We start from the raw sequence: 288,358 nt of genomic DNA on the forward strand, positions 1-288,358 counted from the left end.
GTGCTACAGGACAGTGCTACAGGACAGTGCTACAATCCTCAGCTAGGCCAAACCAGAGAAGGGTGGTCCCACCCTTTGAGAGAGAAGATCCACCAGGAGCAAAGGTCAAGAAAAGGAGTTTCAAAGATCACTCCCAACTCTACAGGTTTAGCAACAACCCTAGCAATGGACTCTAACCTAGATAGAAGCGCCAGGTGGGGGCAACTTTGAAAAAACCTATAAAAACCACCTTGAACAAAGGAAGGGCATGTTTATACTGCCCGGACACATGTGCTACTTGTACCCATGTGGCTGAGCACATGTGATGTCCAAGGATCTGTTACCTGCATCTCCCCTCTTGAGATATGTACTTCCATGCTTCTGTATCTAATGCTGGAGTGTGTGTAGGGGTGCTCTCCACTGTTGAATGAAGACTGCGATTTTCTCTTGAATGCATTGCTCTCCATTTTTCCACTTTCTCCCCCTCCTACCTTTCAAAAGCCTCCAAATAAAATCTGTTTTACTTCATTGCTCATCTACTTCTGAAATTCTTTTCTGTGAGGCAAGATAAGAAGCCTGAAACCCTCACTCCAGGGTAGCAGAGATGAATGAGGAGAAAATGACCATCTTTCTCCTCCACTTTTCACATAAGCCACCCGTGGGGCACACCGACATCACAACAATGGGAGTTAGAACCAGGTTAGGATGACTGGACTAGATATGTAGGCATGCAAAAGTAATATAGAAGTCTAGAGCTGCAGATTGAGATCATAAAGTAAGAGAAAGGATGCTATCAAGAGAAAGCTGGAGAGGGAGGAGTCATGCATTCAAGGCAAGAGGGATTCTTTTAACTGCTACCTTCTTTTTTTTTTTTTTTACTCTTTTTTAAAAAAAAAATTTAAATTTTATTGAATCACCATGAGATAGTTACAAGCTTTCATGTTTGGGTTAAATCTCACAATGATCAAACACCCATCCCTTCATCAGTGCACATTCCTCACCACCAATATCCCGGGTATACCCTGCCTTTCCCACCCTCCCCCTTTTGGGCATTAAAGCTTGAAACACAGACACTGAGAGGTCATTATGTTTGGTCCATTATCTACTTTTGGCATGCATTTCCCGTCCCAACTGGTTCCTCCAGCCATCATTTTCTTAGTGATCCCTTCTCTATTCCATCTGCTTTCTCCCCTCTGCTTATGAAGCAGGCTTCCAGCTATGGGTCAAACCCCTGGCCCTTGTATCTACCATCCTTGGGTGTCAGCCTCATGTGATGCTACCCTACATTCCACAAATGAGTGCTGTCCCTCTATGTCTGTCCCTCTCTTTCTGACTCATTTTACTTAGCATGATACTCTCCATGTTTATCCATTTATAAGCAAATTTCATGACTTCATCTCTCCTAACAGCTGCATAAAATTCCATTGTGTAGATGTACCAAAGTTTCTTTAACCAGTCATCTGTTCTCGGGCACTCAGGTTGCTTCCACATTTTGGCTATTGTGAACAGGCCTGCAATGAAAATATAGGTACAGATGTCATTTCTACTGTGCTCTTTTGCATCCTCGAGATATATTCCCAGAAGTGGTATTGTGGGGTCATATGGAAGCTCAATTTCTAGTTTTTGAAGAACTGTCCATATTGTTTTCCAGAAAGGCTGGACCAGTCGGCATTCCCACCAACAGTGAAGGAGCGTTCCTTTTCCCCCACATCCATGCCAGCACTGGTTGCTTTTGTTCTTTTGAACGTGTGCCAGTCTCTGTGGTGTGAGATGATATCTCATTGTTGTTGTTTTGACTTGCATCTCCCAGATGACTAGCAATGTGGAGCATTTTTTCATGTGCCTTTTGGCTATTTGTATTTATTTGTTGAAGAAACTTCTGATCATTTCTTCTCCCCATTTTTTGATGGGGTTGGAGGTTTTTTCATATACAATTCTACAAGTGTCTTGTATATCCTGGATATTAATCCTTATCAGATCGGTATTGGGTAAATATTCTTTCCCATTCTGTGGGCTCTTTCTGAATTTTGGTCACTGCTTCTTTTGAATTGCAGAAGCTCCTTAGTTTGATGTAGTCCCATTTGTTTATGTTTGCTTCCACTTGCTTAACTGCTACCTTCTTGATGCAGTAGTTGGCTATTCCCTGCTTTCTTCCAAGATTAAATTCAGCAAAGATGTGGTTTTAAAGGCAGAAAATAGTGAAGGTAGTCAATATTTTCATATCACAGAAGAGAGAAATAAACCCAGCACCAGATTTTCTCTAGGTAGCTTAGGTGGCTAGAGAAAAGAGTAAACAAAGGCAGGAAAAGGATGACTTCATGGTACTGGAACAAAGGCAGAGCCTTAGACCAATGGAACAGGGTGGAATATCCCTATACACAACCCCAAATGTATGACCATCTAATCTTCGATAAGGGAGCAAGAGATGTGAAGTGGAGCAAGGAAAGTCTCTTTAACAAGTGGTGCTGGCACAACTGGACAACCTCATGGAAAAAAATGGGCTTAGACCTTGACCTGACACCTTGCACAAAAGTCAGATCAAAATGGATTAAAGACCTCAACATTACACCACAAACCATAGGTACATTGAAGACAAGGTCAGCAAAACCCTCCAGGATATTGAAGATAAAGGTATCTTCAAAGGTGACACAGAACTAAGCAATTTAGTAAAAACAGAGATCAACAAATGGGACTACATTAAACTAAAAAGCTTCTGCACCGCAAAAGATACAGTGACCAGAATCCAAAGATTATCCACAGAATGGGAAAGGATATTTACACAATACCCATCAGATAAGGGGTTGATATCAATGGTATATAAAGCACTGGTTGAACTCTATAAGAAGAAAACATCCAACCCCATCAAAAAATGGGGTGAAGAAATGAACAGACACTTTACCAAGGAAGAAATACGAATGGCCAAAAGGCACATGAAAAAGTGCTCTACATCACTAATCATCAGAGAGATGCAGATCAAAACAACCATGAGATACCACCTCACACCACAGAGACTAGCACACATCCAAAAGTACAAAAGCAACTACTGTTGGAGAGGATGTGGGGAGAAAGGGACCCTTCTACACTGCTGGTGGTAATGCCGACTGGTTCAGCCCTTCTGGAAAACAATATGGACGATTCTCAAAAAATTAGAAATTGAGCTCCCATTTGACCCAGCAATACCACTGCTGGGAATATATCCCAGAGAGGCAAAAAAGTATAATTGAAACAACATCTGCACATATATGTTCATCGCAGCACTGTTTACAATAGCCAGAATCTGGAAAAAACCCGAATGCCCTAGAACGGATGACTGGTTGAGGAAACTTTGGTACATCTATACAATGGAATACTATGCAGCTGTCAGAAAAAAGGAGGTCATGACTTTTGTATTTAAGTGGATCGGCATGAAAAGTTTCATGCTGAGTGAAATGAGTCAGAAAGAGAGAGACAGACATAGAAAGATTGCACTCATCTATGGTATATAGAATAACAGAGTGGGAGACCAACACCCAAGAATTGTAGAAATAAGTACCAGGAGGTTGACTCCATGGCTTGGAGGCTGGCCTCACATTCTGGGGAAAGGGCAACTCAGAGAAGGGATCACCAACTATAATGTAGTTGAAGGCCATGTGGGGGAAGGGAGTTGCTGGCTGAATGAGGGCTAGAGACTGAGCACAGTGGCCACTCAACACCTTTATTGCAAACCACAACAGCTAATTAGAGAGAGAGAACAGAAAGGAATGCCCTGCCACAGTGGCAGGGTGGGGTGAGGGGAGATGGGATTGGGGAGGGTCGGAGGGATGCTGGGTTTACTGGTGGTGGAGAATGGGCACTGGTGAAGGGATGGGTTCCCGAACTTTGTATGAGGGAAGCATAAGCACAAAAGTGTATAAATCTGTAACTGTGCCCTCACGGTGATTCACTAATTAAAAATAAATAAATACTAAAAAAAAAGAAAATGATGGCTGGAGGAATCAGTCGGGATGGGAGATGTGTACAAAAATAGATAATGGACCAAACATGATGACTTCTCAGTGTCTGTGTTGCAAGCCATAATGCCCAAAAGTAGAGAGAGAGAGTATGGGGAATATTGTCTGCCATGGAGGCAGGGAGAGGGTGGGAAAGGGGGAGCATACTGGGAATATTGGTGGTGGAGAATGTGCACTGGTGGAGGGATGGGTGTTTGATCATTGTGTGATTGTAACCCAAGCATGAAAGCTTGTAACATCTCACAGTGATTCAATAAAAATTTTTTAAAAAGTAAAAAAAAAAAAAAAAGGATGACTTCAACCATTCACTCTGCCTTGAAGGAAATTACCCCTGTTTTCTGCCTATAAGAGGCAATAGTCAGAAGACATCAGCACAAAACTTGCCTTAGTTTTCCTTTTCAAAAACAAAGGGAGATTTGGGACATTTTACTCCTGGCTTCAGAGTCTGTTAATTGGCTCCCCAGTAAAATTGCAGGAGCAGCCTGCCTGATGATGATTGTAAATGACAGAGACTCTCAGGTTTACCTTGTGTGTCCCCAAGGGACTTGCAGTCAGTTTAGTGAGGACTTGTTCTTCACAGCAGCAGTGGCTGGACTCTTCCTGGATCCCTTCACGCTTAATTAGCGATAGCGCCTTTGCTCCCTGTGCCTCTCATTCTCATAGCCTGCATTGCTCTCCTTGCTGCTGCTCCCAGTTCTTCCCAGTTTTAGTTAATTATGCAAATCCAAAAAAGAGAAAGGATCTCAAGGGGCAGACTTTTGGTTTCTGAGCTTCATACATGTATGTCTGTATTATGTATGTGTGTATCTATTATTGTTCCTCCAAACATGTATACACCAACTTCAAAAACAACCTCCTTCATGCCTTTACAGCTTGGAGGTGCTCAACTTGATGGTTTCATAGTTAACTATACGCATTTGAACTGTATTTTAGGTCACAAATAAAGGTTCACATCCAGATAGCTAAATGTTAGAGATATTGTTTACAAAAGCCAAACTTCTAGATCTTTTAATTTTTCAGAAATTATTACATACTATATGTTCAGATATGTATGCATACCTATGTATATGTTGAAGTGTTATATTACATACATATAATATTTGCATACATACATATGTTCTTGAAATCCCTATCTCAGGAAACAAGGTGAATTACAAAATATTCTAAAATTTCATCCCTATGTTTATTGCAATATTTACAGCTTCCAAGGGTTAGAAACCACTTAAGTGTGCATTGAAAGGTGACTGAATCAATAAGATGTGTTATATACACACATGATACATGATTCATCTATTTAAAAATATAAAATCTTTACCATTTGCAACAACAGAGATGGGGCTAGAGGGTATTATACTTAGTGAAACAGAGAAAGGCAAATACTATGTGATTTAATTCATGATAATACTTTAGAAACAAAAATGAATAAAACAAAATAAATGAAAATCAACTTTTAGATTCAAAGGCTAAATAAATGATTACCAAGAGGGAAGGAGGAAGGTGGGTGATACAGTAAAGAGCATATAGTTAATATCACTATAGAGTGTACTTTGTAAAGGTTAACATGATAAATTTTATTTATGTCTTTAACCACAACAAAACAGGTGCCATATGCATAAAAATCAGTTCTGAGACATGGATTTGGTTTCTTTTTCTGGGCCACAGCCAGTAGTTGCTCTGTGCTTAATTTTTTTTATAAATATTTGTTACAGAAATAAGACAATTCTCTAATTTGATAAATTAAGGAAATAATAGCGCCCTTTAGCTTATTTTTTGATTTCTCACTAATCTAATGATCAGTTGTATGCTATTTAATATCTAGTAATTACCCTCTCTTTTATTTTGGTTAATTTTTAATTCTGTGACATTGTGCTATTGAAAGGTGCTGTATTATTTTAATCTTCATAATTTATTGATAGTGTATTACAACATATGGTCTATCATTCAGAAAATTCCATGATCACTTGAAAAGAATGTGTGTACATATTTTTTAATTATATAAATATCTTTTAAATCTATCTCATCCATATTGTCATTTAGGTTCCGTTGGATTCCTTGCTGATTTTCCATCTGGGTGCTCTGTCCAGGGATGTACAAAAGGCTGTTAAGCCCTCCCACTATTATTGTGTTGCCATACATGTCTCTTTTTAGCTCTGCTAGTATTTCTTTTTGCATTTTGGTGCTTCTATCATGGATGTATGCATATTAATAAGTTTCATGATGTTGTGTTCATCATATCATTGTGATATCTGTTTGTCTCATTAACTTCTCTGGCTTTAACATCTATCTTCTTGTCATATGCAAACGTAGCAGTTCTCAACTTTAAATCTGTTCTGATGGCTTGTGTAACATTTCTATCCTTCATTCTAAGTGTCTGTTTGTCCTTAGACCTTCAGTGAGGCTCTTCTAGGCATGATTTTGTGTTTTGTTCATTTTAGTCCAGCCAGACATTCTGTGACTCTTAAATGGTGTGTTTCATATATATATTTAGTATCATTACTCATATATAAGAATTGCTGTTGTTATATAATCTTTTGTTTTCTGGTACCAAATATGTTTTTGATCACTTGGGGGTAAATTTTCCTTTTCTATTTAGATAGAGGACCTCCTTTTATTTTTACTGAAGATGCTTCTGTAGTCTTTACTTTTTACTTGTCTGCTAGAATCTTTATGTTTTTTGGTATGTACATATTTTGCTGCATTATTTATCATATATTTTTTATGCAATTGTAAATGGGATTATTTTCTTAATTTTTCTTTTCTGTAATCCACTGTATGTAAATGTAACATTTTAATGCATATTAATAATTTTCATCCTCTCTCTTTGCTTATCATTTCAAGTAAGTTGTTGGTACTATATTTAAGGTTTTCTATGTGTATGATCATGTCATATAAAAATATCAATAGTTCTACTTCTTGTTTTCCAATCTGGCTTCCTCTGATACTGTTTTTGTTGCCCAGTTGTTTGGTTAAGACTTCTAAAACTGTATTGAAAAACAGTAGTGTGATTGAAAATTCTTGTCTTGTTCCTGATCATTGGGGATTTTTTTTCATTATTTTTCTTTTTTGTTGAAGTAACATGATTTACACAGAGTTCGTGATACTTTTATGCATATGTGATTTTTAACGTTACCCCCATAACAAGAGTGCTGGCTTCCATCAACCAATATTCTAAGGATCCCTTCCCCACCTCCCTAGATGAACTCAATTCTGTAAGCAAATTCTCCAGTTCTGTTGCCTTGGGCATCCTACGCATGAGAGAGATCACTGTGTCTGTCTTCTGTGTCTCTCCTGCCTTTACTCCACATGATACCGTCTATTTCTATCCACATAGTAGCAAATCACATGATTTCCTCTTTACTTAAGCAGAATATATATTACTATATAAATCACAGTATCTTTAGTAATTTGTTCCTGTTAACTTGCATTGCTTCTGATCTTGACTATCATGAATAATGCTACAATGAATATAGGATGCAAATGTCTTTGTGAACTAGTGTTTTTGAATACTTGATGTGGATGCTAAGTAATAGTATTTCTGGATCATATGAAAGCTCAATAATTAGCATTTTGTTAAGTGCCCATATTGTTTTCCTAAGAATATGAACAAGTAAACATTTCCATTGACAGTGGGTGAGTGTTCTTTTTTCCTGACAACAATGCCAACAGATTTTTTTTTCTGTTTCATGTGTGTCTATCTCACTAGTGTGAGGCAACGTATCATTATTGTTTAGATTTTCATTTCCCTGGTGCTAAATGGTGCAGAGCATATTTCCATGAACTTCTTGGCCATCTGTGTGTTTTCTTTTTTTTTTTTTATTGAATCACCATGAAAAAAGTTACAAGGCTTTCAGGTTTAAGTCTCAGTCATAAAATGATCAAATCCCCATCCTTTCACCAGTGCACATATTCCACCACCAAGAACCCCAGTAAACCTCCCATCCCACAGCCCCTCCACCTGTGTGGCTAATGATATTCACTTTACTCTCTCTATACTTTGATTACATTCAATATTTCAACAGAAAATTCACTATTATTGTTTGGAATTTCCCCCCAACAATCAGATTTGCTGAAAAGGCATCATTTGATAATTTGTTTTCCATTGCTGAGAATGAAGAGTATATAAGGTTGTGTGGCCACAACAGCGCAACAGTGGCCACACGGTTTTGGATTTCTGATATTTTAGTAATTAAGTCAAGAGAAATTTCTGCCAGAAGTTGCATCACTGCAAGCTCATACCTCTGGTTAGTGGGCTCTATAAGATGGTGGTTGCCACACGGTCACTGCCGCCGCCGCTGCCACCACTGAAAGGAAAGGCCGAGAGAGAAAAATCTTTCCCCTCTCGGGGCGGCATGGGGTTGTAGCTCAGTTCACAGTCTAGAAGCATTTCTGTAAGAAACAACTGGGTGCTGAAAGTAGTTAGTAGGCCTCCGGGATCATGGTCTTTTAGGAGCAGAGGAGCTATTCGTGCGCGGCCACTCCAGGTCTCGTCTGGGCGGAGAGTGCCCCTATCATCTGTGTGTTTTCTTCAAGAAACTATCTATATACCTCTTTTCATTTATTATGTTTTGGGCGGGGGATTGGATAAGCTTTACTGCCACTGTCATTTACTGTCACTGTCATCCCGTTGCTCATTGATTTGTTAGAGCGGGCACCAGTAGCGTCTCCAATGTGAGACTTGCTACTGTTTTTGGCATACTGAATACGCCATGGGTAGCTTGCCAGGCTCTACCGTGTGGGTGAGATATTCTCGGTAGCTTGTCTGGCTCTCCGAGAGGGGCGGAGGAATCGAACCTGGATTGCCTGCATGCAAGGCAAACACCCTACTACTGTGCTATCACTCCAGCCCATAAGCTTTACAAGATTATTATATATCTTGAATATTAACTCCTTGTCAGATGAGTGGTGGAAAAATGTCTCCCAGGTATTTGGTCATAAAATATTCTGCAAAAAGGATCTAGGAATGTGAAGTGGATAAAAGAAAGACTCTTCAACAAGTGATGTTGAGAAAACTATTCAGGTACATGGTTAAATAAATGAATTCTCAAAAGTCAATTCAAAGTGGATTAGCGATCTTGACATCAGACCTCTATCCTTAAAGCATGGAAAATTTAGACATAACCTTCCTTGATATGGAATCTAGTGACATCTTGAATGAGTGATTGCCTTTGGTGAAGCAAATTTATGACAAATAAACAAGTTGAAATATATCAAGTAAAGAAGTGTCCTCAGTGGAAAAAAAAATGACTAGAATTGAAAAGACATCACACATTATGGAAGATTTTTTTTTTAACATTGCAGATTGTGGAGGAAAGTGTGCACAACTTTCAGGCCCACTCAGGGATGCCAGATGTGGGGAAAATGTGTTGGGATCCTTTGGTACAACAGGTTACGTGACTTGGAGCCCCTCCCTGGTGGAGGAAAGAAGAGACTGGGACCAACCAAACTGATGGTCAGTGAAACATTAATTCAGAACTGAAAAGCATATTGTACAAAATCTGAGGGGGTTTAAGGTACAGGATTGTATGTAGGTGTGATTTATCATTAACAGAGATAAAGCTTTTCAATGGAGGCAATACTTTTTTGGGGGAGGTAGGGAGATTTTCTCAGGGAGCTGTTCTGTCTGAGGCTCTACTGAGAAATTAATCTATATTGCTATTTCTTTTCCCTTAATGCTAATACTTATTAAATAATCATATTAATTTTTCTTATTATTTGCATTTATTTGGATAAATACAGTAAGAAGCACAGATTCCAAAACTTAGTTCTCTGGCCTCAGAGGGCTACGTTAAAAGCAGGCTGTGATTTTACTATAAATTCCCAGACTAAGTTCTCAAGCCATTATAGCTTTTATCAACCATGGGGCCCTTTCTTTTAAGGCATTAGAGCTTGTATCAAGACCTTGCTTTATGATTTCTAGACTGTCCCATATTGAAGCTAGTATAGCTTTACTGCTTCCCTGGGACTCATGCAGAGGTCTCTTGTTGGGACCCAAGGTTAGGGGGTGTTAGGAACCATGGTGACTAAAGCCTGAGTCAAGGAATTTTGAAGGACGCGTCTGAGTAGGTATATTTCAGAGTCAACTCCAAAATAATAGGAACCAACTATTAACAGTCTCTCTGTGTTTAAGTAAAGAACATTGTTCTATAGTAAAATAATAAAAGGCTAAAGGGGAAAGACAAAAGCAAATAATTCACTAGAGATACAAATCCGGAGTCACTAGATTTGACTGTATTACTAACCAAGCTGGACCTGGGAAATTTTGTAGCTAAAGAAATGAGAGGTAAAACATAAAGAAAAGGTTAAACATAAACTCTGGGGATTAGGAGTTCTCTTAAGCTTCTCTGGGAACAATTCCTGGATGAAGCCTAAAATACTTGGGGCTAATATCCAACAGAATATGATGTGACCTGTGGGTTTGTCATGTGGACTTTATTATATAGAGCTGTATTTCTTCTATTCCCAATTTATTGTGTTAAGCAGAAATGGACATTGAGTACATCTTGTAAGATGCTATTTGGTGTCTACTAGCACCTGACTTTTTTGTTGTTGTTGATTACAATAATGGACCTATTTTCAAACATCTTTAAATCCCTGGATTAATATATGATTCTTTTGGTGAATTTGCTGAATTATGTTTGTCAAGATTTTATTGAGGTATTTTGAATTTATAATGTTCATTTAAATTTTTGGTTCATAATTTTATATATTGTGTCCTGCTCTTATATGGATTTGGGATCAGAATAATATTAACCACATAAAATATATTAAAACCATTGTCCAAGTCCCAATTTTTAGGAGTGTTTGAGGATAGGTACTATATGTTACTTGAAGATTTGACAGAATTTATTAGTGAAGGCATCTGGTCCTAAACTTGTTTTTAGGATGACTTTTCATTACTGTCTCAATTTCTGTATTTTTTACAGTTCTGTTCAACCTGTTTACTTCATCCTTGTTCAATTTTGAAGAGTATATAAATTTTAAAATAGATTTTCCAGCTTCTTTTATATGTTCATATTAGTTTCTTATAGTTATTCATTTTTCTTTAATGTTTTTCCTTTTATCTCCTAAATATTTTAATTAGGGCTTTCCTTTTATCTTATTCAGTTTAGCTAAAGGTCTATTTTTCTTATCCTTTCAAAGAACCAATTCCTGTTTTATTTCTTTCATCTTTATTTTTAATTTTTAGGCTATTCTTGGCTTTGGTCAAGGGTGACTCTGCTTCTTTGCATGAGGATCACTTCTGTTGGTGCTTGGGGATTGAAACGCAGTGCCACGGATCAAATCCAGGTCGGTCATAGGCAATGCAAGTGTTTTAATTGCTGTGGAATCTCTCGAATCATCACTGATTTTGTTCAATAATTTATTTTTGTTTCTATTTTACTTCTTGCCATTTCATTTTTAATACATCCTTTTCTCTATTGACTTTGGGTTTGCTTGAAACTCCCGTTCTAGTTCTTTTAGATGTTAGACCAGAATTCACAGTAACATATTTCAAGCATTTGAACCCAGGCAGCATACACGTAAGGAATTTGAATTTGAACTTGAATCCCCAAGCACTAGCAGAAGTGATCCCTGAGCACAGTCTGGTATTAACATATTAACTTCATTCAAGACATATTTTAAACATTTTAGAGTAATTCTGGTCAAACATCTGAGAGAATTAGAAAAGGAGTTTCATATAAGCCAAAAATCAATGTCACTGTCATCCTGTTGCTCATCAATTTGCTTAAGCAGGCACCAGTAACGTCTCCATTGTGAGACTTGTTACTGGTTTTGGCATCGAATATGCCATGGGTAGCTTGCCAGGCTCTGCCATGTGGGCTAGGTACTCTCGATAGCTTGCCAGGCTCTCTGAGAAGGGCAGAGGAATCGAACCTGGGCCGGCTGTGTGCAAGGCAAGCGCTCTACCCGCTATGCTATTGGTCCAGCCCCAAAGCCAAAAATATGCATATAAAATGATATGGACTGTCATTTATATTTGGGACATATCTACATATCCACACATATAAGATGATTAAAAAATAGCACATGTTTCTTAATAACAAATAAGAAACATGAAAAACAGCAAAATAATGATAACAGATATTAAGCACTATGGGATGTAACGTTAATGATTTCATGGGAATACATGTGCACATCAATAAAAAAGAAAGTTATCAAACAATCGAACACAGTGGTCTTCCACCATTTGTCCATCAACTGGTGCTGTTTCACAGTGTAGAAAGACTAAAACACTGGTTTACTATCTTGTATTTCTTAATCCAACAGATAGAATTTGTTTATTGCCCTTTACACAACTAGTTCTTACTATTGTGTAAGAACCATTTAACCATCAAACGGGTCCTCCCCATTTGATGGTTAAATTATTAGTTGACATTTGTGTATTTTTTATTCTACATGAATTATAAATCTGACCACTTTTAAATAATTGCATACTTTATGAGTCCTCACAGATTTCCTTTTTAATTTTTTTATTTCATAAGGTAGTTCACAATATTTGGTTATATTTCATTTTCAAACACCAATCCCACAACAATTATACTTTCCCACCACCAAATTTGGGATGTTTCCATCCCAGGCCCCAATCCCTGTTCCAAAGCACAACTGAAATAATGTATTTTGTATTGTCTGTTAGAAAAAACTGCTGAAGATGCTTTTTTTGAAAATACTTTTTGAAAATACCAAAAAGTATCCATAGAGGAAACAGTATGAAGATTGTTCTATTTTGTAATTCTGGTTTAACATCTGAGAGAATTAGAAAAGGAGTTTCATATAAGCCAAAAATCAATGTCACTGTCATCCTGTTGCTCATCGATTTGCTTGAGCAGGCACCAGTAACATCTCCATTGTGAGACTTGCTGTTACTGGTTTTGGCATATCGAAAATGCCATGGGTAGCTTGCCAGGCTCTGCCATGTGGGCTAGATACAGGAACTGTTAAGACATTCTTTAGGATATCACTAACATGTTGATAAAGGTTGACTGATGTGAGCTTTCATATCACTGTCACTGTATCACTGTCATGCCGTTCCTCATCAATTTGCTCGAGTGGGCACCAGTAACATCTCCATCATGAGACTTGTTACTGTTTTTGGCATATGCAGACAGGATACTCTCAGTAGCTTGCCGCGCTCTCTGAGAGTGACAGAGGAATCAAATCTGGGTCGGCAGCATGCAAGACAGACGCCCTACCCAATGTGCTATCGCTCCAGCCCTGAGCTTTCATGTATATCTGAAAATATGTATATATGTAAGTATATATACATATATATGTATTTCCCCCTATGATTTGTTGCCTACTATTTGAACCCTATCAAATGTGGTGTGGTACTTATGGAGAATAGGTAAGGAGTGTCTTATGATTCGCAGCCACTCGGTCCAGAAATATGTTCAGTCATATGTGAGACTGGGCCTGAGTGTGTGGGGTGCAGACTTGAGCATGTTGGCGGTTGGGTTCTGGAGGTTTTCTGCTGCCAGAGCTAGGTCCCTTGGGGCCATGATGCTCTCACCCACCCCTCTCTGGGGGGCCCCATGTGACACAGCCCGGCGCAAAGTCCAGTGGCATGGCTATGGCAGACCAGACCTTCCTCTTAATTCCCATGGGAGTTTTCAAAGTTTTTAAGAGAAATCTCGCATATTTTAATCATTATTTTGGTTACAATTTACCTGACATTTTGGTGTGTTTATGGAAGAAATAAAATCAATTTGAACTCAATTAGTCATACTGCTGAAAACTAACACTCAACCTTTCTTGGTAAATGTAAATGACAAAATAACATTCTCTTATTTGTAATTATTAAGAGGTTTTTATTCCACCTGAAATAAACTATAGTCTGTTTCTCTTGGGTTTTTCTTTCTCCTTATCAGGTACTTTGTTTTTTCATTTTAGCCCATTTATCTCTTCATCTTGCATGTTTGTTGTGCTCTATCCACACTTGCTGTTTTTTATTCTAGAACATGCCACGTTTACTTTCCTAAATTATTTTTCCAATGAATCCTTTAATTGTCCATGATTATCACATTATCTATCACATCCATATATTTATATTCCTCACAGTATCTAATGAAATCTATATCTTTTCTTTAATTGCAACTTTTCTGCCTACTCCAAAAAGAGCTTATGCTCCATGATGAAGCAATTTTTTTTTTTTTTTGCTTTTTGGGTCACACCTGGCGAAGGGGTTACTCCTGGCTCTGCACTCAGGAATAATCCCTGGCCGTGCTCAGGGGACCATATAGGATGCTGGGATTTGAACCTGGGTCGGCCGCGTGCAAGGCAAATGCCCTACCTGCTGTGCTATCTCTCCAGCCCGATGAAGCAATTTTTTTTAGTTTATTTTTTTTATTAGTGAATCACCGTGAGGGTACAGTTACAGATTTACATATTTTCTTACATATTTTCGTGCTTGTGCTTCAGTCATACAATGCTTGAGTACCCATCCCTCCACCAGTGCCCATTCTCCACCACCAATGATCCCAGTTTCCCTCCCACCCCACCCCTCACTCTATCACCACCCACCCCACCCTGCCTCTGTGGCAGGGCATTCCCTTTTGTTCTCTCACTCCTTTTGGGTGTTGTGGTTTGCAATAGAGGTATTGAGTGGCCATCATGTTCAATCTATAGTCTACTTTGAGCACGCATCTCCCATCCCGTGCGGGTCCTCAAACCACACTTTATTGGTGTTCCCTTCCCTATGCTATCTAAGGTGCATTTTCCCCCCAGCATGTGAGGCCGCCTTCAAAGCCGTCGAGCAAAACTCCTGGTACTTATTTCCACTGTTCTTGGGAGTTAGTCTCTCATTCTGTTATCCACAGATAAGTGCAATATTTCTATGTCTTTCTCTTTATGACTCATTTCACTTAGCATGATACTTTTCATGTTGATCCACTTATATACAAAGTTCATGACTTCATCTTTCCTAATAGCTGCATAGTATTCAGTTGTGTAGATGTACCAAAGTTTCTTTAACCAGTCATCTATTCTCAAGCACTCGGAGTTTTTTTCCAGATTCTGGCTATTGTAAACAGTGCTTCGATGAACATAGAAGTGCAAATGTCATTTCTACTATATTTTTTGCCTCTCTGGGATATATTCCCAGAAGTGGAATTGCTGAGTCAAATGGGAGCTCAATTTCTAATTTTTTGAGACATGTCCATATTGTTTTTCAAAAGGGCTGAACCAGTCGGCATTCCCACCAGCAGTGAAGGAGGGTCCCTTTCTCCTCATATCCACGCCAACAGCAGTTGCTTTTGTTCTTTTGGATGCGTGCCAGTCTCTATGGTGTGAGGTGGTATCTCATAGTTGTTTTGATCTACATCTCCCTGATGATTAGTGATGAACAGCATTTTTTCACGTGCCTTTTGGCCATTTGCATTTCTTCCTTGAGAAAGTTTCTGTTCATTTCTTTGCCCCATTTTCTGATGAGTTGTTGGATATTATTTGCTAATATTTTGTTGAGGATCTTTGCATCTGTGTTCATCAGGGATATTGGTCTACAGTTTTCTTTGTTAGTCATGTCATTGTTTGCTTCTGGTATTAAGGAGATATGTGCCTCATAGAAACTGTTTGGTAGAGTTTCTGTTTCTTCAATTTCTTTGAAAAGCTTGAGAAGAACTGACAACATGTCCTCTTTAAATGTTTAGAAGAATTCACAAGTGAATCCATCTGGACCTGGGCTTTTGTTTTTGGGAAGACTTTTGATTAGAGTTTCAATTTCCCTGATATTAATGGGTCTACTCAGGTATTCCGTCTTCTTGGTTCAGTCTTGGGAGACAGTAGGAATCCAAGAATTTATCCAATTTTTTTAGGTTCTCTTGTTTTGTGGCATACAGATTTTCAAAGTAGTCACTGATGATCTTTTGAATTTCATTGATTTCTGTTATGATGTCCCCCTTTTCGTTTTTGGTTGTTTATTAGGGTTCTCTCTCTTTATTTGTGAGTCTTGCTAGTGGTTTAGCAATCTTTTTCATTTTCTCTAAGAACCAGCTCTTGGTTTCATTGACCTTTTGGATTGTTTTTTGGGCTTCCATGTCTTTAACTTCTGCTCTAATTTTTATTATTTCTTTCCTTCGGTCTGATTTGGATTCCTTTTGCTGGTCCATTTCCAAGATCTTGAGCTGTGAAGTCAAACTCTCTATGTAGGCCCTTTCTTTCTTCCTGAGGAGTGCTTGCAGTGCTGTAAATTTCCCCCTTTACATGTCTTCAGCTGCAACCCATAGGTTTTGGTAGCTCCTATCTTCATTCTCATTTGTTTCGAGGTATCTTTTGATTTCTTCCTTGATTTCCTTCCTGACCCACACATTATTCAACACTGAATTGTTTAATTTCTAGGTGTTCAATTTGCTTGTCTGTGTCTGTGTGTGATTAGCTTCTATCTCCAATGTATTGTGGTCTGAAAAGATATTTGATACAATTTCTATCTTCCTGTTTCTATTGAGGTATGTTTTGTGACCCAGCACGTGGTCTATTTTGGAAAAATGTTTTGTGTGCACTGGAAAAGAATGTGTATTCTTACTTTTGGGGGTGTGAAGCCCTGTATAGGCCTATTAGCCTTCTCTCTTCCATTTTTTCCTTCAGAGCCAGTGTTTCCTTGCTGAGTTTTGTTATTATTGATCTATCCAGAGTGATAAGGCAGTGTTGAAGTCTCCAACTACTATTGTGTTCCTAGCGATGTCCCTTAAAGTCTGTTAGCAGCTGTTTTAAGTATTTAGCTGGTTGCTCATTAGGTGCATATACGTTTAAGAGTGTGATTTCTTCCTGTTGTACATATCCCTTGATAAATAGAAGATGACCTTTGCTGTACATTCTAATCTTTTTCAACCTGAAATCTATGTTGTTGGATACTATTATGGCCACCCCAGCTTTTTTGAGGAAGTTGTTTGCTTGCAGGATTGTTTTTCATCCTTTGACTTTTAGTCTGTTTGCTCTGAATGTTCAGGTGTCTTTTGTAGGCAGCAGAATGTTGGGTTTAGTTTCCGAATCCATTTTGCCACTCTGTGTCTCTTGATTGGTCCATTTAGACCATCGACATTGAGAGAGATTATTGTCATGATTTTTTTTTGCCATCTTTTTGTATGGTTTGTTGTTCTTGTAGGTTTTATTTTCTTGTTTTACAGTATCCCCTTTAGTCCTTCTTTTAAGTTTGGTTTTGAATCTATGAAGTTCCTGAGCTGTTGTTTATCCATGAAATAGTGTATGGTCCTTTGAGTTTGAATGAGAGTTTAGCTGTTTAAAGTATTCTTGGTCAGGCATTCATTTCATTGTTGTTTTTTTTTTCACTATATCTCACCATTGTCTTCAGGCTTGGAGGGTTTCCTCTGATAAGTTTGTTCTAAATCAGAGGAGTGCTCCTTTGTATATAATTTCCTTCTTTGACCTTGCTGCTTTCAGTATTGTGTGTCTATCCATGTCATGCATCATTCTGACTATGATATGCCTTGTAGTCTTATTAGTGTCTCTTTTAGCTGGCACCCTTCTGGCTCCTTGGACCATCTGGATGCCTGAATTCTCCAGCTCTGGGAATTTCTTAGCAATATCTTTAACTGTGTTTTTATTTCATTGGGATTACTTCCCTGTGCTTCTGGTACTCCAATGATTCTTATGTTGTTCCTCTTGAGGTCATCCCCTAGCGTTCTGATTCACCCTACAGCTATTTTGAGGTCTTTTGCCATTATTTATTGTTGTCTGTAAGCTTTCTGCAGCTCTTCTTCAAGCTCACTGATTCAGTCTTAGGCTGTAACTATTCTACTATTGAGGGCACCTACTAATTTTTATTTTTTATTTCATCTACCAATTCCTTTATTTGCAGCACTTCTGTTTGTAGCTTTGAAAATTTATGCTCTTATTTCTTCTTGTATTTTCTTTGTGGACCATTCATTTGTTTCTTTCATATCCTCCCTTAATTTATTGGATGTCTGCTCCATGGTTACTTTAAGTTCATTGAACATCTTCAACATTTTCTCTCTGAATTCTTTATCTGAGAGATCGTATTTGTGGGTAACCCCTGTTGGGTCTTCTGGAATCTTTTCTTCATCCTCTCCTCATGGTGGGGATTTTAGCTGTTTCTTCATATTGTCATGGCACTATAGAGGTGGGACCTTCCAGTTCTCTATCCCTAATTCCTTCTTGCTACAAGATGAGCTAAGTCGATGATGGTAGTCTTTTTCCCCTTCTAGAGTACTTCCTTACTCTCAGGTGCTCCTCCTGGTTTATGTGGGGCCTCTCGTGAAGACTTGAGGCTATGCTCTCTTTATAAAGGGCTTGTGCAGCTTCTTGTGTTCACTGATAGTTTTTGTGAAATTAGAATAGGCTAATGGGCTATTGGCATATAGTGATGAAGATGGCCAGGGTGTTCTTCAAAGAAATAGATTATACAGATTGTGACCTAAGTCCGAAGAGCAGGGAAGAGGAGAATGGCCTGATCCCACAGGAGGCCACGCCCCTTTTGTTGAGGCCATGTCCGCCTGATGTAGAGCCAAGCACCCAGCAACCTATTGGGGAAGTGGGGCTTGGGGCCAGAAACCGGGGTCCTGGGGGGCTACAGGGGAGCTGTGCTGAGTGGCGGGACAGCTCTGTCAGCCAGCAAGGCTGATAGCATCCCACACACTTATTTGCTGCAATTTTGTTCTTAGTAATAGTTTTATCATCAGTATATAGTACAGTGTCTGATGCATTGTGAGTGGACATATATTCAATGAACAGAGAATTGATATACAAAATCTTAGAGTTTTATTTTTATAAAAGTAAAATAGGCTAGAGAGTAGATCAAACAAATTTTAGAAGCTATTCAAGATGACAAAATGTTTGAGATCTTTAAAATAATTGTTTTCCTAACCTCTCTGGTCCTATTATCTTACCAGTGATCTCTATAAAAGCTATTTAAGGCCCTGGGACTGGAGCGATAGCAAAGTGGGTAGGACGTTTGCCTTGCATGCAGCGGAGGGTTTGCATCCCATATGGTCCCTTGAGCACCGCCAGGGATAATTCCTGAGTGCAGAGCCAGGAGTAACCTCTATGCATCGCTGGGTGTGACCCAAAAAAAGCAAAAAAAAAATTGCTATTTAAGGCCCATATCAGAGATTGGGGAAGATTGTGGGTAGAGTATAGTATAATACATGACAATCCTCCAATGAATATAATGAATTTCTAAAAATATATGAACATATTTTTTATCTATGGACTAAGGCAATACCTTTTATCCCATTTTTTAAAATGGCAAAAATCTTTAAAGCTATTGGCTCAAATATTTTTATGAACTGCTTTTTAAATCATATCATTCATCTATTATTAAGAATTAAATTATCCATATAAATTGAAATCTGCACTATGTTTGCAAAATGTTTAAACTTGTATTAAAATGCCATCTCTAGGTGAATGGTTCAGTCATGGACTTATGAAATTGTTTGACACATAAGACTAGGATCTATGTTAATTTTATTTATCAACTTTAGATACGAATCATCCTAAGTTGGCTATAATTGAATATCTCTCAATATTTCTTTAGTCTTGTTTCTGGTATCAAGTTCCTTAAAAACTGAAATATAATAGCATTCAAAATCCGTTGCTGTGGTATGAGGTTGATCATATGTGGGATAAGCTTTTACTTGGGAAACTGAATTGTGGATGCTATATAGAAATTGTATCCAGCAGTTGTTTTGTGGATTTCCAATACCATAGGGATAATCTACACTTTCCCAGGAATATTGTTCTAGAACACCTATTGTACGCATGCATTGGTTTTAGGGTTGGAAAGTAGGAATGATATGTGTCTTTTCAATGAACACGTGGTGGTAAATCTTTGAAGGCCATTAACTATTCTTCCTCCCCATTCAGGGAACCTGTCCTTCACCCATAAATTAGCTTTAAAATGGCCAAGACTTGGCATGCTCCAAGCACTTTTTTAGAAATTGGGATTAAAGGGGTTGGAGTGTAGTACACTGGGTAAAGTGCTGTCCTTGCAGGTGGGTTGCCTAGGTACAGTCCCCTAAGTTGTGTGAGGAGTGATCCCTGAGCACAGAGCCAGAAAATCTAAGCATCGCTGGGTGTCCCCCCAAAAAAAAGAACCTGTAATTTAAGATTTAAAAACACACAGTTAAGTCTTAGATATACTACTTATCAATTTATAAGTGTTGGAAAGTATATTTTGTTACGTATCTTGAAAAACAAAGCAAGCGTGCATAAAAAGAGCAGGATGAAGGTGGTTCAGGTGAGCTTTCAACAGAAATGTTTTAGTCTCTCACAATTTTCCTTACAATAATTTTCTTATTTTTTCCTTTGGACCACACCTAATGGTGCTTGGGGGTTATGCATGACAAACTGCAAGGCAGGAGTGGGGCGACTTGTCAGTGATGCTCAACAGACCACATAGCACCAGGGAGTGACCCCAAGGTTCCCATATGCAAAGCATATGCTCCAGCCATTTGATATTTATAAGTGCTACAGTCAAATCAGGTTCAGATGTGAATTTTATCACTGAGCAAAATAATGTAGACACACATGATACAAATATATTCATAGCCTATCTGAAATTTAAATTTACCAGAGTCCTCTCCCCATCCAGTTATTTTTATGCCTGTTAACCCTATTTGTGACACACTATTCTTAGTAAAAGACCAAATCAGACAGATGTTAAAATATTAAGAATATTGTTTGTGCAAAACATAGAACTTTGGCTTACATTCTGTTTTCTTCCTTCCACTATGCTGCTGTCTATAACCAAAAGAGGAATTACTGGGGCTAGGGATATTGTTTAAAGTGTTAGGATGTGTATTCTGCACCTGAGTTCATTACTCAGAAATCATAGCCCAGTGAGTACCAAGTACTGATGGGTGCAACTCTGATGGCTCCTGAGCACTAGTAGAGTGACTGTAGTGATCCCTAAAGCCAAGAACCAAGGAGTACAATAGATAAAAGAAAGGAAGCTTCACTTGCAATGCTCATGATAATAAGACCACCAGTTGTGTAAACTGAACTTTTATTTACTGTTTAGCAAAGTTGACCTAGATAAAATAGGCCTGGAGCAATAGTACAGTGAGTAAGGCATTTACCTTGTACGCGGCTGACCCAGGTTTGATTTATCTATCCTTCTTGGAGAGCCTGGCAAGCTACTAAGAGTATCCCACCCATGTGGCAGAGCCTGACAAGCTCCCCGTGGCATATTCGATATGCCAAAAACAGTAAGAAGTCTCACAATAGAGACATTACAATATCTCACAATGGAGACATTGCTCGAGTGGAGTGTCCTCTCCACTTGAGCAAATCAATAAACAATGGGACTACAGTGCTACAGTGCAGTGCAGGTGAAATGCTTTAATTGAATATAAGGTTCTTGGATCACTGAAAAATATTTCTAATTTTTTTGATATGTTTTCTCTCGAATTAGAGAATTCGGAAAGTTATGCATTTCAGTCTACCAGAGAAAATCAGTTCTTTGTTGCTTCACCAGGGAATTTATCCCTTAACTCTAACATTCATTCTCATGTTAGGGATCTGTCTTGGTTCTTAGCTCTTGGTTATATGTAAATTCTTGGTTATAAATGAAAACCAATATATCGCTAACTGGTCTTTCTCACCTTTTATAAACAGGGACATTGGCAAGACAGCTTGAAAACAAAAGTAGATAAAGTAGATAGTGTAGTAGCTAATTAGTATGGACTAGCTTACCCTTTGCCTATTTGAAGATAAGAAAAGTAAGATTTTAGATTCAAGGAACTTTATTTTGTGTCTTCTGTGACAAAGTCTTTTTCATTTTTATCTTAATAGTCTTATAGTTTATGACTGGAAGAATTCAAAAAAACTGAAGGGCTTCTTTAACACAATTTTATTTTTTCTGTTTTGTGCTCAAGTGACACAGAGAAATTCATTTTCTTCACAGATACATTTTCATGTTTCTTCGTTACACCAGATCCAGTGTGCTAAGATCAGACTTTCACATCTATCCAAAGAGCACAGACTTGCTGGTCAACCACTAAGCACCAGGCACTAAGATGGGCGTGATTTCGTTTCGTTTTTCTGGTTCAAAGTCATTATCTCTGGGGATGACTTTTAAATAAAGAGCTAGGAACTTATGAGTATATCAACAGGTCAAGGTTGACTTCGATACTCAAAGAGAATTATTTCTAGATTTGCTTTTCACTTTCTTCCCCTTGATCACCGGCATGTGTCAGGGATTATAGTTCACCATCCTGAGTTGATATTACTTACTTTTACTTACAGGTAAAGATTTGGGTTTTATATTTATATTCGGCAATGAGTATGTCCTAGTTTCAATGAAACTCATTCTGGAAGGAAATGGATCTATAAATTCTGATTTGTCGATTGAGCTTGGATATTCATATAGACTGACGGACTCGTTTTCCTTCTTTGTGGCAACACTGAAAGGAATGGCACAGAACACGAAGTCTGAGGGCAGCAGAATAAAGTCGTTGGGGGGCCGGGTGATCACAAACCTGCAAGAAAATTCAAAGATTACTTCAGAGCATTTTGGCTGGGACAGCGTGGACAAAGGCAAGAATAAGGAAACCATTGTGTGAGCAGAGGAGGTCAGAGGAGGAGGGTAGGGGTGGAGGGGGGAGTATGAAAATAAACTTTTGTTGTTGTTTCAGTTTGTTAGTTTCTAATCAGTGGTCAGTATGAGAGGCCCCAGACAAGGCATTAGAGACAGGAACTGATCTCTGAATCAAAGACCAACTGTCTCTGGCCTCAGGCACGGCATCTGTCTCTCAGCATTTTGATAGGCTAAGGAAAGAACTGTTTTAGACTTATTTCTAATGGCCGTTTCAACTTTAATAGTCTCTCTACTCTTTAATATCCACAACATCAATAGATACAGTTGTCAGAATGCTGAGCTACAGTTTTCAAAACTCAAAGCTTTCATGCACTCCTGAGGTATTTGTCCTACCTACAATAATGATTATGCCACCAACTTTCACACTGAACATTGTTTAGTTAAGAAAGAAAAGGAATGAAGCTAAACTGAAGTTCTTTTTAGTTAACAAAAAAGAGTGGCAAACAACTAGTGAATGTGCATGAGTCTTACAGACCATTTGGGGCTTGGGCAACCACAAAAGCAGGGTGTGATGTGGTTACCAAGCACAAAGAAAATCCTCAATAAATGTGCATTGTATCAACACAACCATGACCATGTCAAAACATTGAATCAGGATATCCTTACATAATTTTTATCCTGTACTTCTTTATTGTTAATTCAAATAATTATCTTTTTTCCTAAACATATCAATTCACTATCAACCTTTAATGAACAACTTCCTACTTTAATTTTTCTCACTAAGTATCCTGCAACTTCTATCAATTTCAAAAAACAAAGTTTAATGCAATAATATTCTACTGTTCAAAGAGAAATACAATCTCGTTCTCTGATACTCTCAGCTCTGGGCTACACATTCTCCCAATTTCCAAAATTTGTAAGATTTTCAAAGATGTTGATAAATAGAATTAGAGAAGCACATTTCCAAGTGCTGATGCTTCCAAAATATTACTCCAATCACACACTGCCTTAATGTTCTACAGTGACAGCACCCTAACTTTTGACTCATATATGTCATCTACCATATCCCTGTTTATTTAGAACTTGAAACTTGGTCTTGTTTTTGTTTTTGTTTCTTGTGCTTGAGTTTCATTGTCTTAGGTGATTGTGATTCTGTGAAGTTCAGTGTCAACATCCAGACATTTCTTTTCTTTCTACCATCCAGAACTCTCCCTTAGACATATACTTGAAGTTATACTTTCTTAAATGCCCTAAATTATCATTTCTTAAACTTTTTTTCTGTAGAAGTTGGCAGGCCATACTCAGCAGTGCTCGGGGACAACTTGTGGCTCGTGACCAGGTGCTTGGGGGAGCTTGTGCAGTGCAAAGGATCAAAGCAGTGTCAGCTACATGCAAAGCAAGTACCGTAATCCCTAAACTATCTCTATGGCCGCCCAAATATCCTAATTCTTACAAATCAATAAGTACTTCTCTGATCCTGTTTGTCCATGATTTTTCTCTCATTGCCTTACTCTGAGACTATCCTAAGAATATCTTAGCTTCACCAGGACCTTCTGATCCTGTGTCCTTTCATATCACAGTCTTGAACTGCTTTGACAAACCCACATAAACCTCTTTTCAACTCATCTGTTAAATTGAACCCTTCCCTCTTTTTCAACAGACCCTCTATTAATATTTCCTCTCTCTCTTCTCTTATATGGAAATGCCTGTACTTTACTGAGACATCCCAGTGTGAGATGAAAATTCCCTTAAGCGTGCCTCTCACGTGGGGCTATATTTTCTTGGCATGCATTCATTTTCTTCCTTCTCTCACAAGCAAAGAAATGTATTTCTCTTCACACTTCTTTTGAATTATTATTTGTCTTCCTTTTATATTTTTTCTGGAACAGATTTTGTGAAACTATTACTACTTCATATAATTTTTCAGTTACTCCCTTTCACTTGAAAGAGAGTCCATTCCCATGTGACAATCTTAGTTTAAACCTGCATTACTATGCTTTCTCTTGACCCTTGACTTCCCCTCCTATTATTTATATACACTTCCTCTATTTTAACTGCTGTTATCATATTGAACATTTTTAAGAAGAAATATAGACAAAAAGTCCCATAATTTATATTGATAAGGTATAGTGACTAAAGAAATACTAAATATTTACTCACTGAGCTTACCAATAAACAAGAAAATTATTCTAGAATGGATAATGACTTTTAGCTTTTTAAATTTGCATAGCCATGAATGAGGAAAGTTACAAAAGAACCTCATTTTATTTGAGGGTCTACTTTCTAATTTTCATTGATAAAGATATCACTCCTCTACTATTTGAATTTTAACCATACGATTGCCTGTTTTGACATTGTTATTTATGTTCCTTATATTATTCTTGCAACTGTGAACCCTATATTCTGGGTTTTTCTTCCATGTTGTTCAAAGTATATTTAATACTTGGATGCAGGTATAGAATATTACAAATTAGCATACTCCCCTTTTTTGATCATCTTTTTGATCTTCTTCTTCATCCATAAGGCGATATAGGCCAATGCACATAATTCCAAATGCATCTAATGAGCCACAGAATAATTGTCCAAACATTTCTCTTGGCTGGGGAGAGAAGATAAGTAATGTCATAGTAATCATGCAATAATAAAAAATTATTGGAGTGTTACTTGTCTTTCTTTATAGTAGAACTGTGGAACATGTACATATCTTTTCAAAATATTTTTATGGCAGCAGTGTCAAGTGACTTGGGGGCTATGTTTGAAACTGGTCTTTGGCCAAATAGTCACAATGAATTTTTAAAATTAGAAGATAGTGCATTTTTAAATAAATGATTGTTTATGTCACTCTGACTTTCAAGAATCTCTGTATTATGTGGCTTATGGTCATGATTGTTTTATTATGACTGTTTTCTTTTTGTAATAATTAAGAGTTAAGAATGAGCAACATGTCTGCAAAACTAGTTGAGTTAGGATATGAAGTCCTCTCCAAAAAGTCATTTTTTAAAAATTTTTTAATAAATTTTATTGAATCACTGTGAGATAGTTACAAGCTTTCATGTTTGGGTTATAATCACACAATAATCAAACACCCATCCCTTCACCAGTGCACATTCCCCACCACCGATATCCCTGGTACATCCCCCCTTTCCTACCCTCCCCCTGCCTCCATGGCAAACAATATTCCCCATACTCTCTCTCTACTTTTGGCCATTATGGCTTTCAACACAGACTCTGAGAGGCCATCATGTTTGGTCCAATTCTGTGATAGATTGCTGTCCCAAGCATTTATCTTGATCTGGCTATTGAGCTTGAGATAACCAGAACACTATAAGCAGGGAACAGATTCAAACATATGAGTTTGATAAGAACCACAGAGTACAGTCTTTTCAATTCTGTGACTCCTGTGGATAAAGAACAAAGGAAAGATGAGACTAAGAAGTATCAAACTAAGTAATTCTTTGACAAAACAGAGACATCAAGAGAATTGTTTTCTTTAAAAATCTGGTGACAATGAAGAATAGAAGACCAGATTTTATGGTATGCAGTAAAATACCACTTTTACTAGGCTGTTGGATATGATATTTGGTTGTTTACTCTAACAAAAAAGAAAAGTTTCAAGTAAACAACCAAATATCATATCCAACAGCCTAGTGATAGAAGAACAAACAAAATTAATAGCCAGTAGAAAGAGTGAAAGAATATTTCTAAGAAATAGAATGGAAATAAAATAAAAGCACAAATAAAGGATAAAAAATGGATTAAAGCAAGAGATGGTTCTTTAAAAAGATAAAAAATAAAAATAAGTAGATCTTTGCTAGACTAAGTAAGACTAAAAAAAATTCTCATTGAAAGAATTTGGAATTAAGGAGGAAAAGTCATAACACATTGTTTAGATCATGAGATCATGAGACTACTATTGACATTAGTATGTAAATACATTGGCCCACCTAAAAGATACACATGAATCATTGTAATTTAAGGAAAATTCTAGCATGTAACTGGGAATAAAGTGTATAGTAGTTCATATAAAAATCATAAAATTATATGATAATATTAACAGACACTGACAATTATTTTAAAATATTCAATACTATTTATAATTAAAGCACACAATGAATTGGGAGCATAAAAATATCTCAACATAATAAAATCAATATATGGCTAACCCACAGGTGACATTATATTCAATGGTGAAAATTGAAAACTTCTCCCCTACGGTCAGAAAACAATGATGTTCCCTCTCACTGCAATTTTCAACATAAAGTCCTAGCTAGAGTAATCAAGGAAGAAACAGATATAATAATAATCCAAACCAGAAAAAAAGAAGGCTTTATATGCAGACAATAAATTAGAAGAAAGGGGATTTTACAAAGCAATTCAATTTATAAAAAGCTAAATGCATAAAAAAGGCTAAAATAAATAAATTAGCATTTTTAATAAAGTCTAAACACACTGTGGGGAAATTATAAAACATTATAGCACAGCAGATAAGGCATTTGCCCTGCACGCGGCCAACCTGGGTTCGATTCCTCCGTCCTTCTTGGAGAGCCGGCAAGCTACTGAGAGTATCCCACCCATACGGCAGAGCCTGGCAAGCTACCCATGGCGTATTCGATATACCAAAAACAGTAGCAATAACTCTCACAATGAAGACGTTGTTGGTGCCCACTCAAGCAATTCGATGAACAATGGGATAACAGTGCTACAGTGCAATTTTAATAAAACACGCTATGAAATACAAAGATATCTACATTCATTCACATGGAAGAATTAATATTGATAACATGCCTATATTAACCGAGGATTTTTAGAGTAAATATAATTTTTATAAAAATCCTAGTGGTATTTTAAGAATAAACAAAACAAGCAATTTTAAAATTTATATAGCCAAAACAATTCTGAGAGAAAAAAAAACAATGGAAATATTTTGTTCTCTAATTTTAAACTATACCGCAAAGCAATAGTCATTAATATAACTATTTTTTAGTTATTTTGGTGCTGACACAAAGGAACTTATGCATCTAGTTCACTAGAATGAAGAGAATAGAAATAGCATAAATATGCATATATGTATACACACATTTAATTTTTACAAAGGAGCCAAGTAAGTAGAGAGAGAAAAAATTTTTTCAACAAATGGCATTGGAGATACTCTATGACCCTCATGCAAAACGAGGATCACCATTTAACACTATACACAAAAGAATTTGGGTATAAGATATAAAGCCTTACCACCAGTAGAAGAAAGCACAAGAGATTCACATTTGGATTTAGACCTGAGGGATGTATAGGAAAGCTCAATTCCAAAGTCAAAAGTTACAAAAGCAAGAATAACTAGATGGGACTATATCAAATTAAAAGCTTTCTCCACATAGTTAAGAAAACTAGAAAAAAAAACTATGAAGTACATTGAGGGAAATATAGGCATATCATTTCAAGATTTGTATACTTCAAAGGGGTCTTCAACGATCTGATACTTCTGGCAAAAGCAACACAACAACAATAAAAAGAAATGGAACTACATAAAATTAAAGAGCTTCTGCATGGACTAAAACCAAGATACCTAATTGAACTGGAATGTAATATTTATATTCAACACATCAAATAAAGGTTTTTATATTCAGAATATATAAATTACTCACAAAGATCAGCAACAAACAAAACATTCAAAAACTTATCAAAAGATAGGACAAGGAAATGAATAGACACTTCTCAGAGGAAGACAGCTATATGGCCAGTAAACACATGAAAATAATGCATCACTTAACATAAAAAAATCCAAATCAAGATGACAATAAGATATCATCTCAGACAAGTGAGAATGACACATATCAAAAAATAACAATCAGTGTTGGTGGGGATGTGGTGCAAAAAGTACTCTCTTCCACTGCTGATAGGAGTGTTGTTTGGTACGATACTAAGGAAAACAGTCTGAAGAGTTCTCAGTAAATTAGAATTGAACTGCCATACAACTCAGCAATTCCTCTTTTGAGCATCTACTCCCAAGATATAAAAGCATTCTCCAGAAAGAACATATTCACACCATTACTCATTGCTGCACTCTTACAATAGCAAAGGTTTGGAATCAACATAGGTGTCCAACAACAGATGAGTAGATTGTGATGATATGGAGTAGACACACAATGGAATACTACGCAGCTGCAAGGAACAATAAAATTATGCCCACTAGCTGCAATGTGATGGAACTGGAAGACGTGTTGATTGAAGAAATCCAGAAAAAAGACAAACACAGGATTATTTCTTTATCCATGGTATATAAAATACTGGATGAGGAAATGTATGTGTCATATAAAGAAACAAAGCAAGGGAATAGACAATGTCCAGTGAAAACAAACTCTGACTGCAGATCAGTTCAAAAAGAAGTGAAATAAGTTGAAAGAGTCTAGTCAACCTGTTGGGCACAGTGTGGTAACATTGTACTCCTTATACATTTAGACTGTTCTAAACGTCAATTTCAAAACAATTAGAGTGTTTAGTTTTAAATTAAGCTTATACAGACTTAAAAACATTTGTACTGGGACCAGAGAGTACAGTGGTATAGTGGATCTTGCATTGCATGTGGCTTCTCTGGGTGAGATTGGTTAGATTTAATTGGGTTAGATTCCTAGCATCCCATATGGTCCTCAGTGCATTGCCAGGAGTGATTCCTGAGTGTAGAGACAGGAATAAGCCCTGAGTATTGAGAGGTGTGCCTCCCCTTTCCCCACCTCCAGCTCCCTCCCCCCATACATGCAAAAATTTTTGCATTTCTATCTTTATAGCAGCATTATTCACAGTTGCTAAGACATGTACTCAACCTAAATGCCTAGTAATGAAAGAGGAGATAAAGAAGTTGTAATATAAACCCAATGGACTCAGGTATTTTAGTGGATGAATCTGTGTCATTCTCAATAATTTGAATACAATGTGGGATGATTATCTTAAGCAAAATATGTCATTTAATATATGGAATATAAATAATTATAGGCATCAAGTTGCCAAAAGACAATAAAAATAACTGTGAAAACAACATACTGGTTACCAGAGAGGAAGAAGACGGGGTGATTAGGGCTGGGAAGTAGGGGTCCTATTACCAGTATGAGGACATTAGAACTTTGTTAGTGGATAATTTAACTGTTCTGCACAGATAGATGTGTGAAGCTGTACTCCAGGAACTTTTTGTTCTATAAACCAATGATACATCAAAAAGGAAGGAGTGTTAATCTTTTAACACCTCTGGTATAAGAGCAAGTTTACAATGGTATATGTGTGTCAATAGAATTAGCTATAAGTCAACTTTAGTTGAGGGATCTAGGGACACAGGTGGGGGAAAAGGACCAAAAGATCTTGAGAGATGTTTGGCAAGTTGTTTGCATTTAGAATTTAGAAGCACAAAACATAGGGTTTACTCTTCCGGCAGTATCTCTCAGACTAAGTCCTCAGGACAGTTCAGCTTGTCCTTCCCATAGGGGTCCTGTCTCCTAAGTTATAACAGCTTACATCAAGATCATGCATTTATGCTTTCTAGAGAATATCCCATTTCAATGCCGGGGTAGCTTTGCCACTTGCCCTGGGTTCATCCCAGTCTCATGGTGAGACCTTCCTTTTGGGGTGTTAGAAACTATAGCAACTGAAGACTGAGTCAAATAATTATGACAAAGTAATTATGACCAGGAGTAGATATATTTCAGAGTCAATCAACTACCAAATATAAGGAGCATAGCATGAATGGTCTTTCTATGTTTAACCAAAGAACATTGCTCTGTAGTAAAATATAAAAAGGCTGTAGGGAAAATAGAAAAGCAGGTACAAATACACAGCACTTCAAGTACAAAGCACTACAAAATTCAGAATTACCAGAAAGTTTTGGCTTATAAAGTAATCAAGACTGACTTGGAGAACTGAGACAATGTGAGGTAAAATACAAGAGAAAGGTTAAAGATAAACTTTAACTAAATTAGAGATGCGAGCAAGGGCATGACAAGCTTCTTTGGGAGGAGGAAAAGGGGCAATTCCCTGATGAAGCTTAAAAAACTTTGGGTTACTATCTAACAGAGGGTACATCAGCAGAGTTTACCTTAGAAATATTCCTGCTTTTCCATTGGTAAACAATGTGTCTGAGCCAAGTACTCAGCTTGTAAGTACTTTTGGCCTCAACTTCTTTATATGATCAACAGGATTCATAATGATGTCTACCATATATATTACTGACATACAAGTTGTGGTGGGAAGCAGACAGGCTCAATATTTACTGAGATAAAATAAATTCTCAGGAAATTTTAGCTATTACAATTATTGATAACCATCTAGGAGCCTCTGCTGATTTTAAATTTCTTCTGTTCTTCTTGAGGGAAATCATGACCAGCAGTGCTTAGGGATGACTTCTGGTGAGCTCAGTACCATAAGGGATGCCAGAAATTGAACCTGGGTTGGTTGCATGCAAGGTCAGTGCCCTACATGCTGCACTATCGCTTTGGCCGTGACCTGGATATTTTTGCATTTTATTTTTTTCCTTTTTGGGTCTCACGCAGCGATGCTCAGGGGTTAGTTCTGGCTCGCACTCAGAGTTACTCTTGGCAGTGCTTGGGGGACCATATGAAATGCTGGGAACTGAACCCTGGTCAGACCGTGTACAAGGCAAATGCCCTACCCGCTGTGCTATTGCTCCAGCCCCATGACGTGGATATTTTTAAGTTAAGAATATAGGGATGATAATAACACCTTTTGTCTGCCTTCCAGAAGTTATAAGAATAAATATAGCGGGAATATTGGTCTATAATTTTCTTTCTTAGTGGTGTCTTTGTTAGCTTTTGGTATTAGAGAAATGTATGCTTCAACACTGATCCGAAGATCCTCAACAAAATATTAGCAAATAGGATCCAACAACTCATCAAAAAGATCATACATCATGACCAAGTGGGATTCATCCCGGGGATGCAAGGATGGTTTAACATTAGAAAATCAATCAACATAATCCACCATATCAACAAAAGCAAAGATAAAATCCACATGATCATATCAATAGATGCAGAGAAAGCATTTGACAAGATCCAACATCCTTTCATGATAAAAACCCTCACCAAAATGGGGTTTGGAGGAACTTTCCTCAATATAGTCAAAGCCAACTACCACAAGCCTATGGCAAACATCATCCTCAACAGGGAAAAACTAAGGGCCTTTTCTCTAAGATCAGACACAAGACAAGTATGCCCACTCTCACCACTTCTCTTCAATATAGTACTGGAAGTGCTTGCAATAGCTATTAGACAAGAAAAAGAGATCAAGGGCATCCAGATAGGAAAGGAAGAAATCAAACTCTCACTATTTGCAGACGATATGATACTATATCTAGAGAAGCCTAAAGCCTCTACTAAGAAACTCTTAGAAACAATAGACTTATACAGTAAAGTTGCAGTCTACAAAATCAATACCCCAAAATCCATGGCCTTCCTATACACAAACAATGAGGCAGAGGAAAGGGACATGAAAAAAACAATCGCATTCACAATCGTGCCCCAGAAAATCAAGTACCTCGAAATCAGCTTAACCAAGGAAGTAAAAGACCTCTACAAAGAAAACTATAAAACGCTACTCCATGAAATAAAAGAGGACAAGAGGAAATGGAAACATATACCCTGCTCGTGGATAGGGAGAATCAATATTGTCAAAATGGCAATACTCCCCAAAGCATTATACAGATTCAACGCAATCCCTACAAGAATACCCATGACATTTTCAAAGAAACAGATCAAGCAATCCTAAAATTCATATGGAACAACAAATGCCCACGGATAGCTAAAACAATTCTTGGGAAAAAGATGATGGGAGGCATCACCATCCCCAACCTCAAACTTTATTACAAAGCAGTAACAATTAAAACAGCATGGTACTGGAACAAAGGCAGAGCCTCAGACCAATGGAACAGGGTGGAATATCCCTACACACATCCCCAAATGTATGATCATCTAATCTTTGATAAGGGAGCAAGAGATGTGAAGTAGAGCAAGGAAAGCCTCTTTAACAAATGGTGCTGGCACAATTGGACAACCACATGCAAAAGAATGGGCTTAGACCTTGACCTGACACCATGCACAAAAGTCAGATCAAAATGGATTAAAGACCTCAACATCAGACCACAAACCATAAGGTACATTGAAGACAAGGTCGGCAAAACTCTCGACGATATTGAAGATAAAGGTATCTTCAAAGATGACATGCAACTGGCCAACCAAGTGGAAACAGAGATCAACAAATGGGACTACATTAAACTAAAAAGCTTCTGCACTGCAAAAGATACAGTGACCAGAATACAAAGACTATCTACAGAATGAGAAAGGATATTTACACTATACCCATCAAATAAGGGGTTGATATCAATGGTATATAAGGCACTAGTTGAACTCTAAGAAGAAAACATCCAACCCCATCAGAAATGGGGTGAAGAAATGAACAGAAACTTTCCCAAGGAAGAGTTACGAATGGCCAAAAGGCACATGAAAAAGTGCTCTACATCACTAATCATCAGAGATATGCAGATCAAAACAACCATGAGATATCATCTCGCACCACAGAGACTAGCACACATCCAAAAGAACAAAAGCAACCACTGTTAGAGAGGATGTGGGGAGAAAGGGACCCTTCTACACTGCTGGTGGGAATGCTGACTAGTTCAGCCCTTTTGGAAAACAATATGGACCATTCTCAAAAAATTAGAAATTGAGCTCCCATGTGACCCAGCAATACCACTGCTGGCAATATATCACAGAGAAGCAAAAAAGTATAGTCGAAATGACATCTGCACTTATACGTTCATTGCAGCACTGTTTACAATAGCCAGAATCTGGAAAAAACCCAAATGCCCTAGAACAGATGACTGGTTGAAGAAACTTTGGTACATCTATACAATGGAATATGATGCAGCTGTTAGAAAAAAGGAGGTCATGAATTTTGCATTAAGTGGATTGGAATGGAGAGTATCATGCTAAGTGAAATGAGTCAGAAAGAGAGAGACAGACATAGAAAGATTGCACTCATCTGTGGAATAGAGCATAACAGCGTAGGAGACTAACACCCAAGAATAGTAGAAATAAGTACCAGGAGGTTGACTCCATGGCTTGGAGGCTGGCTTTCCATTCTGGGGAGAGGGCAACTCAGAGAAGGGATCACCAAGTATAATGTGGTCGGAAGCCATGCAGGGGAAGGGTGATGTGTGCCGAATGTATACTAGAGACTGAATACAGTGGCCTCTCAACATCTTTATTGCAAACCACAACACCTAATTAGAGAGAGAGAACAAAAGGGAATACCCTGCCACAGTGGCGGGGTGGGGTGGGGGGAGATGGGATTGGGGAGGGTGGGAATGATGCTGGGTTTACTGGTGGTGGAGAATGGGCACTGGTGAAGGGATGGGTTCTCGAACTTTGTATGAGGGAAACATGAGCACAAAAGTGTATAAATCTGCAACTGTACCCTCATGGTGATTCACTAATTAAAAATAAATAAATTTTTTAAAAAAAGAATAAATATAGCAAGTGAAATGCACTGGAAAATACACAATGCCATCTGTGTATAAGATTGTACTTATTTTTTGTTATTGTAATCACTTGTTAATGTGCTCTAGTCTTGCTAGAAATTTAAACTGTCTGTATCATCTTCAAACACTCAGATTGATGAAGGTGTTGACACTGCAATGGTAAAAGAAGGCTTACCTGAATATCTGCTAGAATGGTTTCTTCCAAGGGCAGGAGCCCCAGCTTACACCTCATTCTTCCAGTCAGAATTGTACTGCTTTGGATTGGCTCCTGGAACTTATCCTTATCCTTATCAAAATGTGATTGCATCTGAGAACTGATTCCTCCTGTCACCAGCATTTCAAGTAATTCTAGGACGTGATAGTTGTAGAAGGCCTAAAAAGCAATGATATGTCATGTGCAAAGTCAGAAGAGCAAAATCATATGTTGAAGAGGAGCCTAAATGAGGATGCTAAGAGGATATCACTGTTTGAAATGCATCTGATGGTATTAAGCAGTTTATCTCATAATTAAAATCAAATGCTGTTTTAGTAGGGCTAGGAAAAGGGCAGAAAAAAATAACACTAACCTCTTTCTGTTCCTTCAGAGCTTACATCACAGACAAGGAAAAGGATAACGAAATGATATAGAAGAAAAAATGTAATCTTACCTCTTACCAAATTGAATAGTCTCTCAAGTCACAAATAGGCTGATATTTGTGATAATCATCAGTTTGTATTTAAACCTATATATATATATTTAAACCTATGTGTATATTAAGCTTAATATATATTAAGTTATTCAGATTGTGATTGTCCTATAGACTTTCATCTTCTGTAAAACTACACATATTTATTTTGATTGTGATCTTTTTGAGAAAAGTAATTCACTTAGATATTATTACTACTCATTTCACATTACATTTACCTTCTGCTTCACAAATTATAGGTATTAAATAAATGAATAGAATTTTAGAATCTTTGACAAAATGAATCGAGAGGAGGAAGGAATGTCAGTCTATTTCTGACACTGAAACTAACTTGAATCCGAATAAAATTCTTCATTTATTTTCTCTAATTTTTTCCCATCACAGCAGATCTTGAATTGTGGAACTATCAAATGTGTCTTGAACACATGTGGCAGCCAAGGATTTGAACTTGAAACCGTATAGCACATTTAGCCACCAAGCCAATCCCATAGACATTTTCTTAAAATCCTTTTTTTTAAAAAAAATTTTATTGAATCACTGTGAAATAGTTACACACTTTTATGTTTGGGTTACAATCACACAATGATCAAACACTCATCCCTCCACCAGTGCACATTCCCCACCACCAATATCCCCGGCATACCACCCCTTTTCCCACTCTCCCTCTGCCTCCATGGCAGACAATATTCCCCATACTCTCTCTCTCTACTTTTGGGCACTAGGGCTTACAAATCCTTTAACCAAGTATTCCTACCACATTCAGTGCAGACTAAACATTGTGAGACATTTAATTAGCATTAGTATGTATTACCCATTGGATATTCTCCAGTTATTGAATATAAACTGTTTCAAAATTTCTACCTTCTCTTATCTGATTTGGAATTTTACTTGAATGTAAGTGAAATATTGCATGTTTATTACCTGTATAAAGTAGAAATTTTATTATTACAAATAATAGGAGTGCCTTTTCCCTTTATTTTAGAAATTTTGCTTCAAAATTTTGCTCATTCACTCTTTCCCTCCTCCCAAATCTTCTCAGATGGACTAATGATAGAGACATTCAATACAATCTTTCTCTCTGTTATTTATTCTAATTTGTGGCACATTGTCTCACAAACTCTAGAAACACAAATCAGCTCATGTCATTTACCTCCTGTAACCCTCAATATCACATTTCTCCTGTCCTGCTGTGAAGCCAGCTTGTACAGTGCAGCAAGAAAAAGCTTCAAGATTTGAACAAGATCCCCTATCTCAGCTCCTTCACTTCATGAGCATCTATCTGTAGTTATTCAAGGGTTCCTTGGACTCCCTCAGGCCTTTGTCTTGCACATCTTCAACTTGGAGAATTTGATGTTGGTATTGTCAGAGCAATTTTCTTTTCCTGGGATTCCTGACCACTGGTTTTCACTACTTTATTTTTCAGAATTCTGCAATTAATGTCTGGAACACACCAGTATTTGAATCTGAAACTACCTTTCAACCCCTCATTGTGTTTTCTGTCACAAGAGTGGTGACATTTTAATTTTTTATTTAAAAATTTAAAATAAACTTAGTCACTGTGAAATTGCAAAGTTATTTATGAATGGGTAATGTTTCTACACCAATCCTTTTTCCAGTGTCCACTTTCCTCCAACAGTGCCCCTCCCCCAATCCCATTTGCTTCCCAACCAACAATTTGCTTTTACAAGAAGTACTTCTTTTATTATAAGTTTTTGCATTGTGGTTTACAGTACTGTTGCTGGTAGAGTTTCGTACATAACATTTTATCACCTTTCAGCATCACCTTCCCCAAAGATGTTGCCCCCTCCCTGTCTTATCCCCCAACCCCTTCAAGTGGCATGGTTCTTATTGCATACCAGTTCTCATTTTCTTAGTTTACATCGTCTTTAGGTATTTGTTATTCTGTCATTATGCTCGGCTGTGACATCTTTAAAGTTTATATACCATTAATGCATTTGAACTCTGAATATAAGATTGAATTAGAAACTTATGACTAATTACTAAAATATGATTTCCTCAACAGTAAGTCTGTTTGGATTGTGACATGATATTCAGGGGTGAGTTTTTCTGGGTTATCTGATCTAGCGCATCAAGTTATGAATCAGAGTGGGACTCAGAAGCTAAAGAGCAGCTTTCCTAATTTCTAGCATGTTGTTCTCAAATTATATTCTGAGAACCATTCCCTTAATTTATGAGCTTGGTCAACATGTGTATATGGTTGTTGGTGCTGAAACCTTTTGGGAACCCGTCTTGTGCACACTTGTGGCAGAACACTTGTGTAGTGTTCTGCCAATCTATTCAGGATGACTTGAGTGAACAACTTGTAGACGATGGACAACAGGCAAATCAGGCGATAGTTGCCAACGTCTTAGATGTCTCACTTCTTGTACAACAGGACGGCCCTGCTGGTTTTCCATTGGGATGAAATCTTGCATTCAGACAGGTAACATGTGAAGAGCTGAGCCAGTGTATTGATGAGTACTGGCGGCAGATTCTTCAGTTGTTTGGGTCTGACCTTGTCTGGATTGGGTGCTGTATGCTTCTTTACCGACAAAATGGCGTGTCGAATTTCGGAAGGGAGAACACTGGGAATGACATATCCATCCTGTGGAATTTGGTATGTGGGCAGGTGGACATGGCTATCAAATAGATCTGAGTAGAAGTAATGGATAATCTTCTCCATTACCCTTCTGGAGGATGTAATAGATCCATCAGGATGTCAGAGGGCAGTCATCTTGGTCTTATATTTGGCGAAGGACAGGCAGGCATTATGAATACTTTTCCTAGCTTCTGCTGCATTAACCAACACTTCTACTCTTCTTTCTTTGGGTCAGGTCTTCCTTTATTGCTTCTCTGCAGAGCTTTGCGAGCTCGGCTTTAGCCTGTGATTGCCTGAGGTTTGCGCCAAACCACTTTCGTGAGTGAGCTTGAGAGTTTCCCAAGACAGGTGTCTTTTTGTGGCTTTCTCACTCACGGCATTCCTCGCACAGTCTTGGAGGTGCTGAACCAGTGGATGTTGTCAATGACGGCATCTTCCCATATTGCCGTAATAGTGCAAAAGAGATCCCAGATGGTGGTCATTCTGGGAGTTATCTTCTTAATCTTTGCAGCCCTTTCTCCCTGCTCCCCACTCCATTCATCATGTTGACCAAGTCCATCCATGGTCACTCACAGTTCCAGAAGGCCGAATCTAAACATTGAACATGGGATCTCCGGGTGGACAGTTCCACAACAAAGTTGACCACATCATATTTCAAGCGATGGTTTTGCCTGACCTATGTTGCTATTGTCCCACAATTTCAAATGGAATCAGACCACCATCTTTTTCATGGGATAGCTATCAAATGAAACTCTATAGGCCAGAAGACAATGGTGGGATGTAGTAAAACTATCAATGAACATAAGACCTCATCAAGAATACTCTGTTTAGCTAGATTATCATTCATATTATAGAAATAAAATTAAGCTTATTGAACTTGAAACCAGTTTTGCTACAGTTTTGCCGGTAGCGTTAAAGGAGATTCTTTTAAAAAGTAAGACAGACTTCACGGGCCTCCACTTCAAGCCCATATCTCTCACTTGTTTGTCTCTGTTTTCTGTTGCTTGCTTATTTTTCACTCTGAAGAATCTTGTGTCCTCTCTCAAACACATACATCTCTTTCTCCCCTCACATCTTTCTAAGTAAATTTCAATAAAAAATGTCTTACCAAAGGTAAGAAAAGACAAAATTCACACAAATGAATAATTTCTACAAAAGGAAGACTGTAACTACTTCATCTTAACAAATTTCACCCCATTTAAATGGCCTCAGCTCCCCAGTCAGGTGACAGAGAGTAGCAGGATGGATCAGGAAACTGAACCCAACTTTCTGCTGCCTACAAGAATCATACCTCAAAAGTCAGGGTACACACACACTCAAAGTCAAAGGCTGGAAAGAAATCTTTATGGGCAAACTATTTACTTGAAACATCTAGGGGTAGCCTTTATATCAGACAACATAACTTCAAAATAAAAAAGACAAATAAGAGACAGGATCGGTCATTTCTTAATCATACTTCTAGACATATAGGCGCCTAATAATGCATCATAAAATATGTAAAACAATTGGTAATAGATATGAAGGAATATTTTGACAGCAGCATAGTAGTAGAGGAAACTTTAACTCCCCTCTATCACTACTGCATAGATCAACTAGGCTAAAATTCAACAGGGAAACACTAGCCTTGGAGGGAGAAAAGGGATAGAAAGGTCTAGCTGTTCAATAAATTCTCTACTGATTAATGAAAAAGTGGAAATCCTAGGGTTATTCTGGCATTGATGACTCTATTGTAACTTGTAATGTCCATATTTAACTGAGAGCGTCCGCTTTTGAATGCATCATTTCTTCAACTTTTACATTAAAATTATTTTATTTCAACATGACAGGAAATAATGAGATTTGCATGTTACAGATTTCTTTTTTCCATGATTTTTAAAAAATTTATCATTCAAGTTCCTGTGATTTGGACCTGTTGATTACTTTTATTAATCCACCTTTTCTTCTCTTATTTATTTACTTTTTAATTAAGAATAAAATGGGTACATTTTAATATGCATGATATTTTAGGTGTGTGAAACCTGGACCTAGTGTTTCTAAAATAATCATGCACTGTAGCACTGCACTGTCATCTCGTTCATCGATTTGCTTGAGTGAGGACCAGTAAAGTCTCCATCATGAGACTTGTTACTGTTTTTGGCATATCAAATATACCACAGGTAGCTTGCCAGGCTCTGCCATGCAGACAGGATACTCTCAGTAGCTTGCTGGGCTCTCCGAGAGGGAGGGAGGAATTGTACCCAGGTCGGCCGCGTGCAAGGCAAACGCCTTATCTACTGTGCTATATCATATGGTCCAGAATTTGGACTACTAAAGTGAAAAAATATTTCAGCCAAAAGCATTTAAATTGCTTGCTATAATGATGCTTGAAGGGGTCGCCCTATAGCCTAGACTACCACAAAATAATTTACATACTAACATATTTGTCTATTTTGTATTTAGAGAATATGTATAGGTCTTCAGACCAAACACCCTTTGAGAAATACTTCTAGATGAGAATGAAGACACACGAAAGGGTAACTACAGCTGGCTGGCTATGTTCTTCTGAGACGGCCCACTACGGCAGTCCTCACTTTCGAAGAAACATGTTTCTTAAGTTCCTGTTGAGTTCTGAAGTTCTATTGCTGCAAAGCCATGGGGGAGTCCGGCCTGAGTGCCTCTCCACCTTGCTGTTTCTATCCTGCTGAACTGATGAAAAGATTAAAAGCCAATCGGAATTAGACCCTGTTAGTCTGTTCTTTCACCTGGGGCAGCAGTTTACCATTGTCTACTAGAAAATTCTTGAATTCAAGGCATCAGTGGTGTCAGATGTGGAAGGATGTCATAGTTCTATCAGGGGAAATCACAAACACCTAAGCTGTTTCCAACTTGAGTGTTTGGAACAAGACAAGTTCACAGGCTTTAGTCAGGCTTTGCTGTTTTCACTGACAGGGTGCTCCTTTCTCTGTGTGTGAAGTGCGCATGAGAAAGAGGACCAGTAAGCCTTAGGTGCCCACGATGAAGCCAGAGCTGGTGAATTCATCTCATCTTGAAAGTGCTGAGGTGTTTGGTCCCTAATCTCCCCAGTGAAACTGTTCTGAATGTGTCTGTTTTTAGCCATGCATTGGCTGGGTAGGGCGGGCCCTGGGATAGAAGCACTTTGATTCTAATTATAACCTCTGGCTGTGTGTCCAGGGGAAACAGCTCTCGGTGCATTAAGCTGGGCAGCAGGTTGGAAGAGCCAAACCTAGAAAATAGTCTTGGGGAAAGAAGTAATTAGAGACATGGGTCTTGGAAAATGGGCAGAAGGGTTGACTTCTGTCTCCCTGGCAAGACTACTGAGTGGAAATTGGAACATTGACTTACAACAGAGAACAGGAATCGGAATCTTTCATCTTATACCTCTATGTTAGTCAGATATTTTCAATTTTAGAGTTATTTTTTAAAAAATTCCTTTTCTTTTTTTTAAAAAAAAAGGTGTTTTTTTTTTTCTTTCTTAATGACTACACCCTGTGATGCTCAGGGCTTCCTCCTGCCTCTGCACGCAGGGATCACTCTTGGCAGACTCTGATGACCATATGAGGTCTGTCGTATACAAGGCAAGCACCCTACCCACTTTACTATTATTCTGGGCCCAACAGTAATTCACTACTATCCAAGAACCCCACAGATGACAGATGAAAATGGAATCGTTTTCTTTGGGAGGGGGGCTGTATACTTTAGGTATGCAGAGAGACGGCGGCCTTTCTTAGTCTTCTCTTTTTGCCAATTGTTTCAGCAACTTATTAGGACTCAGGGAGCCTGAGTATTCAAATAAAACTCTAAAAATATATGAATTGAACAAAATTTCTGAAAGTGCGTTGGGTAGTAGTAACATGATCTGATACTGGGCTCAAAAACCCAGCTAATCATCTGTAATATGTCTGGTCAATGGCACATGTTTTATCTTATTCCTCTCAAGCTTGGATTCTAACTTTGTAAATGAGACTAATAATTGTTTTTGTTAATTTGTTTGCTTGTTTGGGGGCAACATCCAGTGGAACTCAGGGCTTATTGCTCTGCTCGGGGATCATTCCTGGCAATGCTCAGGGGATTGTAGGTGGTGTTAGGTCTACTTGGAATCAGTTGTGTTCAAGGCAAGTGACTTAACCCCTGTACTATCTCTCCAAGCCTGAAAATAGAAATTGCATTCATATATTCTACCAGGTGACTTAGCCAATGAACTCAACAAAGAGGCTTGTCATTGCTGTCCATACCACAGAAATTGTTTTAATGGATATTTTTTTGCAGTAAGATGTATGAAAGGACTTGCCTTTAGATATTTGCTGGTACTATGTATTGAAAGGACTGTGATTGTCGGTGGTGACCTTCATGGGACTATGATAGAGGGATGTTGCCCTGGAAACCAGGACAGCCATCCTAACCTTGAGAAGAGATAGGGATAACCGCCGTCTTCCCACACTTCTCAGCAAGAAGACGCTCCAGTTTGTAGAAAGAATAGGATACAACATTGATGAACATATTTTGAAGCCATCATACAGTGACCTTAAGTGTTTTTAGTGCAAGGAGATAAATATTATCTTTCTATCAGGAGCTACTGTGCTCATTTACAGATGATGAGGAACCCAGTAACCCAGTGATCAGAACTGCAAGATCAAATGATACTCAAGAGGAACAGAATAGTAGCAATGAAGTTGGAAACTCAGACCTCATTCTTGGGTCAGATTTTCTTGCTTGTGGAATTATAGGGATTATCTTTATGCTTAAATAGCCAAGTGGGGCCAGTTGTGCAAGGCAAAGAAAATTAGAGTGTAAAATTAGCAACAACCAATTATATTCAAAATCTATTTCAAAATCTATTTCTATTGAGAGTGTTTTAGGGCTGAAGCTTTAAATAGTATTGAAGTGTTTATATTTTACATGTAAAACATTGTTAAATTCAATATGCAATTATAAATAATTTCTTAAAGTTAAAGGAAAAAGTATAAGTGATAAATTCAAAGAAGACTTAAACTTCATGCCTTTAAACTTTTGAACTACACATAGCAGAAGAAATATACAAACAAATTCAACAATAGTTTTATGATAAGGAAAGTTACACTCTTCTCCTTTTGACCTATAGATATTTCTATGGAGAAATCTGCCAAGTTTTACAGGAACTCACTTTTATGTGACTTTTTGCTTTACACTTATGAATCTTAGAATTCTTTATTGTTTTTTTACTACTTAAATTACAGTGTATTTTCTGTGAAAATGATCCAAATGTTTGGATCTCATTGAACTTCCTGCATCTCAGTATCTCATGTCTCTCAGTGAGGCATCTTGGCTATTATTTCTTCAAAGAAGATTTCTGTCCTGCTTTAATTCTCTTCTTTTTCTGGAATCCCTGTGATGAGAATTTGTTCCTCTTGATGATGTCTCATAGAGTTTTTGTGCTCTTATTCTTGTATTTACTTTTCTTCTTTTTGTTTGTATATTTATATTGTTTCTGCTACATTACCTCTGTGTTCCTAGATTGTTGAGCATCTGAGTTGTAATTTTTAATTTATTTCTAGAATTTGTTTGGACTTTTCTAAACTTTTGCCCATACTTTGTCATTAGAGTTGTCTTCATCGCTTCACTTCATGAGAATCAATGGTACTGTGGCTTTGAAGTTATCTTCAGATTGCTTGCAGAACTTCATAGTGCAGGTAATTCTTTGCAAGCTTGTTGCCTTTAACGATGACTTCCATTTCCTATTTGGTTTGGTGTTCCTTACAGACATAGGCAGAGGCAAAGTGTTTGTGTTTAAGTAGGCCTAAGTTGTGACCCATGGCTTGATACAGTGAGTATGTGGGGGAACCATGTGCCAATTTTAAGTTGATCTGGTCAGTGACAAGGTTTTCGGAATCGCCAGTGCTTAGAAACTACTAGACTTTTGAGGTCACCCAGATCAGGCTGTTGATTGGAGAATGTTTGCGGGTTTTTTAAAGGACCTTGATACCTCAGTCCTGATTGATATTTGTACTCTGGGACTTTTAGGATAAAGTTGGTTTGTGGGCTGTCAAGGAAACAGAACAGGTAGGGGAAAGTCTGAAAATGCTTTTGGTGTTGATGTCAAGTTTGCTTGACATACATGAGCTGTAAAATGACAGGGGATAGGACTGTTTGTCTTCCAGGAGAAAGTACTCTTTATGCCATCTCTTTGTACCAGGTAGCACAGCTTTTTAGTAGGAATGGATAACTTTCTTTTGAAGAAGTTTTCCTTGGTCTGTTACTATACACAATAGACCAATATGACACCTATCAGCATTGTTATAACAAGGCTGGGAGTAACTGACAAGATGGTATCTGCTGGCAACTCTGGCCCCTATCTATACTCTACAGTTCATTTTCCTATCCCAAAGTTTTAAGTAGAGAACCTTAGAAGTGGGGTTCCAGATATTTTGGTGCACTTTCCCTTCTCCACAGAGTACAATTCTGCACTTTAGAAATATAGTTTAAGTTTTAGTTTGTTGTCCTGTGATGGAGTTTCTCTCATGGTAAGGACTTATCTCTGTTCCCTATCTGTCCCTCCCTTTTGTCCTTGTTCCTCAGAATTTCAATAAGTTATGGTGTAGATTTTTCCAAGTTCTGGTTAGGTTTTCTGTGACAGCAGGAGAAAGTTAGCACATATCCTCCATATTGGACCATGTGACTTCATCTCAATCTACAGTGAGCTTCTATTGTCATGACATTCATCACTTAGTATTCGAGAACTGAGCAGAGAGTCACTAGGTAGACATTTAAATGTTCAGGGACAAATAGTACAGGAGGCAAGTCACTTGTGAGGAGACACAGAACTCAGGGCAGCCCTAGGTCCTCAGTAACAAATGGCTTTAAGGATATCATGTACCCCAATCTGGTTCACTTAATGGTGAAACATTTCCCAGTCCCCCCATGAAAAGACATATATGTGGTCTTTTATACATGAAATTCCAGAAAGAGCTGTAGGATTACATAGCCTCAGGTAGTTTAGGTTTATTGGGTTACTCCCATCACAGTGCTCCCATTCCTCTGTGTTTATTTATAACTTCTTTCTTAGTGTTCTGTTGACTTGTAAATATTGTTTTGCTCTTCTCCTTGAGTCCTTTGCATAGTTTATTCAGAGCAATGTCCTTTTTGTATGGACACAGGAAGACTTAGTAAATGCTATGCTTTTGTAACCTGGGAGTCATTTGACTCTACATGATATTTTCCTCCTGGGCATCTGTTCTCTGTCCTAAGCCTCAGCTGCCCTTACTTCCTAGCACCCCCAAAATCAGGGTCCCAACGAGGGACAAGATGGACCAGGGCAAGCGGTGAGTTGTGTGCTACCCTGGCATCGAGATGGGCCTGGCAAAGTGCCTAATGCTTAACTATAAGTTAAGAGCTTGATCATGGACAAATGTTGTCATGATCCAAACAGTGCTAACTAGATTTGGACCCTGCTAGGGTGAGGAGTGATTAATCTGGCCTGAGTGCTGTAGTCTGAGCCTGTGGCAAGATGTTGCCAGGAGAGCTGCCTTGCAAACCTCAATGTATCTCTTGCTATGTCCATACAAAAATAACTAGTATTAAGATGTTAATAAGTGTTTGGAATGAAGAAAGGAGAAAAAACCCTTAAGAGGTATTTTGCCTACTGGGAGTCAGGAAGGACTTTGGAATGCCCAGCCCTCAGGAAGGGCTTTCTTATGATGATTTTGCTACCTGGAAGTGTGCAGCCTGGGGGCAAGGGCAAGAGAGGAAGGAGAGAGACAAGAGAGGCGAGAGAGGTGGCAGGAGATCCAGAGAGAGGAGGGGGCTGGGAGTGCGGCAGATGGGAAAGATGGAAGATTGAATAAACAGTAACTAATCAGCAACCAGCTTGGTCCTCTTCCTTCTGTCGCCTGCCCTTGACCAACAGCCATACACAGTGGTTCCAGAGCACTGAACGTGGGCAGTGAGACTGAGCCGCCTGGAGAGCCTGCAAGTGCGCACGCACATTGGCGTGCTTTAGTTTTTTACAAGGAGCAAGTTTATCAAAGTGTTAAGAGGCTGTGTAACCATCTGTACATCGACATTCCGCTGTTTTTTTCTCTTTTTTTTGGGGGGGGGATCATACCTGGTGATGCTCAGGTGTTACTCTTGGCTCTGCACTCAGGAATTACTCCTGGCGGTGCCCAGGGAACCATATGGGATGCTGGGAATCGAACCTGGGTTGGCTGCGTGCAAAGCAAATGCCCTTCCCACTGTACTATCACTCCAGCTCCCAACATTCAGCTGTTTTGCAGCCCTTCACTTGGGGAATGCGGGTGCGACTTTACCAGGGTGTTCTTGGTTGGAGTTTTTGTAGCAATTCACAAGCAGCTACTTCATTTTTTGAGTTTTAGTCAAGTTCAGATTTCTTAAACACAAGCACATAATGGCTCCACCTCACTGTCTCCACCTTTCTGACTTTTGCTGGTGGTGTTTGTAAGTGACTGCCCTGGTGTACACTCCTCTCTGAAACAAGACCACCTTCTCCTTCTTCGACAGAAAGAGGTTGCTATTCCTTCAACCCCCCTAGATATCCCACCTTTCATTGCCCAACCTTATATCAATTTGACCTCCATATGTGTGTCTTATTTGAATGTCACATTTTGCTTATTTTGTCACTGATATTTCCTCAGCTCCAACACTACGCCCCCAACCCCTGTAAAGAGGGGATGTTTAATGAATATTCCTACAATGAATCGATTCTACTTCTGGAAATCCTTTAAAAGAGGCAGAAGACATCCTTAGGAGCTAAAAAAAAAGTGGCTGACAGTTATAAAGCAAAAGATACAGGCTCATCCCATCCTGGTACCCTGCTTGTATCAAGGCTCCTTTTCAGAGTCACACGTCTAGCTAGATCCCAGGGCAGCCAGGTTTTATCCTTGATCTGTGGGGGGCTGAAACATTCCGCGTGCCCTCTGCTCATCCCATCCAGGTACCCTGCTGGTGTCAGGGTTCCTTCCCAGAGCTGTGGCTGCTAACACGGTCATGAGTTATTCTCCCCCTTCATATCCTATAAGAACCATAAGTTACTCTCTTAGTTGGATCTTTCACTGGGTTAGCTTAACCACCAGAAACACATAGCCAATAACTCATTAAGCCCACCTCAATTAATACTGCATCATAAGCAGAATAGTAACAGTGAGCATGAAGTGTTAAACCACACAGGTCACAATGGTAAAGAAACACAGAAGCCCACCAAGCTTACTTATTGAAGAGGCTAGCCCAGAAGACCCCAACAGTAATAAAGTGCTAGACAACCTCTCTGACAAGGAATTTAGAAGGGAGCTACTGAGGATGCTTATGGAGCTAAAAGAAACAATGGAAAGCAATGCCAATAAAATACAAGAGGATTTAAAAGTAGAAACGTGGAGGATGCAAACAAAATTACAAACGAAAATATCAGACCTAAAAAACTTGGTAGGCGAATTGAAAAACTCAGTGGAAGTTCACAGCAGCAGAGTAACACCTGCTGAGGACAAAATTAGTGAGCTCGCAGATGAAGTCCAGAGACTCTCCAGAAAAGAGCAAAATATGTAAAAGAGACTCATAATCCGGGAATAGAAGGCAAGAGAAGATCGTGATGAAGCCAAGAGGAGTAATATAAGAATTATTGGAGTCCCAGAGGTGTTGGAATATTTCCCCTTTTCCAGCTGCCTTCTGGAGTTTTGTCACAGAAACCTTTTGTCACAGAAACCTAGCTGATCTTTGACCCCGGATCTAAGGTGCTAGCCAGAATTGATTTGACATTGTAGATTCCAGGCTGCAGCCCAGCCTGGTCTTTGGGATGTAAATCCGAGTGCTTTCAGCCCAAAGAAGGCTTCCGTTTTGGTTTTGTATCTTCTTTCCGGGGGGCCTAGATTAAGGGCCTGCAGATACAAGAGAATTATGTTGCCTCAATGTTCTTCCTGTAAGATCTTTTGGTGCTTTTGGTGACGTCAATGTATTGCGCCCTTTAGAAGGGCCATGATCAATAAAAGGGGTTGGGAGAGAAGGTGAGGGGGCGGAAAGTGTATAGAAGCGGAAAGTGTATAGAGGGCGGACAGGTGTAGAGAGGACGGAGAGTGTATAGAGGGAAGACTGGAATAAACTGCAAGTGAGACCAACCATCATGGCTCCGTTCCTTCCTTCGCCTGCCACATCTTCGCCATCAACCTCCCCGGGGTGGGGGAAGCGGCCGGAGGCTACCGAGCTCGGGTGGCGGGAGAGACAGCTGCTGCCCTAGGCCCTGGGCCTGGCTCGGTGCGGTGAGGCGTCCCTTCCCTCGCCCGCGCCTTTTCTTTTTATTTTTATACAACTGGCGTCCCTGGGTGGGCGCGAACCTCCAACCGGTGTGCAACTCTTTAAGGTAAGAATAGCGTTTCGGTAGAACTCCACTCTAGAAAAGTTTGGTGGGAGTACAGAATTTTGTGGTGCAGTGAATTAAAATACTAGACTTACTGCCCCAGTAAGATGGGACAAAAACAGTGCCGCGAGAAGTCCGCTCAAAATTTTTCACGCCAAACTGAACGTGGCAAGTTTTTTATTGAATTAATTAAGCATTTTGCAAAGAGAACTGGGCATCGTGTTTCTCGGGACCAACTCCGGTCCTGCCTAAAAATTGTCTATAAGTTTCATCCCTGGTTTTCAGATAAGGGTACTTTAAAGCCTAAGGTTTGGGAAAAAATTAAGGATAATGTCTTTAAGGAATTTAAAGGAGGGGCTAAAATCCCCAAACAATTCTGGGTAACTTGGGAAATCATTAATTCCATTCTCAAAGCTTTGGAAGATACCTCCGAGGAGGAGGAAGTTAGATATGCTATGGGAGGCTTTCCTCAGGAGTTAAACAGAGAGGATTTTAAATTTGAGGATGAAGTAAAGAAAGTTTCTACTACGGAGAGAGCCTTACCCTCAGCTCCTCCCATACCCAAGCCTAGAAAGAAGCCTGTAGCTCAATTCATGGCTTCGTTCCTTCCTTCGCCTGCCACATCTTCGCCATCAACCTCCCCGGGGTGGGGGAAGCGGCCGGAGGCTACCGAACTCGGGTGGCGGGAGAGACGGCTGCTGCCCTAGGCCCTGTGCCTGGCTCGGTGCGGTGAGGCGTCCCTTCCCTCGCCCGCGCCTTTTCTTTTTATTTTTATACACAGAGGGACAGGAAGAAAACCCTGATGAAGAAGAAACCGTCAAAGACATCATTGCTATGACATTCCCAGAGCTGAGGAAAACATGCGACCACATTCAGGGGACCCAAAGGGTACCAGCTAGAAGAAATCCAAATAAAAATACCCCAAGACACATCCTGATAAAAATGATGAAAACTTAGAGACAACATTCTGAAAGCAGCAAGATCAAAGAAAGTATTTTGATACTTTCTTTGCAGCAAGCAGCAAGATCAAAGAAAGTATTTTGAATCTTAAGGATGCGCCTTTATAATTAAGATTCACAACCGACCTATCTGATGAAACCCAAAAACAGTGGTGGGATGTAGTGGAAAAAACTCAATGAAATAAATGGCTCACCAAAAATACTTTACCCAGCTAGACTCTCATTCATAACAGAATGAATAACACACAGTTTCACAGATATACAACAACACCTAATATCCTGTCACAAACCCCTAGATATATGACCACTTAATCTTTGACAAATGAGCAAAAAATGTGAAATGGAACAAGGAAAGCCTCTTCAACAAGTGGTGCTGGGAAAACTGGATAGCTACCTGCAAAAATATGAACTCTGACCTCCTGTCTAATGCCAGGCACAAAAATCAAATCCAAGTGGATTAAAGACCTCAATATCAGACATGAATCTATAAGGTAAATAGAAGAAAATGTAGGCAGAACTCTCCATGACATTGAAGCTAAAAGCATCCGTAAGGATGAAACAGCACTGACCGTGCAAGAGGAAATAAACATAAACAAATGGGACTACATCAAACCAAGAAACTTCTGCACTTCAAAACAAACAGTGACCAAAATACAGAAAGAGCCCACAGAATGGGAAAGAATATTTACCCAATACCCATCTGATAAGGGATAAATATCCAGGAAATACAAGACACTAGTAGAATTGTACAAGAAGAAAACCTACAACCCCATCAAAAAATGGAGGGAAGAAATGAACAGAAGTTTCCTCAAAAAAAGGAATGCAAATGGCCAAAAGGCGCATGAAAAATTCTCCACATTGCTAGTCATCAGAGAGATGCAAATCAAAACAACAGTGAGATATCAACTCACACCACAGAGACTGGCACATATTCAAAAGAACAAAAGCAACCAGTGCTGGTGTGGATGTGGGAAAAAAGGGACGCTCTTTCACTGTTGGTGGGAATGTCGACTGGTCCTGCCTTTATGGAAAATAATATGGACAATTATTCAAAAACTAGAAATTGAGCTTCCATATGACCCTGCAACACCACTTCTGGGAATATATCCTGAGGATGCAAAAAAGCACAGTCGAAATGACATCTGTACCTATATGTTTATTGCAGCACTGTTCAGAATAGCCAAAATCTGGAAACAACCCAAGTGCCCTAGAACATATGACTGGTTAAAGAAACTTTGGTACATCTATACAATGGAATACTATGCAGCTGTTAGGAGAGATGAAGTCATGAACTTTGTTTATAAATGGATAAACATGGAGAGTTTCATACTAAGTGAAATGAGTCAGAAAGAGAGGGACATACATAGAATGATTGCACTGATTTGTGGAGTATAGAATAACATCACATGAGGCTGACAACCAAGGACAGCAGATAAAAGAATGAGGATTGTCCCCTAGCTGGAAGACTGCTTCATGAGCTGAGGGGAAAACACAGGTGGAATAGAGAAGAGATTACTAACAAAATGATGACTGGAGGAATCAGTTGGGATGGGAGATATGCGCCAAAAGTAGATAATGCACCAAACATGATGACCTCTCAGTGTCTGTCTTGCAAGCCATAATGCTCCAGAGTAAAGAGAGAGTATGGGGAATATTGTCTGCCATGGAGGCAGGGGGAGGGTGGGAAAAGGGGGGTGTGCCAGGGATATTGGTGGTGGGCAATGTGCACTGGTGGAAGATGGGTGTTTGATCATTGTGTGACTGTAACCCAAACATGAAAGCTTGTAACTATCTCACAGTGATTCGATAAAATAAAAAAAATAAGATATCATAAAATATACCCCAAGGAGCCAGGGGTATACAGAGATTTTCGTGTGCATGCATTGCATGGATGACACTCTTGGCTGATTCCAGTACTGTGTAGCTTCTCTTCCTTTCATGCCCCCGCTCATCACTGCCAGTGTGGTTCTGGAAGTCCCTAGTGTCAGAGGTCTCAAATATCTCTGATACCATAGGCATTGCACTTAGCTATTTATTCCACTTGCAGTACTGCTTTTGGTGGTACTTGAGCCCCATCCTGAAAGTATATCCTATGAGAAAGGCAATGGAAAGGAAAATTTTTCTCAATTCTGAAAAAAATCTTATACCATTAAAGGCCAAAACTTTGTTCTTGAATCTCTTGTGTTTCTTAGTGGCTGTGTAAACTCTGTGTGTGGTGGGGGGCAGGAAGGTCTATTTTTCTTTTGCAAGTGTTGAGGGGGATAATGGGTCATACCCAGGGTATTCAAGGCTTATTCCTGACTTTGTTTTCAGGGATCAATCCTGGCATTGCCAGGAGGACTATATGAGGAGTCTGAGATGGAAGAGGAGGTCCACTGCATGCAGGGATATTGTCTTAATTTGGGGGGATGCTTTTTTTTTCTACAGAATCTCAATTTTATTCTTAGATCCAGTCAAAGCATTGTTTAGAGGGATTCCAAATCTTTGGAACTATAAAGGATCTTTGGTCACCAAATAGCACTTCAACATACTATAAATCCCAAGGAAGAAATGTCTCACCATGTCGCTTCATCTCACTATCATAATAAAGGTCAATTATGGATACAGAGACTTATTCATGTAGGTACAATAAGTGGGTGTGGCCAAAAAAACCACTAGGAAAACACTCAATTCTTTCAATGAATTTTAAGTTGCTTAATTTTTCTGTTGTGTAAATTTTGTGTACTTATAGCCTTATACAGTAGTAGACATTAATCCATTGAGGTTTACATGAGCAAACATTTCCATTGATTCAGAACTCCCTAAATCATCCAGACACAACTTAGTATTTTAAGCTATATTGATGATATTAAAACAAGCACAAATAAAAACAAAAAGTCTTCTCTCCTTTCCATGAACTTAGATCCATAAGGCATCTTTATTATCAATTCTGAGTGAACCAGGATGGTCTCTTCTGATCTCGATCGATGATCCTCTTGCCTTGATCTTGTGCAGTTGGTGTCTCTCCCGCGTACAGCACCACAGTCTCTGAGGTGGGCACCTTGAAAGGACCCCCCTCTTGCTTTCCGATCTGTTTCCTGATTTCTGCAGTCTCCTTGCGCACCTTTTCATAGCAATAGCCGCAGAGGACGTGTTTCTGTTTCAGGTGACCACATTCCGGACAAATGTCTATATTGTTCTTAATCTTAATAAGCTTCTGAGGGTTTCTTCTACACCGGTTCACTTCAATACTGTGCCTGATTTTGGGAGCTGCCATCCAAAAGATACTATCCAAAAGGCTGGAAATCTCATTTCCATTGGTATCATTTGCTGGTTCTGTGAATATAGCTGGAGTTTGGACTGCTAATACTGGTTCGCATGGCGGGCTGGCCGGGCCACGCTGAAGTGCGGGCACAGGCGCTGCCAACAGCTCCGCAGCCCAGGCGGCCGGCCACGTCGGGGCCCGCAGCACCAGCAGGGCCGCAGCACCATCTAGTGCGCCCGCGGCCAGCCCCTTGGGGGAATGTTTTGAAGAGAAGAGAAAGCAGAATATCATAATCGTTGGCATTAGAGAGCCTCATTTTTTCTAGATATATTTGAAGTTGAAAGGTAGGCACTTTGTTGCTTATATTCTCATTCCTAAATTATCAGTAGTTTCTGCTCTGAGGGATGCATAGTTTTCATTTGAAACTAAAAATTTTGTTTCCTTTGACAGTGAGTTGTTATAGAAGATAAAATCGTGTATGTGAGAAAGGTTTTGTTTTTTTGAGTCAAAATCCATTTAGAACTATGGGGAAATATCATCCTCTACTCAAGTGCTAAAACTTGCCCCTTTGCAAGGGACCTAGTCTTTGAGGGTTCCTGTGTTCAACTGTACTTACTGTGGCCAGGAGAGAATCCAAGAAGTTGCCAGAGAAGACAGTGCCGGAGGCAAAGGCGGTGCTGAGATGCAGGTTTGTCCCTGGAATGGGTCCTTCCATCCCACTCAGCTGTTCAATAAAGTGAATATTGGCAGGATTTTCTGAAAGGCAAAGGAGCAATAAAAAAAAATAAAGGTAAGCAGATAACATAAGAGTATGAAGCATCAGTACCAAAGCAATCAAGGATTGACCACTTGATTGAAGGATTGAAGCCTTGTTTGGTATGATTGTGGGATCTGCTCCTACTCTGCACATTTTTCTTTCAAATTATGTTCACCCCCCACCCACCATATATACCTGTGCCCACACATATAAGACACATATCCATTTTGGAGAACCTTAATCTCTAAGGGGATATTTTTGGACTTCAGGTTCCTTTTCTACAGAAAATGTTCTGGTTTTCACCCTAATAAAATCCATCATTCAAACCAAGGTATTTTGGTAAATGAAATGAGGTAGAGAGGGGGAAGTCTCAATAATTGAACTATAAGATAAATAGGAACATATGATAGCAACAGATATTCCTTTTCTTTATTTCTTTTTATTTTCTTCATAATTAGTATTGATGAACTTGATTGAACTCGTCCCTGACATTCCATTTGCTCTCAACAAACGTCGAATGCAGCAGCAATGTGTACCTTGGTTGAGAACTGAACATGAGGAACAACTTGGTTCCAGAACTGTGCAGGAGAAAGAGAGCAGCGTGGAATGCCTTCAAGAGCATCGAAGAAGTGGTTAAGAGGACAAAGAACCTCTGGCGCTGGAGTCTTTTTGACTCCACCGTTCTTCCTGCACTAATATGTGCCTCAAAGACCTGGGCCTTAGGCAAAGAGAATGACAACGCTATTCGGGTATCCCAAAGAGGAATGGAAAGAGCCATGGTAGGAGTATCACATTTCACTCAAGTGAGAGAAGGAATCCAGAGTTCCAACCTCCTTTGACAATCAAGAATCTGGGACGCTGTCTCGTTTGCCAAGGCATCAAAAGTCAGATGGGCCAGACACATAATGTGATTCAGAGAAAACTGCTGGACTAGAGCTGTTACCAACTGGATTCCATAGGATGTCAAAAGACTGCGTGGACTTCCACCAATGAGATGGTCAGACTTCTTTGTCAAAACCCTGAATGAATGATTTGAGGCTCTTCCTGTACCTGGAGTAAGCAGATATCATTGGGCTACACTCGCACATGACAGGGACAAACGGAGACATTACTGACTCGAGCAAAATTGAAGATCAATGGGATGACAAGTGATACAAGTGATACAAGTGAACTTTATTTAGCTTGTCCCAGAAAGGGCTAAAGTAGTATCTCTCAAAACATAATCACTGTCACTGTCACTGTCATCCTGTTGCTCATCGATTTGTTTGAGTGGACACCAGTAATGTCTCTCATTGAGAGACTTGTTACTGTTTTTGGCATATCCAATACGCACGGGTAGCTTGCCAGGCTCTGCCGCCTGGGCTCAATACTCTTGGTAGCTTGCTGGGCTCTTTGAGAGGTGCGGAGGAATAGAACTCAGGTCAGCCACGTGAAAGGCGAACGCCCAACAGCTGTGCTATCACTCACCTAGGAACCTTGTTACATGGAATATTCTGATACCTTACTGTAGGATTGGGGGCCAGGGCCTGAAATGTTCAGAAATCTTCCAGCTGTTGTTGATGGTGATGATTTAAGGCCTACCGAGAGCTAAGGGAATCATTCTAATTGATACCAGTGTAATGGAGAGTGATTGAATTATCCATCACTTTATCTTGTCCCAGGATCACAACTAGTCCCATAGACCACTATAAATGATTTTGCACAAAAGTGTTATAGGCAGCCTCTGATATAATGCAACTGCTTGAAGTTGGGGATAGAGTAAGGTATCAACATTATTTGTTTCAGACTAATGCTTCAAAAATGTTTATAAGGAAAATTTAAAATTTTTCTTCAATGGAGACAAATGACAGAGATAATGTCTCTCGCTGGAGAACAGAGTATTATTACTGTCCACTATAAAATCTCTGGCTCTCTAAGCTCAATTTTCCACTCCCATGATGTAAAAAACTAAAGCACGCCGAGGGGCGCGTGCACTCGCGGGCTCTCCAGGTGGCTCTGTCTCACCACCCGCGTTCGGTGCTCTGGAACCGCAGTGTGTGGACTGGATCGGGACGGCCGGTGGTCAAGGACAGGCGAAGGAAGAACGAGGACCAAGCTGGTTGCTGATTAGTTACCGTTTATTCAATCTTCAAGCTTTCTCATCTCCCGCACTCCCAGCTCCGGCCTCTCTCTGGATCTAATGCTCAACTCCTGCCTTTTTCTGGCTTCTCTCTCTCCTCCTCCTACTTCTCTCCCGATCTCTCTCTCAGTGGGTCTGCCCTCGGAAATAAGATACAAAACCAAAACAGAAGCCTTCTTTGGGCTCTAAGCACTCGGATTTACATCCCAAAGACCAGGCTGGGCTGCAGCAAGAAATCTACATGTCAATTACAAACTAGACAGCACCTGAAATTTACATCCCAAAGACTAGGCTAGCACCTTAGATCTGCAGGTCAAAGATCAGCTAGGTTTCTGTGACAAAACTTCAGAAGGCAGCTGGAAAAGGGGAAATATTCCAACATCTCCCCCCTTTTTGTTTAGAATAGATTTTAACCATAAAATAAAATGCTAGGCACAAAAAGTTCAATAACACTAGCAGAACACCTATTCTCTAGGACAGATACGCTTTCAGCAGGGCCCATCCAAGGATGAAATCCCAAGGTTGTGTTTCTCCTCTCCGTCCAACAAACATATAAGCATTCATAATATTAATCATTTTGTATGGGCATAGCAAGAGATGCATAAAACTTTTAGAATTGCTCTCCGGGGGTCACCTCATCTCAGACTACAGCGCTCAGGCCAGATTTAGTCTTTCCTAGCCCTAGCAGGGCCCTGTCTCGTCGTTGCTTTTGGATCATGGCATGACACCCCATGACCAAGCTCTTAACATATAGTTAAGCATTAGGCGCTTTGGCCAGGCCCATCTCGATGCCAGGGTAGCACACAACTTACCGCTTGCCCTGGGTCCTTCTTCGTCCCACGTTGGGACCCTGCCTTTTAAGAGGGCTAGGAACTGAGGGCAACCAAGGCTACAGTCAAGAAAGCAGATGCCCGGGAATTAATAATATTCAAAGCCAATTAAATCTCAATTGCAAAGGCATAATATTAAATGTCTTCCTCTGTCCATACAAAAAGACATGCTCTGAATAAACTATGCAAAGGACTCAAGGAGAAGAGAAAAACATTATTTACAAGTCAACAGAACACTAAGAAAGAAGCTACAAATAAACAAAGGAATAGGAGCACTGTAACGGGAGTAACCCAATAAACCTAAACTACTGAGGCTATGTTATCCTACACCATGAGGCAATCCAGTGCATGTATCCACTGATGATTCTTCATATCACCTCTGGCAATGAAAACTCAAGCAACCATCACATAAAGCTAATGACACTCTTGTTACAGCTATGTGGTATTGGTGTTAAGTTTTACGTTGCTATCCCTAATGTAATGGTCTTGTGCCTTCTTCCAGCATCCAAGAAACTGGAAGTTTACCTTGTTAGTTTGCAAGCTGCATACTGTTTTATACTCTTTGCAATTCTTGACAGTCATATTGCAATCTAAACAAATCTATGGACAGGTGACAGAATATATTCCCAAGACTCTGGCTTAGTCTCTAATTCTTTTTGTTTTCTCTAGTAGAGTTAGGGGAAATAGCATTAGTGAATCATTTTCTTCTGGTTACTACATGATTTTATAAGGCTGATCAAGGTGTGAATAATATCAACTCTCATTTCTTATTTGTACATACTTTCTTCTTCTTGTATAACCAGGTCTCAATATTCATATATCCCAGGAGAACTTCTTTAATTTTACCAGATTATTTACAAGCAATGGATTTAGCAGTCCTAGTCACTTCCTCCCACAGACCGCTGTATATTCTGTTCCAATCTGTAGGATCAGTGTCAGTGTGACCTATATCTCTATACCAGCCTGTCAAGGAACTCTGGGGCTGAGAGAGCATCCTTGTGACTTATTTTGCTAGTAAAAGACTACCTGGTGCTAGGAAGCCTTGTATTGAGCAAATATGAATGTCCCTGGAGAATGACACGGTACTCTTCTGGTCAGTGAGAAGCCTAGTCATTCTGGTTTGCAGAATGATCTTCTGCTAAATGCACTTAATATTTATGTGCCTCAGAGTTAGACATTAATCAAAGGGGTAGCACTGTTGTCCCATTGTTCATTGATTTGCTCGAGCGGGCACCAGTTATGTCTCCATTGTGAGACTTGTTGTTACTGTTTTTGGCATATCGAATATGCCACGGGCAGCTTGCCAGACTCTGCCGTGTGGGCAAGATACTCTTGGTAGCTTGTCAGGCTCTCCAAGAGGGATGAAGGAATCAAACCAGGGTCAGCCGCATTCAAGGCAAACACCCTACTCACTGTGCTATCACTCCAATCAAAGGGGTAGAAATATAAAAATGGATAGTTTAAATGTGACTACAAAGAGACTGGCAGGAACCAATCTGGGCAAGGGCTTTGGGATCTTCAGAGCTTGAATTTGAAGGATGATCTGGTTCTAAAATCCACGGTCACTGTTTTCTGATTGTTTTGCTATAATTCCAAAGGCAAGAAGTGTTTGTCTCTGCTGATTTCTCTTTGTTTCCTTTATGCTTCCCCCCCTAGGAATATGGAGTCTCTTCACCTTGTTTAGAATAACTCATTCAGCTTTGATGTTCTAAGTTATAAAATTCATTTAGAATTTCAGACATATGATGAGGACGAATCTCAGAGGATCATCTTTGAGTGGATTCAATCTTTGTTAAAAGTCCCCTCTTGAGTGTTTTTTCCATTTTCCACACAGATTCAGATCTCTGTTTCCTCAGTGCCTGTCAAGTATACCCCCAAATGCAATGGATTAGATCCCTGACCTTGTTTCCGCCCCAAGATTCCAAATGCTAGCATTCTTTAAGATTTTCATTTTCACAAGGTGCTGGTAAAAGAGAAGAGCTCTTTGCACTTCCTGAGTGGAGAATTTCTGTTTTAGTCGAGTAGCACTCTACTGAAGGATTAGGAGAGAAACCAGGGATAAAGGACTTGAGGACTCCAAGAGTGTGTCTCCATAAAACCAGCCCCCTAATTCCCTTGCTTTATCACTCCAGGAGAGGAGCATACTTGATGTGAAGCACCATGATCTGGAAGACAGTAGGAACAGGGTAGTTGGAAGAGTGAAGATAGTATCCCACATCCATGACTCCTTTTACAGAAGATTGTCTCTAAAAAAGACTAGACTTTCTTCTGTTAACTAGGAGAGTGGAGAAGGCGAGCTTTGTTCCTGTAACCGAACAGCAGCCATTCAGTATCTGCTGGATGATGTCACTAGTCAGGGAAAGGCCCAGTGCAATGCTCTGTGAAGCAATTAATGCTCTCTTATAGCCATTCAATGTCTCAGTCCTTCGACTCAAAAGAACATTGGCACAGCAGCACAACAGCACAACAGTTTTGGACCCCCCCAAAATTATCCCTACTTACTCAGTTCAGTGAGGGTGGGAACTCTTCGGAATTTTAACTTCTTTGTCAACCGTGGTGACACTTTCAGCACATAAAATAATAAAGAAGAAGAGATTAGTAAATGCAAACTAAGTGACTTGTGAAACTTGACAAGGATGTAAAGGCACGCTATATTACTTGGCGTTTTCTCTTAGCAGAGTCTTATAACAGAATCTCAAATCCTTCTCTATATTTAGGGAAAAAAAATTATGCTTGGACCTTTTCAGCATCTCCTTTTGAGACATGTGGTGTGTCTATGTGTTTTCTAAATGGCTCTTATATGAATTACTAAAAAGGAAAAGCTCTCCCAATAGTTTCTTATCAACGTTATAAGTAAAATATGGTTATTCTTGATAACGTGGCGGTGTTGGATAGTGGCTCAGACAGACAGTGCTTAGAACTACCTCCATATGCCAGTGCAGGAAACTGTAAATAAATACAGTTGCTGCCTCCAAATTTTTGGAGATGTTGCAGCTGGGTTTTGGCTCCCAGAGCTGTTTGCCTCCTTGAAATTCTCTCCCAAGCTTCTACTTATGTCTTCCTTTCCTTCCTCTAGTAGAACTCACAACCTATGGTCTCCTGTTGGCCTGCTCAACACAGATTGCTTTGTGAATTTCTTCCAGACTTAGATGGAAGGTCACATGAAGGTCTTTGGTTTTCATTTTCATTTTACAGAGTTGTCTCCTGAATTAGGAGAGAAATTTACCTCTGTGACCTTTAGCTGCAAAGAGAGTTGACACACAGCACTTGCCTGAAATAGTTTTACCATGTGGGAAACTTATGAAGAGTCTCCAAACCCATCATGACACTAGAGTTTCTGTCTCAAGGTAAAGTAAAAGATGTAAAGAAAGAAAAAGGTAAAGGGAAATGGGAAGCTAGGCTTCAGTTAAAACATGAACTTGCACACAAATACACACACAGATACACAATCATTTTTTTGTCTTTGGTTTTTGGTCACACCTGTGGGTGCTCATAGCTCACTCCTGACAATGCACTCAGCAATCACTCCTGGTGGGACTAAATGTAGTGCGTGGGACTGAACCAAGGTCAGCTGCACATAAGGCAAGCACACACAGTGAGGTTCTCATCAGAAACTATGTATTCAAACTGTTGGTTTTCTTTCTGAAACTTTCCTGATAATGCTCCAGGATGGGGAAAATTCTTGGAAGTTAAAATTCTACTAGTAACTTCTACTAGTAGAGTAAAATGCCCTAAAATACCCCCAAATAACCTTCTACTTTGGAAGAGGGTAAAATATTTAGAATGTCTATGGTTTACTGAGTCAGATATGTTGGGGAGGGAAGGATGCTGTGAAGCATGAACAAAGCGTGCATTTAAGAAATGCTGAGAAAAAGACAAAAGGAAAGACACTGGGGAACCAGAAACAGGGATCTAAAAGGGGGCAAGTTGAAAATCCAAATTAGAGGGAATTCTATGTGCTATATTTAGTACCACCTCCACGGCTTCAAGAAATATTTATAAGAGTACTTTGTGTTCATAAAGAGTGGAGTTGGATGTATTTTCTGATGGCCACTGTATCCTGAGTCACACTTTAAGGTAAAAATTCAAACTCTGAAGAGCACAAGATATTTGTAGAACATATTTGCCATAGTTAAAACTGGCAATAAACTTAAATATACCTTTCACTTCAGGTGAGGAAACAGAAGTCTGGAATGTGAAACTTGCTCAAAGAACTAAGAGGAAAATTTACATGTGTGTCTACAGATATGATTATTCCTGACTCATTATTAAATCTTACATGAGATGACATCTGAATATATTAAACCAAAAATTTCTTGGACTGGAGCGATAGCACAGTAGGTAGGGCATTTGCCCTGCACACGGCGGACCTGGGTTTGATTCCTCCATCCCTCTCGGAGAGCCTGGAAAGCTACTGAGAGTATCCTGGCCGAACGGCAGAGCCTGGCAAGCTACCCATGGTGTATTCTATATGCCAAAAACAGTAACAAATCTCACAATAGAGATGTTACTGGTGCCTGCTCGAGCAAATTGATGAACAAGACAACAGTGCTACAGTGCTACAGTGCAATGATATGTGAGGGTAAGGAGAATTTTAATTGAGGTTGCAAAGTGATTTTCGTTAGAACAAAGGAGATATCTCTTTAACATTGGAATGGGGTGAAAACGCTGTTCAAATAGATTGAACTAAACAATAAATCTAAGGTACCAAAGAACCAGTATAAATAGGATGAACTATGACAAATTTCAAATTTCCTATAAAGCTTGGAGAGTCACTGTCACTGTCATCCCATTGCTCATTGATTTGTTCAAGTGGGCACCAGTAATGTCTCTCATTGAGAGACTTATTGTTACTGTTTTTGACATATCCAATACGCATGGGTAGCTTGCCAGGCTCTGCCTCCTGGGCTCGATACTCTCGGTAGCTTGCCAGGCTCTCCGAGAGGGGTGGAGGAATTGCACTCGGGTCGGCCACGTGAAAGGCGAATGCCCAACCACTGTGCTATCTATCGCTTGAGCCCATAAAGCTTGGAAGACATCTGATTTCCTAGAATTGTCATGGTTTTAAAGTAGGGAACTTACATATCTGATAAATATTTGTAAAAAGTCCTTCTGCCTACTTTGAATTGTAGAAACTGTAGGAGATTAGACAAAGGTCATGTGAATTTTGTTAATTAAATATAGTTACATTTGAAGGAAAAACTGATAGTGTTGAGTTGATATATCTTGATCCAATTTACATCACTTGAAAATTATGGGTGAATTTTGATAGTTCAGTGAGCACCAAGTTAAAGAAAAATGCACTCTTTTCTGGTGAATTGATTTTGTATTTATATAGACACAAAGTTTGTTCTGGCATTTTCAGAAAAATATTGTTAGATTTTTAAAGAAAATCAGACTCTGCTGATTGCAGACTCTATTACAGGATTGCAATAGCTTGAACTTAAATATTGTTATTGAAGATAGACACATACAGACTGGCTGAAGTGATTATTTAAATAACTGCTTCTGATGAATTTCTGCCTTCTCTCTGTCTTTTCATGTGGGGCAATGGCTAATTTGAATATGTCAGATCATAGACTGAGTACATTTTACTAATGTCAATATTTTTGCTACCTAATAGTGCACAGTATTATACCTGAAATTTTCCAGGCTGGCAGGGTGCCATTACAAAAGATTGCTTAATTGTAGATTACTACTGTACATTTAAATTTCAGTAGCATATTAAGTTGTCAGACATAATTACCATTATATGTTTAGATTATGCCACAAATTATTTAGTTCAGTACCTAGGTTTGCCAACCTGTTCTCCCTGTGATGTGACAGGGCAGTAATTAGAGCATCATTGACAAGCCTAAGCTTTGCCATGGAGAGTTCCAGGGACCCGGTGATCTTTAAGACAGTCCACACACTGCTACCATCTACACCCAACATCTCCTGGTGACTCAGTATGTGAAATAGGTTTGGGAATCCCAGGTGATTTTCTGAAGTACTGTTATGACTCTAAATGTGTGGAAAAGGCCACTGATCCCACAAAACTTTTACCACATGTTCCAGGGCAACTTCTTCAATGTTACTGAGGTCAATTTACTTTTCTTTTAAGTTATGTGAATGTGTAGAATACATATCATATGCATTGTAGGATATATGGAAGCATGTCTAATCTCTCTACACTATATTCAATGTAATTCTCTACCCAAAGTTTTGACAACTGAAACCATTTTCAGACTTTGGTAGATAAACTCGGGGGTGGCAGGGGACAACAATGGCTCTGATTGAGAGCCACAGCCTTAGAATAAGAAAAAAAACATGAGTTACTCTTAATTTGGTGCCCAGCATTGAAGATGTTTTCATGATTTTGTACTGTCACTTCCTGGAGTTAAGCACTCCTATATCTACCTCTCATTGTCTAGTTCTCCCTCTCGAAGAACCTGACAAGCTACTGAGGGTATCCTGTCCACATGGCAGAGCCTGTCAAGCTCCCCATGGTGTATTCGATATGTCAAAAACAGTAACAATGATGGTCTAATTCCCCTGACCCTGAAAGAGCCTCCAATGCGGTACCATTGGGAAGGACAAGTAAAGAGATGCTGCTAAAATCTCAGGGCTAGGATGAATGGAGACATTACTGGTGCCTGCTCAAGCAAATTGGTGAACACGGGATGGCAGTGATATAGTGATATCCACATCTCAAAAGGAGCATTGGTATGAAATGGGAAGGGTGATTACAAGAACAAGTGATGGAACAAGTGTCTTTGATGAAAGTACATTTTAACCTAGAGACTCCAGGTGGAGCCTTATTTATTGATGAAATTTCTGAATGGCCTCTTGCTAGCCATGTGTTTCCTGAGCATAAGCTTAGAATGGAGTTTTACATATGCCTAAGCACTATCTAAACAGCTTTGATGACCTTCATTCATTAGGTAGGTCAATATAGCTCATATCAGTGTTGCTTTCCCAGTCACACAAATGGTATTGTCATACATGAAAGGAATGGTGCAAGATATAGATAAAGATAATGGTGCAAGAAATTTCCTCTAAACTTCCTTTTAATTTTGGAAAGAGTTTCTCCTTATAAGCTTTATAATAATTTAAGTACTTTGGCATTCCTCCATTTTCTCTTCCTCCTTTCCCTCTGCGCTCTATCTCTAAATACTAATCCTATTAGTTGCTCCTTTAAGTGCAACTTTCTAACCTATAATCTGTTATAGACTGTGAAATATCTTAAGATTAATGTATTTTGTCAAATGAATGAAAAGTGTAGATAAAATAATAAGAGGAATGAAGGATATCTTTAGACATGAAGGATACCAAATTAAAACCAAAGATTAATATATATTAATATATTTTAAATTTATATAAATACATGAGATAAAAAAATTCAGTGGTGTGATGATGTGGCTCAAGTGGTAGAACACAGACTTTGCACAAGCATGGTGCTTCTGAGTTGGATTGCCAACACACCACTAGGTATGATCCTAATAGAAACTTAAAGATTAAATGAACACTACTTTCTCCTCTCTTACCTCTCCCCCAGCTCCTGGTAACTAAACCATTCATTTATTGTTGAACAACTATGTTCATCCCAAATTTCAGCTATTATAGTAAGTTCTGCAATGAATAATGGTGTACATATGCCCTTTGAATGAAAGTTTTTCTGCCCTGGGGGTAGCTACTCAAAAGTGAAATTATTGGGTCATATATAAACTCGATTCTTAGTCAACTGAGAACTAGCCATACTGTTTTCCACAGCGGTTCAACATGGAATATTATGTAGCTGCAAAATGATGAAATTATGCAGTTTGCTGCAACCTGAAAGGAACTGAAAGATAACAATTTAGGTGAAATAAGACAAAAGAAGGGCAGGCTCAAAACGATCTCCCTGATCTGTGGCATAGAATAACCATATACAGGGGAATTCAGTATAATAAAGAAGGTGCCTAAATCATACTTAACTCCAGAGTATAGAGAGAAGAACAACAGAGAAGGAAAGGAATCAAGGGGGCATTAAGAAAACAAAGAAAGGAAGTATGGGAGGGGCAGTGGTCAAGGACCTCAGGCACATTAGCAATGGGGGGAGTGGTACAGCTATCCATCCAAACCACACTGTCAACAGCACTGGAAACATGTGATCCAAACCCTAACACCAGGTTTTAAAATGTTCCTGTTGAGGTAGCAGGTTGAGGGGGCTGGAGGGGGATTGGGAACAGTGGTGGAAAGATGTAAAAGTAAATTTTCTATTCCTCTTCCATTAATTTAGTTCATAGGAAGGGAAAACATAAAATGTTAAGTCTCCAGGATTGATGTGCAAAACACAACAGCCTTTTATTGGTTACTGATTAAGTATGGATGTCTCTTTAGTTTGAATTTTTGTGAGGTTTGATCATTTAGTAAGAGTATGCCAAGTATTTGGCTGGCCCATTTTACCTAAGAAAAATTAGACTGTATTAGTCATTCATGAATTTGTCCCAAGAATCTTATATTTTCCCACCTAAGAACAGTCATCAGGAATTCACAGAAAGTTCTTTTGGTTTCCCTCTTTAACTCATGAGTATTTTTATCTGTAGCTATAATTATTAAAACTTTATTCTGTCTTTTGTGTCTAGCCTTCCAACCTCCATGCAAAGTGGAATTGCTATAGTCAGCAGCTTTCTGGCTAGAAGCATTAAGTAACTGATATTGAAATAGAAGATGAACTGACCCAGAGGTCATGGTTGGATCTAAGGATTCCAATCATTTATCTTTCTTCATGAGAATGTTTTATATACAAGAAATTATTCAATTATTCTTCATTATTTCCGCATTAGTTTGAGTGGTTTACCGTTAATTTTTCGAAAGAGTCTAATAGATCAACAGTTTTCCTTGTCAATGGAGGATGGAAATCATAGCTGTGTGGTTCCCACCACTTTACTGAAAGAATACTTAGGAGAAGTATGTAAACTCCTGGCAATGCAGCTCACTTTAATGAGTACTAAACAATTTAAGAAGTATTAAGTTACCCTGATTGTTATAGACACAGGATACAATGAAAAAGTTAGTATAGCTGTCCTAAAGAGATCCAGACTTTTCATCATCTCTATCTGAGGTTAAAATATGATCTTAGTCTACAGAAATTAAAGGGACATTAGAGAGTTATCTATAGTATACTTCATTTTGTCAGCCATGAGACTAAGAGTAACTACTTGGACACCTAAAAGATGCAATGAGAATAGAATAATAATATATGTTATTAATTGTAACAAAGTTCTGATAGCTATATTTACTGATATGTGTAACATCAACAATAATGGTTTTTAAAATTCCATGATTGCCCTTAACATAGTAAAACAGTGTTAGGTGCATTCTGTCCAGAACATATTGTTTTTCAGTGGATTTAGAATCCCAATGACTAAATTGCGCATTACTTCTATTATGAAACTCTTAGAATTTAAAGAGGTCTTAGAGGACATTTATATGAGCTTTTCCTCTCTATCAAAGAGAGAAGCTTTCTGTTGAATGTTGTCCTTACATCGATCAATGGTTTTCGGGAAAGAATAAAAAATCTTCAGTGATCTGATATTGAGGGTAGCCATGATGTTCTCTGTGTCCATCAGAGTCGAGCTGTGTGAGGACTTGGATGGGGAGGATAAGACAACACACATGGAACATTCCTCTATGTTTACTGCATGGAGGTCCCCAGTATAGAGTGCAGATCCCTAAGGAAAGAAAATCAGGTTTAGGAGAAAATTCTCAAATTGAAGGACTTTATGTCATGGTTTATGGTGATGACTTTTTATAGAAAGTCCATCCTCTGCTGACTTAGTTTTAAAACATCATTACCTGAAATTTGGCACATAAAGCATCACTTGCCAATATCTTAGTGTTGCTGCTATGAGGCCTTTAAAGGGATCAAGTCTGGATAACACTAAAGAGGGTGGGTGTGGATAAGATCATTTATGTCTCATATTTTAAAAAGAACAGTAAGAGGTAAGTTTTGAGGAAAATTTCAGAGCAAAAATTTGTGGCTTTACAATTTTGTTTCTCGTTAATACTCCTCCTTAGACAAACTGACAAAGCAAAGGGGTATATCTTCTTTTCTTTGGTGAAACAGTAATTTCTTTGGTCCTCCTAAATTTAGAATTAGTCTAAATTAATTAATTCTGGTAGATTAGATTCTAATACTGGTAATCTTTAATGCTGGAGACTTAGCATTTTATGTTTTCCCTTTCTATGAACTAAATTAATGGAGGAGGAATAGAAACTTTATGAGCTTTATGGTGACATTTTTAAGAAATAAGTGAAATGAGAAGCATTGTTGACATTTGAAAAGTATACTTTCCATATTTACAGAATTATTTTATGAGAAATAAAATGCCTTGGTATATTTCATACTGTACACAGCGCTTTTTTTTCTGCCCAGGGAAATTATGGTATATAATGTGATGTAGAGCTTTGAGGGTTCAGAACAAATTTAGTGACAATCATAAAGCCACAGGTGAATAATTGATTTATTTCTCAGACTGGTAAGCCTGATTCCTTCTTTTTATATGTATATTAAGGAACATAATTAACTTAATTAACTATGTTTTACTTAAGACATGTCTCAGAAAATGTGGGGAAGTTAGAGCATAGAGATTTGCCAGTATTAGCTTAGATTTGGCCACTAAATAAGAATCAGAAACAGAAATGCAGAGAAACTCTTACTTCTGTCGAGATCATAAAGCATAGTCATAAATATAAATCATAAACATTATGTCATACTGTTTGGATTTAATTCCAAATTCTACTGCATTCTGCTATGTAGTCTTGGGTAGGCTGCTTTCTTTCCTGGCCTAAAGTTCAACATATAAAAATCTACCCCTATAAAGTAATTTTGACAGTTAAATAAATTAACTTATATAGAAAATGTTAATAGTGGTTTCTAGTACCCAATAACCATGCTATGACTACAAACTTAATTGTAGGTGGTTATTATTATTCATAATGACTAAATTAATTCATTGATTATTTATTGTTATCAAACAATTTCTAATTTAGCTCCACAGTGTCATTATCACTATAAGTCTTCATTATTACTTATGTGATACTTACAGGCATAATGAATAATTTGGGAAAATTTCGAAGAAATCGCCATTCTCTCTGCAGATAATCCAGTGAACCAATGAACACTATGTCCTTTAATTCTTGCCGGGTATAGTTGCTAGCTCTCAAGGGTATTACAAAATTCTGCAGCCCGATCAGTGTCGACTGTGCATCTCCAAAGACACACACTACAATATGGTTCTGAAAATCACGTTTGGACTTCTCAGTTCGTTTCTAAGCACAAACATGCCAGAGATTAGTCATTTTTAGAATCAAGATAAGAATTCTACAGATAGGGATTTTTCCTCCTACCTCATTGTTCCCAACAAACCCACAATAATACTGTCACACAAATTTAAGAGAATTTTTTAAATTTCTCATAAAAAATGAAAATGAGGCACAACGGCCTGATTGTGTTTTGTCTTGTTTTGGGGCCACTTTCAGTCCTTCTCAATACTTACTCCTGGTTCTTCTCAGGGATCATTCCTGGAAGAGCACGGAATCAAATGTAGTGAAGGATGTAAAACCCCACTCGATCCTGTGCTAGCCAAGTGCCTTACCCACTGAGATATTTCTCTGGCCTTCAAGTATACATAAAATATTGTGTGTGTGTGTGTGTGTGTGTGTGTGTATTTGTTTCCTGGACTGGAGTGATAGCACAGCGGGTAGGGCATTTGCCTCACTCTCGGTCAACCCGGGTTGTATTCCTCCCTCCCTCTCGAGCCCGGCAAGCTACCGAGAGTATCCCTGCCACACAGGAGAGCCTGGCAAGCTACTCATGGCATATTCAATTCGCCAAAAACAATAACAAATCTCATAATGGAGAGGTTACTGGTGCCCGCTGGAGCAAATCTATGAACAATGGGATGACAGTGCTACAGTTTTTTTTTATTTTATTAATTTTGAAGTTTCCTATTGACCTGGAGTTCACCAATAAAACTTATATCACCCATCATTTGTTTAGAAATCATGAAACCAAATGGGAAAAAATATCTCTGAATTTCATTGCATTATTTTACACTGTATATGGAGTATAGACTGTTTGCTGTATACAGTCTAAAACCATTGTAAGCTTTTAGACTGAATATGCTTAAACATTCAGTGAGAAACTAAGACATTCCAAATTCTATTGGTGATTCTATGTCTTCTATATATTAGTTGGACTGCACAGTGTGTAACAATTTTCAGTAGATTTCATACATATAAAAATACATTTTAGTTTGAACCATATGAAATTGTCTTTTTCTGGGTCAAAAGTGGTTACAAAAAGGCGATTTCCATGGGCTCAATGTAATGTACAGAATGGATTTAATAGATTATTCTCAGAGTCAAGGAAAATCACCTTGAAAGTGAATCAAATAATTGGAAGGTGATAAAAGTTTTATTTTCTCCCCAATATTGAAAAGTACTCCAGAGTATTGTCATATTTGCTAATTGTTAGCATCTCCCCAATAGTTCTAAATTGAATGCCACTTAATATAAAACAAAAATATTTGAATTGTGCTTCCCCCACCCCCTTACATACATAGGGACTAATAAGGCCAATAACTTAAAGTTAAGAAAACAATTCCCATAGGCAACTTATTTTAAGCTGATATTTGCTTCTTTCAAGAAATGAGCCAGTGTCATCTCTCATTAAATTGGGAAGAAACCTGTCCTTGATTAGTATTTTTATTTTAGTTTTGTCATTAGTTACATTACTATGAAAAGTTTAACCTCTTTGAATTTCAATACTTCTATTAAAAATAATAACTGTGCTGTGGAAATAAATAATTGACTAAAAGTATAGTGTTTAACTCATTGATTGTTGAGTAACGTTGGTGTTTTGGGTTTTGGTTTTGGAGGGCAGGGGTCACCTGACAATGCCCATGACTTACTCTGGTTCTGTGTGTTGGTTACTCCTGGTGGTGTTCAGGAGATCACGTGGGACCAAGAGCTAAATCAATCCAGTACTCTAACGCAAAGCATGTTCTCAGCTCATTGAGCTATCTCTCTGGTCCTGTTCAGTAGCTTACCACATTTGAATCTTACTGCATTCCTAGAGGAGGGCACTTGGAAAGTGCTATCATAGTGGTGATATGTGTTTAAAGTCACTCCATGCCTGAGACTGTTTATATTCCCGAGCATATGCAGAGTCAGAATGTTTCAAATGGGTATACCATTCTCCCTTAGGCCTGTGCTTAGCCAGCTTAAATGACAAGCTTCTGTGAAACTGCAGTGGATGACATCTAACAGAATAAATAGGGAACATTTGATATCTCAACAATTGGAGTTTTTCAAATTAGCATACACTGGGAAATACTTGCATGTCAACTATTTCCCAGGGAGACCCTGGGAGCAGAAGAAAATAAAGCTACTTGTCTAGAGAGCTTTCCTGGAGAGCGGTATTAATCTTAACCAAATCTATTAAATAATTGTCTCTAGCTAATCCGATTAGTTTTAACTTGAATAATGAATCCTCTAACGGTATTTAATGTAACATGCCTGAAGTCCAACAATTGCTCTTCTGAGTAGGACTAAACAATTAGAAACAAGATACATGGCAGAATGTGCTAATGGGCACAGCTAGAGAGGCAATTTCTCCAAGAAATGGTGACACAAAACTATCTCCCGATTGAGAAAGATGGTGGCTTTAGAGTCGAGGAGGGGGCGGGTGCCGGGGCAAAGAAAGGGTGCTCTAATTGTAACTTGACCTGAGCACTTCCAGTTGAGCCTTTTGCACACTCAACCAAACTTAAAGTCTTGTTGTGATCTTTATTTTGGACATTTCTTCACTTTAGTCACAGTTTCAAAATCCTAAAAACTTACAAACTAGAAGTTCTTTTAAATGTGCCAACAGATTCAGTTGTTATTCCAAACTATATTCCAAGTTGATATTAAAGCATTGTAAGGGAGATAACATAGCAAACCGTCTTCATGCTTAATAGACTTGGTATAATAATTTTTTAAAAACCTTGTTTAACTTCATGCCTTGGTCTTTTACACGCCTCCATGTGCAACCAACTCCCAATCCTTTCTGAAGATTTTCCTCCCACTGAAAACATGTTTGACTTCCTGCTCAACGGATGTTTATTTTGCTCAATTCAAAATGACATGACTGCCAAACTGTTAAGTTTTAGCAGACCTAATAATCTTCCATTTGATATGACAGATATGACAATTTTGTGTTTCTGATCAATTGATTGATCATTCTTTTACAAAAGTTGGAGTGTATTTTGTCAGGACCCTGACACTGAGCCACAAAAAAGTGTGTATGTTTGTGTGTGTGTTTGTGTGGTTTTGCATGTATGCAATGAATGTGTGTGTGCATGTATGTGTGTGTGCATATGTGTACAGAAAACTATGAACTAGAGTATATTTGGAAAGCAAGAAAATAGTATCATTGTCAACTTGTCACCGTTAAAAATTATTCATGTAACACACAGCACACAGTTGCTTTTATTAGTTAAGTTTACTAAGGGCTGCTTACAGGTAAGCCACTGAGATTCTAATAGCATTTGCACAACTCTGGAAAATGAAAATATATGGGAATCTTAAAATCAACTGTCAGAGCTTAGATTAGGGACAAGAATTTTATATTTTAGCTTATGGTATTTCATTTAGCTGAGTTAGTTTCCTTAAGAAAATTGACAGCAATAGGATCCTAATATATACAATATTCACCATGTTGCATGGGAGAGATGAGTAATCTAGGAGAGACATTCCTGAATAATGTGTTAAATAAAAGTATTTTCAGCTTTAAGAAAAAATACAGAAAATCCAGACATAGAAACCAGTAAATTAGGGAAAAAAGTTTGGTCTTAAAAAGGAAAAATTGCATAGTCCTTGTAAATAGTAATTCCCCTAGTGTATTTAAATTAATTAGATTAGCAAAACAACATTTCAAAGAAAATAATTCTGAATTAGTCAGCTAAATGAACAAATGGTTGTCAAAGGAGGGGGAAAAAAAGTAGTTGAAGAACCTGATCTAATTGGTTTATTACTTACATAGGTTTTGTGAAATGCCATATCTGAATGTGACCCTTCCCACATTCATGTGGCTGGTTAGGTGTATGTTTTATTTCAGAATTTATACTTTAAGAAGAAAACTGGAAGGTGCCTAGGGGAAAGGAGTCATTTACACTAATGGAAGCCTGTTTTAGTTACAGTTTGGTCTAAGGTCACCTACCAGAATCACATTTTCCACAGGGACCGGTTTGCACCAGTGAAACATGCCACTGCCATCGAGCATGCTGTTCCCTTCACTTCGAAAATGCCTAAATAGGAAGAATAAAAACTTATTCAGAGAGCACTTGGGGCTATGAGGAATCGAAGTCAATATGTCAAGTTTTGTCTTAAGCACCCTAAGAAATGCCCTACAGAACTGAGCTTGCCATCTGAAGGAAGGAGGGGAGTGAGACGGGGACTGAACGTGGGCGGCACCAGTGGGCAATGGAGTGTTAGACAGTTGTGTGCATGAAACCGTATTTTTTACAGTATCCTAACCACAGTGTAAGAGTATAAGAGTTCAGGCAATGACCTCAATGCATTCTCAAACTGATCTTACCTCTCTTGCAAATGTCTCTGCAGCATGCCTTTTTGCTCCGGCATCACAGGCCCTAGGCTATGTTCCCCAGCATGCCGAATACCCCTTGCCTCTGACTTCCAACAGGCTGTCTTTCCTGCTCAATTTTTCTCCATCAATTAATCATAAAGATGCTCAATCAAGTCATAGTACCAAAAATTGACTCAAAGAGTCTGATCTGACCACTCCACTTAAAACTGTAAAACCTTTTACTTACCAACATGCACAAAGGTGCTCTGTGACATAGAAACATATAAAGAACTGCGGGACACTCTCTAGCACATACCATATTTTAATGCTCTGTATAATCAATTTGGTTTATTTTATTGTAGATTATATTCATGTGTTGGGGCTGGACTGAGCTCTCAGGGCGAGCCCATGTATACTGTACTGTACTACGGACAGGAACATAGGGACCCATGAAAATGGGCGAGATTTCTCGTGTGTCCTGACTGGTTTGGATGAAGCTGAACATTTTCCCCCTTCAAGCTGCCTTCAGAAAAATAATTTCAGTCTACTGAAAAGAGCAGTTTTCCTTCTCCCACAGAAGCCTGGCTGGTCTTTGACATGCAGATGGTGTTAGCCAGGCCTGACCTTTGATATTGTAAATTGTAGGCTCTGGCCCAGCCTAGTCTTTGGGATGTAGATTTCAGGTGCAGGACCCAGTTTTGTCTTTGGGATGTAAATCCAAGTGCTTTTAGCCCAAGGAAGGTTTCAGTTTTGGTTTTGCATCTTCTTTCCAGAGGCCTAGATTACTGGCCTGTAGATACAAGGAAATAATGTTGCCTCAATGTTCTTCCTGTAATATCTTTTGATGCCTTTGGTGATGTCACTATATTGCACCTTGTAGAGGTACCATGATCAATAAAAGGAGGTCCACGAGGCCCTCTGCCTTTGCTAAGAGCCAGAGAGAGCCTTAGTCCTCCAATCAAGACATTTCTTCCACGTTCCTTATCTCAGCACCTCCAACCACATGAAGTTCACACAACATTCATGATCCCTATCATCCCTGTATTACCACGTGAAATCCATAGGAGAAGCATATTTTTTCAAGCTAATATATTGCTATACATAGGTGCCTACAAGGATGTAGACAGAGAAAATTGTGGAGCTGATATTTGAGTACAATGCTGAGGTTGAGATAACTACAGTTTATATTAATTCTTCTTTCCTTCCTTAGAAAACTCACAATGAGATAGGTCCACATGACTCACTCTTGATAATGAAATATGAAAGATGATGGCTGACAAAGTGAAAATCTGATTTTTCTGACCCCTCCTAGCCTACAGTAGGTAGCTGTGAGCAGCCTGAATACATAAATGTGCATTTCCTGTGAAGCAGAGTGTCTTTGTCCTCTACCTTTGTTAGACATGTACCATGAACAAAAAAAATGCGCCTTTGTTATACAAAGTCATTAGTCACAAGATATCAGAGCTGTTACTACAGCATCAGCACACCCTGCAAAAACTCAAATATAAATGTTTCCAAAACTTGTAAAGTTCTAAGGAAATAATTTGTGCAGTCACATAAAGTTTGAGAAAAAGTTCCAGTGCTTAAGATTCTTCACACTAAAATTCACAGTGCACTTTGGAAGATTAAAGGTTCTGAAATGTCTCACACAAATATATATCCTTTAGACTATATAATGCAGTGCACTTCATACAATAATCTATCCAGAAAAAATTATTTACTTATGTACTTACTTATTTTATTTAAAATACCTGATATTATCTCTTGAAAGATTTTTTGAGATACACTGTATTAAATCACACTATAGATTCAAACTCAGTAGTTTATGACAGACTCTGTGTTTGGATTGCACTCTACATCCTAGGGGAAATCCAATCTATTCTGCTTCTCATGCTGAAGGGCTAAGAGACTTCCCTGTGAAAGTATATAGCTTATTATTCAACATCTCCAACATAATGACAAGCAATTCTGCTATCTTTAACCAGGTTAGTTTCTAAATTGCAAACACAGGCATAATATTTCAAAGAACTTACTTAAGCTTAGACTGTAGTGTCAGAACTAAAATAATGGGAGGAAAGTATCCAGACGTAGAGGATTGGGTGGGAGGGTTTGGAAAATAATACAAAAGCTAATTTCTAATGAGAATGGCCAATGTTTAGATGCAACCTGTATTTTCCTCTCCATTTAATATTTATCTATAAAGTGAATGGATTCTAGTCTCTTACCTAAGCAGAGGATATTGTAAGGTCAGTTTCAAGGTCAGTCTGACCAAAATGAGCTACCTTGAACACTGAAAGTAACATGACTTTTGTAGTCTAACTATAAATTACATGTTCTATCCCAGAATTCTAAGATCTACACAGGATCTATTGAAGGTTACAAGACTGGACAATAGAATTGGCTTTATGTCAAACTTGGTAAGGACACCCCAGAGGAAAAAACCTAAGACTTAAGACTATTTTTGATCTATAATAGGATTTGGAGGCTTGGATCTATTACTCATCTGTAGAAACTACTTTTCTTTCCACACACTGTTTCCTAGATACCTTCCCACAGCTCTTGATACATTGCCCCTAAATTACCTTCACAGAGGTGGTTTCCTGTTCTCTGCCCTTGGCACTCAAACCTGTAACTATTACCATGGCTTTTCTTCTATTCACTTTGGCTTTTACCACTTCCTTTGCTTCTCCTCCCTTTACATCTTTCAAAAACAAATGAATGAAAAGTTCTTGGTCTGGTAATTAAATCACTTTCACAAACGGAAGATGATCTTTTCCAAGTACATTTTAACTGCCCTCAGAATAGCAAATCAATCACTATACACTGTTCTATCATAATAAAAGTATGATCTATGTACACAAGCTGTCACAGACAACATCTTTCTTCATTCTTATGTTATGGAAAACAGATACACCTTGGAGGAAACACCTGTTGGAGACACATGTAAGAGCAAAAGCTGGGGTGGGCCCACTCCATCATAAAGACATCCATCTGGTGTCCTTGCCAAAGTAAAACCTGATGCAGTTTAGCTCACCATCTTTTTAACGAAAGCTCCCTTCTGCCATATGACTTGCAAATGACATGATCCTTGTAGAAATATACTTTCCTAAAGAGATTAATAAATCATCTACGAAAAATGTGCAGCAGTAGCAGTCTTAGAACATGGAAACAAGGATTTGAACTTAACACTTGACGCTGTTGAAGGAAATGACAGTCACAGGGCACTATCCAGGTCTTTGGGAAAAAAATAATCTACATCCTGACCACAAGTAGAAGCTATGTTGGTGAGAATGTTTTCTGTTAGGAGAGGCTGGCAGAAGAGTAAGATGCTCTAGGGCCCTTCAATAGGACAAGTTTGAGATGAGTGTGGATTTGGTTTACTGGTTATAAGACAGGTTTCTCATTGTCCAAGCAAAGTATCATACTTCTGCGTTGGAGAAAAGTAAAGTCTCTGAGTCTGGCCTCTTTCCTCCACCTTTTGAAAATGATGCATTGTATAAGTGGGGTTTGAAGGGCTCTTGCACCCTGTCCACTACAGCATGTTGAGGCAATAAAATGGACCCCTAGCATTCTTGATGATAACTCTCTTTCCTAGGGCTGGTTTTCTGTTTACAGGAAGTCAAAATCTTGTGAAAAAATGCTTTAATATGTCTCAGCAACAAAGATGGGTTCTCTTTCCTGCATTCTGGGAGTCAGTCTGAAGAAAACTCCTCCTTCCCCATGGTTGTCAAAATTTACTGAGTGAATCTTCTGTTTACAATAAAATGATAAGGTGCCTTTGATTTCCAAGGTTAGCAACTAACAAGATGAAGATGAAAAGATAAGAAAAACTATTAAGAAGTGCTAGATCAGGTAACATCATTTCTGGGATGATTGTGACTCTCTTTTTGGTTTTGTGTTTTTGGCTTTTTAGGGTTCACACCCAGCGATACTCAGGGGTTACTCCTGGCACTGCACTTAGGAATTATTCCTGGTGGTGCCCGGGGGACCATATGGGATGCTGGGAATCGAACCCGGATCCGCTGTGTGCACGGTAGATGTCCTACCCGCTGTGCTATCACTCCAGCCGTGATTGTATCTGTTGTTATTTTCTCCAATATACAGACTTGATTCAGATTCTCTTGAAGATAATCTGTTAGGGGATGAGATACTTCCATTGATTACAATAGCTAGTACCAACCATTCTTTTCTTATGTATTTGGAAATTTGGCTGGTAACCATCCCTAAAACTCCATAGATAGCTTGTAAATTCTTTTTCTTTTTTTAAAACGTGGATGCACACTTTAAAATTTTTTATGCACTTTAAAATTTTTTTGAAATTTATATTAATGTAGACAAAAGCCATACAATTCCAGATTTGAAATAGATTGAAAGCAGAGCTCCAAGATTAAAATAATTAAGTATAAAATATCATTTTTTGGTGAAAAATGTTATATCTGATCACAGAGTTGTTGTCATCTTTTATTAGGTGGTTTGTTGCTAGCTGAGCCTTCTGTGTTACTGTTTTTTGTGTTATTGTGTTTGGTTGGTTTCTGTTACTCTCCCATGTAGTCTGGTGAAATTTCAGTACTGGCATTTCAATATTGAGGAATTAGGTGTCCAGAGACTTTCGGATCTGTGGTCTGGGCCAATGAGTTACACAGAGCAGCTGTGGGAGGTGAACTTGGCTTCCTGGGTTTTCAGAGGAGCAGAGGGGCTGCCTACCTAGACTCCTAGAAGACCTCAGAGTTCTAAAGAAAATTTCTCTTTTACATGCAGCACACAAAATAGCTATTCTTATAAGGAATTACAATTTTCTGCCATTATATAAAGCTTAGGGTCAACTAGATTTGTATGTTAATTTATTTTTTGATTTAAAAAAATTTGTTCATATCTTGGCACTCAGGGATGAGTCTTTCCAGGACTCTGGTGACCGTATATAATGCCAGGAATATAACTCAGTTGGTCACATGCATGGCAAGTGCTCTACATGCTCTACTGTCACTAATTAAAAATATATATATTGTAGGCACTGTAGTTTACAATAGTATTAATGACAGGATTTCATGCATAACACATCCAGAGTGCCCACTTCGCTCAAACTTTGACCTAGTGTCATCCCCCATCCATCCTTTGTGTGTATGATATGCTTTCTATAGACCAGTTGTTAGTTTCTGTTCCCTGTAGTCATGTTATACCCCCATGTTTCTTTATATCCCACATATTAGAGATGTTTCTGTGCCTGTCTCTCTACTTTTAATTTCAACAGTCTTTCTACTCTCCAAATCCACGCACATAGCAACAAATTGTATGGTTTCATCTTCTCTTATATCACAGTAGTATGGCAGGGTATATAGGTATCACAGTTTCTTTATTCAGTCATCTGTTCTTGGACACTGGCTGTTCCAAGATTTTGGCTATTATGAACAGGGCTACAATGAACATATGAACAGGGCTGCAATGAACAGAAATGTGCAGATGGATTTTCTGAATTTGGTATTTGGGTCTTGGAGTATCAAATACTTTGGAGTATCAAATGCCAAAGAAATGGAATGTCTGAGTTATATGGAAGACCAAATCCTTGTTTCTTGAGAAGTGCTCATACTGTTTTCCAAAAGACTGTTCAGTCAACATTCCCACGGGCCTTGAATGAAGGTCCCTTTACCTGCACATCCACACCAACAGTGGTTGCTTTTGTTCCTTGAGATGTGTGGCAGCCTTACTGGTGTGAGATGATATCTCATTGTTCTTTTGTTTCGCTTTTCACCGATAAGTGATGCAGGACATTTTGTTTTGTTCTGTAAATACACATGGCAGTGCTCAGAGCTTACTCCAGGCTCTGCACTCAGGGATCTACAGTGATCTACATCAGGGATAACTGTTGGCACAGCACAGGGGGAAAACATGGGATGCCAGGGATTAAACTATGGTCTGCCACACACCAGGCAAACATCCTGCCCACTGTAGGACTCTGGTTCCATGCAGAGCATTACACACACACACACACACACACACACACACACACACACACACACACACACACATTTTTGCCAACTGTGTATCTTCTCAGGAAATTTCTTCTTGTCTCTCCCCATCATTGTTTTATAGATTTTTTTGGGGGGGTTTTCCTTCTGAAATTCTAACTTTGCATTATATATCTTGGATATTAGCCTTTTATCAGTTGAGTGATGGAAAAATATTTTCTCCTAGTCTAAGGAGTGTCTTTTTGTTCTGCTCATTATTTCTTTAGTGGTACAGAAGTTTCTTAATTTTATTTAGTACCATTTGTTTCTTTAGGATTACATTTGCTTGGCATTGAATCATTAAAAATGCCTCTAGCTTCAATGTCATGAAGTATTCTATTTAAGTTTTCCTCAATATAATTGCTTAATTCAGGTTTGATATTGAGGTCTAAATGATTTATTTAAATTTGACTGTTTGGATAATGTTAGTAATATTTATTAATATATAAAATATATAATATACAATAAATTATATACATATAATCTGACTGAGCAGTTTTCCCAATTATTGAAGATGTTTTCCTTCTCCACTTCATATTTTTTGCCCCTATATCAAAGATCAATTGTCCATATACATTAGATCATCTCTGGACTCTCAGTTCTACTCAGTTAGCTGAGAATCTGTCCTTACTCCAGTACCACACTGATTTGATTACTAAGCCTTTGATAATATAGTTTGAAGTTGGGAAAAGAGAAACTTCCCATCTCATTTTTACCTATGACTGCTTTGGTTATTTGGGTATTTTATTATTCCATATAAATTTTAATAGCATTTAGTCTTTTTTTACAGAGTGTCATGGAGGGAAAGAGGTCTTCCACGAACTATACTTCCCATTTCAATTCCCATTTCAGATAATGTTCTTTCCTGACTCAGGGTGGGTCAGAAAAGCAGAACACTCTTGTCCATGTTGTTTGGTAAAGTGGGAGGAATGTCCTGGAAATTCAGGCCTGGATTGAAGCCTCAATGAACCTCTTTTATCCCCCCTCCATCAATATCACTGTCATCACTGTCATCCCATTGCTTATTGATATGCTCGAGCTGGCAGCAGTAATGTCTCCATTGTAATACTTGTTACTGTTTTTGGCATATTGAATACGCCACGGGTAGCTTGCCAGGCTCTGCCGTGCAGGCAAGATACTCTCGGTAGCTTGTTGGGCTCTCCAAGAGGGACAGAGGAATCAAACCTGGGTCAGCCACGTGCAAAGCAAATACCCTACCAGATGTGCTATTTCTCCATCCCTTTCCTTCAATATACAAATGTATATTGAACCATAAAAGTGGTTTTCTCATGCTCAGATTTTGACACCAGAGCTATTGATTAAAGAAAAAAGAGTACAAACAAAAGTAACTTGAATATGAAAAGGAGAAAAAAAAAGAAATTAGAAAAGAAAAAAATCAAAAGACAAAACACCAAAATTAAAGTGAAAAAAACAAATTAAAAAACAAAAAGCAACCAAAAACAGAAATAAGCAATGTGCAAAAAGTGATTTGCACAAAAACCGTTTCCCACTTTTAACTCTGACATCCTGGAAGTCTAGGTGATCCTTAGGAGTGAAACAAACAAGAAAAGAAAATTTGGAGAAAACAAATAAAATGAACAATATAAATAATTATATAAAATTAAAATTATCATGGGTGTTTTTTAATAGGGACTAAATTAAATGTGTATAATTCTTTGTACAAGATGGTCATTTTGGCAAGTCTTCCAATTGAGGAACGGGAGATGTGTTTTCGTTTCCTCATGATCCTTTAAAATTTTTTAGCAGTGATTTAAAGTTTTCATTGTATCAGTTTCTCGTCTCTTTAATTAAACTGATTCCCAAGCACTTGCTTTTATAATTAAGCAATTATAAATGGGATTTTTTTTAACTTCCTTTTTCTTCTATTGCATTATTTGCATGTAAAAAAGCCATGTTGATTTTTGTAGAGGGCCACTTTACTGTATAAATGCATTGCTTCTAGGAGCTTTCTCAGGTAATCTTTCTAAGTAGAGTATCATGTGTTCTGAAACTAGAGTTTGACTTCTCTTCAATGTGTTGCCTTTAATCTCTTTCTTGCCTAGTGGCTATAGCCAGGACTTCCAATAATAAATTGAATTTAAGTGGTGAGAACAGACATAACTGTCTTGTACCTGAACTTGGAGGAAAGTTTTCAGTTGAATAAATTTTTCTGTTTATTGATATGATAATGGGATTTTTTTTGCAGAGAAATTTTGCAAATCTTTTAAAAATTTCCATGATTTTTTAAAAAAAATAAATGAATCATTGTGAGGTACAGTTACAGACTTACATATTTTTGTGTTTACGTTTCAGTCATATGATGGTCGAGTACCCATCCCTCCACCACTGCTCATTCTCCATTACCAATGATCCCAGTATCCCTCCTCCCACCCCTGCCCCATCCCCCCACCCAAACTTGCCTCTGTGGCAGGGCATTCCCTTTTGCTCTCTCTTTTTCCTTTTGGGTGGGCTGGAGCGATAGCACAGTGGTAGGGCATTTGCCTTCTACGTGGCTGATCCGGGTTCAATTCCTCCGCCCCTCTCAGAGAGCCCAGCAAGCTACCAAGAGTATTTCACCTGCATGGCAGAGCCTGGCAAGATACCCATGTTATCTTCAACATGCCAAAAACAGTAACAAACAAGTCTCACAATGGATACTTTATTGGTGCCCACTGGAGCAAATTGATGAGCAATGGGATGACAGTGACAGTGACTCCTTTTGGCTGTTGTGGTTTGTATCATAGGCATTGAGTGGCTATCATGTTGGGTCTATAGTTTACTTTCAGCTCTCATCTCCCATCCCTAGTGGGCCCTCCAAGCACCCTTTACTTGGTGGTTCCTTCTCTATCTAGGCTGCCTTTTCCCCAGAGTGTGAGGCTGGCTTTCAAGCCATGGAGCAATTCTCCTGGTACATATCTGTACTATTCTTCGGTTTAAGCCTCGCATTCTGTTACTTTATATTCCAGAAATGAGTGCAATCTTTCTATGTATGTCCCTCTCTTTGTTACTCATTTCACTTAGCGTGATACTTTTCATGTTGATCCACTTATATGCAAATTTCATGATTTTATTTTTTCTAACAGCTGCATAGTATTCCATTGTGTAGACGTGCCAAAGTTTTTTTAACCAGTCATCTGTTCTTTTGGGTGCACTCGGTTCTTTTCCAAATTCTGGCTATTGTAAACAGTGCTAGAAATCTTGCAAATTCTTAGGAAAATTTTATGCCCTGGGTCGAGAATAATGTGATTAAGTAAAAATATGTTTTACAAATTCTTAACTAACAGTAAGAGTATAAGTCCTGTGAAGATTATTGTGGAGGAGACAAGGAACATCTCCGTGTCTTAAGGAGTTCTGATGTTTTTTTTTTAATTTTATTTATTTTTTATTGAACCACCATGTGGAAAGTTACAAAGTTCTCAGGTTTATGTCTCAGTTATACAATGCTCAAACACCCATCCCTTCACCTGTGCCCATATTCCACCACCTAAGACCCCAGTATAGCTCCCACCCCCCGCCCTTCACCCCCCATCCCTGCCTGCTTAGTTGATAAATTTCACTTCATTTTCACTTTACCTTGATTACATTCCATATTTCAACACAACATTCACTATTGTTGGAGTTTTCCCCCAAGAAAGACAGCCCTACTGCCAATGCAGCATTTGATAATTAGTTTTCCATTGCTGAAACTGGAGAGATATGAAGTCCCGTTGTTTCAAGTACATAGAGTTTTTCCACCCTCCTTTCCGCGCCACCAAGTTCGTGCCTGGTTAATGAATAGTCCTCATATTATGGCTGACACCACGCTGCCCTACGAGAAAAAAGGATATTTCCAGTCCTCGGCTGGTGTGGGGCTATGGCTTAGTTCAGTCTAGAGACATGGTTGCAAGTAGTTTCCGGAACCGGAAGTAGTCTAGTTAGGCTCCGGATTCTGGTTGATCAGCAACATCACGGCCACTCAAAAGTGTGGCCACCAGGGTCGAGTCTCCGCGGAGCATGAGCTGGTATCGGCCCAAGACTTCCCAAGCGTCCCGCTGTTCCAAGTATATAGTTGTTTTTTTTTCCCCTCCCATTCCCGCGCCTCTAAGTTTGTGCCTGCTTAATAGACTTCATAATATGGTGGACACCACACCGAGTTTCTCCCAGAAAAGGGAAAAGAACCGAGAAAGAAGGATATTTCCTCACCTCGGCCAGTGTGGGGCTTTGGCTTAGTTCACAGTCTAAAGAAATAGCTGCTACTTTGATTACCTTCAATATTTCAACAAAAAACTCGGTACTATTATTTGGAGTTTCCCCCCACAGTAAGACCTGCTAAAAAGGAACCTTTTCACACTGCTGACAATCAGGAGATGTTAGGTCTCAGCCGCGCGGTTTGGGATTTCTATATGAAGTCCAGGGAAAATTCTTTTGGTAATTGCATCACTGCAATCTTTTACTTCCCTTTTGTGGTGCTCATATGATGGAGAAGCCTGGAGAGAAGAACCGTGCCCCGCTGGAGGCGCATGGGCCAGTAGCTCCGATCACACAGTTCGGAGGCATTTTTGGGGCGCTGCTCGTGTCCAGAGGAGTTCAGTTGCCTCCTCCAGGGTCGAGCTATCGAGGCAGCAGAAAAAAAAAAAGCAGTTCTGATGTTTTTGGATCACTGTTTAGAAAATCCTGTTGCAACTACCTCTTGAAGGTAGGGATCAAATTCCCTGCAAAACTAGAGTGAACATCCTTTGCCCCAAGATGTATTTTGGTGTGATAAGAGTTTTGTATCCTGAGGAGTATAACTGCCTTCTCTGGAAGATCTTTGTATATATTAACATGGTTACTCATCTCAGACTTCGTTTATGGCCAATTCTCACTATGAACTTTTGTGTTCTGGGAAAGATAAAAATCACCTAAATTATGGAAGATCGGTGCAAGTTGTAGATTCAGGATTTCACTTCCATTCTGCAGTAATGTATAACCTGCCTATCTCCCACATCACCCACACATATACACTACACACATATACATACCACTACACACTTATACACATGCACGAATCAAACTTCAGAATAGAAACCTTCACAGTCACACTGCAATTTCATTATTTAAAAATTTAACCTGGTCATCTTTTATTCATTACAATGCAGTATGTTTACCTTGGGAGCAAGCAAAGCTTTAAAAATACAAATATGTAAATATGTTTGTTTTTTGACAGTTAATTCTCCTAAGATCCTATGTATGAGCAAATAGAAAAGGTTCCTGTGGTCACTTCCTTTTCCTGGAGATGGGGACAGCCCCAGATTCTATCTGACTTAATATCCTTGCTAAGATGCCTTTACTTTACAAAGCAAGGGTGAAAAATTGCCCTGAAATCTGAATGGATGTGATGGAAGTTGACAGTCCACTGATTTTCTCAAAAAGCATGCTCTCTTGGTTGCCAGTGAATAAAACTCAGGGAGGAAGAGAACTGCCACTGTGAAAAAGGACAATCCTGGAATCCTTCAGATTGGAATTTATTAGGACTGAACACTGGTTGTTTTATTGCCAGAATGGAGAAACTTTTTAGGGAGGGAGAAATAGGAGACAGTAAGTATAAAACTGTGGTTTTAGGTCTAAGAAAACCTTCCATCATATGCCCAGCAAACTTCCAGTATCTCTGCGTCTATGGTGGTTCAAGTTTGATGAAATTCCACTTGAATGTTAGATCCCTGCATGCTTTAAGTTTTGTGTGTTCAATAAAATCCATCTTCTTTCTGGCTCCTCTCTCTAAAACCATTTGCATATACAAAGTCTTTACAAAGTCATTGAGGTATTACAAACTTTGCTAGAAAGATTGTAGGCTTGATTTTTAAAATCTGTACATGGTATTTTGAAAGGGAGATACAGATTAAAATTCAGCATATCTTTGTATTCAGTGTAATCTTATTTCATTCTACATAGGAGAAGGTAAACTGTGTTTTAAAGTAGACCAAATCAGCTATGATTAGAATTTTCTGTTTGCCTTTAGATGTTACTTTACAGATGGATTCCATCAAATCCATGTGCTCTGTTTTCAATGCTTACAATTTAAAATCTTCACAGACTTTTCTTTTTTAACCTCTTTGCTTAGAAGTTAGAGCTGAGGTCAGAATGACCCCAGCCAAGGTGAAGGAAAGAACATGCATGTGTTTCTATTAGATCAACTCACAACTGACCTCACAGTAGAGAACATCTATGCTAATTTGGCTTTTTTTTTCTGATGAGTATAAACTCAGATTTTCTGCAAATTATTTTTTTGTAAAGACATACACATAGGCATCTCAGTACTAAAATTGTTACCAGACAGTAGATCAAGGAAAAAGATAGGAAGACAATTTCCTTCTTCCTTACTTTCCCCCAGACAGTCCATTATTTAAGATCCTTCATATTCTATGAGCATTGCTCTTGGGATTTCCTACAACGTGAAGACAAATGAGGCCTGATCCAGAGTAGCAGCTACTTTAGATAAAGGTTAGAGTGTGTGCCCCTGGCAGAAGAACCTGGGCTGTAGGGCAAACCCCACAACTAAGGAAAGTTATTTCCTTAGATAATTCTTTCAGCATGAGGTCGTAATTTTAGGTGCTGTTTCCCACACTATGCACCATATTTAACATAACAAGTGATCTAGAAAATAGACAGACCAACCTAAATAAAAAATATTTCCTTTTTATAGCAGTCTAAGGCAATGTCTTTGTTCAATAAACTGAGAACTGAACAATTAATTTGGTTACTTAATATTTTATTTAATATTTATTGCTTAGTATTATTTAATATTATTGAATTTTACTTACTATCATTTATTAAGCAAATTAATATTTTCTCAATATTTGATTATTTAGTAATTAATATTTAATGTTTGTTATTAATTTATCATTGATACTTAATAATATTATTTGTACTTAATTTTTATTTAAGTTACTTAATGTTTTAATTAACTTAATATTTTAAGTAACTGGATATTTTTGATCATAAAACACATTACTAAAGCAAATGCAAAATTCAGATAAAAAAATCAATCTTTCACATTCTTGGTGGACTCTGCAGGTGAGTAATAGCTGTTCATTAGCCCTTTTTATTGTATTTATATGCTGTCCATGGTTTCCTGGGACAGAATCTAAGTGTGACAAAAACACTTTCCTTATGCACTGGGATGAAAGGATTGCCTCTCACCCCAGTGCCTAAGAAAGTAAGGGAATTGTTTTTGTATTGCTAATTGCTAATAATATCATCACTTCCTCCCCTCTCACTACACACACCAAGAATTGGATTGAAAAAATCAGCATCTATCACAGTGTTCCTGGTGTGAAAGTGCACATATGCTTCATGCGTATGTATGTATGTATATGTGTGAGAGGAGATGACAAATTGAAAGGTACAAATTGTGTAGAGGTAACAAAAACATTCCAGAGTACATGAATACCATTTTATTTTCTGTACGTAGGGAATCATTTGTGAAGCCTCCTGACTCACATTCCTTAGTTTCTCTAAAATCCCTGTTGCTCCATGTTGAAACAGAGACAGATTATTAGTACACTGGTGATTACAGAATTTTGGAAGCACTGGAAGGACTTAATGAGGTGTTGAGGGCCATAGACTTTGAAATTTTTCTTACATCTGGAAGCTATCACTGAAGGGAAGCCTGTTGAATAAAGGCATCCTGAGTGTTACAACATTTTACTTAGCACCAGTGACCTGTCAAGAAGCAATGGGGAGAAAGGAACTGGGGACCACTTGGGATCCCTCACTCAGGACAGGAGCCCTCTGTCTGCCCCCAGGTTCATGATGGCTATTTTTCAGAAGTGCAGTTTCTTGATTAAAGGTAAAGTTAAGATTAGAGGTCTCAGATGGGAGGAAACCTGTTTGGGTTAGATTTTTTTTTTAAATAAGAAGTGGTGATTAAAGTAAGGCTGCTGTTGGGGTTGAAAAGCGAGGACCTGGGTTTTGAAGTCAGACATAGCAGTGGAGTCGCAGGGTGAGAGGGCCTTCATAAGGCAAGGTCATGGGCATTCTTACTTATATCTTTAAAGAACAAGGGAGATAAAAGGGCAAAGAAGTGCATCCGGTTCTGTTCATCTCTAATTTGAAATTATGTGCAGCAATCAAATTCTTGCTTTTTCTTGTGTGTGACTACATAGGTGCTATTCATATCTGACTTCCTTAAAGCTAAGGCCTGTTGCATCAAGACTCTGCATGGATGTGTCACCTTCTTACGTTTCTTCCTGAATAACAGGGAAAAAAATATATGCAAGTAACTTAATGTTTTTCCAGTATTGTATCCTTATCTGTAGTTTTTCAAAGGTGAGAGAAGTCAGTGGGGTGTAGTGCAGTGAGTGTTCAACTGAAATCAATAGATAGTTTGACATTAAAATCTTTGTGGGAATTTTCATATAATTTAAAAATCACCATAAAGGGCTAAAGTTATAATGCAAGAAATAAGGCTCTTTCCTTGCATGCATGCAATCTCTGATCTCATTCATCACATATGGTCCTCAAGCACCATCAAGAGTGCCCCCTGAGCACAGAGCTAGGAGTAAGCATTGATATCTTGCAGGTGTTGCCCAGCCAAATCCCACCCTCTATTCACCATCAAACACACACATACACAGTTGCACACTTACATCTTTGAGAAATAAAATCTCTTATCTTACTTTAAATGTATTGCACTGCACTGTGGCAGCCCTGTCGTCCATTGCTCATCGATTTGCTCAAACGGGCACCAGTAACATTTGCATTGTGAGATTGTTACTGTTTCTGGCATATTGAATAAGCCACAGGTAGTTTGTCAGGCTCTGCCATGTGGGCGGGATACTCTCGATAGCTTGCCGGGCTCTCCAAGAGGGGTGGAGGAATCCAACCTGGGTTGGCTGCATGCAAAGCAAACACCTCACCCACCGTGCTATAGCTCCAGTCCTTCAAATGTATTATATTTTATAAAACTATTGTGCATGACAATAAATATCTCGCTTAGATCTTTATTCCTATGAATGATAACAGTAATGTGGCCACTCCATGGTCCACCTCCAGCCATCAATAGACAGAAATGTTTACGTTATCCTCTTTACTGTTATTGTAGACCAAATGGAAGATACCCAAATTGTTGAAGGTTTTCCACTAAGAACCTCTGACTTTTATAGGTCAGAATAAATTGGCATTTGTATGCAGACAAATATAATAATCTTTGCCTTCCTGGTGAGCAGTTTCTTGACTATTTTGCAAATAAAATTACTTCCTATCATTTTATTCATGTAAAATCTCCATGGAAATAGATTTCGATGCCTGTGTTCTCTGTGAGATCACACAACCTCTGGTAACTAAGACAAACCAAATTTTTTCAAACAGGATTCTACAGTAATAGTCTAAGAGAAGTCAGAGTAAGATTAGATGCCTTGATTACAGTTTTATTCTATTTGCCAATTTTTTTAATTTTTGCTTTTTGGGTCACACCCAGCGATGCTCAGGGGTTACTCCTGGATTTGCACTCAGGAATTACTCCTGGCAGTGCTTTGGGGACCATATGGGATGCCGGGGATCGAATCCAGGTCGGCCGCATGCAAGGCAAACGCCCTACCCGCTGTGCTATCGCTCCGGCCCTTGTTTTCCTTTTTAACTGCATCCAGCCAGCAATACTCAGGGCATACTTCTGAGCATAGATACTAGAATGAGCATAGATCTATTCTCAGAGATAACACTTAACTGTGCTCAGGAGAATATACGTGATGCCAGGCACTGAACCAAGATTGAAAAATGCGAGGACAGTACAGAACCTACTGTACTATTTCCCCTGTCCCTCTTTTCCAAGTCTTTCAGCATCTTATTCTAACCTAAAACATTTTAGCTATAACGTGGAATGACAAAGGCTTTTCCATATGATCCTAAAATTAATCTTTACTTCTTATTCACAGACTGCTAATGTGAGACCATTCAGCATAACTATCTAGAAATTTGACAGCGAGAGCGAGAGAGAGAGAGAGAGAGAGAGCGAGAGAGAGAGAGAGAGAGAGAGAGAGAGAGAGAGAGAGAGAGAGAATGTGTGTGTACAGACTGTAAATATGGAAACTTAGGCAGATCATATACTATATCTGATAAGTGAGAATAAATTCACAATTTTTATTGATAACATTTAAAATATAATAAGCAGGGGCTGGAGTGATAGCACAGCAGGTAGGGCGTTTACCTTGCACGCGGCCGACCCAGGTTCAAATCCCAGCATCCCATATGGTCCCCTGAGCACCGCCATGGGTGATTCCTGAGTGCATGAGCCAGGAGTGACCCCTGTGCATTGCTAGGTGTGACCCAGAAAGCAATATATATATATATATATATATATATATATATATATTAATCAACATTTTATTTCTTTTTTGTTTCACAGATATCATAAAGATAAGGTTTTAAAGGGAATTTTCTTAATTGGCATTCAAAATTAGTGTTCTCTATTACAAAATCAATTGCAAATGTTCATATGTTAATGCTGACCCTAATGAGATTTAACATACATCATCTTTGAAAACATCTTTTCACACAGATAGGTACTGCCAAGTGCTCGTATGCTCTCTGAGCACCAGATTCTAATTGAGCATATTAATCATTCAGAAGGCATTTACAGATTCTATTAGACTCTTTTTTCAATATTTGCCTTTTAGCATGTCATTATGTAACAGATTAATCACTTGCACTGGGAGGTTAGGTAGAAAATCCTGAATTGCACAGTTAAATTAACTTTGAAATATAAGAAATTTCCTTTATACTTGTGTCAAGGTCTTAAAAAGGAAGAGGAAAAAAAGAAAAAGAAAAGAAAAATCGCTGTTATAATTGGGCAGAAAAAAGTTTTCTGTCATTTTTTCAGTAATTTTTTCCAAATTACTTTGTCATAGATTAAGTTTCCCAGGGCCAGAGACATCATCTGAGGGTTACGATGCTTTCCTTGCATGAGCTGACCCAGTTCAATCTGCAGCACTGCCAATTTCCTCTGAGCAAGGCTGGGAGTGATTTCAGAGCACAGCGGTAGGAGCAAGCCCTAGGAATTACTGGGTGTGGTTCTGAACAAGCTTCCCATAGGAGCTCTGCTTTCAAGAAAATAATTATACTGGTTTCATAAAAAAAAATATCAAACCTGTGGTGAATCCTAAATTATGAGACAATTTAGTGTTCAGTAATTGTGACTGAGAGCCATTTTAATAGAAGTAATTCCTGTCTTGATTGAAAGCTAAAAGATTAAAATCACAATAAATCTTTACCACTGCTGCACTCCTAAACCACTGTGAAGGAGCAAAATTTAGGATACTCAGCTTTTAGTTCTGACAAAAAATCCACATAACTAGCTATAAAATCCATAAGAGAAATGAAATTCACTGCTGGCGCTACTACTTGAATAAGTTATGGTAGATTCAAATGTATTTTCTTCATAAAAGATGATGAATATAATGAATAAATCTGGTGTCTACATAACATCGAACAAGTTTAGAAAATTTGTCTATTTAGAGATGTTTTATGCTTTACTTATATTTTAATCACTATCTGTCGTAATATATCTTAGGAGATTTCACTCCAGATTGTACTGAATTTATGTCTTCAATATTTTTAATATAGTTTCACAGATTGTTGCATCTGATAAGCTATTTATAGAAGTTAATATTTCAAGTGTCTTCAGCCTCAGAATTGATTTCTTTAAAAAAAAAATGGATAGAAGGCCAGAGAAAAAGGTAGGTAAGTTTCTTGCCTTGCATGCAGCTGACCCAATTCCATCCCCCGGACTGAGCAAGATCCCTAAGCACAATCCCTAAGCTTAGGTTTTCCCCAGAGGAAAACAAAGATAAACAGAGTAGTACCGCTAATTTCCAGTTAGCATTTGTCAATCGATTAAGAGTCAAGAAAATCACTCAATACATGTGTTTATGTATTTATTTGGGCTGGAGCGATAGCACAGCGGGTAGGGCATTTGCCTTGCATGCAGCCGACCCGGGTTTGATTCCTCCGCCCCTCTCAGAGAGTCCAGCAAGCAACCGAGAGTATCCTGCCCACACGGCAGAGCCTGGCAAGCTACTCATGGAGTATTCGATATGCCATAAACAGTCACAAGTCTCAATGGAGGCGTTACTGGTGCCCGCTCAAGCAAATCGATGAGCAATGGCATGACAGTGATACAGCAATTTATTTGCTTGCTTGAGGAGGTGAGGATTACTCCTGGGGTTACTCCTGGCTCTGTGTTCAGAGATCACTACTAGTGGTTCTCAGAGAACCATTTGTGGTGCTGGGGATTTAGCTGGAATTAACCGAGTGCTGGGAAGACACTAAGCACCTTAACCCCAGTGATATCTCTCCAGCTCCATTTCCTTTATTTTTAAACTGACTATTGACATTTTTCCCCAATATCAAACAACTTTTCTTTTCTGAAAATAGTATTAATCAATTGTACGGTCTCTGAAGACAATCATTTGCTGTTGTAATCAAGCACAGTTTTATGATTTATCATCAGTAAATAACTTCCCTCACCTAGTCATTTATACACAAAGTTTGCTTGCAAATTCTGATTTGATGAGATTATCCTCTTAATGACTTTTTCTAATTTTCTTTACCATCATTTTACTGTGGATTAGGACTATGCAATAAATTCTTCATTTGCTCATGTATATTGCATTACTTTAGTACAACTATGGTGTCATTGCAAATTAAACATGCTGTTTTTCCAATGTATATCATACAAAAACGGGTGATAGATTGTATTTGAACTTCAGATCACAGTTATATGAGTCCTGATATTTAATTTCATTAATTATTCAACAAAGGGAGAGGTTCCACTCAATTTCTTTTCAATAATTTTAAGTATTTATTAATTTTTAATAATACCAATAATATAAAATTATAAAAATAGTATAAAATAGTATAAAAATAGTACCAATATTGTAAAATTATATGGACAGGAGTGATAGCACAGCGGGTAGGACATTTGCCTTGCACATGGCTGGCCCATGTTTGATTCCTCTGTCCCTATCAGAGAGCCCAGCAAGCTACCGAGAGTATCTCGCCTGCATGGCAGAGCCTGGCAAGCTTCCCATGGCGTATTCAATATGCCAAAAACAGTAACAAGTCTCAAAATGGAGATGTTACTGGTGCCCGCTCGAGCAAATCAATGAGCAACGGGATGACAGTGACAGTGACAGGTTATATAATTAAAAAAATAGTATAAAATAATATAAAAACAGTACCAATATTATAAAATTATATGGGATGGAGCTATAGCACAGCAGGTAGGACATTTGCCTTGCACGCTGCCGGCCCAGGTTTGATTCTTCTGTCCCTCTAGGAGAACCCAGCAAGCTACCAAGAGTATCTGCCTGCACAGCAGAGCCTGGCAAGTTACCCGTGGCATATTTGATATGCCAAAAAAAAGTAACAAGTCTCACAATGGAGATATTACTGATGCCTGCTTGAGCAAATTGATGAACAACAGGACAACAGTAATACAGTGCTACCAATATTACTATTTCATACACCAAGCCAACTACTGAAGTGGCAAGATCTTTCCACTATTGTCTCAAAACCCCTTTGCTTATAGACCCCAATACCTGTGGCATCATTGGATGGGAATTATATTAGCCATTATCTCAGGGTTTGTATCCATCGGGATTGTCTAATCCAGTGCTTTTTCTTTATACTTAGCATATGAGTGAGATCATCTAATATTTGTCTCTTTTGTTTCTAACTAACTTCACTTATCATGGTTTCTTCCTCATTTCCACCTCGGCTGCAATTAACTACAAGATTTCATCATTTCTTATAGCTGAGCAGAATTCATTGCATTTGTATACCACAATTTCTTTATACACTCATTCGGTCATTTGTCATTACACATTTGAATTGTTTACAGTTTCCTGGCTATTAAGAGTAATATTGTAATAAACACATCTGCAGATATATTCTTTTCTATGTGTCTGTGTCTTGGAGTAGATGCCCCAGTAGAGCTATAGGGTCACATAAAACCTATATTCCTAAATTTTGGACAAGTCCCCAAATCATTTTTCAGAGGATCTGAATCAAGCAACACTTCTACCAAAAATGAACGTGAGTCCTTTTTTTTCTCCTCATCTAACCGCATTTACTGTTTATTGACTTTCTTTAGATTTTGAGAGGGTGGGCGTGGGAGTAGGGGTGGAGAGAGTCATGTGCCATACCCAATAGTGCTCAGAATCACACTTGACTCTGTGCTCAACGATAACGATAACTTCCGGCACTGCTCAGTGAACTATTTAAAGTGCCAGGAATTGAATCTTAGTCAGTCATATGCAAAAAAAAAAAAAAAAAAACTTAAAACCTGTACAATACATCTGGTCCCATTTCTACTTTCCTTGATATAGACCATCCTAACTGGCATGAGGTGATGTCTTGTTTCCATACATGCTTTGCTGATAATTAGTGATAATGTAACTTTTCCTACATATCTGTTAGCTATGTTATCTTTGAAGAAGTTTCATTTGTATCTTCTCCCCATTTTTTGAGGTTAAGTTTTTGTTGTTGTTGGCAGTGGGAAACCTTGACAGTACTTTATATACCTTGAATATTAGTCTAGGTCTGATATATGATGTGGAAATCTTTTCTCCCAATAAGTGGTATTTATTTTCATTGTAGGGTTCACTTCTTCTGCAGTAAAGAAGATTTTTAGCTTGATTGTGCTAGCATTTACTTCTACTTTTGTTTTCTTTGCCAATAAAGTTGAATAATTAAAAATTCCTCTGACTTCAAGATCTAAAAGAATTCCTGACTCTGTTTTCCTTGGTGTAGTTTTATAGGAACAGGTTTGATATCAAGGTTTTTAATCAAGTTTGAATTAACCTTTGTATACAGGGCAAGACATCAGGTTTCTGGTTAATTTTTCACGTAGTTACCCAGTTTTTTCAGCACTATTTCTTGAAAATTCTCTCCTGGCTGCCATTTCATGTAACTAGTCCCTTTTTCATAAGTTAGGTGTCCATATATATGAGGGTTTATCTCTGTGCTTTAAGTTCTCTTCCATTTATATGAAAAAAATTGTTTTTATAAACAAACTAGCATGTACCAAGAAGATCTTATTACTATGACTTTGCTATAGAGTTTAAAGCTTAGAAATATGATGCTTCCCATCTTTTTTTTCTTAGCATAGGTAAGGCTATTCTTCAAGTTTTGTGTCTTTATACAAGTTTTTAAAGTAGTTTTTTTCTATGTTCTTGGAAAAGTCCCTAGGGATTTTGATGGGGATGGTTTTGTATCCATAGATTATTTCAGATAAAATGATCATTTTTATAATATCAAATCTTCCAATTTATGAATAAGGGATGCCATTTCATTTCATTTTGGTTTTTCACTTCCAGAAGTAATTTATAATTTTCATTTATAAAAATAAAATTTCACCTCCTTTGTCAAATCAATTACTAGATATTCAAGCTTTTTGACATGATCTTAACTTTAAAATAATGTTTGCAAGACGGATAATGATAAAATGCTCTGCATTACTATACTTTAAAGAGATTAATTCAAAATAATGAGATGTTATCTCACACCATAGAGATTGGCACCCATCAAAATGAATAAGAACAACCAGTGCTGGCATACATGCAGAGAGAAAGGGACTCTCATTTACTGTTGGTGAGAATGTATACTGTTCCAACCTTTCTGGAAAACAATGTGGACATTCATAAAAAATCTAGTAATAGAAACTCTATTTGACCCAAGGACACCAGGTCTTAGAATATACCCAAAGGACCCAAAATCAAAATGGAGAAAAGACATTTGAACCCTTATTTCCTTGCAGCACTAGCCACAGTTGTAGGGAGCCATTTTACAAGCCCGGCTCTTATCCTCTAGTCAAGTGGAGGCTTACTTGGGATTCCTGTAACAAGGTCACCACTGCTGACCTTACTGATCTTATCAGTTCGCCATTCCTCTCTCACTAGCCAACGCCCATGACTGATCTGCATTTTACTATTGTTCCTATGGGTGTCCAAGCATGCATACCAGCCCCTCCCACCAAGAGGTATAAGTATTGTAACTGCTGTGAATAAACTCTCTCTTTCTCTCCTCCTCCTTCTGGCTCTGCATCTGTTCATTCGGTTGCGTCCCCTCCTTAGCCCCTCGAAGGGTCCTCCCTGCAGGACAGGGATGATGCCCGCAGGGAGGACCCCACACACAGTAGCCAAAATCTGGAAACAATCCAAGTGTCCTAGAATAGATGACTAGATAAAAAAACTGTGATGCATATACATGTAATACTACTCAGCCATAAGTAAAGATAATCACTGTCATCCTCCTGATCATTGATTTGCTCAAGCGGGCTCCAGTAACGTCTCCATTCATCCTAGCTTTGAGACTTTAGCAGCCTCTCTTTACTCGTTCTTCCCAGTGGTGGTGCATTGGAGGCTCTTTCAGGGTAAGGGGAATGAGACCCATCATGTCACTGTATTTGGCATATCGAAAACACCACGGAGAGCTTGCCAGACTCTGCCATGTGGGCAGGATGCTCTCGGTACCTTGCCAGGTTCTCCAAGAGGGAGAACTAGGCTATAAGTAGAGATAAAGTTCAAAAATTTGCTGCTACATGGAAGGAACTGAAGGGTATCATGCTAAGTGAAGTTAGTCAGAAGGAGAGAGACCAACACAGAATGATCATATGGTAGGTATAAAGAAACATAATCATGGAATAACAAATACTCAAAGGCAATGGAAATGGAGAACAGAAGAACTAGTATTCAGTAGGAAGCATGTCTCTTCAGGGGGCTGAGGAACGGGACAGAGAGAGGATGTCTACGGTGGAGGACAGTGCTCAGCTGGAAGGAGTGAGTGGTGCTGAAGCATGATAAAGTGTTAGCTATGAAATCCTATCAACAACAGTACTATAAGTCACAGGCAAATGGAGGTGAGAGGCATTAGTAGAGTGTAGTGGACATGAAGGGTCAGGATTGAAGTATTGTATTCCTGAGAACTAATCATGAATAACTTTATAATTTTATTTTCACAAAATTAAAAACTAATGTATAAAATTAAAAAACTAAAGACCAGCAATATAACAACATTATGTGGTATTTTCTAACTGAAATTTTACAAACACTATCTATAATGCTACCATGTTTGGTTATTCTGTTATAGATGAACAGTGGGAAATTATAGTAGAGTAGAGGAATTGAAACATGGAGTTTTAATTCAGTCTAAGAAATTAATAGAATTAATAGGAAGAAGAAAAACAAATCATGAAAATTAACCATAAAGAAAAAGACCTCCAGAATGGGGTTAGGCACCTTCAAAACCCCCTCTCCTTCATAAAAGTAATTAAAATACTAAAGGAAATTACCTAAAGCTTTTCAGAACCCTGAAAATTTGCCAGAAAATTGAAGCTATCTGAGAGCTATTTAGTTAAGAACAATGGCAGATTTTGAAAATGTCCAAGTTTGCTGTATTTTAACTTCTTTTATTTCTATCTTCCTCTCCTTGACTGCACAATAATCTTTTGTTTTGTTTTGTTTTCTGATATATTGTTCAGGGATCATTTCTGTCAGTGTTCATGAGGCCATACATGAGGCTGAAACTCAACTCAATCAGTGGCTTGCAAAGCAAGTGACTGATCTTTTGTAATGTCTCTTAGGCCCTTCTAGAGTAATTGTAAAATCAAACAACCTCTCAATCTCTAAATCACAGCAGGCATGAAAACTAGACCTCAGGGGGCTACTGTCTGGGGAGAAAGGTATTTTAAAATTCAAAAGCCACTATTCACCATCCCCACTCCCCCCAAGTTACTCTTTTGGTTTTGTTTGTGCACTACATCCAGAGGTATTCAGGGGTTACACATAAGTACTCATGTAAGCTGTATGAAATTGGGGTCAAATCTGGCCCTCCTGCATGCAAAGCATATGCTCTAGCATACTGGGCATCATTTTTATTTGGAGGATGGGGCTTATGGAAGGCCCAACATATCACAAGACTTCTTTAGCCTGACTCAGTCAGAGATTTCTCATGTAAAGATATTTTTTGCAAGGGAAATTTCTATAGATGATGAGAAGTAATTATTTAACATTGCATATACTTGAGGAAGAATGAAAAATAGCACAAACAAGAGATGAACCAACATTCTTAATGCAAAATCTGGAGAACAAAACGCTCATAGGAAACTTAAAAAAAATTCAATTTATGCATTCTAGTCATCTAAACAAAAATGGCATTCACATTAAGGGTTGTGTACATGTTACCCAAGGAAGATTTTATATGATCTTATATTTCATTTATCATGAGACTTCACAAACAGTAAGGTTAGAACAGAGATGTACATGCTTTGATGACATTCTCCTACATCCACGCAAGAGTCCTTGGCAAACGCAGAGAGATATATATTGGTTCAAGGTATTTAAATAAATCTGAGTGGAATTATTAGCTAGCTAGCTACCAAACAGTGTATGCAGAGATTTCACTATCAAGCATAGCACTAAAAATACTAACTTTATAGAATGACTTTGAAACAATTATTAAAGTAGGAACAACATTAAAATCTAGGTCAAGTGGAGAAAAAATTCAGAGTAGCCACCTTATGAAAAATATGTGCATCAAAATAAATAATGAATCATAAATGACAAAAATAAACAACAGAAGAAGACTTTGTTGTAGGAAAAACAAATGCAATAGAAACGGTTCCCGAGTAAGCCCATAACTTGAACTTTATAGTCAACTTTTTAAAAATAGTTCTTAAAAGTATAGTCAAAGAATATAAGAAAACTTGATGTAAAATATAAACAAATTATGAACAGAATGTTGGAAATTATCACATCATCAAAAGTACATGTACACATAATGACAGTTCCAGAAAGAGAAGAGAGAAATGAACACAAAGAACACTTTTAAATGAAATAACCAAACTCTTCTAAACTTGATAAAAAAGCTGAATTGATATGTTAAAAAACTTTACTATGTATGCTCCAAGTAGGATAATATTAAATGAGATTACACCTGTCTACGTTATTATCAAATTGTGGAGATCAAACATAGAAGGAAGAGCTTGAATGCAGCAACAGAAAAACAACTCAACAACTCTAAGGTAACAGCAGCTCATTTTTCACTAGAAATTCTAAAGGCTAGAAGCAGTGGGAAGACATTTACAAAAATATGAAAAGAAAAGACTGTCAGTCTATATTCAGCAAAATATTCTCCAAGACTTAAAGGAGAATGAAAACATCTCCAAGTGTGTTTTGTCAAATTGTTGCTAAAGGTTTGCACTCCAAAATTATAAAAATGAGGTCTTCAGATTAAAGTGATAGAACAAATGAAAATAATACTTAAAATCCAGATCACTGTATCACTGTATCACTGTCATCCCATTGTTCATCAATTTGCCCAAGCTGGCGCCAGTAACGTCTCCATTTGTCCCTGCTGTGTGCTAGTGTAGCCTGATGGCATATTGGGGGCTCTTTCAGGACCAGGGGAATAAGGACCATCATTGTTACTGTTTTTGGCATATTGAGTACACCATCAGTAGCTTGCTATGCTCTGCCAGTGTGTATGTGGGGGGGGGATGGGGGGCGGATGATACTCTCCGTAGCTTGCTGGGTTCTCCAAGAGAGAGCTAGGATCTTGAGGTTTATTTCCGAGTAAGGAAAAATGCTTCTTCAAAACCATAAAGGCTGAGAAAGTCGTGAGTGGGGGCCAGACGCCCATGTAGGCCCAGTTGGATCAGGCAAAGGGCCACTTGCTGGGGTCATCTGGCTGGAACTCGGACAAACTTTAGTTTATCTCCATTCCAGGGATCCATAAGAACCTCAATATTTTCTTTATGTCCTCGCAGTGTTTAGGGACTACAGAGTACAGAGGGCTGAACCTGTAGCTCCAGTCCTCTGAAACACCTCCCAAGCCAAAGACCTCAATTCTGTCACCACGATTCAATCCAAAAGCCCCCTCACACACACACACACACACACACACACACACACACACACACACACACACACACACACATCCACACACACATCTCCTCAAAGTTCCTGGGTTGTCAATCTGCATTTTCTAGGGGGTTTTCATCACCCCACATCTTATTTTAGCCACCTAATGCCAGTTTCGCCGAGGCCCGCCTGCACAGGGCACTGAGGCTGCCCCTGGCTTCCTGTCCATCCTGTACTGTCATCAGCATGCCGTGAGTCTGGGGGACTCCTCTCTCCACTGATGGCCGTGGAGTGACAGGAGACTAGAAAGTGGACCCTCCCCAACGGCACTCCTAGCCACACCCATCTTAGGACCCTCGTCCCCCCATAAGAGAACAAAGAGGCGGGCAAGGCGGACTGTCAACTGCCCAGTAAGGCACCGGAGGCGGCCCTGGCAATGTGGCCACACATGTCAGTTTCGACCCTTTCCCCGGACTGTCCTCAATGACCACTAGGTACCTCCTGGGGATCCCTCGACTCCACACCACCCTAACCCGGGAACGCCGGGTGTGATCAAGAGGGACTGCAGTTCACGCCAGTCTACAGCCGTCCGTGTCCCCTGGACCTTCAGGGCTTTGGCGGCACCAGCTATGGCCGGGGTGAGCGCAGAAGCAACTACATAAAGTAATAAAAGTTACTAATAGAAAACAGGTAGCCAAATACATTCATAGACAGATCCAGAACACACATTATACACAGCATATATTCAGCAAAACTGGATCAATAATAAGAAAATTGCATTTTCATATACAATCATTCAACAACCTGAAAACTAATTATAAGAACAACTCTAGTTACAACAGCATCAAGAGAATTAAAACACGTGAGCTTAACAAGATTTATACTTAAAAAAATAATTACACTGTAAAAAAATTAGTGAAAAAGTGAAAGACTATCTAAATAAAGATATTCATTCTTTGCTCATAAATCAGAATAGAAAGTATTATAAGTCTTTTAGTCTAAGACTAAGTGTCAATACCCTCCAAATTAAAAAGACGTTAAACTTAATCTCAAAGTCAAAATGTAATTATCTGGACACAGAACCTGAAAACTACTTCTAAAGCTTATGTTGAGGTTGAAGGAACATTAAAAAATCAAAAATAATCTTAAACTGAGAAGAACAAAGTTTCAGAATCACACTTTCTGATGTCACAATTTACTTCTAATTAATTAAGACAGTATTACTGACATAAGCATGAACATAGTATATCAATGGAATAAAACTTAAGAGTCTAGCCATAAACTTTTATATTAATTAATTTTCAATAGGGGACTTATGCACTACAAAAAGAATAGTGTTTTTAGTAAACATTTGTGGTAAATTGGATAATCACAGAGGGGTAAAAACCCAAATGGGTAAAACTCTTAAGAGAAATAGTTAAAAACAGAAAACTATGAAAAGAAAATGTGTGTAAACCTTAGCCGTCTTGAACTAGACCATTGTGTAACAGAAAGAATAGCAGAGGCCTGAGAGCTAGTGCAAGGTTTAAGGCTTTTATTTGCCTTGCACATGGCTGACTCTGGTTTCATCACAGCACCGCAAATGGTCCGCCTCAGCTCTGTGGAGTGAGCACCAAACACAGAACGAGGATACTCCCTGGTCACTGGATGTGACCTCTACTCCCACCCCTCCCCACCACGAAAAGCCCTCAAAATCCCAAATACATAACTAAAATGAAATGAGAGTAGAGAGTACAGAAAATGCAACATAGAGGCCTGATGTGTGCCTCAAGTTGACTGGGACTTTGCACGCCATCTCAGCGTGTGATTTGTGGCTCTGCCAGTGTGATCCTCTTTAAAATGACCAAGTGTCTGACCCTCAGCACAACTCTGCGACTGTGTGAACCCCAAGCACACAAGCATAGCCTGAACAGAAATAAAGCAGTGGAAAATAAAAAGCAGAAGAAAAAGGTGGCTGCTGTAAGAAGTTTGTGTCAACAAAACATTTATGGTTGAAAGTGAAGGTAAGTAAAAAAAGGTAAACACTTCTTAATCCTTACAATTCATGAAATATGACAAGTTATTTCCAAATAATGTACCTGATAAAAAGCCAACCTGATTAGGAATATAAACAACCTTTTGGATTCAATAACACCTTTATTTTTATTAATGTTTCAGTTTTTAAAATTCATTTTTGATATAAATTTTTATTGAGGTAGAGCATTTTCTTCCCTTCTCTTTTGCTTTCAGCTCATTTCTAGCTATGCTCAGGGTTCACTCCTGACAGTGCTCCTGGAACCATGTGAAGTGCTGGGATTGTACCAGGGTCAACCATGTGCAAGACAAGTGCCTTAACTCTAGAACTGAAATTATTATCTTATACTAACATTGCTGCTGTACCATTCCATCTGTCAGACAATCAAATTGTTTGAAAGAGGTAAATACCTGATAAACATTTCTAAGAAGAAAATAGAAATTACCAATGTATAGCCACAATATAATACCACACCACTTCCAATATAGTAAGTATGAGTATAACTAAAAAGACAGAAAATATCAAGTATCAGACAGGGCATAGTTTAATTTTTATAAAATACCTAGAGTAGGAAAATCCAGAAATTCAGGTATTACTTTAGTGGTTGTCAGGGGGGAGGTTATCGGGAGTGCTAATGATCAAGTAACTTCTAATGATTTAGAAATATTCTCTGAGAGTGATGAGCCTGTTCTGAGTTTAGTCATGAAAGTTGCAGTTTTGTAGTCATACTAAAAAGCATTGCATTACATACTTTAAAAAAAAGAAATTATAGGACCAGTGCGATAGTACTGTGGCTAGGGCATTTGCCTTGCACATAGCCAAACCCAGTTGGATCTCCAGTTGGATCTATAGGGTCCTTGGAGCACCACCAGGAGTAATTCCTGAGTGAGGATTGCTGGTGTGACGCCCCCCAAAAAAAGCCAAAAAAAGGGAAATTATATAGGAAGTTAATTATATCTTAATACATTATTCATTGAATAAAAATAAAAATAACTGTAAAAAGAGACAAAACACAATATTCCATTATTTATTTTCTTTAGGGTATAACTCTCCTCCAATCTGCATAACAATGTAGAATACTGTGCATTACTGAAACCCTTGTCCTAAAGTGAGAAGGATGTTTGACATAGCCATGAAGGGACAAGGCTATGGACTAAATTTAAATCACAAAGGACAAAAATAATAGCTCTTTCATGCATCTGGTTTAGTAACCAGATTTGTACAAGCAATAAATAAGAGTTTCTGGAAGGGAAAAAAAAGGCAGAAACACATGCGAACTAGCTTCTCTTGTGTGTTTGTGTCTTCTTTCAGGAGCCACAGTCTTAAACCTGCTCCTAGTTGTACCTTAGGATAAAAGGCACAGAAAATGCACCACCATTTGGAAGTCAGAAGAACTCATGACTTCTAGATGACCTTTCGATTTGCCCGGAAACACTTCCTGATTTTCTAGAAATTGTGAAAACGCAAAGCTCAAGCCTCTCCTTCTGTCTCTTTATTAGTAAATTCCCTGAAATAAGAAAATAGGGTGAGGGGTATGTTTGGCTGTTGCTTTTGCCTTTATTATAGCCTAGGCAATAAAATAGTCTATCTTATTGCAAAACCTGGTGTTTCTTTTTCTGCTGCATAGGGAAGGAGATTCTATTTGAATTTATTTATAGCACATATAATTACTGATACACTGTAGCACTGTAGCACTGTCCTCCTGTTCTTCATAGATTTGCTCTAGGGGGCACCAGTAACATCTCCATTGTGAGACTTGGTGTTACTGTTTTTGGCACATCGAATACACCACGGAGAGCTTGCCAGGCTCTGCCATGTGGGCGGGATACTCTTGGTGGCTTGCCGGGCTCTCCAAGAGGGGCTGAGGAATAGAACCCGGGTCGATCATGTGAAAGGCAAATGCCCTACCTGTTGTGCTATCACTCAGTAAATAAGCTAAAAAAAATAATTAAATAAACAATTAAAAATATGAAATTGCAGATAAATATACTTTCTTAAGAATTTGAAAAGTGCCTACTATATTTCTCAAATTGTTGTTTAATTACACAATGGTATGTAGATAAGTAATTTGTAGGCAAAGCTATCTCAAATAATTCACTGTAAGTGATTTATTGCTGAATTTGAAAAGATGTTACAATTATTAGATCTCATATAATTTAGGTTAACATGTGACAAAGCTTTCAAATAACATGCATATACTCAATGGAATTTCATGAGAATAGGTTTTAACACATTCAAATTACTGGCGAAATCCACTGAATTCCTTGTAAGTATTTGGTGATTTGAAATTAAATAACCAGCTTGCTCTTCAAACCCTTGTTCTTTCATGAACACGTTTTGTTCTTCTCCCCTTAACGTTTCTAAGTCGCATTCCTTTAAAACTATCTTATTTTACAGATAGAAAGAAAGAATGAAAGAAAGGAAGAAAGGAGGAGGAAAGAAGAAAAGGAAAGGAAAGAAAGAAAGAAAGGAAGAAAGAAAGAAAGAAAGAAAGAAAAGGAAAGAAAGAAAGAAGAAAGGAAAGAAAGAAAGAAAGAAAGGGAAAAGAAAAGGAAAGAAATGAAAGGAAGAAAGGAAGGAAAGGAAGGGAAGGAAGGAAGGAAGAGGAAGGAAGGAAGAAAGAAAGAAAGAAAGAAAGAAAGAAAGAAAGAAAAGAAAGAAAGAAAGAAGAAAGAAAGAAAGAAAGAAAGAAAGAAAGGAAGGAAGGAAGAAAGGAAGAAGAAGGAAGGAAGGAAGGAAGGAAGGAAGAAGAAAGAAAGAAAGAAAGAAAGAAAGAAAGAAAGAAAGAAAGAAAGAAAGAAAGAAAGAAAGAAAGAAAGAAAGAAAGAAAGAAAGGAAGGAAGGAAGGAAGGAAGAAGGAAGAAAGGAAGAAAGGAAGAAAGAAAGGAAGAAAGAAAGAGGAAGGAAGGAAGGAAGGAAGAAAGAAAGGAAGAAAGAAAGAGGAAGGAAGGAAGGAAGGAAGGAAGGAAGGAAGGAAGGAAGGAAGGAAGGAAGGAAGGAAGGAAGGAAGGAAGGAAGGAAGGAAGGAAGGAAGGAAGGAAGAGAAAAGAAAGAAAATAATTGAAGTCACTGACTGGATCACTAACCTTGCCCATTGTGTTGTCACATAATACTGAATTATTTGTTCCTATTGTTATTTTGTTTATTTTTATTTTTGTAAAGAAAAAAATACCACTCTAGGGTGCTCAGGGCTTGCTCCTAGCTCTGTGATAAGGAATCACTGCCGGGTGGTTTAGAAGACAGGAGAAGCCAGGCCAGTGTGCTGCCTACTCTACTATTTCTCTGGCCCCACTTAGCAGTTTTAAGTGAGATAATATGTCAAAACTCTCTCTCCAACAGTCTTGAACTAAAGCAGAGTTTCAAAAAATTCAAACAATTAAAATTCAAAATCTCATAACTTTCACTAGCTAGGTTTTAGGCCAATTAATTTCTCTTGGTAGGTACATGTTAATTAGAACAAGACATGCCCTATTTCTGTTCCCCACTGCCCTCCCAGTACAGGAAAACCTGAATGTAACTTATAATACTTTAAAATAACAAAATTTATGTAATGAGTACCAGCAGCTATATATTGATGTAAACATAGATTTATCTAAAGTCCCAGAATCCAGGAGAACACATTCTAGATAGCAGATTGAACATGATTGTAAATTAGTAAATGAATAATTTTTTTAAATTAAGAAATATCCTCTAAATAAATTCCTTTGAGTCTGAGAAATTGTACCTAGAGTTACTCATTTGTCTCATGCATCCTTATAGAAACTCTTTTCCTTGCTCTTGTAATCAACGTCACATGATAACATGTTCGAAATGTGACTCTGGACTTGAGATATAGTGCCGATACATTGATTGGACTGCAATTTTTCAGCAAAAGTTGCTCTAATATCATGTTCTTGGGGCAAATTTAGATAATAATACCTGTTTGTTAATACTGGAGTTATAGCACAGCGGGTAGGGTTTGCCTTGCATGCGGCTAACCCAGGCTCAGTTCCTCCCTCCCTCTTGGAGAGAGCCCTGCAAGCTACTGAGAGTATCCCGTCAGCACAGCAGAGACCCGTGACGTATTCGATATGTTGAAAACAGTAACAACACAATGGAGATGTTACTGGTGCCCGCTCGAGCAAATTGATGAACAACTGGACAACAGTACTACAGTGCAGTGCAGTTAATAATAGGTTAATTACGTCAAAGGCTTTATATTTTTATATCATTGTAGCCAAACAATTACTTCTTTTCAGATGAAGATAGGAAGCTAATTACTTGACTGCTGTATGAGTAAGGAAGTAGTAGCAATAATTTTGCTACTATTGCTTTGTGAGTAAGGAAAAACAAATTGGACATGTTGATATAAAAATTTAATTTTTTGTTTAATGCACAGTAATATATTATTGCTTGTTAGTCATACACCTTTTTTTTAAAAAATCCAAAGTCTAATATAATTAAGCTGAAACTCAGATTCCAGTGTGTGGCAAATAATCAACAGATATAGAATTCTATGAAAATAATTGAAAGCAAGAAAACATTGCTCACCTTTACATTGAACTATTAATATCAACATTTGCCAATACAAAATATCAGAAATTATTTTAAAAATTCATTTCTGCAATAATATTAATTAGTTGAATAACCAATGAGATCATACTATCTTTCTAAATAAATACATTTTATGATGTTTATTGGCAGCCATTTTGCTAGAGTTTAGATTTGAGGAAAAAATTGGTTTTGTTGGACTACACAGGTGGTTATCAGGGCCTACTATTAGCTCTGTGCTCAGGGCTCATTCCTGGTGGTTCTTGGGGTACCACATTTGTTCCAGTAATAGAACTAGGTTTAGTTGTACCCCAAGCACTTTAACTTTTAGACAATCCCTGTGTCTCTTGAGTTCTCAGTGGATAAATATGACTGTTATTTTTATTTTCTATAGTTTTGCCTTCCAGAAAGTTATATTATTTCAGTCATGAGATCTATAGCCTTTTCAGGGTGACTTTATTTTTTGCAAAAAGCATAGTTTGTTAGCTCTTTAAAAAACGCTGAATAAGGTTCCATTCTGTGACTGTAGCACACTTTGTCATCTATTCATCTATTAAAGGAAATATTTGTTGTTTGCAGGTTTTGGTTATTACTAATAACACTCACATAGTGTTTTTGTTAGATATTTCAAAGGGTAAATACCTAAGATTATGGTTGGTGAACTGTACAATAAAACTCTGTTTAGTTTGTAAGGAATGACTAAACTGTCTTCACGTGTGAAAGCTTTATTGTATCCCACCATGCAGGAGCTAGAATCCCTGTTGATACAGGCGATTTCCAGCAACTAATACTGACAGGTTATTGAATTTTAGTCAAATAAACTGGTAGGCTGTGGTTGCTCCTTATTATGCTGATTTTATAATACTGTAATGACAAGTGAATTGATCTTTTTTTTAGCCACACTCAACAGTGTCCAGGTATTTCTCCTGGCTTTGTGCTCAGGGATCACTTCTGGCAAAGTTTGGAGGAGCATATAGGGTGCCAAGGGTCAAACACAGGTCAACCGCATGGAAGCAACTGTCCTTCCTGCTGTACTCTTGCCCTCAGCTTTATGTTTACTCTCCATCTTTGTAATTTCTTTCTTATTTTGACCATTTAAATATTATATTGTTTTGTTGTTTTTTGAATTTGAAATTGATTTTATTTTAATTTATTAAAAATTTTTTTTTTAATTAATCACTGTGAGGTACAGTTACAGATTTACAAACTTTCGTGCTTATGTTTCAGTCATATAATGATCAAGTACCCATCCCTCCACCAGTGTCCATTGTCCACCACCAATGATACCAGTACTTCACACTTACATTTTTTTAACTAAAGTCCTTTATCAAACATTGGTTTTGCAAATTGCTTTCAAGCCTTCAACTTATAGCTTTTCTTTTCAATTTTATGTATTCTAAAATAACATCAGCATTAAGATTTTAGTCAATTTCAATTCATTGATCTCACAATATTTTATTTTTTCAATTGTACCTTTGGTGTTTCATGTAACAATTCTCTCAATTCAAGTTCACTTATTATTTCTCTCATTTTTTAGAAGTTCTATTATTTAACATCCTACATTTAGATATATAATCCATTTGAATAAATTTTTATTAAAGGTTTAATTTCTATATATACTTTTTGTTCTAGTTTTATACATGACATGCAATGACTTCATTACAATTTGTTGAAAGATGCTTCATGGAATTGCCTTTGCTTCTTGGTCAAATATGTTTTGACTCTGTGTGTCTCTGTTTCTTATAATTTTTATTTTGGGGTTACAGCCGGCATTGCACAGGGGTTACTCCTGGCTCATGAATTACTTTTGGGGGTGCTCGGGGGACCATATAAGATGCTTGGACTCAAACCCGGGTCAGCCACATGCAAGGCAAATGCCCTACCCTCTGTGCTATCGTTCCAGCCCCACCTCTGTTTCTTATCTTAAATCAATTTGTTCTATTGATTGATCTGTCTTTTTCATTACCAATACCATAGCCCCCCCCCCACACACACACTGTCATCTCATTGCTCATCGATTTGTTCGAGTGGGCACAAGTAACATCTCTTATTGAGAGATTTATTGTTACTATTTTTGGCATATCCAATAAGCACGGGTAGCTTGCCAGGCTCTGCGTGTGGGCTCCATACTCTCAGTAGCTTGCCGGGCTCTCCGAGAGGGGTGGACGAATCAAACTCGGGTTGGCCACTTGAAAGGCAACCACTGTGCTATCGCTCCAGCCCCAATACCATAATGTTTTTAATAATATAGCTTTATACTCAGACTTGTAGTTAGAAGGCATGAGTTCAACTTTCTTTATATTTAGTGTTGTGTTGGCTAGTCTTGATCTTTCACTTTTTCAATTAAAACTTAGAGTCAGTTTGTCAGTATCAAAGAATACCTTTATAGTTCTATTAAGATAGTATAACATCTACAGTCAAGTTAGGAAGAAATAGCAACTTATTTCTAGGAAAACACTATTTTCTAGACTGAAAATATAGAATTTACATGTTTATTACATATTCTTTATTGTATCTTTGGTACAGAGATCCTTATACATACTTTGTGGGACGTATGTGTAAAATGGTTTTGGGTGTTATCATAAATTGGTTTTTCAAATTTCAGATTGTTCAGAAATGTATATAAGAAAACAACTGATTTTTGTAATACTACCCTATATGTTGTGATTTTGCTATAATAATTTAATGGTTGTAGGTATGCTTTACTGACTCAGATTTTTATAAATACAATCATGTACAAAGTAAAAAAAGGAACATTTTATTTTTCTTTCTGTTCTTACTTTTCTTCCCTTTGAATTATTGCCTTTTTCATGGATATTCAGTTTGATTTTAACAGGATCAATGAGATGGTTTATTTTTGTATCTTTGTCTTCTTTTAAATCTTTAATTGTAAACACTTTTGTTCTTGTTGACATTCTTTATTAAGTTGGTTAGTTCCTCTTTTGTCCTGCTTTACTGAGATTTTTTTTCTTTTTTAAAACCACCATCAATACTAAAATTCTTCAATTTAGAAAAAATATAGTTCCTTATAATGTGCTGACTTTCTGAATACACTTAAAAGGATAGTCCTGTCAATACGGAGGTAAAGAACAGATATTGCTCTAGCACAGAGTTAAAACCAAGGGAACTATAAAGAACACTTGGGTGTTCACTGTGCAGCTGCTTTACTGAGATTTTGTTTTCATTTAAATCAAGAGTGAAAAGTGAATAAGATTTTTTTTTATTGTTATGGTGTGACACACTCAACAGTGCTTGGGGCTTTACTCCTAGCTCTGCATTCAAGGAAAACTCCTCCAAGGCGCTGGGGACCCTATGGGGTACTGGGTATCAAATCTTTGTTAGCTGCATGCAAGACAAACCCCTGCATATGTATTATCTCACCATCCCCAATACTGTGTTTTTCAAATGCCTTATTTGCTTTAGTTAGATTGACTTGATAACATCAATCCTGCCAATCCCAGCCTCTACATAATGAAAGTATATATACCAGCCCCTTTCACCTACTTAATTAACAAACTGTTCGATGAGTTTTGCAAATCTGGGATAAATTCTTCTTAGTCCTGGTGTATAATGTTTTAAATATAGTTTCCTTTAAATTGCCTGTATTTTATTTAAGATTCTACATTATATTTCTATAAGACGTTGGCCTATAGTTTTCCTTTCTCATTATATTTATATCTGGTTTTGGTATTACGGTAATGCTGACCTTCAATTAGGATATATATTCTTTGTTTTTATTTTGGAAAATTATGAACTTCTATTATTGCTTTAAATCTTTTTAATGGGGTTACTAGTGAGTCCTACCAAATCTTCAAAAATGTGCCCATAGATCTCATTTTTATTAATAAAAATATTGAAGATCTAGGAATTCTTATTAACAGCTTCTATGATGCCAGCATTCAGCTAATCACAAAAGCAGACAATATCATCACTAAAAAAAGAAAATTGCAGATTGATATCCTTAATAAACAGGATGCAAAGATCTTCAACAGGATCTCAATGAACTAAATTTAAAAACATGTCAAAATACTCATATACCATAATCAAATAGAATTCATTCCAGGAATGCAAGGTTGATTCAATATATACAATAATATTCATGTAACAGACATCAATTGAAAGAATGATAAAAACCATATGATCACACCAATAGTCAGAGAAAGATTTTAAACATCCATTCATGGTTAAAAGCCCTCCGCAAACTAGGGAGAGGAAGAGTATGCCTAGAGGTAGCAATTGCCATCTACTACACACACAAAAAGCCAGCATCATACTCAATGGTGAAAATTTGAAAGCCTTCCATATGAGCCATATGAGAACATATTAAAGGTAAGGATGTTCACTTTCTTTACTATTTTGGAAGTCTTTGAAATAAGAATCAGGCAAGATAAATAAATCAAAGTAATAAATTGTTATATTATATATTATTATATTTTTATATGTACATATTATCACTGTATCACTGTCATCCTGATTTGCTCGAGAGGGCACCAGTAATGTCTCCATTCGTCCTTGTCATGTACTAATGTAGCCCGATGGTGTATCGGGGGCTCTTTCGGGATCAAGGGAATGAGGACCATTGTTGTTACTGTTTTTGCCATATGAAGTAGGCCACAGGTAGCTTGCTAGGCTCTGCCACACGAGCAGGATACTCTCAGTAGCTTGCCAGGCTCTCCGAGAGGGATGGAGGAATCGAACCCTGGTCAGCCATGTGCAAGGCAAATGCCCTACCTGCTGTGCTAATGCTCCAACTCAATAAATATCATAGTATATAATAATATAATATATTTTAATATAAATATAATATAATATTAAATGTAACAATATAATTGTAAAAGAAAAATTATAACTGTAACTCTTTGTAGATGATATATACAGAAAAATCTAAAGGTTTTACTATAAAAAAGGTTATACAAACAATAAATGAAATTCTGCAATATAGCAGGCAACAAAATTCTGTTGTATTTCAATGCGCAAGTAATGACTTGGAAGAGAAAGAAATAATAAAGGACAACTCCATTTAAAATATCCCCAGATGTCAAACATCTAGGAATCAACTTCTCAAAGGAGATGAAAGACTTAAACATTGAGAACTATACGTCACTAAATGGAAAGGAATAGAAGAAAGTGGGACAGGGAAAACTGCTCTGAGTTCCTGAATGAACGAGTTGACAGTATCAAAACGAACATCCTATCTAGACAACTGCTGTTTCTAGAGTGTTTTGTCAAATTCACCAATAATTAAATATTTAATGAGATAGGCACATTTTCAGGTTTTTCCATTGTTTGTTAATTACTGGACCACATTAAGAATTTTTTAAAAATATGTTTATTTTTAACTAAATTACAATTTAGTTAAAACAATGAAACGCAGTTACAAGATTATTCACGATTGATTTCAGTTATACAATGTTTCAACACCTTCCCTTCACCTGTGTACTTTTCCCACCACCAAAGTCCCCAGTTTCTCTCCTGCCACTCCCAACCTGGCCTCTATTATCAGTTTTTTTAATTGTTTATTGATTATTGGATCACTTTAACAAATATTAAATCTATTTTTCTGTGTATGTTCTGTTTATGTATTTCAATAAGTAGATTAATTTAACATAAATTATAAAATTATTTCCATCAAATCCATGTAATTTCTAGGTCATAGTTAATAGTCAATTGGATCTGTATACCATCCTTTTTCACTTAGTTTATAATGAAAGTTTATATATTATATTATTTTCAAAGATCTGCCTTTGAGTTTTGATTTTCTTCTGTTTTCCTGATTTTATTTAAATTGAGTCATCTTCTGATACTTAAGTTATTTTTCTACTGATTGTTTTAGGTTATTTTTTTCTTTATCTTATCAAAGTAGAAAGATTATTTTAGTGATTTTTCTCTATATAAACTTAATGCATATTTTCCTTTATCTCCTGATTTTATATCTTACTAGTCTTGATAATTGATATTTTCATTTTTCTTTACTTCAAAGTGTGTTAAAACTTCTCTGACCTATATGTTATTTGGAAGTTATTTCCACATATCAGGGGGAGTTGCTTTCCAGGTTTTTTCTTTTATTGACTAGGAGTTTAATACTATTGTGTTCTGATAATATACTTGTCTAATTTAATTTCTCCCAACTTTATTGTGCACTTGTTGCTGTGGGAATATTATTTTAAAAATAAGCTTTATTGTGTAGTTAGATTATTCTGTTTAGATCAATATTATGAACAATTTTCCTAAGTCGATAAATTTAGAGTCAAGAGAACTTCAATTTTAACAATGAACTTGTCTTTTTCTTCTTTCAATTCTATACATTTTTACTCTTTTTATATTTTGGTACTCTGTGCTGTGATTCATAAATGTGCAGAATTTCTTATCCTATTGAAGGATTGATGTCTTTATTATTAGGTCACATCCCTTTTTATTGTGAAAACTTTTCTTGCTCCAAGTCTTCCTTGTTTTAAAGTAATATAATTTCTCAAATTGTTTTGGAGGGTGGAAGAGACACCAAAAGAGCACTCAGGGGTTCTGGGGTCACACCTGGGGACACTGTCCCACCAGGACATGTGGTTAAATAAAGAAAGTGGTGCTAGGGACTGGAAGAACCACTCTGGTATTACCCGGAACAGGCAAACTCACACATATTGGAACTGGGACCTTCAGACTAAAGTCAGTGATGCCCAGAGGTTTGTAGTTTTGGTCGTCCTGTCTTTCTTTTCTATTTTCTTCCTGATTTGTATAAGCATAACTTATTTGTCTCCATATTTTCATTGTGAATACACCAGATGCTTATATTTAAAATAAATTTCTTATGAATAGAAAATATTTGGGACCTATTTACTTATCTACTGTGGTAAAACTGTCTTTAAGTTGCTTTATTAATGTTATACTTATTAAGAGTGATTACTGATAAAATTGAAATCATGCACTACATATATAACTTATTATTTGTTGCATTTGTTCTTCCCTCACCCCCTTTCTATTATTCTCTCTGTCTTTAGTTGGGCAATTTATATTATTCAAATTCTATTATCTTAGTTTATTACGTGTATTTAATTTTTTAAATTAAGAATTGACTTCAAATCTGCAATATACATCTTTAAGTGACAGAAAGCCATCATAAATAATACAGTGTGACTTCTTGATAGTGCTGATAACTTTATTGAAAAAAAACCCCTCTGTTCTTTTCTCCTATGTCTCCGACTTTTACATTATTAATTTATTGATCATACAATTTTATTACTATTTTAAGCACTTATATTTAAAATAAAATAAAACCAAACATAAAATAGCTATTTGATATTTTTCCTTCTTAGATGCTATTTTATGTATATATTGGTTTCTGACTACATTGCTTTTTGTTTTTCTGAACATTTTACCTGGTTTTGACATTTGCTTATTAAACTTAATTTTATTTGAGGCACTATGGCTTAAAAAAACTGTTATTATTAGGCTTTTATATATGAAACACTGCATCACCATCACCTCCACCAGAGAGTTTTGACATTACAGGAAAAATCTGCTGGTGAGAGCCTTTTTATGGTTTTGTCTGATAAAGTCCTTTCCATACACTTGTGTTTTGTTTTTGCTTTATTTATTTAATTATTGGTCACACCACACTGTGCTTGGACCAGAGGGATAGCAAGTGGGTTGGGCGTTTACCTTGCATGCAGCTGACCGGGGTTTGATTCCTCCATCCCTCTTGGAGAGCCCAGCAAGCTACTGAGAGTATCTCACCCAGATGGCAGAGCCTGGCAAGCTCCCCGTGACCTATTCGATATGCCAAAAACAGTAACAACAAGTCTCACAATGGAGATGTTACTGATGCCCGTTTGAGCAAATTGATGACGAACAGGAAAACAGTACTACAGTGCAGTACTACCACACTGTCCTCAGGATTTACTTCTGGTTCTGCACAGGCTAGCGATCACTCCTAGAGGGAATTTAGGAACCATATAGGGTCTGAGGGATTGAATTCGGGTCAGGAGCATGCAGGGCAAGCACCCTACCTGCTATACTACCTCTCTGACCATTTCTTCACATTTGAAGGAAAAAATAGTCATTGGATGTTAAAACTTATATTAGTTAATGTTAGAGGATTAAAGGGTTTTCTTTCAATCTTATAAAAATTTCACTCCATTCTCTTCTTCATTATAATTTCTGGCAACTGTAATTCTGATATTTGTTTCTCAGAAGGTAGGGTCCAGCCTTTCGCCTCCTTTCTCCCAACACACACTCCAGCTTCTTTCACTATTTTCTCATCTCTTTCATTGTTGCTGTTGTTTGCTTTTCAATTTGAATTAATTACATAATTTTTCATATTCCTCAGACTTGCATTCATTGAGCTTTATGGACCAGTGATTTGGTGTCATTCATTTTGGAAAGTTTCAAATAGGATTACTTCAAATATTTCTTCTGTTCTATCTCTTCCTGTTCTTCATATACCAGTCATGCATATGTAATACATCTTTTGAAATTGTTGCATATTTATTCAGTACTCTTTTCATTTTTATCGTTTAGTAAGATTTGAATAACATCTGCAAGTTCACTTATTCTCTCTTCTGTTCTCTGCAGACTACTGGTGAGTCTATGAACGTATTTTAAATTTGCAGTATTTTTTTCATTTTTAATATTTTTTATTAATTTCCATTTCTTCTCTTAAATTACCTATTGTTCTTCCATGTTGTCTACACCTTTTGTTAGGAATAGCATAATTGTTTTACATTCTGTAGGATAATTGCAAATTAAAATCATCACTGTATCACTGTGTCATTGTCATGCCATTGCTCATCGATTTGCTTGAGCAGGCACCAGTAATGTCTCCATTGTGAGACTTGTTAGTTTTTGGCATATGGAATACATCACGGGTAGCTTGTCAGGCTCTGTGGTGCAGGCGGGATACTCTCAGTAGCTTGCTGGGCTCTCCGAAAAGGGCTGAGGAATCGAACTCAGGTCGGCTGCGTGCAAGTCAAACACCCTTAATTCAGTGTTTTTCTCTTCAAATAGAGCCTGATTTTTAGCATGGTGCACATTTTCCCCAACAGCGTGTGATGTATTGGATATTGAAAGCTAAGGTAAATAGATCTGTAGGGAGCTTCAACACTTGTCTGATTAGCATTTGCACTGCTTCATGTCTACTGTGGACATAGCTCTAGAGGATTAAAATTCTTTTGATGCCCTTGCTTTCACTGCCTTCAAATATCATTGGATTCTCTAAGAACTCTTTCTTCAGTAGTCTACACCTTGAGACTATCTCAACTATCATTCATTGCTATTATACTAGGACTCCCTTATATATGTTGACAACATAAAGAAAAGGAGAAAATTGTATAAATATTTCATTATCAAGCTTACAGTTTGCTAATTTCGTGGGTCTGTGAATTTTACAAGCTTATCTTAGCTTCATCCAGCCCCACTTCAGGTAAACCAGAAAGGTTAGTACAGCACAGTGGAAGAAATGTCATCCTTCATCTGATAACAGGTAAAGTATTTCCCCCTGAAGACTAGTCTTGTTGTGAAGAAATCTCTAGAAACAGTTTACTGTATGCTTTTGTTCTGTCTGCCAGTTACTGAGGGATTTTTACTTGACTTGATTTTTACTTGATTTTTACTGTGGATCTTTGATAGAGTTTTGGGACTTTGAGTGCCACAAAGGGTGTGGAGATCCCACTAAGTCTGTAATCTCCAGAAGTTTCTCACTCCTTATGTAGTCCACTCTCAGTTTCTAATAAGCCATCACAAGGGCCATGTTAATTGTTTCCAAAACGTTATGACTGCAGAAACTGTTACCTCCTGTGAGCAGGTCTGAACCAATACTCCCCGCTCTTCAAGGGGATGATTTGCCCTGCAATCTCAGTTACCAAAATGGATGAAGAAAAGTACTTGATTTTCAGTGTGTTCATTTTTTTCCCTGTAAAGACAGGAGGAAAGTCTTTAAAGCTTGACTTGTTTGCAATGAAATTGGAAATTGGGTGGGAATTTTCCTGACTCTCTCCGAGGCTGTTACTACTGTGCACTGAACCCCCAGCTCAGCTTTCTAATCATCACATCTCAGCACATCCCGTATACCTGCTAAATCTGAGAACTCCCCTTCCGGTAATTAAATATACTTTCTTTATGGGTCATTATGATATGATTTATGACATGTGTGTAATTGTCAGAATTACTGTGGGTAATTAAAATATGAACTGAATGCTGCCAGAGGCTTCAGTCACTCTCAGTGCCCTCATTAAAAACCAGGAGCTGACCAAATTATAAATAGACTGGTTTGCACAAGTTCCCAGCAAAACCTAATTATGAAACTTATCCTTATTCTATCAGAACTCACTCCATTAGTCATGCTAATTCCAAAAATGATTAAGTTATTTTATGTGCTGGAATTGAAGAATTAATAATAAAGAGGTGGGTAGTAGTAATTAGACAATACTATGAAACTGTAATATGTCAGGTTGCTCCGGGTCATATTGACTCTCCTCCTGACCCACAAGCCATACCAGATCCTCACACACTGGCACACACCTCTAGAGAGTTCCGTGCATAACTTGGTGATTTTAACAGACTTGAAACAACTTAAATGAGAGCTCAAACCACTATTTGTAAACTCTGAACAAAGTAGTAACTTGAAATGGGTCAGATAGACAGATTTGGTCATTATCATCAGGACACTCACTACTTTCTATTTAGAAGAGGCAAAGAGCCACAGAAGAAGTCATTCACAATGAGGCTATTTCTAGGTATGGCTGCAGAAGCAAACAGCAAGTGGCAATTTAAAGCTTGAAGGAACGAAAGACAATTATGTCTTCTCTACTTTTCATTTTTACAGATAGGGAACTTAGTATAGAGAAATTATGTGGCTGCCAGTGAATAAGAAAGTCAGGTTCCAAACTTACTGCCAGCCCTCTGGTCTTTAATATTGAAAGCTGAAAACTTATAGATTTTCAAAAATCAAAAAAATATTTCTGAGCGTAAGACATTTCTCAGCAGAACGCTGAGCGAAAGACCACTGAATACATATCTACATGAAGTTTCCTGAATACAGAAAAGATCATGTACTTTAGCTTGATGAATCAGTCTCATCTTGGACAACAGAGCTACGCTATCAGAATCAGACACCATTCTGCAGTTCAAAAGAGGCTAAATGCTTTGATGACTGTCAGTTAAATCGAGGATGCAAAAATAAATGAACATAAAAGGAAGAAACCAGGGAAAGAATTGGAAAAGGGAGTAAGTGGAGGCGGGAGGAAAAATATATATGTATATACATATACACACATATATATGTATAATTTATTTGTAGAAGATAGATCTAAGATTTATATGTTTTACATTTACATTAGACTAGGGGGGCTCAGTGTCTCCAGTTTGATTTGGTTGTGATAGGAACTGTGCAATTGTTCCTTTGTGAAGGGGAATGGGGAAAATAGAGGAGGGGGGAATGTTGAAATGTAGAAATTGAGAGTGTGGGGGTAGAGTGAAGTACAAAGGGGCATAGAAATTTGTTTCTGTGTAACTGACTGACTGGCTTTACTGAAACTATTGGAAAATTTCCCTTTTCTATACTACTATTTGGTTAAGGGCAGAAAACTCTCTGTGCTGCTGGAGAATGCTATCTGAAATGAGGAGAACAATGCAAAGGCCTCTGCCTGGAGTGAAGTAGCTCGGCCCAACCCTGCTCACATTGCTGAGAGCGGTCACACTCTACAAGGGCATAACCAGCTGGCATCCTTCTGTAAATGTGGCAAACAAACAAAAAGGGTCTCAGTTTATATGGAAGGCTTTTAGAAAGATGACAGAGAGGAAGACAAAATAGGCATTTGAGGTCCAACGGGAGTGAATAGGTCTGGTCCTAGAAGAAAGCTGCTGAATCTCAGGTTGTCTGCAAACTACTTTTAGAACAGTACCAATTTTTTTTTAAATTTATTTATTTTTAATTAGAGAATCACCGTGAGGGTACAGTTACAGATTTATACACTTTTGTGCTTATACTTCCCTCATACAAAGTTTGGGAACCCATCCCTTCACCAGTGCCCATTCTCCACCACCCGTAAACCCAGTGTCCCTCCCACCCTCCCCAATCCCATCTCCCCCCCACCCCACCCTGCCACTGTGGCAAGGCATTCCCTTCTGTTTTCTCTCTCTAATTAGCTGTTGTGGTTTGCAATAAAGGTATTGAGTGGCCGCTGTGCTCAGTCTCTAGCCCTCATTCAGCCCACAACTCCCTTCTCCCACATGGCCTTCGACTACAATGTAGTTGGTGATCGCTTCTCTGAGTTGCCCTTTCCCCGGAACGTGAGGCCAGCCTCGAAGCCATGGAGTCAACCTCCTGGTACTTATTTCTACAGTTCTTGGGTGTTAGTCTCCCACTCAGAACAGTACCAATTTTTAGATATAGTGGAGGACTTGACAGTGAGGGTTCTGGAGTGACAAGACAAGGAAGAGTGATGAATTCAAAAAGACACAGAGCTTAGATAGAAGACAAGAGCCTGACCAAAATACCGTGAGTAAAACACTGACCCTTTGATAGATGTCAGAACCAGTGAACTTTCAGCATTTGTTATGGGGGAAGTGGCATGTTAAGGAGTGCATTGTACACAGCCGCACCATGAGGCAACGTGAAAGTATTATCAATGTTTTTTGATGAAATGTAATTAAGCAGACACACATGATTCCTAGGTGGTAAGCAATGATTTCATATTTCAGCCACCAAGATTCTGTGTCTATTACGTCTTCCCCTGCTCTGTATTGTTGAAAACTGCTCAAAATGGATATATTGATGGGTAGACAAGTGTAAAGGAAAAAATTTCCTTCTCTGTTTAAAACTAGTTGGCTTCTTAGTGGTTGCCTTTTTGCCTCCAATGTCACCAAGGGACTAGTGAGACTGAGGGAGATGTCTGGCCCCATCAGATGGGGTCTCTGAAGATTTCCAGGGTCACGCTACACTTTTATGTGTACAAGGCCTTCGAGACCTGAGTTCCTGACTCAGTACCTCATGGGGCTCACTTTTTCCCTTTTGTATTGATCCCCAAGATTCTGCTGAGTAATTGGAACACGCAGAATCCTTCGTGCTTCTCCACAGGAGCATCGTATACCAGTCACTTAGTGTTAAATCATTTTATGATGTGTTTGTCTTCCATCATGGGGTTTCCCTACATGTTTTAGCTTTTTGGGATGAATAGGACACATTCACCTCTCAATGTAGATGTGTCTCAGTAAGAGGCACTCTGAGGAAATGCCTTTGAAAATCGCATTTGTTGGCTCACCGGAGTCAAATATAGCCACTTCTCTTGCCTGAAATCCGAACAGGGTGATTGCCAGTCAGGGATTCCAACCAGCTGGCAGAATTGGCCTAAACAAGCTGACAAAGGGGATCCCGTTCCTCAACAGCAGCTTCCCCGCCTCTTTCTCTTTCCCTTCTTTGCTTGAGAACATAGTTTTGCACTTGTCCTTCAAACAAATAACTAGAGGGTGAGAATTATTCAGAAAGCTCATGTTCGACACCCCATCTGTTCATTTCTGACAGCAATCTATAATGTAAGGCTATAAAAACTTGAAAAATAATGTAACATAAAAAGGGATTGACTCAGCTCCAAGAGGCCATAAATGGTAACAAATACCACTGGATGATTTATTTCATGCTGTAATCTTTACAGTAAGTCATCTTTCAGACATTTCCTTGTGACAGGTTTTAATAATATTAATGCCCAGAGCAATCCAAATCATCGGCAATAGACGTATTTATCAAGCTGCCAATCCGAGTAAATGAAATTCTATAAGCAATAATGTAACGTGTTTAAAGGAAGCTAATAAAACAAGTCAGCAGAGAAATATTGCTTCAAAGTATTCTCTCCCTCTAATTCAGTCCTGTATGTTATACAGCCAAAATGCAAATCTTTCCATACTTGATTTATTGCTCCAAAAATACCAATGACCTTTTCCCAAGCTTCTGTATATTCACTCTCACACATTTATAAAGTCTATAGTGCATCCTGCCAGAATCCTTGAATACTGAAGTGCTTAGCATTTATTGTTGTGTTTGCCTTGCTTTTTGTACAGGTACTTGATTGGCAGCTGCTGTAAGTAACATCTAAGTTTCCAAATTTTATTAAAATGTAACAAATATCACATACTACCAGGGAGAATTTCTGAGTGCAGAGGCAGAAGTAACTCCTGCTAGCCTGGTGTGGCCACAAAAACAAAACAAACAAAAAATATTACAAATATCTGGGTCACAAACCAATCTTTACAAGTTCCACTATTGGTAAGCCTTGGAGAACAAACTCCCGTAAGGAAAGTCCTATAAATCAGAAGGTGAATTTAACCCCAAGAAAGCCCAACTGCATTTTGCTTCATTTGGGTTTGGTTTTAAGTCTTTATTTGTCATTAGTGCAGAACACAGTATTCTATTTAAGCATTTGGCATTTCAAATATAGTTCAAGATGTGTCTCATACAGGAAGCCCTCCCTAGTCATTTTATAAATTCTCTAATCTCTTGCACAATACCTCACATATCACATATTCCGCCTTCTAATTAATGAATCCATGAAGCGTTATGCATATCAAAGCACTCACCAAATATTACATAAAATATGCAGTGAGCAGATTTATTTGATTCAACCTGAAATTGATCAATACCTCATTTTCCCCCTCATATTACCAAACATAGTTGAGAATTATAATAGGCACATATGTTTACTGCTTCTCTATGCTCATAGGGACACAAAATATGCATTTTATATCATAATGTTTACACTGACTTGCTATTGCTAAATATATTTGATTATCACCATGGTGATTGGCATTTATTTGGAATATAAACACACCTACTATTGGTGTGTTTGTAACATCATTGTCATCTGCACTTTTTCAGCTGCACACAACCTTCCTACCCAATGGCAAATTTGTTCATGAGAACTACACTTTCTGGATATACTGAATAAGGTGGGAAACCTGAATTGCATTGAATCAGTCAAGCACTTTTTTTCTGGAATGAGACGCAAGAATTCTTATGATTTAGTCACTACGTTTGTACATTCCAGAGCTGGGATAAGATTTTGGGTGGGAATAGGAATGAGTTTTATAGGGCCTTTGTGAAAAGTGTGAAACTTATTCAGCATCTACAATGATGTGGGGACACTGTACTATGATTCAGGGCACACATACCCTGTCCCTAGCTTCAGGATCACTAGTAGAACGTGTCTCTCTCCTTGAGAGTCTCTCGGGAGTGCGTTTCCTTATTGGAAATTTTCTTGTCTTCCTTTCCTTTAAAAGGAGTTTTGTTGTTTGCAGTTAATTGGACAATAATTTAAATATTTCTTTTTTATTGATAAATCAGTTATATAAAAGACCTCACCCAAGGTATATTTTTTGTTTGAAAGGAGTTTACTCATATGAGAAGCTGGGATAATTTGAGGGGGGAGGTTGGAGATGTTATCAAATACAACATACTTTGCATATTGGTCATTTAGGTTTTTTTTGAAAAATACACACTGGAAAACTGGATAATAAACACTGTACACTGGAAACAATAAAAATTTACTAGACCCACATAAGAAGAAAAACTCATTTTAGTATTTACACAGGCCGAGGAAAATACGGTCTGAGTTACAAGGATCTTGTGGGAAGCAGAGTTTACATGATGAAGAAGAGTGTTACTAACATTTTTTTCTCATTTCAAAAGCATTGAAGGAGAACAATATTGACAAAATTTCCTTCCTGGTAAACCATTTTAGTGTCATATAGGAATAAGATAGGAAGGAATAAAAGATGTGTGGAGTATAGGTCAGAGGCCATTTTCCATGATGGTTTAGAAAGAAAAGTGTTGGCTTGGAATAAGAATAGAAAAAGAGATGGGAAAAGATTCAATACACAAATACAAGGAGAGAGCCAGTCATTCAGCTTTGTCATTAGATTCTTTTAACCTTTACCCAGACTGCAGCCCAAGTGTTCCTGTTGACAGACCCAGCCATGTCCACTGTTTGCTTTATTGTTTGCTTGCTTTGTTTTTGCTTTTTTGTTTAACCTGCCTTGAAGTGTGCTCTGAGTCTAGTTAAAAAGGAAGCAAGTTTGAAAGATGATACCTGGGAAAAGTTTTAATTTTGCAATTTTATTCCACAATTTGACATAAAAAGTTATCCTTAAGTACGGTTACTTTTCTGATTTCTTCATTTCTTCTTACACCCTTCAGGTCTAGTGTGCCCACCTGTAAGAGCTAGAGCATACACTGTGCTTCTCAGTGTGAAAACACAGCAGACAGGGTTAGGTCATGGGTTGGTATACAGCTCAAAGTAGGCGCTGCACACAGAGCATTTCCCATCAACGTTTACCTATTCATACTTCTACCTCTTGGTAATTCATCGCGCTTTTTCTACTGTATTTCCTGATTTGGGGGCGGGGGAAGTACCAAAAAAACTCATAACAAGAATAAGGGATTGAAATAACAAAATATAGGAGACAAAGTAGGATGGCCCGAGAGAGGATAGCCTAAGAGCACTCCACTGATGTGGAGGTAGAGATGAGGATATCTGGTGAGAGATTAAAGAGTGCTAACTTAAGAGCAATTTTCCTTTACTCTTCAACCTGCCAAAAAGAAAAAAATGTTTCCAGGTTATATAAACTCTGGTTAGAAAGACGATATTGAGCATTCATAAGTCACTATCTTATGCAGTTTGAACAAAGATGCCGCTTCTGTGTCCTTCCTGGTCCCAAGCAAGCCTTATGACTTAAAGTTCGGTAAAAAAAAACTTTGACTTCAGAAAACAGTTTATTATAAACTCACTCAGGATGCTTTCTGACGGTTGTAGTCTTTAATACATTTGCCCTTTCCTCCTACAAATTAGCTGCCCAACAAAAGCAATAATGCCAATCAAGAGTCCAGACGGAAAGGACAGAGCCTTATGCCAATGAATTCATTGATGTATTTTCCCCTACATTTTTCCTAGGTTGGATTGAGGGGAGCAATAGCACAGCGGGTAGGGCATTTGCCTTGCACACGGCCGACCCAGGTTCGATTGCTCTGATCCCCCTCAGAGAGCCCTGCAAGCTACTGAGAGTATCCCGCCCATAGGGCAGAGCCTGGCAAGCTACCCATGGCGTATTTGATATGCCAAAAACAGTAACAACAAGTCTCACAATGGAGACGTTACTGGTGCCCAATGGTGAAAATTGATGGACAATGGGATGACAGTGCTTCTCCAGTACTCAGATTAAGGGGTGTTGATAGAAAATAATTTGGGTCAGATTGAGATGCTGAGAGCTATGTCTGGAAGGTTGAAGTTGTGTAAGCACAGAGATACCTGACTAACTTGAACCTGCAAGTCCTCTTCATTAGTCCTTCAAATTGTCTTTAAAATGGAGTTCCAATGGTGATTTAAATATTATATGTGCATATTTCTGCATATGTTTTTCTCAAAAGACTTAAGAGAAGTCTAGAGAGTCAAAAAATAAACCCAAGGGTCCTGACAGCTGAATATCTATGCTTTTGGCAAAAACTGAGATCAGGAATATTTAAAAAGGGCTAAGTATATTTAGATTTATCTCCAAACAGTGTAAATATCAGTAACCAGTCTGTAAAATCAAAGAAAATATTTTAGCTTAAGCAAATACGAATTATTGGTATGAATATGTTATGTTTTTCACATAGTATTAAGAACTAGAAATACAAATATGCTCTTTACTTGTAATAAAATGCAAATGTAAATGTATTGATCATAATAATTATGTAGCTGTGAACATTTTTATGTTGGAGACCAATTGCTTTCTTTTCAATTACCAAGCCATAACAATGGATTAAGATGCTATTTAGAATCCATGTCTGTAAATTTTGCCTTTCCCTATTTCAGTCTCTTCTAAATTTTCCTATATTTCTATCTTCCCTTCCATATTTCTATGTACACAAATATGCAGATTTTGATTTGCTTTATTAATTCTTATATAGTACCACCAAAATGTTCCTCTCCAAGGTAATATATAAATAAAAACATAAGTATTATTTATTTTACATATATATTTGTGTGTGTATATATATATATATATATATATATGTAAAAAGCAAGTTCCCAGAAAGAGCGATGGAGAGAGTCTCTTGCCCGCATGCCTGGCTGTCTTCCCTGGGGCCCCTCAGAGGGGATGAGCTCCAGCTTTTCTCCCCGCCCCGAGCAGAGCTCCCGGCGGCCAAAGACCACCAGAACCTAGCCACAGCCATGCTTGAGGCCCTCTCCACATGTTCGGACGGGTCGGCCTCATGCATGAAGTTACCCAGCAGAGGAACCCAGGTGTGTGTAATCCCATCAACGGCCAACATCCAGAGACTTAAAAGAGAGCGCCCAGAAGCACTCGGCCAGCCGAAAGCCACAGGATATCTAGTAGCCTACTTCTCCCTCTGGGAGAAACTGGCAAGCTTCTGAGAGTTTCCTGCCCACATGGGACAGCCTTGCAAGCTTCCTATGGTGTATTCATATGCTAAATCCAGTAACAAGCTGGATCTCATTCCCCTGACCCTGAAAGAGCCTTCAGTGGACATCATTGGGAGGGCCTAGTCGAGAGACACTTCTAAGATCTCAGGGAAAGGACAAATGAGAGGTTACTGAGCCCGCTCAAGAAATTAACGATTAATAGGATTTCATGATTGATTTGTGATATATATTTGTATATAATATCTTCTCTAAAATTTAAACTGAACATTTTAGGGAAAGTTTTAAAAAAGAGCTGCTCATGTCACATTTTTTAATTGGTCTGTTTTTGTATTTTTTAAACCTGCTTTTCTATATTTAAAAAAAATTTTTTTACTGGTACCATAAATGAAAATGAGATATAATAATACTTTGACTTTATTGGATGAGTCAGAAAGCAAAGAGTCATACTTTATCAGGATTAAAATTGGAACTAGAAATGGAAGCCTCCAGAAGAAGGGTGAAGCCTTGATTTAAAAGCAAAGGCTCAGCCCCTAAGCACATTCTTGCAGATGTGACAGCATTTCCTGGTCAACAAAGGTACCTATGCTGCCCTGTCTGATCATGTAACTGGGCTTCCAGAAGCCTTGAGAAGAAACTTCAATGTTGAAAACAAAGTAAAGGATTACTTCTAGCCTCCATAGAACTACACATCATAATCTACTCATTTAACAGAATAATATCACATGAGGCTGACACCCAAGGACAGTAGATACAAGGGCCAGGAGGATTGCCCCACAGCTGGAAGCCTGCTTCATGAGCAGAGGGGAGAAGGCAGATGGAATAGAGAAGGGATCATTAAGAAAATGATGGCTGAGGAACCAGTCAGGATGGGAGATGTGTGCCGAAAGTAGATAATGGACCAAACATGATGACCTCTCAGTGTCTGTCTTGCAAGCCATAATGCCCAAAAATAGAGAGTATGGGGAATATTGTCTGCCATGGAGGCAGGGGGAGGGTGGGGAAGGGGGGGTATACCGGGGATATTGGTGGTGGGGAATGTGCACTGGTGGAGGGATGAGTGTTTGATCATTGTGTGATTTTAATCAAAACATGAAAGCTTGTAACTGTTTCATGGTGATTCAATAGAATTTAAAAAAATAATCTACTCATTTAGAGCACACAACTATAATGCATAGAAAAATAATTTCTACATGTTTTTAGAAACAAGGTGACTTCTTAGAAAGAATTGGATTTGTAAACACAAAAGAGGGCAATGCTTTGGCTTTTCCCTGGGTTTTGAAAGGAGCAGGGTAGGTTTTGTGGGACTCAGGTTATTTAGTTTACTTTTTAGCACTATCTAAAACAATATTTTATAGTGAATTAAGTAAAATATCTGTCCCTTTTAATTTAGCAGCAGGAAAGATCTCAGGGAATATAAATAAATAAGAAATACTTAATCCTCATCGTGTAATCCCAGGATATGGAAACTCACTTCTCTTAAATACCTCCCTCTGGCATAATTGACTTTTCATGTGCATTTTAATAATGATATTTCAGCAGTTGCATGAAATTTTTTTCTTCTGTTGTTGTTGTTGTAAATTATGGTTTGCAAAAAGAAGTGTTATAAATCTAATTACATTTTCACGTATATTAACAAGTCAGCACAATCTTCCAGCATGTTTACCAAGCAATTCCAATATTTACAGCTGACCTAATTGGTTGTGGGGTAGAAGCAGTGAGCAGTATTTTATTGTCCTGGTAGCTGTGCATGTGCTGAAGACAGCTGCTGAGGTGTAAGGCTCCCCAGTCGCCCTGAAGCATTCCTTGCCTTGTGTTTGCCTTTATCAGCTATAGAGCAAGACAGAAAGTAGGCAGGGAAAACATAGTGGGTGCTGGTGCGGGTGATGAGAATGGGAGCAAAGAACCAGATTCTACTGAGAGAATCTTCTTTAACCATTTGGGGGGACAAGAAAGATTTTCCCATTTATTTTCCCAATTCTGGGACTTTCAAAAATGCAAAACCAAGCGTGATCTTGCCAAGGCTAGATGAAAAGGAATGACTGTATCAAAAATAATGAGATATTGGGTAAAACTCCTCATATTTGGCAAAGAATTGAAGATAGTGTCTTCAACTTTTACTCCATTGCCATGATGGTCTTTTGGAGGCAAACCTGGGTCTTATATAGTTTGGACTCATTATATTCTTGTGAACTTAAGTAAAAAAAACTAGATAACAAAATTGTTCCTACAGGGAAAAGTCCATTTATTTCACAGGGAGACAGGAATTGCTGAGTTTCTTTCTAAAAAAGAATTCTGCTGAAGTTTTACCACCCCATAGAATCAATTTAAATGACATTATCTCTCATCTCTCGCTTTTCTACTAGTGTAGAACGCTATTAGAATTTTAGTGGAAAGCTTCTTTCAGGTGACCCCCCAGAACTAGGGAGTTTAGTTATTTTGTGGGGCAGTCTTATTTTCTATGTGATGATAATTGTCAACGTTTGTATAGTGCTTATTCTTGCCTAAGCACTTTGTCAAGAGCCCACACTTAGTTCCGTCATCAGCCTTCTAAGGGTGATATCACACATTTTATAAGGTGGGATCTGACTCACTCACAATTGCTCAGTGAGGCAGTCACCAGATGAGATCTTATTCCTGGCAGTTCACTTTTAGAGTTTCTGCTGAAATGATAGATCAGGTGGGTTCCCCCTTTATGGCTCTTTTCTGTCATGACCTAATCTAGCATACAAGAGGCTTTGAGGTATAATTTTAGCTATACCTATTGGTGTTTTTTAGTGGTTATTGAAAGGCACATCGTGCTTTTGGTTGATGCCAGAAATCCCCAGTTAGGGTTCCTCCATAGCTGAACTCATTTTTGAGACGAGAAAAACTGCTCTGGAAAATGTTATTATTGAAAATTTGTGTGAGTTTATTTTTGTCTGTTTGTTTGTTTTTTCGAACTGTGGTTCAAATAGATGATGGATATAGAAAGTATCTGAGTGATTGAATCCCTGAAAGTTGATCATCTAGGATAAAACATGGGGCAGATAATTCAGAAAAAAAAATTCATTGCACTTGCCTATATCACATTTTATTTCCTGGGAACAAAATATGTCACGTTCTTAGTCTTGGATTAGAATTTATCTTAGATATAGTGACTAAGTTTACTGTAATCTTAACTTTGTCTTTTCTAGTTGGTCTTTTATTTCTAGTTCCAAATAAACAAGTTCTTATTCCTGCCTCTGAGGGGGCTTTAAATGATAAAAATAAATCACTGTATCACTGTCACTGTCATTCCGTTGCTCATTGATTTGTTCAAGCCGGCACCAGTAATGTCTCCATTGTGAGATTTGCCGTTACTGTTTTTGGCATATCGAATATGCCACCGGTAGCTTGCCAGGTTCTGCCATGCAGGCGAGATACTCTCGGTAGCTTGCCTGGCTGTCCAAGAGGGGCGGAGGAATTGAACCCGGGTCAGCCACATGCAAGGCAAACACCTTACCCGTGTCTATTGCTCCAGTATTTATAAAAATAAAAATATATAAACACTAACTCCTACAGTTTTTATTCCCATGTTTCATTTAGTTTTGAGGCCATATCCGGCTCAGCTTAGGTATTACTCCTGACTCTGAACTCAGGGATCACTCCTATAGGGCTCAGCTCGCTGTATGGGGTCCTAGGAATTAAACTCAGGTCAGCATCATGCAAGGCAAATGCCTTAGCCCCTGTACTAGTTCTCTGATTGCTTAGTTCTGTATTTTAAGGGCTGCCACTTTGACTCACCACTCAGTGAAATATATGGAAATTTCTATACTTTCTTTGTTTTTTTTAGTGTATCTATTCAGGTTTTTCCATTTTTTAATTTTTTATTAGAGAATCACTGTGATGTACAGTTACAAACTTAGGAACTTTTGTGTTTGCATTTCCCTCATACAGTGATTATCTACCCATCTCTCCACCAGTGCCCATTCTCCTCCACAAATGATCCCAGTATCCCTCTCACCACCCCTACTCCATCCCCCACACCCCACCATGCCTCTGGGGCAGGGCATTCCCTTTTGTTCTCTCTCCTTTTGCGTGTTGTAGTTTGCAATAGAGGTATTGAGTGGCCTTCACGGTTCAGTCTATAGTCTACTTTAAGCTCGCATCTTCCAACCTGAATGGGTCCTCCCAATACCCTCTACTTGGTGTTCCCTTCTCTATCTGAGCTGTCTTTTCCCCCAGCATGTGAGGCCAGTTTCCAAGCTGTGGGGTAGACCTCCTGGTCCTTATATCTACTACTTTTTGTTGTTAGTCTCCCACTCTGTTATTTTATATTCCACAGATAAGTGCGATCTTTCTATGTCTGTCTCTCTCTTTCTGAGTCATTTCACTTAACATGATTCTTTCTATACTTTCAAGTTCTAAATTCATTTTTTTCTTAACACATTCCCCCACTGATTCACAAACAGGTTAAAAAGTCCTCTGTCTCTCCTTAATTATGGTCCAAGTGAGCAACGCTTCAGGCTATAGGGGGTAGGCAAGGAGAGACAGACAAGAGTAATGGAACAGACATGTTGACTTTTCTACGGTATTACTTAGTTGATTTTATGAAGCCAGGAACCATTTTGTACTTAATTTTTAAGTAGTAATTATTTGTTCATTGAAAAATTGACTTATTCAATACAAACTGAATAAAACATTTCTTTTTAGAAACATGACTATTTACTCTAAGACAAGAACTAGAAAGTAGTGTTGGATTCACGAAGATAGCAATGATAATGACAATGACATAGAAAATGAAAACTGTATGCACACTAACTAACGAGAGTCCCAGAAGCCATAAAGGAGAGACTTTCCTGCTGGTGGTGTCTATGGAGATGATGGAGTCACCCACCACATTAAACACGAGTCTGAGATGGGAAGTTTCAGAAAACCGAATGTAAATCCTTTATCAGATTTTAACTTGTGCAGTACTTGAAGTGAAACACAATGAAAACTTTAACAGAAATTGTCTCTTAATACATTTACAGTCTTGTATTTACAAGCTAAATATATATAAGAAATCACAAATAAATCCCTTTTAAGTTTGAAAAAAAAAAAAGAAAGTAATGTTGGATTCAAAGAAAATTATCTGATCACTCTTTCCAGATGCTTGATCTTCTATTTTCCAGCTACACTCTTTCAACTGCTATTGTTCATTGTACTTAAAATATTTTTTTCTGAATATAAATATATCCATTTCTGCCTTAGCCCTTTTTATTATTTATATTTTTGTTAATTTTTAGCAATCATTAACAATTGAACAATATATTGGGGAGAGGAAACACATGGGATACCCATATGTTCCTAAGTATAGATAAATTCTTAATTATATTTTTAACATTTGCATTGAAACTTGATGGATGTATTTATAAACTATGGCCAACATATTCCCATTCAGTGACTCCTATGCATCCAAATAATATCGATTGAAATAAAGAATGAATTTTTATTAGTCACAGATCTCAAGGAGTGAAACAACTGTGGGACATAAGTCCAACTTGGACTCTTAGCAATAACTCTGGAAAATGAATACTGGTTATGGAATATATAAGTTATTTAAATGTGGGTTAATAAAATCACTTGTATGACTTGTTATCCTGTTGATATTTGATTTCTCGAGCAGGCACCAGTAACGTCTCCATTTGTCCCTGTTGCATGCTAGTGTAACTCGATGGTATTTGCTCGCTCCAGGAACAAGAAGAGCCTGAAACTGTTCATTCAGAGTCAAAGAAATCTGACCATCTCGTAGGTAGGCGGCCACACGGTCCTTTGACATCCCGTGGAATCCAGTCCGTAACAGCTCTACTCCAGCGGTCATCTCTGAATCACATTACGTGTCTGGCCCATCTAATTTTTGAGGCTTTGGCAAACGAGACAGCGTCCCTGATTCTTGATTGTCAACAGAGGTTGGAACTCCGAATTCCTTGTCTCATTCGAATGAAACATGATACTCCAAGCACAGATGTTTCAGTTTGTCTTTGGGATCCCTGAATAGCATTCTCATCCTGTTTTCGTAGGGCCCAGGTCTCTGAGGCATATGTTAGTTCGAGAAGAACCATGGAGTCGAAAAGATGTGCCCGGAACCAGAGGTTCTTTGTCCTCTTAACCACTTCTTCGACGCTCTTGAAGGAACTGCATGCTGCTCTCTCCCTCCTGCACAGTTCCGGTGCCAAGTCGTTCCTCATGTTGAGTTCTCAATCAAGGTACACATAGCTGCTGCATTCAGAGATGTTCGTTCCATTGAGAGCAAATGAAACCTCTTGGACTAGTTCATTTTTCATGAACATTGTTTTGGTGAGATTCAGCTGCAGTCCAACCTTTCCACATTCTCTGTCAAAGACAGCCAGCATTTGTTCCGCTTGGCTAATGTTTGGCATTATTAGAATGATGTCATCAGTGAAGTAGAGGTGGTGTAGTTGCCAACCGTCTATCTTCACTCCCATTCCTTCCCATTCCAGTCGTCGCATGATGTTCTAGAGGGTGGCACTGAAGAGTTCTACTTGAGTTCTACAGAACTTCTACTCGGATCTCTTTGATAGCCATGTCTACCTGCCCACATACCAAATTCACCAGGCTGGATATGTCGTTCCCAATGTCCTCCCTTCTGAAATTTGACACACCATTTCATTGGTAAAGACATGTACAGCACCCAGTCAAGACAAGGTCAGACTGGAACACCTGAAGAATCTGCTGCCAGTACTCGTCAATAAACTAGCTCAACTCTTCACACGCTACCTGTCTGAATGCAAGGTTTCATCCCAATGGAAAACCAGCAGGACCATTCTGTTGTACAAGAAGGGAGGCATCCACAACTATTGCCCAATCTGCCTGTTGTTCATCATCTACAAGTTGTTCACTGGAGTCATCCTGAATAGAATAGGCAGAACACTAGACAAAGGACAACCATGCAAGCAAGCTGGGTTCCCAAAAGGATTCAGCACAATTGACCATATCCACACAGTGACTAAGCTCATTGAATTTTTGCAAGAGTTCAAGATGCCTCTATGTCTAATGTTCATTGATTTAAAGAAGGCCTTTGAGTCTGTTGAGACTGAAGTGGTCATCAAAGCCCTAGCCAAACAGGGTGTTCAAACTCAGTACATCAAGATCCTCCGTGAGCTATATTATAGATTCACCACCACCTTCTCACCATTCTACAAGGAAATGGTCATTGATGTAAAGAGAGGGTTCAGCAGGGTGATACCATTTCACAGAAACTCTTCAGTGCCACCCTCGGGTTAGTAAAATAAGATTGAAAATAACTACAGTAGGTGCAGCATACTCAGTAAGCATGTACAACTTAAACAAGAAAACACTTTTTCAATTCACTACTAATGACCTCTTTTTAAAAATGTCTATGCTTCCTAGAGACACTATCATTTTAAACCTTTCTAAGAAAGAAACAAGATACCTGCTCAGATAACCTTGATTATCAGCTTCTATGAAAGCTTACATAAAATGTCAAGAAAGATAAAATATGTATGGTGTTTTTTATCCACTATTATTTCCCTATAAAGAATCTGAAAATTGTTTCCAGTAGTTCTGATTTTGCACAAGTTAAAAGATGATGTTACTCAATGACTGGTTAAAGAAACTTTGGTACATCTACACAATGGAATACTCTGCAGCTATTAGGAAGGATGAAGTCATGAAATTTGCTTCTAAGTGGATGGTAATGGAGAATATCATGCTGAGTGAAATGACTCAGAAAGAGAGAGAGAGATACATAAAATGACTGCACTAATTTGTGGAATATAAAATATCATAATATGAGACTGACACCCAAGGACAGTAGACACAAGGGCCAGGAAGATAACTCCATAATTGGAAGCCTGCCTCATGTGCTGGGGGAGAAGGCTGCTGGAATACAGAAGTGATCACTAAGTCAATGTTGGTTGAAAGAATAGCTTGGGATGGGAGATGTGTGCTGAAAGTAGATAAAGGACCAAATGTTATAGATTCTCAGTATCTATATTGCAAACCATAATGCCTCAAAGTAGAGAGAGAATATGGGGGAAACTGTCTGCCATAGAGGCAGGTGGAGGTTGGGAAGAAGGGGGGATAGTGGGCACACTGGTATGGAAAATGTACCCTGTTGGATGGATGGGTGTTCAATCATTGTATGACTGAAACTCAATTGAAAAGAAAAAGATGATGTTTCTCTTAATGAGATCTTTGAAGCGCATGAATCAATGTGATGTGCAAGGCTGAGAGTAGACGTAAAGGGAGGGTCTAGTTAATACTCATAAGATTGAGTGAGTACATATGGTGGAGAAAGTATAGAGACCTGAAGGTAAGAGATCATAGAGTCTATTTCTCAGAAGCTGTACTTGACACAAATAATATAGAATTGGGTGATGTACTACCAAAATGTATACAATTTCTCCCAATTGGATGAATTTCCTTATGTTTTTTTATCGCGCGTGTGTGTGTGTGTGTGTGTGTGTGTGTGTGTGTGTGTGCGTGCGCGTGCATGTGCATGCCTTTCATAATAAAAAGACCTGTCCTAGTAGAGGACTCAGTTTGGAATAGACTGTTAACTGACATGGCTTCTGTTGTGCCAGAAGACACTGGGGAATCGCCAAGGAAGAAGCTGGAATTGCTGTGGAAAAGAATGTTGGGGAGAACTGTTTTTTATCCATCCATCTGTGAACTGGGTTGGAGCGATAGCACAGTGGGTGGGACATTTGTCTTGCACTTGGTGGACACAGGTTCGAGTCCTCCATCCCTCTTGGAGAGCCCGGCAAGCTACCAAGAATATCTCACCCGCAGGGCAGAGCCTGACAAGCTACCCGCTACCCATGGCATATTCGGTATGCCAAAAACATTAACAAGTCTCACAATGGAGATGATACTGGCGCCCGCTTGAGCAAATTGATGAGCAATGGGATGACAGTGATACAGTAATCTGTGAACTGGAGGTGGTTTATAGAAATTACCTGCCAGTCTTTAAAATGTCACTACTGCTTAACATACGGTGATGTTGGATCATGTAGCAACACTCTTATAAAAGTTGATATGTAAATATTGGTATAAAAATATTATACTTTAGTCTGAACAATGCTTCTCCTATTTTCACCACTTTACACATGTAAAAATGTTAAAATAACAATTCTAGAGGCACAACTCCAAGCTTTTATATGCAAAGTAACATCAATAGGGATATTACTAATCCTAGTGGATCTTTATACAAAACCTTACTGTCTACTCCATAGAGCTGATGATCTATGAATGGATTGGTAGTGGACTGGAAATGAGAATTGAGAAGGTTCTGATGCTAGAATTCCCCTTAAGGGTTACAAATAATGGCAGCAAAACATGGGAAATCTATGAGTTAAGGAAATGATAGTGGAGGGAGATGGAGGAGCAGAACATGATGAATATTTTTCGCTTGTTCATTTTCCCCTTGCTCCACTTTTATTCCATGTTAGGCACTGCACAAGAACTTCATCTTCATAATCTCACTCAGTTTGAAATTGGGTAGTTATTTTAGTTCTAATGCTATACCAACATTAAAGATAAAGAAACAAGCTTACAGGCTAATTTGGCTGTTGATCTGGATCTCTCTGCCTGTAAGAGTCACAATGCTCACTGTTGATATGTATAGGGTTTTAGAAAGCTAAGGCTAAGACTGAACCTAGGAAAGAGAAAATAAAATGCATTCATGTCTCTGGCATCATTAAATGAACAGGGAGGTCTGGGAAATCTTGCAAGGGCTAGAGTATATGCCTAGCATGAACAAGGCCCTGGGCTTGGTCTGCAACATGGAGTATTACCATATATTATTCTGGTGGCTCTGTCACGTCTATGGAAGCCCAAAGACCAAAATAAACAAACAAATAAATAAGAGAACAGGGAGTGCTGATAACAACTTTCTTATTCATAAATTTTATTAAAAAACACTGCAAGGAGAATTTATGTGAGCCAGTATTTATATTTCTATATAGAATGTAAGAGTGAAATTAAGCACACCTAAAAGGAGGGTTTTTTTTTTTAAGTGCTGAAAATCTCAGGAAGAGAAACCTTTCTATCAACAATGGTTTCCACTTCTAACTTTGGTAGGTTATACATGGTTTGGACATGTTTCACTCATTCAGTATGTCCTATCAATAATTTTATAACATCTGAGGTTATAAACATCTATTTTTTATAACACTGAATTAGGCAGTCTTATTATTTTATTATTAGTAAATAACATAATATTAATTATATGTCTAAATCTAAAATAAGTTCTATTGAAGAACTGAATCATTACAAAGAAGACTCAAAGGAAGTAATTATAGAGTGAATTAAGTAAGTAGACCTCTCCTTAGTTCTCCCAAAGAGAGCTCTAAGTTTCTTAATAAAGAAATTGAGGAAGGCTGGAGAGAGTACAGCAGGTAGGGCATTTGCCCTACACACAGCTGATCTGGGTTCAATTTCTGGCACCCCATTTTATTTCATGAACCCCACCAGAAGTGACCCGAGTTCGGAGCCAAAAGTAATCCCTGAGCACTGAGCACTGACAGGTTGACCCCAAACAGAAACAAAACAAAAACAGAGATATTGAGGAACTGGAGACATAGTACATTGCTTGTGCTCAACCTCTGGCATCACATATGGTCCCTGAGTACCACTAGAAATAATTTCTGAACATAGACACAGTAATAAGCTCTGAACACTTCTAGGTGTGACTAAAAATAAACAACAACAAAAAAATGTAGATAAAAGAGCCTGAAACTATGGCAGAGGCAGCACCATGAGTATCAGAAATGCATTTCTATTTACTGTAGGATAACATAGCCTTGGGTAGTTTAGGTTTATTGGGTTACTTCCATCACAGTGCTCCCATTCCTCTGTGTTTATTTGTAGCTTCTTTCTTAGTGTTCTGTTGACTTGTAAATAATGTTTTTCTCTTCTCCTTGAGTCCTTTGCATAATTTATTCAGAGCAAGTCCTTTTTGTATGGACACAGAAAGACTTAACAAATGTTATGCTTTTGTAACCTGGGAGTCATTTGACTCTACATGATATTGTCCTCCTGGGCATCTGTTCTCTGGCCTAAGCCTCTGCTGCCCTTACTTCCTAGCACCCCCAAAAGCACGGTCCCAACGAGGGACAAGACGGACCCAGGGCAAGCGGTGAGTTGTGTGCTACCCTGGCATCGAGATGGGCCTGGCCAAAGTGCCTAATACTTAACTATAAGTTAAGAGCTTGATCATGGACAAATGTTGTCATGATCCAAACAGTGATAACTAGATTTGGACCCTGCTAGGGTGAGGAATGATTAATCTGGCCTGAGTGCTGTGGTCTGAGCTTGTGGCAAGATGTTGCCAGGAGAGCTGCCTTGCAAACCTCAATGTATCTCTTGCTATGTCCATGCAAAAATAACTAGTATTAAGATGTTAATGAGTGTTTGGAATGGGGAGAGGAGAAAAAACCCTTAAGAGGTATTTTGCCTACTGGCAGTCAGGAAGGGCTTTGTAATGCCCCTAGGTTGTGTTCCCTTTAAACCTGACAGCCCTCAGGAAGGGCTTTATTATGTTGATTTTGCTACCTGGCTGGGTGTAACCTAGGGGCAAGGGTGAGAGAGGAAAAAGGGAGGAGAGAGATGGAGAAGTGGCAGTTGATTCAGAGAGAGGATGGAGCTGGGAGTGTGGGAGATGAGAAAGATGAAGATTGAATAAACGATAACTAATCAGCAACCAGCTTGGTCCTGGTTCTTCCCTCGCCGGTCCTTGGCCAACGGCCATTCCGATCCAGTCCACACACTGCGGTTCCAGAGCACCGAACGTGGGTGGTGAGACAGAGCCTCCCCGAGAGCCCTTGAGTGCACTCGCCCCTCGGAGAGCTTTAGTTTTTTATAATTTATTAAGCTTTTTTTTTTTTATAGATTCACTTCATCATCCTGAAAAGGATGAGGAAATATTCATATATCTTTGTTATATGAACCTTTGTTTAAGGACACTGAACTCAAATGATTAGGACTAGTATTCATTCATTTCACAAACACATGTTTAACTAGTCTTTATTAAATACTCTTTTGTGGTAGTCTGAAGTCCCAGCTTATATTTATAACATTGCTTTTTCCATGGGAAAATATAGACAGCAGGAATAAAATGAAATATTGGATTGTAATTATTATAAGATATTGCTCTGTGTGTTGCTTTAATTAATAACATTAGGAAATAGTGCTTCTGAAACTACCAGAAAACCTGCTGGTGACCTGGATATTATATATTTACAAACATCAAGCTCGGGGGCAGAGAGATGTACATCAGGTAAGGCACTTGCCGTGCACGTGTCCCTCTCGGGTTTGATTCCCTTTCACCAAATAGAGTATCCTCCAAATGATCCCTGAGTATAGGCCATGAATAAGGGCTGAGCACTGCTAGGTGTAATTTGAAAAAATTCAAGCTCATTCTTAGGTAAGCTGCACATAAATTTTGCTGGTTTGGACATGTTAATATAATATTATAAACACACCAACAATAAATCACAAATCATCACCATCATCGTCATCATCCAGTTGATCATCGAATATCTCTAGCCGTCTCAGTAACGTCTCCATTCATCCTAGCCCTAAGATTTTAGAAGCCTCTCTTTACTCGTCCTTCCCAATGGTGCCACATTGGAGGCTCTTTCAGGGTCAGGGGAATGAGACCCATCATTGTTACTGTATTTGGCATATGAATACTACACTGGGAGTTTGAGAGGCTCTCCCATGCGGGCAAGAAACTCTTGGTAGCTTGCCAAGTTCTCCCAGAGGGAGAACTAGGCTGTAAGATGCCACTTCCGGGAGCTTGGTTTTATAGTCTCTGGATGTTGGCCATTGGTGGGATTTCACAGTACTGGGGGCAGTCCCTGGGTGTGACCACCTAGCTACTGGAAAATGGGGGATCTGGGTGTAGCAGGCCCAGTCCTGATCTGAGCAGGCTTGGAGATCTTAGCCCCGGGTCCCACACACCTTGGTTCCTCTGCCAGTTCCTTCATGCTTGAGACTCATCCAAACATGTGAGAGGGGCCTTGAGCATGGCTGTGGCTGGGCTCCAGAGGTCTTCAGCTGCGGGGGCTCTACTCAGGGTGGGGAAGGAAATTGAAGCCCACCCCCTCTGAGGGGCCCCAGTGAAGACAGCCAAGTGCAGGGGCAAGAAACTCTCTGCGTTGCTCTCTTCGAGTAGCTTGGTTTTATAGTCTCTGGATCACAAATATCACATACTAAACACCCCACATTCTGTATTATTTATCCAAATAATTTCTACTTATTTCTATCAACCTATCTGATTTATTTTGCCACTTTCATTTATATAAAAAAATGACTTGCTACTTTTATAGCTGCAGTTATCTTTTCCCTCAACACACATAGAAAACTCCCAAAGAGTTAGACAAAAGCACCCTATTTTTTAGTGGTATATGGGAACAATATCACTCAGTGATCCTATTAATTCTGTAATTAAATAAATTATGCTAACTAATTCAATTGATGAAATATCACAGAAATTTACCCACTCATGAAACATATATAAAAGTGCATATCACTGTCTAGGCAGTAATGTGACTCTGATTAGATTTTTTAGCACTTGTAATTCTAACAAACATTTCTTGCTTCTAAATAATGAGGTAAAGATGAATGAAATACCATCTGTAGAGATGAGTAACAATCACAATTCCCACCCACCCACCCATTTTGCCAGCTTTTAAAGTATATGAATAGATCTCTTGGTGAGATCTAGGGATAATGGGCCCGGTTTGGAATAGCCTAGGCCACCTTGACTAATTTTTCTTTTAACTACCTGCTTTAGACCATTTCATGTAGACCATAGACAATGGGGAATCAAAAACACAGAAAATCAGACTTCCCCTGAACCAAGAAGCCATTCCCAAACCCCTCTAGAACCCCAAACTGTATGGGTGCTAAGGTATCCTTGCTAAAAGACCATTCCTTACCCCACCAATTTCAAGGGTTCTTGGGTCATATATTTACTCAAATGTGTCTATTTTAACCCGTAAATGCAAAACATATATTAGACGCTGAACTGCTTGCCCAGTGAAGTGACATCATAAGGGTACAGGCATCATTAGACTAATAGATTATAAAGAGTACTGCTTGCTAAAAATAATAAATTAAATCAGATATCTGGTATCTGAAAATCAACTCACAGTACCCACAGATCTTTAGTAATAATGGTAAAACAAAAAATTTCACCCTTTTTTTGGCAGACAGGGATAAAGTAATGGAAAACAAACCCTTACACCTAAGTAATGAAAAACTCAAAACATTACAATAGCCATGGAACTAAAGCAATTAATTACTGGAAGAATAATTCAACCAACTTAAAGAGGAACTAAACCGAATCCATAAAAAAGGAATTGTAGGAGATAACAATACAATAACAAGTCATAGCAACAGAATTCAACATTCAGAGGATAGTATCAGTGATATTGAAGACCAAATACTAGCCATCAACAACAAAGAAGTGAAGAAAGAAAAGTAAATGAATAAAAGAGAACATAAGATTCTTGATATATAATAACAAGATAAATAGTCTTCAAGTTATAGAAATAACAGAAGGAGAGGACAAAGGTAAAGCGAACTAACAGCTGGCCAAAGAAAAAAGAACTAAGGAATATTTCTGATATCTTGATAGAGATTCCTTCCTAGATCCAAGAGACCCAAAGAATACCAAACAAAAGAGACTGTTAACATAGTCACTGTCACTGTCATCCTGTTGCTCATCAATTTGCTCAAGCAGGCACCAGTAGCATCTCCATCATGAGATTGTTGTTACTGTTTCTGGCATATTGAATATGCCACAGGTAGCTTTCCAGGCTCTGCTGTGTGGGTGGGATACTCTCAGTAGCTTGCCAGGTTCTCTGAGAGGTGGGGAAAAATTGAACCAGGGTCGACCGCATGCAAGACAAACACCCTACCCGCTGTGCTATCGCTCCAGCCTGTTAAAATAGTAAAAAATGTAAAATCAAAAGACACAGCAGCAACAGAGAAGAAAATACTCAAATTATAAGGGAAACAACATAATAATCACAACAGACATTCTACATAACTTCTTAGAAGCCAGGAAAGAGTGGAATGACATATTCAAAGTATTGACAAAAAAACTTCCAGCCTAGAGTCCACTACCCTCCAAAATGATCATTTAGACTTGACGAAAAGAGAAGAGCCTTTTCAAACAAACAAGAACTGGCAGGATTTGCAACAAATAAACTGATTCTGAAAGAATTACTGAATGGCTTCTTATAAAACAAAAATAACTCCTTGCATGTTGTTTAACTGAGACTCAAACCTGAAAGCTTTGTAACTTTCCACATGGTGATTCAATAAAAGAATAAATTAAAAAAAAAACAAGGAAAAGTATGAACTTAAAAAAAATAACCCCTTGCAAAAACTGGACCGTATACACACATTCATGCACATACATACACATGACACAACACAACCCTTTATGTCAATAATCTCGCTAACTGGCAATGAACTAAACTCCCCTATAAACAGGCATAGAGTGTCTGGATGGATCAGGAAAGAAAATCCATCATTTCACTACCTACAGCAAACACATCTATACTCTCAGGATAAACACAGACAGAGTGAAAGGATGGAAAACAATCATACAAGACAATGGAAGACAAAAACAAATTCTGGGACAGCCACACTTATATCAGACCTAATTCCATTTAATAAAGAGTAAATAGAGATAATGATGGGCACAGCAAAGTTCATAAAGCTTCTGCTCACAAACCTAAAAAAACATGTTTCACACAATATTAGTGGAACACACCACTTTCCCCACTAGACAGATCAAATAAGCAGAACATCAGGAAATAGATAAGACCCCTAACAAGGAGACGGAAAAACGGATTGTTGGACATACACAGGACTCTACACCTCCCCTCAAAAACCACCAAGAATATATATTATTCTCTATTGCACGTGGGGCCTTCTCCAGCATATTAAGGCATATTAAGGAACAACTCAAATATTCATAAATTTACAAATACAGAAATTGTACAAACTAATTTTTCAGACCAGAACTCCAACTTCATGAAAGTAGAAATTAATCACAGAAAGAAGATGGAAAAATCTTCTAAAATTTGGAAGCTACCAGGATCTAAGGGATACAGCAAAAATTGGACTAAAGAGGACATTGTAAAAACAATGCAGGTATGTATTAAGGAGGAGAAAAATCCTAAAGCAAAAATCTAAATACACATCTCAAAAATCTGGAAAAGAAACAATAAACAATTCCAAAGAGAAGCAGAAGGAAGGGAATAAAAACTATAGCAGAAATAAAAAAAAATAGAAAACAAACAAACAATTAAAAGCATCAATGAAACCAAGATCTGGTTCTTTAAAAAAAAAAAAAAAAGATAATTAAACCTTTAGCTAAACTCAAGAGGGAAAAAAAAGAAAGAAATTGGATTAGAGATGAAAGGGGAGGGAATGGCATGAACAAGGTTATACCCTTAAGCTGAAGGCCCTAGAAGAAATGGATAGATTCTTAGAGTCATGTAATTTCCCAAAGCTGAATGAAGATGAAGTAGAGAGCCTAAACAGGCCAATCACAAGTAAGGACATTTAAACAGTAATTAAGAATCTCCCCAAGAACAGAAGTCTTTGTCCAGAAGAGTTCACTATTGAATTCAATCAAAGCGTCAAACCTTCCTTAAGCTCTTCAAAAATATTGAAGACACACAGGAAACCTTCTTAATACCTTCTGCAAAGCTAACATTACACTAATACCCAAAGTTAACCAGGGTATTTACAGAAAAGAATATTTGAAACCAATCTTCCTGATGAATACCGATGCAAAGATGCAAAAATCCTTAAAACCTTAGCCAATTAAATTCAACATCATATCAAAAAATCATATAATCCAATCAAGTAGGATTCATCCCAGGGTTTTAAGGATGGTTCAGCATATGCAAATAAATTGATGTCATATATGACATCAATAAAATGAAAGATAGAAACTATATGATCTATATACCAATTGATGCAGAGAAAGCCTTGGACAAGATCTAACATACATTCATGATAGAAACCCTTAACGAAATGGGGTGGAAGGAACCTGCATCGAGATAATAATGACCATCCACAAGCCCACAGCAAGTATCATTCTTAATAGTGAAAAAAATAGAAATAATTGTCTCTGAGATTAGGCAAAAGACTAGAATATCAACTCTAAACTTCTTTTCAACTTAATATTAGAAGTCCTGGTTAAAGCAATTAGGCAATAAAAACAAATAATAAAGATACAAATTGGAAAGGAATTCAAATTATCACTATTTGCATTTTACAAGATGATATACATAGAAGACCCTAAAGAGTTTACACAAAAAAAGCTCCTAGAAACAGCAAACAAATATAACAGTGTAGCATGATATAAAGTTAAGATGCAAAACTCAGTTGCATTTTTATATACATAGAAAATCAGAGGATTCTATCCTATTTAAAATAGTATCCCAAAACATCAAGTATCTGGGACTCAGCTTAAAAAAAACATGAAGGAGATCTATATCATATAACTTTAAATCACTGAGATAAAAAAATAACAGGAAATAGAGAAATATTCCTTGCTCATAGATTGGGAAAATCAATATTATTAAAGTGACTATCCTATCTAAGCTATTATGTAGATTCAAAGCAATACCAATCCGAATTCATATTTCATTCTTCCAGTATCTAGAAAAATCAATAATGAAGTTTGTAGGGAGTCAGATAATACCATGACCAGTCCACATTTTCACCAACAGTGAATGAGAGTCCCTTTTCCCCCTACATCCACACCAACACCAGTTGCTTTTGTTCTTTTGGATGTCTGCCAATTTCTGTGGTGTGAGATGATATCTCATTGTTTTGATCTGCATCTACTTGATGATTAGTTATGAAGAGCATTTTTTCATGTGCCCTTTTGCCATTGAATTTCTTCTTTAAGAAGGTTTCTGTTCATTTCATTGCCTCATTTTTTGATGGCACTGGATGTTTTCTTCTTGTAGAGTTCAACCAATACCTTGTATATACTTGATATTAACCCCTCATCAGAAGAGTATTGGGTGAATATAGTTTCCCGTTCCTTGGACTGTCTTTGTATCCTGGTTGCTGTTTCTTTTGATGTGCATAAGCTTTTTAGTTTAAAATGGTCCCATTTGTTTATCTCTGCTTCCAATTTCATGGTCAGTGGTGTTTCATCTTTGAAGATATCTTAAGCTTTAATGTTGTAGAGTGTTTTGCTGACCTTTTTTTCAGTATGCTTTATAGATTCTGTTCTGATATTGAGATCTTCAATCCATTTTCATCTGACTTTTGTGCATAGTGTTAGGTAGAGGTCTGAGCCCCTTTTTCTGGAAGTAGCTGTTCAGTTTTGCCAGCACCATTTGTTAAAGAGACTTTCCTTGCTCCACTTTATATTTCTTGATCCCTTATCAAATATTAGATGATCATATATTTACAGGTGTGTGTAAGTATATAACACTCTATTTCATTGGTCTGAAGACCTCTCTTTGTTCTAATACCATGCTGTTTTAATTTTAACTGCCTTGTAGTAGTTTGAGGCTAGGCAGGTGATGCCTTCCATCTTTATCCCCCAAGAATAGCTTTAGCTGTTTGTGGGGCCTTGTTGTTCCATATGAATTTCAGTAATGTTTGATCTATTTCTTTGAAGAATGGCATGAATATCCTTATAGCAACTGCACTGAATCTGTATAATGCTTTTGGATCATTGCCGACTGGTCCAGCCTTTTTGGAAAACAGTATGGGTGTTTCTCAAAAAACTAGAAATGGAGCTCCCATTTGGCCAGCAACACCACTTCTGGGAATAAATTCTAGGAAAAGCACAATAAAAATGACATCTTCACCTGTATATCCATTGCAGCACTGTTCACAATAGCCAGTAACTGAAAACAACCCGAGTGCCCGAGAACAGATGACTGGTTAAAGAAACTTTGGTATATCTACACAATGGAATACTATGCAGCTATTAGGAAAGATGAAGTCATAAAATATTCATATAAGTGGATGGACATGGAGAGTATCATGCTAAGTGAAATGAGCCAGAAAGAGGGGCACAGATATAGAATGACTGTATTCATTTGTGGAATATGAGACTGACACTCAAGGACAGTAGACAAAAGGTCTAGCAAGATTGCTTTATGGTTGAAAGCCTGCCTTATGAGCTGGGGAAGAAGGCAGCTGGGGTAGAGAAGTAAATGATGGTTGGAGGGATCACTCGGGATGGCAGATGTGTGCTAAAAGTAGATAAAGAACCAAACACGATGGCTTCTCCTTATCTGTATTGCAAACCATAATACTCATAAGTAGAAAGAGAGAGAGAGTAAGTGGCAATTGTCTGCCATAGAGGCAGGGGGAGGAGGTGATGAGAGGGGTACTGGAGATATTCTCGAGCGGTCTCGTTGATCGTAGAATTTCTTGAGTGTTCTCGGAAATGTCTCCATTCGTCCAGCCCTGAGATTTTAGAAGCCTCTCTTTACTCGTCCTTCCCAACTATGCTGTGGCTTTCTGGAGGTCTTAGGCTGTGGGGGATCTGCTCGGGGTGGGGAGGGAAGCTGGAGCCCATCCCCTCTGAGGGGTCCTGGGGAAGACAGCCAGGCACACAGGCAAGAGATTGGGGATACTGATGGTGGAAAATGTACATTGCTGAAGGGATGGGTGTTTGATCATGGTATGACTGCAACTCAAACATGAAAGTTTTGTAGATGTAGCTCACAGTGACTCAATTAAATAAATAAATAAATAAATAAATGTAGCTAATTTATAAAAAAAAGAAAGAAAAGACCTTGAATAGCCAAAATCCTGCAGAAAAATATATTGGGAGGTATGTTATTACCTTATTTAGAACTGTATTATAAAGCTATGGAGATCAAAACAGTACAGGCTGTTCCATTCAAGAAAACCCAAAGGGGGGCTGTTTTTTGCTCCCAACAGAGCCAGCCCAGGCAGCCAAAAACCTCCAGAACTCAATGATCACCATGCTTATGGCTACTCTCCACATACTCGGTTGAGCCTCACCCAAGAGTGAATCTATTCCTGGACTGCACATCTCATACCATACACCAGCAACAAACCAAGAATAGCACACCACTATATTTAGTTTTGAAGGCAACCAATCTTAGGGGATAATATATGTATACTGTATACATATATATGTGTGTATATATATATACACACAAATATGTGTGTATATATACATACACAAGGCTCAACGTTTAGCAACATGCTACTAATTATAGAAGGGCTAAATGACTCCTGGGTGAAATACAAAAATCTTCACACAGGTACTTCTAAGAAACCTCTTCTGTCTCATTTTTAGCGGATTATTCATAATAAGTAATACAAAATAATTTCTGTTCTGATTGGAGGGCAGAGTTTGGGGTTTGGGATGGAAATCTGGTGGTGGGAAGGTGTAGTGGTGATAAGATTGATGTTAAGATATTAAAATTAATCAAATATTGTAAACAATAATTTTTTTTTAAATACCTGCATGGTCCTGGAATAAAGATAGGACCTCTGATCAACGGGTCAGAATCAAATGCCTGATGACAAAATCAATATATATATATATATATATATAGGCAGTTAATTTTTGATAAGGGAGCTGAGAATGTGAAATGGAGTAAAGGTAGCCTCTTCAACACATGCTTCAGGGAAAACTCTATAACTAAATGTAACAAATTAAAACTGGTTTCATGTCTTACCTCACACAAAAGTCAAAGTCAATTTAAAGTGGATCAAAGACCTTGAGATCCTATCAGAAACCATAAAGTACATTGAGAAAACTATGAGCAGAACACTTCAAAATTGTGGAACTCATAGATGTCATAGGTGTCTTCAATGATATGATACCACAGGAAAAGTCAACACAATTAAAAACAAACAAATAAGACTCCTAAAATTGAAGAGCCTCATCATGACTAAAGAAACACAGATTACAACTAAAAAAGAAAAATTAACTGAAAAAAGAAAAATTAAATAAATATTAGCATTCAATTCTACAGATAAAGTTCTGCTATCCAGGATATATTAAGTACTCACAAAAATTAGCAAAAAAGAAATTTTAAAATCCTATCAAAAAATGAAACGAATAAATGAATAGACACTTCTCAGAGGAAGACAGGCAGATGGTCAGTAGGGACATGAAAAAAACTGCTCAGCATTAGAGAGATCCAAATCAAGACAATGAGAACCCATCTTACACTAGTGAGAATGGCACATATCAAAAACAGTAGGAACAATCTGTGTTGGAGGGGATGTGGTGAAAAAGGAACTTTATCCATTGCTGGTGGGAATGTTGCCTGGAACAACCCCTGTGAAAGACAGTATGGAGAGTTCTCAGGAAACGGGGTTTTGAACTGCCATATGACTCAGCAACTCCACTTCTGGGTATCAGCTCCCATGGCATAAAAACACAACTCAGAAAAGTACACATGCATACCATTATGCATTGCTTCATTCAGTGCCATAGTTAAGGAATAAAATCAACCTAGGTGTCCAGTGACAGATGAGTAGATTATAAAGATGTGGTATATATACACAATGGGATTCTATGCAACTGCGAGGAATGATGAAATCATGCAATTTGCTGGTCAACATGGTTGGAACTGCAAGATATCATGTTGAGTGAAGTAAGCCAGGAGAAACACGGATACAAGATGATGTCACTTAGCTGAGCTATAAGTAATACTGGATCAGTAAATGTACTGTAGAAAAAGGGGGGTGCTTAGAATCACCCTTGACCCCAGTGTTTAGAGAGGAGAAAGAGAATGAAAGAAATCTAAGGGGAAAACAGAAAATGGGAAGTAATGGGTAAAAGGCATCAGGGAGTAAAGAAATACTGGTGATATGGGAGAGTGGTCCAGCCATATGTACAAAACATAATACTCAAAAAAACTGAAAGCATGAGATCTAATCTGAAACCACTAAAACTCATGTCAGGCTGACAGGCGGGAGTGTCATAGAGTTGGGAGGGGGACAGAATACAGGAACACTGGTGAAGGGAAGTTGACACTGATGGTGGGATTGTGTTGAAATAATATATTGTTAACTCAACTATCAATAATTCTGTAAATCAAAGTTCTATAAATTAAAAAATGAAAAAAACAGAAAAATACCTAAGCATTTAATCATTTTTCTTTTATAGTTGTGCCAACAAAGAGTATAAAAAGTCTGTAAAACTAATAGCCAAAATCATATCAATTTTGCATGGATTTTGATGATCCCTGGCTTTCAATCCTTTATTATCACAGATGAGACAAGGGGAAGATTAAATGATAACATTAATATGGCTGGAGCATTATATATAATACTGCATAATATTTCTTTTAATCTGAAAAGTTTTCAAATTTTAATCATGTTTTTGAATAACATTGCACTAACATTGATACAATATATACACACGTGTAGACAAACGGTGCATTACTGATAGACAAGGTACATTTGTTTTATTTTATTTCATGTATTCGCCATGATTTACAAAGCTGTTTGTAAAAGTTTCAGACATTCAATATTCCAACTCCAAATCTGCTACCATTGTCAGTCTTTCTCCACCAGTGACCCAATGTTCTCTGCCATGCCTCACCCTGCCTCCTTAGGAAACTCATATTTTGGTTGAGTTTGCTTTTTATAGTTTGAATCGCTTCTTACACTAGAATTGAGCCTTCCATGAGAGCCTTAGTTACCTCACCTCTACAGCACTGAAATGATCAAGATCCTTGGCGAATGCATATTCTTGAGATGTTAGAGATGCTTTTTGTCACTCCAGTTCACCAGACATGCTCACCTCTAGTTATACCAGTTGGTACTTGGAGGACTCCAGGTTCTCCTGGCCTCCTTCATGTTGCATTCTTTATATGAGCCAAGAGTCCTACACTATTAATTCATTTTACTTTTGAACTCCTGCAAGAATAAAGGTAGCTCCTGAGAGAATATTGCCTCATTTGCTCAACTTATTTTAGGAAGTAGAAGCACAATTTCTGTATCTAAACTTGCATCAAGCACAGCATCCACTGAGCACATTCAGGTACTCCATAAATACCTACCTACCAAATATGATAAAGGGAACAATGCTAGAAATCTTAATGCAACTCTGTAATGGGTTATTATAATTAAAAGTGAAAAAAATGAATTCCTGAAATCCATGCATCTTTCTACTAAGCAGTTCTTAAATATTTCCATAGGTTATCTTATGTTATTTAACAAAATTTCAATGAAACATATGGGATGTAAGAAACAATAATTCCTAAGGATGTTATGTTTCAGTGCCCTTGGTGGCTCAGACTTTTGCCTGACTTCTGGCAGAGGTACAATAAAAACCCCCATAACCAGACCTCATCTATCCAGAATCCCCAACTGTATTTTAGCAAGAGTTTTTTATGTGGATCTGAGAGAGTATAAACATGTGGATCTGAGAGAGTATACATTAAGTAAGACACGAGTTGCAGGCAGCTGACCTGAGTTTACTCTGTGGCCTTTCATATGATTACCAGAGCATGTCCAACGGTCAGTTCTGAGCAGAGCCAGAAGTAGCCTCTGTGCACCACTGAGTGAGACCCAATTTCCCTCTCCCCACAAAAAGAAAGAGAAGATTTATAGCAAAAGCAAGAGGAAGGTTTTCTTCACAAAATCTATATTTTCAGAATCCTTTTTACTCATTTCTATTTTCTCATTCAGAAAATTCTGTATGAATTTATAGTTTTAATTGATAACTATAATAATAAGGAACATTTAATAAACACTTGCTCTCCAAATCAAGCTACTTTACATATTCCCAGTGGATCATTACAACCCCCCAAAGTATTCACTTCTATCATATTTATTTAAGATATTATAACTGAGTCACCTAGAGGTAAAATAACTTGTCTAAAAGGACTTAGTGCCAGAATTTGAGGTTAAATTAATCAATACCTGAACATAATGACAGTTCTGATATTGATAGTGTATTTACCTATAGACATTTATGATTATTAATTGTTAAATATCTTCCTGGTAAAGTATAGCTACTAAACTACTAAACTAGAATCCAAACTAAACTAGAAACTAAACCACTAAACTAGAATCCAAACATAGATTCATTCACAATGCACTTTGGATAGAAGTTTTAGATCAACTATCTATTTAAAATCAACTAAATAAGAAATAGATAAATAAAAAAATAAATAAGTGTCAGAAAGACAGTACAGTGGGCAAGGTGCTTGCTCTAAATATGCCTAATTTGGCTCAATCCCCATTACTCCATACAGTCCCTCAGGCCTGCAAGGAGTAAAACCAGAGCAGAGAGCCAGAGGTAAGCCCTGAGAAAAACTAGTCTCTGAATCAAAAAACAAACAAATAAAATTAACTAAACCCACTGCCCTCTTTTCATGTCAGCATTCTTGTTAATCAAGGCATTTAGGTACTAAAGAGATAGATGTGGAAAAGGACTGGAAGCAGGGAGAACTCCTTGAGTATATTTTGTAGATTAAAACAGAAGCAATATTGTCTTTTCAACAATATTTTGGTAACGAGGAATGGATTAATTTTTAAAAAGTCAGAGGGCTCCAAATGTGACCTGGAAAGTAGCAAAGTATGTAACATTCACTTATCATAGGTATATTTAAATTATTTGACATAACCCTATATTTGATGTTGTGGATGGGAGGAATAATTACTGGGCGAAATATGAATTGATTTATATTGGTGAGGAAGAATGCTCTTCTTGGTCAGGATATTAGCTGATAAGCAAATACACCGGTTTAAGTAAAAATTTTTCTTTCCAGTGACTTTCCAAAACAGTGGGGATCCAGGATTCTCTGAGGCTCTTACCTGAGACCTGAGCTCATGTCTTTACTCTTACTTGACACTATCACTTGGAAAGACTCCTGTGTGGAAGCAGAGGAGGCGTTTATCCTGGGTCTCGGCACTGCTAGTGTTGAGCCTGGAAGAGCAAAGCAGGCTTAATGAGGTGGGCACGTGAACCCTTCCCAAGAGATCTTTAAACCATTCTTTTTGCCCAGGGCATTGTCTGGAGAGTGGTTTACCTCATCTTAGTTCTAAGAGACTCAATTGTAGAAAACAATTTTCTTGCCTTTTACAGAATTATTGTGGGTGAAAATGATGGTGAGGTTTGCAATACCATGTGGCATGCTTAAAATAAGTACCCATTGAGTTTCTTTTGCACCTTTCCAGTCCATCACTCTTCTAGCATGGGCAAGAGGCTCCTACATCTGGAAGGGTCTAGGTCCACTGAAAGATTTTACGAAAGGATCACTATACAAATCCCCTGCCACTCTCTGTTCCTGAATGAATGTACTCCGTCTGTTCATTCTACTTGGACATTGCTTCCTCTCTACTTTATTTCTCCTTCGAGGCTTCCTTCATTCTTAATTTCAATTTCCAGAAATCTTGATCTAGATAGGTTAAGACTCAAAAACACGTGTGTATTGCCTAATTTGGAAATAATATAAAAGCATGTTTTTTCTCATATAAAAAATAGCTAATATCAGAGCATCAATGAGTGATTGAGAGAATTTATTCAGAAATATGTAAGATGTCATAGTCTAGGACTGAAGCGATAGCACAGTGGGTAGGGCATTTGCCTTGCATGCAGCCAACCTGGGTTTGATTCCTCTGTTCCTTAGAGAGCAAAGCAAGCTACTGAGAGTATCCTGCCTGCACTGCAGAGCTGGCAATCTACCCGTGGCGTATTCGATATGCCGAAAACAGTAACAAGTCTCACAACACAGACGTTACTGGTGCCTGCTCAAACAAATTGCTGAACAATGGGAGGACAGTGCTATAGTGCTATAGTCATAACCTAATTGACCAACATGAAGCCACTTTGAGATAGGGAACACTGACACATGAGTTATTACTTTTTGTATTTGTGCATTGGATCCATCATGCCATTCTACTCTAGAACCCAGATTCAACTTAGGCATCCATTGAACTATTGAACTGGGAAACTATGGTTGGAAGGATTGGCAGAATTGCTGCTATGATAGAGGCAGAACGGGATGGGAAGGGCACCAGTTAGTCTGTTTATAACTGGTCATTTTTTTAACGGAATATTTTAAATATCTCCAACAAGTTAGCTGGTAAGATAGAAATGGGGGTAAGATAAAAATGGGTGTGGTTGAGGGGAGGAGGTTAGAAAACATAAAAGAGGATGAGAGAGAGAGAGAGAGAGAGAGAGAGAGAGAGAGAGAGAGAGAGAGAGAGAGAGAGAGAGAGAGAACTTATTCTAGATCTCTCACCTGGGTCAGGGAAGACTGCAGGAAAAAGTGCAGTTCTCGCCCATCTGGCCTGAGAACAGAGGAAGCAAAGGGACAAAGAGTAGCAAGGAGAAGGGCTTTGAGGAGCAGGTAGAGGAGTCCCGGGTCCAGACCTCAGACCAGGTCACAGAAGGATGCAGGGCTTCTCAGGGCCACGTGAATCACACACTGAAAAGTTCAGCTTGGGGAACGAAAGAGTGATGTCACCCACTGCAGAGGACTGGACAGTGAAAGTCAGGATAGATGACATCATTCACTGGGAAGGTCATCAGGAGAACATGATATGCGACAATATACATGGAAAGTACATGGAAACAGAGACCTAAATATCAGGGAAGGTCCTAGAACTACCTAAACTATAAAATAAAGAAACTTTAATGTCATAAACTTCAGTGGTGGTTTGAGGGGTGATGGTTTATTTTTGTGTGTGTGTCTTTTTGGGTCTTATACAGCAATACTGAGGAGATACTCCTGGTTTTGCACTCAGGAATTACTCCTGAAGGTGCTCGGAGGAACATATGGGTTGCTGGGAATGAATCTGGATTGGCTGCATGCAAGGAAAGTGCCTTACCCTTTGTACTATCACTCTGGCCCCACATCAGAAGTTTTTATATGTAAGTTTTACATATAGAACTCAATGGCCTACCTCAGAAGAAGGCAGTTTTGTGATAATATTGAAGCAAAAGTAAAATTCCAAAGTTTTACTTTTACTTCAATATTATTAAAATTCCAATCTTTTCTTCCTGTGTCCATTTAAAAATCACTTCTGTACTATACTACCCCAAGAGTGAATCCCCATGCAACAAGCCTTTAAACCCTCATATCACAAAGCTTTGAACAATGGCAGAGTCACAAAACATCTTGGTATCCCAGCATGAAATTCTTTCTGAACATTATTATTGCTTTTTGGTATATTTCAATGTACAGAAAATAGTGGATGGGTGAGAGAATACACTTTATAAGAGAAATAGCCATTTCATATGCTATTAGTGATATGCTCCTAGGAAGTGACTACCCCACCCAGTTCCCAAGAGCTAGATTTGGAATGAGATGGCTCCTCACCTCCACTCCCAAGCCTCAGCTTACAAATGCCTTGATGGGGGTTTTCAGGTTGACTGATATTTTCTTAGTTTTCATTACCTTTTGGCCTTGGGGGAATGTCTTAGACAGAAACATCTGATGACAAATCTGAATGAGAACTAGAGGACTAAAATTCTCCCAATTTTTAAGGTGTAGCCAGTTCAGTACATGTGATACAGCTGAGTTATGAAATGTAAAAGGCAACAAGCCCCAACCAGCTTAGAAACAATGGAAATTTCAGGAAGTCTCTGATTTCTCCATGCCTAATTTTCCAGTCAACATCTATCAGGTATTAAAAAGAAGTGGGGAAGGTTGGAGAGAGGTAGAAAGCAACGGTAAGAGATATGTAAGAACTTCTGGACATTTTGGCCACAACCTTGAATTGTCTGCTATGTTTTTCTTAATAGAACTTCTTCTGAAGACTAGTTATATCATTTTAGGAATTTTCATAATTGTGGAAGTATGTACATTGTAGGTGGGGTTGGGCAGGGTGGAAACTGAAGTCCATGAGAATCAGGAAGAATGTTGAGTGCCAGGCCCAGGAATTCCTCTTACTTTCTTCTAGCTTTAAATTCTGTCTAACCTTGCTGACCTTCTGTCTACCCCTGAAACCCACCAGATCATGGATTGGTAAATTTAGATTATTATTTGTTTTTTCTTATCCCTAACTCCTTTCTTAACATTTCTTTTACAGAATTTGCCTACTCTATGGGTGTGCATTCAGTGGAAATAACATTTTAATGAGGACTCAAACAATTCTTCGGTGTTCAGAGCACGAAGGGATTTTGTACACAACTATTTCAACAGGGGTTGCTTACTGTATTTCCAGCCCATCAGAGTCAGAGATTTCTATGACTCTCTCGCTGTCTTGATAAGGACCACTATTTGAAAACACCAGGGTACTGAAGATTTCAGTGATGATAATTATATATCCAGACCTTCCAAACTCCTCACTACCTCAGTAGGAAGAAATTGGTGGAAACAAGTAACTTACTTAACTAAAGAATTGAAATAATGGATTAAGTTAATGAGTAAGCATACCCTTTATCTGTCTGAACCTGAAAGTTTAAACTATTGAACTTCATGTCCATACTACTTAGAAGTCCGTAACTTGTCAATTTTGTCATGTACTTGATAACGTTCCAAGTGTTTTACTTATTTAAATTACTTGTGTATGTTAGTGAGGAGGAAGGTCACACCAGTGGCACTCAGGCTTATTTCTGGCTCTCGCTCGGGGGCAAACTCACAGGCTGTCCATGAGAAGGGCAAGTGCCTTACCCACAGGATTATCACTCTGATCCCAAGTTATTTTTTGGAATATAATTCTCTGGAAGGAATCCCAGACTTTAAAATGACTGTAAAACTTTAAGCCCAAGAAACAGTCTTCTACAGAGATGTCTTGGTCACCCATTGGCAAATTCAGGATAAAGTTCATTCCCTGTAATCAGACTCATGAGTATTTCATGGTACTCTGCTCCCACCTTCTGGCCAATTGAAGTCAAGTCTAGCTGACATCTATTTGGTGACAGATTAATGGGGTCATGACTGAGATCAAGTTGACAGAAGGAATGTCTCTGAGGGTAACAAAATACTATAAAATACTATAAAGAATATGAGAACTATAGTGAAGTTAAAACGTTAGATTGTAAAAACAAAATTCTTACTTTATTTCCTAGGAATTATGAAATGCATGTCACAGAATCATATTTGACATTTAGACAGATATGAAAGCAAACATAAAATACAAAATATTTTATATAGAGAAAATCCTTATTTAGAACATTTCTAGCAATCATTTTATGGAACACTTTTGTTTTATACAATGGGTCTAAACTCTGCCTACATTTAAGTGCATATAATTTATTTGAAATTTTTTTTATTTGTTCACTGTGTTTACAAGTATCTATTGCATGAAATCATGGTAAATCTTCATACATTGCAGCTTGTATGTGTAAAGTAAAGAAATTTTATTTCAAAATATACTATATTCCCAATACTTTTAAAGTCTTATTTAACAGGATGTTTTCCATATTTAGTAAACATCATACATTGCCAATGATTCAGAGATATAGGATACAAAGAAATAGTGTGTGTTAATGTTAAACTTTGAATCCAGAAAGAGGTCTTGAGGTATATTTAATTTATAATGTCTTTCAGATTCAAGAATTTAACTGCAAAGCCTAGACACCATAGTATTTCAGGAAATTTTATAGGAATAGTTCTTCCCTCTGCCCCAAATTGTCTTTGACTTTCAAGGGGGTAATTGATTCATAGAAATAAATAGAAGGTGAAGACAATCTTTAGTTCAGTGGAAGGCATCTGTTTTGGTGAAACTGCTAGTAAAAAAATTTAAAACATACACACATTTTGAGGTTCTAGATTATTGTCATGGACATACAGCAAACAGAGTGTACATTCAAAATTATATATACTCTTAGTAAGAACTGCTGTCCATGACACTTGAGTCATAAATAAATTTGCCTGTCCAATCCCAAGCAAGCCTGATAGGAGATTCCATTCAGGGTAGGTGTGATTGGCAATGTAAAATTTCCAGTCCCTCCATTCCCAGTTCCCAGTCAGGTGTCTCTGGAGACACAGGTAACCAACCAAAATTTCTGATTCTCTAGCAGCATGCTATATAATCTAAGACCTGGGTTCATATAGCTGAGAGGGCGGCAGGGGTCAGGGGCTCAGGGGTAATGGGCTGTGGGTGGGAGATTGCTCAATGAGATGATGAGGTACATACGTTGTATGCCAGAGGCCTGGGAAGCCAGTGATGTGCGTTGGCCAAAAACTGAAAAGACAAAAGAGAAATTAAAACCCACAAATTAGTCTCATTCAAGTTTTCACTGAGGCAGATATTCTACAGCACTATAGGCAACACTGCTGCCACTACTCTGTTATAAGGTATTCTCTACTTCATATTTTTTATTCCTTTATCAAAAATTAACTATGGGTCTGTCATTTTTTAATTCTATTTTATTGATTGGATGGTCTGTCCTTCTTCCAGTGCCATGCTGTTTTAATTACTACTGCTTTGCAGTTGAGGAATGTGATGCCTCCAATATTCTTTTTCCAAGGGTTGCTTTGGCTATTGGGGATGGTTTGGTATTGCTATTGGGATATTGGGATTGCTTTGGCTATTGTGGGATTACTGTTCCAAACAAATTCATGAGTGTTATATCTATTTCTTTGAAAGTCTCATGAGGCTCATGCACTGCCAGTGCACTGCTGATGTAATCTACAAGGCTGTGACTTTCAGACTTCCCAGGAACTTAGAATGGAATTGTTAAGGATACAAAGGAACTTAAAGAAACAGTGTAGGGGCTGGAACAATAGCACAGCAGGTAGGGTGTTTGCCTTGCATGCGGTGGACCTGGGTTCAATTCCCAGCATCCCATATGATCCCCTGAGCACCGCCAGGAGTAATTCCTGAGTGCAGAGCCAGGAGTAACCAACCCCTGTGCATCACCAGGTGTGACCCAAAAAGGAAAAATAAATAAACAATATAATACATCCCCCTAAAAATAAAGGGGTATATGAGAGCAGAAATGAGGAAGATGCAAACAAAAGAAACAAGCTTTGAAAACTCAAGTAGGTGAAAAGAAAAATTAACTGGAAAACCTCAGCAGCAGAGTAACAGCTGCTGAGAACAGAATAGTGAACTCCAAGGTGAGGTGCAGAGAATCTCCAGACTACAACAGAAGATGGAAAAGAGCCTCAAAATAAACCAAAAGAACAAGAGAAAATCGGGATGAAGCCAAAGAAACAACATGAGAATCACTGAAGAGCCAGAGGGACAGTAAGAAAACCCTGATGTAGAGACAACCATCAATCAAAGCTAGCATTGCTGAGAAGTTCCAGGAACTGAAGCATGTATGGACCCGAAGCCAGGAGCCTCGAAGGTAACAGCTAAAAGAAATGCAAATAAAAAATACCCCAAGACACATCCTAATCAGAATGATGAAAACCATAGATAGAGATAAAATAATGAAAGCAGATCAAAGAAGAAAATTTTGTATAGGAAGCATCCCTAAGTTTCACAGCAGACTTACCAGATGAAATCCTCTGGGCCAATAGACAGTGGTGGGGAATAGTGAACAAACTCACTGAAATGAATGACTCACCAAGAATATGTGACATAGCCAGATTCTCATTCATATCTGAAGAAACAATACACAACTTCACCAATAAAGAACAACTCAGCAACTTCATAGAATAAAAACTATTGTTACAAAACTAGGTGGGCTAACTTTAAGACATGACCACTCCCACAAGTATACCAAACTTCTAAATAAAGATGGCACAAATCCCATCACAATAATCTCTTTCAATGTCAATGAACTAAATGCACAAATCCAGAGGCACAGAGTGGCAAGATGGACTAGAAAATTGAACCCAACATTCTGCTGACTGCATGAAATACATCTGAACAATCAAAGAAAACACAGGCTCAAAGTCAAAGGCTGTAAAACAATTCTCCAAGTAAATAACCCCCTTCAAAAATCTGGAGTGGCCATACTAGTATTAGACCCATAGTATTCAGGCTGAACGTTTTAAGAGACAGTAAAAGGTCATTTCTTAATGATGAAGGGAGTGGTACATTAGGTAGATCTCACACTCCTAAAGTATATGAAAAACCAGCAAAATACGTAAAATAACTGCTAACAGACTTGAAGAAAGACATTGATAGCAACACAATAATAGTTGGAGATTTCAACATCACTTTGTCACTTCTCAGTAGACCGACTAGACTAAAGCTCAGCAAGGAAATACTTTGAGGGAAGAAATGGAAGAGCGGTGTTAGTGTATATGTATATTATATATTAGTGTATATATATAAAATTTTTATTTTCCAAAAACTGAGTACATATGGGACATTCTCCAAGAAGGACCACATGCTGGGGTCACAAAACATACCTCAATAAAATCAAGAAGATAGAAATGGTATCAACTAGCATTTTGGACCATGATGCACTAAAATAGAAATTAATCACACATGAAAACGGAGAATCAAATTGAATACCTGGAAGTTAAACAGCTCACTACTGAACAGCCAGTAGGTTAGATGGGACATCTAAGAGGAAACCAGGAAAGATTCCTGGAAACAAGCGATAATGAGGCTACAAGCTACCAGACCTGTTGCACACAGCAAAATCTGTGTTAAGAGGAAAGTTTATAGCTCTATAATCATTCATCAGGAAGGAAGAAAGGGTCCACATCAAGAACTTAACCTCATATATCATCATCATCATCATCATCATCATCATCATCATCATCATCCGTTGATCGTCGAATTTCTCAAGCAGTCTAAGTAATGTCTTCATTCGTCCTAGCCCTGAGATTTTAGAAGCCTCTCTTTACTCCCCTATCCTCTCTATCCTCCCCAACGATGCTGCGTTGGAGGCTCTTTCAGAGTCAGGAGAATGAGGCCCAGCTTATAACCTCATAGCTTAAGACCTTGGAAAATGAACAAGAATAACAAGCAGGAGGAAGAAAATAACAAAACAGAGTACAAATCAATGGACTGGAATCCAAAAAAAATGTCCAAAATACCAATGAAACCAAAAGGTGGTTCTTTGAGAAAATAAACAAGATCAATACACCACCAATGAGACTCAAACTGAAACAGAGGAAGAGAAGCCTAATAAACCGAATCAAAAGTATGAAGGAGGGTATCACAACAGAAACTATAGAAATCCTTAGAATCATCAGAGACTACTTTGTAAATCCTTACAGCACAAAACAAGAGAACCTCGAAGAAATGGATAAATTCCTGGATTCCAATAACTACACAAGGCTAAACCAAGAAGATTTTGAAAACCAGAACAGACATATCACTATCAAGGAAATTGAAATGGTAATCAATTTCAGGGTAAAAGTCTCCCCCAAATCAAAATCCCTGGCCCAAATGGATTCACTAATGAATAGGACCTATTGCCAATCATCTTCAAGCTTTCCAGGAAACTGAAGAAAAAAAAACCCTGAACAGTTTCTGTGATGCAGATATCACCCTGATACCCAGAGCAGAGACACCACACACAAACAAACACACACACACACAATTATAGACTGATATCACTAATGAAAACAGGTGCAATTATCCTCAACAAAATGCTAGTAAATAGAATCCAACAACTCATCAAAAAGATCATTCACCACGGTCAAGTAGGATTCATCCCGGGGATGCAAGGATGCTTTAACATTTGAAAGTTAATCAGCATAATACACTATGTCAATAAAAGAATAAAAACCATATGATCATATCTATTGTGAAGAAAAAGTGTTTGACAAGGTCCAGCACCTGTTCATGGTAAAAACTCTCAACAAAAGGGGAGTTGTAGGGACAGTTTTTACATAGTCAAAGCCATCTACCACAAGCCGACAGCAAGCATTATCCTCAATGGGGAAAAACTAAAGGCCTTTCCTCTAAGATCAGGGACAAGACATAGTAACCCATTCTCATCACATAATATTTGCCATACATTAGGGAATAAAAATGACATCAAAGGCTTCCAGATAGGGAAGGAAGAAATAAAGCTCTCATTATTTGTAGATAACATGATATTATACTTAGAAAATCCTAAAGACTCCACGACAAAGTTCTTAGACACAATAGATTTGTATAGTATAGTGGCAGGTTAAAAAATCAATCCCTAGAAGCCCATGGCTTTCTATGTGCAAATAATGAGTAAAACAATGCCATTCACAATCATGCCTCAGAAAATCAAGTACCTCAGAATCAGTTTAACTACACAGGTGAATAACCTATAAAAAGAAAGCTACAAAATAGTACTTCAAGAAATAAAAGAAGACAGGAGAAAATAAAAACACACCCCATGCTCAAGGATTGAAAGGATTAACGTCGTAAAAATGGTAATACTCCCCAAAACATTATACAGATTCAATGCAGTCCCTACAAGGGACTGTATTTTCATTCAAAGAAATAGATCAAACACTCCTGAAATTCACATGAAACAACAAACCCCCAGGAATAGCTAAAACAATCCTTGGGAAAAAGAAGATGGGAGGCATCAACTTCACCAACCTCAAACTGTACTAAAAAGAGGCAGCAATGAAAGTATCCTGGCATTGGAATAAAGACATATCTGTAGATCAGTGGAAGAGAATTGAATATTCTGAAAATGGCCCTCAAATACATGGTCACCTAATCTTTGATAAAGAGCAAGAATTATGAAGTGGAACAAGGAAAGCCTCTTTATAAGTGGTGCTGGAAAAACTGCGTAGATACATGTGAAAAAATGAACTCAGACCTCTTTCTAATGCCAGGCACAAAATTAAGATCAAAATGAATTAAGGACCTCAAAATCAGACCTGAATTCATAAGGTTTATGGAGGAAAACATGGGCAGAACCCTTCATGACATTGAAGCAGAATGAATGTTCAAAGATGAAACACTACTGAACAAGCAAGTGGAAACAAAGATAAGAGAGACTACATTAAACCCAGAAGCTTCTGCACCTCAAAGGAATCAATGGCCAAGATATAAAGACAGAACACAGAATAGGAAAAATATTTACCTAATTCCCATCTGATAAGGGGTAATATCCAAGATACATAAGGCACTCGTAGAACTTTACAAGAAAAAAATGTCCTAACCCATCAAAAAATGGGGATAAGAAATGAACAGAAACTTCCTCAAAGAAGAAATACAAATGCCCAAAAGATACACGAGAAAATGCTCTATAATTGCTAATTATCAGGAAAATGAAAATCAAAATGAGATATTTTATACCTCAGACTGGCACATGAAAAAGAACAGAAGCATCCAGTGCTGGTGTGAATGTGAGGAGAAAGGGACTCTCCTTTATTGTTGATGGGAATGCTGATTGATTCAACCTTTCTGAAAAACAATTTGGGCATTCCTCAAAAAGCTATAAATTGAGCTTTCATACAACTCTTCAATACCATTTCTGGGAATGTACCCCAGGGACCCCAAAACACACTACAGAAATGCCATCTGCAAGTCTATGTTTATCACAGCACCATTCACAAAAGCCAGAATCTGGGAATAACCTTTGTGCCCAAGAACAGATGACTGGTGGGGGCTGGAGTGATAGCACAGTGGGTATGCCTTGCAATTGGCTGGCCTGGGTTTGATTCCCGGTATTCCATATGCCCTCCTCCCCCCGCACCACCAGAGGTAATTCCTGAGTGCATGAGCCAGGAGTAACCCCTGTGCAATTCGGGGGTGACCCTACAAAAAAATTTTTTTAAATGGGACTCATTAAATTATGAAGCTTTTGCACCTCAAAGCAAATGATGACCAGAATATAAAGACAGCCCAGAGACTGAGAAAAACTTCTGGCCCATCACTCATTTGATAAATGGCTACTACCCAAATATATATAAAGAACTGTTAGAATTCTATCAGAAAAAAAATATCTAACCCCATCAAAAATGGGGAGAAGAAATGAACAGAAATTCCATCATAGAGGAAATACAAATAGCCAAAAAGCATATGGGAAAATGCTGTATCACTAATCATCAGGGAAATGCAAATCAAAACAAGATACTACCTTACACAGAGAGACTGGGCTCACCCAAAATAACAACAGCTGGTCTTGACATGACGGACATGAACCCTCACCCCAGTGTTGGTGGGAATGTCCAGCTAGTTCAGTACTTTTCGAAGTCAATATGGCCATATCTCCAAAACCCAGCAATTGAACTTACAAACCAGCAATCCCACTGTTCAGAATATACCTGAAGGGCCCAAAATAACAATTCAGAAAAGACATCTGCATTGCAGCTCTAGTCACAGTATCCAAAATCTGGAAACAACCCAAGTTCTCAAGAACAGATGTCTGGATAAAGAAATCAGGTACATTAGTGAAGATGTTGGAACATTGTGTGCCTGAAACTTAGTAATGAATAACTTTGTAATTCTGTGATTCTGGGTGATTTTTTAAAAAATCATAATGGTAAACAAATGAAAAAAAGCAGGTATGTTGCTTTAAGTAGACTACAGTCCTCAACTCTGATGCTATGACTCAGATTTATCCCTAAGCAGACTGGATAACCTATTGCCCTAAAACTCTTTCCAAAGGAATTGGCTTTGACCTGGAGCAGTGTGTTGGGAAAGTCAAAATCCAACTTTCAAGTAGTGTTTGCAAAATAGTGGTGGTTTCAGTGGTAAACAATTACATGAAAGTGTAAGAGAAGCAAAGTAGTCATAGGCAGGAAATGAGACAGCTAATTTGAGGGTCATGTCAAACCTCAAAGACTGGTCTCAAAAACCTTTCCTTCAAATGGGGCCCCAGATTTAATTGGATAGTGCTGTGAGACTTTGTATTGTGTTGGAGTAGTGTCCAACATAAAAGCCAGTTGGAGTGGCTTATAAATCGGTCTTGATGCCAACAGAGAGAGGGTTTACAGAAAAGTCATGGAAAGGACACAAAGCTCTTTAGGAGTAGGTTTATCCTCAAACTGCATCTTCTGAAGAAAAACATGAAAAATGACATATTGCAAGAGAATTAGATTTAAATACATTAGCCCCACCAAGGCACTAATAAATGTCAAACAACTGATTACAACAAGGTTTGGTGTCCAGAATTGGCATGTTATCTACAAATATAGTTTCCAATCCCAGCAACGATTGTCCTTGTTTCCACTGCAAGACTTGCAGTGAAACATCAAAATGTAAACCGTGTTTAGTGATCAGCAAATGAAAATAAAACATAACAATTAGGAGGATTGCTGAATAGAGTTAAAAGTAAGTTCTGACCTCACTGATCAGAGCCCCCCAAACAAACAAGACGACAATGAGAAACTGCAAAAATCTGCCAGGTGGTGCCCAGAGGCTACCAGGGTTCACGGGGGCAATATTGGGTAGGAGGTGTCTTGTATGTGGTACCAGGGATCCTCTTAGGGTCTCACACATGCTAGTCATGTGCTCTACCACTTGAGCTATTTTCCTGGCCCCAAATCTCTTTGGAACTCATTTTCATGACTTGTAAGAAGTTGATGTAGGTGATTGGTAAGGTTTCTTTGAGGTTAAATATACTGATTCTCATGTCTTCTATTCCCAGAGGGGAAATAACTGTGTACTCTACCAACTTATTGGTAAAGTTAAAATATCATTGATTTTTAAAAGATGAAAGCTCTCCTCTTGCTTTTGCCAAACTCTAGAAGGTAAGCTAAGGACAGTTATAAAGTGCAGTTACCTGAGAAAACTAGTCTTTGGCTTCTGCCTTTGCAGTTACATTTATCAATCATATCTGGAGTAAACGCATCTCTGTGACAGTTGATACAATACAGATAGGCTCTAGACAATGAAAACAGATCAAGAATAATTTCACAATAGGGTAGAATGGTGCAGCTACAGTTTACCTGCCATTACATGGTACCTGCACTAGGGTATTTAATCCCACCCACTGCCTAACCAATAAATAGAAAATATTACCTTCTCACTTCCTTTGGAGATTCAGCAATAAAGAATCCTAATGTGTTCTTACGCAGCTTAACTTGTGCAGGTGGATTTAACATCAGGCGACTAGAAACAAAAAAGTACAGTAATTTTCCCTCTGATTTCTTTGATTTTTGGAAAAAAGGCAATATTTGGTATTTCATTCCATCATTCCATATGAGTATAAATTGAAGATTCATAGGATTCAATTTCCTTTCTTTCCAAACACAGTAAAAAGTGTAAAGTGTATGTACTTAATTGTTTGATAGATGTTACTGAGTGTTGCCAAATGACAGCATGACTGCTGGGCTGTATTCATAGCTGTGTTACGGGGGAGATTTTAAATTATGTCCTGAATCTCAGGTGGTCAAACAATCTCAGGTGCTGGAAAATTTGTTAATTGCAGCTATCAATGCCAGGGAAGTCAAGGTCATATAAGTTGTTCATTTGTAGTCATACAGGTGGTTATCCTTAGATATCCTTAGACCATTTTCTCTTAACATTCAGTCAAAAAATTCAGTTAACAGTAGTTAACAAGTTTCTTTTATTCTCCAAGCAAATTTTGAACTTCATTTTCTTTTCAATGAAAAAAAGAAAGATATTTTTGAAAGCAAGAATTCCTACCTCTATATTATGTGTACTTTTTGATTTTCTATTTTATCACGATTGCTTTAAAAATATAATTTGGATGATATCATGTTGAGTGAAATACGCCAGAAGAAGGACAAACACAGAATGATATCACTTATCTGTGGTATATAAAATAACTGGATGAGGAAATGCAATGAAATGAAGGGAGCTGGTAGTTGCCTAACTTAGCCACTAGCCTAGAGTAGAGGGAGGGAGACACCGAAGAAAATAAATCAAGGGGAGAAGGGAGCAGATAAGAAAGAGAAGTAATGTGGGAATAAGCTTCAGTTACATAGGTGATGTGGAAAGCGATATAGCTATAGATCCAAACACAGACTCAATAATAATTAAAATATGAGACCTGGATTATAACTGCAAACTTTCAAATGTGTCAAGGGAGCAGGTGTGGAGGGGACATGGGAACGCTGGTGAAGAGAGGGCACTGATGCTTAGATTGCTGTCAAAATACTGGATGCCTGAAACCCAACTGTCAGCATCTTTGTAAATCATGGTTATTTAATTAAATAAAAAGCAAAAATATCACCTGAGATATCTCAATCATGCTCTTCCTTGCTATAAAGCTCCAGTCCAATTATTTGAGATTCTATGTCAATTCTCAGAATCTTACAGTTTTATTTCCTTTAATGAAAACCTACCATACAGTGAGGCCTTATAATCCTGAAACTTTCACTTTGTGCATGGTGCCAGGACTCCTTTTTTTATTTGTTCATTTTTGTCTTTTGGAGCCACTCCCAGTGGTGCTCAGGAGTCACTCTTGGCTGTGTGCTCACAGATCACTTCTGGTGATGCTCAAGGGACAATATGCAGTTTTGGAGAATAGACTCACATCAGCCTCATACATAAGTGCCTTAATCACAGTACTATTTCTCTGGTCTATCTTTACTTTTTTGAAACGTATCTAATATGTTCATTGAAAAAAGGTCGTTTGTACTTTGGTGAAGGATACCAAACTAACTTGCAAGTGTTAAATCTTACAAAAATAAAAGGGCATGCACAACAAAAACTCTGATCATATGCACAGCAGAAAGATTCCATGTAATCAGAAAGATTTTCATGTATTATATTTTTCTTGGTTTAATTTGGGGGGGCGGCTGTTGGAGAGGGTAAGTGTCTCCCAGTTGGAGCTCAGAAGGTCCTTAATGGAAGCTCCAAGCCAACCAGTCCAGAAGCTCAATGCAAGGGCCCAAAGATGCAATGCTGTTTGGATCCTGTGGTGCCAGAGTCACCCTGGACAACCTAGTGGCCTGGGGGCTTTTAAGTCTGCCCCTGGCATTGCTCAGGCCACCATGTGGTGCTGGGACTCAAACTAGAGTTAGGTGAATGCTAAGCATGTGTCCTAACCATGCTGTACTAGCTCTCTTCCCAGGGGCTGGGAAGAGAGCTAAACATAAAACATATTCTATGTTTTAAGGGATGGTACTCATTAATTTAATTCTACATATATCACAATGATAATATTGGTGGTTCCATGAAACAAGAGGTGAACTTCCTGTGAAGATGTATTCCAAGATGTCATTATTACATGGCCTCTCCCTCATAAATTAGGGCTAGTTGCTTTGTTAGGGAATGCTTATCAAATCAGTAAGCTCAACATTATCTGACTGGGGTCAAATTCAGCTTTACCTCTTAGCATACCACAAGTTATTACCTAAGATAAATTCTCATTTTTTCTAGGTGTTTTGCAGTTTTATAGTTTATTCAAGTGTAGCCATCAAAAGGTGAGTAAAGGTAGATATTCACTCAAATTTTCAATATACTTATGTTAAGTTCATCCCTTGTGTTTCTCAATTTTTCTTCTACCAATAGTGTTTGTGATGGATTCAACACAATCTCATAATCAAAAGAACAGCCTTCAGACACTGGTTCTGCCACTCAAGAGTGGTATAAAAACTGGGGACAATTGCTTAAGTTTTCAGAGGCTCAAATTTCTTCCTTTGTGAAATAGGACTACCAATGAGATTCAGATGAAAGCATAGTTGTAAGTATTTAAGAGTTAGTGTAACTTACAGCAATGTTGCTCGTAAGTTATCATGTAAGTAATTACTAACATCAGTGTCTTTGCAAAACTGGATAACTGTTTTAATATACCTGACTTTTGGTGAAGAAACAAGATCCTCTCACAATAGGTGTGTGTGTGCATGCTCGTGTGTGAGCACACTGGCATGCACTTTCATGTGTATTCATGTGCTAGGTAATAAGCAACACCTTATCAACCACGTGTTAAAATTGGCTGTTTTAGCAAAAAAAATATTAACATTTCCAGTCTATAATACCTCAATAATTCTCCTATTAGAATTTACAAGACTCTAAGATGTTCAACTTATAGTGGATCTTGAGAGCATTAGATCCAGTGATTTCCGAATGCTGAGTTAACTGGCTATATCAATATGCCTTAGAAACATTTCTCAAGACTCACTTGAAGATTTTGATTTTAGAAAGCCAAATGTGGGACTTTTGAATCCATATGCCCTTAAAAGTTTGAAAAATAATTCTGAGGTATAGACTAGGTTGTTGAAGGCCAAAGATATTAAACCTTGATGATGTTTTGAGCCAGTATGAATTGCAACTTGCCCTAGACACCCCCTTATTGATTGTCATGAGCCATTTCTAACAGAATATAAATTTGTGTAGTGATTTAGATTCTGAGATTTTTCAGGGTTGATAAATAAAATGCCACAAGTTGGATGATAATATTCATTATGTTTTCATAGTGACTTGCTTTATAAAAGACTCCACCGATTTTTCTTTTGCTTTGACATCTTCCATATTCTACTTACTTTCCTTTGTTCCACAAAAATGCATTATTCATAGTATATATGATACAATTATTATTAAAATTGAATCTTTATACTTATATTATTCCTTGAAATTTCAACTTTAGGATTGGAAGTGGCGGGTCTTAGGATTTAGTTAAATTTACCCTCATTTTATTTTTATTTATTTATTTTTAATTTTTTTTTAATGAATCACCAAGGGGGTACAGATACAGGTTTTTTTTATTAATAGTTTATTTTTAATTAGTGAGTCAATGTGAGGATACAGTTACAGATTTATACATTTTTGTGCTCATGTTTCCCCCATACAAAGTTCGATAACCCATCCCTTCACCAATGCCCATTCTCCACCACCCGTAAACCCAACATCCCTGCCCCCCTCCCCAGTCCCGTCTCCCCCCACCCCACACTGCCACTATGGCAGGGTATTCCCTTTTGTTCTCTCTCTCTGATTAGGTGTTGTGGTTTGCAATAAAGGTGTTGAGTGGCCATTGTGTTCAGTCTCTAGTCTATATTCGGCCCGCATCATCCTTCCCCCACATGACCTCCAACCACATTTTACTTGGTGTTCCCTTCTCTGAGTTGCCCAGAATGAGAGATCAGCCTCCAAGCCATGGAGACAACCTCCTGGTACTTATTTCTACTATTCTTGGGTGTTAGTCTTATAGTCTATTATTCTATATTCCACAGATGAGTGCAATCTTTCTATGTCGGGTACAGATACAGGTTTACATATTCTCGTGCTTGTGTTTCAGTCATATACAGCTTGAGTATCTATCCCTCAGCCAGTACCCGTTCTCCACTGTTAACCCCATCATCCCTCCCATCCCCTCGCACCCCCTCCCACCCCATTCCCCTCCCCACTCCCCCTTATTGGCAGAGCATTCCCCTTGGTTCCCTCTCTCCCTTTGAGCATTGTGGTTAGTAATGGAGGTCTTGGGTGGCCAATGTGTTTGGTCTATAGTCTGCTTCGTGCACGCCTCTCCCATCCCAAACGGGTCCTCCCACCACATTTTTGCTTGGCATTCCCTTCTCTATCTGAGCTTACTTTCCCCCAGCATGTGAGGCTGGTCTCCAAGCCATGGAGCAAATCTGGTATTTATTTCTGTTAGTCTTGGGTGTTAGGCCTCCATTCTGTTGTTTTATATTCCGCAGATGAGTGCAATTCTTCTATGTCTGTCCCTCTCTTTCTGACTCATTTCACTTAGCATGATACTTTCCATGTTGATCCACTTGTATGCAAAGTTCATGACTTCATCTTTTCTGACAGCTGCATAGTATTCCATTGTGTAGATGTACCAAAGTTTCTTTAGCCAGTCATCTGTTCTTGGGCATTCGGGTTTTTTCCAGATTTTGGCTATCATAAATAGTGCTGTGATGAACATACATGTGCAGATGTCATTTTGGCTATATCTTTTTGCCTCTCCAGAGTATATTCCCAGAAGTGGTATTGCTGGGTCAAATGGGAGCTCGATTTCTAATTTTTTGAGGAGCGACCATATTGTTTTCCAGAAGGGTTGAACCAGTCAGCATTCCCACCAGCAGTGTAGGAGGGTCCCTTTCTCCCCACATCCTCTCCAACAGCGGTTGCTTTTGTTCTTTCGGATGTGTGCCAGTCTCTGTGGTGTTAGGTGGTATCTCATAGTTGTTTTGATCTGCATCTCCCTGATGATTAGTGATGATGAGAATTTTTTCATATGCCTTTTGGACATTCGTATTTCTTCCTTGAGAAAGTTTCTGTTCATTTCTTCACCCCATTTTCTGATGGGGCTGGATGTTTTCTTCTTGTAGAGTTCAACCAGTGCCTTATATACCCTTGATATCAACCCCTTATCAGATAAAATTTACCCTCATTTTATAATGAATACTTCTTCACAGAAAATCATGATGAGAATTAGAATCTAGTCTGTTGATTTAAATTTAATTAATTAGATTGTAACTAAAATAATACATCTGTCAACATAGTTGAACAAATATTTTTACTTGCTTTCTATCTTATTTAAGATGATCTTTAATGTTATCCTTGTTTGTTCACTTTTTGGTTTGGAGGGCACTCCCAGCTATGTTCAAGTATTTTTATTGGCTCTGCACTCAGAAATCACTCCTGGAATGTTCAGAAAACCATATAGGATGTTGGGGACTGAACCCATGTTAGCCAGGTACAAGGCAAATGTCTGATTCACTGTACTATCACTCCAGTCCCTCTTTTGTATTATCCTTAAGACATTTTCCATAAAGTTCAGTTCTTATTCTCTGTCTTGGATTTTAAAAAGTTTATCAATAGCTTTATCATTCTTTTCAATTTATCCAATATGAGCTCACACACACACACACACACACACACACACACACACACACACACACACACACACACACCCTACCAGTAGATGTTCTTGCCAAGAATTTGGTCAAATTTCCATTTGACAGATTTGCTTTTAAAACTAATTTTCGTGAAAAATTTTACCACAAATATTCATGATCAAAACTTGACAGGTAAAATAACATATTTTAAGGAGAAAAAAGCTGAGAATATGATTGTTTCTTTTCTCTAATGTTCCTGAGAGAAAATTAGAACAGAGCCATAGACACAAAGGCATAATACCTGCTCACCAACTAGGGTAACCAGGCTGACCTTACCATGGAGAGTCTGACCTAAGTAATTAGAGACAGGGGAGGACTAAATGCAGACTCCCGGCAAATAGCAAAGTGCTTGTATCCGACTATACTTTTGAAATATCTTTATTATAAAACTTTTCTCCTCCCCCTCACTTTTAAAAAGTCTGCATTATAAAGATGTTCTCCCTGACTCCTCTAAAACAAAAAAGCCTTATTGATACCTGGGTCCATAAAACAGGGATTTGTGTTCGATGGCTATCAGAATTATGTGCATCTTTACAAAGCAGATCCTGAAAGGAAAGCGAGTCATTGTGAGATTAGAGAGCAGATGAGGGCGTGAGATCAGTTACCTGTCTAATGTTCTAGTTGGAAACCACCAGCACCTCAGCAGAGGGAGAGTCCACCAATGGGGTGGACATTTCACCAACCAGTGAATCAATCCATCCTGATGTGACTCATATTGTGTGAACTAAAGAGAGAAGGAATTGTCCCACATAGACATCAAACTCCTACATGGCAGAAAAAATCACAGTCTCTTATATCTTTAGAGTTTATCATGAGTTGATAAACCTAAAGGGAGCCCTGAATGAACATTAGAACATCATGGCATTAGGTATTTGGAAAATATTTCTCTTCACTTACCGGCAAACTTCAGGAAAACTCATTCCGGCAAAATCATCAGATAGACGCTGCGTCAAGATCGTGTTATGCAGGCCATTAAAGAAGTAATGTTGCCAGGGATGTTTAAGAATCACCTGGAAGGCACAACATGCCACATGAAGCATATTGGCATTAAAAATAGGATGCTATCATTCAAATAGTCTATTCTGCTAATCTGTAAACCTGGATACATTGCGTTTAGGTTATAGAAAGGAGACTTATCCTGGATTTTGGCTAGAGAAATGTCAAAGGAAGAATTGACCTTCAGGGATATACCTCAGCTATTGTTACCAAGTTTTTTGAAATAAAGTGGCATTTAATTTCTTTCCACATGACACTCAGACACCTCACAGGAAATTATATTTTTAATGTCAAAAAAGTACACTGATTTTTGAATTAGTAACATAGGAAGTGTTATATGAAATATAAATTGTTCCTCTCTACATATAGCTGTCTAATATTGGTCTGATAAATGTAGAAACTTTCTACTAACAAGAAATATGCCACAAAAAAAGTACTGGTGCTTCAGTCCTGATCTTAGCAGTGTGCTAAGAGAGTCATTGTAACCAATGGAATGAGTGTAAAATTCAAGGATGACAGTAAGTACTAGAGAAATGAGAGAGATGAATGGAGAAACTTATCTCTCAAAGAGGCTTTATAGAGCAGTAGAGGACAAGGTCTTTGGGTAACTATCTCTGATAGTACGATATCTCTTTTAGGATTTGTGTTGTATAGTATTTGCAACCTCCTCCCTCCACCATGGTGCTCAGGCACAGGTCCCTTAAAGGTAATAGTCTCAGATGAAATTCTAGAATTTCTATATACCATGAAACATGTCTGTGGAGTTTAAGGTCAGTTAAAAAATACTCTTCCTCTTATACTTTCATAAAGACAAAATAAAAACAAGAATACAAACCCTCCTCCCCGCCCCAAGCAGAACCCCGGCAGCTGAAAACCTTTAGAATCCAACCACAGTCATACTCAAGGCCACTCTCCACAGGTTAGTACGAACCTCACCCATGAGGAACCAACAGAGGAACCCAGGTATGCAGGACCTGGGGCTGAGATCTCCAAGCCTGCTTGGATCGGGACTGGGCCTCCTCCACCCAGATCCCCAGTTTTCCAGTAGTTTGGCAGTCACACCCACAAACTGCCCCTGGCGCCATGTAATCTCATTAATGGCCAAAGACCAGAAACTATAAAACAAAACTCCTGGAAAAGAATGATGCAGTTTTTCTTCTCAGAAGGCCCAGCAAGCTACTGGGAGTATCCCGCCCACACGACAGAGCCTGGCAAGCTACCCGGGATGTATTCGATATGCCAAAAACAGTGACAAAAATGGGTCTCATTCCCCTGACCCTGAAGAGTCCCCCCCTCCCCCACAATGTGGCAGCATTGGGAAGGACGAGTAGGGACAGAATGCTAAAATCTCAGACTCTTCATGTTCCTGGAGCGAGCAAACACCATTGGGCTATACTAGCATGCAACAGGAATGAATGGAGACGTTACTGGTGCCTGCTTGAGCAAATTGATGAACAACAGAATGATAATGACAGTGACAGTGACACAAACACAAATTCCTGCCCTGTCTAAAGGAGCAGCCAGAAAGGTTTTTAATAGCACAGTGGTTGGGCGTTTGCCTTTCACGCAGCCGACCGGAGTTCGATTCCTCTGCCCCTCTCAGAGAGCCCTGCAAGCTACCAAGAGTATCAAGCCCGCGCGACAGAGTCTGGCAAGCTACCTGTGCGTATTGGATATGCCAAAAACAGTAACAATAAGTCTCTCAATGAGAGATGTTACTGGTTCTCGGTCAAACTAATTGATGAGCAATGAGATGGCATTGACAAAACAGTGACTCAGAAAACATAAAAAACATCAATTCAACTCTTAGAAAAATCAGGTTAGAAAATAAACTCTAATTGTATAGATGAGGAAATAGACAAAAGTATATGCCTAATCAGAGACAAAAGAGATGCAAAACAATGGAGCCTGAGCCAGCAAAACTAAGTCAGTAGTTAATTGCAGGGTCTAAAACTCTAGAGCAGAGCACAGAATTAAAAAATCATAACATGAATATCTAGTTTAGAATTTGAAAGTGAATTTCAGACTTTACTCTCCCACCCCTGCCTCTTTTATGTTCTAGCCACAAATCAGTTTTCTGCGTTCCAAAAGTCATTTGTAATGAATATAGACCAATAAGTATCTTCAGTGAGATACTATCTTTGGATTTAAAAAATAAAAGAGAAAAATATTATAATGAGCCGGTTTTACATCTCTCCTTTCCTAATTCATGAAATAAAGTCTTTGTGTAAAATTCTGGTTCTACTTATTTTCTCTAGCCATGAAGATGAAAATCACAATTATTGCAGCAAATAATACAGTGGTTTTCCATTATGCAGCACAAAGAATTTCCTAGTCATTTTCCTGGGTACTAAAGAGGGACCATAAGTGACCACAAGGGTAAACTATTTACACTATAATAGCAACTAAATGCATTCACTACTGCCTGATGGCAATTTCATTTTTTCTTTTTTAGTTTTGGGCAAAAGCACACTCAGAAGTACTAGGGCTTTACTCCTGGCTATGCACTCAGCTATCACTTCTGGAGGGGTACAGGGGAACTAGATGGTTCCAGGAAGCAAATCCAGGTTAGCTGTGTGCAAGGCAAGTTCACTTACTCAACTACTATCCCCCCAGCCCCTGATGGTTTTATGTTATGATCTGTGCATTGCTTTCCTCACATTCACAGAAGTAATTTGGAAAGAATACTGTGTACTTCAGTCAGCATTATGCTTGCCAGAGATATTTTTGGGGGGTTGGGGGGAGACTTCTGTCACTTTTCTTTTAAAAGACCAGGGTGTGGAACTGGGAGATATAATAGCGGCGCTGACTTTGTACCAGGCTGATGTGGGTTTGATCCCCAATATCACATATGGCCCCCGAGACCCACCAAGTGGGACCAATCAGAATAGAGCCAAGAGTAAGCCCTGACCACAGTCATGTATGGCCCCCAAAATGAAACAGATAAATCCAGGGTGTTCTTGTGTTACAAATGTTAGATTACTAAGCTGTGGGGCTCTGGGAGCAGGATAAAGGGAATGAAGAGGTGAGCTAGAGGCAACACAAAGGCAGTGAAGAGGGTCTTGGGCACTTCAGTGGTCCTGAGGTCTATAACTTTGTACTTCAATACCATAAACATTCACTATTGTGATCATGCTATATTAACCATGCATTTAAAAGAAAACTATTAAAGGTAATACCAGATAAATAGGAAAATATATTAAAAAGTTGAATTTATTGAACAAAACTAAAGTATAAGAAAAGGTCAGTGGAGGCAAATTAAATTGAGAGAAAGGAAAGTTTCAGTTTCTCTGAGGGAAACTTTGGACAATGATATATAACTTGAGCCCTACTGAGGGTTAAAACATATTTCTCAAGCTTTTGATGGGGATGGCATTTGGAAAGTCATACTTTCCAAAGACATAGTAGTTCTTCACAAAAGTCCCTTTTAGTCACTTATTTTTGATTAAGGTTAAGTTACCAAAGAACCTAACGCAGGAGATTATGAATGGATTTTCAACTTCCAGAGCCACCAAGCACAGTAATAAGACTGTAGGACAGATGATTCTAGCTACTTCTATTAATTCTACTGTTAACTTCTATTAACCCTACTTCTATTAATTCTAGAGCTAAATCAACTTTACTGATATATTACTTGGGATATATTCTGATTTACTGAGTAGAAATTCACACATTTGAAATACGTGAATTTGGGGCTGGAGTGATAGCACAGCAGGTAGGGTGTTTGCCTTGCACGCGGCTGACCTGGGTTCGATTCCCAGCATCCCATATGGTCTCCTGAGCACCGCCAGGAGTAATTCCTGAGTGCAGAGCCATGAGTAACCCCTGTGCATTGCCAGGTGTGACCCAAAAAGCAAAAAAAAAAAAAAAGAAATACGTAATTCACACATTGAAATAGTATGTATTCAATATAGGGGTCATCAATGTGTGCATCAATATTATTGCACACATATTCCCCAAAGTAACTTAGGAAATTAGGTTTTACTCATAATAGGATGGCAGTATTTTAGCTTGATAACCATAATAATTTAATGTTTGTAAATTATTTTTTGTTTTATTATCTACATTTATATGAATTTTTCACTAATAATATAAACTTTACTTATATTTCTACTTTCAAAACATGAAGGTGCTTCCATAGTTATTAATATATATATGCATTCATAATATTATGAAAGCAGGTGAAAGCAGAATTACAATCTCCATTTTCCAGATAAATACTTTTAAGCGGGAATGAGTTCACTAACTTTTTGAAGGTAAGTAGAATACTTGGTACCTCATTCTAGACTTCTCAAATCTACCATCAAGACCTTAAAGGTCACTTCTTGGGGCTTTTCTTACTTTTCCTACTCTTTTTTTCTCCTTCTGAGCATGACATGTGAAGACATAAGGATAGAACCAAGGTTCAACATCAGTTTACATTACCTTTGTACTTTGCTTAATAAACAGGGATGTCAGAAGGGTGCACAATCCTGGCACCAAACAACCTTGAGCGATAAATCCAAGCTTTAGTTCAGCAAAGCAGATGATATTATCACCATTGTTCCAGTTCCAGCTGGGAATCTTTGACAGAAAACTCTGTTTCATGGGTTGCATGGTAGAAAGTAGACCAAATATTAAGAATAAATATACCTCAATAAATGTTTCTGGATAAATGTATTTAATTTTTTTACTGTATAAGGAACAACAGATGTTATCAATTGAATCCAGCACTTAAAAGTGAAGAGTAGTAAACTGACCCCATTTAAAAAAATATTAAATATTTGGAAATACAAATTTTGATTGTTTTATATCTCTAATTTCATGCCAAATCTACTAGTTTTTTGTTGTTTTGTTCTTGAATTTTGCTTTTACTAAAATATAACTAGCAAAGCACTACATTAAGTTCAGATGCACATACTTACCCAATAATTGTATAAAGTGTGATACACCACAGTAAGCCTAGTTAGCATCCATTACCACAATCATAGCAATTTTTCTCTTATGATAAGCATTTTTAACATATAACCACCTAGCAATTTATGGATATATGACAGAGTATTAGCTGTAGTCACTTGCTGTACAATGTGCCCTAGTTAATTTAATTTTTATTAATACTTATAAAATTTAAATTTAAATTTAAAGTTTATTTAAATTTAAATTTAATTTAAATAAAAATAAATTAAAAGTTTAAATTAAAATAAATTTAAATTTTATAATTTTAATAAATTTCCAGCTAATTAATTTTTTTTAACTGGGAATTTATACATCTTGACCACCTTTGCCCATGTACCCATAATCTGAATGCCTCAGATCACCATCAATATTTTCTCCATGAATTCCATTTGTGTTTTGATTTTGGTTTGATTCCATATAAGTAAATTTATATGACATTTTCCTTTCTCTGATTTACCACATTTACATAATGCCCTCAGATTGACCAATGTTGTCATAAATAACAAATTTTAATTATTTTTCATGGCTGACAAGTATGTTTGTAAATATTTTATATGCATGTGTATATACAGGTACATTTATATCTGCATCTCTTCTTTCTCTTTACATACCTGCACCCCACTTATCCTATTTACTGGTGCTCATGTCTTACACAGTGGTTATGTTCTAGCTATCATAAGAAATGTTGCAATGAATATAAAGGCACAGATAAGTTTTAACGTTTTTTATTTTCTTCAAATAAAAACCCAGAAGTGAAATTCTTGCATTATATGGTAATTATTTATTTTTAATTTCAAAGTAACTTCATGCATTTTCCCATAGTGTCTGCACTAATTTACATTCCACTAACAATGCCTAAAAGATTACCTTTTCTCCACATCCTTACTAACAAACGTTTCTTGCCTTTTTTTGCTGAGTTCAGAGTCCTGTGACTGCAGAGAAGTATAAGCTAGTATCTCATTGTGGTTTTGATTTGCATTTCCTCTATATATAGAGATGCAACTTTTAGTTTACCTTTTCATTGGCCACTTGTATGTCTTCTTTGAAAAAATGTTTCTGCGGGACATCTTCTCATTTTTTAAATCACATATAAACTATTGAGTTATAAAATCTCTTTATATAGTTTGATTTTAATTCTTACCAGGTATTTTATTTCCAAATATTTTTCTCATTCAGTTGGGTACATTTTCATTTTGTGAAAGTTTACACTTTTGAATGTGCTGTTCACAGTGTAGAAACCTACAGATTGGTGTAGTAAATCTTTTAAATTTTCCTTTCTTTGTCACTGATTTTGAGGGTTATGGATTTGGTTTTGTTCTGACGGCCACCCACAACTGTGCTCGGGGCTTACTCCTACTCCTGATTCTACTCAGGGATCGCTCCTGGTAGGGCTCAGAATACCATAGAAGGTGCCGGGGATCAAACCTGGGTTGGTGCATTGCAAAGCAAACACCTTACACACCACTATTTCTCTAGTTTCTGTTGTCATTGATTTTGATGAAAAGTTTAAAATATCTATTACACAGATATTTTATGTAATATCTTGCACGCACGCCTGGCTGTCTTCCCCGGACGCCCTCGTAGGGCATGGACTCCAGCTTCCCTCCCCGCCCCGAGCAGAGCTCCCGGTGGCCAAAGACCACCAGAACCTAGCCACAGCCTTGCTAGAGGCCCCTCTCCACACGTTCGAACAGGCCTCATGCATGAAGGTACCCGGCAGAGGAACCTAGGTGTGTGTAATCCATCAACAGCCAACATCCAGAGACTTACAAGCAAGCTCCCAGAAGCACATGGCCGCAAGGCTGTGCAGTATCTTGTAGCCTACTTCTCCCTCTAGGAGAAACTGGCAAACTTCTAAGAGTTTCCTGCCCACATGGGACAGCCTTGCAAGCTTCCCATGGTGTATTCATATGCTAAATCTAGTAACTATCTGGATCTCATTCCCCTGACCCTGAAAGAGCCTCCAGTGTGACATCATTGGGAGGGCCAAGTCAAGAGAGCCTTTTAGATCCTAGGGAAAGAACGAATGAAGAGGTTATTGAGCCCTTTCGAGCAATCGATGATTAACGGGATTTCGTGATCGTGATTGTGATTACATAGATAGATCTATGCCAAAATGCTTATTATCTTTGTTTTCTGCTAATGGTTTTGTGATGTCAGGTGTTCAAGATTTTAATCCATTTTAAGTTACATTTTGTGTATGGTACAAGAGAATACTCCAGTTTCATTCTTTTACTTGTGACTAGTTTTCCCAAAACAATTTATTAACGCAGTCATTTTGCCACTATATTCCTGGTTTACTATCACAAATTAAGTGGACTATAAATATGTGGATTTGTTTCAGTAATCTTTATTTGGTTTCATAGATTTATGAATCTTTTTATGCCAAAACCGTTGTTTTAATTGCTATAATTTTATAATAGAAATCAAGAGAAGAGTGCTACATTTAGCTTTTTTTTCCTTAAGATTGCTTTGGGCATTTTGGATCTTTTAGATCTATGAAAATGTTTGGATTATTTGCTATATTTATGTGAAAATGCCATTGGAATTTTGATAGGGATCACACTGAGTTTGCAGATTGCTTTTGATAATATGGACAATATCAATATAAACTCTGTATCACTGTATCACTGTCATCCCGTTGTTCATTGATTTACTCGAGCAGGCACCAGTAGCATCTTTATTATGCTTAGCCCTGAGATTCTAGCAGTCTCTCCTTACTCGTCTTTCCCAATGATTGGAGGCTCTTTTAGGGTCAAGGGAATGAGACCTATCATTACTGTTTTTGGCATATCAAATACTCACGGGTAGCTTGCCAGGCTTTGGCATGCAGGCAGGATACTCTCAGTAGCTTGCAGGGCTCTCCAAGAGGTATTGTATATATCTTTTACTGTGTTTGGGATATAAATACGATGTGGGGAGCTTGCAAGGCTCTCCCGTGGGGGGCGATAGACACTTGGTAGCTTGTAGGGTTCTCCAAGAAGGAGAACAAGGCTATTAGTTGTATTAGTTGTTGAGCTTCTGGGAGCTTGGTCTATAGTCTCTGGATGGTGGTCATTGGTGGGATTACACAGCGCCAGGGGCAGTTTGTGAGTGTTGCTGTCAAGCTCCTTGAAAATGGGGAGTCTGGATGGAGAAGGCCCAGTGCCAATCCGAGCAGGCTTGGAGATCTCAGCCCCATCCCGCATACCTGGGTTCCTCTGCCAGTCCCTTCATGAGTGAGGCTTGTCCGAACTTGTGGAGAGTATATAAACTTTTGCAATCCAAACACACAGATTATCTTTTCCTCTATGTGTTCTCCAGTTTCTAGTATGTGTTTATAGTTTTGAACATGTCTTTCACCTCTTTGATTAAATTTATCCATAGGTATTTAATCTAGCTTCATGCAAGTAAAGTTGTTTACTTATGTTCTCTTTCTGTTATTTTCATATTAATGTATTAAAATACATTATGCTTTTATGTATTGATCTTGTATCATGCAATTTAAGTGAAATTGCTAATGACCCCTTGTAGTTTATTTAGCAAGGGAGGTTGAGTCAGCCTGGGCTGACTGCATGCAAGGCAAAAGCCTAACCTGCCGGAGGACATTCTTTCCATTCTTGAACTTACCTCTAATAACTTCCTTCATGCATATCAAAAGTTTTCGTATTCTGTATTTCCATTTTCCCTTGCCTCATGGTGTTTTCACTTTGCACAAGAATTCCAAAGCATAATACAGGAGGCCTAGCCACAACAAGTGGTGATGTTTAGCCCTCCTGTGTGATGCAGTGTAGGTACTGTGGTACAACCTAGATGTAGTGATGCTGAGACAACACCAGGGTTACCTACTGTTGCCTGGAATCAGCTGAGTTATACCCCCAGTGCTTAGGGAGCCAGATAGTGGCATGGTTTAAAGTTGTACCTACTATTTGCTCCATACATTTTAGTCATATTTCAAAGCACAGTATACTAAATTTTTTCCTATGATGCATTCTTTGATACATTGGATGTTTCAGATCTTTCACACTATTTAATATTCACTTACTTTTAAATATTCCAATTTTCTTCTTGCAATGTTTAATTTCATGTCATTATTGATGCAAAAGCTGTGTGATATGATCTCAGTATTATTGCATTTATTATGACTCACTTTATGGCCTAACATAAATTTTCCTGGAAAAATTCCATTTGCACTTGACAAGTTTGTCCTTTTGATTAAATCATCTATACATGTTCATTTAGCACATCTGGTCTAATGTGTTATTTAATTTTATTGTATCCTGTTAAACTTTCTCTTTGAATGACCTACATATTAATATGAGTTATTAAAGTCAACTATAATTATTATAGCATTCTCTTTGTCCTGTCTATTAATTTTTACTTAATAAATTTAGATATTAATTTTTGATTACATAAATATTTGCAACTGTTATGTTTATATTTATGTTCTATTGTCCCTTTTATTATTACAGAATAGTCTTCTTTGCCTGTAATGCAATACTTCTCTTAAGCCTATACTGTCTAATATTAGTCTAATTATCCCAAGGATTTTGGTTTCCAGTTTCCTAGTTTATTTTTATTTTATTATTTATTTATTTTTTGTTTTTTGGGTCACACCCGGCGATGCTCAGGGGTTCCTCCTGGCTCTGCACTCAGGAATTAACCCTGGCGGTGCTCAGGAGATCATATGGGATGCTGGGAATCGAACCTGGGTCGGCCGCGTGCAAGGCAAAGGCTGTCCCCGCTGGACTATTGCTCCAGCCCTCCTAGTTTATCTTTTACTATCCCTTCACTTTTAGTCATTGAGTATTCTTACAATTAAAGTTCATCTCTCAAAGTCAGAATACAGGTAGGACTCTATTATTTTCAAATCACTTCAGATACTATATCTTGTTATTGAATAATTTATATTGGTTTTTAGATTTTAAGATAATTATTCATGAGTATGTACTTGTAAGTAAATTTTCACCCGGCTATTTTCTACGTTCTCTGTCCCTTTTTTTTTTTCTTTCCTCTTTTATGATTTTAAGATTTCTTGACGTGTTACTCTTAGTTTAATATTTTTTGCCTATTTTCTAGAAGCTTTTGCTTTATGATTATCATTTGGCTTATCTAAAACTATACTTACTGCAATTTGTTTTAAGTTTTTAATAATTTATTTTTTATTGTTTTGGAGTGTTTTATTAATAGTTTCAAGCATTATGACTATATTTATGGTACATTTTAAAAACAACATTGAATCACTGTGAGATATACTTTACAGAGTTGTTCATAATTGGGTGTTTGAGTCTTAGTCATTTAATAATTCCACATCCGTCCGTTCATTGGTGTACATTTCCCACCATCAATGTCCAAAGTTCCCCTCCTACCAAACCCCAACCAGCCTTTCTCCATGCCTCCACTCACTTCTTCATCCCTCCCTCCCTTTCTCCCTCCCTCTCTCCCTCCCTCCCTCCCATCCTTCATTCCTCTCTTTCTCTCCTTCCTTCCTTCCTTCCTTCCTTCCTTCCTTCCTTCCTTCCTTCCTTCCTTCCTTCCTTCCTTCCTTCCTTCCTCCCTCCCTCCCTCCCTCCCTCCCTCCCTCCCTCCCTCCCTCCCTTTCTTCCTTCCTTCCTTCCTTCCTTTCCTTCCTTCCTTCCTTCCTTCCTTCCTTCCTTCCTTCCTTCCTTCCTTCCTTCCTTCCTTCCTTCCTTCCTTCCTTCCTTCCATCTTTTTTTCTTTCTTTCTTCCCCCTTCCCTCCCTCCCTCGATCTTTCCCTCTCTTCCTTCCTCCCTACCTCTGTGTCTCTGTCTCTCTCTCTCTCCCCTTCACTCCCCCTCCTTCCTTCTGGACATTATGATTTGCAATACAGGCACTAAAAGATTATCAGGTATTTAACCCTTTTCCTACTTTCAGCACTCAGTTCTTGTTCAGAGTTATCATTTCCAACCTATCATTGTCATAATGACTCTTTCTCTGTCTTAACTGCATCCCCTAAGTCTCACTCGTGGCAAGCTTCCAACTATGGATTAATCCCTCAGGCCCATGGGTGTTAGTCTCATTCCATGTTTTTTCTATGTAACAACTTATGTTCAATAACATTCCAAAGTTGTAAATTAGACTCTGCCTGTACCTCCAACCATTACTGATTTTTGAAATTGCAATTCATATTTACATATATTATTATTTAAAAATATTTGGGCTTACAGTACTACTCATATTGTTTTATTCATGAACATAATTCTAATGCCACACACATCTCCAATGTACCCTTCTCCCTCTCTCTTTATTCTCATTTTTAACCTTGTTTATCCCTTAATAAATCACTACAGTTACAATTATTTTACATTATATTTAAAACTTTATACAAACTTTATGAGTGCCCAAACATCTATATTAATTATTCTCAATTTTATTATATATGTATCTCTATCAGTATGATTTATATTTTCTTGTGTTTTTTATTTGTTTCTAATTCATATCCTTCCTTCAATTCTTGAAAATTCCTTTTACTAGTTCTTATAATTGTGTTCTAGTAATAAAACCCTTTTGATTTTAAAGCCATGAAAAATTGTTTTTCAATATCATGAATAAAAATATTTCAAGATATAGTTACCAAAGCTGTCTAGCGGATCCATTAAAATTTTAAAATAAATTTATCTACCTCCAGGATTTTTAAAAAAGGACGAGAATAGAAAGGAAGCAATATTACAATACCTTGTTATGGGAATGAAGTATCTGTATGATGATTCTGGTTTTAGGGTAATAGTTCTTGATAGAGAGCACCCTATATAAAAGGCAAGTATGTCCATCAGTAATGTGCCAAATAGGACAGCTTTATATATAATTCTATTCATTGAAGTTGTTGTGTGGGCAACCATATTAAAAGGGGAAAAAAAGCATAGTGAAGCCAGAGAGATATATCACATTAGATAATTGCTTGAATTGCACACATGGCCCATATTTGATTCCAGGTGCCACATAAGGTCTCCCAAGCACTTCCAGGAGTGACCCCCAAGTGAAAGGTAAACCACAGGCATAGCCATGTGTGATCCAAAATCAAACAAAACTCCCAAAAACATAAAATTAATTTTCTTTGCTAAAAATCTTCTGTTAATGAAACCTAATGAGTTCTCTTACTTTAGTGACTTAATTAAATATATGAAAAAATATATTTATTTTTAAGATATGTCTAATTCTTTGGCCTGAATCTATAGTTCAGTGGGTTGGATGCTAGTCTTACTTGCTGCTCACCCAGAAACAATCTCAAGGCATTCCACATGGTCCCCCGAGAATCACCAGGGATGAATTCTGAGTGCACAGCCAGAAGTAACCCCTGGGCATTGCTGGGTGTAGGCCCCAAACAAAACAAGCAAAAAAAAAGCAGTAAAGAATACTTTTTTATAGATATGTCTAATTATTTTACAGATACATCGAATTAGGTATCTTGTTCATAATGGCTCTATATAAAGTTGCTAGACACTTTACATAGAGCCATTATGTGGATATACACATACACTTTGTATGTGTAATTTTTAAAATTTAATTTATTTATCCATATGAAACTGCAGAAAAATATATGAAGAAGCACATAGGTCCTTAGGACCCTCTATTTTCATTATTTTAATTTACTTTTTACTTCAGTTTTAATTATGAAAATCTTTGGAGCAAAGTGATCATCAGAAATCTAGAACATAATGAATCTAATATTCTGATATGTGACATCATCTGTTTAGTCCTATACAGTAAAAGAGAAAAAAAAGCAATAAAACACATAAAATACAATGCCGGCTTATTTTTTCCTTCCTTTTTGTTTTTGGTTTCAGGGCTTTCTCCTGGCTCTGTGCTCAGCGAGCACTCCTGACTGCACTCAGAACACCTCAAGTGGCGCGAGAGATTGACCTAAGCAAAAGCCCTGGCTATTGTACATCTCTCTAACCCACACAGTGTAAATTTCTTACCTCATAATATTTGAATTGTCTTCTTCATGTGTGTCCCTGCACAAAGGATTGGCGATGATCAAGCATGCTTCTGCGGCTTCCACCTGTTCTTCAACAATAACAGTAACCATCTTGTTAAATACATCAGAAATGTTCTAGTTTTCCATTTTTGGTTTTGTTTATTGCTTTTGTCATAAAATTTGTCATAATACAAGAAAGATAAGACATTTGGGTTTTGATAGGGAAGTCTTTCCATGAAATATAGTGCTGAAAGTGATGCATGTGCAGAGTGTTGTAGCGATAGCCCTGGGCATAATGTCATAATAAAAGGAAGATTTCTTAAAATATAGGAAATAGTTATTTTATATAAATTTATGAAGTGCAAATTTATATCTAGTGCTACTTTATAGGCTCTTCCAAAGAATCCACCTGCAGATATATTTCAGGACACAAGAGAATAGTCATAATGGGAGTCGGTTTAGTTCAAAGCGAACAAACACTAATGTGTGTGGATTCTAAATCATAAGGTCTGGGAAAATTACAGAGGTGACCTTATTATCATTCCAGGCTGCTATTTCTGTGTTTTGTTTGTTTGCTTCAGAGCCATGCCCAGCAGTGCTCTCTCTGGCTCTGAGCTTAGGAGTCACTCCTGGAGAGACTTGGGGGAATATGTGGTATGAATGAGTCCTACTCACTGGACTCTCACTCAGCATGTTGTTGTTGTTTTTTCATTTTTACAGACATTATTCCCACTAGTCCTTGACAGTCTTCTCCTGGCAGAGCTCAGTTCCCTGGCCAGCCATTCTGAGATTGGTGGTGCTCAGGGACTGCCGGACCAGGACTTTACCTGATGGTGATAATACACCACTGGGAACACAGTCACAGTTCTCAAAGGCCAATAGGACCAAATCTGTGATGCTGGAAGATGCCAAGGGTTTAATAGGAGATTATGAAGAACTAGGAGTTTAACCAGGGCCTCCCAAATGCTAGTCATGCTCTACCACTTGAACTATCTTTCTTGGCTTATTCAATTATTTTTTATCTTTATAGATTTCTGCTTTGGGGGAAAATGGAATATTTTGATTCGCATGTTGTGAAACCTAGAATGTGAGCAGAAGCAGGCTTTGATCAGACATGGAAACTGCCTAGAGTGTTGAATGTTACTCATTTGATTTAGCCACAATTTTAAGGAGTTTTACCATATTTTATGCCTGTTTTTTCAAAAAAATAGGCAAATCAGTATATTTAGAAGAAATTCGTAAAAGCTGATTGACTAAGAAATCCATCTTCTGGTAAGAATTCTGGATGGCAAGACCAACATATTTGTGCCATTCATAAATTTTCCAGATCTTTTAGACTGAAAGAAATATGACCACTCTAGAGAGAAACTTTGGTAAAATAAACAATTAAAATATAAGTGCAAATAAATAAGGAGTTCTGCTTGAACTATTTTTAAATATTTCTAAAGGGTTTTAGATATCAAATACAATTTTTCTAAACTTTAGGCAGTCATGATTTCCTTATTTTAAGTGTCATGAGTAAGAAACTTTTAAGAGAGAAAATATTTTAACATTTTAATCATTTAGGCAAACTACAAGAACTAAATCTTACTGAAACTCTCTTTAGATCCTCCCTTTTTAATGCAGATCCAGAAACAAAAGTTGTATAAGCCAAGTAGCATTTAAATATAGCTTCCAATTCCAAGGAAGGAGCAGTTCTAGACAAAGAATGAAATTAAAAAGTGAAAAATTTAAAAAGTATAACTGACTTTGGCTTAGAGATTGTTATATTTAACTCTAATCTCTATTTGTCCATAATTCATCTCTAATTTTCTATTTGGGATGCTGACATGACTAAGCCTAATTTTCAGAATGGATCTAAATCTGATTTCTAATTCATTTTAGTGATATGATAATATATACCATGCGAATGTATAAAACAGGAAATTTCTAAAAATCAAATATTTTGATATAAAATAAAATCTTTTTTTTTTGCTTTTTGGGTCACACCTGGCAATTCTCAGGGGTTACTCCTGGTTCTGCACTCAGGAGTTACTCTTGGCAGTGCTCAGGGGACCATATGGGATGCTGGGAATCGAACCCGAGTCGGCGGCATGCAAAGCAAATGCCCTACCGGCTGTGCTATTACTCCAGCTCCTTAAATAAAATAATTTGTGATCTACTTTATAAGGCAATTTAATAACATAGCATCTAAAATGCAAATTAAAATATTTACAATGGAGGTAAATATTTTTAGGGTGAATCTTCTACCCTAATAGATTCAAACACATCTTAATTATAGGTAGAAATTAACAGAAACAATCTATTTTGATATTTATGAAATTGACAAATAACATATTGCATTAATTTTATTATTTGCATTTATAATTATAAAGCAAAGTTATAAGATATTTATAGTGTAAAACATGGTAATTACATATATACTATGAAAATATCTTGTCATTAATTAATATTTCATTGCCAATGTTGGACACATATTTTCATAACTTGTCTAGTTTGGCTAGTCTAATTTTTAAAGGCAAACAAATATCAAGCTGATAATTCAATTGAACAATAAGTTTCAACATATTACAAAAACAGTTGTGTATATTACATAATAAAATTATCTCTAGTTAGTATTAGTTCTACTTTAAAATTATTTTTAAAAATCTAAGAATTTTAGAAATACAAATATTACTAACAGAATGGGTATGAAAATAAAATAAAATTGTTAGCTATAAACCAGCTATAGAGTGTTCAAAATTTTTACCATTACTTTCACATGAGATCCCAAAGTGATGGTTGGCTGAATATATGTCTTTAAAAGTATTCAGTATAAATAAATAAAAATTGAGGTGATCTTTATACAGGAATACTTTTCTATAAAATCAAAGTGATACATCAGGTTGACTTAAAAACTACAATATGGGGGCAGAAGAGGTAATCTAGCAGGTGAGTCTGTCATATTTATTGCCAACCCATGTTCCATTTCTGACACTGCATAGAGCCAAAAGTAATCCCTGAGCATAGAAGGGTGTTACCACTAAACAGCATCTATGAACTGCAATATGGAAGCTAGAGAAAACATAGATGTTAAGGCACTTGCCTTTCACCATAGAATAGCACAGACCCTATTTAGATTCCCCAGCTCTGCATAAGATTGCCCAAGCACTGCCAGGAATGACCCCTGAAAAGAGAGCTGGGAATAAGCCCTGAGTAGACTGGATATACTCCACACTGTCCACCCCCCAACTATAATAAAAGATTATAAGACATATGAAGATAACACCAAAATTCTTTAAAAATTTTTTTCAGTGAATTCTAGAGCAGAAAGGCCAACGTCTATTTAAAAATGTTGAAATGAAGAATCAGTGGAATGGTATACATGAGAACCAAATGTTTTTGCTTTAAACTAAAAACACACTGGTCAGAGAGAATGCTTAAAGGGGGCAGAGCACGTGCTTTGCATGCAAAAGGCTAGGGTCCAATCCCCAGGAATCACATATGGTCCCTGACAGCACTGCAGCAACAACTTCAGAGCACAGAAGCAGGAGTAGTCCCTAAGCATTACTGGATGTGGCCCCTAAACAAAATAAATCAATAAAAACATACCAAAAATATTTACCATAAAATATTAAATATTTATTCATTTTTGTGCCATACACAGCAGTTGGCCATGTGCAAGGCAGGGGCCCTATCTACTGTACTATCACTCTGTCCAAGGAGACAAAATATTAATAATATCACATAAAATGGTTAATGATATAATAGATAATTATATCTATAGATAATAGATATAATGATATAAGAGAGTCTCTTGCTCCTGTGCCTAGATGTCTTCCCCGGAGCCCCTCGGGGGGGTGGGTTTCAGTTTCCCTCCCAGCCCCGAGCTGAGCTTCCGCATCCCAAGACCCCCGCAGCCTAGCCACAGCCATGCTCAAGGCCCCTCTCCACACATTCGGATGAGCCTCATGCATGAAGGAACCACAGAGGAGCCCAGGTGTGTGGGACCCGGGGCTCGACCTCCAAGCCTGCTCAGATCGTGATTGGGCCTCTTCCGCCCAGATTCCCCATCTTCCAGTAGCTAGGCAGTCACACCCAGGAACTGCCCCCAGTGCCGTGTAAGCCCACCAACGGCCAACATCCAGAGACTTTAAAACCAAGCTCCTGAAAGCATGAGGTCACAAAATGGCTGCGCTACATCTTATGGCCTAGTTCTCCCTCTGGGGGAGCCTGGCAAGCTACCAAGAGTTTACTGCCCATATGCCAAAACCAGTAACAATGCTGGGTCTCATTCCCCTGACCCTGAAAGAGCCTCCAGTGTGGCGCCATTGGAAAGGACGAGTAGAAAGAGGCTTCTAAAATCTTAGGGCTAGGACAAATGGAGATGTTACTGAGACCGCTAGAGAAATTTGATTATCAACGGGATGATGATGAATGATATGTTAAGAGTGGTTTAAAATTAGTAGTCCAAAGTTGTATCTGATCCACATATGATCCCTGGTATGCATGGCCTCCTGGCATCACTGCCTATGCATACCTACTTCTAGAAGATGATTCCATGCATCACTGGGGCAGCGCTGGTGGTCCCTGGCACAACAGGACACAATCATCAGTGTATCTTCAAGCCCTGGCATTGAATTGCTGGCCTGGTTGAGCATCAGGATAATTGGCCCTGGGTTTCCCCCAAGCTTGAAAGATTTTGACCACCTCCAAAAAAACCCCATGAAACAAGGACAAACAAAAATGTCAGTGGAAAACAGACAACTGTACTAATAAAAATAAGGCATTAAAGGCACAAGGAATATTTTTTGGCAGGCAACACACCTATATGTGACCAGAACTTACTTTTGGCTCTCCTCTCAGGGATCACTCTTAGTGGTCCCGGGGGACATCATTTGAGGTGTCAGGGATCAAATCCAGGTTGGCTGTGTGCAAGGCAAATGCCTTACCCACTGCACTATCACTAAGGCCCCGAGAAATGAGGAATTTTTAAAAGAAGAATGACATTTTCAACACATGCAGAAATTATTCTATCTCATTGGAAATCAAAATGAAAAAAGAATAGTAAAGCATTTTTCCACTTAAAATATATTTGTCCTAGACATGTATTTTTTCTCTCTCGCAAAACATTTGATTTAAGCTCTGCTAAAAGAAATTGAACAACATAAGATAAAAGCAAAAGTCACCAAAATTCCTTTCCTTGATTTGGTAGGGAGCATGGCCTAGGCATAAGCAATATACGCTTTGCAGGTGAGGGATCTAGGTTTGATTTCGGCAACTAGAAGGGTCCTGTGAGCACCATGCGCATAGACCAGCATCCCCCTGAGTGGAAGTTCTTCATTGTGATCCTGACTCTCACCAGCACTGCACTGAGCTGTCAGGCACGGTGGGCCATTCCTAGAATGCTAGAAGTGGTGCCCCAGAGGCCCTGGGTACCAAGTAGGAAATACCTTTTTTCGTGATTCTCCCCCAATGTAAGACAAATTGTTTCTGTTTAATTTTGGAAAATTAGCACATTTTCAATCTTGAAACTCAACAACTAGAATTATAATTATAAAGCAAACAATATTTACTTAAAGAATGATGATCATAATAATGAGTTTTTGTATTTTTTGTGACCTCTCCCTCTCTTTATCTTAAATGAAAATATTTTCTCAATTTTTACCTTTTATTCCCCTTATTATGAAAACTTGTAACTAGTTCTTCTATTTATTTTGGTACATATAACATATTGGACTGGAGTGATAGTGCAGCAAGTAGGGCGTTTGCCTTGCGTGCAACCAACCCGGGTTCAATTCCTCTGTCCCTCTTGGAGAGTCTGGCGGGCTACCGAAAGTATCCTGCCCGCACGGCAGAGCTTGGCAAGCTACTCATGGCATGTTCGATATGCCAAAAACAGTAACAATAAATCTCAATGGAGACATTACTGGTGCCCACTTGAGCAAATCGATGAACAATGGGAAAACAGTGCTACAACAGTGCTACAGACATATATAATGATTAAATAATGATTACAATAAAAAATTATAAAATAAAAATCTTCACCTTTCTGATTTTGAGAATTTGAGACTAGAATGACTATAAAGTAAGCAAGAGGTGGGTACACATAATTTCATCACAGATATAAATGTAACCTAAATACTACAAAATCATTTAAATGACATTAGTCCATGTATAGAAAAACATAGGGGAAGAAATATTCAACAATATTTCAGAGCTTAACTTTGATTCTAAGGTTAGTTTTTCTATTTCATTATTTCTCAATATTCTGAGGACAATGTTTTTTGTTTTTAAAAAAACATACACACATATTTTAAGCATTAAATTAAGAACCCATGGGTCAACAGATGAGATACACTTACTCTCCCAGAAACACAATTTCAGTGCTGATTTGCCCAGACTTTAGACGGAGAAAATTCCCTAGGAAGGCAGCCACACTCTCCACAGTGATGTTCCCACAGACCACAATGAACCTGGGTGACAAGAACATGGAAGGTGGTTTAACTGAGGGAGAGGACCATCTTCTTATCTTGATTTAAAGATGAACGAGTCACTTACTTTAGTTTTAAGTACATTTGACTTTTAAACCAAAGATTTTAAAAATAGTAATATCAATGACTACATTTCCAATATAGTTTGATATAGCCTCTCTAGTTTGATTCCAATGCTGAGCTTTTCTAGAATACAACTAAAAACTATGGGGATCACTTGTTCTTAAATAGCTTCTAATAGTATAAATTACATTGTTATAAAGTGATTATCTGTAACTATAATGTTATTTGCATGTATTATTTTATTTGGGAGGCACAATTTTTTAAAAAATATTAATTTATCTCTTACAACACTATTAATTAGAGTTTCTCATTGACATAACTCAAATCTCATCACCCATCACCAGTCTACCCATTTCTCTCTCCCAAGGAATTCACACCCCTCCTCCTTCTCACCCATCCTTCAACTCCATTGTACAGGTCATTTTGGCACAATTTTTTTAAGCTGAGGAATAACTAATTTAATTAGTTGTTAGTTATTAAGTATTAGTTAATTAGTTATTAACTATTAGCTAATTAGTTACTCTTCTAAAGGATCAAATATTTATTTGATTTTTACCACTGTCAAACACTGTGATTGAAGTAATACTGGATTTTTAAGACAACAGTTGTAGATATGGTTTTATCTTCTGTTGGAATATTTCCCCTTTTCCAGCTGCCTTCTGGAGTTTTGTCACAGAAACCTAGCTGATCTTTGACCCGCAGATCTAAGGTGCTAGCCTAGTCTTTGGGATGTAAATTTCAGGTGCTGTCTAGTTTGTAGTTGACATGTAGATTTCTTGCTGCAGCCCAGCCTGGTCTTTGGGATGTAAATCCGAGTGCTTTCAGCCCAAAGAAGGCTTTGGTTTTGGTTTTGTATCTTGTTTCCCGGGGCAGATCCACAGGGCCAGATCCACCGAGAGAGATCGGGGAGAGACAGGTAGGAGGAGGGAGAGAAGCCAGAGAGAAGCAGCAGTTGAGCAGTAGATCCAGAGAGAGGCCGGAGCTGGGAGTGCGGGAGATGAGAAAGCTTGAAGATTGAATAAACGGTAACTAATCAGCAACCACCTTGGTCCTCGTTCTTCCTTCGCCTGTCCTTGACCACCGGCCGTCCCGATCCAGTCCACACACTGTGGTTCCAGAGCACCGAACGCGGGTGGTGAGACAGAGCCGCCCGGAGAGCCCGCGAGTGCACTCGCCCCCCCTCGGCGTTCTTTAGTTTTTTACAGCTGGCGTCCCTGGAGCGGGCACGAACTACCAACTAAAGGTAAGAATAGCGTTCGGTGCACCCTCACTCTAGAAAGTGAGTGGGAGAACAGGATTTTTTAGTGTGCTGTGGATTAAAATCCGAACAGCAATCCTCCACTAAGATGGGACAGATTCTAGGCCTTCCCAAGATCTTTCATATTTTCTCAAACCAGACTGAACATGGCAAGCCATTTATGGATTTGATTCAGTGTCTCTCCCGCAGAACAGGAGACCCGGAACTCTGCATTTCCAGAGACCAACTCCGGTCCTGCTTTAAGGTAGTTTATGCAGTTAACCCATGGTTCCCAGACGAAGGAACTCTAGAAAGTAAGATTTGGAAACAAGTTAGGAAAAATGTCTATAAGGCATCTAAGAAAGGGACTAAGATCCCCGTGGAATTCTGGACTACCTGGGAGATTGTTAATTCTATTCTCCTGTTTTTGAAAAGTGCTGTTGATGTGGAGGAGAATATATGGAATAATACGGCCTCAGCTCCTCCCGCACCTAAGTCTCGAAAGGGTTTTTATAGCAAAAATATTTCTGAGGCTGGTGAATATAGCTCTACCTCCAGTGCATTAGATGGAAGTGATGCAGGTTATGAGTCTGCTGCCACTTACTCAGATTCTGAGTCCGAGAGTGACTCAGCCAAGCGGCCTCCAGACCGCTCGGGACATGCTCCCAATCGCCCAGTCCAGGCAGAGAAGAAGCAGCATCCATCTTGTCGCAGGTTAAGGATGGATTCTCTCAGTCGTTTCAAACAGGCCTGTGTCTCGTATGGGCCTACATCTCCGTACTGTAGGGAGTATCTTGCAGACTGGAGTAAAAAGGCCTACTGGGCACCTCAAGATTTTCACAGGGTTGCTAAGACGTGCTTAAGCCGTTCTCAGTACTTGGAATGGAGAATGTGGTTCAGCAAGGAGGCCAAGGCAAAGCTTCAAGGCCTACGCCATGCTGGACAAAACTTTTCAGGGATTGAGTTGACTTGTGAGATGTTAACTGGTGAAGGGAAATGGCGCGACCCAGAAAGGCAAGTCACCTTGCCTCGTGCTGTTCTTGCTTATGTCCGTGACGGAGCCCTGCGTGCATGGGAGAAGGTTTATGCAGAAGCAGAATTTAAGGGAAGCTTTACAAAGATTGTCCAGAGAGCCTCAGAACCTTATGCAGACTTTGTAGGAAGATTGATGGAAGCCATAGAAATGCAGGTTGAGGGTAAGGAGACTCATGAGCTGTTGACTAAACAATTGGCCTTTGAAAATGCTAATGAGGATTGCCAAGCCATTCTGCGCCCTATTAAGGAGAAGGAAGACATATTCGGGTACTTGGAAGCATGCTGGAATGTTGTCTCTGTTAAACATAAGGTGCAGGTCTATGCCTTACAGAGACAAGCTCAGAAAAGATGTTTTAATTGTGGAAAACCAGGCCACTTTCGTAGAGATTGCAATGTGCCCCCAAGCCGTGCTACGAGAGCACGTCCTGGGCCCTGTCCCAGGTGTAAGGAGGGAAACCACTGGGCCAGAGACTGCAGAGCCAGACTTGCACCTCCCGGGCCCTGTCCCCGGTGTAAGAGGGGAAATCATTGGGCCAGAGATTGTCGCTTTAATTTTGATGCAGTGGGTGACCCCAACTCGGGACACCTGCAAGGGGGCCAGCCCCAGGCCCCGCAAGATCAGAGGATGTTCTCAGTTGCAGCCCCTTTCCCCAGTGTGGAGTCTCAAAGCTCCAATCAGTATAATCGCTGCAGCCAGGGACGGCAGGAAGCGCAGCCTATTTCCTGCCCTGATACAATTACTACAACCCCTTTTCAGTATAGAACACTGCGGCCTTAAGCCCACCACCTCTGCATTTTCAGTGGACATATGGAATGTTAAATCAAATACAAAAAGGAGGTATTTTCTCAATTGAATGTAGCAGGAAAACTCCTTATTCGAGGAAAAGGCTATGCTTTTGTTTCAACAGATGATAACCCCACTAAGAAACTTTGGATCCCTTTACTTCTTATCAGAAGCAGAATTCAACCACCTGATTTGGATCTCAGACCTCCAGAGTCTCACAACCCTTCAAATTCCAGCTCTGATTCATCGCCAAACTGACTTCAGCTGGAAGTCACAAGGAAAGAAGAGGAGCCAGCGTTAGAGGACCTGCAGCAAAGGCCTCTAGCTCCTTACACATCTAATGAGGTCACATTAAGACCTTTCCTTCTACCCCTCTTTTACAGGTTGTGGATTGGACAACCACCAGGCCTCCATATTTGAATTAACAATACTTTATTTTCACCCTTTCCTTGGAATTCACAGGTTCCTGAACGAGAAAGGAATGATTTAACAGGAACACCTTTTCATTTATCTCTAGGATATCCATTTGTATTGGAGCTTTCCTCTGTCTCTTTATCCACAGGCATGGAGACCAAACCCCAACTGTCAAAGCCTCTAATAACTTTAAAGTGTTTTTTCCAAACATAAGCTAGGTTGCACCTATGACTGCCGAGGAACCAGACCAGAGAATGGCTGCATTCCTCTGCTGAAGTTCTCCTGCCAGAAGTTGCGATGCTCCTGTTCCAGTGCTCCCTGACTGATCCAGTGCTTCCTGAAATTTGTTGGACTCCTAATAGCTGCTTTCCAGAGACTCATTGCTGCTACCACTACTGCTGCTGTTACAAGGACAACTCTTCAGTTTTGATCCAGAAACTTCATTTCTTCAAACTGTGACTAAATGACTCTTATCATTGGTGACTCTTACCACCCCTGGACAGTGCAGGACAATTGGACTCTTTACTACAAGCACTGCTCTGGCCCCAGGGTCGGACTGAAATCTTAGCAAAACTAATGAGACTGTATTGTTATTTGAAATTGTGTTGTAATTTGGAGTTGTTCCTCATTTTCAAATTTTGGTGTTTTTGTAAAAAGAAAAAGGGGGATATGTAGGATAACATAGCCTCAGTAGTTTAGGTTTATTGGGTTACTCCCGTTACAGTGCTCCTATTCCTCTTTGTTTATTTGTAGCTTCTTTCTTGGTGTTCTGTTGACTTGTAAATAATGTTTTTCTCTTCTCCTTGAGTCCTTTGCATAGTTTATTCAGAGCAAGTCCTTTTTGTATGGACACAGGAAGACTTAACAAATGTTATGCTTTTGTAACCTGGGAGTCATTTGACTCTACATGATATTTTCCTCCAGGGCATCTGTTCTCTTGACCTAAGCCTCAGCTGCCCTTACTTCCTAGCACCCCCAAAGCACGGTCCCGACGTGGGACAAGAAGGACCCAGGGCAAGCGGTGAGTTGTGTGCTACCCTGGCATCGAGATGGGCCTGGCCAAAGTGCCTAATGCTTAACTATAAGTTAAGAGCTTGATCATGGACAAATGCTGTCATGATCCAAACAGTGATAACTAGATTTGGACCCTGCTAGGGTGAGGAATGACTAATCTGGCCTGAGCGCTGTAGTCTGAGATGAGGTGACCCCCGGAGAGCAATTCTAAAAGTTTTATGCATCTCTTGCTATGCCCATACAAAATGATTAATATTGTGAATGCTTATATGTTTACTGGACAAGGAGAAGAGAAACACAACCATGGGATTTCATCCTTGGATGGGTCCTGCTGAAAGCGTATCTGTGCTAGAGAATAGGTGTTCTGCTAGTGTTATTGAACTTTTTGTGCCTAGCATTTTATTTTATGGTTAAAATCTGTTCTAAACAAAAAGGGGGGAGATGTTGGAATATTTCCCCTTTTCCAGCTGCCTTCTGGAGTTTTGTCACAGAAACCTAGCTGATCTTTGACCCGCAGATCTAAGGTGCTAGCCTAGTCTTTGGGATGTAAATTTCAGGTGCTGTCTAGTTTGTAGTTGACATGTAGATTTCTTGCTGCAGCCCAGCCTGGTCTTTGGGATGTAAATCCGAGTGCTTTCAGCCCAAAGAAGGCTTTGGTTTTGGTTTTGTATCTTGTTTCCCGGGGCAGATCCACAGGGCCAGATCCACCGAGAGAGATCGGGGAGAGACAGGTAGGAGGAGGGAGAGAAGCCAGAGAGAAGCAGCAGTTGAGCAGTAGATCCAGAGAGAGGCCGGAGCTGGGAGTGCGGGAGATGAGAAAGCTTGAAGATTGAATAAACGGTAACTAATCAGCAACCACCTTGGTCCTCGTTCTTCCTTCGCCTGTCCTTGACCACCGGCCGTCCCGATCCAGTCCACACACTGTGGTTCCAGAGCACCGAACGCGGGTGGTGAGACAGAGCCGCCCGGAGAGCCCGCGAGTGCACTCGCCCCCCCTCGGCGTTCTTTAGTTTTTTACAATCTTCCATTTCTAAAATGATCTAATAGTGCATTTTTAGGAGGAGTCTGAAAGAGAAGTCATACAAGACAGGAGCAAAAATGTACTTTGACAGTGAAAAAAAGCTGGTGCTATGGGACGGAGGATATAGTAGAGCAAGTCTGGCACTTGTCTGACTTTTGGCAACCCATATCATCAGTCCCCTGGAGCTTTGCCTAAAGTCATCCCTGAATGCAGAGTCAGGAGTAAGTCAAGGAAGAAGGAAAGAGAGAAGGAAAGAGAGGAAGAAAGAGAGAAAGAAAGCAAGAAAGAAAGAGAGAGAGAAAGAAAGAAGGAAAGAAAGAAGGAAAGAAAGAAAGAAAGAAAGAAAGAAAGAAAGAAAGAAAGAAAGAAAGAAAGAAAGAAAGAAAGAAAGAAAGAAAGAAAGAAAGAAAGAAAAGGGGAGGAAGGAAGGAAGGAAGGAAGGAAGGAAGGAAGGAAGGAAGGAAGGAAGGAAGGAAGGAAGGAAGGAAGGAAGGAAGGAAGGAAGGAAGGAAGACTGGGTATTTTCTTGTATATAATTTATTTTAATTAAGTATTAAGAGATTATATTTTCCTTAGACTCCAATTAAAATATTTTATTTTAGGCAACGTGTAGTACGGTTTTATGCATAAAACATGCCAGCATCATGCCCTCTCTGAGAGTGTTTTCTTCCCTCTACCCTTGTCTCAGTGTCCTCCCACCTCAGACCCTCCCCACTATTCCTAAGATTCCCACTGCAAATCAGCTCTCAGTGCCCGTTGTGGTTGGGTGTTGGGTGTTGGATTGTGACACATCCAGAATTGCAGGGAGCCATGGGCCTTAGAAACCAGGGCTCCCACATCAGAACAAGTGTGTAACCCATTTGGTCGAGCAAGCTCTCTGGCATTTCTTAGATTACGTAGTGATTTTTATTTTAGGGGGTTCTCCCAAGCAGAGTTCCACAGACCCATGGTCCCCCCTAGTAATCCTAAGTCCACTGGATAAGGTTCAAGACAAGGGCCCAATGACAAGGAGCTGCAGGGCCCTGTAGTCCAAAGATTACCCTGGCCACACAGGTGGTGTTTGGGGACTCCCAGACCTGGACCTGGACCTGGTAATGTTAAATCTTGTGATGCTGAGGATCTACTTTGGTGTGGCAATAAATTAGGCATGAAAACTCTTTCTATATCTGTGTATAATACATATTACACACACACACACACACACACACACACACACACACACACACACACATTGGTTGGATGCCATACCTGGTGGGTCTCAGGGTTTCCCTCTGGCTCTCAATTCAGAAATTACTCCTGATGAAGCTTAGTGGACCATATGGGGGACAGGGGATCCAACCCATGTTCACGGTGTGCAAGGCATGTTTTAGCCCCCTGACTCTATGTGTTTAAAGCAGCAATTGTCCCTTCAATATTTATTTTTACATAATATCTCTAATTTATTATAGAAAATCATCTCCTCTAGATGTGAAAAGCATAACAGAAACTGAGGAAAAGTGTAGCCACAGAAATTGGGTTAAAACAATTCCAACTCTCTTCCTCAAGATAAAACTGAAGAACCAACAGAACAGGTAATCCATAAAGTACTGTAGAAAGGCTAAAATTTCTTCTCATCCTAACACAAGTCTGATGGTGATAAAATTCCTATAGTTTAAAAAAGTTTGGGCAGAGACAGCTGAATTTAACTATTTTACATTTAAGGCATGGCTTTAATTTGATTTATTATGTAAAGTTCTTGTGGAAGATTAACCCAAAGAATAAATGAATTAGATGATATAAGTATTGTGATACAGAAAGTGAATCAATTGTCCGAATCTATAATATTTGACATTACCTGTAATTTCAGTTGAATTACTATTTTTAATAAAGTATATAGTAGTTTGTGTCAAGAAATATTATCTTCGCAGTATCATAGCATAAAACAATTGAATAAAAACTTTGAACATATAGTCACCTAGATCTGACAGTAGGTATTTAGAAAAAATGATACATGACTATTTCAAACTATAGACCCCAAATAGTAGCCCAAACAGTAGAAATTATAATTGCAATGCTACTTACTTTTTCCCTTTAAGAACTTCATAGGACTTGGTATATTTCCTCTTGTTGGCTAAAATTTCTACCATTTCCGGAACATAATTAGCAAATAGGACCTAAACAATCAGCACATAAAACCTAAGATTTGTTTTCAAATACATTCTTTAAGTTCTGAAATTACAGATTTCTGAAATTACAAATTCTGAGAGAGAATACATAAAAGGCTTTCCCTTATTGGGGAAGGGTATGACTAAGAATTGTGTTTCCAAAGTGAGACCATTACCATTTTTCTTCTTACATGGCGTCTGGCCATTTGGGTGAAGATTTCATTGCTTTACACCATTCAAGTGAATTAAAGTGAAGATAGCCAGGAAGACATTGTGCCGGCTCATTATTTTCATCTCTTATACCTATCCATATGACTATATGGCACAGAATAAGGTTAGAGAAAAACAGCTGGCATGAAACAACGTGGAAGGGATTATCAGAAAGGCAAAGTAGAGAACTCTATTAGGATTTTTACATCACTAAAACTAAAGATACTCTGTGGAAAGGAGGGGTCCATTTGTCCCTTCAGATTCATGACCCTCGCGCTTACTTGAAATAAAATGCTATTTTGGAGAGAGCCTACCTAATATTTAGACTGGAAAGAATAAAACAAATTTTAGTGCCTCCTTCTCTTTGACATAAAGACTATAGCCAATGGGCAAAAAAATGGAGGAAGAAAGGTTTCTTAAATCAATGTAAAAGTTAATAACACATGTTTGATCTCCTTTGTCTACTACCACTAATCCCTGGCAATATAGATTAGAAAATATGGGCTCAGTATGTCTTTGAATTTTCATCATACTTGCACTGAATAATGCAATATTAATTTTCAAGTTAATATTGTTTTATTTACCATCAGTAAGTATATGTATTCAACAGATATTAAAAATGTTATTTACCAAGCTCCCCAGAGTGAAGAATATAATGAAGGTGCGTCCTAGGGATGTTTTGGCTGCTACATCTCCATAGCCAACTGTTGTGGTTGTTGCAACGATCAGGTAAACACATTCAAAATATGATAGCGTCTGTGAATTTCTACCTTTGAGCCAGGGGTCACCAAAGTTTTCTACCTGTTCAAAGAGAATATGCAGAAACATTTATGAATGGAGTGAAAATTTTACAAACTATATGCATAACATGGGAATAGTTTAATTCAATCCAAATAACTTGAATGATTTGAAAGCTGCAATGTATGGTTTGCATTGGGCTGGTGATTTTGAAGACTTGTTTTCTATCATTCTGATTATTGCTGAAGTCTGTGGCATGAGACTTGTACCCAGAATCTGTAATGCTTTTTTAAGGACACATTATTCCATCCTGGAGTAACGGACCTCTGAAGCTGCTCATACTCAGTAATTATGTTCATTTTTATTTGTATCTAATTATAATTATCATAAAGAAAATAAATATTTTAATAAATACTTAATTTCTGTGAATTTAGTCTCAGGAATATTAGTGTGAAAAATGGTGAAAAGACAAAAGCTTTCAAAGTTCTTGTCTCACTTCCACAAAATACTTTTTGAATACAGAAGGTAAAATGCTTTTGTTCACCATGGTCCCCTGACCAGTGCTAGGTGTGACCCCTGAGCATAGAGGCAGGAGTAAGCCCTGAGCACCATTAAGTATGGCCCCCCAAATAAATAACATGAAAATATCCCCTTGTGATAATATTTTAAGGATACTCAATTTATTAAATGATGTTATATTACATATTTTGGGCAATAAAATTATAGTTTATAATTATAATATATAGAAGGAATCATAAATAAATCACAATATCCCAATATAGTTCTTTTTAGAGGCTTATTTTTCATTTTTCCTACTGCTGTTTTCAGTCCTGTGATAATTTTTCTCTTATCTATTTCTGAAATTTGTCAATTCATTCTACTGTTTAAGGGTATCTTAAACATTACAGAGTTTTAAATTAACATTTTAAACATTTAAAGTATGTCATAATTTAAATTAATTTAAAGTAATTTTGTATTTTTTAAACTATGGTAGGCTTTCCTTAATTTTAGTTTGTTTCCTTGACAAAATGTTTTGTAACTGTTGTTCCAACAACTAATTATATTTGCGGGTAGGGTAGACATAGACCCCATGAAAGTCATTAAAACCTCTTGATCTGTCTCCCTAAGCATGTGGACATATGTCCTGACTGGATCTGTTGCTTAATGGAATTTAATGGGAGTCTCCCCAACATTGGAGTGCTCCAAATTTGGATCAGCATCATTAGGTACATGATGTTCAGGCACCTGAATGCTGCTACCCTTGCTGGGTTTAGACTTTTTTTTTGAGGTTTCTCTGGCAATATGTATTTGACTTTTTTTTCCTGGAAAAATTGAAAATAGAAAAGTTTTGTTTTTGTTTGTTAAAGAAAGTTTTGTTTTCTTTGCTATTGTTTCAACCAATTTTGACTGATAAAAACAACTTGTTTATTTGCTGTTTGTTTTTCTCAAAGGCACTTGAAGACATTTAACATCACACTTCAATTTCTGCATTTTCTAATGGATGATTCTTTGACACTGAAGTCTAGGAATTATTGTTAAAATCCATTTACCAAATTACTTATTAAGTAGGATAAGACTAGTTTTTTATACAGGCAAAGCCAGCGACTACATGTACAAATTAATTATAGAGTGATAAGGAAAGTCCCCAAACTCCTCTCAGAACTCAGCAATTTCTCCCCAGTGACTCTACAGCTTTTCTCAGTGTAAAATTACCTCATTGGCTTTATTTATTTTCACCTTTTTATTCACAATTCTAGGATTTTGGTAAAAATATAAAGATAAATTTTTCTAGTGCTTAGGCTTTTAATGAATATGTGCATTATTTCCTTGCCTAAGAGTGGGTTTTGAAAATTGGAAAAAGGGACATTAAAATTTGAGTATAGAAGAAACATGTTTGTGAGAAATATGAGGACGGTGGGCTGGAGCAATAGCACAGCAGGTAGGGCATTTGCCTTGCACGAGGCTGACCTGGTTCGATTCCTGCACCCCTCTTGGAGAGCCCAACAAGCTATCGAGAGTACCTCATCCGCATGGCAGAGTCTGGCAAGCTCCCAGTGGCATATTCAATATGCCAAAAACAGTAACAACAAGTCTCACAATGGAGATGGTACTGGTGCCCACTCAAGCAAATTGATGAGCAAGGGATGACAGTGATACAGTGATACAGTGATAAGGAGGATGAGAACCCAGAAAGGCACATTGAAAAGATAAACTGCACAAAGTTTATAGCGATTGACATAGGAGTTCAGAAGATCTACCTCCATTTTTCAAAGAATAGACATTCATGCTGACAGGCAGCATTATAGAGTTTGATGCGATGCTTACCAGGTGTATGAATCCTGCGGCGGTGAAGCAGGTACTGAGAATTATAGCTAGCAGCTTAGAAAACTTCACTGAGTTGCTAGGAAAGAAAGATAAAAAACACTTGAGTTCTGATAGGTTCCAGAGCATTACAGATACCTCAGTTTTTTTAGAATCTCGACCATTACAGTGTGATTTCTGGACAAGAAGTAACATTATCACCACCACTTGGAGTCTATTGGAAGTGCCCTGCACCCAATAGGGTGAACTGTATTGCCACCAGTGTTCTGTTTGATCCATATGAAAAGTGAGGCCTAGTTGAACATCATAGCACTAAAACACAGATAATTACAAATACTTGTATAAAAAGGCAAAGGTTTGCTGTGGATCCTTATAAAATACATGCAATAGTTGTTGCTTTATCTTTGAATAGAACAAACTGCAGTGAGAGAGAAATACAGAGAGGAGTCTTTCAAAATTAAATTTCTAGACAGTCTCACAAATGGAGCCTTATATTGCTAAATTCATGCTGAGATCTTAGAGTGAAGAGAATTAAGAGGGTCCCCATACTCTCCTAAGCCCTAGAGTTGAGTAGAAAGAGTAGAAATCTCTGTGATTTCTAAGGCAGGACTATTTGTGACATAAAAAAAAGCCCTTTTTCTTCTTAATTTCTTCATAAGACATGAACACTTAGCAGTGAAATCCACCAGACTTGTAATATGTGATAGCCTTAGTGAGATAAGATTTATGGAAATTTCAAGTGAGATACATTAGAACGAAGTGCTTAAAGCTTTAAAAGCATTGTTTCTCAAGGTATCTAGGGATATTACTGCTTGTTTTATTTTTTTTTTAAATACTTATGTGGCTCTAACTCTGATAAATGTTCATTTCTTTTTCTTTTTCTTTTTTTTTTTGCTTTTTGGATCACACCAGGCAATACCCAGGGGTTACTCCTGACTCTGTACTCAGGAAATGCCCCTAGCAGTGCTCAGGGAACCATATGGGATGCTGGGAATCGAACCCAGGTCAGCCTCGTGCAAGGTAAACGCCCTACCCGCTGTGCTATCACTCCAGCCCTCGTAAATGTTAATTTCTAATACTGGACAAATCTCAATACTCAGAGGACTTGTTTTTGTATGACAATTAAGAGAAAAAATTTGAGTTAAAACAAAAAAAAATCGCAAAACTCAAAGCCTTTAAATTTCTTTGACTTTGTAAGTGGGGTTGGGGGTTAAAAAGCTAGGGGGAAAGTGGGTGAAAGGGTCCAGAATTAAAATATAATAAAACTTACATCTTATATACTTTTACATTAGGAAGGAACAAAGTCTTTAAAATACTTGTAAAGTTCTAACCAGTATGTGATGCTACTATCATAGGAGAAAGTGACTGAGTGTAATGTTGGAGGTTACAAGATTTCACAATATTTGCACTAAAATTCTAGACATTTAGTGATTAGTTAATATTTCAAATTCCTCATCTGAACCTATAAGGAAATAGCACTTCTAGAAGAGCTGATATCAAGACTTACCTGGTCTTTATAGCCCCCAGGATTTGCAGAATTTGAGGGAGTTCTAGCAGTCGCAGTGCTCTTAAGAATCTTAAACCTACAGAGCAATTGAAAGGACAAAACTACTGAAAAGAGGAGCAAAGAGTTGACTGAACTACAACACAATTGGGATTGTTCATTTTCTGACCCTCCTGTCATACTCAAATATAAAGTCATAGGTTTAAGCTCATGAACTGTAGCTTAAGTCTGGATCCCACACTTAATAATTGTAACCTACACTTTCCCGTTTTTACAACCTATAAAATGGGGATAATAAGAGTACCTACAGTATAGGACTGTTGAGCAGAGACATAGCAGCTAGGTTGTCTTCAAATAGTAAGCACTACTCATATTTTACTTTGTATATTCTTTAGAATGGAGAGCACATCACTTGAAAACTCCTAACTTCACCTGAACCCCTAACTTTAGTCTATATTTCATACTTGTCGTCAGTGTTATGTAATGCTCTACTTTATATGGTGTCACAATAGCGAGGATATACTTTCAGGTAATAATCATATAAAATCACATAAACATGAGTGAAAGTCACACCAAGCCCATGTACTGTCAGTACACTGCATTCCCATGAAGTATAGGCTTTCTCTGTCTAGATATAATTATTTGTAGCTTATGAAGATCAAGGGATACAGATCAGGTGGGTTCCCAGAACAAAGTTGCTCCAGTTACTGTGTGTAGGGGTCTTTACTCTCAGGCTGTGAATGAACTAGTCCATAAAGAGTACATATCTACCGTGTACAATGCACATTGATATACATCGAGGTTACAGAAAAATGGCATGAAGGTATATTACAGAAACATACAAGTACTTCAAGGAATTTCTTAAAATGCCATTTAGACACTAAAGGGAAATGAAAGTTATTTATGAATGAATTCTGGGGATTTTTAAAGAGATTTAGAAATTTCTACTGTTTTATACAAGACACTCACCTAGCCAATTACTCTTTAAATAATAGGAAATAAAGGTTGGTGGAATGGTAAAGATGTCTACAAGTGAATTCATTTCTGACCAAAACTTGACCTTGTCATCAGCTGCCACAAACTATGAAACAGAAACAAAGCACCACAAATTCTGTTACCCTCAAAAGTTACAAAATGAACAAAAGTGGCTTTATATAGCTGCATATCATTCAACTGAAACTCATTCAATTATATCTCTCAAACATCTCACTCTCTTATATCCATAGACACAAGAATTTCTAAAACTATATAGAAGAGCATACATTAATATAGTTATAGAGGTTTAATCTTTAATTTAGTGTTCAGTAAATGAATATGAGGCCATCTTCTGAAATAATTCACAATTCTAAATACAAATTTTGATTGTTTATTTGTTTAGGGATCACGTCTAGTAGTACTCTTCAGGCCATAAAGAACCTGAGACTTTGACATGGAAAATATGCATCACAGATTTTTAAGCCACTTTTCTGGCCCTTTGAATTAGTACTTTAAACTTCCAAGCATATCTTAGAACTTATATAATTATAGAAATAAACACTTTATTTTTTAACAATAGAGATACATGATTTAGATAACTTTCAATGGAAAAAGCACTGAAGCTATCCAAGATACATATTTGTGGCTGCTAAGACAGGTGTGTTTATAGATGGCTAAGACATGTACTTTTTACTTATGAACTTCCCTACTTAGATTAAGATAGCAGGAGTTTGAAGGATTAGCAGATCACTGGGAAGTGGAAAATGGCCATTGTGATTAGAGAAAGCTTTGAAGGAGAATCACAAAAACATATATGCATATATTGATGCATATGTATATAGTCATACATGTACATATACATGTATATGTGTGTATATACATGTACATATGCATGCATATCTGTATAAAACACATATATATGACTACATATATACATACACATGTATATATTTACACAGTTTACCCTTGATCCCCAAATTTGTGGAAAAACCACTGATAATTCATAGACTGTGGTTCAGCAGACTATGATTCAGCTTCTGAAACTTGGAAAATATTACAAAAACTTTATTTTCAGCTTTTTAGGTCACACTCAGCAATGTTCAGGAGTTACTCCTGACTCTGCACTCAGGAATTACTCCTGATGGTGCTCCGGGGACCATATGAGAGACTGGTGATCACACCTAGTTTGACTATGTGCAAGACGAAGGCAAAACCCACTGTGCTATGACCCCGGCCCATAAAAACTTTCTAAGTAGAGGTGGGAAGACAGTAAGGAAGACAGTGGCATATCCATGGAATTAAGAAGGGGACTATTGTTATTGACATTGAAATTTTTGTCTTACTTAAAGTTTCAAGTACATAGGAGAGTTTCCTCTTTCACTATACAGTAAAAGTTTTAAAGCTCTTATCCTTTACATTATAGCCTTAAACTGTACCACTGTATAACTGTCATCTTGTTGTTTGTCGCTTTATCAAGTGGGCACCAGTAACATCTCTATTACACTCAGTCATGAGATTTTAGCAGCCTCTCTTTACTTGTCTTTCTAAAGCCTTAAACTAAAATACACATTTTATATTGTGCCTGTTGTATTTATTTGTCTACTCATTTAAATTTTTTTACTTACTCTCAATCCAAAATAGAAACTAAAGAAACCATTGAATATCAAATCAATAGGAATAGTGTCATCATCATATGTAGAACAGCTTGCAACAGGACTGGAAGAGAAACAAGATCAGTTTATAAAGAGGAGCATTTAAGAAAACTACCTCTATGTAAGACCAAGTAAGAAGCAAAGTAAATAATTTTCTCTTTATTCAGCATGAGTAATTATATCTCAAGGAGATTATATATCTTATGGAAGTATAAGTATATATGAACAAAACCAGTGGATTGTATATGGAACTGAAATTAACAGGGAAATCATCAGTTTTTCCCAGTACTCAGAGATACCAAGATTGTGGAGATGCTCTTGGTTCAGAATACCGTCTAGCTACTCTCCTGTAGCTTTCTGATATAGATCTAATCTAGGCAAAAATTGACTGCTCTGAACAAACTTTAGAGGAAATTTAGTTAAATATCTGAAAGACAGGCACAGACACAGACACAGACACACACACACACACATACACACAAACACATGTTTCCCTATGATCTTTAAAGTTGCAAGTTCCTTTGTGTCTCTGCAATTCCAATTTCACTTCAGCAGGAAACCCAATGTAATTATAATTTCAAGTGGATCAGCATGGCACCTAATCAAATCATCTGGATTAGATTGCTTGAGTCTATTGAATAGTATAATATTAGAACAAAAGAAGGGAATGTCCTCAAAGTATAGCAAATGATATCTTGCTTCCTTTTTATTTTATTATTTTTTTAATTCTTTTATTGATTCACCATGTGGAAAGTTACAAAGCTTTCAGGTTTAAGTCTCAGTTATACAATGCTCAAACACCCATTCCTTCACCAGGATATCTTGCTTCCTTATCCCAGGAAAATGGGTTCTAGAACCTCCCTTTTATAAGATCATACAAAGTGAGAACCCCATGAGAAGATATAAGATTATTTCAGATTTATTTAAGATTATTTCAATTTATGCTTTAACATCAAAGAATCAAAATACATAAAAACAGTCTTCTAAGTGCCTCAAAGGAGGAGATGACAACTGGAAGTATACAGCCTCTTAGACTCTAAAGAATAAGATTCTACCACTTGCAACACTAGCAATGGGGTATAACAGGGTACAGAAAACTCGACTTTTCCATAGAGCTGTATTTGGTGCTCCTGAAGAGAAATTAAATTTTCATTTCATTTTTAATGAGTTTGTGTGTATACACATAAACACATGTGCATCTTTGTGTGCGTGCACTCATCCTTTTGTACATTAAGCATTATTCATGAGGGAATATTCCAAGTAACTTGTCTATGTGCTGATATAGCAGATGAAGGTAATAGAATTTTACTCACTCTGAAGAGTTGATGAAATAGATTATGAGAGATCCAATGCTTAGTAAAAAGACAAGGATCATCTGCAAAAGCAACAAACAGTGTAAATGTACTATTTCATTCTTCTGACATATAATATGGACAAACCAATAAAATCATCTGTTTTAATAATGTTCATACATGTGCATCCATTTTTTACACATTCTTCTATGTTGACATTTTTCATTCAAGAAAAATTAAATAAACATTTACTATCTTCAGTAAATGAGCATGACCCATTTCACTTAGTAATTTTAATACACTTCAAAATAGTTTGTCTTTCCTGTTCTTTCTAAAGTTTTCTTACCGTAAGTCCTGTAATTATTCATTCACCCACCACATTCATTAGTTAAGCTCTTAATGTTATGTACTTCATTACATATCAGAAAATCAATGAGGACTACCAGAGCAGTTTATGACTATTTTAGTTTCACTCTGAACTGAAAGTTGTTTTGTAGAAGCAGCCATCTTGGACATGTTACTGGACACAAGGTTCTGCTTTCTGTGCCACTTGTGGAACTCTTGACATCCAGGGAGTCTGGATCAGGGATATCTCTGAATCAATGAAAGACTAGAAAAGGAATTTCTATTATGCCTTATTGGAGCTGCTCTCACCATTGCACCTATTTTCATTAGAGCACTGCTCTGGGAGGGATGACTTTGTGCTACTTCAAGTTGCTCTCTCTATCTCTTTCTCTCTCTCTCTTTCTCTCTCTAGTTCCTGTTTATGAACTTGGGTTGGTAGCACAGGCATTTCTTTTATGGAAAGAAAGCAAAGCTAGCAACATGCCCACGGATCTTTTCAATGCCTGAACCATTGCATATGTGGAAGATTCCTTTCTTCCTTGAATCCTGGGACCAAGTATGTTGCTTATTCAAGTTCAGGGCCAACTTGCTAACTCGGGGAGAATTCTAAAATATTTCCATTTTCTCTATAAATGTTCTTAAATAGGTTAAAATGCTGACAAGAGGTAAAAGGCTACAAGTGTACAAGTGAGGAAAAAAGAAAATAAGTGTGATTTTAATACATCAATGTATTTGGTCTGCAAAATAAGCAGAAATAGGAAATATGAATTTTAAAAAGTTTAGTTCAAAAACTCTAGATCCATTTGGATGAAATATTTTTTTAGGTCAAGATTAGGTGACTTGATTCTTTGTTGAAATATTGAATGTAATCAAAGTAAAGAGAAAGTAAAGTGAAATTTATCAGCTACACTGGGGGGTGAGGGGGTGGGGGGAGGTTTACTGTGGTTCTTGGTGGTGGAATATGTGCACTGGTGAAGGGATGGGTGTTCGAGCATTGTGTAACTGAGACTTAAGCCTGAAAGCTTTGTAACTTTCCACATGATGATTCAATAAAAATAAATAAATAAATAAATAAAATATTAGGTGACTTAATTTTATTTTATTTGTAAAGCTTCATTCTCATTCTGCTCAGATGAATGACCTTGCTAGGGCAAGGGTACAGATTTCTCTTTTTTTTTTTGCTTTTTGGGTCACACCCGGCGATGCACAGGGGTTACTTCTGGTTCTACACTCAGGAATTATTCATGGCAGTGCTCAGGGGACCATATGGGATGCTGGGATTTGAACCCAGGTCGGCCATGTGCAAGGCAAATGCCCTACCCGCTGTGCTATCACTCCAGCCCCAGATTTCTCTTTATTAATCCTTTTGGGGATTTTATTTATAGTTATACATATATTAGGTTATCTTTGGCCACTTTAAAGTTATATATAAGTTGGAAAATAACAGAAAAAGGAAGTCCGGACAGAGACTGTTGGCCTTAACTAACACCAGTTGCTAGGCAAGCACAATAATTGCTCTCGTCTTGGGGCTCTCTGCACATGGAAAGCATTTAATACTTTATCTCATGATAATGTTTTCTGAGATGCAAATTCACTTCCAATTTAAATCTTATTATTTCTCTAGGAAATATTGTGACCAAAGTTTTATTGTGATTTTAGAATACATTACAAGCAACATGTACAAAGATGCCTGCCTTTTGAACCTTATGGTATAGACAGCAAATAGGACCTAGATTTAGTGATATTATTAAAAACAGGAACTGTTCTTTAATACATTCATACCTTGAGGTTCAAGTGGACCAAAAAAAAAAGTACTGCTAGTAGGGTGAAAAAGCATGGACTGGGTGAGAAAATAATAATATATGTGAAGCACAAAGGTTCATAAGGTGCTTGTTGATTCCAGTTTAATCCACACATCATAATACTGGGGCCAGCTGCTGGCTCTTTGCTCAGGGGTCACTCCCAACAGTACTCTGATGACTGGATCACTGTATCACTGTCATCCCATTGCTCATTGGTTTGCTCGAGCAGGCACCAGTAACATCTCCATTGTGAGACTTGTTGTTACTGTTTTTGGCATATCAAACACACCACAGGTAGCTTGCGAGGCTCTGTTCATGACTTGCTATCTCCCTGACTACCATGTTCCCTGGCTTCCATTTCTCTTAGCAAAATTGCCATTTGTTTGCTGAAGCCACTGATATCTATTGTGCGATATCTATTGCCACTGATATCTATTATGCAACAAAATCAATCTCCAAATAGCATAAAAAGCCCAAACAGATCACCATGGAAAATAATAATTAAATTTACTTGATAAATTAACAATAATGGATTTTTATAGTTATAAAAAACCCAAAACCCAGTGACATGTTATTTGCAAGAGACACAACTGAGAGAAAATAAGCATGAAATATTATAAGGGAACTAACAAAGATTTCAATAAAGTATGAATGAAATGAGAGCAGTTTTACACACTAATATCATATTCTGAAATATTACAGTGGGGGAAAATGCTACAAAAATGCCACTAAATGTGACAAAATATATATTTCATATTGGTGAAATACATTATTCACTAAGATGATATAATAGGTAATCTTACGCACTAAGTGATGACAGATAAAATACATAATTCAAAACCCATTTGGAGTACTAGATAATTCGATAAAGCTATAAAACCAGAGCTAAATTTTCTTGAAATGTTCCTTTCAATCAGTCAGCAAATAATTAAAGATGTGGAAACTACATTTAACATAATCACTAGCACTTATATATCAAATAGACAATATACATTCTTACAAAAGTCCATTAAATAGTAATAAAAATTGATCATGTACTCGGCAACAAAGAATTTCCCCATAAATTCCATAAACTAGAAATTATAAAGGCAGTAATATTTGGGGGTCATAAATTTTACCAAATACCAGAGTAGAAGAGATAGCCACTAAATGCCCGAGAAAATAAAAAGTATTCAGCATTCTTCTAAATATATGAATCAAGTAAGAATTCAAATTAAAATTTAAAACAACTAAAGATGAATTTGATTTTAATAAAAATGAGATCTTTGCCAAAGCCATATGAGATGTAGCCAAAATAATGCTCTGAAAGGAAAGTTGTAGTACATATTTCTGCTCTAGAATGTAGAAATTAAGGTCAGCACAGATGGTTGACTGGTGGTGAGGACACAAGAGCATAAGGGGAACAGTGTAGATTTGGACGGTGCTGCTGTATACTATAACTATAGCCTGATAGAGTAATGTTGGCTCTGAGAGTCCTGAATATACGAAGCTTTAGATTGACAAGGGATGTTACTGAAGGCCTTGGGTAGAGCTAAGAGGGAAGAGTGAGCATTTGCTCAAACATATTTAGCTCATCAAAGCTGTTTAAGCAATAAAAATAAATTTTGAGACTAACCAGTGATAAGTGATTTAACTAAGATGATACATTGTAAGGAAGAAATGCAGTATTGGTGCAGAAACCTTAATAGAATATACTTTTAGCTAACAAAATGAGCATTGGGGAAAACTTTTTGCTTTTTTTTTTGGCGGGGGGGCAGATTTGAATGTAACTCCTACACTGACTACTTCTATCAACCCCTTAAAACCAGCCCTTAAATCTGAAGAGTTGATATTCATCAACCATGGCCATTTCTACCAGGCCACCATGTGCCCAGAGCATCTTTTGGGCCTTGAGGTGAATTATTTCTGAGTGCCAGAAGAAGCAGTACCTGTGGAGAACACTGATGGGGAAGCTGGTCCACGAACTGCTCGAGGCGCTGGGGAAGCAGAGCAAGCTATCCAGAGGCAGCAGGCTTGGGGATTGATGCCCAATAGCTACGCCATCCTCGCTAGCTACTAGTTGTGGCAGAGGTTACATAGAGGCTCCAGGAATTATAAGAAGCAATGTGAAACCCATAAATGTTAGAATAATAGCCTATAGGTTAGGGACTTTTTCCCCTAAGGATAAGCTTTATTAGACTGAGAAGTATGCTTGTTACTCTTTAATTCCTCTCTCCACTTTATCTACTTGAAAAGGGAAACAGTGAATTTGGATATTTCTTTAGGAATCCATCCTGCTTCCTCTTGTCAAGTTAGGAGTGGGCCTACCAATATTTATGTTTGGAATGCTAGAAGAATTAATAGTTTTATGTACATATATGCATACTAACACACTAGTTGAATATAAAAGTTCCAAAGCTAAATGAAACAAAGACAAAGGAGTGAACCCATAAGGCCTGTCAGAAGGCTCAAGAAATATATAATTCATAAAATGCAAAAAATAACATGTTCTAAAATCAAATGTATTTTTAATATCACTCTTTTGTCTTTCATTATTTGTATATAGGAAATACATGGACTTTTGAGTATTGATTTTGTAATCTGCTACTCTACAAAGCTATTGTTTCTAGGTGCTTTCTGACACTAGCATTTTTTAAATATAGTTTCACATCATCTGCAAATAATTAAAGTTTGATTTCTTCCTTTCCTATCTGGCTGCCCTTGATATATTTTTCTTTCCTAAACTAAATGGCAAGTACTGTACTTTCAGTATAATAAATAGAAGCAGCAAGAGTGGGCCACCTTGTTTTGTGACTGATCTTAGAGGGAATGATTTTAGCAAAGATAAACAAATAGGACTACATTAAACTAAGAAGCTTCTGCACCTCAAAAGAAACAGTAACTAAGATACAAAGACAGTGCATTGTATGGGAAAAATTACTTACCAAATGTCAACCTGAAAAGGAGTTAATATACAAGATATATAACAAGACATTGGTAGAACTTTATATGTAAAAACATCAAAAAAGGGTAGAATGAGTGAACAGAAACTCCTCAAAGAATAAATTCAAAAGGGCAAAATGCATATGAAAAATTTACTTCATCATTAATCATTAAGGAAATACAAATTAAAACAATACTGAGATCACTTCTCAAACCACAGAGACTGGCATACATCCAAATGGACAAGAAGAGCCAGTGTTGGCATAGATGCGGGAGAACGAGACTCTCATTCATTGGTGGGATGCTGACTGGTCCAGCCTTTTTGGAAAATAATATGGGAATTCCTCAAAAAAAATAGAAATTGAGCTTCCATATGACCCAATAATACCACATAGCAATACCACTTCTAGGAATACCAATCTGGGTGCCCAAAAACACATAACAGAAATGTCATCTGCACTTCTATATTCATTGCAGCACTATTCACAATAGTCAAAATCTAGAAACAACCCCAGTGCCTGGGAACAGAGTACTGGATAAAGAAAGCATGGTACATAAGGTACATTGAAGACAAGGTCAGCAAAACCCTCCACCATATTGAAGCTAAAGTTATCTTTAAAGATGACACTCCACTGACCAACAAAGAGGAAACAGAGATAAACAAATTAGATTATACTAAACTAAGAAGCTTCTGCACCTCAAAAGTTATAGTGACCAAAATACAAAGACAATCTACAGACTGGGAAAGGATATTCGCCCAATATCCATCTGATAAGGGGTTGATATCAAGAATGTATAAGGCACTGGTTGAACTCCACAAGAAGAAAACAGCCAACCCCATCAGAAAATGGAGTAAAGAAATGAACAGAAACTTTCTCAAGGAAAAAATACAAATTTCCAAAAGGCATATGAAAAAATGCTCATCATCACTAAACATCAGGGAGATGCAGATCAAAACAACTATGAGATATCACCTTACACCACAGAGACTGGCACATATCAAAAAAACCCAAAGCAACTGCTGTTGGTGTGGATGTGAGGACAAAGGGACCTTCCTACACTTCTGGTAGGAATGCTGACAGGTGCAGCCCTTTTGGAGAAGAGAATGGACGATTCTCAAAAAATTAGAAATTGAGCTCCCATTTGACCCAGCAATACCACTTCTGGGAATATATCCCGGAGAGGCAAAAAAGTATAGTTGAAATGACATCTGCACTTGTATGTTCATCACAGCACTGTTTACAATAGCCATAATCTGGAAAATACCCGAGTGCCTAAAAACAGATGACTGGTTAAAGAAACTTTTGTACATCTACATAATGGAATACTATGCAGCTATTAGAAAAGATAAAGTCATGAAATTTGCATATAAGTGGATCAACATGGAAAGTATCATGCTGAGTGAAATGAGACAGAAAGAGGGGGACAGACATAGAAAGATTGCAGTCATCTGTGGTATATAAAGTAACATAATGGGAGACTAATACCCAAGAATAGTAGAGATAAGTACCAGGAGGTTTGCTCCACGGCTTGGAAGCTGGCCTCACATGCTGGGGGAAAAGGCAACTCATACAGAAGGGAGCACCAAATAAAGGGTATTTGGAGGACCCTCTCAGGATGGGAGATGCATGCTGGAAATGGACTATAGACTGAACACGATGGCCACTCAATGCCTCTATTGCAAACCACAACATCCAAAAGGAGGTAGAGAACAAAAGGGAATGCCCTGCCACAGAAGTGGGTGGAGTGAGCGGGGATGAGATGGGGGTAGTAGGAGGAATACTGGGATCATTGTTGGTGGAGAATGGGCACTGCTGGAGGGATGGGTACTCGAGCATTGTATGACTGAAATTCAAGCATGAAATTTTGTAAGTCTGTAACTGTACCTCACGGTGATTCACTAATAAAAATTATATATATATATAATCATATATATATAATCAGGTCAAAAAAGAAAGAATGTTACATCTGCACAATGGAATACTACACAGCCATTAGGAAAATGATATAATGAAATTTGCTTATAAATGGATGGACACGGAGAATATCCTGCTGAATGAAAAGAGTCAGAAGAAGAGGGGCAGGTGCAGAATAAGTGGGATGGAAAAAAGTATGAGATTAATATCCAAGACCAGGGATATCTGGGGTTTGGAGGACTGGTCAGCTGTTGAGAACTTGCCACAAGAGTGGCAGTTAGAATATAGAAGGGATCAGTATGTCAATGATAGTTGCAAATTATCATTTTGAACAGAAACTGAGTGTTGATAGTAGGTAAAGTGATATACCCGGTAACATTTCAGTATCAGTATTGCAAATTATGAGGCTCAAAAGGAAATAAGAAGTGAGAGATAGAGGAGAAGAAAATAATTACGAGGAAGAAGAAGAAGAAGAGGAAGAAGAAGAAGAAGAAGAAGAAGAAGAAGAAGAAGAAGAAGAAGAAGAAGAAGAAGAAGAAGAAGAAGAAGAAGAAGAAGAAGAAGAAGAAGAAGAAGAAGAAGAAGAAGAAGAAGAAGAAGAAGAAGAAGAAGAAGAAGAGGAGGAGGAGGAGGAGGAGGAGGAGGAGGAGGAGAAGGAGGAGGAGGAACAATAAGAGAAAGGAACAGGAAGAAGAGGAAGTGGAAGAGGAGGAAGAGGAGGAAGAAGAAGAAGAGGAGAGAAAGAGGAAGTACTTTGTAGAAATTTTCTAATCTTAATTTCTGTTTACAGAATATGCAGTTTAGTCACTTTAATCAGGTATCACATTAATTAAGATACTTTGTCTTTATTATCTTTATTTTTTTTATTTATTTTTTTTAAATTTATTTATTTTTAATTAGAGAATCACCGTGAGGGTACAGTTACAGATTTATACACTTTTGTGCTTATACTTCCCTCATACAAAGTTTGGGAACCCATCCCTTCACCAGTGCCCATTCTCCACCACCCGTAAACCCAGTGTCCCTCCCACCCTCCCCAATCCCATCTCCCCCCCACCCCACCCTGCCACTGTGGCAAGGCATTCCCTTCTGTTTTCTCTCTCTAATTAGCTGTTGTGGTTTGCAATAAAGGTGTTGAGTGGCCGCTGTGCTCAGTCTCTAGCCCTCATTCAGCCCGCAACTCCCTTCCCCCACATGGCCTTCGACTACAATGTAGTTGGTGATCGCTTCTCTGAGTTGACCTTTCCCCGGAACGTGAGGCCAGCCTCGAAGCCATGGAGTCAACCTCCTGGTACTTATTTCTACAGTTCTTGGGTGTTAGTCTCCCACTCTGTTATTCTATATACCATAGATGAGTGCAATCTTTCTATGTCTGTCTCTCTCTTTCTGACTCATTTCACTCAGCATGAAACTTTTCATGCCCATCCACTTGACTACAAAATTCTTGACCTCCTTTTTTCTAACAGCTGCATAGTATTCCATTGTATAGATGTACCAAAGTTTCCTCAACCAGTCATCCGTTCTGGGGCATTCGGGTTTTTTCCAGATTCTGGCTATTGTAAACAGTGCTGCGATGAACATACATGTGCAGATGTTGTTTCGATTGTACTTTTTTGCCTCTCTGGGATATATTCCCAGCAGTGGTATTGCTGGGTCAAATGGGAATTCAATATCTAATTTTTTGAGAGTCGTCCAAATTGTTTTCCAGAAGGGCTGAACCAGTCGGCATTCCCACCAGCAGTGAAGAAGGGTCCCTTTCTCCCCACATCCTCTCCAACAGCGGTTGCTTTTGTTCTTTTGGATGTGTGCTAGTCTCTGTGGTGTGAGGTGGTATCTCAAAGTTGTTTTGATCTGCATCTCTCTGATGATTAGTGATGCAGAGCACTTTTTCATGTGCCTTTTGGCCATTCGTATTTCTTCCTTGGTATAGTTTCTGTTCATTTCTTCGCCCCATTTTTTGATGGGGTTGGATGTTTTCTTCTTGTAGAGTTCAACCAGTGCTTTATATACCATTGATATCAACCCCTTATCTGATGGGTATTGTGTAAATATCCTTTCCCATTCTGTGGATAGCCTTTGTATTCTGGTCACTGTATCTCTTGCGGTGCAGAAGCTTTTTAGTTTAATGTAGTCCCATTTGTTGATCTCTGTTTTTACTAGATTGCTTAGTTCCGTGTCACCTTTGAAGATACCTTTATCTTCAATATCGTGGAGGGTTTCGCCGACCTTGTCTTCAATGTACCTTATGGTTTGTGGTCTAATGTTGAGGTCTTTAATCCATTTTGATCTGACTTTTGTGCATGGTGTCAGGTCAAGGTCTAAACCCATGTTTTTGCATGTGGTTGTCCAGTTGTGCCAGCACCATTTGTTAAAGAGGCTTTCCTTGCTCCACTTCACATCTCTTGCTCCCTTATCAAAGATTAGATGGTCATACATTTGGGGTTGTGTGTAGGGATATTCCACCCTGTTCCATTGGTCTACGGCTCTGCCTTTGTTCCAGTACCATGCTGTTTTAATTGTTACTGCTTTGTAGTAAAGTTTGAGGTTGGGGATGGTGATGCCTCCCATCATCTTTTTCCCAAGAATTGTTTTAGCTATCCTTGGACGTTTGTTATTCCATATGAATTTTAGGATTGCTGATCCATTTCTTTGAAGAATGTCATGGGTATACTTAAAGGGATCGCATTGAATCTGTATAATGCTTTAGGGAGTATTGCCATTTTGACAACATTGATTCTCCCTATCCACGAGCAGGGTATATGTTTCCATTTCCTCATGTCCTCTTTGATTTCATGGAGTAGCGTTATGTAGTTTTCTTTGTAAAGGTCTTTTACTTCCTTGGTTAAGCTAATTCCGAGGTACCTGATTTTCTGGGGCACGATTGTGAATGGGATTGCTTTTTTCATGTCCCTTTCCTCTGCCTCATTGTTTGCATATATGAAGGCCATGGATTTTTGGGTATTGATTTTGTAGCCTGCAGCTTTACTGTATAAGTCTATTGTTTCTAAGAGTTTCTTAGTAGAGGTTTTAGGCTTCTCTAGATATAGTATCATGTCGTCTGCAAATAGTGAGAGTTTGATTTCTTCCCTTCCTATCTGGATGCCCTTGATCTCTTTTTCTTGTCTAATAGCTATCGCAAGTACTTCCAGTACTATATTGAAGAGGAGTGGTGAGAGTGGGCATCCTTGTCTTGTGCCTGATCTCAGAGGAAAGGCCCTTAGTTTTTCCCCGTTGAGGATAATGCTTGCCGTAGGCTTGTGATAGATGGCTTCGACTATCTTGAGGAAAGTTCCTCCAAACCCCATTTTGGCGAGGGTTTTCATCATGAAAGGATGTTGGATCTTGTCAAATGCTTTCTCTGCATCTATTGATATGATCATATGGTTTTTATCTTTACTTTTGTTGATATGCTGGATTATGTTGATTGATTTCCGAATGTTAAACCATCCTTGCATCCCTGGGATGAATCCCACTTGGTCGTGATGTATGATCTTTTTGATGAGTTGTTGGATCCTATTTGCTAGTATTTTGTTGAGGATCTTCGCATCGGTGTTCATCAGGGAGATTGGTCTGTAATTTTCTTTCTTAGTGGTGTCTTTGTTTGCTTTTGGTATTAGGGAGATATGTGCTTCATAGAAACTGTTTGGGAGAGTTCCTGTTTTTTCAATTTCCTGGAAAAGTTTGAGGAAAACAGGCAATAGGTCTTCTTTAAATGTTTGGAAGAATTCGCCAGTGAAACCATCTGGGCCTGGGCTTTTGTTTTTGGGGAGGTTTTTGATTACCGTTTCAATTTCCTTAACATTGATGGGTCTATTCAGGTATTCCAGGTCTTCTTTCTTCAGTGTTGGGAGATTATAGGAATCAAGGAATCCATCCATTTCTTTTAGGTTCTCCTTTTTTGTGGCGTAAAGACTTTCAAAGTAGTCTCTAATGATCTTTTGAATCTCACTGGTTTCTGTTATGATGTCCCCCTTTTCATTTCTGATTCGATTTATTAGAGTTTTCTCTCTTTCTTTCTTTGTGAGACTTGCTAGCGGTTTATCAATCTTATTTATTTTCTCAAAGAACCAACTCTTTGTTTCATTGATCTTTCGGATTGTTTTTTTGGTTTCGATGTCATTAATTTCTGCTCTAATTTTTATTATTTCTTTCCTTCGGTCTGGTTTGGGGTCCTTTCTCTGGTCCTTTTCTAGGGTCTTGAGTCGTGAAGTCAAGCTATCTATGTGGGTCCTTTCTTCCTTCCTGAGGAATGCTTGGAGAGCTATAAATTTTCCCCTTAACACGGCTTTAGCTGCGTCCCATAGGTTTTGGTAGCTCGTGTCTTCATTCTCATTTGTTTCTAAGTATCTTTTGAGTTCTTCCTTGATTTCCTTCTTGACCCACTCATTGTTCAACATGGAATTGTTTAATTTCCAGGTGTTTGATTTGATTTTCCGTATTTGTGGGTGGTTAGCTTCTATCTTCAGCGCATCGTGGTCTGAAAAGATGGTTGATACAATTTCTATTTTTCCGATTCTATTGAGGTATGTTCTGGGGCCCAGTACATGGTCTATTTTTGAAAATGTTCCATGTGCACTGGAAAAGAATGTGTATTCTTTCTTTTTGGGGTGTAAGGCCCTGTATAGGTCTATTAGGCCTCTCTCTTCAATTTCTTCATTCAGAGTCAGTGTTTCCTTGTTGAGTTTTGTTCTTGTGGATCTATCTAGAGGTGATAAGGCCATATTGAAGTCTCCGACTACAATTGTGCTGTTAGTGATGTCCTCTTTGAAGTCTGTTAGGAGTCGTTTTAAATATTTAGCCGGTCGTTTGTTAGGAGCATATACGTTTAAGAGTGTGATTTCTTCCTGTTGTACATATCCCTTGATAAACAGAAAATGACCTTCGCTGTCCCTTTTGATCTTTTTCATCCTGAAATCTATGTTGTCGGATACCAGGATGGCCACTCCAGCTTTTTTAAGGGGGTTGTTTGCTTGGAGGATTGTTTTCCATCCTTTGACTTTGAGTCTATGTTTACTCTGTTTGTTCAGGTGTGTTTCTTGCAGGCAACAGAATGTTGGGTTTAATTTCCGGATCCATTTAGCCACTCTGTGTCTTTTGATAGGTGCATTTAGGCCATTGACATTGAGAGAGATTATTGTGATGTGGTTTTGTGTCATCTTTCTGTGGGATTTGTTGTTCTTATGGGGCTCCTCCTTGTCTTACAGTAGCCCCTTTAGACCTTCTTTCAAGATTGGTTTTGAGTCTATGAAGTTCCTGAGCTGTTGTTTATCCGAGAAATAGTGTATGGTTCCTTCGAGTTTGAGTGAGAGTTTAGCTGGATAAAGTATTCTTGGTGAGGCATTCATTTCGTTGAGTTTTTTCACTATGTCCCACCATTGTCTTCGGGCTCGGAGGGTTTCTTCTGACAGATCGGCCGTAAATCTGAGGGGTGCTCCTTTGTATGTGATTTCCCTCTTTGACCTTGCTACTTGTAGAATTGTGTCTCTATCTACAGCATCCGCCATTCTGACTATGATATGCCTTGGAGTCTTTTTATTTGGGTCTCTTTTTGCTGGCACTCTTCGGACTTCTTGTATCTGGACGCCTGCCTTCTCCAGCTCTGGGAATTTCTTAGTGATGATGTCTTTGACTATGTTTTTTTCATTGGGGTTACTTCCCTGTGGTTCTGGTACTCCAATGATTCTTATGTTGTTCCTCTTGAAGTCATCCCCCAGGGCTCTGATTCGCTCTATAGCCATTTTGAGGTCTTTGGCCATGATTTGTTGCTGTCTGTAAGCTTTCTGCAGCTCATCCTCAAGCTCGCTGATTCTGTCTTCGGCTGTAGTCATTCTGCTGTTGAGGGCATCTAGTGAGATTTTTATTTCATCTACCGATTGCTTTATTTGTGAGACTTCGGTTCGAAGGTTTGAAATTTCTGCTCTCATTTCTGCTCTCATTTCTTCCTGTATTTTCTTGGTAGACCGTTCCAGCGCTTGATTCATCTCCTCCCTTAATTTATTGGATGTCTGTTCCATAGTTGCTTGGAGTAGGTCGACTCTCCTCCATATTTCCTCTCTGAATTGTTTATCTGAGAGGTCGTAGATGTAGGGAGACTCTTTTGAGGTTTCTAGTATCTTTTCTTCTCCCTCTCTTGGTGGAGGGGATTTTCGCTGTTTCTTCATATTGTCACGGAAGTGCAGAGTTGGAACCTTGTAGTTATTTATTCCTCTTCCTTTTTGTGGGAAGAAGGGGCTCCGATTGTGCTAAACTTCCCTTATTCACTGATAGCTTTATACTGTCAGCCTAAGCTAATGGCTATTTTGCGTAAATGTTTGAGCTCGCAAAAGTGAGTTTTCAAAGGAATACACAGTACGGATTGAGCTGAGGTAGCAAAGAATAACTGCGGCCACGTTAGCGTTGGCTGCTCTGAGAGGAGGCCACGCCCACTTTAGACCACGCCCACTAAGACACAGATAGAATGAATTCTATCAATTGTGGCCAAAGGAGAAGGCATGGAATGGAAAAAAAAAAAAATAACTGCGGCCGCATTAGCGGCCGCTGCTCCGGAAAGAGGCCACGCTCACTTTTTAGGCCACGCCCCCTGAGCTGAGGACACGCCCCTAAGCAGCAGAGTGGGGATTGTCAGGATCGGACGGCAGCGGCGGAAAGGTGCCAGGCAGGGGCTTCAGGAGAAGCCCCGAGCCGCGGCGGGCAGGGGGCGGGGAGGGGGGCTTCTCCGCGCTGAGGCAGGCTCTCCAAGGGATTGCCTGTTTACCTGCAGGATGGAGATTGGTCAGGATCCGACGGCGGCGGCGGAAAGGTGCCAGGCAGGGGCTTCAGGAGAAGCCCCAAGCCGCGGCGGGTAGGGGGCGGGGAGGGGGGCTTCTGTCTTTATTATCTTTATTATAACCTTTTAATTTTTTACAAAATAGCTTTAAAATTTTCTACACTTGACCTTCCATACTAGATATGGTGAATGGAACTTTTATATTTGAAAAAGATAAAATTACACAAAAATATGAGCAAGTTAGTGGAATCAGAAAATTTATGAATCTATTTTAGAGCAGAAATTAAACAATCACAGCATAAGGTATAAAGAGAAAATTATTTAAAATAACTACATTTTACTTTGGAAAAATTTTGGAAAAAGTCATTTGATAATTTATGGCAACAAAAACATTAAAGTATAAGATAAAAATGTAAAACTTATACTAGAAAACCAAGATAATATGATATCAGCTTATGACATAACTAGTGAAATATAAGTCATTCTACACAAACTCTGGTACCCAAGGAGCAAAGTTTTGAAACAGAAACAAAACACCCAAAGAGATAAAACTTATAAAAATATTCAGGAAATTTACTTAAATACTATCTCTCATATAAACAGGGAAAAAAAGTTATATATGAATATATGTCTTGTTGAGATTCAGCTGCAATCCGACCTTTCCACACTTGAGGTAGAAGTCGGTCAGCATTTGTGCCGCTTGGCTAATGTTTGGTGTTATGAGAATGATGTCATCAGCGAAGTGGAGGTGGTGTAATTGCCAACCATCTATCTTCACTCCCATTCCTTCCCATTCCAGTCATTGCATGATGTTCTCAAGTGTGGCATTGAAGAGTTTCGGTGAAATGGTATCACCCTGCTGCACCCCTCTCTTTACATCAATGATCACTTCCTTGTAGAATGGTGAGATCCTGGTGGTGAATCCACAATACAGCTCGAGGAGGATTTTGATATACTGAGTTTGAACACCCTGTTTGGCCAGGGCTTCGATGACCGCCTCAGTCTCAGCAGAATTGAAGGCCTTCTTTAAGTCAATGAACGTTAGACAGAGCAGCATCTTGAACTCTCGAAACTTCAATGAGTTTCGTCACTGTGTGGATATGGTCGATCGTGCTGAATCCCCTTCGGAACCTGGCTTGCTCGCATGGTTCTCCTTCCTCTAATGTTCTCCCTATTCTATTCAGGATGACACGAGTGAACAACTTGTAGACGATGTTCATGAAAAACGAACTGGTCCCTGAAGCTCCATTTGCTCTCAATGGAACGAACATCTCCGAATGCAGCAGCTATGTGTACCTGGGTCGAGAAATCAACATGAAGAATGACTTGGTGCCAGAACTGCGCAGGAGGAAGAGAGCAGTGTGGAATGCATTCAAGAGCGTCGAAGAGGTGGTTAAGAGAACGAAGAACCTCCGACTCCAGGCACATCTTTTCGATTCCACCATTCTTCCTGCACTAACATATGCCTCAGAGACCTGGGCCCTACGCAAACAGGATGAGAATGCTATTAGGGTATCCCAAAGAGGAATCGAAAGAGCTATGCTAGGAATATCATGTCTCACTCAAGTGAGAGAAGGAATACAGAGTTCTGACCTCCATCGACGGTCAAAAATCAGGGATGCTGTCTGTTTGCCAAAGCATCAAAAATCAGATGGGCCAGTCATGTAATGCAATTCAGAGACGACCGTTGGACTAGAGCTGTTACCGACTGGATTCCACGGGATATCAGAAGACCTCATGGCCGCCGACCAACTAGATGGTCAGATTTCTTCGTCAAATCTCTGAATGAACGATTTGAGGCTCTTCCTGTTCCTGGAGCGAGCAGTTATCATTGGGCTACACTATCTCGAGACAGGGACAAATGGAGACGTTACTGACGCCCACTCGAGCAAATCAAAGATCAACGGGACTACAAGTGATACAAGTGATGAATATATGTAATAATCAGAAAACAAGAGATAAAATGATAGTAGTAAGAAATGGAAAAATATTTCATGCACAAGAACTAACATTGTTAAAAGGACCCCTATAACTATAGCAACATACGTGAAAGCTTGTAACTATCTCATGGTGATTCCATAAAAATTTTTTAAAAAACTATAGCAACATAAAGATAATACACTCTAATTTTCCAATAATATAACTTATGCAAGCCGAAACAAAAATCTTAAAATTTGTCTGAAACCAGAAAAGACCTTGGAAAACCAAAATAGTCTTAAGGGGAAAAAATTTAATATTCCTTTGCTTCCAGCTATACAAAGCTATTGTGATTAAAATAGCATGGTATTAACATTGGAAGAAGAAAGAATAAAATAGTGTGAGTGAGAAACTCTCCAATAAATGATGTTGAGAAACCACGATAACCAGATGCAAAAGATGAAAAGTGTGACTTTGTTACAACATACTCAAAATTAATTTAAAGTGAATTAAAATCTTTAAAGACCTGAAATTGTGCAATACATAAAAGAAAATAGAAGCGCTAAGGCCTTTATTATGTCTTTGAGAATTTGTCTTCAGAGGAAAGAGGGCTAAAACAACAAAAAAATGGCTCACCATGCTAAAAAGTTCCTTAGAGTTAAAAACATAATCAAAGAAAAAATTTCTCATCAAAATTAAAAGAAAATGAACCAAATAGAAGATATGGTCACAAAACATGCATTGCTTGGGATATAATATAGATATATTATAGCTTGTTGTAAACAGTAACAACAAGTCTCACAGTGGAGATGTTACTGGTGTTACTACAGTAAAATTGATAAACAATGTGACCACAGTGCATATATATATAGTATGTAATATATAGCTATATCTACTCATATAACAAAACTGCAAAATTAAAACCATGCAAAGGACTGGATAGAAATGTTTCTATTCACAAAGTAGATATACAACAAAGAGAAGACTTACAAGATCTAACACATGAAAAGATATTCATTACTACTTCTATTATGGAAGTATGAATAAAAACTATAACACAATATCACCATGAACCTGATGAAATGGTTATTATCAAAGACAGGAATAAATCTTTGCAGTGCTATGTAGAAACGAGCACCCTATACAGTACAGTGAGAATATGCACTAGGAGAATATACCAAATTTGTGGAGATTACAAAAAAGATATATAGATGATGTGGCTACTAAATTTCTGGCTATCAATCTAAAATATATAATACTAATTTGAATATATGTACATCCCTTTGCTGATATATTTACACACAATGTCGTCATCATCATCATCATCATCATCATCCCGTTGATAGTGGAATTTCTTGAGCAATCTCAGTAATGTCTCCATTCATCCTAGCCATGAGATTTTAGAATACTTTCTTTATTCATCCTTCTCAGCAATGCCGCATTGGTGGCTCTTTCAGGGTCAGGGGAATGGGACCCAGCATTGTTACTGGTTACGCCACGGAGAGTTTTCGAGGCTCTCCCATGTGGGCAGGACACAATGTACATATGCAAATTCAAGGAATTTGTAAAAAATATGTACATTATTTGTAAAAAGACTCAATTTGTGGACAATGTACAGGTACTTCAATGAATGAGTGGAAAAAGCAGCAGGGTATTTTTACATAATGGAATACTACTTAGCTGCATAAACATAAAATTTTGCCACTTGTGATAATATGGGTGGACCTAAAGAATATCTTGACAATTGAAATAAGTCCGATGAAGAAACCAAGTAATATGATATAACGTTCTTATTGTTCTTTTCTTCTTTTTGGAGAAGGTTCATGTCTGGTATTGCTCAGGTTTTACTCTGGCTCTGTGCTCAGGAATCATTTCTGGTAGAGGTCAGAGATTATATAAACTGCTGGGGATTAAAATATTTTTTGCATAATAAAAATGAGCATCTTATGCTTCTTTAGAGAAATTCGTATGTAGGTCTTTTGCCCAATTTAAAAAGTTTGTTTTGCTATTGTCATTGCTCAGTTTTATGAGTTCTTAATATATTTTGGGTATTAGCCTCTTATCAGATGTATTATGTGCATTGATCTTCATCCATTCAGTAGGAACTCTTTTAATTTGAATAGTTTGTTTTCCTTTCTTCTCCTGTTCCTCCTCTTTCTCCTCCTCCCCCTTCTTTCTTTCCTCTTCTTCTTCTTCTTCTTCTTCTTCTTCTTCTTCTTCTTCTTCTTCTTCTTCTTCTTCTTCTTCTTCTTCTTCTTCTTCTTCTTCTTCTTCTTCCTTTTTCCTTCTTTTTTCTTCTTTCTTCTTCTTCTTTCTTCTTTTTTGTCCTCCTCTTCCTCCTCCTCCTCTTCCCTTTTCTGTCTAGAAGTTTATTAGTGTGAAGTAGTAACTCCAATGTGTTTTCTTTTTCTTTTGTCCCCTTGATGTAGAGATTCTGTTTCAAAATACATCTCTAAGGCAGTTCTAAAGAAGGGGCACTTTTTTCCTAAGATTTGGTAGTTTTAGGTATCTATGTCTATGTCCAAATCTATGTCTAAATCCAGTTTGACTTATTTTTTTGTGCATGATGTTAAATAATGTTTTACCTTAATTTTGTGCTTTTACTTTTCCTATTTACATTTGTGAAGGCACTTTTTTCCCTCCCTATTAAACTCGTTGCTGGTCATAAGTTAGTGGATTTATTTCTGGGCCTTAAATTTCATTCTTTGGGATTAATATTGAGTCAAAAATTCCACTATACATTAGGCCTGGTTTCTGCAGGTCTCTGAGATCACTTTTCTGTAGAGCTTCCTCTAGAAAGCATCCACCAAGAGTCCACAATCCTAGAATGAAGTTTCTAGTTATAATTATAAAAATCAGTGTTCTGCCACCAGGTTCCCTGATAAGTGTTCCCTGAGAAATCAACAGAGAAACAGGATGTTAAAGAATTGACTGCATGATGTGGGACAAGTACATCAGGATAACTTACTGCTGAGATTGGTGTCCACACACATTTTTAACTTAGTCCCCAAATTTGTAATTTAAGCCACATAGTTTAGATAACTCATTACAGAAATTCTATGAGCTAATACAGGCTTGGCTTGAAGGCTTATTTCTTATCCTGACACACACTATCTTGTATGAAGAGTGTGCTCTCATATTGTTAGAATGTGGAGATGTTGTAATTGATGTTGCGTTCTTCAGAAAACAGAGAATATTTAATGCAAAGAATTTAACCATTTGTGGCTGCGGGGACACCTCAAAGTACAGGGATGCTGTACTGGATGTACTGGATGCTGCCCATTCCAGCTCTGAGAAGGCCTGGGGTTTTCAGCTCCCAAATCCCTTGCACCTGAGATTTTAGGCGGGGTAGGTTCTCTCTTGAGCTCAGTCCAGCCAGAGAGAGCTGAAGTCCAGCCAGAGACACAGCAGTGGCTCTGGTGTGTGGGTGTGGCTTCCTAGGGGCAAAATGAGAACTGGCTCATCCCCTCTTGAGATCACCTTGAATGTCTCAGCCGGGAATGGGTGTCCGAAAAAGTTTTGCGGCTAATCGATCTCCTTCAGAAAGCATTTATTAGTCTCTGGAACAGGGTCCGTAGATGAATTTATGTAGCAGCAGCAATGGGATGTCTTTTCAAAATTTTAAGCATAATTATATCATATAAATCCCAGGCTTCAAAAGCGCAGAGTGACTTGTTTTTTCAACAGGTTAATTTCATTACATTTGAGTAGCCAAGCTCTTCAGTGTGAATTTCACAGCACCTACTGCTTTCGGCACTCCTTAGACACTTTCCACTCGCTGCTCCTATAGATTCTCCATGTCATAGATAGCTCCCACCTTTCCTTCCTGGTTATTTTGCTCGAATTGCTATATCTTGCTATATCTTATATTGGTCTAAGCACTAAAATACTCAAATACATCACCCACAAATTTCCTCATACTGTTAACCACCATATAAATTTTTCTCATTTTGGTGTAGTTATGATATATACCCATAGAATTTAAGGCCCACAAGTGTAAAACTCTGAACTGAATTTTTTAAACCACATCTAGAGGGTCTACCTTGAATACAGTTGGCACACAACTAATACATTAAAAAGGGAATGAGGGAATTACAGGGGGAAAAAAGACATATGGAAGAAGGAAAATTTCGCAGACATTTGGTTTTTCTCACATCCTTTCATGAAGCACTTGCTTAGGACTATACTAAGATATTGATAATGTTTCAATTTGAGAGCATTTATTCTGATTTGATGTTTGCTCTATGTCTTCTATTTATCCTCTACTGTATAATAATTTATAATAGCTGATAAAGTAAAAAATTAAATAATCTTTCTTGGTATAAAATCCTCCATTAGTCCATTACCACTCATTTATTTCCCCATACTATAATATGGGAATGGCTCAAGTTCTCCTTTGCTTCTTTCCTGGTGACCTTTCATTATTACCTTTAAACAGTCAAATAATATTTGAAAGTTTGAAGTGGTCCTAACTAATAAATCATTGATTTATATTGTCAATGATAATATAAAGAATGCTATTCAGTTCTCCCAAAGAGGAACGAAAGAGCTATGCTTGGAGTATCATGTTTCGCTCAAGTGAGAGAAGGAATCCAGACTTCTGACCTCCGTCAAAGATCAAGAATCAGGGATGCTGACTCGTTTGCCAAGGAATCAAAAATCAGATGGGCCAGACACATAATGTGATTTAGAGACGACAGCTGGACTAGAGCCGTTACCGACTGGATTCCACAGGACGTCAGAAGACCTCGTGGCCACCCACCAACTAGATGGTCAGACCTCGTCAAGACCCTGAGTCTCTTCATGTTCCTGGAATGAGCAGACACGATTGGGCTACACGAGCACGCAACAGGGAGGACGAATGGAGATGTTACTGGAACCTGCTAGAACATACCGATGAGCAATGGGATGACAAGTGTTACAAGTGATAATATAAAGAACCACTTTTATTTTTTACTAGCCTATACTGGCAGGAATTTTAGAAAAGAGAAAACATTAGAAGACAGAAAAATGATTGTCAAGTATTTAATATCCTATAGATTTTATGAAAAAAATTTATTAAGATACTTTCAAGCCACTTTTTATTCTCAAGTATCACCAACTAGAAAAAATACTTTTCTTTCTAATTACAAAATATTATTTTGAAAAGATGATCATATTTAATTCTATCATACCACCATTAGGTGGCAGCATATCCTCAAATTATGAATTTTCCCCAAAAATATTTTAGATAAACTATACTACTAAAATGATGATCAGTGAAAACTCATTTATAGAGCATCTGTTATTTTTCAGATAATGGAATATAAACATTTCCATAAAGTTGTTTGTCTCTCAAGGAGCATACCGATCACTGGCAAAGACAGGCATGTGAATAAATAATTTTAATAAATAATCAATGAGCAAATCAGAAATTTGGGAAGGATGCTTAGCCTTAATAGGAGGAGAAAGTAAAACTTCTTCCAAGAAAATAATTGAACTGAGTTTAACGTTTATGATGAATAAAATAGGTTAGTGGAATCATGTAGCAAAAATTAGCTGCAAATTTCAGTGATATATTCAACATCACCATTTTTAATATTTACAGTATATACTAGCTATAACATACGTAGGAAAAGAATACACACAATCTTTATCCTCAGAAATAATTTCTTCTAATGGGTAGCCTTGAAACAAATAGAATATATAAACCCCAGAATTAATATTTATTCCAAAGTAAAGGCGAGCTGACTGACTAATAAAATAGTGGAAAAAGATGATATGGAGTTCCTACCAGGAATCACCGAATTTTTACCTGAATGACAGAATTACATACAGATTATACATATAGATATGTATACATACATATTATACATACAGATATGTATACATACATACAGATCATGCTCATGTTTAAAGTTTGTTAGCAAACTATAGTGAAATTTTACTTACCAAAACTTGACCCACAAAGGTCTGTGCTGAAAGCAGCATTTCTATATGATCATGAAATACTCCCTGGATGTGAAGAGTATTGAAATTTCCTTGGTCCATGAATTTTGATAGGAAAAATTCCTATAAGCAAGAGAAAGGGTTTGAGAATGAGCTGGATATCAGAGAAAGTAATCTGTTTTATATATGTGGATGGAATCACCTGCTGTGTTATCAGTCAGCAATCACCCCATCATGTCCAATCCAGGGAGCCCAAAGTTGCTTATTCAGTTATTTCATAAAATGAGTTTTACTGGGTTTGCATTTTACTGGTTTTCTGCATGACCTGCTAATATTAAATTCTGCAGTTTTCATCATGCCTTCATCACATGCGCTCAGTCCCAAATTCTTCAAACTGACATTACAGTAATGATCAGGATTGGGGGCAGCATGTTTCTTTCTGCTCCAAGAGCAAGTGTTTTATACATTTTCATCATTATACATGAACAAAAGGGAAAGATTGAAAATTTATTTTTAAGTGATTGCTTAAGTATTTGCTTGTTTGGAAAGACAGAAAGAAGGAGTTTCAGCAATTGTATGTTGCTTTTACTTACTTACCTGAAAGATCCTAGTGAAATTAGAAAACTGTTTCTTTTTATTCTTTTTTAAGTAGGGCCATACTCAGAGGTGTTGAGAGGGGGAGAAGGGGTGTTTTCTTACTGACAATGCTTGATTGGTGATATGATATTTAAGTCACCTGGGGCCATCAGACTCCATCCGATGAGGCTGGGGTGTGCTGAAGCAGGCGGTGGTTGGTAGATGATCAAACTCTACTAGGCATGAGCTAGATCACTTGAGCTATACCTCTGTCCCCTTTAACAATTCATTTTTATATTAGAAATTTATAATAATCTTATAATCAAGAAAGTAAAGTTGAGTCTAGTCTATATTATTTGGAAGATGCATAATTTATATAAAACAATAGAATTTTAAATGACTTAGTAACTTTTGAGACAATTAACAATTTAAAATGGGGAATTCTAATTTCTGAATCACAGAAATACCCAACACTGAAATTTAATTTAAAAATAATAAATGTATTATTATTTCTAGATTGAAGGCATAAAGCAATGACAAAAAATTAAAGGAAAATATCTAGGTTCCTAACAAGAAATGTTAATATTTATTAAGGTATTATTAGCATGAAAGACATAGTATCCATTTGGTAAAGAGATATATAAAGACTACATCATTTGTTTATTTTTTTTAACTTATAACTAAAGTAGTAACAGTTTTTTTTAATTTCAGACTTTTGTTTCAAAACTTACTTGTTCATAAACATTTGCTATATCTTTCATTTATTTTATTGGCTATAGCTCAAATCTTCAGTCCAGAGGTAATATTTAATTTCATGTTATGGTATGCAGACAAAACATGTTTTATTCCAAAAATTACTGTCATCTATCAGAAGCAAACTTTGGCAATCAAAAATAATAACCAAACACCAAAGACATAGTCAAACTCTTTGCCTTTGACCACTGATAATAAAGCAGCCATTATACAACATTTTAGTTCATGTTTTTCAGCAATATCATATGGGAAAGATGCCATTATTCCTGTCATCATTCTTGTCAGCTATTAGTCAACAGTTCCCATTCTTACAAAGCTTGAGAAGTTCTCTTGGTGAGGGTCTTGGGGGCGGGGAGTCTACAACTGGAGAGTATAGAAGACAGGTGTGGGTTTCTGTGTGTAGATTAATGTACTCCATCCAGTGTGCTGTGCTAACATGACATTGGAAAGAGAGCCTGTGGATATGTGAGTACTTATACTCACATATAAATAATTTCTAAAACAGAGATTCATGATAGTTCTTTTCACATCACTTATTCCATCTAGATCAATGGTAATTTAAAATCCCATCTGGATACACAGATATTAACAATGTTCATGGACATCAGTTTTGGAATAGTGACCTATTTCCAGAGCCAACATTACTCATCATCCTTAAAAGATTTTTACTTCTCCAGGCCATGCGAGGTGAACCTGACTTTGTCCCTGTGGCCTGTTTTTCTCCCTTGGGCAGCATCAGCTCCTTTATAAGGCACCCAGTGAGAACAGGCTCCGTGAGTGTATGAAAACAGAGTGAAGCCAAAATAATTTTCTAAACACAGACACAAATCAAACCTGTTGCTGGTGTTCATACAGTGGAATCTGAGAGAATGAAACTGACCAAGAAAACTCCCGTTCCTTTGATTTTGTGCCATCTTCTTGTGAACCTCCAAATTATCCTGGAAATGATTAATAGGAAGAGTCCGCCGAAGAAGATCACAAAGGAGGAGAGAATAAATGCAAGTTGTACATCATATGTGCAGTATATTTTGCCTGAGTCTCCGTGACTGTAATTTTGTGCCCTGGCTAGAAACATCGGGAAACAGAATTGGAATGGTCAGACTTCTATGATGTCATGAGCACATGTAAATCATTCCAGGAGTTAGAGTTCAAAGTGTTACAGAGTCTAATGTTGTTGGTATGACAACACATGGTACTAGGAAGAATCCATTCACCACCACAATGCCGATTTACAAGATTAGACAGAAGTTCAAGTTTGATGTTTTATCTTCACAAGATGCATTTTCTGTGATCTTGAGGAAGTTGTGTTATCTGGTTTGTGCACACTACTTCAGAAATAGCATCTGACCGTCAATGAGTTGATTCTTTACCTGAGCCAATGTCATATTCTCAGTAGTCTTGGAAAAGAGAAGTAATTTAAGATATTTGTTTTCCTTACAGTAAGAAACTTATGGAATAGAGAGCTGGTAGTTTGCCTTGCACGTGGCTGACCTGGATTTGATTCCTCCCTCCCTCTCAGAGGTCCCGGCAAGCTACCGAGAGTATCCCGCCCACACGGCAGAGCCAGGCAAGCTACCTGTTGCCCAAAACAGTAAAGACAAGTCTCACAATTGGAGATGTTGCCCGATTGAGCAAATTGATGAGCAACCGGATGACAGTGCAGTGCTACAGTGCAATTTTACCAGTGTGACAGTGGCTGATTGTTATAAACCTGGGAAACTCTTTCCTTTATCACTTCTTGGAGCCCTTTTCTTTTTTCTTTTCTTCTCTTCTCTTCTCTTCTCTTCTCTTCTCTTCTCTTCTCTTCTCTTCTCTTCTCTTCTCTTCTCTTCTCTTCTCTTCTCTTCTCTTCTCTTCTCTTCTCTTCTCTTCTCTTCTCTTCTCTTCTCTTCTCTTCTCTTCTCTTTTTTCTTTTCTTTTCTTTTCTTTTCTTTTCTTTTCTTTTCTTTTCTTTTCTTTTCTTTTCTTTTCTTTTCTTTTCTTTTCTTTTCTTTTCTTTTCTTTTCTTTTCTTTTCTTTCCTTTCTTATTTCCCTATCCCTGCCCTATTAGGACACTGAGAGGTAAAGTTCAGAATGAGAGCAATTCATATGTTTCCTCTCATGTTTTGAAGGGAATAAGAATGACATGCTTTTACCGTGTATAAGTAGCACTCAGAATGTCAGAGCTTGATATCTGCTGAGGGGTGAGGTCTAATTTTCTCCAACTTACTGCAAAGATGACCTGATGTGAGGTGATAAGACCAAGAAGAAATATCATCCTTTTTTGTTGTTGTTTGTTTGTTCATTTTGTTCCTTTTTTTAAAAATTTTTGAGTCACACCTGGGAATTTTCAAGTTATACTCCTAGCTCTGCACTCAGGAATTACTCCTGGTAGGCTTGGGGGATCATATGGTGTGCTGAGGATTGAAAACTGGTCGGGTGTGTGAAAAACAAGCACCTTCCATGCTGCACTTTCTCTCTAGCATACTACTTTGTTTTATACAGTACTACTTTATATTGAGGATAGTACCTACTGGTAGAATCACTATGGGTTTTGAATATTTTGAAATTCATAGGAGACAGTATATGATACTACATTTTAGTTTCTTTTCTGAATGTCTTTAATTGTGAAGGAAGGATTTATTTATCTCTATCTCTGTCTCCGCCTCTCTCTCTCTCTCTTTCTCTCTCTCACACACACATACACACACACACACACACACACACACACACATACAAACCTAACCCTCTATTTGGAAGGTTTTGTCAGAGTTTCCAAGTCAAAATTATTTTATATTTGAACCTTTTCCTGGCCCTGCTTATGTAATGATCAAACATCATGATCAATGAAATTTCCTTGTTTTCCAAATTTCTAATATTTAATAGCATCAAAGTATTTCTGATTCTTTTCAAGCTGACATATAGGTGTCTTGTCATTTTTCCTAGGCATCATCTTATGACAATTTGATTTTAACAGTTAGGTAATTTGTTCATCTATTATTTTGTTACTGTGATAATATTAGCTTTTCTTTTTTCTTTTTAAGTAAATAGATTTTATTTTGACGGTGTGGAGGGGGAGAGAGTGAGAAAGAGAGAGAGTAACGTGCTCAAGAGAGAACGTGAGAACGTGGGCTTCTCCAAGGGTGGAGAGACCTATGCACACATCCAAGCATTAGACGTGAAAGTACACATTTCAAGAGGGGAGATGTGGATGACATGTGCTCAGGCACTTCATGTGCGCAAACAGCACATGGGCTCAGGCAGCATATGTGCCAATAGTTTCTGGGTGAGATAAAAAAAAATGTATGGGTTTCAAAATCTATTTCTCCATATTCACTTTGAATTTAAGGTGTTTAGCCATGCCCGTTTCTCTAGATTGTCTCAGATCAAGTCCACTACATAGGACATCTTCTTAGTTTTGAAAAACAGAGCTAAGAAGTCAGTGCTCCCTGCCTTTCTCATCCCCAAAACTCCAGTCACAGGCCTCCTCTCAGCTGCAAGGGCATGAAAATCCTTTTCTTTTTCCAGGCCATAACAGCACACCAAATCTCTTCTCAGATCATTCAATTATTAATTTCTTACAAACTTGCATTTTCAGGTTTCTATGGCAATGTTCTGTCACAGTATGGCTATCCTATGGAAATTATGTATGCCCTACCTTGTTCTGTCTCTTTGTTTCATAGTAAACCAGAACACTTAAATGCAATTATGTTACATCCTGTTTGGGGGGTTGTTTTCTTTCTTTCATCATTTTATCTATGCTCCACAAGATTAGGAATAATTCCTATTATAATCCTATGTCTAGCAATATAATTGGCAAGTGCCTAGTAAATTAAATAAACTTAATATTTGATGATTGAGTGGCTCAATCATAGATTTATTAAGTGAATAAAACGCTGAATCCAATACCCGTAACGTGAAGTTGATTCACAGTTCTTTACTCCATACTTCCCACTGCTCAGTAAACTTATCATGAAGGAATCATGCATGTGTACAGCATTGTGTATATTATGTATGATTCTGTGTATGTTTGTATATTGTGTGTATGTATGACATGTGTGTTGTATGTGAATTCTAATATGTGTGCAAACGTTGCCATGGTTTGTATCTGTGATATATATCTTGTTTGTGCACCCAGCGTTTGTGTAAATAATGTGTATGTGAGTACAGTGTCATTTGTAATATGGAGTAGAAAGGGCATCTATTTGGACCAAGGGACATTCAAAGTATTAGTATCTTTACTAAAAAATCATTTTGGCTGACAGGTCCAAATGTCATAACTCTTTTGATTTAGAGACACTTTGTTATCGAGGAATTGTGTGGCAAAGGAAATGCTGTCATTTATAACATGGTAGCATGTCAGTGTTCAAAATTTGGGATGAAGACAAATTTGAAGCACCAATCTCCTTTGGAATAAGCAGGAAAGCACTTTCTTGAACTTGATAGTTTAAAGAAATAAAACTGTCATTATCACCATTTGGCTTCCTACCACCAGCCAATATCTTTGTTATCAATTCATGTGCATGTGGTTTTTCATGTATCTTTTTTTTTTTTATTTTATTTTTTTTTATTTTTTTTAAAATTTATTTATTTTTAATTAGAGAATCACCGTGAGGGTACAGTTACAGATTTATACACATTTGTGCTTATACTTCCCTCATACAAAGTTTGGAACCCATCACTTCACCAGTGCCCATTCTCCACCACCCGTAAACCCAGTGTCCCTCCCACCCTCCCCAATCCCATCTCCCCCCCACCCCACCCTGCCACTGTGGCAAGGCATTCCCTTCTGTTTTCTCTCTCTAATTAGCTGTTGTGGTTTGCAATAAAGGTGTTGAGTGGCCGCTGTGCTCAGTCTCTAGCCCTCATTCAGCCCGCAACTCCCTTCCCCCACATGGCCTTCGACTACAATGTAGTTGGTGATCGCTTCTCTGAGTTGACCTTTCCCCGGAACGTGAGGCCAGCCTCGAAGCCATGGAGTCAACCTCCTGGTACTTATTTCTACAGTTCTTGGGTGTTAGTCTCCCACTCTGTTATTCTATATACCATAGATGAGTGCAATCTTTCTATGTCTGTCTCTCTCTTTCTGACTCATTTCACTCAGCATGAAACTTTTCATGCCCATCCACTTGACTACAAAATTCTTGACCTCCTTTTTTCTAATAGCTGCATAGTATTCCATTGTATAGATGTACCAAAGTTTCCTCAACCAGTCATCCGTTCTGGGGCATTCGGGTTTTTTCCAGATTCTGGCTATTGTAAACAGGGCTGCGATGAACATACATGTGCAGATGTTGTTTCAATTGTACTTTTTTGCCTCTCTGGGATATATTCCCAGCAGTGGTATTGCTGGGTCAAATGGGAATTCAATATCTAATTTTTTGAGAGTCGTCCAAATTGTTTTCCAGAAGGGCTGAACCAGTCGGCATTCCCACCAGCAGTGAAGAAGGGTCCCTTTCTCCCCACATCCTCTCCAACAGCGGTTGCTTTTGTTCTTTTGGATGTGTGCTAGTCTCTGTGGTGTGAGGTGGTATCTCAAAGTTGTTTTGATCTGCATCTCTCTGATGATTAGTGATGCAGAGCACTTTTTCATGTGCCTTTTGGCCATTCGTATTTCTTCCTTCAAACTTTACTACAAAGCAGTAACAATTAAAACAGCATGGTACTGGAACAAAGGCAGAGCCGTAGACCAATGGAACAGGGTGGAATATCCCTACACACAACCCCAAATGTACGACCATCTAATCTTTGATAAGGGAGCAAGAGATGTGAAGTGGAGCAAGGAAGGAAAGCCTCTTTAACAAATGGTGCTGGCACAACTGGACAACCACATGCAAAAAAATGGGTTTAGACCTTGACCTGACACCATGCACAAAAGTCAGATCAAAATGGATTAAAGACCTCAACATTAGACCACAAACCATAAGGTACATTGAAGACAAGGTCGGCGAAACCCTCCACGATATTGAAGATAAAGGTATCTTCAAATGTGACACGGAACTAAGCAATCTAGTAAAAACAGAGATCAACAAATGGGACTACATTAAACTAAAAAGCTTCTGCACCGCAAGAGATACAGTGACCAGAATTCAAAGACTATCCACAGAATGGGAAAGGATATTTACACAATACCCATCAGATAAGGGGTTGATATCAATGGTATATAAAGCACTGGTTTTCATGTATCTTGAATAACCACTGTGTACCATGCAAACCCTGGAAATACAATGGTCAAACCTCCTTCACCCCCATAGAGGAATTTAAGATAAACAGGAAGATACTGACAAGTAGAAACTGGGAAAGCCTTTTCTGCAGGGTAAAAGCATGTGATGAAAAGATGAACCTAATCTAGTCAAGGATGGGGAAGCTTGCAGGTAGCTTGAGGATGTCAATTTTGTAGCTGAGTTGACAGCATGAGAAGGGATGCAGGCCAGGCCCCAGCCTCAGGTGGAATTGGGGAGGGTGAGAAACTCATTCCAAGTCTGAGTCACTTTGTGAGTACAGATGAGGAGAGAGAGGGGTGGGTGGATAGAAGGTAGCAGGTTGGAAATCAACACCCTTCCCTCCCAGGAGAAGACTGACTGTGTAGCAAGCTGATAGGCAGAGCCCTGTGTTTCAGCTTCATTTAACAAAACGATGTAAACATTACCCTAGTAAGAAAAGGAAAACATACTGAAGGGATTTTTTAAAAAAGGAGAAAGGAGGTCTAATGCTGGTATTCAGAAAGATGCTATGAAGAGGAATAACAGGTCTGAAGAAAAGGGTACACTGTATAGGTAGCTGGAGACAAGTAAGACACATAAGCGAAGTCTAGAAAATAGGGACTCTGCAATAAAAGCTTCAAGGATGTGTGGAAGTGGTACTACATTTCTGACTACTACTTCTGGGATGGTATTGGCAGTGTAATTCAATACTTTAAACTTTAATCTATATCTAATAAATGGAGATTATATACTGGTTCTGCTACTGAAGACCATTTTACTCTTTTTTAAAAGTAAAGATGAATTTTTTTAACATTCCTGTGATTTGATTAAAAAATAGCTTCACTTTATTTATACACATCTCTGGAATTTACCTCTGGGCACACAAATATTCTGGAAAAAATTATAATTTATAATGAGATTGAATAAATGGTTCATTTTAAAATTTGACTCCAAGAATGTGACATATATGAGCAACAAAAGTAAAAACTTTCATTTTTAAGTGTTGGAAGCAATACTCATTAATATGTTAGTGTGTGTCTGTGTGTGTGTGTGTGTGTGTGTATGAATGAACATGTGAGCAGGTTTAGTGTTTCTGAAGGGAATAAATCATATTGCAATGATAGATTTAAAGGCCTAACTCATCTGCCACACTGCATGATATAATCCTCTCATATGTCTAGAAGCAGAGGAATACTGTGTACACTCTAAGAACACCCACTCCAGGGTCTAACATACTGGGCAAACTATCACGAACTCTATTTTTAAGTGTAAGGAGCTGTAGGGGATTGTTGGGGAAGGATGAACTCCAGACTTGACCCAAGCAGATGAGCGGTAGGCAGGCCCTCCCCTGGAGGGACCCCTGACTTCCCAGCAAAGACGCCACCCTCCCTTCTCAAACAGCCAGATGCAATGTCAGGTCACTGTGAAAATGCCAGGTACCATTGAGCAAGCCACTTGCCAGCCAGCCCAGAAAAGTGAGGAGCAAGAACACCCTGTTCAACTTTCCCTTTGCTGAATGCTCACGTTATAGTGGAAGCACATGCCAGCAAGCTTATTTTGGGGTAAATGACTTCTTATTTAATTAATGTCTATAATACCTTAGGAATGATTCTTCCAGATGAGACTGTCTCTCAAAGTATTTGCAGAAACTACATTAATCAATAAATATTTACCTTTTGAGGTCTCATATTTAAAGTTTAACTCTTCTTAGGTTTCAAAGAATTGGAAAGATGCTATATTAACGACTTTTAGAGAAAGTTTAATTTTGAGTAAAAACAATTTAATTCAGGCTGGAGTGATAGCACAGCAGGTAGGGCGTTTGCCTTGCACACAGCTGACCCAGGTTCAATTTCTCTGCCCCTCTCAGAGAGCTCGGCAGGCTATCGAGAGTATCCCGCCCTCATGGCAGAGCTTGGCAAGCTACCAGTGGCATATTTGATATGCCCAAAACAGTAACAAGTCTCAAAATGGAGACATTACTGGTGCCTGCTTGAGCAAATTGATGAGCAACGGGATGACAGTGATACAGTGATACAATTTTATTCAATATAAAATAACATAATATGAGACTAACACCCAAGGGCAGTCTACAGACAAAGGCCAGGAGGATTGCTCCACAGTTTGGAGACCTGCCTCATGTGCTGGGGGAAAAGGCAGTTGGAATGAAGAACTGACCACTATGTCAATGATGGTTGGAGGAATCGCTCGGGATGGGAGATGTGTGTTGAAAGTAAATGAAAGACCAAACATGATGGCCTCTCTTTCAGTATCTGTATTGCAAACCATGATGCCCAAAGTAGAGAATGAGTATGAAGGAAGATGCCTGTCACAGAGGTGAGGGTGGTGGTGGTGCTGGTGGTGGAGGATGAGGGGGTGGAGGAAGGTATACTGGGGACATTGATGGTAGAAAATGCACACTGGTGGAGGGATGGGTGTTTGATCATAGCATGACAAACTGAATCATGAAAGCTTTGTAACTATCTCACAGTGATTTGACTAAAATGCAAAAAAGATTTAATTTAAGGCTTGAGATATAATCCAGCCTGTCTCACGTGTGGTCAACCTGTGTTCAATTCCTGACAAATCATATGGTTCCCAAAGGCTGACCATCAGTGATCACTGAGCACAGAATCAGAAATAAGCCCCGAGCACCATCTGGTATGTTCCCAGATCAAAACCATCCAACAAACCAATCAAAAATTTGATGCACATTCAAATCCATAACTGCTGAAAAGGTGCCGGTGCCTTTGCCTTCATCTTATTCCCTGTTGATGTTAAGTGGACAAAGATATTTCATCCACCTGCATTATTTCCTCATGTCCATGGGTTGACTTTCAGAGACTCTCATGTCCGAAAAGGCTAATTACAAGCAATGTAAATTGTTTCTAAAATCCATGTAGAGGAGAATGGGAAGATAGCTCAGATAGTAAAGCACAGGTGTGGCATATGCACGACTCAGAACTCCATCCTTGCCATCACATGCTTCTTCCCCAACCAGCTTCACTAAAAGTAGCCCTCGTGGCTCCCAAACATTTTTAACATTGACTCCTATCTCCCCCATTCTGACACACAACAGTGCCTCTATAAAGCATTAAACATTAAAATAAAATACAGGAATATTGATCTTCATTTTAATTTACTTATGACATATGTCTTTGGACATTTTTTTATGTTCCCTGATTCTTAATTCTCTCATCAGTAAAAGAAAGAGTTTGAGCTAGGATTTTAGATACCTTCAGCTTCAAAACACCACAAACTTTTGATTTAGTAATCCCATATTTTTTTCTAACAATGTTCTACATTTTAGTATCAGAACTTGCTCCTCAGACTTTTTAGAATGAAGAAAAGCCATGAGTTTTGAGTGACATTTTATCAAAGGGAAGGGAGGGCTTTGATAAATTAAGGAAAGAAAATTTCTTCTCTTTAAGGATCTCATAGAATTACTTTTCTTAGAGAAAATTTTGGTTACCTTGGCCACAGTCTGACTCCATCTCTACATACAGAGATTCCTTTATTTATGACCCAATTACCAATCTAGTAACAGGTTTGTTGCCAGAGAGACCACCTCTTCCCTATCCTTATCTAGTCTCCTGTCCCATTCTCCCAGTAATTTGTCCTCTGTAGTACTTCTGAATTCGATTTCATTCAGAGTACAAAAATCACATGTGTGAGTCCATGTATGGATATGAAATACAAGGGGTTGTTTCTGGTATAAATCAAGTGCAAAGTGAAACATATTATCAACCTAGTGCAAACTGGAGTGATAGCACAGAGGTTGGGCGTTTGCCTTTCACGAGGCCAACCCAAGTTCGATTCTTGAGCCCCTCTCGGAGAGCTCGGAAAGCTACCAAGATTATCGAGCCCACGTGGCAGAGCCTGGCAAGCTACTCATGGGTATTGGATATGCCAAAAACAGTAACAATAAGTCTCTCAATGAGAGACGTTACTGGTGCCCTCTATAACAAATCAATGAGCAATGGGATGACAGTGACAGTGCAAAGTAAAACATATTATTAACTTTGTGCAAAGTGAAGCATGTTATCAACCTCACCTTTTTTCTGGTTTATAAATATTGTGTAAAATGTTGGGAAGGTGGTCTTGAAGTGTGGGACAATTATAACAACAAAAATATTAAGTCATGAGCCTTTTCCCTTTGGCCAGTAGATGGAACTATTTCATAGGGAATTAGCAAGCAATGAGGCTCTTGTTTTTGTTTAATTTCGTTTTATCTGCTCTTTTTTTTCCCTTAGAAGATGGACGATCTGTCTGGAAGAAAAGTAGAAAGAGAAAAACAAAAGAACAGAAACTTAGAGGGAGAGATAGATACTTAGTTCTATGTAGTCCAAAACTTCCAAACTTAGTCTCACTAAAACCCATTTATTGTTCAGGTTCTCTGTTTATCTTCTGTAACTCTGTTCACTTTGAAAGAATAGAAGAATAAATTAACTGTTGCTAACTCTGGAGTTTTTTTTTAATATAATCTCTATGGATTCTTGAGAGTCCTAAAAATCTTTTCATGAGAATGAATAATGCAATCATTCTCTTCAGCAATCAGGCCAGCTGAACATCAAGCTGGTGATTTAATCAGAATACTTAATGCCCGAAAGCAAAAGTGGTGTGAGAGGGAAAAACAGTAGAGGCTCACTGATGCTGGAAGCTCCCCATAAGAAATCTGACCCTGGTTCCTATGCAAGAATCAGAGGCTAGGCGTCCCGTGCCCGCCCACGGCAGTGGGACAGCTCGGAGCACCCCCTCCCCGCCGGGCAGGTCCCAGTCATTCGCCCACCGCTCCTGATCCCGCCCTCCCGTGTCCGACAGGTATATTGGCTCTTCCCCTTGGAGACCCTGTGCCACCTGGAAAAGCGCCCCCTGCGTCCCGTGCCCGCCCGCGGCAGCGGGACAGCTCGGAGCACCCCCTCCCCGCCGGGCAGGTCCCAGTCATTCGCCCACCGCGCCTGATCCCGCCCTCCCGTGTCCGAAAAGGTTAGGGGCGTGTCCTGTCATTTGGGGGCGTGGCCTTAAAAGTGGGCGTGGCCTGTTTCCAGAGCGGCGGCCGCTAACGCGGCCGCAGATATTTTTCTTACCATTCCACGCATTGTCCTTTGGCTACAATTGATTGAACTCATTTCTCCGAAGAACTCCCTCATCATCTTAGTTACTATATGTTGATACTCAACTAACCTAGCCTATCCTAACTTCACAAAAACTGTCAATGAACACATCAACTTGCACGGAAAAGTACTTTGTCAAAAGAGCATAACCAAAAATCTTTAGTCGAGGTTCCTCCCAAGTTAACGAGAGCTCCAGATAGTAAAGCCCATAACAACATGAAGAAACTGAGAAAATCCCCACCACTAGGAGAGAGCCAAGAAAATATCTCACTAACCTCAGCAGCGACCTCCCAGAAATACACCCTCCTCTCAGATAGAGAATTCAGAGAGGAAATTGTCAGGATGATTCATGAACTCAACACAACTATGGAACGAACATCCAATAAATTAAGGGAGGATATGGATGCCGCGTTGGAACGCTCCACCAAGATAATCCAGGAAGAAATGAGAGCAGAAATTTCAAAGCTACGAACAGAACTCACACAACTAAAAGAATCAGTAGATGAAATGAAAATCTCCGTAGGAGCCCTCAATAGTAGAATGACTACAGCCGAAGACAGAATCAGTGAACTTGAAGATGAGCTGCACAAAGCATATAGACAACAGCAAATAATGGCAAAAGACCTCAAAATGGCTCTAGAGCGAGTTAGAGTCCTAGGGGACGACCTCAGGAGAAACAACATAAGAATCATGGGAGTGCCGGAACCACACGGAACCAATCCCAATGAAAAAAACACCATTGAAGACATCATTGCTAAAAAATTCCCAGAGCTAGAGAATGTGGACATCCAGATACAAGGAGTCCGAAGGGTGCCAGCTAAAAGGGACCCAAATAGAAAATCCCCAAGGCATATCATAGTCAGAATGATGGATGCCGTGGATAGAGACACAATACTGCAAGCAGCAAGATCAAAGAAGGAGATCATATACAAAGGCGCACCCCTTAGATTCACAGCAGACCTATCAGAAGAAACCCTCCAAGCCCGAAGACAATGGTGGGATATAGTGAAAAAACTTCATGAAATGAATGCCTCACCAAGAATCAGAGGCTATCCTCTGATGCCAAGGAGGCCATACCTTTGCTCATCTTCCCTCACGCCCCCTTCTGGAATTACTGTTCTGCAATTGAAAAGTTAAAATGGGTCACCAAGCATTGTCCCAGCAGATGGTTGAATGACTCGTATGAATGCTGCAGTAGTCTGTTTCTGAAAATTCCCATTTCAATGAAATATGCGTTTGTTTGTGTTTCAATAGTTAGATCTGATTTGCAGTTAAGGTTGAAAAGTTGAGTTGTCATTCACAATAGCCAGAATCTGGAAACAACCCAAGTGCCCGATAACAGACAAATGGTTAAAGAAACTTTGGTACATCTACACAATACTATGTAGCTGTTAGGAGAGATGAATATAGCTGTTAAGAGAGATGAAGTCATGAAATTTGCTTATAAGTGGGTGAACATGGAGAGTGTCATGCTAAGTGAAATGAGTCAGAAAGAGAAGGACAGGCATAGAGGGACTGCACTCATTTGTGGAATATAAAATAACATAATATGAGATGATATGAGATAACATAACCTTCATTCATCTCAGTGCCCCTCAGAGGGAACGGAATGCATTCCCCCCGCCCGCCTCGTGTCCCCTCCCCCCAGCAGAGCCTTGACAGTTGAAGACCTTCGGAACCTAGCCACAGCCATGCTCAAGGCCACTATCCACACATTCAGATGAGCCTCACGCATGAAGGAACTGGCAGAGGAACCCAGGTGTATGGGACCTGGGGCCGAGATCTCCAAGGCTGCCATGATTGGGACTAGGCTTCCTCTACCCAGAACCCCTATTTTCCAGTAGCTAGGTAATGGCCTATCAACAACTACATGGAGAGACTATAAAACCAAGCTCCCAGAAGCATGTGGCCGCCTGCGTTGTGACATCTAATAGCCTAGTTTCCTCTTGGAGAAACTGACAAGCTACAGAGAGTCTATTCCTCACTCAGGAAGCCTGACAAGCTCCCAGTGGCGTATTCATATCCCAAATATAGTAACAGATATATACATACCTCTAGGGGATCCTGGCAAGCTACTGAGAGTGTCCTGCCTGCGCAGCAGAGCCTGGCAAGCTGCCCGTGGGGTGTTCGATATGCCAAAAACAGTTAACGACAGGTATTATTCCCCTGACCCTGAAAGAGCCTCCAATAGCTGGGAAGGATGAGTAAGGAGAGGCTACTAAAATCCCAGGGTTGAGTGTAATAGAGACATTGCTGGTGCCCACTCAAACAAATTGACGAACAACGGGATGGCATTGATACAGTGATACAGTGAATATGAGATGGACACCCAAGGACAGTAGACACAGGGCCAAGAATATTGCCCCATTGTTGAAATTGTCTCAGGAGCTGGGGGAGAAGGCAGCTGGAATAGAGAAGGGATCACTAAGTCAATGATGGTTGAAGGAATAGTTCGAAAGGGGAGATGTGTGCTGAAAGTAGGTAAAGGACCAAATGTGATAACCTCTCAGTATCTGTATTGAAAACCACAATGCCCAAAGGTAGAAAAAGAGTATGAGGGGAATTGCCAGTCATGGAGGAAAGGGGAGGATTGGAAATTGGGGTATACTGGGGGCCTTGGTGGTAGAGAATGTGCACTGGTGGAAGTATGAGTATTTGTGGAGGCACGATCATTGTATGATTGAAACTCAAACATGAAAGCTTCTAACTGTATCTCACAGTGACTCAATAAGAAAAAAAATAAAGAAAAGTTGAGCTGTCACTGATAAAGGAAAAGACATATTATTTTTTGCGTCAGCAAGCCCCTTTTGAACTGGAATGCTTAAGAATCGGCCAAATACTCCTCTTCGTCTCCTTCCCCTGAACCACCTCATCACTTTGCAAGTTCTTCAAAAGAACCGTCTGCATTAGCTTTTTGTGGGATAGACCAACACTTTACATTTATCTCAGAAGACAAACTAAAAATTTATGGTAAAAAATAGCTTTCTAACTAGAACATCTTTAGGTAGGTTCAATGAATATTATGCACAAGCACGTGAAGCAAAATTTTTGATGTTTTATAGTTGTAGACCAATGATAAATCAATACTATCTTTCAAAAAGTCAAATTAATTTTCATCTATTTATTTTGAAAAATCCAATTAAACAGTGTAAGGTGTGTGTGTGAAACAAATTATACACTTTGAAATTGGTTAATATCTCCTTTCAGAGTTTTGATTATCACCCAGTTTGGATCTTTTTCTCATCAAAGGGTAGCACTGCCCTATTTATTGGTATTTCTGACTTTTTACATCAGTATTGTGAGTTCAATTGCATTTATCTATCAAATTCCTCTATAAACAATTCCCTTCATATTGAGTTTGAAGTTGCTGTGTATAACTACATTTTTTCAGACTATCCTTTAAGTAAGGGCCTTTTAGAATATAATATATAAAAATTATGTAGATTAGCATTGAAGGATAGAAATCACCAAGCATTATTCTGCTTATCCCCCTGCTCCTATGCTTCTCTTCTATAAAGGAGAAATGAATCCTTCAATTCCTGAAGACAGAGCTATTGCAGTTCACCTCATAATATGTATATATATGAAATTTTACATATATACATATATGATATATATATACATATATATATGCCTCTCAGAGAGCCCGGCAAGCTACTGAGAGTATCCTGCCCACATGGCAGAGCCTGGCAAGCTCTTTGTAGCATATTCGAAATGCCAAATACAATAACAATAACAGGTCTCATTTCCCTGACACTGAAAGTCTCCAATCTTTGGGAAAGACGAGTAAGAATTGGCTGCTAAAATCCCAGGGCTGGGACAAATGGAAATGTTACTGGTGCCTGCTCGAGTAAATCAATAAACAACAGGATGATAGTGATAAAGTGATGCAGTGATTTGGGGTCACATCCAGCAATGCTCAGGCATTTCTACTGCCTCTGCACTCATTAATTGCTCCTGGTAGTGTCTGAGGGACCAGGTGGGATGCTGGTAATTGAACCTGGGTTCATTAGCTAATGAAAGGCAAACACCCACTTACTAGACTCCACTTTGGCCCTATATATTGTCTCCAATCCTTAAAGCCAAGGCCCAGATTCTGTATAACCAGCTACATTTTCAGTTCGTAGTCCCCCTCACTAAAAGCCATGACTGTCTTTAGAAATATAACCACTAGGGAGCAACATTGACTAACTTTTGTCCTGAAGTCAACAGCCCCATCAAACCCACCCCCTTTCTTTTTTCGAAAGGGAAAGTTAGATTTCATTATCCTGGAATGCATCCAGATAAGCCCTTCCCCCCTCCCCACCTCCCCAGATCACAGTTTCGCAGTTCCTCTTCAGAATTGGAAGGGGCTGGTGAGGAAGGGTGACTCTGACAATGATGTTCCAAGTACCAAGGAGGAAAAAGAAGAGTCCTTTATCCCAATGAGGTTGGAAGGACAGATGTTTGAGACCACACATGAATTTTATTACTTAGGAAAAGGTTGATCAGAAATCCTTCCCTCTCTTCATTTTCACAAGTCAAAGAACATAATACATATTTCGCTCAATTAGCCCTTATCTTGAAATATCTTCTTAGAACAAAATTAGCAGATTATTTTATTGCACCACCCACTCAAAATTGGCCTACTTTCATGCTGAAAAAAAAAAACCTTGTAAGATTGTAAGATCGATCTCAATTATAGATAATCAAAGACTCCACAGAAATCAAGAAACAGCCAGGAGAACCTTAAAATATTTCTCCATATAAGTGGTACTAGCTAGCTTCGTAGTAATACACCTGTCTTGTAGGGAGGAGGCTGCAAATTCAGTCCTGACACCCCTTCATATGCCAAATGCACTTCTGATGGCATTACCTGGATCCCTGTCACCACAACAAAGACTGTGTCATCCCAGGACAGTGCAATCTCGTGTGTGGGAGCATCACAACCAAAGTCCTGAATGACCCCTGTTGAGTGCTTGAACTACAGTGTGCATGCAAATAAGTGAAAAACAAAGGACAGAAACTGAGAAAAAAAAATTAACTGCTTTCCCACAGAAATACAGTGGTACTGTAAGGAATACAATCCAAGAGTCCATTCTTTGACTTTGTTATATCTCCTCTAAAACCTTCTTTGCTGGAAATTAAGTTTGTGGGAATCATTTTGTTTTCTGGACACGTCTTTCTTAACCTATGATACACTGGCTGTTGTTCACACTCATCCTATCTGTTCCATTAACTTCTCACTGCCAAACTAAGAAGGTAGTCATTGTAGCTGAGATTCTAAGGGGTAGCTTGGCCAAACCACACCAAAATAATCACCGTATTAGTCTTTCCACTGAATGTGGAATTCCTGCTTCCCTCTTGATGAGAGGTCCTTGTTTGAACACAGACATTATAGTCTAGTGGACAATCAACCTGTCACTCACTGGCTCTCTAATAGAAATATCCTCCTCCTAGAATAATCATTAAACAAATTGGCTGCACACAACAGCTGATCTTCTGGGCTTCAACACTGCCTAGTTGAATCAACAGTCTAGATAAAACAACTAAAATCCACCATAGTGTTCACACACTTAGTATTCCCTGAGCATGATGAACATTGTAGATGGTTGGCTTCTCCTATGGAAAGTCAAGGGATTCTTTGTAGAGACTAGAACCCTGACCATTAAATGTTGGCTTTGAGTTTTCACTTAGTACTGGCTCATGCAATCTCTTGGGAGATAAAATGCCTTATCTGTCTGCCTCATAGGTACTGTGTGGGGATCAGGTTAGTTACTATGAGAAAAGCACTTTGTAAATTTGAAGTAATAAGCCCTCAGTGGGATAGCACTTCAGGCACTCAAAAATAATAGCTGTCATTTATGGAGCATAGAGTTCCATATTAAACACTAATTTATGACAATTGTGCAGAAGAGATATCAATTTCCCTACCTTCTAGTCTAAAGATAGGAGGGAAATTTAGTTGTTGGTCCAAGAAGATTTGGAGTATCTGCAGACTGGCTGACTCCAAAATCAGCATTCTTACTGACTGGGTTTAGGACACACTTCTCCAAAACATGGCATCGTGGCATATGTTAAATATCTCAAGCTTCAAGGATTTTTTTAAATAAAATTGCTTAAACAAAGTTATTCTGAGTCACCCTGCCCCCCATTCCTTTTTTGCCTTTCTTTCTTGAGTAGAGATCTTAATATTCCAGGGAAAGCCATCCACTGTGGACCAAGAAGGAAAAAAGATCTTATCATCAGAGACAGGGAACTATTGTTAAGGTAGCCCTTAGAGTTTTTGATATTTCTCTACCCACAACGCACCACAACAAGCCAAATTTGTCTTTCAGTTCTTCACAAATGTTTATATGATTGTGTGTCTGTATCTATACACATATTTATTTTGTCTTAAATAGAATTGCCTTCCATGGTCACCTCTTTCGGTGTTTATTCTCTCGTGAACCAAGATGTGAATATGCAATGGAATGATTATATTTTATTTTCTCTAATCTGTTTTTATCCAATTTATTTTTAGATCCATCCAGGCAGTTTCCTCCTCAACACCACTTGCAGCAGCACCCTTTCAGGCTGCTATATTGCTACTTGCTGCCTTTCTCTTGGGCAGGGAGAGCTACTCCTTCTAATGCTTCTTCCCTGCTGAGAGGTCAAATCTCCTTTATTCCAAGCCTCAAGGTTCATTACCAAGGAGGCTCTATCCTAATAAAGGATCTTAATGGTCTTACTTAATGACCCCGATTGCCTCCAAAGCTCTGATTTGGAAATCATGTTTTATCAAAGGAGAACTCCTGGATCTCAGGAGGAAGGAAGCATTGGGGACAATGGAAAAGCAAGACAGAACCCAGTGGGCTAAGGCCAGTCACCACATTTAATTAGTTGTTTTTTCTGTTTGTTTGGTTGGTTGGTTTTTGTTTTTAATCTTCTAGGGAGAGTGTTCCTAAGAAATGGTTGACTAAGAGGTGATGGTGCTCTGACAAAGCTTGTTATCTTTGGGAAATAAGGCCAAGTGGCCCAGGTCATCAGAAGTATCACATTTGGAGGTGTCAACTCTGGTGACTATCAGGTTCAGGAAAATAGCCCTTCACTCTGAAACACATTGAGAAAGAGAGATAACCTCTTTTACATCATTTTCCATAGTATGTTTGATCTCTTGGGGATGAAGTCGGTAACTTTTCCACATTCAGTTTGTGTGTGTGTGTGTTGTGTGTGTGGGGGGGTTGTTTTGTTTTGTGTTAAGGTGCAGGTTACCTAGAATAAGATTGGCATTACAGACTCACTTTTTGTATTCATTTAATTGTGATAAATCAAAATATCAGTCAGCTGAGATTCGCAAATTTTCCTTTGGATGCTCATGGCATTTTGAAAGAAATCTTTTGCATCCTGAAAGCTAAGTTCAGTGAAGGAGAGAATTGTGCTCTCTGAGAAGACGAGTGTACAAACAGCAGTAAAAAGCTATGAAAAGATGTTTAAGAATTAGCTGTAACCTGGAGGTCTTAAGGAGGGACATGAGATCGGAAATTAATTTTAAAGTGAAAAACAATAAAAATTGTGTACTAGAGGAGAAAGAAAACAGAGAGAGCCATCTAGATGTGAAAATGTCATGTAACATAAAAGTGGAACATACCTGCAAAAAGAAGAGGGCATAGAAATAACACTTAGAGATTGAGGCATTAATAGCATTATCTTTACAGCATGATCAACCACATCCACACAGTTACCAAGCTCATTTAAGTTTCTCGAGAGTTCAAGATGCCGCTCTCTCTAACGTTGTTCATTGATTTAAAGAAGGCCTTTGATTCTGTTGAGACTGAAGCGGTCATTGGAGCCCTAGCCAAACAGGGTATTCAAAGTCAGTACATCAAGATCCTCCCCGAGCTGTATTACGGATTCACCACCAGGATCTCACCATTCTACAAGAAAGTGATCATTGATGTAAAGAGAGGGGTTTGACAGGGTGACACTATTTCACCAAAACTCTTCAGTGCCACCCTTAAAAACATCATGCAACGACTGGAATGGGAAGGAATGGGAGCGAAGATAGACGGTCAGCAACTACACCACCTCTGCTTCGCTGATGACATAATTCTAATAACACCAAACATTAGCCAAGCAGCACGAATACTGTCCGAATTCGACCATGAGTGTGGAAAGGTCAGACTGCAACTGAATTTCACCAAAACAATTTTCATGAAAAACAAACTAGTCCCTGACATTCCATTTGCCCTCAATGAAATGAACATCTCCGAATGCAGCAGCTATGTGTACCTGGGTTGAGAACTCAACATGAGGAACGACTTGGTGGCAGAACTGCCCAGGAGGAAGAAAGCAGCGTGAAACACCTTCAAGAGTGTTGAAGAAGTGGTTAAGAGAATGAAGAACCTCAGACTCCAGGCACATCTTTTCAACTCCACCATTCTTCCTGCACTAACATATGCCTCAGACACCTGGGCCCTACGAAAACAGGCTGAGAAAGCTATCCGGGTATCCCAAAAAGGAATTAAAAGAGCTATGCTTGGAGTATCATGTTTCACTCAAATGAGAGAAGGAATCCTCTGTCAATGATCAAGAATCAGGGATGCTGTCTTGTTTGCCAAGGCATCAAAAATCAGATGGGCTGGACACATAATGCAATTTAGAGATGACTGCTGGACTAGAGCTGTTACTGACTGGATTTCACGGGATGTCAAAAGACCATGTGGCCGCCCACCAATGAGATGGTCAGACTTCTTCTCAAAATCCCAAATGAACAGTTTGAGGCTCTTCTTATTCCTTTGGGCTACACTAGCATATGGCAGGGACGGGTGGAGATGTTACTGGCTTCCATTCGAGCAAATCGAAGATCAATGGGATGACAAGTGACAAGTGATCTTTGCAAAAATCCTGGATGGTGGGCATTAGGAGAATTTACTCAAGGATGAGAATTAACTCATCTGAGTGTATGCACCTTACGTGGGAGAAACCCCATGAATGTATTTCTCCTTTGGTTATATAGACTCTCAATTTATCTGATTCTATAAAGGAAAAAAATCTTGCAGATAAATATCTTTATAAAAAAGCAAAGGCAGCCTAGCAGCCACTACCACCTCCCACAGATGCCATGATGGCCACTCACCTACCAGCCCTGCTCTTCAAATTAACGACTTGAATATCCTAGGAGATGCAGGGAAAATCACAGACACATGGGAGAAGGCCTGGACCAGACCCCTTACATCCTGATCTGTCAGAAACTGGTTGAGAGACCCCGGCCTGGGTAAAATCAAGAGTATTTTGAAACAGTGTGAAAATAAAATTAGGTTACATAAAAACAAAGTATTTTCATGCTTTCATAAACAATTGACAGTCCAACTAATGCTGATATTTAAATTTGGTGAGTATCAATAACCTCTTTCTGTGTCTGAAAGCATGTTTGAATTGTGAAATTGTTGTGATTTTAGATACACAGAAACTTTTAAAATTAAGCCAAAGAAGGTTTTCCTATGTCTCATAAAATTGATGGCTTAAGGGTTTTCTTATGCTGGTGTGTTGATGTATATTTGTATTTGCACTGGATTATTAGAATGTGAGTTGAAATTAATGTTGTACATAGAAACAAGTTTAAAGAGTCATGGGTTAAAATGTGAGTTTTGAAAGTTTTAGAACTGGATGCAAAATTCATACCCTATCAGTGGTTTATTTAATTTCTGAGATTGCTGGTCACCTAAATTTCAGGAGCTATAGCAACCACAGAACTGTGTGTTGATAAAAGTTAAAGCTATCAGCTTTTCTTGTTGAGACTCCAGGTCAGCTTCTTCCTGAAGAAATAAAAAAGAGTCACTTTTGAAACTCAAGCAGCTACAGGCAGTCCATTTGACTTTAGTGGCTTCTGAAAATGGGGAGTGCATGTATGAGGCACAAAGCCCTGAGCTGCCCTAGCAACTGTGGGTGTTGCCCAAATAGGAAATAACTATCATGTTTTCTGTGGGTGTTTTACTTTTTAATATCTGTTTTCCTAGAAATTGGTACTCTAAAGATAAAGTTTCTAATGTAAAGTGAACTTTTGCCAAGTAGATAATGTTATAAGATCTTTAATTGTGAGCATGGTAAACCTTAAATATCTAAACGACTGATGTAAACTGATGTAATGCTTTTGAAAGAGTACTGCAGAGTATAGTTTAGTCATGATAAATGAGATAATGATTAGCAGCCTCCTCCCAAATTTCTTGGTAGATCAAACTATATTAAGAAAACTGTGAGCAAACTGTATTGTTATAAGAAATTCTTTAAATTATCTGCAGAATTGTTCTAGTATCCAGACTCCTGTTACAGTGTCTTAGATAATTGGAAATCAAGGTTTTCAACGTGGAGCTAAATAAATTAGACATGAATTTGTCAAACTGTATATTCTGTTTCTACAGAACTTAATGCTTTTCGCTGGACCCATAGCAAACAGGTATATCTCATTGTGAGCGAGGGTGAAATATGTGCTTTCTCTCCTCAGTACCATGAAGCATTAAGGAACTATGTTTGCACAAACTGAGACAAAAGCCTTCCCTCTCTGCAATAGGGTCTAACCCTCTTGCAGACAGGAGAACCAGCTATGGGACCCTAAAAGCCCTCTTCCAGGGGATTGAGTCAGGGAATTGTTCTGAATGTCAAGAGCAGGTATTTAACAGTTACTGTTTTGAGTACAACCTCAGAGAGACCCTAAAGGCAGGCCGGCTCAAGGAAGGACTGGACATCGTCTGTGCTGTGGAAAATGGGGAAGCTGGAAATTTGCAATAACTGACTCAGCCTGGGCCCTGCCCTCGGTGTCAAAAACTGGGGGTGGAGATCTCTCCCAGCACTGAAGAAGGGACAGGATGGACTCCAGACTGCCAGGACACTCCTACGGAGGGTGAAAGGCCTGAGCCCAGTTCTTCCTGAAGGGTCTACCTCTAGTTCATCCTGGGACCGATCTTCACATCTTATGGCCGAGCCTGGGGTAGCCCTGATGTGAGGCAAAACATTAAACACTGTCATTGACATGTCTCCTGCTCTGTCTTTGACTAATCCCCAGGACTTCTCACTAAGTAACAGAGTACCCCAGATGGCGAGTTCTCCAGTCTTGCTGGCTTATGCAAGGGAAAAAGCCAGGTTTGTTAGCCGTCTAGCAAACTTATAATAAGGAGGAGAGAATAACATGTTTCTGTAACTTTTTTTTATAAGAATCAGATTCTAGTTTTACAAAGGTGATTGAATAATTGGGTCATTTAGTAAGTAAGCTGTCTAGTCTATAAAGAAACTTAATGTTGAACATGCTTCTACCAGTCTGGCCAGAAAAGTGGAAGCCAGAGCTTTACCAGGAGGGACCTTAGCCCAACGGGCAGGGACACTTGCTTTCCCCCAGCCTGTCAATTGGCTAACATACTGAGAATGGACATTTAAACTGGCTCTGGGTAGCCATTCTTAGTTAATACATATGGAGAGAACAGAGATTTTTAACGGCTCTCAATTCTTGTTCCATCATGGGATTAGAGAATATTTTATTCTCTAATTCTAATATTATTCCCCATTAGAGAATATTTTCTCTAAGACAGAACACCCTGTAGAAGAGAAAGGATGGGCATTAGAACAAGGTGTCTAAAGGGAAGTTGAAAATTACTAACACCTGGACTAATTCAGTGAAATATTAGAGAAAGTGATGAACAGGACAGTAATAAGGAAGTAACTCAGAACTGTGCTTCCTATGCCATTGATAATTGGTTCTTGTACCCTGAGCACTTGAGCATTTGTCATTTGTTCTTCTGCCTCCAAGGTTGGGTCATTTCAAAGTAGCATTCCTTAGCCTAACTGATTTGATTTTTCAAATTCATTGCCGGGGGCTCATTAAAAACTAAGGTAGCTTGAGATTTCACCCCTTGTTCAGGCAGGGTCAGTGTCCCTGTGTCAGCAGGAAGCAGCTCTAGAAGACGGACCTTCAACCATTTTCCCATTAAAGATTTAAGGCAGTGAAATCTCTAGGGGAATATGACATAGGTAGATAGGTTAAGGAAGCCCTCCTTGAAAATCCCAATTACCCTGTTATAAGTGAGAAGCGCCTTTATGGAAGAACTCTGTTCCTTCTGAAATTCTTTCCGGTCAACTGCCACTATTCTTGAAAAGGAAGTGTAGGCCAGAATGTATGATCTCTCTTTTCTCCAATCATTCCTAGCCTTTACAGGTATGAAGGCCCCGCTCCATGCGGGGCTTGGAGCACACTGTCAGAGTGAACTCCTCATTCGTACACTTTGGGAGACCTGATCAGGTAACACAAAACTGCCATCCGTGAACCTCGGTGGAGAGGTCCCTACACCAGGACCCTGGCCACACCAGCTGCTCTGAAGGAAGATGAAATCAAAAAGCTTTCTTTGCCTGTTTGGAGACAGAACAATACCAACCAGTGGCGTGTCTGGACAACGGGAGATGATCCCCTCAAGATAAGCTGATGAAAGTGACTTAAAGGAACCATGGGAAGGGCATGCTTTATTTCTGTTTCTGTATGCTCTTAGTCACAGTGTGGAGTGAGCTCTTTACCTGCCCCAGTTTTGACACTGGGTACATTCTGATGCTGAGATAGGGAAAATTAACCTTGGTCTGTTCTTATGACCCACACTGGGACGTGTGTTTGGCAGGGACCTACCAAGCCTATTCTAACCAACTATAGAGTGGCCTCCCAGAAAATATACCACAGGTCTGCTAGAAAATCTGCTATACTGGGGACCCAACAATACTTGGCTTGCTTGCATGTAATCCCTTGCTTGTTCCCCTCCCGTACTCGTGAGTTGTGTTTAATGGTAAAGATTGTGCTATAGATATCTTGTAATAAAAAGGGACCTGGGAAAGTCAGCTGTTTTCATCCCACCTGGGACCCCTAGTCCTCCTGCTGTTGCTTCTGACCATGGACCCCTTGCATCCTGAACAAGAGAGTGGCTTATGTTAAGAGCAGAATAAATACACTACAGCTTATGCTTCTGACACAGTAATACCAATACACTAATGCCCCCGTGGCTGAAGAAGATTCCCCAGTTTAAAGAAAAGGGGGGAATGTGAGGTCCAAAAGCAGGCTCCTCAGAAGCCATGACAAGATGCAGCTTACATGAAGTCTCAGCTATGCCTCAGTTTCTGTTCCCCCAGAGCAGGACTTGCAGTTTCTGGTAAACTCCCAATTGAGTCATTCACCTAGAGAAGAAACTGGGCAGTTGTATCTGGCCAGTCATGAGGGGTCGCCGCACCCTTCTTGGAAAGACCCCCAAACCGTTTCTGGTACCTGCTGTCTAATTGCTGACCACTGTTGTAACAGGGCAATGCTAAAATTAGACCAGTATATAAAACGCTTCTTGACTGAACCCTACATAAACTGCTTGTGAGTTGAAGTCGGGGTCTTTGTCAAGAATCCACTGCATTGGATGAGACTTGTACCCTAGCTCGGGGTAGCGCTGGCTCGGGCTAGTAATAAAGTTTCTTTGCTTTTGCATTATCATGTGTGGAACTGAGTCTCTCCACAATTGGAAATCTAAAACTTATGCACAACACACAGTACTGAAATTCCAGTAGGAGTGCACCAAAGTGGATGAGAAAGTAATATAGAATCCAACTAAACTCTGAAAGTGGACTATGGGTAAAACATTATGGCCACTTAATACTTCTATTTTGAACCACAACACCCAAAAGGAGAGAGAGAACAAAAGGGAATGCCCTGCCTCATAGGTGGAGTGGGGTGGGGGGATGGGATGGGGGGTGGGAGGGATACTGGGATCATCGGTGGTGGAGAATAGGCACTGGTGCAGAGATGGGTACTCGAGCATTGTATGACTGAAACACAAGCACAGAAAGATGTAAGTCTGTAACTGTACCTCACGGTGATTCACTAATAATAATATTTTAAAAAACAAAACAAAAAAAAAGAATCCAACTAAACTCAACAAACAAAAACAGTCCAGAAGTCTCAATTAGAAGCCAACATCTTAGTAAATTCCAAAACGAAGACTCAAGAACCCGTGGTGAGATATAACAATTTTCACAGTTTTTTTTTTCTGGAGCATTTCTGGAGCCATTTGCTGTAACAAATAATATAAAATAAATTATTGTGTGCCTGCTAAAAGATCAGGTTTGGGGGTGGTTGGGGAAATGGGGACAACGGTGAGGGAGAGTGACTCAGATGGTAGGATTAATGATGGAACATCAAAAGCCCATAACAATTGTACTATGAACAACTTTGTAAATGATGGTGTTTAAATTAAGTAAAAAAAAAAAGCAAAGGCAGAGTTGAAAGACAGTGAAATATAGGTAAGAGAAAAACAGTCAGGGGGAGAGTGAAATAAGTTAAAATCAGAAGAAAATTAAATTGTTATTCTAGTAAGAAACTGTCAAGAACAATATTTTTTAACTAAAAAAGAAAGATAAATATTATATAAGTAAAAGGAGTGTCTTCATATAGACATTAATTTTTTCAGAGCTATCAATAAAATGGAACCAAAGAATACATTTTATAATAATTAGTGCAAACTTTGATAATGCTTATAAATAGGTCATAATATTTACAAGAACACTATACATTACTAGAAAATGGCAGGGAGTATAAGTATTCAGTAAGATTGAAAGCAAATATCTGTAGGAAATCTAAAACTTGGCATAAAAGTAAGATTTTGTTCATAAAATCTGTCAAACAAGTTGCTTCAAATACTCTGTTCCACATGTACATGTTGCAAAAGCATAAAAATATTTATTGACTTCGGTTCACTTTTAATGTGTTTATCCTTAGGAATTAATCAGAACTTTTTGAAAAACATACTTTTAAACTACAGAGTTTAATTAGATATTATTTTAAAATATTAAAATATAAATATAAAATATAAATGCACTTTTAATTTATTTTTAATAGAAAGTATCTAACCAGTAAATGAAAATTGAAAGAGAACAAAGATATAAAAGTGGATTATTTTCCTGCCACTCACAGTATAGGAAATTATCAAAGATAACATTGTTCTCTTTATGGAGGCTGCAACATTAAATGTGTGTTACTCTTTCAAATAATATTTAAATACTTTTTGGGGAGAAAAAACTTTAAGGAAGACTAAGCAGGATTATATCTTCTGTTTTAGTGGTGGCACAGATATATTTTCACTATACATCTTTCATATGAGTATGTACTATTTCTTCCTAAATATTTTGTATTTGTAGCACAATACAAATTCATTGATTTGCTTGAGCGGGCACCAGTAACGTTTCCATTTTGAGACTTGTTGCTACTGTTTTTGGCATATTAAATACGCCACCAGTAGCTTGCCAGGTTCTGCTGTGCAAGCAGGATACTCTCGGTAACTTGCTGGGCTCTTCAAGAGAAATAAGAGAAATCGAACCCTGGTTGGCCATGTTCTATTGCTCCAATTTTGTATTTGTAATTTAACAAAATTAATGTTATTGGTTTACCATTAGTTGCAGTATGATTTAAATCCCAGAACGCCAGCCCCTTTAAAGTATTATAGTCATTTCTTAGAGCAACACCAAATTGTTAGCAGCACATCTATCCACATCACATTGACCCCCCTACAGCCCCCTCTTCCCTCCTTCCTCCCCCAACCAGTTTTTCTCCCAATTCATTTCCTTCAGGGCTCAAGTAACCAGTTAACCTGTTTTTGCAGTTTCTGTTTTTCTGTTTCTTTTGCGGGGGAGGGTAGGGGGTGCTGCTTTTGACCTGCTTACCATTTGCTTTGGCTATCCATATTCCATATAGGAGAGAAACCATCTAGTAATTGTCTCACTTTAACTTATTTTGCTTAGAAAAATGACTGAAATTTCTACCCATGCTGTCACAAAAGACACTATTTCGACTGTTTTAATAGCTGGGTTTCCATTGAGTTTACATACCAGGACTTCCTTATTTAGTCATTTGTTCAGGTGCATTTGGGTGTTTCCATGCTGTGTAAACAATGATGTTATGAACATATGGATGTTCATATGTTTTAATTTTTTTAAATTATTTTAAAATAATTTTACTTTAATTTTTAAAATTATTTTAGCGTATTCATTTTCTATGGAAGAATCACAGTGTGCTTCAATTCACCTTCAGTTTTTTGACTTGCCATGCTGCAAACAGAGCAAACAGAGTGCAGATAGGTCCCCACTACTCTGCATCTGTTCTCAATCCCTTCTCTCTATTATGTTGGCGCTATCTCAGTGTTTATTTTAATCTCTCATTTGCCTATTCCCATTCTGTTTCCTCATGTTCCACATATGAGTGAGCTCATCCAGTGTTTGTCTTTCTCCTTCTCAAAAATTTCAATTATCTTGGCCTCGAGTTTCATTGATTGCAGCAAAATGTAAGATTTCATCTTTTCCCACAAAGAGTACTCTATTGTGCATATATGATACAATTTCTGTATCCATCCATATGTTGTTGTTTTCAAATATTTGTTATTTTAAGTAGGCCACAATGCAAACAGGTGCTCATATATCTTTTTGGATTATTAGTTTTGTGTTCTTTGGATAGATACCAAGAACTGTGATCACTTGGTCACATGAAATTTTTTTCTTTTTGGTGAGAAAACTCTATGTTGTTTTTTACAGAAGAAACACCAGGAGTGTTCTCATCCACAGTGAATGTGGATTTTTTCCCCACAGATTCCTTCCAATATTTTCCACAGACTTTATTATATTTTCTATTCTCCCTGGTATGAGATTATAGATAGTTCCTTCTTTTGGTTTGTTTCACATTTTCCTAATAATATCACTTGTATCACTTGTAGTCCCGTTGATCTTCGATTTGCTCGAGGAGGCCTCAGTAATGTCTCCATTTTTCCCTGTCCAGTGCCAGTGCAGCCCAATGATATCTGCTTGCTCCAGGGACAGGAAGAGCCTCAAGTCATTCATTCAGGGATTTGATGAACAAATCTGACCATCTAGTTGGTGGGCGGCCATGAGGTCTTCTGACGTCCTGTGGAATCCAGCCGGTAACAGCTCTAGTCCAGCAGTCTTCTCTGAATCGCATTACATGACCGGCCCATCTGATTTTTGATGCCTTGGCAAATGAGACAGCATCCCTGATTTTTGACCGTCGATGGAGGTCAGAACTCTGGATTCCTTCTCTCACTTGAGTGAGACATGATATTCCCACCATAGCACTTTCGATTCCTCTTTGGGATACCTTAATAGCATTCTCATCCTGCCCAGGTCTCCGAGGCATATGTTAGTGCAGGAAGAACAGTGGAATCGAAAAGATGTGCCAGAGTCGGAGGTTCTTCGTTCTCTTAACCAACTCTTTGATGCTCTTGAATGCATTCCACACTGCTCTCTTCCTCCTGCGCAGTTCTTGCACCAAGTCGTTCCTCATATTGATTTCTCGATGTAGGTACACATAGCTGCTGCATTTGGAGGTGTTCATTCCATTGAGAGCAAATGGAGCTTCAGGGACCAGTTTGTTTTTCATGAACATCGTCTTGTTGAGATTCAGCTGCAATCCGACGTTTCCACACTCGTGGTCGAAGTCGGCCAGCATTTGTGCCGCTTGGCTAATGTTTGGCGTTATGAGAACGATGTCATCAGCGAAGCGGAGGTGGTGTAATTGCCAACTGTCTATCTTCACTCCCATTCCTTCCCATTCCAGTCGTCACATGATGTTCTTAAGGGCGGCACTGAAGAGTTTCAGTGAAATGGTATCACCCTGCCACACACCTCTCTTTACATCAATGATCACTTCCTTGTAGAATGGTGAGATCCTGGTGGTGAATCCACAATACAGCTTGAGGAGGATTTTGATATATTGAGTTTGAACACCCTGTTTGGCCAGGGCTTCGATGACCGCCTCGGTCTCAAGAGAATCGAAGGCCTTCTTTACGTTGATGAACATTAGACAGAGCGGCATCTTGACCTCTTGCGAAACTTCAATGAGTTTGGTCGCTGTGTGGATATGGTCTATCATGCTGAGTCCCCTTTGGAATCCGGCTTGCTTGCATGGTTGTCCTTTGTCTAGTGTTCTGCCTATTCTATTCAGGATGACATGAGTGAACAACTTGTAGATGACAGACAGCAGGCAGATTGGGCGATAGTTGCCGATGTCGTTGATGTCTCGCTTCTTGTACAACAGAACGGTCCTACTGGTTTTTCACTGGGATGGAACCTTACATTCAAACAGGTAGCATGTGAAGAGTCGGGCCAGTGTATTAATGAGTACTGGTGGCAGATTCTTCAGGTGTTCGGGTCTGACCTTGTCCGGACCAGGTGCTGTATGAGTTTTTACCAGCGAAATGGCGTGTGGGATTTCAGAAGGGAGAATGTTGGGGAAGACATATCCATCCTTCAGAATTTGGTATGTGGGCAGGTGGACATGGCTGTCAAAGGTATCTGAGTAGAAGCCATGAATAATTTTCTCCATTGACTTTCTGGAGGATATGATAGATCCATCGGGATGTCAGAGGGCAGTCATCTTGGTCTTGTAGTTGGCGAAGGACAGGCGAGCGTTGCGAATACTTTTCCCGGCTTCTGCTGCACTGGCCAACACTGCTGCTCTTCTCTCTTTGAGGTCTTCCTTTATCACATCTCTGCACAGCTTTGTGAGCTCAGACGTTAGCTTGTGGTTGCCTGAGGCTCAAGCCAAACCACGTTGACAAATGAGCTCGAGAGTTTCCGAAGACAGGTGTCTGTTTGTGGCTTTCTCACTCTCAGCATTCTTTGCACAGACATGGAGGTGCTGAACCAGTCGATCATATTCATCGTCAATGCTGTCAAGGATGGCATCTTCCTACCTTGCTGCAATAGTGCCAAAGATCTCCCAGTTGGTGGTCATTCTGGGAGTTGTCTTCTTAGACTTAAATTTTGCAGACCTTTCTCCCCACTCTGTTAAGTAGACTTTCACACAAAGGAGACGGTGGTCTGATCCCGTTTGGAATTTTGTGACAACAGCAACATCAGTCAGGCAAAATGCAAAACCTTCAACTGAATATGATGTGGTCAATTTCATTGTGGAACTGTCCACCAGGAGACTCCCATGTCTTTAGATTCGGCCTTCTGGAACTGTGAGTTACCATGGATGGTCTTGGTTGACATGATGAATTCAGACAGTCTCTCACCCTGATTGTTCCATTCTAGGCCATGTGTCCCAATGTGGAGTTCTTCAGGCGACCTTCTCTGACCTATCTTGGCATTAAAATCACCAACAATGATCTTGTAGAAGGTGTGGTCTTCTTTATAGAGCTTCTCCAGTTCCATGTAGAACCTGTCAATTTCTTCTTCATCGTAGTTGGAAGTTGGTGCGTAGATGATGAAGATAGAAACTGCAGGCAGTGAGCCACATCTATTCAAGCGTAATCGTCCAATTCGGGTTGTTAGGCATTCGCATGAATCAATGCTCATGGCCAAGTTCGTGTTGACAAGGACACCAATGCCACCAATGCCTTTGTTGTCACATGTTCCAAGGAAAAATTCTTCTCCAGTGTCGAAAATGGCATGATGTGATTGATGTCTCCTTGTTTTGGTCAGACCAATGATGTCGTACTTGATCTTCTGCACTTGCACCATCAGGTCCTCGATTGATGCTTCTGATGCCAGTGTTCGTGTGTTGAAAGTACAGTTAATCATTTTAGTCTTCCTTCATTTTGGCAGTCTAGTTTGTTCCTGAGATTTTTTCAGCCTCTCTTTGCTCATCTTTCTTAACACTGCCGTTTTGGGGGCTCTTTCAGTGACAGGGAATGAGGCCAATTGTTGTTACTGTTGTTTGCATATGGAATACCCACCCTACCCAAGATAAATACCTCACTGGCTGACCCCCACTACATCCACTACCCAGCCACCGCCATGCTACAGGTTGCTTTCCGGACACTTGGGCCGAATCTCACGCTTCGCGGTCACGTAACACACCATAAAACACTTAATACCTATTATTCCAGCACCGTATTTGATAGGGTTCAAATTTGGTGTGAACCATGGTAACACCTCTAAGGGTGATTGGAGGCTGCCCTTAAAGCCTCTGTCCCTCTCGGAGAGCCCGGCAAGCTACTAAGAGTATCTCATTTGCACGGCAGAGTCTAGCAAGCTACCCATCGCGTATTCCTGATAATAAGTGATGATAAATACTTTCCCTATGCCTGTTTGCCATACTTTTTATCTATGTATTTTATATATTCGTGTCTACTACTGAACTCTTTAATCCATTTACAATGAACATTTGTGTATGGCATTTGAAGGGGATTCAGCTCCTTCCTTCCTTTCTTCCTTTCTTCCTTCCTTCCTTCCTTCCTTCCTTCCTTCCTTCCTTCCTTCCTTCCTTCCTTCCTTCCTTCCTTCCTTCCTTCCTTCCTTCCTTCCTTCCTTCCTTCCTTCCTTCCCTCCTTCCTTCCTTCCTTCCTTCCTTCCCTCCTTCCTTCCTTCCGTTAACCAGTTTTCCCAATACCATTTGTTGAAGGGGTTTTACTTGCTCCATTTTATACCCCTGACTCCTTTATCATGACTTAGTTATACAGACACTTGAACATTTATCTTTGATTTCTCCTTCTACTATGTTTGAGAGTGTGTATTTCAATATCACACAGTTTTGATACTAAAACTTTATAGTATAAAGTTATGAAATAAAATTCCTGTCATTATCTTTTTTTCTCTCAATTTCTTTGGTTATTATCAGGCATCTACTGGCTCCATATTAATTTTAGCAATACTTATTCTATGTCCTGGAAGAATGTCATGGAAATTTTGATGGTTATTTCATTGAATCTGTATAGTGTTTTTGGTATATTGTTTTTTCTCTCTTTATTGTTTTAATTGCACAAAAGCTTCTAGCTTGAAGCCTATTATTATTACAATAATAAACAGGGTATAGCACAAATACAGTTCATCACTACCACAACTTATGCAGTGTATTTTTCCACATTTGGAAAAATTGTATTTTTCAGCCCACCTAAGGTTAATTGGATAATCTTACTCTGGGAAAAATGCCTTTATGTCCATGTACCTCTCTTGCAGGTATTTTTTAAAATAAAAATTCTTCTAATCCATAAAAAAGAAATGTATTTCCATTTCTTTGCATCATTTTTGTTTTTCTTAATAATTATTTATAGATTTCAGTAATAAGTCACTTCTTTTATAAAGCTGATTCTTAGGTACTTGAATATTTTTGATAGCTGGAAATGAGATTTTAAAAAGTCATTTGCATAAAAAATGCATGTGTTGAATTTATAATTCTCTTTTATTATTTCTATTTTTATTCATGATCTCTATGTTTGTTATTTTTTTAGGCCACACACTGCAGTGCTCAAGGCTTACACCTGGCTCTACACTGAGGTATCACTTCTGATCCTGTGCTGCACTCAGGGGACCATGTGGGATATTGGAGATTGAATATGGATTGTTGTGTGCAAAGCAAGCATCATATCTAGTTTCCAATCACTGTAGTTCTTGAGATTTGTTTATGTGTAATATATTGCAACCTGCCAATAGTGTATTCCATTTTGAATTCTGATTTGAATTCAACTAATTTCTATTTATATTTCATTTCTATTTCTATTTCAACTATTTCTTGTCTAAGAACTGAGAGTAGGATTTCCAGTGCTGGTTAAATAATAGCTGAGAGCAGACAGCAGCCGTCTTGAGATGAAAAACTTGCCTATGAGATGAAAAACTTTCAGTATTCTTTTAGCATTATAGTATTAGCTGTGAGATTATAACACATACTCTTTACTATATTAATATGAAGCTTCTCTATACACATTATTTGAGATTTTTTTCATAAATAAATGTTGAATTTTGTCCAGAGCTTACTCTGCAATTTGTTCATACTATCATATGATTTTGGCTTTTTATTGATTAAGTGTTTATTTATTGATCATATTGATTGACAAGTATATTGAACCATCCTTGTATGCCTCAGATAATTCTAACAATTGTGAAGTGTGATCTATTTAGTGCGTTTTTGTATGTAGTATGTTATTATTTTGTTGAATATCCATTTATCTTTGTTCATTAGATCAACTTTTCTGTGTTTTTTATTGTTATATATGTCTGATTTTGGTATCAGAATAATATCAACTCATAGGCACTGTTAAGAAGAATACCTGGGGTTTTTTGTTTGTTTTTTTCAACTTCTAGTATTGCTGGAGAGTAGTATTTAAGTAGTTCTCTTCGAAAGTTTGGAGAACTCATAATGAAATTGTTTCGACCTGGGTGTTTTTTTTATGTGGTTGGACAGATTATTTATTACTATTGTTATTGATTTTTCTGTTTGGTTTTTCAGCTACTCCTGATTCAATCTTGCAAGGCTTTAGGATTCTAAAAATGTATCCATTTTTGTAGATTTTCCAACTTCGTGGCATAAAGTTATTCATAGTAATCTCATAACTTTTTTTGTATCTGTTGTAATCTTCTTCTCATTCATTTCTTATCTGACCATTAGAGATCTCTCTCTCTCTCCCTCTATCCCCACCCCTCTCTCTAGTTTAGCCAAGATTTGATGATCTTGTTCATTTTTTAAAAAGATTTGATGTGACCTGAGCAATAGTATAGTGGGTAGGGAGCTTGCCTTGCATAAGCCAATCTGGGATTAAATACCTTATAAGGTCCCCAGACCCACCTGGAGTGATTCCTGAGCAAAGAGCTAGAAATGAGCCTTGAGTACCACCAAATGTAGTCCCAAAACAAATACACAAAAATTAAATTAAAAAACATATCTCTTGGCTTTATTGCTCTATTGTATTGTTTTAAAATTTTTATATTGCTGTTTTCTACTGCAATATTTAATTTATTTCTCTCCTTCTATTTATTTGCTACTTCCTTTACTATTAATTTTCTGGTTTATTGAGATTTGAGGTGTTGCTGCATCAGTGTTTTGTTGTTTTCTATGAACTTCTGCATTGCCATGAACTTCCCTCTTCTGCTGTGCTTTACATTTCTGAAAAGCTGATGCCTTCATTATTATTTGATTCAAGCAGTGTTCTTTCTTTCCTTCTTTTTTAAAACTTCTTTTGACCAAAAGTCTGTTCAGTAGTTTGTTGTTTATTTCCAAGTGTGGTTTTATCCAACTATCTTCTTGTGACTTATTTCTACTTTTTTTGTTGTTTTGGGCCACACCTCAAATACTCAGAACTTACTCCTGACACTGCTCAGGAATTACTCTATCATGAATTACTCCTGGTGGTGCATGGGGGACCACATGGGATGTTGGGGATTAAACCTATATCAGCTGCATGCAAGGCAAACCCTCTCCCCGCTGTACTGTTTTCCCTGGCCCTTACGTTCGAAATAGTATGGCTTAATAACATACTTCATATTATTAAGTACTTAATACTTTTATTTTCTTGAATTTAATGATAATTTAGAATTATTTTGGATTTTCTATTCCTTCTTTTGGAATTAGTATTCCATTAGTGTCTTCTCTGTTGATATATCTTATGGTGAGGTAGTTATTAAAATCTACTACAACTAACAAATAGCTGTCAAAATACTTTCTTTTGGCCTTTAAGCGGATGCTTTAAATATTTTTATGGTCCTTCTTATATACAGATATGTTTTAATGAGTGTTAGGACTTTTTAATACATAGAACCTTGACATTTATATAATGTCCATATCTGAGTCTTAATTCTATTTCTTCCTTTGAAGTCTATTTTGCCTGATTTAAGGTATCTTCAACCCTTTTTATGCTATGTTTTGCATGTTAGCTTTATATTAATTAATTTGTGTCTGTGTTTATCATGATAGTACAAAAGCAACATAAAATTTCTTTAAATTCTCTGCTCTATCTGTCAACTCTATACTGTGGAATCAGTGAGTGCGGACATTTAAATTAAGCCATATTACATAAATAATGAAATTTATTATAGTGTTTTTATATGTGGGCTGGAGCAATAGCACAGCGGGTAGGGCATTTGCCTTGCGCGTGGCTGACCCGGGTTCAATTCCTCCACCCCTTTCAGAGAGCCCAGCAAGCTACTGAGAGTATCTTGCCCACATGGCAGAGCCTGGCAAGGTACCTGTGGTGTATTTGATATGGGAAAAAAAAAACAGTAACAAGAAGTCTCACAATGGAGATGTTACTGGTTCCCCCTCAAGCAAATCGATGAGCAACGGGATGACAGTGACAATTCTGGGTGTTTCTGAAGGCTTTTGTTTCTTCAACATTATTTTATTTATATTCCCTTTACTTTGCTATCAACCTTTTTTGGCAGTTATCAGCTTATTTTCCTCTTCTTATTTGTGTCTTCTAAATATTTGTCTGAGAGTATCGTGAAATATACCACTGAAGTTCTGAATTCATATTTCCTCTTAAGCATACAAGCCACAAGACTTATATTAAACCCTGTTATTTCTTTTCTTCTTTCCAGTATTGTGTCAGAGAATCTTATTACCTCCATACAGGATTTCTTTGTCTTTTGTAGAAGGCCATTTAGTGCATCTTCATAGCTGATGTAGTGACCATGAAGTGCTTTAGCTGCTATTTGTCTGCTAAAATTTGTGCCATTCCTACAGTTTGATACGTAGTGAAGCTGGGTTTCTGTTGAATCTGAGCCTTTCCCTCTGCCTTAGAGGGTTTCTTTTGAGAGATTTATTGCAAGTCGTTGGAGGAGGAGTTTCCTAATATAACACTTTTTTCTTTATTCTTGATGCTTTTAGAAATCTATTCTAGCTTTTAACTTATTTATTTTTTATTTTTTTGGAGGGTGGAGGGAGGATGATAGGCCAGACCTGATGATGCTCAGGGATTACTCCTGGTTCTTCACTCAGGGAAATATCCTGGAAAGGTTTGGGAGAACCATACAAGGTTCTGCGGATCAAACCCAGCTTTGCCCTGTGAAAGGCAAGTACCCTATCCACTGTACTATTTCTCCAGTTTCATGTTTCTGCCATTTTAACTATTGTGTGTCTTATTCTTTTGCAGGATTTATTTGTTTGGAATTCCTTGCACATCTTGGATCTTGGTATATGACTCAGATGGAGTAAGTCTCAGCTACAAGTGTTTTCATTAATATTTATTTGCCTTTCTTCCTTCTGTCTTATTTAAAAACCACTATAATTTCATTCATTGTTATTTCATTCAAAGTTATCCCATAGGCTCATGTTGTCTTCATATTTTTTGTTTTCAAAAATATTTCATTTTTTCCTATTTGCATGTTTTTATGTATCTAATTGAGTACACTGATTCATTTTCTTGTTTCTGCTTTTTTCATACTGACCCCCTCTGTTGCATGGTTTAGTTCATCTATCATGTTCTTTGGTTTGTTCTAAAGATTTTAGTACTCTATCTGTCCTTCTTAGAAAAAGTATCGCTTTTCCCAACTCATTGATCATCCCAAACACTGTCACTATTATTATTATTATTTTTTAATCAGGAACTTTACAGAGACCTGTGTGCTTGGCATTCTTCTTGGCTTTTTGTCTTTATCCATTACTTCAGATGAATCCCCCCTCTTTGTGTCTAATGTAATATCAGTGGGTAGGGGCGAAGGCCAGTTTTTGTGCCAGTCTGGGTGGTGGTGTATGGCTCCAGTTCACTGTTTGTACACAGAGACTAGATCATTGCTGAAAATTTGCTGTAAAAAGCTATGTGTCTTAAGATGAATAGGCCAGTGCTGCCACTCTGCCTTCAAAATTGTTGTGGTCTTTATTATCCTTCTCTGTGGGATTGTCTCATCAGCTAGATTCTGGTACTCAGCAGTGTCTGTAAGCCTGCATGTCCAAGCAGGGACACAGGTGCCTGCATTTGCTTGCATCAACTGGTCAAAAGGTTCAAGTCAACTTGGGAGATTCCTGTGAGCCTATGATCCTAAGCTGAGGCAAATCTAGTCTCAGCAATGCTTATCTGTTCAATCAAAGGCTAATGGAGAACGTATGGTTTAGTTTCACCTTAGCTGCAGATTTCAATCAGTTTGACATATATATATCTGTTCTTTGGATTGAAAAAAACAATGGTTCTTGGCCATGGTCAAGCAAAGTATGTGGTCCCTGGGGAGGAGAGGATGGCTTCCTGCTCAGATAGGGCTCAACTTTCTTTTGGCTTTTTGGGACCTGCAGTGTGCAACTCTCAGCCCTGGAGTCAATATTACAGTGACTAATGACTTGCCCCATACTTAGCCCCTAAGAGATCTTATGGTTAGCATAGCACCGTTCCCCCCTTATTGCTAAGAAACTCATTAGTTGTGTTTTGGCAACTGTTAATCTGCATTGCATGAAATCATTTTCGAGAAATCCCATCAAGGCCAAATGTGATATTCTTGTCTACCAATGCTTTTCTGATTTTGTGAAGGAAACTAGGAGCTTTCTTGCTTAATTTTATAAATTTATTTATTTATTTATTTATTTATTTATTTATTTATTTATTTATTTATTTATTTATTTTTTCTATCTAGTTTTCTATCTTGCTTAACTTTAAATTTATTTATTTATTTTTTTTCTATCTAGTTTTCAAATGGTTTTCTGTCTGTCATCCCATTGCTCATCAATTTGTTCGAGCAGGCACCAGTAACGTCTCTCATTGAGAGACTTATTGTTACTATTTTTGGTAAAAACCTAGGAGTGTCATTGTTAGGTCATATGGGAGCTTCTATTTTTAGTTACATAGGAATCTCCCTACGTTTTTCCATATAGCAGGTTTAAATTTTCAATAGTATAGATTTCATTTTGAACTGCAGATGTCAATCAACTGGGCACTCTCTACCCTTGTCAACACATGATTTTTCTAGTCTTTTTGAGATAGGCCATTCTCACGGGTGTAAAGTGATGTCTCATTGTGATTTTAATTTACATGTCCCAAATAATAAATGAAATTAAATATTTTTATGTGCTTATTATTGTCATCCATGTCCTCGTTGGAAGATTCTATTCAAAATGTTACACAATAAATTACTTTGTTAAGATTATGCTATATATTTAGATATTAATCCTGATATATTTTAAAAGGGTATGCAAATATTTTCTACCTTTCTTTTTTAGTGTTGATTATTTTCACAAACATGTTTTTCAGTTTTCTATGCTCCAATTTAATTATTTTTTTCTTGCTGTGAAGATATTTTATATAAACTTTTTTGTAACTGATAACTATTAGTGAATGACCATGTGTCTTCATCCATAAATGTTCCATCCATGTTTTTCTTATAAATATTTTGATTTCAAATTTAATGCACACATTCTTAATAGATTTTTTTGCTAATTTTGTTTTACAATAATTGTCTATATTATTTATTTATCTTATAACTGAATCTTAAGGGTTTTCACTGCAATCTGTTGAAGATGCTTCTCTTCATACATTAGATAGTCTTCACTAAATTGTATTAAATGATGTGCTTATATATGTGTGGATTGATTTCGGACCTGAATTGTATTTTATTGCTCTGTATACATTTGTTTCAATATCATACTATCGATGAACAATGGGATGACAGTGCTACAGTGCTACAGTTTGAAGTGTAGTAATGGGAAAACCTCCATTCTCTTACTTCCTCAGGATTACTTTTATTGTGGTTTTTTAAAAAAAATTGTAGTTCTACACAACTTTTAAGATTATTTGTGATATTTTCTGGAAAAATGATACTGAGATTTTCATAGAAATTGTGTTCGATGTGTAGGTTGATTTAGATTAAGCATTTTAGCAATGATTAATTTTTGTTTTGTTTAGTTTTTGGAACAGTGGTGCTCAGGGCTTACTCTTGACTGTGCTAGGGATCAGTCCTACAATGATTTAGAGGACCATGTGAGGTGCCAGGGAAAAAAAACGTGGGTCTGTCACATGCAAAGAAAGATTTTTACCCATGTAATATCTATCCAGTCCAACAATGATTGTTCATATGACTTATTTTTTGAGATTCTATTTTTTATAAAGTCTTAAAATTTTCAAGGTATAGGTAAGATTCATGTTCACGCATTTTATCCTTATTTGGTGAGATTATAAATGGGATTATTGTCTTGATTTCAGTTTTATGGATTAAAAACATTCTTATACATTGAATATGGGTATCAATATTTTTCTTTGTTTACTTAAACTTGGTTCTTGAGTCTAATAATGGAATGGTGCTCCGTCTTGCCAGTAATAAAGGCCACCGGAAAAGAACGTGATATTCTGAGAGATCATATGTTGTCAGAAGTTGAGCTCAGCTTCTCCTTTATGTAGGGCATGATCTTCACCTTTTTGGCTATTTCTCTGTGGGCTTTGACTACTTACTTACATTTAAAAAATCAGTTTTGTGCATTGATCAAATATCCACTGTTGATAAATGAGAATAACCTGGGATGTTTAGCTGACTTCTGGTTATGCTTTAATGGATTTCTACCCAACATAGAATATTCCACAATGTTTTCTGGGTGTGATTGTGCATGTTCAAGTAATTAATCAACTACCTTGTGGTTACTTTTGCATTATTCACTCATTAAAAAACATCCTGATATTCACACTGTGGCACAAGATACTTTTCATTATTGTTTCAACAAAATAGTCCCCTAAAAAGAAATAAAATTTGAATATAAGTGCTGTCGAGTGAATTTAAAATAAAGTTAAGTGGGACTAGAAAGATCGTATAGGTACTTGCCTTGCATATGTCAGACACCACTTTGATTCTTAGTACTGCACATGTTCTCCTGAGCACTATCAAGAGTTATCCTTGAGCACAGAATGTGGTACAATCCAGGAATACTGCCTGGTGTGGTCTCTAAGTTACAAAAGATAAAATAAAATAAATCTGGCCTAGATCCATTATTAGGCTTGTTTCTCAACATGGGGTACTATTAAAATAACCGGGATGCTTCTTCAGGAACTATACCTCCCTTCACTTCCTCTATTCTGACCCAGGTTCCAGTCTCCAGTTAACAGAGAAGGTGGTGCTGAGAACAACCGGACTGAAGGGATAGGCCAGAGCAAACACCGGAAAGGTTATGACTGGAACACACCTGGATATAGGACCGAACAATGTAAGGCTCCTTGGATCATGCAACTTATATTCTGTGCATTTGTTATTTTAATACCATTGGAAATTCTCAGAAGCATTGTGGGAAGAATTGACATCAGATTTATATAGTTGCAATTTCTTTCTGTAGTGGGGTGAAGAAATTTATGGGAAACGATAATAAAAATTTATAGTAAAAACTCTTTCCAGGGAATACTGCACTAGATGAATATTAGAGAGATTTAGGAAGTTAAATTGTGTGGATTTGGTTATGAGGAAAGATGACTTATACTTACTGTATAAATCTATTAAAATTTATTTACTAGATTCAGAATTGTAAACAGCAGACAAGATTTCTCAGAATCTCTGAAAAAATATTTAAACTGCTCTCTTGACCAAAACAAAATTTGTACAGGAAAATACTCAAGTATGTCCAGAGAAAAATAACTGAATTATTCAAAGTTCTAATTACGTATGTAACAATAAACAGTTCTCATTCAAAAATTATAAGTGAGAAATTTGAATCATGTCTCACTGATCCCAAAGACTGTATATTTTCACAAATCTCAGCATGAAAAGGCCAAGTGTTTTTTACATACATCTTCCAAGGTTCTGAGGTAAACTATTATTTGCTGAAAAGGGAAAAAAGCTATTAAATGCTCAACTGTACTTTATAGGCTATAAGAAACATTGGAACTTCTTTCTGTAGAGCACAGAGCCATAAATAAATCCTAGGGACCAGCAGACCTGGCCCTCAATAGAGAAAACAAAGAAAGCTGATATGACTTGCTATTAGGGCTTTATATCTTATGGGTTTTGATGTTCACAAAGTTGAATGTGTTCTTTGCTACTTTTTGTATGACTTTATTATTGGAACATCCAGGAGAACCAGAGGAGGTAAGGTGAAGATTCTTCCAAAGTTCCTGTATGTTTCCTGCCCTATATGTTTACAATTCAGTTGTTTGTTCTCTTTCATTCATCATCTGAAACCGAGAACTGTTCTATCTGTTTCCATTGAAGAAAAGAGATAATACATCATGGAACTCCACAATCTTTGTATAAATGAGTCATTTCCTGTAGAATAAATGTAGAAAAATAAAATTTTGATTGCATGAGATTATGTGAGTATTTCAAGTACATACATTTTGGTGTTTCCTCTCTTATACCATCAATAGTCTGAACTTGTCCTGTTGCAGAGTTTTTGAGGTTAATAAATAGATAAGTAATAAACAACTTTTATGTTTAAGAGTTTAATGAGAATATTGCTCGAAACATAAAATGTCTCCTAAATTAATCAGAAGGGGAATAAGACCAGTATAGGATAAAAGTAATAGATTATATCAAATGATAGGTCATATCTTACTGGAGATTAAACCCATAGAAAAACAACAACAATCTTTGCGATGTTAATGACATTAAATTATTTGGGGTTATAATTTTAATTATTAATTTTACAGAAAGGTTTCTGATTTTGAAATTAATGTTCTAGATAGGTATAAGTTTGTGAGTCTCCTACTTGGAGAATATGGTTGATGTCCATTATCTAAATCTTGACTGAACCCTTTTTTTAACTAAGCATATTCCATTCAGCACTATTTAGAAATAAATTTAAAAGAACAAAAATAAACAATCACACATGTAGGACTGGAGCGATAGCACAAAAGGTAGGGCGTTTACCTTGCATGCGGCCTACCCGGGTTCGATTCTTCTGTCCCTCTCAGAGAGCCCGGCAAGCTACCTAGAGTATCCATCCCACCGATACAGCAGAGCCTGGCAAGCTACCTGTGGCATATTCAATATGCCAAAAACAGTAACGATAAGTTTCACAATGACAAATTACTGGTGTTTGATCAAGCAAATCAATGAATAACGGGACAGCAGTGCTACAGTACTATCCTTGGAAAAGGAGATAACTAAGTTGTGGATAAAAGAGGCTCCAAATACTACTTTTTAGTCAGAGAAGAAAATTGAGAGGAGTCCAATGATCAGTTAAACCCAGCAGGATATGCTCCATAAGAGAAAATCTGTGAAGCTATCAGCTATTACTTCCACCAGAATTTTTTATAATGAATACATAAACAAAACTTAAGTTTTCTACATAAAACCTTAAGTATTTAATTTATGGAATCATTAATTGTCTAAGGGTGTCTCTTAGAATTTTAAGTTGTACTCTATTACATGAGCTGGAACTACAGCACAGCGGGTAGGACGTTCGTCATGTACGTGGCTGACCCAGGTTTGATTCCTCTGTCCCTCTCAGAGAGCTTGGCAAGCTACTGAGAGTATCCTGCCCGCATGGCAGAGCCTGGCAAGCTACCCATGTCATATTCCATATGCCAAAAAACCAGTAACAACGAGTCTCACAATGGAGATGTTACTGGTGCTCGCTTGACCAAATCGTTGAGCAATTGGATGAGAGTGACAGTGACAGTGACTCTATTACACAGCATTTTCTTTATAATGATAATATTTTTTCAGAGTTTAAATTTAAGGTGTTTTATTAGCATTCCTTCAGGAATACACATTTCTAGAGTTCTAATGATATTGTATAAAAAGAAAAAAATAATTTAGGGAAGATGCAATGTACTTAGGAAAGAATTATTCTTACCAAGTTGTATGTATATTTGTAAAGAAAGCATTTGACAGAGATCTGTAACCAGAGAAAAGTGGAAAAAAATTAAGAGCGGTATGAGGCAGTGTTGGTAAGGTGGGAAGCCCCTAGGAAGTACATAAGGTGAGGATATTCACATGATGAAAGTCCAGAAACTAAAACAGGGAGTTGAGGAATGAGAATTCAGATCCTGTTTCTGCTCCTAAATCACTCTGTGGACTTGGGAAAGTAATTTCTTATCTCTAATCCTTGATTTATTTTTCAAGACTTAATTTTCATCTATAACATGATTTCGAGTGTCTGTGTCAGTGATTTTATGGCTTGCAATTCAGTAATGATATTATACATTTATGCATTTTTTATCCATCTATTGTATTTTATAAGATGCTAAATGTTTTCTAACATCATGAAACTTCTTTAAAAACATTGTTCCGATTCCTGTGCAATGTTTTCATATTATATTTGTGATTTAGCCATTGTCTATATTTTAAAATTTTTATTATTATTTAAAAGATGCAATGGTATTTTAAAAATAGTAATGCCTACATTTAAAAATTTCTTCAACAAAAGGAATATAAGCTTTTTAACATTTTGACATTGTTTGATCTTTTAAGCCCATGTTTTTCCTTGAACATGCATTTCTCTTTCTCTTCCCTTATGTATTTCAAAGTGAATTTTGTTCAATAAAACCTATCTTGCTTCACTAAATATTTCAACATTTATTGTGAAATCTCTTCTTAGAATATACATGTCAATTTTATCTCCACATAAGCTCTGAATTCTCTCTCTGACTTACACTCTGCTTAACATTTTTCATATATTAGTTCAGTTGATTACTTGTGTATTTAGTCTTTATGTTTTAATTTTTCATTTTAAAGACATTTCTTTTTTTATACGCATGCATGTATGAATCATAGTTCTTTGTGTAAGAAAAAAGGTTTTCCTAGAATGTTTAGGAGTCCTTATCTGGGTCTGAAAATTAAAGTGACACATATTAGCAATAAAAATAAATCATTTTACTAAATTTTTGCGTGCATTTAGAATCTATAATAGAAGAAATATCCAAGGAAATGACCAAGGAAGTGATTGTACTTTTGTTTGTTGTGACTTTTTTTTTATTAGTTTATTTTTAATTAGAGAGTCATCGTGAGGGTACAGTTACAGATCCATACATCTTTGTGCTCATGTTTCCCCCATACAAAGTTCGATAACCCATCCCTTCACCAGTGCCCATTCTCCACCACCAGTAAACCCAACATCCCTCCCCCGCTCCCCAGTCCTGTCTCCCCCCACCCCACCCTGCCACTATGGCAGGGAATTCCTTTTTGTTCTCTCTCTCATTAGGTGTTGTGGTTTGCAATAAAGGTGTTGAGTGGCCATTGTGTTCAGTCTCTAGTCTGTATTCGGCCCGCATCACCCTTCCCCCACATGACCTCCAACCACATTTTACTTGGTGGTCCCTTCCCTGAGTTACCCAGAATGAGAGACCAGCCTCCAAGCCATGGAAACAATCTCCTGGTACTTATTTCTACTATTCTTGGGAGTTAGTCTTATAGTCTATTATTCTATATTCCACAGATGAGTGCAATCTTTCTATGTCTGTCTCTCTCTTTCTGACTCATTTCTGTTGTGACTTTTTTCATTTTTTAAATATATTTTTAATAAATCACTGTGATATACAGTTACAGACTTAAAAACTATCATGATTTTGAGTCACATCATGTGGTGCTCCAGTGCCACTCCGGATGGTGGTCAGAGGCCTCAATAATACTGGGCATCAAATTCAGCTTCTGCGTGCAAAGTTCTTGCATGCAGAGCATGTACTTGAGTTCACTGAGCTATCTCTCCCGCCCAAGAATTGCTTATACATTTAAAACAAGGGAGCAATACGTTGTCAAAGGACTGATAAGACAAAATGGCTTGGACAAGAGATAGTAAATGCTGAAGATAAGGATTTAACAAAGGTTGCAGATTTCTCAGGTATAATTTCTTTGCTGATCAGATTCTGTCTCTAGTAAAAGGACTATTTCCTGACTCTAGGGAAAAAGAAAAAAAAAGAGCATGTTTACAATATTTACTGGTTATTTCTTAAGTAACTTCAGCTCAGTATTTTTGGTCTATATATCCTGATTTTCTTCATTTGCTAATAATGTCTTACATTTTTTTGTGTGTGTTTCAATATTGAACAATGTGTATTTTATTTTTTTTTCTTTTTGGTGCATTCCTGTAGTGCTCAGAGCATACTCAGTCTTTGTTCTCAGAGGTGAGTCCTAACTGTTCTCTGGAACTCTCAATTTAGAGACCACCATGGGAAGGGCAAGTGCCTTAGGCCCATCTCTCTGAACCACTTTTTATATTAAGGACAATATTAACCTTTTTTGGACTGGAGCAGTAGCACAGCGGGTAGAATGTTTGCCTTGCACATGGCCGACCTGGGTTCTATTCCTGCATCCCTCTCGGAGAGCCCAGAAAGCTACCAAGAATATCCTGCCCACACGGCAGAACCTGACAAGCTACTAGTGGTGTATTTGATATGCCAAAAACAGTAACAAGTCTCACGATGGAGACATTACTGTGCCCGTTCTAGCAAATCGATGAACAACGGGACAGCAGTGCTACAGTGCTATTAAACATTTAAATTTTAAAATCTGTAAATCTTACAAACCAGTGGTTACAAATTTCTGTCACTTTCTAGATCTTAATGTTTAGAGTCTTTCCTATATTGATCATATGTAATAATAATCCTCACTGGAGTGCATAGACTGTGTAATTCCCCATACTTCAGGGCTGTGTAAGCCCCTCACTCAGGCAGGGCTTGCCTGTGAAAGGATGTTCGTGACTTCTCCGAGCTGCTCTCTCTCACCGCCTGCGTTCAGTGCTCTCAAGCCGCATCTCCACACAGGACGGCTGTTGCCTTGGATGGACGAAGGAAGAATAAGCCAAGCTGGTTGCTGATTAGTTGCTATTTATTGAATCTCTTGTCTCACCTCTCCCAGCTCTCTCCAACCCTCTTTTTAATTTCTCTGTGTCTCTCTCTAATCTCACAATTCTTTCTTCCTACTGTATCTGCCTCTCTCTCTCCTATCTCTCTCTCCCTCTCTCTGTGCTGTCTCTCCTTTAATCAATCAATTTACAGTAACCTTCAATCAATCCATCACTCAATCCATTCAACAATCAGCTCATTCCTTTCTTCTGCAGCGCTCTTTTTTACCCTCTCTCCATGCCTCCCCATGCGCGTTCCCCTGGAGATCTCTCCTACCCGCAGAGAGACAACAGTGGAAAGCGCTCCTAATTGGGTGGATTCTGTGAGGGTCCCGACCTGAAATAAGACTAGTGAGGTTAGTAAACAGGGGGCCCAAGACAACACATGCCGATCAAGGGCAACTTTATTAACTGCCACGCTGGTTTTATACTTTTCTTAGCAGGGGGTTGGTACATAAGTTGTCAATCATCAGGGAAGTGTCTTCTCAGACCAAATAAGGAAAGGTTTGGGGTGTATTAGGTGGGCTTACAACATTCTTCAAGAGTAGATTGAGAAATAGTGGGGAGGGGAAGGCAAGGGTTTATCTGGCAGGAGCATCTGGCAGGAGGAATGCACAAGGCTTTTAGTGTAGAGGAAGGTATTCTACTTTAGGGCTTTATGGCGTCTCTTAGTTAACTGTCCTGGGCTACTTTTACCTCTTAAGTTTGGCTATTTCCTTTGTCACAAGGGCACCTTTGCCTCAGGTCAAGCAAAGCTGGTAATGGAATTTTCTGGGTAAAGGTTTCGGGGTCCTCTTTTGTTCAGGGTCCTGAGCAGTCCCCAACATCCCCAGCCAAGCCTCCCCCCTGGGAAGCATGATCAAAAATGTTTTTCCAATCTTCCAGACCACCTGCAGCCCACAAGGAAAAAAACAGCCCTTAAGGTGTGTTTCTTCTCTCCTTAGACCTGCAACTTAATTAACATCTTTAATTCTCCTTCCTAATATTTACCATTGTGTATGGAAACAGTAATAGACACTTTTAGGAGTGGAGGGCAACTCTCCTGGGGTCATCTTACCACAGACTCAGACTATAGTGCTCAGGCTGATCAATCATTCCTAACTCCAGCAGAGTCCAAATCTAGTTATTACTTTTGGATCATGACAGAGTTTATCCATGGTCATGCTCTTAACTTGGAGTTAAACATTAGAGCACTTTGTCCAGGCCTATTTTGATTCCAGGGTAGCTTATAGCTCACCGTTTGCCCTGGTTCCATCCAGTCCCTCGTTGGGCCCTTGCTTTGGGGATCTAGGAAGTAAGGGCAATTGAGACTTAAGACGAGAGAGCAGATGTCCAGGAGGTAAAATAGCTAGAGCCAATCAACTTCAAAGCTGCAGGCTTGTCTTTTTAACTGTCTACCTGTATCCATATAAAAACAATTGCTCTGAAATAACCAACCATGCAAAGGGCATTAAGGAGAAGAAAAAGACAATATTTACAAGTCAGTGTCTGATCAGGAGACAAAGGTGATTGACAGGTTGGGGGGCAAACAACAAACATAAGCTCCCAGCGGCCAGCTAGGAAGAGCAAACCAACATGATCCTACAATCACACACTTCTAAAGACTACCTGGCCCCCATCCTTGCCATATCACATAATAGAAACATGGTGGAATTAGAGAACTCACATAGATCGAATGTCTGTCGCTTTCTATTGCAGCTCTTTGTGCTGTCTCAAGTCCTGATAACTTGTTTGCTTCTTTTTCCCCACATCCCTGAAATATTTCAATTGCTTATGTTTCACATGGCTTGCAGCAAATGGGTTTTCTGGACGTTTTGTAACCATTTTTTCCATACCAGCATCATTATGTTCCTTGACTAATCCTTAAGCCTCTTTGCCAACAGGATGGTTCTTCAAAGGATATTCTGTGACACGTGGTAGGCAAATCAGCTTCAAAGATTTTAAAAAAATATTTCTTTTCCCTTATCTGGCACTTTCCTTAGGCTCATTCTGGAATTTGTTCTCTTTTGTCCAGCCATCTCTCAGACAAGTGGACACATTCCAATTCTGAGTGTGTTCAATATTCATGTAGTCTCTTTCACAATGGTTCCTAGATCCTTCTGAGGGGAGGGCTGGTTGTAGTATCCCTATCCTCTGCTAAGGATTCCATGGCAGTTGGGAAGCTCATCAGCAGACAGGCTAGTCAAGAGCCAGAACAGGTGGGAAACTCACCACGTGTCATGAGAACTGAATATCTGAATGCTACCCAAATACTGCCCCCTCGTATGTAAACAATTTCCCCTATGTTTTTATTTGATGTTTTCCAATGTTAATACGTTCATATTTTATGCAATTAAAATGACAGTTTCCCTCCTATTTTGTATCTGTCATTCTATATCAATGGTATCTCCAATAGACTTAATTCTATGTTCATCTGGAAAAGACTTCCTATGAAAACATTAAAACATTAAGGAGAAATTAAATAACTTGTCCTATCAGTGATTGCAAAATTTATCATGTCACAATAGTTAAAACAGGTTGTAAAGCAGACAAATGCTTCCAAGGGACAAGAGGAAAAAATAAAGACATTATCTGAATATGTAATACAAACAAAACAAAACAAAACATTTCACATATTGGTAAATAAGAAGCTCATTAGTCCATGAAATAGTATAGCTGACTATTAAATTAGAGTATCAAGGTATAACAACATAACTTTGGAGTGAAATAACTTGACCTATTATTAATTTACCACAATTTCCATGCAGTTCTGTGGAATAGACAAGAACTTAATAGTGAGAGAAATAAATAATGAGTGAAAAAAAACGATTCCAAAATCCACAATACAACTTCTTAAAAAAAACGGAGTTAGAGAAATAATGGAGAGAAAGAAGGCAGAAGTTCTGAGAGCATAGTCATAGAACGATGCTTTAAGAACAGTGATTCTCATGTTAAGTGAAATGAGTCAGAAAGAGAGGGACAGAGAGAGAAAGATTGCACTCATTTGTGGAATATAAAGTAACAGAATGGGAGACTATCACCCAAGAACAGTAGAGATGAATACCAGGAGGATTGCTCCACAGCTTAGAAACTAATCTCACATGCTGGGGGGAAAGGCAGCTTAGATAGAGAAAGGACTACCAAGTAAAGTGTGCTTGGAGGGCCTGCTCTGAATGGGAGATGTGAGCCGAAGGCAGACTATAGACCAAACATGATGACCACTCGATACCTATATTGCAAACCACAAGACCCAAAAGGAGAGAGAGAGAGAGCAAAAGGGAATGCCCTACCACAGAGGCAGGTGGTGTGGGGGTGATGGGGTGGGAGTGATTGGAGGGATAATGGGATCATTGGTGGTGGAGAATGGGCACTGGTGGAGGGATGGGTACTTAATTGTTGTGTCGCTGAAACGTAAGCACCAAAGTTTGTAAGTCTGTAACTGTGCCTCACACTTATTCACTTTGAAAAAAAAGAGTGATTCTGAGCAGAGATCACAACAGACACTGCAGTGAGTGCATGAGACAGAGTAAGGTATCTATAGATGGCAGCAAAGCCATGGAGTGAACACTCCAGTGTATTCCAAGAGCCAACTCCTAAGGGAACTTCATGTTTCTGAGGAAGGAGACATGGTTTGGAGGAGGTGACAGTGTGGAGAATACCCATCCAGCTTCACAGACACTCTCCCTGGGGAATGAAACTGGGGGACATGAAGCTTAAAATGAGAAAAATATTGGAGAAATGGATCCTTTGGAGCTTTTAATGAAGACAAAGTTGCCAAATGTTAAAGGGTAATTTACTATTTGCACTCAAGGAAACAGAAAGGCACACTGATGGATTTCAGGGGCAAGACTATGGGAGATATATCAGACTCTTACGTGTCCTCTGTAAGACAAGGACGAGAGTAGAGCCGTGGTAATAACAACATGAGAATACACATGGGTATCATCTCACATCACAGACTGGCACACATCCAAAAGAACAAAAGCAATCTGTGTTGGCTTGGATGTTGGGAGAAAGGGGTTCTTCTTCAATGCTGGTGGGAATGCCAACTGGTCTAGTCTTTTTGGAAAACAATAGGGACGTTTCTCAAAAAATTAGAAATTGAGCTCCCATTTGACCCAGCAATACTACTTCTGGGAATATATCCCGGAGATGCAAAAAAGTGCAGTAGAAATGACATCTGTGCTTTTATCCTTATTGCAGCACTATTTACAATAGCCAAAATTTTGGGAAAAAACACCCCGAGTGTCCCAGAACAGATGAATGGTTAAAGAAACTTTGTATATAAGTGGATCTACATAGAAAGTATCATGTTAAGTGAAATGGGTCAGAAAGAGAGGGACAGACATAGAAAGGTTGCACTCATCTGTGCAATACAAAATAACATAGTGAGAGACTAACACCCAAGAGTTGTAGAGATAAGGATTAGGAGGTCTGCCCCACAGCTTGGAAACTGGCCTCACATGCTAGGGGAAAAGGCAGCTCAGACAGAAAAGGGAACACCAAGTAGAGGATGTCAGGAGGACCCATTCGGGTTGGAAGATGCGAACTGAAAGTAGACTATAGACCGAACATGATGGCCACTCAATACCTCTACTGCAAACTACAACAGCCAAAAGGAGAGAGAACAAAGGGGAATGCCCTGCCACAGAGGCAGGGTGGTGTGGAGGGGATGGGGTGGGGGTATTGAGAGGGATACTGGGATCATTGCTGGAGGTAAATGGGCACTGGTGGAGGGATGGGTAAACGATCACTGTATGAGTAAAATGCAAACACAAAAGTTCATAAGTTTGTAACTGTATATCACAGTGATTCTCTAATAAAATTTTTTTAAGAAGACACCTTGGTATATCTACTCAATGGAATACTATGCAGTTGTTAGAAAAGATGAAATCATGAAATTTGTGTATAAGTTTATGGACATGGAGAGTATCATGCTAAGTGAAATGAGACAGAAAGAGAGGGACAGACATAGAATGACTGCACTCATCTGCGGAATATAAAGTAACATGATAGGAGACTAAGGATAGTAGAGATTAGGCCCAGGAGGATTGCTCCATGAGCCTGTCTCATGTGTTGGGAGAAAAGGCAGCTGGAATCGAAAAGGGACCACTAAGAAAATGATGGTTGGTGGGATTTCTCAGGATGGGAGATGTGTGCTGAAAACAGGTTACAGACCAAACATGATGGCAACTTAGTACCATCATATTGTACTGCAAATCATAACACCTGAGAGACTAAGAAGGAATCTGCCTACCACAGAAGCATGAGTAGGAAGAGGTGGGGGTGGTGGGAGGAATACTGGGGTGAAAGTATTAAAAAAGAATACACATAGGAGGTTGCGAAGAGAGGCTGAAACATATGCTTCACATGTAGAAAGCCTGGATTAATCTCTGGTGTGGACCGTAAGCTCACCAAGGAGCACTGAGCCAAGAATAGCATTTGGACTATGGGGAGTGTTCCCCAAACAACTCCCCACCTATAGTACAGATGATACAAAATGCAAATGAGAAAACATGGCGTTAATTTATTGCCACTGACCTACTCAGGGAACAATTACAATAGTTCCAAGAAAACGGCAAACTGTTAAGGAGTAAGTCTCCCCTGAAACTTCAAATAATGGGTTTGATAATCTTAACTGAAGGTAGGATTGAGGGATGAAGTATGTTGGAGGATTCACTTATTGAGAGATTTTTGACTTCTCACCTGACTTTTGGATTCACTACTTAATACGGCTCTTTGTAAGAAAGTTAGAACACCAGTTTGTGAGGATAAATTTCCTTTTTTCAAAGCAGACCCACCATGGAGGAGAGGAGCAGCTTTAATTTTTGGCAAAGTTTGTGAGCTCACAAACTTCTGATCAACTTTGCTCTGCTATATAATCTCCTATTTCTCCTCCATGTCAAAGATCTCATATTTCTGGTGTCTGAGACTTTGCAACTCCTATTTGAAGAAAGCAACAGTGAGATATTTGAGAATTTTCCACAGAATAATATCAATTTTGGTGGAAGAGGCAAGGACATATTTCTGGTACATTCTAAGCAGAGGAGCTAAATTGGGGGATGAGTAGAAAACCTCTGTCCAACTGCTTTAGGAAACCAACATTCTTGTTTTGTAGTGGCCTGTGCGGACAACCACATTGGACCCTATGTTGATGTTAGCCCACAGTTTCTTCACATGCTTATTGAAGGGCTTTTATTTTCTTTTTATTTTCTTTTATTTTTTTAAACTTTTTATTAAATCACCATGTGGAATGTTACAAAGTTCTCAGGTTTATATGTCAGTTATACAATATTCAAACACCCATCCCTTCACCAGTGCCCATATTCCACCACCAGAAACCCCAGTATACCCCCCGCCCCCACCCCCTACCCCCTACTGTATAACTAATGAATTTCACTTCATTTTTTCTTTACCTTGATTACATTCCATAATTCAACACAAAACTCACTATAGTTGTTGGAGTTTCCAACCAAGAGAGACAGACCTACTACATTTGATAATTAGTTTTTCATTGCTGGAAATGAAGAGATATGTAGCTCCACTGCTACAAGTACATAACTCTCTCTCTCTTTTTTTTTTCCTTTTTCCTTTTCCCTTTTTTTTTCTTTTTCCCCCTCATCCCCCTTCCCGCGCCTCATAGTATGGTGTAAGCCACGCCGCATCGGCCAGCGTGGGGCTTTTGCTTAGTTCACAGTCCAGAGAGGTGGCTGCTACATTAAAAACCTTCAAAATTTCAACAAAAACTTACTGTTATTATTTGGAGTTCCCCCCCCCCCAAGTCAGACCTGTTCAAAGGGAACCGTTTCGCATTGCTGACAATTATAAATGTTAAGTCGCACGCACGCGGCAGTGTCCGCACGGTTTTGGATTTCTGTATAAAGTCCAGGGAAAATTCTGCCAGAAATTACATAGCCCAGCTCACAGTCCCAGTGCATTGCTGTAAGAAGTCTCTAAATTCAAAGTCTCTAGACGCAGAGGGTCCGATTCGCGCTCAGCGGCTCCGGATTTATCTGGGCCGAGGGTGTGCCGGTTATGCCCCCTTCCCATGAGTTCCTGGGAGCCCCAAAAGTAAAAACCGAATACCTCTGGGTTTGGAGTCACAGAAGATGGCGCCTGCCACGTGGGTGCCGCCAGGCCGCTGCTTTCCATGCAGGAAGACAGGGTGGGGAGGAAAAAAATCCACCCCCGGCAGCACAGAGTTGTAGCCCAGTTCGCAGTCCCAGTGCATTGCTATAGGATGCTGCGCTGGATGCCCGAATGTGTTACATCTTTGGAATCAAAGTCTTTAGGCGCAGAGGGTCCCAAAAGGCTTTTATTTTCTAACAAAACAGTTTTTAAGGTGCACCTTCCAAGGAATAATACCACTGTATCACTGTCATCCAGGGGCTGGAGCAATAGCACAGTGGTTGGGCATTTGCCTTTCACGTGGGCGACTCGAGTTCGATTCTTCAGCCCCTCTCAGAGAGCTCGGCAAGCTACTGAGAGTATCGAGCCCACGTGGCAGAGCCTGACAAGCTACCCGTGCATATTGGATATGCCAAAAACAGTAACAATAAGTATCTAAGTGAGAGACGTTACTGGTGCCCACTCGAACAAATCTATGAGCAACGGGATGACAGTGAATACAGTGACAGTGAATCACTGTCATACCATTGTTCGGTGATTTACCTGAGCAGGCACCAGTAACATCTCTGTTTCTCCCAGGCCTGAGATTTTAGCAGCCTCTCCTTACTCATCTTTCCCAACAATTGGAGGCTCTTTCAGAGTCAGGGGAATGAGACTTATCATTTTTGGCATATTGAATACGCCACAGGTAGCTTGCCAGGCTCTCAGTAGCTTGCTGGGCTCTCCAAGAGGTATATATACAATCATACTCTCTATGATTTGTTGCATACTATGTGAACTCCATCAAATATGGTGTGGTAATTATTGAAAATGGGTAGGAAGTGTCTTATAATGTGTCCAGAAAGCGGCCTGGAGTGTCACGGTGGTTGGGTAGTGGTCAACTGCTGAGGCTGGTTCCCTTGGGTCATGGAGGGTTCTCACCCGCCCCCCTCAGGGGCGCCCTGGGTGAAAACATCCAGGCTTGAAGTCCAGTGGCATAGCTGTGGGGGCCTCATTTTATACTCCTGTCTGGCAGGAGAAATTGCTGAGATCCAAGGAATAGTATGTAGGCAATTTGCACAGCTTAATCACTTGTTACCGCCACACTTGTCACCACCAACTGGCTTTGTGACCATAGCAAGAAACCTCTTTTTCTCTCAATCCTGAATTTAGCTGCTGAATACTTTTTGGGTACATAAACTTTCTGGAATACATTGGTGATCAGGAAAAACTGCCAATTCCTTGACTAGGGTGCAGTTTTGGCGCAGTGGGCTTCCCTTTCTTTGACTTCTTGGCCTCAGGTGGTACTTCTGTTTAATCTTGACACCTGCATCAGCTTTTCTAGCTTCAGGTTTCTTGTTTGTTTATTTATTGTGTTGGCATCACACTCAGCAGGGTTCAAAGCTTACTCCTAGCTCTGTGCTGTGATCACTCAGTGGCCAGGCTCAGGGGACCATATGAGATACTGGAGATCAAACCTTTGTCAGGTGCACGCAAGGCATGTGCCCTGCCCACTGTGATAGCACCTTGGTTCCCAGCTGCTTCTTTTTAGTGACTGGCTTATCAACCTGTTCACCTGTCATTTTGCAAGTTTGGAAAAAGAACTAAGGTGCTGTCTTTGAGTTTATAAGTAGTCATTGAAGTGTCTTATCTCCAGTTTTGTTGTTTCAAAGATCTAAGATCATAGTCATTTTGCTACACAGAGAGAAGAAACTCTGATGAGCCCTGGGCTCTATAATAACATATCTTTCAATTGACTGGTGCTTCTGGCATTTCAGGTGTTTGTGATCTGCGAAAATAGATGGATACCTTCCTAGCTCTGTGCTCTAGGATCACTCCTGTGAAGCAAGCACCTTACCTGCTACACTATCTCTCTAGCCCTTCAATGAGTTGATTCTTTATCAGCACTGTAACACTGTCATCCTGTTGTTCATCAATTTGCTCAAGAAGGTACCACACCAGTAATGTCTCCATTGTGAGACTTGTTACTGTTTTTGGCATATCAAATATGCCAAGGGTAGCTTGACAGGCTCTGCTGTGCAAGTGAGATACTCTTCGTAGCTTGCTGGGCTCTCTGAGAGGGAGAGAAATCAAACCTGGGTCGGCTGCATGAAAGGCAAACACCCTACTTGCTGTGCTATCACTCCAGTCCTGATTCTTTATTAATTAACAAAATTATTAAAGCCCATGATTTGCAAACTTCTTCACAGTTGAGTTTTAGCAATGCTATGATCCAGTATCAATCCCACCATTTTTGTTTTCGTTTCTCCACCAGGGTCCAAGTTCTCTCCCCCACACACCTTCATCTCCAGTCAGCCATCTTGACGGGCACCGTTTTCCATTTCATTGTTGAAGTTTGGTTCTCTTATTTTCAGGGTTGTTGACATTGTGGTTTGGATATTAAGCTGTACCGTTTCTTTGCACCATCCATGCCCTTGATCCCTGTTCCATTTCTTCCTGTCTATCTTTTCTCCCACACCTAGATTTCTTTTCTTATTGGATCCTGTATCAATGTGTTGAACGAAGAGCTCCAGCCCTGTTGCTGGGCTAGGTCGAATGCCAAATCTATTCACAAGACCCACTGTCCTGTTGAATGTTTGCTCCTGGATACCACTATATCTTACTATATAATTCTGCTGTTTTACAGAGCCATTTGTTTTGAATGATGAATACATGGTAAGGTGGTCCCATGAACATAGTTTCTTTCATTGCAAAGTGAATTCTTTGTAAATTGATTTCCCTGTCTAAAAGCATTGTTCTGTGAAATATTGCTCTACCTTCCAATATTTGTTTGAAGTATTTCAGTTTGGTAGTGTAAGGGGTATCTACATATCTAAATCACACTGCAGAATATTTCAAAGGCGTTTGTTTAGAAGCCAGATTCATTCCATAGTTCACATTCACCTGAGGATCTGCATAAAGTGCCTCATACATTATAGCCTGTAGTGGCACCAGGGGGTTATTAATTAACATAAAGAATTTAATTATGTCACTGTATAATGAACAGTATCAGTATATGTCAGACAGAACAATTTGTGCAGAAAAATCAATCATTACATGATATATACTGACAATCCCAGCAGAATAACATTTGAGTTGAGTAGAATCGTGGGCTTGGAATACTGCCTATTAATAAGTTTTCTGCTCTGTAGTAAATGCTTTGCCCTAATGTGCTAGAAATGTAGCGGTTTCTTCAAATGCTAGTTGTAGCAAGACAAGATTTTAGTGCAAAGGTCATATCGAGTCCCTTGCCCTATCAAAACATCTCTAGATGCTCAGTGAAAAGAACAAAATGGGGACTTCAACAAATTTGTGAGAACTCGTTTTTGCCATGTTTTGCTGCTTGCCCGTACATGGACATTTGTGGTAGAATCGTGCATGGCTTTTACCCCAAAATTGTGTTATTAAGAATAATATGGCAGTGGAAACACTACCTCCCAACAGGAATGGTTAGCAACCTGTATCCATGTAAAAACCTCAGGGCTCCAAATGGTTACATTTTACTAGGTGAGACTAATTAGGTAAAAATCAAAGTAAATAAGGAGATCAGAAGGCCAATGATGGTCATGATGCCTGTTCTTTGCCAGGCAGTGATCATCTTTCTTATTGTTCCTATGGTGGTTTCACCGATCTACAGAAAAAGTGATTTCTATCAACTCTGATCTCTGTGAATGGTGGTTGCAGTTACATGCCTTGAACCAGCTCCTTTGTCTCTGACAGTGCCACTCTCCCAAAGTTTCTGAGGACTACAGCATCCTCTAGTTGTTCACACTGTCTTTCAGGTACAAGAGCCCTAGCGTGTTACGAAGAGAAATAGAGAGAAGGTTTATCTCCCTGGCTCTGTGTTGGTTTTCTCGCCTGGGCCTAAGAAGCACTCTTGGACTCAGAGTCTCACAAGATCTCTCAAGGAAAGATTTATTTATCCTTTGCTTGTTACACTGTTCTCTGCTAGAACTGAAAAACTGCATCTCAAGAAACACTTGAGAGCAGTTTCTGTTGTTCAGTAACTTTTCTCACCTAGTATGCCACGGTAACATGCCTTCCTCCAGCCAAAAACACTTACATTGATAAATACAGGAAGATACTCAGAGGGAAATGAGTGTGCTTGTTAACATGTATGTGTTGCTGAGCCTTGTATCATTCTATTTTGGATGGAATCATGCCACAATCATGTAGATTAAGGTGAAGAAATGACTTTGTAAATAGAGTCATTATTTTTCGAAGATAATTTTGTTAGAAGGCTGAAGTCTTCGAAGTATTTCAACAATTGGAATATTTCTGAATGTTTCCTACAGAGTGGAAATATGGCTGGTTACACCGTGCTCTAAGTTTAAAGACTCAATCGCTGACATTTAAAAATAAAACAATCACTTAAAAATAACTGGATTTCTGGATTATTTGAAAAAAATCCTATTACATTCTCATTCCTGAATGGCCACAGTGAACTTTGACTGTACACAGGGCATTATTCTTCAGTTTCTAAATTCTTACCACAACCTGATTTCATTCTATATACATTTATACTTTTGTTTTCCAATTTAAAATCTCATTCAAATGGTATATTATTTATTGAAATGACAAAACCAATTCTGTAGAGTTTAATTCATTCTATCAGAAGCTCTTTAAAATACAATTATAGAATCTTGCTGCATTTTGTGACATAGACACATGAATATTTAAATATCTATACATGTTTCACATATCACTTACATATTTAAGTAAAGACATACACATACATATGTTGAGTAAAATTCAACACTGAGGGAGAAACTTTGCTGCCTTTCATTTATTTCTGTTTGCCTTGGGGCCACTCTCACTGGTCTTCAGAGCTTACTCTTAGCACTGTGCTCAGGGCTCACTCCTGGAAGCCTTGGGGGACCATATGGAGTTCCAAAAATCAAATAGAGATCAACCACATGCAATACACGTGCTCTATCTGCTCACTTATCATTCTGGACACTTACAGAGTTTTTTGAGTCTGTGATGAAGAAAAAAGAAAACTTTTCTTTATTCAGACTGGAGGTCAACCTTCCATTCATATTCCAGTCTCCTTCTGTAACTTCATGAAGAGACCTGGCTAACCACAGTAGCTATAAAGACCAGCAGCAATCTTCCAACTAATCAGAAATTTTATGATGAATTTCTAACTCCTATTGTCTCAAGGAGAGTCTCTTGCCCGCACGCCTGATTATCTTCCCTGGGGCCCCTCGGAGGGGATGGGCTCCAGCTTCCCTCCCCACCCTGAGCAGAGCTCCCAGCAGCCGAAGACCACCGGAATCTAGCTACAGCCATGCCCGAGGCCCCTCTCCACATGTTCAGACGAGCCTCATGCAAGAAGGTACCGGCAGAGGAACCCAGGTGTGTGTAATCCCATCAACAGCCAACATCCAGAGACTTAAAAGCGAGCTCCCAGAAGCACACAGCGATATCTTGTAGCCTACTTCTCCCTCTGGGAGAAACTGGCAAACTTCTGAGAGTTTCCAGCTCACATAAGACAGCCTTGCAAGCTTCCCAAGGTGTATTCATATGCTAAATCCAGTAACAAGCTGGATCTCATTCCCTTGACCCTGAAAGTCTCCAGTGCGACATCGTTGGGAGGGCCAAGTTGAGAGAAACTTCTAAGATCTCAGGGAAAGGACAAATGGAGAGGTTACTGAGCCCGCTTGAGAAATCGATGATTAACGGGGATTTTGTAATTTCGTGATTGTCTCAAGGATAAGTGTATATATATCATACTAACATATATATTATATTAACATATGCCCCCCTCCGGACTGCCACCCTAGTGGCTGGCATGCCACCCCCAAGCACCGCAGCCGTTCTCTCTTCTGGCACAGGTGTATGACGTCCCTTGCATCCCACCCTTCTTGCATCCCAGCCTGCTCCTTGGACCCCGAGCACCCCAGCCATCTCCCCCCTTCGGACTGCCACCCTAGTGGCTGGCACACTGCCCCCAACCACCTCAGCCGCGTTCTCTTCCAGCACAGGTGTGTGCTATAGTGGGGAAAGGGACATAGCCTAATTGCCAGGGGTGTGGCCTAGGCAAAAGTGGGTGTGGCCTCATTGGGGATTGGTGGCTGCTCACACAGCCACAGTTATTTTCCAGCATCAAGCAATCTGTTTTTACATCTCAGCCTTTATTACCTGTGTGCATGAGTAACATCCTAACTATCAAAAGAACAGTAAGATAATAAGCCAGTAGTCTATCCCAATTTAACCCAAACTCCAATAAATACAAATACCCGTCAAAGCCCAATGTAGAAGATCACATTCTCCTAAAACATCTTAGTCCTCACCAAAGGATTAGAAGAACATCTGAGAGGAAGGACATGTTCTAGAAGGGATAATAAAAAGGTTACTACCATTGACCGATACCATCCAGATTCCTGTTTTGAAACAAGAGGGAACAGGGATAGTGAACTTGAAGGTCCCTCTTCCATACTACCCCAAAAACATGAAACAGCCCAAATCCCCACCACAAGGAGAGAATGATGAAAGGAGTCCAGAAGCCTCAATAGGCATTTCCTGCAAACTTGAGCTCTCCGATAAAGAATTCAGAGTTGAAGTGCTGAAGATGATCAATGAACTCAATGTAAAGATTGAAAAGGTATCCATTAAATTAAAGAAGGACTTGACAGAAACAATACAATGGACAGCCAAGAAAATACAGGAAGAAATGAGAGCAGAAATACAAAAGCGACAAAAAGAAATGTCACGAATGAAGGATTCAGTAGATGAAATAAAAAACTCAGTGGGTGCCCTCAACAATAGAATGACTCCAGCAGAAGACAGGATCAGTGAGCTTGAAGATGAGCTGCAGGCAGCCTACAGGCAACAGCAAACAATGGGAAGAGACCTCAAAATAGCTCTAGGACAAATCAGAGTCCTAGCGGATGATCTCAAGAAGAACAACATTAGAATGATTGGAGTACCAGAAGGACAGGGAACCAACCCCAATGAAAAAGCCACAGTCAGAGAAATCATTGCTGAAAAATTCCCAGAGTTGGAGAATGCAGGCATCCAGATTCAAGGAGCCTGAAAGGAGGCAGCTAAAAGAGACCCTAACAGAAAAACTCCAAGACATATCATAGTTAGAATGATGAACTTCATGGATAGAGATACAATACTGCAATTAGCAAGGTCAAAGAAGGAAATCACATACAAAAGAGCATGCCTTAGATTCACAGGAGACCTATCACAAGAAACCCTCCAAGCCTGAAGGTAGTGGTGGGATATAGTGAAAAAACTCAATGAAATGAATGCTTCACCAAGAATACTTTATCCGGCTAAACTCTCATTCAAATTCGAAGAAACAATACACTATTTTTTGGATAAATAACAGCTCAGAAACTTCATTGACTCAAAACCAAAACTAAAAGAAGGACTAAAGGGGCTATTGTAAGACAAGAAAAACCCCCACAAGCACAACAAACACTTATAGAAAGATGGCGCAAAATCGAACAACAATAATTCCTCTCAATGTCAATGGTCATAATTCACCAATTAAGAGGCACAGACTGGCAAAATGGATTCAGAGACAGAACCCAACATTCTGCTGCCTGCAAGAAACATTTGAATAGCCAGAGCACAGACTCAAAGTCAAAGGATGGAAAACAATACTGCAAGCAAACAACTCCCTCAAAAAAGCTGGGGTGGCATTACTAGTGTCAGACAACATAGATTTCAGGTTGAAAAAGATTAGACGGGACAGTGAAGGCCATTTTTTATTAATCAGTGGATATGTACAGCAGAAAGAAATCACACTCCTAAACATGTCTGCACCCAATGAGGGACCAGCTAAATACCTACAACAACTGCTTCCAGACCTTAAGAAGGACATTGTGAACAACACAATAGTAGTTGGAGATTTCAACATTGCCCTATCACCTCTGGATAGATAAAGGGGATTAAAACTCACCAAGGAAATGCTGGCTGGCTTTGAAGGAAGAAATAGAAGAGAATGGCTAATAGATTTATACAGGGCATTATATGCCCCCCAAAAAGAGTACACATTCTTTTCCGGTACACACGGAACATTTTCCAGAATAGACCATGTGCTGGACCACACAACATACCTCAACAGAATCAGGAAGATAGAAAATGTATCAGCTCTCTTTTCAGACAATGATGCACTGAAGATAGAAGTGAATAATGTACAGATGAAGAAAAATAATTCAAACAACTGGAAATTAAATGGCTTGATGTTGAACAATGAGTGGGTCAGGAAGGAAATCAAGAAAGAAATCAAAAGATACTTAGAAACAAATAATAATGGAGACACGAGCTACCAGAACCTGTGGGACACTACTAAAGCTGTGTTAAGGGGAAAATTTATAGCTCTGCAAGCATTCCTCAGGAAGGAAGAAAGGGCCTACATAAATAACTTGACTTTACAGTTTAAGATTTTAGAAAATGACCAAAACAAGGAGCCCAAACCAGGCAGAAGGAAAGAGATAATAAAACTTAGAACAGAAATCAACGACATGGAAACCCAGGAAACAATCTGAAAGATCAATGAAACCAAGAGCTGGTCTTTGAGAAAATAAATAAGATTGATAAACCACTAGAAAAACTCACAAAGAAAGATAGAGAGAACACTTATAAACCGAATTAGAAATGAAAAGGGGATGTCACAATAGAAACCAAAGAAATTCAAAAGATCATCCGTGACTACTTTGAAAAACAGTATGCTACCAAAAAAGAGAACCTAGAAGAAATGGATAAATTCCTGGATTCCTATAATCTCCCAAGGCTGAATTAACTGACCAGCCCAATTAATATCAAGAAATTGAAATGGTAATCAAAAGTCTTCCCAAAAACAAAAGCCCAGGCCCAGACGGATTCACTAGCGAAGTCTTCCAAACATTTAAAGAGGACCTATTGCCAGTTCTTCTTAAGCTTTTCCAGGAAACTGAAGAAACAGAAACCCTCCCAAACAGTTTTTATGAGGCTCATATCTCCCTAATACCAAAAGCAAACAAAAACACCACAAAAAAAGAAAAGTACAGGCCAATATCCCTGATGAACACGGATTCAAAGATTCTCAACAAAATATTAGCAAACAGAATTCAATAACTCATCAAAAAGATCATACACCACGACCAAATGGTGTATGATTCCTGAAATTCATCCCGGGGATGCAAGGATGGTTTAACATCTGGAAATCAATCAACATAATCCATCATATCAACAAAAGAAAATATAAGAACCATATGATCATATCAATAGATGCAGAGAAAGCATTTGACAAGATCCAGCACCCGTTTATGATGAAAATTCTGGCCAAAGTGGGTATAGAAGGGACTTTCCTCAATGTAGTCAAAGCCATCTACTACAAGCCTACAGCAAGCATCATCCTCTATGGGGAAATACTAAGAGCCTTTTCTCTGAGATCAGGGATGAGACAAGGATGCCCACTGTCTCCACTCCTGTTCAATATAGTACTGAAAGTACTTGCAATAGCAATTAGTCAAGAAAAAGATATTTAGGGAACTTAATTAGGAAAGGAAGAAATCAAGCTCTCACTATTTGTAGATGATATGATACTATACTTAGAGAACTCTAAAACCTCTACCAAGAAACTCTCAGAAAAAAGACTCGTATAGTAAAGTTACAGACTACAAAATCAATACCCAAAAGTCCATGGCTTTCCTATACGCAAATAACGAGATAGAAGCAAGTGACGTGAAAAAAGCAATCCTGTTCACAATCATGCCTCAGAAAATCATTTACCTCGGAATCAGCTTAACTAAGGAGGTAAAGGACTTGTACAAAGAAAACTACAAACGCTACTTCAAGAAATTATAGAGGACACGAGGAAATAGAAACATATCCCCTGCTCATGGATTGGGAGAATTAGCATTGTTAAAATGGCAATATTCCCCAAAGCATTGTACACTTTTAATGCAATCCCTATATGGATACCTGTGACATTCTTCAAAGAAATGGAACAAACATTCCTGAAATTCATATGGAACAATAAGCTCCTAAGAATAGCTAAAGCAACACTTAGGAAAAAGGATATGGGAGGAATCACTCTCCCCAACCTCAATCTATACTACAAAGCAGTAATAATTAAAACAGCATGGTACTGGAACAAAGGCAGAGCCACAGACCAATGGAATGGGGTTGAATATCCTGACACACACCCTCCAATATATGATCATCTAATCTTTGATATGCGAGCAAAAAATGTGAATTGGAACAAGGAAAGCCTCTTCAAAAAAATGGTGCTGGAAAACTGGACAGCAACATGCAAAAAAAGTGGGCTTAGATCTCTACTTAATGCCATGCTCAAAAGTCAGGTCAAAGTGGATTAAAGATCTCAACATCAGACCAGAATCAATAAGGTACATGGAAAACAAGGTTGGCAAAACCATCCACTACATTGAAACTAAAGTTAT

At 38.4% G+C, this 288,358-nt stretch overlaps 2 protein-coding genes, 1 non-coding gene and 1 pseudogene across 3 annotated transcripts; all 4 read right to left on the minus strand.

Annotated features, from left to right (window-relative positions):
- Positions 1–21,933: 21,933 nt before the first annotated feature.
- KCNU1 (potassium calcium-activated channel subfamily U member 1) lies at positions 21,934–226,227 on the minus strand. Its single transcript, XM_055128431.1, has 32 exons — positions 226,033–226,227; positions 223,827–223,946; positions 202,249–202,310; positions 200,909–200,999; positions 199,278–199,389; positions 198,312–198,387; positions 196,808–196,883; positions 194,375–194,545; positions 193,452–193,543; positions 185,694–185,804; positions 180,941–181,046; positions 179,351–179,433; positions 178,107–178,176; positions 170,921–171,073; positions 166,397–166,509; positions 165,976–166,044; positions 159,711–159,800; positions 159,482–159,572; positions 143,170–143,192; positions 133,735–133,769; positions 116,260–116,270; positions 84,140–84,153; positions 73,171–73,183; positions 70,760–70,882; positions 66,601–66,825; positions 65,039–65,225; positions 58,033–58,092; positions 52,441–52,580; positions 34,179–34,376; positions 24,964–25,072; positions 22,170–22,418; positions 21,934–22,007 (listed from the first exon to the last, which is right to left on the minus strand). The coding sequence occupies exons 1-32, from the start codon at positions 226,225–226,227 to the stop codon at positions 21,934–21,936; spliced, it is 3,342 nt and encodes a 1,113-aa protein (XP_054984406.1).
- LOC101547676 (39S ribosomal protein L32, mitochondrial-like) lies at positions 51,504–52,115 on the minus strand. The gene has a single exon (XM_012932375.2). The coding sequence runs from the start codon at positions 52,113–52,115 to the stop codon at positions 51,504–51,506; it is 612 nt and encodes a 203-aa protein (XP_012787829.2).
- On the minus strand, positions 106,575–106,704 carry LOC129400955 (small nucleolar RNA SNORA22). Its single transcript, XR_008628001.1, has one exon. It is a non-coding gene; the product is annotated as a small nucleolar RNA SNORA22 (small nucleolar RNA).
- A 27,399-nt stretch (positions 226,228–253,626) lies between the features above and the next one.
- LOC129405786 (uncharacterized) lies at positions 253,627–256,000 on the minus strand (annotated as a pseudogene).
- Between the last annotated feature and the right edge of the window lie 32,358 nt (positions 256,001–288,358).

The sequence above is a fragment of the Sorex araneus genome, chromosome 1 (assembly GCF_027595985.1).
Source record: "Sorex araneus isolate mSorAra2 chromosome 1, mSorAra2.pri, whole genome shotgun sequence".
Classification (NCBI taxonomy): domain Eukaryota; kingdom Metazoa; phylum Chordata; class Mammalia; order Eulipotyphla; family Soricidae; genus Sorex; species Sorex araneus.

Coding starts and splice junctions, on each gene's coding strand:
- LOC101547676 (XM_012932375.2), bottom strand. CDS start 52,115: ATGATATTCTGCTTTCTCTTCTCTTCAAAACATTCCCCCAAGGGGCTG.
- KCNU1 (XM_055128431.1), bottom strand. CDS start 226,227: ATGTTTCTAGCCAGGGCACAAAATTACAGTCACGGAGACTCAGGCAAA. Junction 202,311..223,826: donor CCTTTGTGGGTCAAGTTTTG/GTAAGTAAAATT, acceptor TTGCTTTTGCAG/ATGATCCTTGTCTTTTTACT. Junction 199,390..200,908: donor GTTTCTATTTTGGATTGAGA/GTAAGTAAAAAA, acceptor TCTGTTTCATAG/TTTGTGGCAGCTGATGACAA.